At 41.2% G+C, this 288,358-nt stretch overlaps 2 protein-coding genes and 2 long non-coding RNA genes across 4 annotated transcripts; 2 read left to right on the forward strand and 2 right to left on the reverse strand.

The window, feature by feature from the left end:
- Positions 1–4,154: 4,154 nt before the first annotated feature.
- Positions 4,155–151,282, reverse strand: LOC117400038 (genetic suppressor element 1-like). Its single transcript, XM_059022604.1, has 15 exons — positions 151,155–151,282; positions 110,507–110,560; positions 92,095–92,298; positions 88,021–88,217; positions 45,063–45,202; positions 40,079–40,264; positions 32,408–32,587; positions 28,670–29,019; positions 23,903–24,167; positions 21,749–22,347; positions 15,822–15,934; positions 15,019–15,253; positions 7,716–7,901; positions 6,368–6,471; positions 4,155–5,842 (listed from the first exon to the last, which is right to left on the reverse strand). Exons 1-15 carry the CDS (start codon positions 151,231–151,233, stop codon positions 5,759–5,761), a joined length of 2,976 nt encoding a protein of 991 aa, XP_058878587.1. The 5' UTR covers positions 151,234–151,282; the 3' UTR covers positions 4,155–5,758.
- Positions 151,283–165,450: 14,168 nt separating this feature from the next.
- On the forward strand, positions 165,451–186,812 carry LOC131736911 (uncharacterized). The gene is made up of 3 exons (XR_009328498.1): positions 165,451–165,479; positions 184,377–184,508; positions 185,224–186,812. It is a non-coding gene; the product is annotated as an uncharacterized LOC131736911 (long non-coding RNA).
- A 67,365-nt stretch (positions 186,813–254,177) lies between these two features.
- LOC131736912 (uncharacterized) lies at positions 254,178–256,666 on the reverse strand. The gene is made up of 5 exons (XR_009328499.1): positions 256,177–256,666; positions 255,619–255,758; positions 255,345–255,461; positions 254,901–255,091; positions 254,178–254,390 (listed from the first exon to the last, which is right to left on the reverse strand). It is a non-coding gene; the product is annotated as an uncharacterized LOC131736912 (long non-coding RNA).
- LOC117399942 (uncharacterized) lies at positions 256,655–259,290 on the forward strand. Its single transcript, XM_033999403.3, has 5 exons — positions 256,655–256,898; positions 256,988–257,021; positions 257,309–257,479; positions 258,008–258,085; positions 258,452–259,290. The coding sequence occupies exons 1-5, from the start codon at positions 256,786–256,788 to the stop codon at positions 258,701–258,703; spliced, it is 648 nt and encodes a 215-aa protein (XP_033855294.1). The 5' UTR covers positions 256,655–256,785; the 3' UTR covers positions 258,704–259,290.
- Positions 259,291–288,358: the final 29,068 nt, after the last annotated feature.

Genomic DNA, 288,358 nt, shown 5'->3' on the forward strand with positions numbered 1-288,358 from the left:
GTACCGTACCATACCAACCCAGTGCTACAGAATCTCCTGGGCTACATTTGAGCCATCGGGGTTTGTCCAATAGGGTTACTGACACCCTGCAGAATGCCAGAGCAGCGTACAATCATTCCTAGTACGGGTACAAGTGGGGCGTCCTTCAGACGTGGTGCCTGCCTCAGGGGTTTGACCCCATGACCTGTCCCATGGCAGTTATACTGTGATTTTTGTAGGACCTGTTTGATGAGTGTAAATCCCCCTCTACATTTAAGGTCGAATCTGGCAGCTATTTCAGCTTGCCATATCAAAATTGACTTGGTCTCCCCAGGAGCTCACTTCCTGGTGGAGCTCAGTGGCTTCGGCCGCCTATGAAGGATATTGTTCCTCGCTGGAGGTTTAACGTGGTGTTTGATACACTCATGAAGCCTCCATTTGGGCCCTTGCATTCAGCTGAGCTGACATTTTTATCGCGCAAAGTGGCTTTCTTGCTTGCAATCACCCCCCGCTAAGTGGGTGAGTGAGATGCAGGCTTTCTCAATTGCAAAATTTTTGTAGAAGCCAGAACAAAGGTTACGCTCCGTACCAATCCTGCTTTTATGCCGAAGACTAGCTCGGCATTTCATGTTAACCAGCCTGTGGAATTGGAGGCTTTCCATCCACCTCCTTTCCAGTCTGCAGGCACTAGCATACTATGTTGACAGGATGAAAAGTTGGAGGCAGTCCAAAGTTTTTTGGCTGCTATGGGGAGAAGTCCCACGGTCAAGCCCTGTCTAAACAGAGGCTGTCCAAATGGATAGCAGAAACAGTCAGGACTGCCTATGAGCGAGCCATCTTCCACCAGGAGCATGGCAACTTTGTGGGCTTTGTTCCAGGGTGCATCTGTCAAAGACATTTGCAATGTAGTGGTGTGGGCTACTCCCCATACCTTTACTAGGTTCTACAGACCAGCATGTCGTGGATCCTCAAAACCCTGGTTTTGGAACTAGTGTTAAGGGCGGCTTTTGAGTCTCCCTCGATTTTTTAGCCCTAATTGTTACTGGGGTTCCGTATGGTAATGCACAAGGCAGCCGAGGCTTAGCCTTGTAGCATTCCAGTCATGCGGCAATCTTGCCCTTGCGACAGCTTGGGTATACTGATCCATACGCTAATGGTTACATTTCGTACTTGAAAGGGAATGTTAGGTTATTATTATAACCCTGGTCACCTGAAATAGAAATGTAACCATTAACCTTCAAGGTCGCTGCGTCCATGATTGTAGCAGGCTTGAAGGAAAAATGACAAGATCTGTGCATACAGTTCATTTATGTCCTCAGGGGCGGGACATGACTGCGTCACAGGCTCTGCGAGCAGCTTTGTTATATCTTATTCAGGTTTTGGGTCTTAAAGAGGTTAATACCCATATGGTAATGGTTAAATTTCTATTTCAGGGAACCAGGGTTATGATAATAACCTAACATTTTGTAACTTGTTCCCTGCAACCTCCATCTGATAAAAATTATTTTGTTTACTACTCACCTGAATTGAAATAACTCAGGTCCCATCGTTAATCCACTGGCCACTAGGGTTTGAAATAAAAGGAAATGCAGCTTTGTGCCAAATGTTCCATTTATTAATAAATTAAAACAGAATTCTACCATTTGTTCTCTCTCCACATCATACAAATACATATTTAAAAGGCATTTAAATTGGTATTAAATACAGTTGATGTTCATATTGTTTAATTTAATCAGCTAATCAATAAAGGCCTCAGTAAAAAGCTGAAAGAAATAGAAAAACACTTGGTGACAGTTTTCTCAAGCTACTACCAGGTACTGTAGCAGCACAAAATGTCCCAAATCACAAACAAACAAATAAATAAAAATGACAAATAGTAACAACTTTTTGGTTTGTTTTTTGTTAAGCGTTAGTGATCTGTTGCTGTAGTCCACTTAACTCTCAGCACATACAAAACAGTGTTGTAAAATCAATATGTTCATAAATCAAGTCATGATCACTATCCAACAGAGCAAATGCGTCTTATATTCACGTGATTTATCCGAAGTTCAGTCTATCAGGTTTTATTATACTTTGCAAAAGCAAGCAAACGTATAACATTATAACTGAGTGTGGCAGGGTGAGTTTGGTGTGTGATTCTGTGAGTGAACAGGTTTGCGTGTGGAATGTTTGGAATGTGCCTGGATCTAATGAGGTGCAAATTGCCCAATTGGCTCCAGGCACCTGTATAAAAGGAGGAGTGTGTGGGCAGTGAGTGGCAGGGGCGTAGCTAGGTTGGAATGGACCCTGGTGCAGAATTCTTAAATCGGCCCCCCTCCCCTCCCACATTAACCTAAAAGTTGGTTTCTTATTCCAAAGTAAGATGTTATTACTCTATAAATAAAGAAATGTATGTCATTTCAGTGGTTTCTTTAGCTTGGCGAAAACAACAATGACACTTTCAGCTTCTTTGCACATTCATTCTCAATTGATAACACGGCCAGACCACTCAGACTTTCTTGGGACAGTGCTTCTCAGATAGTTTAATGAGCTTCAGTTTTGAGAAGGAGTGCTCACAAGGTACCACTGTTACCGGTATGGTAAGAAACAGCATGCATGTAGTGCAGATATCGGGGAAAACTCGAAGAGAGAAAGTACTTTTCAACCATTTAAAGTGAAGCTATTTCCAGTATTGTTGATGTCTTAGCGAGTTCAGCTTTCATGATCAAAATGAAAGAAGTTGGCCAGGTAGAGAGGGTGACAAGCTGAAAATCTGTTAGTTTTGTGTTTGGACTCTTGTCGGTAGTAGATATTTTAAATCTGATTTTTGATTTGATATCCTCATAAAATTCCGCATTTGGCTTATATAAAAAAAATTAAATTAATTCCACATCAAAAAACATTATATCATTGGAAACAGCTACTTAATGCCTTATTGTGGATATATTGGGTTTTAATTTCTGATTTACGGTTGAGAAACTACAGGGGCTGTAACACAAAGTGGTCATATCCACACTCATATATGGTCATTTTAATACAGCACTATAGTTACTAGCGGTAGGGTACCCGGCGGGTGTGTGCTGGCTAGTGGAAAGGTGCCGGCTAGTCCATTAACTCGTTTGTCATTATTCATTAGGCCTACTGTTTTATTTTATTTTATGAGTATTTTGAACAGAAAAATTAAAAAATGTTCACATATTTTTTTCCCTTTTGAAGTGTGAGTGGGGCCTGGAGCAGCTACACCACCTGCACTTATGATAGCTACGCCCCTGGTGAGTGGGAGAGTGTTTGGAGAGTGGAGTAAGTGTTTGAGGTGAGAATTTTTTTTGTTTTTGTTTATCCAAAGTTGGTGTATTGTTTGGAAACCATTGTTCTGTGTTTGTACCTTTTGTTTGGCCCTCGTGCCTTTTTATTTTGTGTTTTGGTAAATAAAAGTATTTTCTTCCCTCTGCGGCTATCCTGTCAAAAGCGGGATAGCGCCCCCTGGAGACTTAGAGCAGAAGTGCAGTTTTTTTTTGTTTTGTTTTGGTTGTTTTGAAAAAAATAAATAAATGGGCAAGAAGAGCAGGCAGCAGCAGAAGCTGCAGCAGCAACAGCAGCAGCAGAAGCTGCAACAGCAACTGCTGGAGATCCCAGCAAGCTTGTTCCCATAGTGCTCCTGGTGCGGGAAGGAGGACCATCGCTGGTTGGCCTGTCCAGAGGGGCCACCGGCAGACTGGTGTGGTTGCTGCAAGGAGGAGGTACAACTAGGCGCGATGCCCCTATGTGCCAGCCCAGGAAGAGGAGCAGCTGCCACCCCAGGCATCAGCAGCAACACCTCTAGCTCTAGGGTCACCGGGTTCACCCTCGTCCCTAGAAATCTGGGACTGGCTGATGAACGCGGAGGGGAACCTCTTCAGCGACCTCCAACTGGCTATCAATGCACTGTGGTGTTGAGATGGGGAGCAATGGGAGGTCTGGGAGAGACAGCACCACCTGGCGTCCCTTCACGATAGTACAGCCATGGTGCTCCATTACCTGGCTGAAGTTATGGCAGAAATACCATCATTGCAGGTACCGGAGTGGGTTGAGCTGCCGTCCCGCGAGCCAGAGGGGTTGGAGCTGCTGTCTCCAGAGCCGGAAGGAGAGAAGCTGACGCTGCAGTCTCCAGAGCCGGAAGAAGAGGAGCCGCCGTCTCCGGATCCGGAAGGGGAGGAGTTACAGGCTCACCACCCTGATTTTTTTGGGGGGAGGAGGGCAGGACAGCCCTCCATTGCTGCCGGATGAATAGGCAGCCTTTCCACTGCTACTGGAGGAACCGGCAGCCTTTCCCCTGCTGTCGCAAGAACCAACAGCCTTTTCCCTGCTGTTGAAGGAGCCGACAGCCTTTTCCCTGCTGTCAGAGGAACCGGCAGCCTTTCCCCTGCTGTCGAAGGAGCCGACAGCCTTTTCACTGCTGCCTGAGGAACCGGCAGCCTTTCCAGCACTGCTGGAGGAACCAACAGCACCACCAGCTCCACCACTGCTGCCGGAGGAGCCGGCAGCACCACCGCGCATGGATGCTGCCTGCACGCCACTGCCCGGTGTTGCCACCTGCCTGCCGTGGCCCGTGGTTGCCTGCCTGCCGTGGCCCGTGGTCGCCTGCCTGCCACTACCCAGGGTTGCCGGTCCGCCACTGCCTGAGTTGCCCGTTGTGGGCCAGTGGAAGCCTCTGTCCTCTGCCCAGAACTTTAACAGAGACATGTGGGACTTTAAGGGGGGAGGTGGCCGACTGTGGCCAGCCATACTTTGTACGGGGAGGGTAGGTATGTGCCAGAGTGTAGTGAATGTGAATTCGTCTTGTTGTTTGAATTCACTTTGTATAAAATGTTCTGTTTCACATTTGTGGTATTTCCTACTGATGTAGCATACTGTACACAAAGATTAGATTGTTACAGGGAGTAAGGTTAAGGGATAAACTTGTACCAGCTGTCTGGGAGATAAGACATGTTTGAGAGCTATATTGAAGCCACATTGAAGGTGCTTTAAACATTTGTGATTTAAAAAGTCTCCAGGATCTGATGCCTGAAATGCAAAAACAATATGAAAGTGAATCTAAACAAGAAGAATTCATTAGTTAAGATAAATGTGGTACATTATTTAATACCCAGACTAAGTGCTTTTTAATTTCACTCAAAAATGTAATTCAACAAAACTTAGAGAACCTGATTTTACAAACATAAAACCCTCAAAGCTAATGTCACAACTCAGTGTAAATATCAGTGTATCTCAGGCAATTTACAAATTCTTAATAAATAAAATATCTAGGGAACTGCATCTCCCCCTGTTTTGCATGCCTGTAATAATATTCAGAACCAATGACAGTAAGGAATAGCATGCTGACTGTATCTGTTACAGATGTTAAATGTGATTTCTGTTCTTCAAAGAGAAACATTGGCAGCTCAGCTGCTTGAGATCCATATGATCTAATTCAAAACAGCTAAGTGGGAACCTGCATCTGGAAAATTTGACAAACAGATTACTGCAAATCATCCATTTTGGGTGAGTAGGGCAATGTTTAACTTGTTTATCACCCTTCTAGTTAAATCGCAATGAAGGTGAGGTCATGTTCTTGTATTTCCATAAATGGTATTAATACTTTTTATCTGCATAACTACATACAATGAAAAATACAGTGGATATTTTGGTATCTCTCTAAAACAATACAATATATACAACAGAACTTTGGTTTTGCTACTGCCTTTGTAATGCTCTTCAAATGCAGAGGTATAAAATGTACAACATTTTGCCTTTCCTCCCTTAAAATGTTTTTTTTCTTCTGTTACACTGACTTTTTCAGTAAGTCAAGAGCAGCCTGGTGGTGTTTTCGTTCAGTTTCCAATTTCTGTTTATTTGCCTCCAGCCCCTGCAGCATGAACACAAGCACATGATTAGTTTGATTGGATTTATTGGCCTGTTCCATCACAAAATTAAAAAATATATATTACATTAGCCTTAGAAAATCCACACCTGTCCTTTTCATATCTAATGTAACCATATTTTAAAAATGTATTGTCCTTTCTAATTTGGCCAGTAGTTTTATGAAGTTTATTTCATGCTTGCAAGGACTCTGCAAGTGGTTATCAATCAAAATTATCATGTGAAGCTAAACTTTTAATAATAAATCCTTATCTTGGTGTACAAAAATGCCTGTGATTGCAAGCAGGGTTGCTCATCTTGAATCGTTAAACAAATATTTTTACTTAGAATATAAATTACTATGAATGCTTATTCCTTTTTTATAATTATAACACAACGACTATTTCCTGGTTACTTTTGAGGCTAACTTCTAAGGCTTACTGCCTTTAACTCAGAAAAAAACTAACAAAAGGACAGGGATCTTGTGCTTTGTAGAGCTGTGCCAGTTTATTGTCTGATACTTCTTTGATACCTGCATATATGAGCTGAGGTTATGCACAATGCAATTCAATTCATCATTTTTTTCTTTTAGACATCTCAGTTGCTCTTGAAGAACACTTTCCTCCAAGTCTTTCTCTGTTGAAAAAAAAGGTAAGCTTGTATAAAGAATGGCGTAATTGTACTTAAGGCTGTATTTTTTTCACTATTAGCACGGATTTTACAATTTCTGTGAAATGTACCCATTGCCGTGTAATATGTAGTTCCCTGTGAACGTTCCCATTTCTGAAAGAATTGTGTAAAAATATTTAGAAAACGATTCCGTATCATCTGCCAATTTGTTAAAATCAATTGTGCAAGTACCAGCTTTTTCATTTTGACTTGCTTATTTAAATAATAAGCGCAATAAAAAATTCAATAATATTGCTCAACTGAGATATCTGACACTGTCCAGATACACTATAAGCAGCTCTGACAAGTAAAAAAAGTTATTTGTTTTATAAAGTTTTTTTTTTTTTTTTTTCTCTATTTATGTCTGTGATCCTTTATGAACTTTTTCGGGACTATTTTCCTACAACTTTTCTCAGGGGAAGGGTATCAGATGAATTATAAAAAGAGGTTTTAAAGTGTTTTTTTTTTCTTCTTTCTAATATCGATAGTGCCCTCTCAATGAAGGCTCTACCGTGTGGTAGTTTATCTTGACTTTCATTGGCACCCTCGCCTTTGGCTCGGAACGCATATCTCCAGTCATGGTCAATTACCACATGGTAGAGCCTTCATCAACGGGCGCTATTGCTTAAAATATATTTTTATCACTTACAAATAAATACTGCAAACATTCCCCCTATTGATGCACTACCTGTTACACTGCATTTAGGAACCTGGCAGTCAGTTTAGTTTGCTTACAGTAAATGATTGAACACACTGCATAGAGCTGCACGATTTCTTTAAAATGTCTTGAAAAAGACTTCCACTGCATCAAAGATCAGAAATATTTCTGCTAAAGATTGGGACATTTCACGCGCCTGTTATTTTTACATTTATTTATGTTTTTACTTTGATAATTCACTGATGGTGAAAAAGGAATGTCTTTAAAAGGTGGACATAAAATACAAAATATTATAGCATTTACTGTTTTTCAGGTACGCATTTTAAATATTTAGGAACATTTTGAGAAAATTATCAATTTTGAATGTGACAACAATATTTTTTTAAGTAGAAACCATTCAAGCTAAAACTTTAGTATGCTAACTTAAACAGAAGCCCTTGAATGCAAGTATCTCGCTCTCAAACATACAATTATCATTTGTTATTCATCCAAGTACCATGCATGTCTTAACTTTCCATCCAGCACGGAGGTGGGCTGCAATGGAAAAACTTACCTTCAGTGTACTCTTGGTAGGTTTCGAACACGGAGGCAATGCCCTTCCATTTTGTCTGCCACTCCATTTCATCCTCACTGGCAATGCCCTCACTTTGGTCCTCTCCGGACTGATCAGAACTCTTTGTCTGCCCTTTGTGCATCTTCGCTGACAAATGAGAACTGGTATTGTATTCTGCATAACTCGCTGTCAAAATACAAATTAAAAGAGAGAAATAACAGTCCTGCAGTCCTGATAAAATAACCAATTTGGCACCATTTTATCAGTACTTCAGTTTCAAGTACAAAATGTAACCATTACCAAATGGGTGTTTACCTCCTAAAGACCCCGAAACCTGAATAGATATATTCTAAGTTGCACGCACAGATACCAGCCCTGGCCTACAGATGAGACAATAAAACAGTCCATCTTTGAGGATGAGCTCAGACAGGTCAAACTGTATCTGAGTTGACAGAGGTTCAAAATGTTGACCATGCAACAGCTGTTGCAGTCAGTCAGGCCAGGCAACTGGTTCACCATGGTGGACTTCAAAGATGCATATTTCCACATCCCCATAAGACCTGGGCACAGGAGGTACCAGCAGTTATCTTTTTAAGTAACAGCATACGAGTTCTGCCATTTGGCCTCTCTCTAGCTCCCTCTGTCTTTTCGAAGTGCATGGAAGCTATTCTGGACCCATTGAGACTCGGAGGCATCAGAGTGCTCAGTTACCTGAACGACTGGAACAGGCAGGCCCACACAGAACTCGTCACCAGCCACCTATATCGGTTGGGCCTGTCGGTCAATCACGCAAACAGCCAGCTCACACCAGAGTGCGTAGAATAGCCGCCTGTTTAAAGCTTTTTCAGCTAAACAGAGAGCTTACAGTAGTGACATTCCAGAGACTTCTGGGCTTGATGGCAGCAGCTTCCCAGACCCTTCCTTTGGGTCTCCTGCACATGCGCCCTCTCCAAGCCTGGTTCAACAGCAGGGTTTTTCAGCCCGTGTTGAACCCGGGCCGCCTAGTAACAGTGTCTCACCACTATCTAAAGGCGCTCTCTTGGTGGACACAGCCTGCCCATCTACGCCTAGGCGTAGCACTGGGAAGCATCACCAGAAGGGAGGTCATCACCACGGTTGCGTCCAGCATCATTTAGCGATATCGCTAAATCATTTAGAGATATCTTTAACACTAGAACCGCCACGGCAGTCATTTTGATGGTTTGAGGTTTTCAAATTTAAATTACTCTGTGTGTCTGAAAGTTATGTGGTTGTCCGTTTTTGACTTTAATAAATACAAGTATTAAATACCCTGACAGTGTTTGAAAGGCAGGATCACAAAAATAAGGAAGTTCTGCCCACCTAGAACCGCCAGAGCAGTCATTTTGACTGCATTTTACAATAGATGTTTTTATTTTGAATATAACCTACAATAGTCCATTTTATTTTTATATACAAGCCTGTTGTTATCTCTACTGGATCTGGCAGCCATCAATTCCTTTGTTTTGTACAAGGAATGCACCAGGGAAAATATCAGTAGGAGAGATTTCATCTTGAAGCTAGCCACAATGCTTCGGCAGAAATATTTCGATCAGAAAACTGCAAAGCAGCAGGCTGCTGCACTGAGTGGCACACGCAAGAGAAAACATGTTACTTTCATTTAAATTTTTTTTTTTTCGTTTTTACAGTTTTGTATGTACATATACCTGTTTATATCTGTTTACACACTATAGTTTCTATTAAAATGTTTAGTTTTTCATAGTGCTTTATATGTGGTAAGTTAGAAATTAAACCCTTTTATGTTTAATAGTTAATTTAAATAGTGTTTTTGCTGTGCAGATGTTTGATATGACGTGCTTGAATAAAACTTTTGAGTTGTATCCTATAGTTTATCTTTCATTTTACTACTGATGTTGTTTAAAATGTAACCATCATAATGACTGCCGGCGGTATAACCGTGGCGGTTCTAGTGTTAAATAACTTCCTCTTCATTTAGAGGTGTCTCTAAATGATTTTAAGATATCGCTAAATAACTTCCTGTTCATTTAGACATATCAGTAAATGGACAGGAAACCCATTCAAAACACACAGCATTTTAACAGGAAGTTATTTCGATATATCTCTAAATGATTTAGAGATATCTTTAAATGAACAGGAAGTTATTTCGAGATATCTCTAAATGAACAGGAAGTTATTTCATGATATTGTAAAATGATTTAGCAATATCTCTAAATGAACGGGAAGTTATTTCGGCAGTTTGGCATACCATGCTAGCAAAACATTATTTAGAGATATCTGTAAATCAGTTTGAGATATCTTTATTTCATTTTTACATACCTCAAAATGAAACTGATTATCTTCGAAAGGGTTTATTTACATAAATCTCATATTCATTTAAAGATATCTGCAAATGATTTACAGATATCTCTAAATATTTTAAGAGATCATTAATATAGACCCAGAAGTGTTGCAGGTTCTGATATATCACTCAATGTTTTACCCTACCAACCATTTATATTTTTAATCAATTTTTTATATTTATTTATTTTTTGGACAAGAAACAAATTACAACAAACCATCAACGAATAACTAACAAATCTAACTATAACTTGCATTAAATCAAAACATGGTGGCACCATCCCATTAAAAAGTAAAGCTTTGGCAGGGTGTGACGGAAATATGAGTTCTCCCGACCTGTGAGGGCGCTAAGTAGCGAAAGGGAAAGGCTTTGGACGGGTTGGCCTGACAGTTCATTTCCTGGGTCGGAAAGTGAGTCAGCCTGGAAAAATTCAAAGCTCCGTTGCAGGAACGTATTGACCCGGAAGGTAAACGAGGTAGCAGCTGCAGGCAATAGAGTCAGCTGTAATTGTTTACCAAGGGGTCATGCATGATTGCATAAAAGGGGCCGGAGAATTGTAAATCTTTTCCTTCGCTTGGTTTTTATTGAGAGACTGGAAGGACCGTGAGAGACGCAGAGAAAGTGCACAGGAAAATATTTGTGAGTGTTTTGTTTGTTTGTTCGTGTCTGTTTAGTAACTGTCTTGTGTTTTTGTCATATAGCACTAGACGGCTAAACAAGAATCCGGAGCTGTCGCCAAGGGCCGCACAAAACCGGAACAACACTGCACTACAGTTACGATTAACATTGTTATCAGCACTTGTTCACAAGTATAGCACGTATTATACTTCACCACAAGCACTGAGAGCACTCACTTTGGACTTGTGATCGTGTGTGTGTCTAATTGTGTGTGTTAGTACTGTGCTTATTATTTATGGGACTGCAACCCTTTTGATTACTGTGCAATACACATTGTTGTGTATTGCCAGTTCATTATTATTTGCTGGCTGGTCATCAGACCATTGTATTAATAATCATTAAATTAACCATTTCACCCATTCTTGTTGTCTGTTTGTTCTTGGGATTACTGCATCCGCACCACACCTGCTATACACCTGCTACTAATTACCACTTTGCCACACAGGGCCATACTTTTTTTTTTTTTACATTTTCCAAACACTGCAGTACTGTATTTCAAAATTGTATTATACCATTTTAGAGAACTCTTTCTGGACTTTGAATTAAATACGTTATATAATTGAAACCATACTGAGAACCACATTGACTGAAAACTATGGGATCTTTTAAGAAAAAGTCTTTGCAAATGTTGTACTCGAGGAAAGACAGATAAGTAAATCTGTGCCACATTTTTTACGCTACAATTTAAAATCCCAACATTTTCATCTTGTTTTCTTTTATTATAAAAGCATTCACACCTTTCACTTGCCATTTAGTTGCACTGTGCTTTCCTACATATAAAGTATTACACTTTTTTACTTAGATGTTTTTCAAGGGTAAGCAACATATGTTCCATATACACTACCGGTCAAAAGTTTTAGAACACCCCCATTTTTCCAGTTTTTATTGAAATTTACTCAGTTTAATGTATCAATGTACTCTGAAATTAAAGCATAGAACAAATAAACAATTGGAGATAAAAAAGAAATCATGGAATCGTTTTAACAAAATTTAATCTAAATTTTTGACTCATTAAAGTAGCCACATTTTGCAGATATAACAGCTGAACACACTCATGGCATTCTTTCTACAATGGAAATCAAATATTGTTCGGAAAGTTCTTCCCAACACTGTTGCAGAAGTTCCCACAAATGTGTTGCACTTGTAGGTTGCTTTGCTTTCACCCTTCTGTCCAGTTCATCCCAAACCAGCTTGATGGGGTTTAAGTCTGGAGACTGTGCTGGCCATTCCATGATTTGAAGCCTACCGTCTTGTTCTTTTCTTCTAAGGTAGTTTTGATATAGCCTGGAGGTATGTTTTGGGTCATTATCTTGCTGTAGGATGAACCCATGACCAACTAGGCGTATACCAGAGGGTATTGCATGGCGCTGCAAAATGCTGTGGTAGCAGTTTTGGTTCAGGGTGCCACTCACTCTGTGCAAGTCGCCGACTCTGGATCCAGCAAAAGAGCCCCAGACCATCACGCTTCCTCCTCCATGTTTGACAGTTGGTGTCACACACCGAGAAACCATCCTTTCGCCTACTCGACGGCGTACAAAAACCCTGCGTGATGAACCGAAGATTTCAAATTTTGATTCATCGGTCCATAAGACCTTCTTCAGTAGTCCACTGGCGGTGCTTCATGGCCCAGGCAAGCCTCTTTTTCTTATTCTGCCATTTTAGCAATGGTTTTCTTACTGCCACTCGACCTGTCAAACCTGCAGCTCAAAGTCTTCCCTTCACAGTTGAAACTGAGACTTGCTTACTTCAACCAGTGTTAAGCTGTGCTTGAAGCTGTTGTCCTGTGAGCCGCCTATCACGCAAGTTGTTGACTCTCAGAAACTTGTCTTCTGATTCTGTTGTGGCTTTGGGTCTGCCAGACCTCTTCCTGTCAGAGTTTCCTCCAGTTTCCAAGTGCCTTTTGATGGTGTAGGAAACTGTACTCACTGACACCTTGGCTTTCTTTGCAATTTCTCTAAAGGAAAGACCTACACTTTTAAGGGTTATAATGGTCTGTCTGTCTTCCTTTGTTAATTGCCTTTTTCTCGCCATTATGAGAGCACTATACTACTTCCTGCAGTACAATACTGTCCAAATAATGCTTAAGAGAGTGTAGTAACACAGTCTGTTCCAACACTGCTTTTATACAGACAGAGGGTTTGTAAGTAATCAGCAAAAGTTGGGACACTGTAGGAATTGTTAGCATCAACTTTCAAGGCTTAATTTACTTCCATTGCTGCAGAACAGCTGTAAGTTGTTAACCCATTACTTGTTCCCTGAAAAAGGCCTTTTTGTATAACTCTGAAATGTACATTATTTTTCAGTTTTTGGTAACCTAAACTTTTTTTTTAACCTCTGGCAGTTTACCGCTTACCTTTGTACCATTTCAGGTTATTCACTGGACTTGAACTGCTTAAATTTCAATAAAAACTGGAAAAATGGGGGTGTTCTAAAACTTTTGACCGGTAGTGTATGTGGAACAAAATATTGTACAGTCAAGTTATCATGTTCTAGTATTTATACAAATATTCAACTTGAAAGTGATTGCTAGCATGTCAGACATCTGCAACTCTTGTAGCATTATGAATAGGTGTTATTTCAGAGGTCTAATGATATGCCCTGCCAAGCAAAAGTACTGAGGGCCTTCCAAATCCCATTTGTGTTGCTCTGTCATGTTTCAAAAGGCTTACAATATTCAAATAATCTTTAACCATTCCTAGTTTTACAACTGAATACTTTATGCAAGTGGAATACTATTTTATATGGAGCAACCTCCACACCTCACCCTCTCTTAACTGGAGTCCCCCAAGGGTCAGTCTTGGGTCCTCTCCTGTTCTCTCTCTACACCCGCTCCCTGGGCCCCCTCATCGCATCCTATGGTTTCTCATACCATTTCTATGCTGATGATGCTCAGATTTTCCTCTCCTTCCCCACCTCTGACTCCACCATCTCCTCCCGTATCTCTACCTGTCTGTCTGCTATTTCCTCCTGGATGCACTCGCATCACCTCAAACACAACCTCTCTAAATCTGACCTCCTTTTCTTTCCCTCCTCCTCCCCCTCCTCTGATCTCTCCATCTCTGTTCCTCTGGAATCTACCACACTCTGTCCGTCTTCCTCCGCTAAGAACCTCTGAGTCACCCTGGACCCCTGCCTCTCTTATTCCCAGCACATCTCCACTCTGGCACGCACTTGCCGATTCTTCCTGAGCAACATCCGAAGAATCCGACCCTTCCTCACCAACTATGCTACCCAGCTCCTGGTCCAGGCCCTGGTACTCTCCCGCCTAGACTACTGCAACTCCCTCCTGGCTGGCCTCCCTGCGTCCGCCACCCATCCGCTCCAGCTCATCCAGAACTCTGCTGCCCGCCTGGTGTTCTCTCTGCCTCGCTTCGCCCACGCTACTCCACTACTCCGCTCGCTCCACTGGCTCCCGATCACCGCTCGCATCCAGTTCAAGACTCTTGTACTAGCCTACAGATGCCTTGACCAGTCTGCACCCAGCTACCTCCAGACCCTCATCTCTCCCTACACCCCCACTCGACCTCTCCGCTCCGCCTGCACTAGAAGACTAGCTCTACCACCGCTACGCTCCCCTGCCTCCAAAGCCCGCTCCTTCTCCACCCTTGCTCCGCAGTGGTGGAATGACCTTCCTACAGATGTCAGGACTGCCCAGTCCCTGACCACATTCCGGCGCCTCCTTAAGACTACCTCTTCAAAGAGCACCTGTAGAACTCCTCTGTTTGTATCCTGGGACACTATCACCCTTCATGTAAATGTGCTTTATTTTGCTCTTATCAGCCCCTATTTTACTGCATTTAATCCTGTACTTCAGAATACTGTAATCTGCCAAGTTTTTAACCTGTAGTACTTTGTATTTAATCACATCCTGATGTAACTATCACTATTTAATCATATCCTGATGTAACTATCACTATTACCTGCTGTATTATTGAATTGTGGTTTGTCAAACTTGTACTTTACTTGAACAAAAGTTATTGTATTTCTTGCTCTTATTGTATTACTTGTATTGTAACGCTTGAAATGTTTTTGCTTACGATTGTAAGTCGCCCTGGATAAGGGCGTCTGCTAAGAAATAAATAATAATAATAATAATAATATGTTATAAAGTAGGCCACTTAGTGTCCATTTAAAAAAAAATAAGGCTTTGGTACAGAATTCAAATAATTGCATTTGTCTTCAACAGGGGGCCTCAAATCCTCTCCAAAGTGTTTGGCAGACCTTGCTTTTATGGCACTATACAAATTGGATTTAGCTTTTACTAAAATGAAATATAATGATGTTTACCTAGGGGCTTTAATTGAAGGTGTGCAAGAAACTGTTTCTTTTCATCTGTGTCCATGGCTCCATTTTTTTCCTGAAACTGACTGTTTGACTTGGCAGCAGAAAGCAGGGTTGGTCTACTCTTCTGTAAAGGGGGTACATCTGGACTGGAGTCACCTAACAACCGCCTCCTCTTCCTCTGCTGCTTCACTCCTTCCTTTCTAGTGGTAAGACCAAGCAGCTCAAGAAATACCACTTCCTATAATAATAATAATAAGCACCCATTTTTACATAAAAATGATTTAATTTCCATAGATTTCTGATGTCTTTTTAAAAACCAGAAGTTTAAACCTTCGGAATCATGCCTTACCTCCAAGTACATTTGGTACAACAGAGTGTAACCATTAACTAGTCCCCCTACAACACTTCCTCCAGTAAAGGTGAGTAATACATCGCTATGTAATACCTATATTGAGGTAACAGGGATGCATTTAATCTTCAGAAGTGGTGACTGAAAAAAATACATCTGGTAACTTCATATGAAGATATTTCAAACCTATACCAAGTTGCTCTTACAGTTACATTTTTATAAATCTTTGAGTGGTTTGATGTGGTTAATTTAGTCAAATATTGTCAAATACACTGTATATGACTCTCATCTTTGTAAATGAGATGTAACAATAGATTAGACAGTTGAAGCTTATAATTTGGCAGTTGTTTACTATATGTGTCAAAGTTTATTTTCTTCAGGAAGTGTGAAAAATAACAAAATAACTGAATGTTGCTGCTTTCCTTCCAGAGATATAGCACAGGAAACCTCCTCTTACCCCAGGTGAGTTGTCCAGTTTGACAGGTGGCTCCGCTGTAAGTCTGCTCACCAATGTACTCATCCTTCTCTTACAGGTTCCATAAGCAGAAAAGTCACAGTTAAAGGGCAGACCTAAATGAGGCGATATATTTACATGACTTTAAGAGTACTGTTTAAAAAAATAAATAAATAAACAAACAATTGTAGGAATTTATGTAGAGGATTTATATTGCTAGCTGTTGGTTCCTTTTCAAGTACAAAATGTAACCATTAACGAATGGGTGTTTACCTCCTAAAGACACGAATCCTGACTATTGTATACCAAAGCTGCTCTTTGAGCCTGTGACATAGGCATGACCCCGCCCCCGAGGGATCAAAAGGACTGCATTCACAGATCTCAGCCTCATTTTTCCTTTCAAGACTCACCTGATGAAGAGTCTTGTTCAGATAAGTACACATGTTGCTTATATCTGTATATATTTCTAATTTTATGTGTTTTTACAGATTTTTATGTGATATTAAGCAAATCACTGAAATAGTATCTTTATTTTCGCATATTTGTGTGCACACAAGCCTGTTACTGGTTGCGTCCCGCGTGAAGCCAGCGGCTCGAGTTGCTCCTTCCCTGGGACCCAGCACCATAAATCATAAGGGAATTTTTTTTCTCATTGTTTTATTTCTGTTTTACAGATATTACGTGCAGGCCTATCTGTAGCGTGGTGCTTGACACCCGTACAGTTAGACCAGCTGCTGGGCTCAGCAGCGCTGCACAGAGCCGAGATACTAGTTTTTTTTCAATCTGCGGACTCACCATGCAGCCACCCAAGAGCTACAGCGTCGGAGGACAATGCAGCTCTCGGGCAGCTTACAGGCAAGCCCGCAGGCGCCCGGCCAGACTACAGGGGTTGCTGGTGCGCGGTGAGCCGAGGACACTCTGGACGATCTAGCCCTCCCTCCCCACGGGTGGCGCAAAGGAATAGCCTGGACTCGAACTTGCGACGTCCAGACTATAGGGCGCATCCTGCACTCTACGCAAGTGCTTTTACTGGATGCGCCACTCGGGAGCCCAAGCTTTGGCTTTTTTGTTGGTTGTATTACAACCACAGTATCTCGATGCCGCTTTGGTGAACAGCTATTAGCATCACCATTGCGAAGGCTGTTAGTTTATTCTGACAAGCATACTCCCTCAGTCTTGTGTTGGTACTGACTGAGTGGTTTTGCAATTGGATTACCATACCTAAAGCCACCAAACTCAGTGCCATCCCGGTTCCATCCTGGTGCTAAAGTCACCGAACCAGCCTGGTGCCGTCCCGGTACCAACCCGGTTCTGAACGGGTACCAACTCGGCTGCAAATCGGTACCGAACCGGTGCTAAAGTCACCGAAATAGTACCAAACCGACCTGGTAACATTTCAATACCGTCCTGGTACCAACCAGGTTCTAACCTGTTGCGAAAGTCACTGAACGGGTACCGAACTAACCCGGTACTGACCCGGTGCTAAAGACACCAAACCGGTACCGAATCGACCTGGTGCCAACCAGGTTCCAAACCGGTTTTGAACTGGTACCGACCCGGTGTTAAGTACACTGAACCAGTACTGAACCGACCTGGTTCCAACCCATTACCGACCTGATGCCAAGGTCAACGAACCAGTCCCGCTTGGGTCTTGACCCGCCCGGTCAATATATACAAGCAGATGAGGCAACAACTGTACACTGTACATTGCATTGCTTGCTCCTTGCAACATACCCAGGTTTCATCCCTGTGAGACATGCAAGGCCAATCTATGGAGGACAAACAGACTCTTTCTGCCTGGGGCCAGAGCATGCCAAGGAGGCTTCTGCGAATTGTGTCTCTGTCTTCAATGTTCTGCGTCCCTCACTGCTGCACAGCACAATCCCCCATCCCAGCCAGTGGTGGCTGTGTCCTTACCCCATGGCTCTGCGCCAAGGGAGACCAGACAACGCACCTGGGAAAGTAGCCCAGATAGGAAACCATCCTCACGGTCTTCCTCATTATCCTCGAGCTCTACCTCTCCTTCCCCTCCCCCGCGGAGGAGGAAGAAAAATCGTCTTTCCAGGCGATCGGCAGACTCAGAGCAGAGTGAACTGTTCTCGCTGAATTGCTGCGGGAAAGCTTGGTGCCACCTGCCCCACCTCCAGCAGAACGCAGGACTAACGGTAATGACATTCCAGAAACCTCTTGGTCAGATGGCAGCAGGTGCCCAGACTTGTCCATTGGGTCTCCTGCATTGAACTGCGACTGCCTATCGACTATGTTTCACCTCTGTCTAAGGGCACTTTCTCAATGTTTAGAGCTGCAGGCAGTTTTACCTGGCCTTGCAAAAAAAATAAAAAATTGTAGCAGGTTCAACGGAGACATGTGATTGTCCGTGTGACAGAGACAGAATGATTCTTGGTGATGAATCTCCCTCCCGACCTGAGGACGCAGTGTAAAGGGAACAGAGTGCCCTGGACTGGATGGCCTGACAATTAATTCCCAGGGTTAGGTGGAAGTATGTCATCTAGAAAGGGGGCACAGCTGCGGTACATTAAGTCATCGTTCCAGTGGGAAAGCAATGTGGCAACCGCGGATTGGAGGAGAAACGGCTGCATTTGCTAACCAAGGGGGCGTGACTGAAGGTACAAATAGGGGACATGGCTAGGTGATCTGTTCCTTTGTTTATGGTTAAGAGAACGCTAAAGGACGAGCGAAATATTACCGTGTTTAGTGTTTGTTTTGTTTTGGCGAGTCTAATTGTACTGTTTGTTATTTATTAGACGGCTAACACAATCCGGAGCTGTCGCTTATGGCCAGCACTATTGTTCACGGATTAATTGTATATTCACCACGTACACATTAGCACTTACTGTGGACTTGTGATCGTGTGTGTGTTTTGTGTGTGTTTAAAAACTGTGTGTAAATTGCAGTGCACGTGTGTAAATTAGTGTTGGTATAATTTGTATGGGGAAATGGGTTTATTGTGTATCGTTTTGGAGTTGATTTGTATGATTGAATTATTGTTTACAGACGGGCGCTCGATTGAGACTTGCTGCCTGCTAGGCTTGGTTGAGGGGAAGGGCCGCAAGTGATTGGCTGTGCTGGACCTCAATCAGCAGGTGGGCGGGTCTAGACCAAGTGTCTGACAGTTTAAAACATCCGCGGGAGATGGCTTGGGGCAACTGCAACGCCATGCCAGAGGGGAGCGGAGTATACTCGGGAGGAGAGGGTCCGCTCTGCAGGAATGATAGCTACACAACCCTGAGACTGCAAGCGGTGCTTGTGCAGGCAATGCCCAGCCAAGGCCTTATGAAGCAGCAGGAGTTGTTGTATGAATACCGGCTCATCAGTAGGTTAGTTTAGGGGATAGTGATCCCATGTAATGTATAGCGAGGGTTACGTAGTGTAGCCGGTTCCTGGAGCGGGACGCCTCGTTTTATAAGGCTAGCGCTCGCCCTCTGGGGCACCTTTTATTTGTAGTTTTTGTACTGTGTTTTATTTTGTATTTTTGTACAGCTTGCTGTATGTGTCCTCTGTGCGTTACCATGGCTGGTAACGTCGCATGACACCTTTACTTTCGTTTCTGTTTATTATTAATAAATCCTGCACGCTTGTGCCGGCGTTTCAACTCCACCCCCAGTGTCTCACTGTATTGTTTAAACATCGGCTATCCACACACGTGACATAAGACCCTGTCACACTGTGTCTATTATTTCGGGACTGCAACCCGTTGTTTACTGAACTGTACAATACACATCATTGTGTATTGCCAGCCCTCCATTTCTTTACTGTTGTCATCAGACTTTGGTTTATAAATAAACCACCATTTCACCAGTACTTTGGTGTTTGTCATTATCTTGAGCACTGCATCACCTCTACACCTGCGCACTGCAAACCACTTTGCCACAGTCCATAACCACCAGGGTGGCCTAAGTTGCCCAGTCTCAATCGCATGCCTCACAAGCTTTTGCTGTGGGTGCATGAGAACCTCCTCTCGCTTCGGGCAGTTCATCTAGACCCCAATTTCATCCCCAGCAGCTCATCTGGGAGAGGTTCGGGAGAACACAGATAAACCTCTTTGCCTCCCAGGAATCAACCCACTGTCCCCTCTAGTTCTCCGTAATAGGAGGGACAGCCACTGGGAATAGATGACTTGGCACACCAGTGGCTGAGGCATCTGTTATAGACCTTCCCACTGCTCACGTTGCTCGCGCTATGTCTGAAGGAAATCAGGCAGGAACAGGCCAAGGTGCTCTTAGTAGCCCCATACATTATATTTAGGCTCAGCTCACCGCTACCACCCCTGCGCTGACTAGAGAGGGCGAAGACGAACACACGCTGTCCTCCAAAGCGTGTGCCGTCAGCCGACCGCTTTTTTTCACACTGCGAACTCACCATGCAGCCACCCAAGAGCTACAGTGTCGAAGGACAACGTAGCTCTCGGGCAGCTTACAAGCAAGCCCGCAGGCGCCCAGCCAGACTACAGGGGTCGCTGGTGCGCAGTGAGCCGAGGACACCCTGGCCAACCTAACCCTCTCTCCTCCTGGGCGGTGCTCGGCCAATTGAGTACCGCCCCCTGGAAGCTCCCGTCCTCGATCGGCAAAGGAATAGCCTGGACTCGAACTCGCGACATCCAGAATATAGGGCACATCCTGCACTCCACACGGAGCGCCTTTACAGGATGCACCACTCGGGCGCCCAGGATAATCTGGGTTTTACTGAGCTACTACTGAGCTATGAAGGACATTGTTCCTTGCTAGAGGCTAAACGTGGTGCTTAATGCAGTCATAAACCCTCCATTTAAACCCCTACATTCAGCTGGGCTGGAATTTCAATCTTTTAAAGTGGCTTTCTTGCTTGCTATCACCTCTGCAAAGCGGGTATGTGAGATTCAGGCATTCTCTATTCTGAAAACCTGCTTATTTTTTACAGAGGCCAGGAGAAAGGTCATGCTCCATACCAATCCTGCCTTCTTCCTGAAGACTATCTTGGCTTTCCATGTTAACCAGTCTGTGGAATTGCAGGCTTTCCATCCACCTCCTTCCAGACTGACAGGGAGCGACACCTCCATACTCTCTGCCCAGCACGGGCCCTGGCGTATTATGTTGACAGGACAAAAAGTTGGGAGGCAGTCTGAACAATTTTTGTTGGCTATGGGCAAAGTCCCGTGGCCAAGCCCTGTCTACGCAGTGGCTGTCCAAGTAGACAGCAGACACAGTCAAGACTGCCTATGAGTTGGCCAACTTGCCTCCCCCAGAAAAGCTCACTGCTCATTCCACCAGAAGCCTTGCAACTTTGTGGGCTTTATTCCAGGGTGCATTTGTCAAGGACATATGCAATGCGGCAGTGTGGGCTACTCCCCATACCTTTACTACTTTCTACAGACTAAATGTCATGGATCCTCAAAACCCTGGTTTTGGAACTAGAGTGTTAAGGGCGGTTTCTCAGTCGACCCTTACAACACAGACATAGAGGTGAAATTCTCCCTCAGTTTTTTTCACCCTAGCTACTTGTTACTGGGGTTCCGAATGGTAACGCACAGGGCAGCCTTCGGCTTAGCAATCTTCTGCAATCTTTGGTATACAGTATTCAGGATTTCAGTCTTTTGGAGGTAAACACCCATTCAGTACTGGTTACATTTCTATTTCAGGGAACCAGGGTTATGATGCCCATTTACAGTCCTTTTTTTTAGAAACTACTCTCAATTATTTTAGCAACTTAACTAAAAAACTGTAATTAGAAACTTGCTAAAACATGTTTTGAGATCAATCAGTTACTAGATACCGGATGAGCTTAAATGGGCCGAATCGCCTCCTCTCTCTAGTACATTTCCTTATGTTCTTATGAAGATAATTTTATAGGTAGGAAATCTATACCTAATTATTTATAATACTCCCGTGTTACCTAAAATACCCCTGTAATTTAATGCTCTGAAAACCTCTTACCTCTTTTCTTGGCCTGTTTTAATTTCCTTTCTAAGATATTTAGGTTGCTGACAACAGGCCTCTGTACCAGCAGAGCATCAGTGTTAGTTCTGTGACTGTCTGGGTCCATGCTGTTTGGCACAGCAGTGTTTTGTACCTGAGAGCTTGTAATTTTTCTGAGCTTCTTACTTCCTGCAGGTGAAGTGATGGATAAATCCAAACATTGTTCCTGGGAGTCTTGGAGGGTGCTATCTCTCTCAGTACTTTCCTGCTTAGAGTTGTTATAAGCCACTCTAAGATAATAAGGGACCTGAGTCAATAAATTTGGCATGGCATGTTCCAACGATATACTTTTGTCCCTACAAGGTCTTGGTAGCTCTGATGTGCATATCTTCTGTGAGCGTTCTGTTTTGTCTGTGGCCTTGTCATAATTTCTGCCACGTTTGTCCCAGGCCCTGTTGTTTTCATATTTGCTTTGTTGCCTGAAGTCCAGTGCCCCTGAGGAATCCTGTGGCTCCATTGACATCTCTCTAAAGAATTTTCTTGTGGCAGGTGAAAAATTATTTAACGGTTCTGTGCTGCTTAGATGTGCCCTGTCTTCTCTGTCTTTAGGAGGTCTGCTAAAAATATACAATATAAAGCACACTATTTAGAAACAAACAGACAAATAAATACAAAAATAATAATAAAAAAACTGCTTACAGACAGTATTTTCAATGTTCTTTGGCATTAAATCAAACTTACGGACATAAAATGACACACCCCTGTATTGCAGTAGCATGTGAAAGATTACGTAAGACATTAATAAAATACATATATACAATACTAATCCTCTGAAAAGCTTGATTAAATGTTGCCAAATATTGCTTTTCTTTAATATAGATTACTTTATATAACTTAAACAAGTGGTATACTTTTTGTAATTTCATAAGAAAATGGTAATGTTTCAGGGATGGGTTCCATAGGGCAGCAGTGTGGAGTAGTGATTAGGGCTCTGGATTCTTGACCAGAGGGTCGTGGGTTCAACCCCAGGTGGGGGACACTGCTGCTGTACCCTTGAGCAAGGTACTTTACCTAGATTGCTCCAGTAAAAACCCAACTGTATAAATGGGTAATTGTATGTAAAAATAATGTGTAAAAAATAATGTAATTGTATGTAAAAATAATGTGATATCTTGTAACAATTGTAAGTTGCCCTGGATAAGGGCGTCTGCGAAGAAATTAATAATTAATAATAAGAGGCCTGAGTATATGTGACAACATGCTATGACATACAGTATGTTTTGGAGAATGTGTCAGTTGGATTACTATTATTATTTATTTCTTAGCAGACGCCCTTATCCAGGGCGACTTACAATTGTTACAACATATCACATTATACAGATATCACATTATTTTTTACATACAATTACCCATTTATACAGTTGGGTTTTTACTGGAGCAATCTAGGTAAAGTACCTTGCTCAAGGGTACAACAGCAGTGTCCCCCACTGGGGATTGAACCCACAACCCTCCGGTCAAGAGTCCAGAACCCTAACCACTACTCCACACTGCTGCCCAGTTGGATCTACACTATTCGATAAAATAAATTGTATGGTAATTTTATTATCAAGCACATAAATGGTATGAGTGGCATTTTTGGGGACATACAGGGTTGAATTATTTTTTTCACCATACTGTTATTTCTTGCAGAAGAATGAGGTTGATTCAGTATGCACACATATTTCTTGATTAACCAACCTGTGTTTGAATTGTTATGTATGTGTTTGCTGTGACCTCATACAAAAGTATTAAATGAGGCAGATACATTTGCTATAAAGTATAGTGTACAATTTGGATACGTAGACCTCCCGTTTTAAATACCAGTGTATAACCCTAACTGAGGAAACTACAACATACCAGAAACAGCAACACAATGCATTTGGTACTGATGGTACTTCAAGAATGGATTACCAGTGTGTACAGTTTAATACTATTGTGATACCATTGGCATGCCATGTAAATGTTACCATCTTACCAGCTGCCTTCAATTCCCACTTCACATAGAACCATTGGCATTGTGATGCCACTGCATTGTTGTTGAAAATGGTCCAGTGAACTTAATGATTTAATAATGTTAATTGTTTTTAAAAAATTACTAATTTTATTGAATCTTTATCTTTAAGTTGACCTTACCTTGTGTCACCAGTTTTCTTGCCAATTAAGTTGTTAGCCTTTTTGTTTAAGGTCTTTTGAAGATGATTTTGAGTCTCTCTCATGGTGATGAGAGCTGCCTCTCTTTCTAACAGCAGCCTGTTTAGGTCTGTTTTATCAATGTGTAGAGAGGATGATGAGGGACTTAAACTCTGAAGTCTGTTTGATGAGAATGAAACAGGGCCAACAATATTCTTAGTTTCTGAATTTCTGTGTATTCTCCCAAATGAAATATAATTTGGCATCTCTGAAAATCAAAACCAAAAATAGCAAAGGTCAGGTTATCTTGTGGCATGAATAAAAATAGTAATGTTCACTCTTAACATGAAAAGTATTGATGTAAACTATTGAATCATTGTGCAAAATAATCACACACTGCCAGTAATGAGTCTGAGCTGAAGACTTATTGGACAAACTGCTGTGTAATGTCTGGTAATTCCTGGTGTGGTGGGTATTATTCTAATTATATGTAATAAAGGTATGGACAGTACATTTCATTAAACACACCCATGAGGGGAACTTATATGTGTAAACCTGCCATCTACTTCAACTGCTACAATCTCATAAACAAATTCAGCTGGCAACTTCAAATTTCAGTTTAGGAAACTCTAGTACTGTTCGTTTTGACCTATGACCTAATACAGTCGCCATATTGTGGACTTTTTGGTTTCCAGACAATACACAATTAACATATTGAGAATATTGTTTTATTATTGGTAACAGCTGTATTCTGTGATTTTTTTAGATCAATTGGATCATACAAGAAAAATAACTTGTTTGTGTAAGTGATTTTACAAAGCTGCTGCTACAGCAATGACTCATATATCAGACACCTTTTGAGGTAGTGGTTATACCTGCAGGATATATAAAACAGGTCATATGACTTTTTAAGTTTCCTGGCTAAAGAGACACATTGGCAGGGTTTCCATGGAAAAAAAAAATAAGTCTCACCTTTTTCTCACGCTATTTTAAATTCTCCTTCCAAATGCAAACAACCTAATTCATATTAAAATATGGGAGGGTGTATTTAAATGTTTTGTCTGTTCCAAATTGGCCTTGCGTGACTACTGATATCGTACAGCTTTCTTAAAACTCGGTTTCCACAAACTATTTAAGATGTGTTGAATAACCCCAAATGCAGCCTGCCTCATTTGGTCACCAACAAAAACACAGTAAAAAAAGCAAAGGAAACTAAACAAAAACCCAGACATAGCCTTACACAAATAAATAAATAAATAAATAAAAACACACTACTAACATCCCATAAGAAAGCACTGTGTACTATCCATGTATTATTTTCTAAACATTTTTTGACTGCATATATAACCTTTTATTAACACACACACACGTGTGTGTGTGTGTGTGTGTATATATATATATATATATATATATATATATATATATATATATATATATATTATATATATATATATATATATATATATAGTGCAAGATATTTCAGTTTTTTATTTTTCTTAAAAATATTTCCCAAAATAAAACCAATGTCGCCTTACAATAATTGATTTTGAGTTTCAGTGTTTTAAAATAAAATATCAAACAGAACGAAATTTCAATGTACCATTTGTAATTCAGTAATATGAGAGAATTGGTCAGGGGTCTGAATACTTTTGCAAGGCTGTATATATGTGTGTATATATATATATATATATATATATATATATATATATACACACAGTACTGTGCAAAAGTTTTAGGCAGGTGTGAAAAAATGCTGTAAAGTAAGAATGCTTTCAAAAATAGACATGTTAATAGTTTATATTTATCAATTAACAAAATGCAAAGTGAGTGAACAGAAGAAAAATCTACATCAAATCAATATTTGGTGTGACCACCCTTTGCCTTCAAAACAGCATCAATTCTTCTAGGTACACATGCACACAGTTTTTGAAGGAACTCGGCAGGTAGGTTGCTTCTCTCTCTTCATGTAATCCCAGACAGACTTGATGATGTTGAAATCAGGGCTCTGTGGGGGCCATACCATCACTTCCAGGACTCCTTGTTCTTCTTTACGCTGAAGATAGTTCTTAATGACTTTCGCTGTATGTTTGGGGTCGTTGTCATGCTGCAGAATAAATTTGGGGCCAATCAGATGCCTCTCTGATGGTATTGCATAATTGATAAGTATCTGCCTGTACTTCTCAGCATTGAGGAGACCATTAATTCTGTCCAAATCCCCAACTCCATTTGCATAAATGCAGCCCCAAACTTGCAAGGAACCTCCACCATGCTTCACTGTTGCCTGCAGACACTCATTTGTGTACCGCTCTCCAGCCCTTCGGCGAACAAACTGCCTTCTGCTACAGCCAAATATTTCAAATTTTGACTCATCAGTCCAGAGCACCTGCTGCCATTTTTCTGCACCCCAGTTCCTGTGTTTTCGTGCATAGTTGAGTCGCTTGGCCTTGTTTCCACGTCGGAGGTATGGCTTTTTGGCCGCAAGTCTTCCATGAAGGCCACTATTGACCAGACTTCTCCGGACAGTAGATGGGTGTACCAGGGACCCACTGTTTTCTGCCAATTCTGAGCTGATGGCACTGCTGGACATCTTCCGATTGCGAAGGGAAGTAAGCATGATGTGTCTTTCATCTGCTGCAGTAAGTTTCCTTGGCCAACCACTGTGTCTACGGTCCTCAACGTTGCCCGTTTCTTTGTGCTTCTTCAAAAGAGCTTGGACAGCACATCTGGAAACCCCTGTCTGCCTTGAAATTTCTGCCTGGGAGAGACCTTGCTGATGCAGTATAAATACCTTGTGTCTTGTTGCTTTGCTCAGTCTTGCCATGGTGTATGACTTTTGACAGTAAACTGTCTTCAGTAACCTCACCTTGTTAGCTGAGTTTGGCTGTTCCTCACCCAGTTTTATTCCTCCTACACAGCTGTTTCTGTTTCAGTTAATGATTGTGTTTCAACCTACATATTGAATTGATGATCATTAGCACCTGTTTGGTATAATTGTTTAATCATACAACTGACTATAGGCCTACAAAATCCCTGACTTTGTGCAAGTGTACCTAGAAGAATTGATGCTGTTTTGAAGGCAAAGGGTGGTCATACCACATATGGATTTGATTTAGATTTTTCTTCTGTTCACTCGCTTTGCATTTAGTTAATTGATAAATATAATCTATTAACATGTCTATTTTTGAAAGCATTCTTACTTTACAGCATTTTTTCACACCTGCCTAAAACTTGTGCACAGTACTGTATATATATATGTATATATATATATATATATATATATATATATATATATATATATACACACACACACACATATAATATATATACACACACATCATATATACAATTTTCCTACAGATCTGTAGTTTCTGCAATTCTGATCCTATGAACTGAGCTAAAATCCAGCACTTAAGGTTAATTACATAAATGTATCGTCAAAATGTTTAATCCAGTACATTTTCAAAATACTAGTAGTACATCTACAATAGGCTAACCTACTCACTCTCATTTCCCACCACATATTATAATAATAATAATAATAATAATAATAATAATAATAATAATAATAATAATAATAATAATACCTGAATCTGAATTCCGCAGGGACAGTGCAAAGCTCTTGCCAGTAAAACATGGTTATATATGCTGTTGTTGTTGTTATTGGGGATCCAGTATACCATATGACTTTAACAATTTTCACTAAATGCTAACCCACCCAGGCATTTTCGTAACTTTCTGGAACTTTGTTCTTTAAGTCTTGCAGCAAGCTGATAAGCCCCGTAGTTTTCTTCTTTTAACAAATTTGTGGAACCAACAGTTTTTTTTATGTTTTCATTTTTCTAAAACAAATCTTGCTCAATGCATTAGGTTTAAGAGATTTGACTTCAACTATAGGTGATCGCTCAACCCTGGTGCTGTCTGTAGCCTGCAGGAATAAACAGGAGACTACTGGCTCCAATTCCCAACTATGCTAATTAAATACATTTTGGGGTACAAACGTGACTTTTTTTGTCCTTGGTAGGTACCCATGATAGATGCTACTTAAGGCTAGTGTACAATGAACTGCATCTTATTGCTTAAAGGCTTAAAGCAATCAGCTACCCGAAGATCAAACATGAAGATAACAAAAGTGTAAAGGATGAAAAAAAGATCTTTCTGTGCTTTGAAGAGGGCTTCATTATTTATTTATTTATTGCAAAGATCTATGTTTTTTTATTGTGTAGTAGCTTCAGTATTTTTGTATAACCTTGCTTATAAAACAACTAAATTATAAAGCACTCGTTTTCTGAGTCAAATAGCAATAATTTGAAACCTTGAAAAAATATGTCCCATAAAAGTAAAATAAAATATAGTATGCTTATTTTTCCTATTTTTTTTTTCCTGGTCAAAGAAGCTTTCCAGGGCTACTTCCAGCAAATCTAATGGTAATAAAGAAATGCTTGGTACAGCCTTTAGTTATAGAAGAAAGTTGCGTGAGTTTGCGTTACAAATGGGATCTTCACAGCCGAAGTCTCGGGAACATATGGTATGGCTATCGGACTAGTTTCCGTGCAAAGAAAACGTACTTTTACGTCAATTTGCGTGGCTTTTTAGCATGAAAATTTACCCACCCTTTGATGCCGTACCGTATGTTTTGGTCGCGCACTTCCTATAATGTGAGGAATGTGCATGACATGTGCGTGCTACGTCACATTCTCACGACAATGGAGAGAGAATTGCATGGAAACCCCGCCACTGAGTTATCATCTTATTGCTTAATGTGCAACCTACCTGTAAGAGAAGATGAAAGGTCTTTCCATGATCCTTTTTCATGACCCATTTTGTGAAGAGGCTGAGTGCTATGTCCGAACAAGGGAAAATAAGGATGCCTTTCAAGCTTACTGCCATCTTGTCTGTTAAAATAGTGCTTTGGATGTAGTGGGGGGCTGTTCACATCCTGGTTCTTTTTCTGCTTTATTTCAGTCCTTCTGCTACAGTTGCTCTCCCAAGCTGCCTCTCGGAGTCTCCTACTCTTCTCTGTTGGTGGCGCTTGGTCCCTTACACTACCTGGGGTAACATGATGATCAACTCTTTCTCCATTACAGCACCTGGCTCTACTGCTTGGAACATCTTTGTTCTTCCTATTCAAACAAAAATCACATTTTAAGAGATTTAAGCAATATTTTGGCTTATCAAATCCCACCACCAAAGTGTTACAGAGCCAGTGAACCTGGATGGACTAGTTTGGCTAGAAAAGTGTGCCAGAGATACCTGGCCTTGTAGCATTCTCTGGGTCTGTGTGAATGGGATTGTGTGGTGTTGCATCTTACAGCTCACTCAGCAAAAGCTCTACAACTTTGAATGCAGGGTGAGTCATGCAAGTGGTGTGCAGGTCATATTGCCTTCATAAACCTACAGACTAAGTGATCTAAGTAATCATGTTACAAACTCGGAGGCATTCTAACTAGTCTTCTGACATAAGGTTTCCTTGATTAATTTATTCAGGAACTAAGCAAGAACAACACATAGCAGGTTAAGCCTTAACACCTTTGCTTCAAAGTAACACCTCTGGGCAAACTTTAATGATCCAGACTCAAAGGTCCTTGAAGGACGACTAGAATCATAGTAAAAGTTAAACCTTTGCGGTCCTATGTCGGATCTGGTCAGACATTGCAATTTTCCCTTTCCGGTCGCAAAAAACAGGTCTCTAGTTGTTTTTTCTCTGGAAAAAGCCAAGAAAACCATTCAATGGCCGAGTGAGATCGATAGAAGCCAAGAGAAGCCGAAAAAAAAGGGGGCGTATCTCCTGAATACTGATAGACCCGGCATCACATAGATAACACGTACATAAACAAACAAGTTAGCTGCTTCTGCATCCAGAGCTCAAAGAATATCACAGACATTTGCAGAGCTTTTTTTTAGATGTTATAGTAATAAAATAATGACTTGGATCGCATTATTGAGGGGTTTGGTGATAAAACGAGTGATCAAGAGATGATTTATCGGTATGCACTACTATCAAGACGTATGTGAAAAAAACAGCGAACGAGGGGTAGGGCGGGGCTGGAGATGCAGTACTGAGTGTCCTGTTGATATGCAGTGCCTTTTAAACCTGTTTAACTGTGAAAAAAAATACTTTTAAACAGCACGTCTAAAATAAACTGCGCGTGTGAAAATAAATTGGCTGAATAAATGGACCGCTAACGGTTAAAGATTTCAAACAAAGTAGGTAATAAGGAAAGGCCATTGAAATTAAGAAAACACTGAGACTAAATAAAGATACCCTGAATCAAACAAATCATAATATATAAGATAACATTAATAATAACTAAAATTAACAAACTTAAAGTCCTCATCAACCTGAATTGAACCCTGACATGTTCTTTACCAAACAAAAGTTACATTTTATAGGAAGATATAAATAAGACTAATATAAACGAGGAGTGATATGGCCAGTTTTATTTCCTTTAAAACATTATAAGCACTGGTTTTAAGATCAATTTAAATTCATACAGACGCAAAGGAAACAGTTCTTCAATACTGATAGGAACTAGACAATCAGAAACTTCTCCTAGCCCACTTTGTTCCATACCACATAAAAACAACAACTTTAGCCAATAAATTTCTGTTCAAAATGGTTTCCCAGTTGTTTAGTCGTACCACTGCTCCACTGAGAAACCCAGTCTTGTTGACTTAAAATAAGTCCTACTACTTTACCTAGGAGGATGCTAACTACACAATGGAAACTTCAGGCAAGTATTAAATAAGGTTATTAGGTTATCTAAAAGGAGAGGCGAGTCATGATATAGAGTTGAAATCTATGATGCTTGTGAGATAACACATATCTTACCATTCAAACGTTTAGAAAGCTGTTTTAGAAATAATTAAGGTACTACTTTTATTAATCTGATTGAATCCAGTACAATTAGATTTGTCCTTAGGAAACTATGACAGAGTTCCTATTGTAGGCCCAATTGTTGTAACTTTTGGTATCTCATTGTTAACTCATTTTGAGAGAATGTCTTGTATGTAATACTACAGGAGTTACTTTGTCACATACTGGTGGAACATATCTTAGATAAGAATGAGATAGTTCAGGATTGCCTTTTTAAGAACCAATATTAAGAACTTAATATTTCTTTCGTGTTTGTTTTGTTAATGGAAAACTTGTAATTGCATGTAACTTACAGCTATTTTTTAGCTAAGGATTTTGAGAGAATATATTTAATGCTATAGAAGCTGATTTGACTAATTACTAAATAATATTATTGTTTTGTTATGTTGTACGAATAAATCATTGTTGTTTAAATAAACGCAATAATATCAGTTGCAAGCTTATATATATATATATATATATATATATATATATATATATATATATATATATATCAACTTCAGGCTGGAACTTGAATGAAGTGTAATAGTCTACTATTTGTTGTAGTTATGGATACGATTATATCAAGGTGGTCACGGATTTCACAGAACCCATCAAGAAGTGAGCCGTACATGTCTTTTGAATTACTGGCAGAGCAAAGTTAAAGTGATTAGCAAATGTCAAATAAAGGTGAATACTTACACAGAACTACAAAAAAGTGGCGAAATTAAGTTCTAAGCAACTAGCAGAGCAATGTCCCAAACAATTTCACGAAAATAGGGGGAACAGCTTTACATGAGAAACAAACTTTTCAAATTAATTGAAGCCTTTTGTGCAGAAAATATACCTCTGCATACACTTGATAATGGAAAACCTAAAGGGAGGACGGTTTACAGTTTTACCCTGATTTAGAGCTGTTGCATTAGATGCCCTGTCCAGTGCAAAACAATACCTATCAGCAGTGTGGATGCAGAACGATCCTTCTAACCTTAACAATGTGCTCAAGGATGACAGACGCTGAAAGTGAACTTTTAAAGTACATCTTGTCATACCAAAACCACAGCTGTGTTTCAATAGACATTAACAAAAAGGATATGGTTATAAAAATATCAATTTACAACCAGTGCATTTATTTAAAAATGTAATTTCAGTGTTGAGATTATTAAAATTTAAAAGACACATTTTAAAATTAAAAGGTACATTTTACAATTAAAAGGTAAGCATATTCCTGTTATGGTTTGTTTGAAAGGGTACTGTTAAAAAAAGGAGGGTATTGTGGGAACAGAAAACCAGCATTGTTGCAGGAGGGAGTGTGATCTGGCCAATACTGCAATCCATTTTTTATGCTGGTGAACGCTCCTGAGAAAATGCCAAGAAATGTATTGCCTAGTTTATCTGTGGCCTATGATGATTGAATAAAAAGTTAAAAAGAGCCTGCAACATGATTAAAAATATAATGCTGCGATATGGACAACATCACACAGCAATGGTGTGCAATGGTAATGTTTCTTTTAAACTTTGCAGATTGTTCCGGAAAGATATATTTTATGTAAGCAGTTATTCTTTAAAAGGGGATAATCCCTTTTTGAAGAAACTGAAAGAGTGTAGTAGTGAAGAACATGGTGTAACAGCTAAACGGAAGTATGTCAACAAACCTCTCATCAGCATGGCCTGGCTGATGTCCTTGTTGCAAACCTGTGGGCATGACGCTTGCTGACTCTAAGAGGTCCTTGGAAAAGGGAAGTGTGGGAGTGTGAAGTGGAGAGATCGTAGTTGTTTCATGGAGGTGTAGAAAAGGTGTCCGAATGGATAGAAAATATGGGTCATCATACCTGCTGAAATAACAATTGACAAAGTATAAAATTAGGCTGCATTTGTCTGTTTCAAAATGTATCAATGTGCTTGCTATTCACACTTATCTGCGAGCAAAGGGACCAAATTTGTTTGGATGCCAGCTAAAGTTTGTTTTGTTGGTCCTTCTCCATTTTCTTTCAGGACCGAGTCTGTTTGCGTTCACAACAAAGTGCACTCGGTTCCTTTAGTTATGGTCTGTGAACCGGAAGTTTACAATATCCCGCAAGGCATCTTGGTATTTTGAGACTGTACAGCTCCATTTTTAATCACATGTTTTAGATTCATACATATTGAAAAAAATAGTCTAGAAATTTGTAGAAAATTAATTAAAAATAAAAACTGAAATAGCTTGGTTGGATAAGTGTCCACCCCCCTTGTAAAAGCAATCCTAAATTAGCTCAGGTGTAACCAATCACTTTCAAAATCACACACCAAGTTAAGTGGCCTCCACCTGTGTGAAATTGTAGTGATTCACATGACTTCAGGATAAATTCAGCAGTTCCTGTAGGTTCCCTCTGCTGGGTAGTGCATTTCAAAGCAAAGACTCAACCATGAGCACCAAGGTGCTTTCAAAAGAACTCCGGGACAAAGTTGTTGAAAGGCACAGATCAGGGGATGGGTATAACAAAATATCAAAGGCCTTGAATATCCCTTGGAGCACGGTCAAGACGATAAGAAGCGGAAGGTGTATGGCACCACCAAGACCCTGCCCAGATCAGGCCGTCCCTCCAAACTGGATGACTGAGCAAGAAGGAGACTGATCAGAGAGGCTACCAAGAGGCCAATGGCAACTTTGCAAGAGCTACAGGCTTTTATGGCCAAGACTGGTCAAAGTGTGAATTTGACAACAATATCCCAAGCACTCCATAAATCTGGCCTGTATGGTAGGGTGGCAAGAAGGAAGCCATTACTCAAGAAAGCCCACCTTGAATCCCATTTGAAGTATGCAAAAAAACACCCAGGAGATTCTGTAGCCATGTGGCAAAAAGTTTTGTGGTCTGACGAAACTAAATTGGAACTTTGTGGCCTAAATGCAAAGCGTTATGTTTGGCGCAAACTCAACACAGCGCATCACCCAAAGAACACCATCCTTACTGTGAAGCATGGTGGTGGCAGCATCATGTTATGGGGATGTTTCTCATAGGCAGGGACTGGGGCACGTGTCAGGATAGAAGGGAAAATGAATGGAGCAAAGTACAGAGAAGTCCTTGAGGAAAACCTGCTGCCCTCTGCAAGAATGCTGAAACTGGGACGGAAGTTCACCTTTCAGCATGACAACGACCCAAAGCACACAGCCAAAGCTACACTGGAGTGGCTAAGGGACAAAAAGGTAAATGTCCTTGAGTGGCCCAGTCAGAGCACCGACCTAAATCCAATCAAAAATTTGTGGCATGACTTGAAGATTGCTGTCCATCAACGCTCCCAAGGAACTGAGGGCAGCAGTGTGGAGTAGTGGTTAATGGCTCTGGACTCTTGACTGGAGGGTCGTGGGTTCAATCCCAGGTGGGGGACACTCTTGCTGTACCCTTGAGCAAGGTACTTTACCTAGATTGCTCCAGTAAAAACCCAACTTTATAAATGGGTAATTGAATGTAAAAAAATAATGTGATATCTGTATAATGTGAAATAATGTATAATATGTATAATGTGATATCTTAAGTCATCCTGGATAAGGGCATCTGCTAAGAAATAAATAATGATAATAATAATAATAATAACTTGACAGAGCTTGAACAGTTTTGTAAAGAACAATGGTCAAATATTTCCAAATCTAGGTGTGCAAAGTTGGTAGAGACCTATCCCAACAGACTCACAGCTGTAGTTGCTGCCAAAGGTGCTTCCACCAAGTATTAACTCAGGGGGGCGGAGACTTACCCAATTATGATCTTTCAGTTTTGTATTTTTAATATATAACTTTTTTCCCCTAAACAGTGTGGCGTATGGTGTGTAGATATGTGGAAAACAATCCTAATTTAAATGCATGAAACTCTGTGGCACTGACACAACAAAATGTGAAAAAAGTTCAAGGGGGTGTAGACTTTCTATAGGCACTGTATATATATATATACAGCAATCAGGGCCGGATTAACGCATTTAGCAAACCAGGCACCTGCCTAGGATCCAAAGTCGGGGGGGGCAAACGACAGACTGTTTTTTTTTTTTAAACAGATACAGAATTGCGTGCAAACTGGAAGAACTTCACTTACTGACATTTCAACCGAGGCAGTGTATCTCACTTGTGTTCACACAAAATCAAACTGGCTGACCCGGAACTTACTGTCTTGCTTACTTTCATGCGGCGACACATGTACATGGTCAGTAAGTTTGACTTTGCTTGAATACAGCAAATGGTGTCTCTTTCATGGGAAGCAAAGCATAAACACAAGAAACGGGAAGAAGAAGAATGCAAGCGGCAAAGGGGGGATTAGAAATATTTTTACAAATCTGTGCCGAACTGCCAAAAACATTATCCCCGACCCTGGAGAAAGAGCATTTTCTTTAACGAAGCGGGTAAAAAAATACCTCCAATCAACAGTAAAGCAAGGAAAGCTTGCTTTACTGTTAAAATATTGTTAAAATATAGCAAATCCACAAAACCAACGAAATACATATTGTGTATTTTACATTTTATTTCTAGTGTTCTGTGAAACACGGGCCATTGTTTAACCTTGAAAAAAATTAAATACAGTACCTGAAGCAAACGCGTTCATCATATCAACAACATCAACGTGTGTTGTAAAAATAAAGCAAAAATTGTTTTGAAAACTGTCCAAAATATTTACTTGGGTGCTAAGAATGGAAAATGTCAAGCAAAGAAATGCCTTTTTTGATTTGGAAATTGTCAAAATAAAGGGGCAGCTGGAAGGTAAGAATTTACCAGTCAGGACAATGGCATTTAAACACTACTATTAAACTGTATCTGTTGGTAGTGTGGTTTCTTCTAATGCAACTCTGAAATGGCGGACAACGCACTTTATTTAGTACCACTTGCCAATCTAGTATTGCAAACTTTTGTCGTGTAATCAGCGTTTAATCACGAACACCAGACTGATACGTTGTGACAGAGCGTTCAGTGCACACATGACTAATTTACATATTATATATGTATGTTTTAAATAAGCCCTGTTGTTTAAATGTCATATAAACAGTTGGGCAGTTACTGCAGTCTGTCTTTGGGATAAAAAAATACATATTTTAAAAAACTAAAAGCCTAGTCTTTAATTTTATTTCCTGTGTGTGCAAATCGATATTTATTTTTTTCCATGACCCGATTAAAGTTTATTGTAACTTAAGTACTATTGGTTAATTTTAAAATACAGAATGTATGGCCAATCAGAAACCGAAGTATTGCCATGCGGTCTAATTTGACAAGTTTGGTGTGAGAGTAAGAGTTTTTAGCTTTCAATCCAGTGAAAAAACATGGATTGTTGGCTCAATACTAGTACATTACTAGCAAAGGACGATCAAGACGAAATACCGTCAAAGATTAAAAACACAAAAAATGTCTTGCGACTAAAGCTCTCTCCAATTTCCCTGACATCATCAGTGATTTGTGAGGTAACAAGCAGGGACATCCATCACACTGATACTAGGTAAGTGTTTTATTATTATTATTTAATTAGCATCAGTACTGTATGTTTTAGTCACCAAAAATTTAAAAATGCCAATAATGTTTTCGTAATGAGGTCAGCTGTAGAGATGTGTGGATAGTGAACTTTTCTTAGCCTTATTTTCTGTAATTTTATTATCAGTAAAAAATGCATGATTGCCATTTGCTATCATGGAATAGTCCTATGTCATTTCTGAGTGACTGAGCTAGCACTGAGGCTTCGTTGATTTTAATTAATTAATAATTACAGTAAAATGATGTTGATGTTTCCAACAACTAGAAACCTGTTTGAGGGACTATTTTTATCCAAAAGTAAATATATATTTTTTCCGTTATAATACTGTAACTTTTATAATTGTATCCATCACACTCCAAGACTTGTGCGTTTTGTTGCATCATGTTATTCTACAGACCTTTTTTTCTGTTTTCATTTTATTATGACTCTGTCTCAGATGGGGGTACATGGTGGACTACATTTTTTGGAAAGGGGTATGCAGCTTAAAAAGATTGAAAAACCCCTGTTCTGATGTGATTTGGTACAATGAATATCCTCTACTCAGTGAAACACCAGCATCACTGTGACACATTTCCCAATATTTTCCCCAAAAGTTACAGTGAGTATTGTAGAGACAACTTGGTTGTAACTACAGCTTTACAGTTTTACTTTTTGTTCTTCAGAAACAAAAGGTCAGTAAACTCTGTTGGCATAATTAAAACACACAAAAATAAGAAATGGTGGTTGGTTCTGAATCAAACATATTGACCCCGACTGAAGAAAATGTCCCCCTAAAGTTTTGAGAGGGGGCCACATTGACCCCTCAGTCTGTAAGTCCTGGAGCAAACACTGCAATCATTCAATTGGAATCTTGGTACATCTGCACATGAACTACTTTGTGCACTTCCCGTGCTTCCATACAAATACCCCTTTTAATCTGCACGTGAAGTGATTGTGCCATTGTGACAGAGATCAAATTATTATTATTATTATTTATTTCTTAGCTGACGCCCTCCTCTGATCTCTCTATCTCTGTTCCTCTGGAATCTACCACACTCTCTCCGTCTTCCTCCGCTAAGAACCTCGGAGTCACCCTGGACCCCTGCCTCTCTTATTCCCAGCACATCTCCACTCTGGCACGCACTTGCCGATTCTTCCTGAGCAACATCCAAAGAATCCGACCCTTCCTCACCAACTACGCCACCCAGCTCCTGGTCCAGGCCTTGGTACTCTCCCGCCTAGACTACTGCAACTCCTTCCTGGCTGGCCTCCCTGCGTCTGCCACCCGTCCGCTCCAGCTCATCCAGAACTCCGCTGCCCGCCTGGTGTTCTCTCTGCCTCGCTTCTCCCATGCAACTCCACTACTCCGCTCACTCCACTGGCTCCCGATCACCGCTCGCATCCAGTTCAAGACTCTTGTACTAGCCTACAGATGCCTTGACCAGACTGCACCCAGCTACCTCCAGACCCTTCATCTCTCCCTACACCCCCACGCGACCTCTCCGCTCCGCCTGCACTAGAAGACTGGCTCTACCTCCTCTACGCTCCCCTGCCTCCAGAGCCCGCTCCTTTTCCACCCTCGCTCCGCAGTGGTGGAATGACCTTCCTACAGATGTTAGGACCGCCCAGTCCCTGACCACATTCCGGCGCCTCCTTAAGACTCACCTCTTCAGACAGCACCTGTAGAACTCCTCTGTTTTTCCCCTGGGACACTATCACCCTTCCTTAAATGCGCTTTATTTGCTCTTATCTGCCCCCTATTTTACTGCATTTAATCCTGTACTTCAGAGTACTGTAATCTGCCAAGTGTTTAATCTGTAGTATTTTGTATTTAATCATATCTTTATGTAACTATCACTGTCACTGTTATCTGCTGTATTACTTAATTGTATTTTTGTCACACTTGTACTTGCTTGAACCAAAGTCATTGTATTTATCTTACTCTTATTGTATTACTTGTACTGTAACACTTGAAATGTATTTGCTTAAGATTGTAAGTCGCCCTGGATAAGGGCGTCTGCTAAGAAATAAATAATAATAATAATAATAATAAGGGGTCATGGGTGACGTTATAAAAAGGGGACGCAGTGATGTGATCTGTTACTTTGTGAATGGTTGTGTTAAATGACCCCTATGTTAAGTAAGTGTTTTGTTTTTTTTGTTTGTCGTTAATAATACTGTTCGTAATTATTTGGACGACTAAAACGATCCAGAGCTGTTGCCAGCGGGTATTGGAGAGATTCGGTTTAGGTGACAATTCTATTAATTTGGTGTGTACGATGTATGCCAATCCATCTGCTATGGTCTCAACTGGTGGTTTACACTCTGAACCCTTTAATGTTCTCAGGAGAAGCCGACAAAATTCTATCCCTAAAATGTTTCAGAGTTGTCATATTATGACATAGTTATGTTAGAACTATCTACTTTTTGGATACATATGGCAAAAACTGCCACCTGGAGACTTGCAGTGGCTGAGATAGCCAAATTATTGACTGCTGCCTAATTGCCTTTGGGACGGTTAGGAAATGAGGGGATTGTCAATGTACATTGTCTACCTTTTACCTAGTTTCTGTTTCAAATTACTCTCATGGGGTCTGAGGAGGGATGAGGGGGGCCGTTGGAGGAGGGAAAATATGCTCAGCAATGTATGAAGATGTGCTGTTTTTTAGTTTGTATAAAAACACAATAGAAATTTGATCACAAAATGTCCATCCTATCTTTGATCCCTATTAATATTGAACCTTGCCAGCAAAACCCACTTGGCATCCATTAGATTTTTATTGTGTGAGGTTTTTAATAGTTTGAGAAATATAGTGAGAAAATTCTCTTATTGAAAACCCCAAGCATTTTTCAGTGGGTTGCTCCCCCAGGACCAGGTTTTTTTTTGGCTATAGTTGACTCTAAAAACCACTAAAAATCTGTTTTTTACAGTAGCGTCTTGGAATTGGTGTCCTATTTTCAGAACACCCTGGGGAACATTATAAAGTACTGTACTTCAGAAACCATACAAAAGTTTCCCTTTTTTATTCTATAACCCAAGGGACCATACAATACTTCCTAAAAGTTTTATTGAAAAATATTGATGTTTGGGCTAAGATATTGTTTCACCAGAGTGATTGCAATGACATAATACATTAGGGTCTTTATAAGCAATAATGGACACTATTCTCAATTTATTTTCTCAAAATAAATATTTATAAATAAAATAATAGTTCTTCATTCCATTAATATCAGTAATATGGAGGAAAAAAATACCTGATGAAGTTAGTTCAAGAAATATTACCTGTGTATATCCACTCACTTCTTGATATTTATGAATGTTGTAAAAACATATATATTAAAACACATGAAATAGAATAAATGTTCTAATATAATTATAAATCAAATACAGTGGATTTACAGTGTTTTCCCATTTTTTTCTTAGCTGTAAACAAGTTCCTGTGTGATATTTTGTTTTTGCGTGCTGTGTAAAATATCCCCCCCCCCTTTAAAAATTAGATGCCCATCTCAGTGACTTCACACGATAAAAAACTAAAAAAGAAGGCAATGAAATTCAATCCCATCCCTATCCAATAATATGCATCTGCAATCTGTACTGCAAAGTATGGTGGCCCAGTAAGTCAAAGAAACTAAGTACTGTACGTTGTTTATTGTGTTTACCCAATCACACCCCAAGAACGACACTTCACTAACTTCAGTATGATCGTGTTTACACGATCACGGTCTTTAAAGGGTTATTGTTGAGAAGACCAGCTCAATTGGCTATACATTTGCTCTACAGTAAAGCACCTTAAGATATTGTACAGTAACTCATATCCATGTTAACACTGTCAGAGTGGAGGGAGGTTGCTTTGTTGTGACACTAACCTGTACACAGAGGGCTGCAGTGGAAGGTGACGTAAGAAAGCAGGATAGTAGCAGGAGGTGGTATCAAGGCCAGGGTAAGTTGGCAAAGGTTGAATTGCATCTCTGCTGAGGTATGGATGAAATCCTGTTTGATAACCATCAGATCTCTTTCCTGAGTGTATTATCTGTTGCACTGGTCTCTGCAAACTAAGAAGAAAAGTAGAAACATGTGAAATCATGTATATGTGCAAACTATGCAGTCCTTTTATGATATATTGTGGTAATGTGCCCCGCCCCTGTGTGCATTTCTGTGTTATATGTTACGTGTGCTGTGTTAATGTTGGTGTATAGATATGGCTGCACAGGATATAAATGGGTGTGTGCAGCACGAGTTATTTAAAATGTATAATTGTATTTAGGCACGGGATTGCACATCACTTCACGTGCATTTAAAGTATATGTGAGCACGAGTTTGCACATAATTAATTCACGTGCTGGGATTCAAGTGAATAATTAATTAGTAATTGAATCCCAGCACAACAGTATATATAGATGCACATTTTACTTACTCGGGGTTGTGTGTTCAGTGAGTGGAGAACAGGAGAGAGAGCAGGAGAAATAAAAAGATAACAATTGCTATTGCGTGCTGGTAGGACCAGCACGATACTTGTTTGTTTATTTAAACTCACCGTGTTTGTGTGTCTGTCCATCCACCGTTTGTTAATGTTAGTCCATTTTGTTTGTCTATTTATTTTGGTGTAAAGTGCCGTGTCCTGTGTTTTGTTAAAACCTTTTTATTTATAATAAACCGGCGCAAGCAAGCGTCTTCATCATTTCATTTCATCTGTCCTGTGTGTTACTCATGTCCTGGATCTGACGGCACCACTCAGCCAGCCGTGTGACATATGGTGTCAGAAACGGGATGACAGCGGCCCCAAGCATCAGACCAGGGAAAGTGCATTTTTATTTTTGAAGTGTCTTTTTGGGGAAAAAAAAACCCCACAGGACTGTTTAAAAAAGAAAAAAAAAGAAAAAAAAAGGGAAAAAACAGCCTGAAGAAGCAGCAACAGCAGCGCAAAGGGGGAAAGGAGAAAGCAGGGCTGTGGTCACATCACCATGCACTTCTCCGTCCATGTGGCTCTTCGGGCACTGTCCCGAAAGATGGGATGGGGGGAAGACACTGAGGAGTGGTTCCGCCGGAAGGCTAGGAAGCCAGGACCTGACCGGCCATCAGTGCCATTGTGCCCCCTCTGCGAGGGTAAGCATTACTTTGCCGTCTGTCCCTTCCGCAGTTGTGAGGAGGAACTAGCACCTGAGTGGGAGGAGCCCATGCATCCAGCGCCCGGACGGGGGGACCGCGAGCGTCCAGCACCCAGACGGGGGGACCGCGGGAATCCAAAGCCCGAAAGGCAGCTGTTCCCACCTCCACCAGCAGAGCAAGAATGCCTGCTGTCCCCACTTCCACCAGTAGAGGGAAAATGCCTGCTGTCCCCACTTCCACCAGCAGAGGGAGAATGCCTGTTGTCTCCACTTCCACCAGCAGAGGGTGAATGCCTGCTGTCCCCACTTCCACCAGCAGAGGGTTAATGCCTGCTGTCCCCACTTCCACCAGCAGAGGGTGAATGCCTGCTGGTATCACTTCCCCCACCATCACGAGGAGAGGAGCCGGAGCTGCCTCTGCCTCCACCATTACCACCAGCAGAGGAAGAATGCCTGCTGGTTTCCCCATCACCACCAGCAGAGGAAGAATGCTTGCTGGTTTCCCCATCACAACCAGCAGAGGAAGAATGCCTGCTGTTTTCCCCTTCCGAGACAGAGGGAGAGCCGCACCAGTCCCCTGCAAGAGAGGCAGAGCCGCACCAGTCCCCTGCAAGAGAGGCAGAGCCGCACCAGTCCCCTGCAAGAGGGGGGGACTACACGCTGCTCCCACCTCCGTCGCCAGGAGACTACACGCTGCTCCCACCTCCACCTCCTTTGCCACCAGGAGGAGAGCAGCAAGAGTTGCCTCTGCCTCCACCACCTCCACCAGGCACAGAGCAGCAGGAGCTGCCTCTGTTTCCATCACCTCCACCAGCAGGAGCAGAGCAGCAAGAGCTGCCTCTGCCTCCTCCACCAGCAGAGGGTGAATACCTGCTGGTTCCGTCTCCACCGTTGTGGGAGGACTGATTACCCCTCCCACCTCCACCAGCAGAGGGTGAATACCTGCTGGTTCCGCCTTCATTGTCGTGGGAGGACTGCTTGCCCCTCCCATCTCCACCAGAAGAGGGTGAATACCTGCTGGTTCCGCATTCATTGTCGTGGGAGGACTGCTTGCCCCTCCCACCTCCACCAGCAGAGGGTGAATACCTGCTGGTTCCGCCTTCTCCAACATGGGAGGACTGCTTGCTGCTTCCACCTCCACCACAAGAGGAGCTGCAGCTGAGTTTCGCACCGCCCAAGAATGCCAGCCTCGCACCGCCCAGGATGCCAGCCTTGCTTCGCCCAAGGATGCCAGCCTTGCATCGCCCGGGGCTGCCTGTTGCTCCGCATTGCCTGGGGCTGCCTGTTGCTCCGCATCGCAGCAGGAAGTACTGTGGCCGGAACCCCACCAAGGGGAGCTGCCGGCCACGAAGAAGGGGGAGGAGGTCTGGAGACCACCACCCCAGCAGCAGTTTTGCTGCCGGAGATCGTGGGGGAGGTCAGGAGACCTGCGCCCACTGCAGCACTTTTGCTGCCGAAGTACTGTGGCCGGAGCCCCACCAAGGGGAGCTGCCGACTTTGAAGAAGGGGGGAGGTCAGGAGACCACCCCCCAAGCAGCCTTTCCGCTGCCAGGACTACCCCGGCTGGAGGAGCCAGACTGGGGACTATTAATGTCTCTGCTGACAGCATTTCCGCTGTCAGCTGGGAAGCTGCCGGCATTGCCACCAGCAGTAGAAGAGTGGCAGGAGTATGCCACCCCGCGACCTGTGGGCCCCTTGAAGCCTCCGGTTCTGGCCCAGGACTTTGTGCAGGACTTTTGGGCTTTTAAGGGGGGAGGTGGCCGTTGAGGCCATGTGTGCTGCGCACAAGGGGGGGTATATGTGGCAATGTGCTCCGCCCCTGTGTGCATTTCTGTGTTATATGTTTCGTGTGCTGTGTTAATGTTGGTGTATAGATATGGCTGCACGGGATATAAATGGGTGTGTGCAGCACGAGTTATTTAAAATGTATAATTGTATTTAGACACAGGGATTGCACTTCACTTCACGTGCATTTAAAGTATTTAATAATATGTGAGCACGGGGTTGCACAGAATTAGTTCACATGCTGGGATTCAAGTGAATAATTAATTAGTAATTGAATCCCAGCACAACAGTATATATAGATGCACGTTTTACTCGGGGTTGTGTGTTCGGTGAGTGGAGAACGGGAGAGAGAGCAGGAGAAATAAAAAGATAACAATTGCTATTGCGTGCTGGTAGGACCAGCACGACACTTGTTTGTTTATTTAAACTCACCGTGTTTGTGTGTCTGTCCGTCCACCGTTTGTTGATGTTAGTCCGTTTTGTTTGTCTATTTATTTTGGTGTAAAGTGCCGTGTCCTCTGTTTTGTTAAAACCTTTTTATTTATAATAAACCGGCGCAAGCAAGCGTCTTCATCATTTCATTTCATCTGTCCTGTGTGTTACTCATTTCCTGGATCTGACGGCACCACTCAGCCAGCCGTGTGACATATATGTAGTCACCAAAAGCATATTAAATAGTTTACACTGTTATGTTCTATAATGTCCAAGTTACTTATCTGTTGTTTATTAGAGTAATTGGTTAATATGCCTGGTTCTAGGTAAATATCGATTTTGTTTTCAGCTGCAATGATCACTTTGTTTAACTGGTTCAGTGAATTCTGCTCAGTAAGAATGGTGCTTACCATTAAACAAACACAGCACTATCTTAAGCCCCTTTCACACTGGCGTGCTCTACCCAGGTCGCATGGATCGGCTATGCGATTTCACACTGCTGAAAAAGCAGGGACTACCTGGGCGACAGAAGCAATTAAATGTGTGTATTCAGCTTGTTACAGACGCTTCCATCCAACTTCTCTGGATTGAATCGTTGGCCCAAATGATGATTAGACCAAATGTTTCTTCATCCCTGCTACAATCTGGCTCATGGTGTGTCTCAATCTGGCTAAACAGAATAAAAAGAAATGTTCCTTGCAGAATTGAAAATTTCACGCATGCATGGCTGTTTGTTACTTTGTCTGCTTACAAACGGCCATCATGCATCTTGTCTCTCTCGACCCGGGTCAAAGCATGTCCTGAGGAGGTGGGTTGCTGCTGACCCAGGTGCATGGTTTCACACGATGGGTGATTTTCAGTGCCAGTGTGAAAGGGGCTTTATTTTTCAAACTGGATCAGTCAAATTAATATATGTTTTTTACATTTAACTACTTATATATGGAAGTAGGATTCTCAGTCTTCCATTGCTTGACTGATAAATATTAGACAGTAATAGTTCAAATTGATCAAATCTGGGTCATTATGTAACAAATTTGGATGCCTGAGGGTCATCTCAGATTTTAATGAAACTATGATGCTTTTTTTGTAAAAATTTAAAATTGGAGCTTTATTGAAGTGGTGGTTCAGAAGTTCAGCAGGCTAACAGTTTTTGGTTTTGAGCAAACCCACGGATATTCAAATGATCATATTACAGGGGTAGTTAAGTTATACTGTAAAAAAGTGACAAAGTGTTACTATAAACTTGAAGGTGGCTCCATTAAAATATTATCTTTTATGAATGTTGTAAAGTTAATGCAGTCGCACAGCAGGAGCTCTATTATTATTATTATTTATTTCTTAGCAGACGCCCTTATCCAGGGCGACTTACAATCGTAAGCAAATACATTTCAAGTGTTACAGTACAAGTAATACATATACCGCTGACACACCTCCAGTTGCTGGTGTCTGACAGATTGTGTTATTTCTGTCAATACCATTGTTGATGCCACTGAAATGCATTAATTCACTGAAATTCAAGGGTACTCACCCAACTGAAGAGTATGGTAACTCCTGTGCAGTGTTCCTTGGTAAATAATGAGTAGGGACTGGATACATAGCAGCCTTTTCTTGTTTTAGCAAAAGGGTTGCTGAGTGAGGGTCATGGCTACTGGGCCTAACTGCAAATTGCTGTAGAAATATAAACATACATATGTATCAATTCTCACCTTTTATTATAGAGGCCAAAACATTAAGGAAAGTACACCCTATTGAGCTTATATGGGAAGAAAAGCTCATGCATAACCACTGCATTACCCACAGAGACACAAAGTTCATTACGGTTTGCTGATATTCCTTTTATATATAATAATTAGGGGTCTACCTAAATCGCGATTTTGCGGAAATCGTGAAATTGAGGGGTCACCGCGAAATTCACCTCTTAGGAGCCAATGCATACAAACAAGTACAGAGAGGGAAAAAAAGAAACCTAGTTTAAAAGAACTACTGCACAACGCAAGTGACGCAAACTATGTGTCTTCCTTCTGTAGATAGCCCTTTTTTATTCCTTCTCAGTCCTGTGTGCATTGCACTTAAGCAAATAAACAAACAAACAAAAAACGTCCACAAATAACATTTACAAAACAAATTCTCCAAAGCGATTAACGTTCTTGTTTACTATTCAAATGACAAAGTTTTAATCAGCCTATCAGTGCGTCTTTACTGCTTTTATGTGACCTGTACTGGGTAGTAGGGGGTGGGACAACGTTGGTGGTTGCTAAAATCTAGTTTTCAGCATTGGAGGTAAAATAGTAGAAATGGATGACAAAGAAAGCAAAGTATATTTTGGCTGATGATCATTTCAAGATATTTCCTAAAGAAACTGTACATGCAGACTGAGGTAATTGTTTTGCATATCAATGTGTCTTTGGAGAAAATACGATCGATCGCTATTTAGCTTAAGAATCACACATTAAACAAAAGGCTACTACAGAGGCTGCTGAACAGAAGATAAAATAAACAGCTTTCAGAAACCGAACTGGAAAGGCAGCGCAGACAAAAAGTATTCCTTTCTGCAAGTTAAATCAGTACTAAAACGATCCAGCACAGCCACCTCGCTTCAACCTGCTGCTTACATTTTCGCAGTTGGAAGTTTAGACCCGAATATACACGTTTACTTTGTTTTGACACGGTACTAATAAAATAAATTATTGGATGGGACAAATAACATGAAAACGAACGTGCTGCATACATTGCCTTTATTAAAGTATGCCAGATGCCCTTGTGTAACCGAGTTTTTGGGCTGTTTTTCCACATCTGTATAACTTGGCAAAGCTTTGCCTTAACTTCCAACCAATTCAGTGGATGCAGACATGCAGTCTCAATGTATGGTCAAGTCAACTGCTGGGGGATGCTGCATGCTCGCCTTTAACAAAGGCAAGTACCACTATTTTTAGGCTTTATAGTGTTCTGAAATACTGTCTACTTAGGTTTATTTAATGTTTAAATAGGTCCGCAAAATCCTAATTTTATTCCGCAACATACCCGTGAAAAATACATACATTTACCGCAATTTATGTAGACCCCTATAATAATGTCAGACTTTTTGGGGTTTATCAATGGGAAAATATCGTATTTCTTTTAACAAATTCCATTGAACATTGCCAGAACATTGTACAGTACAGATTAATCCCCTTGGTATTCATCTTTTGAGCAGTTTTGAGAGTTGAGAATAAAAGCAATTATGTTAGTCAGGAATTGTGTCATGGTTGTAAAATAGCTAACTCGAAATATCCAATTCGGTTTTCAGTCTCTGACTTGTATATACATACAGTACCTAACTGGAGCTAATTACACTAGACAATTAGGGCTTAAAAAGGAGGAATTGGAAGGCAGTTAAGTCATCAGCTGAGAAATACCTTTTTTTTTTTTTACATAAATACAATCACTAACTTAATAATGCGGGCCACAATTGTTTTTTCCCTGCCCTCAAAGCAGTACAAGATAGAGTAGTCAAAACAACAGCTAAATTTAAGAGTACTCTCAAACCACATTGTATTAATTGTGGTACAGTTCTTTTTTGCTAAAACCATTTGATAAATGTAATGATGAAACTCAAAAACAAATTACCACTTCAACAAATCGGAAACCTTCAATGAAAGGACATTTTTAAAGAGTGGGATTGATATACAGTGCCTTGCGAAAGTATTCGGCCCCCTTGAACTTTGCGACCTTTTGCCACATTTCAGGCTTCAAACATAAAGATATGAAACTGTAATTTTTTGTGAAGAATCAACAACAAGTGGGACACAATCATGAAGTGGAACGAAATTTATTGGATATTTCAAACTTTTTTAACAAATAAAAAACTGAAAAATTGGGCGTGCAAAATTATTCAGCCCCTTTACTTTCAGTGCAGCAAACTCTCTCCAGAAGTTCAGTGAGGATCTCTGAATGATCCAATGTTGACCTAAATGACTAATGATGATACATAGAATCCACCTGTGTGTAATCAAGTCTCCGTATAAATGCACCTGCACTGTGATAGTCTCAGAGGTCCGTTTAAAGCGCAGAGAGCATCATGAAGAACAAGGAACACACCAGGCAGGTCCGAGATACTGTTGTGGAGAAGTTTAAAGCCGGATTTGGATACAAAAAGATTTCCCAAGCTTTAAACATCCCAAGGAGCACTGTGCAAGCGATAATATTGAAATGGAAGGAGTATCAGACCACTGCAAATCTACCAAGACCTGGCCGTCCCTCTAAACTTTCAGCTCATACAAGGAGAAGACTGATCAGAGATGCAGCCAAGAGGCCCATGATCACTCTGGATGAACTGCAGAGATCTACAGCTGAGGTGGGAGACTCTGTCCATAGGACAACAATCAGTCGTATACTGCACAAATCTGGCCTTTATGGAAGAGTGGCAAGAAGAAAGCCATTTCTTAAAGATATCCATAAAAAGTGAGGTTTACAGTTTGCCACAAGCCACCTGGGAGACACACCAAACATGTGGAAGAAGGTGCTCTGGTCAGATGAAACCAAAATCGAACTTTTTGGCAACAATGCAAAACGTTATGTTTGGCGTAAAAGCAACACAGCTCATCACCCTGAACACACCATCCCCACTGTCAAACATGGTGGTGGCAGCATCATGGTTTGGGCCTGCTTTTCTTCAGCAGGGACAGGGAAGATGGTTAAAATTGATGGGAAGATGGATGGAGCCAAATACAGGACCATTCTGGAAGAAAACCTGATGGAGTCTGCAAAAGACCTGAGACTGGGACGGAGATTTGTCTTCCAACAAGACAATGATCCAAAACATAAAGCAAAATCTACAATGGAATGGTTCACAAATAAACATATCCAGGTGTTAGAATGGCCAAGTCAAAGTCCAGACCTGAATCCAATCGAGAATCTGTGGAAAGAACTGAAAACTGCTGTTCACAAATGCTCTCCATCCAACCTCACTGAGCTCGAGCTGTTTTGCAAGGAGGAATGGGCAAAAATTTCAGTCTCTCGATGTGCAAAACTGATAGAGACATACCCCAAGCGACTTACAGCTGTAATCGCAACAAAAGGTGGCGCTACAAAGTATTAACTTAAGGGGGCTGAATAATTTTGCACGCCCAATTTTTCAGTTTTTTATTTGTTAAAAAAGTTTGAAATATCCAATAAATTTCGTTCCACTTCATGATTGTGTCCCACTTGTTGTTGATTCTTCACAAAAATTACAGTTTCATATCTTTATGTTTGAAGCCTGAAATGTGGCAAAAGGTCGCAAAGTTCAAGGGGGCCGAATACTTTCGCAAGGCACTGTATGTTATAAATTGTATGTTAACTGTCTGTAACATTCAACACATATAAGTGCCATTGTGGCATAGTGTCCCGCCCCTTTGTATATATTTGTTTATTATTATTATTATTAGTGTTATAATTTATGTATATATGACTTAGAAAAGCCAAAGTATTATTTGTATTTTATTATTGTGTGCAAGGTGCTGTCCGCCATGTTATTGTTTATTTTAAAATACCTTGTGAGAATGCGTGACTGTCAGCTACTGATTATTTAACTAGCTGGCAGACTTAATAAACCTGTGCAGACTATGGCTGAGGTGTAATAAGATAATTATCAGCTAGTTAACCCCTCGGCCAGAATATAAAAGATCTGCAGTTTTGCTGAACGCGGAGTGTGTTCAGAGTGAAAACGGTAGTCGAAAGAGTGAGAGAGAGAAGGTAAATAAAATAAAAAGTAAACAACTGCTATTCACTACTTGTTTTTCATTTTAGTTATTATTTGTTTGTTCTTTTGGCCAACATGCCTTTTGTTTCGACAGTGTTTTTTTGTTTTGTATACATCTTTTCGTTTGTTTAATAAAAAAACGGAGTGCCGTAGTGTCTCAGTTTTGCGCCGCCATTCCTTGTTGTGGTTTCATTTCCCCTGCAGCCATTTCTGCCACAACCATTTAAAATGGAACAGTGTATTCATTAAGAGTGTAAGTGCAGGCATTGAGTGGATGGTAATAAACATTATAAATCTGCTTGGAAAAAGTCCTGCTCTCTGATTAGTTAGCTGCATTCTATCAGCTATACATTAATCCCACACAACCTTTCAACAGACACATCACCTTTGATTCAAATTCCTCCGCCACTTACCTGTCCTAATTCTATAACATTTAATATCTAAAAGTAACCACTGACTTAAAAAACAATCAGACCCAGAGTCAAATGCTTTCATTTGAAAAAATGTTGAAGAATGGCATGAAGATGAATTTCCTGAAATAAAGTACCAGTAATTCAAATGTCTTTATAAAGACCAGAACTGAAACTCGAACTTGACCAAAACAAAAAGAAAAACACAATAAAGGCTTCTAAATGGGCTGTGAGTACGCTACAAGAAAAAGGAACTTACAATTCATGTACTTTCTAAGGACGAGTTGAACAGTCTCCTCAGGGAATTGTATCCCTGAGAAATAATCCCTGAGAAATAAAGATGGAGTGTAATACAGCATATCAAGCTTTATAAATCTGCGAGCTGGTATTAATCACTTTTTGAATGACCCACCGTACAGCAGAAAAGTGAATTTAGTGAAACATGCAGAATTTAACAATGCTAACAACATATTCTTAGCACTAATTAAAAAACTAAGACAAAGTGGAAAAGACAAAACAACACCCTATCTCCCAGTAATACCAGCAGAACTGGAGTAGTTAAAAAAAATTAAAAAAAAGAAGTTCCCGCAAGGCACAAAATGAGCATTCTCACAGACGCAGCTGCTTTCACCTGGAACTCCCCTTCTGGCAGTACAGCAGTCAATACAGTTCATTCACAGCATGTTTTTTTTCAAACTGCACAATGTGGGACATATTCCCTGAATATGATAATACATGAACGTGATCTAACTGGACTAATTAATGAAACTGCTGTGTCTTAGAAAGAAAAAGGGCCCCTTGGTTCCTGGCAGACATACTGAACTATGTGACCTACTGATTAGAGGACCGGTGTCGTAGGAAATAACTTGACCGGGAAATAAGTTGATCGCGCAAGTGCAGTAAGGCAAAAGTAGACAAAAGTAAGGCGGGCCTACAGTTTGATTAAAGGAGAGGTTCACTGCATGGCTTTTTATTTTTATCTGGCTGTTTTATTTACTAGACTGTGTATGTTGGTGCGTGTCCGTGCCACTGTCTTTTCGTATGAACTTTAAAATGTGTGATCGACGACTGTTTCTATGGTAAACTGTTTTAAACCTCTGTCTTTTTATGTTTCTATAACATCGATGTCAATCTGATGTAGTTTATGTGTGATCGCAGAGATTTATTTATATATTAAATGACTTTACACGTCAAAATGTTGTCAATCTTTAATCAAAATTAAAATGTTTCAGTAATATAATAACATGCTGCACCCATAATATTATTACCACGGCGCACGCATAGCCTGATTCTCTCTCGGATGTGCAAGTGCGCAACGCAGGCTGCATATTGTCCAACGCCAGCGTAGGAGTATAGCGAAACACGGTACTTGGTGTACGTGTGCCCCAGTACGCAGTATACGCAAAGCGATATTCACAGCGCACTTAGTGCGCAGGTGCTAGTTACTCCTTTTTAGTACAGTTATGCACAGTGTGCAGGGTACGCAGTCTACGCTCCCACTGCGCAAGGCGTTTGGAACGTTCGAGGCAAGCAGTGCTGTGCACATTGCTCTTGTTGCGTAGGCACTGCGCTACTAGCGCATACCTCGTGGTGCCGCACGGTAAACAGTGCAGGCGTAGTCTGTTGCGCACTTGTCCCCATATAATAAAGGGACTATGCACAAGAACAGACCCATGCTGGGGTTCCATGCCTGTACGGCCTGTAACGCCAGCATCCCACAAGAGGATAACACCGTGTAACAATTTTTTTTTTTTTTGGTTCCTGGGTAGTAAGTGTTATTTCCTAATTGCTTATGCCTCAAAAGTATAGAAAATGGGTATTATTCCCCACAAATTTTGTTTTTGTGACCAGGACAGTGATATTTTGAAATTTACCTATTTTCCAGAACATTCCAGATAGATTCAGTGCTGAGTAAACTTGGAGTAACTTCTAGAACTTTCTAGAACTTTCCAGTAATATAAATAGCTGCTCCATAATGGTAACAAGTACCCGTCTCTTCCCCTGGCTCACTCGGTGCACCTCAAAGAGCTTTACAACAGCATCAAGACCTTGCTGGACGCCTTGAAGTATGATGAGTACGGCTGGGAGGTCATAGGAGACTTCAAAATGGTGGCATTCCTGATGGGTCTCCAAGGCGGTTTTACCAAGTTTCCCTGCTATCTTTGCCTTTGGGACAGCAGGGACACCAAGGCGCACTACCACAGGCGGGACTGGCCACAGCGGACCGAGTTCTCTGAGGGGAGGAACAACGTCAAGTGGGAGCCACTGGTGGACCCCCGGAAGGTGCTGATGCCACCACTGCACATCAAATTGGGCCTTATGAAACAATTTGTCAGAGCTCTAGATAAGGAGTCGGCAGCCTTCAAGTACCTTCAAGACTTCTTCCCTAAGCTGTCTGAGGCAAAGGCCAAAGCCGGTGTCTTCGTCGGACAACAGATAAAGAAGATCCTGGAGTGCAATGAATTCCCCAAGAAGCTCACTAGTAAGGGGAAGGGGCTTGGATCAGCTTTGTCGCAGTGGTTCTGGGATTCCTGGGCAATCACAAGGCCGAAAACTATGTGGAGCTGGTTGAGACTCTGGTGAAGAACTACGGCACAATGGGCTGTAGGATGTCCCTCAAAGTCCATATCCTTGATGCTCATCTTGATAAATTCAAGGAGAACATGGGAGCGTACTCGGAGGAGCAAGGCGAGCGCTTCCACCAGGATATACTGGACTTTGAACGCCGCTACCAAGGACAGTATAACGAGAACATGATGGGAGACTACATTTGGGGGCTGATTCGTGAAAGTGATTTACAGTATAATCGTAAATCTTGAAAAACTACTCACTTCTAAATCTTTTGTTGTCATTTTTGTATTACTTTAGTATAATAATTTGGATTCATATGTTGTTTTTTTTCTGACTTTATGTGAACGAAAAGACACAAATTCGCCCTTTTTCTCATTGGAAATAGGTAAATTTCAAAATATCACTGTCCTGGTCACAAAAGCAAAGTTTGTGGGGAATAATAGCCATTTTCTATACTTTTGAGGCATAAGCAATTAGGAAATAACACTTACTACCCAGGAACAAAAATTGTGTTACATAGTGTAATCATACCCTCTGTGTGCGGTGCTTGGGCGTCCCGCAAGCCACCATGGCCCTCGAGAGGGACGTGGTTTGTAACATCTGCAAAGCCTTTCAGCCTAGGCTGAAAGAGGCTTGTCTGGAGAAAGCCAGAAAAGAGAGCTCCGCGGCACGCGGCGGGGTCGTCAGCGGCCTTAGGTTCCCCTGACGCCCTGCCCCTGGACTCCGCGCCTAAAATTCTGATTGCGCAGCATAAGCGCAACCTGTCTCCAGCCGCGAAGCGGGTGAAGCGTTCGAAGCAGGCGAGGGACATTATGGACCTGAAGGCCCAGGTCCTGGAGCTACTATCAAAACAGGCCACAGCAGCCCCGACCCCTGTCCAGACCCCGCTGCAGCCTCAGGCACCATATCCCCCCTCCCCGCAGAGAGTGCAAGGGGGTGGGAAGGGTCGCCTCAGCTGGCAAAGGAGGACACGCTGTCTATAGCAGCCTCGGGTGATGCAGCTTCGTTCTCCTCCGACACGCAGGCGGGGGACACCCTTGCAGAGGAGGAACCCGGCTCTGAGTGTGTGTCAGAAGCCAATACCACCCCGTTGCCAAGCTCGCTCGGCTCTCATGGAACGCGCTGCAGCGTTCCTGCAGGTTCCCTGGACACCGGCGGCACAGCCTTGCCGGTCCGTGTTCTGGATGCAGGTGCTGGCTCCCCGCCCGCAGTGTTTCCCAGCCTTCCCATACTTTATGGAGGAAGTACGCTTCTCCTGGGATAGACCAGCTTCGGCTCCTAGCGTCTCCAAGCAGGCTACACCACTACTTGCCATGACCCCGTTACTTGCCCTATGCCAGTTATATTGCAGTTCCTGCAGGAACTGCTTGACGCTGGAAGTTCCACTTCCACCTTAAAAGTGTATTTGGCATGTCATGCCCCTGTAGATTCTAGGTCTCCGGGTGTGCATTTTTTGGCTACGCGCGTTCTTAAAGGCGCACGAAGATTACATCCTCCTAGGAGGACTGTTCTCCCCAAGTGGAGCCTTAACATTGTACTGGAGGCTCTTACAAAGGCCCCGTTTGAGCCCTTAGACTCCATAGAGCTGAAGTACCTGTCTATGAAGACAGCCTTCCTCTTGGCTATCACCTCTGCTAAGCGGATCAGTGAGCTGCAGGCGTTGTCCGTGCACAGCTCCTGCATGCGTATGTGAGAGGATGGAAAAAGAGTTTCGCTGCGCACCAACCCTGCTTTCCTCCCCAAGGTGATCACAGCTTTTCATATTAACCAATCTGTGGAACTGGAGTCTTTTCATCCGCCTCCATTTACTTCATCGGGGGATGAGAGGTTAAACTTCCTCTGCCCAGTGCGGGCATTGAGGTATTATGTACTTAAGACAAAAGCTTTGCGTAAATCGGACCAGCTTTTTGTTTGTTATGGTACACGGACTATAGGACAGCCCCTCTCTAAGCAGCGTCTGTCACACTGGATTGCGGACACGGTGTCGACCGCATATAATGTTGCTGGTTTACCCCCACCTGGAAGAGTAGCTGCACATTCAATTAGAGAGTTGGCTACATCTTGGGCCCTTTTTAAGGGCGCTTCAAAGAAGAAAAAGAAGCTATCTTCCATGAATGCCACGCTTCTGCACACGGAGCACACCAGGGAAGGGACAGGAACCTTCCAAAACCTTTCCTCCAAGTATAGTTTACATCATACATAAAAGATTAAATCAAATCAAAGCTTTGAACCACTTGCTACTGTAAATGAAAATTACAACACAGTTCCTGGTGGCAGGTTTCTTTAAAAAAAAAAAAAAAGGAAAAAAAGAACCTTGAAGAAAATGCTGCTATGGAGTACATGTTTGGATTAGTATTTGGGTCAAAGTTTGGATTTTGTCTAGACCACAGTTAAGTGGAGAGATTGTTACATTTCAGATTAATATCTGTTAAATGCAATCCTTGTAATAAGACCTTGATAGTGTAGGCTACAGACTGATACACCGTTTTGTCATAGTATGTAATTTCAAGCGCAATAAAAACAACATAACAAAGATGTAGAATACCTTTATGAATACATGTAGAACAATATTTTGCTTTATTTCATGCGTATATACCACTGGCAGACCATGGTGGATTTTGGATCATCACGGATAAAAGGGTGTGATAGGTGTCAGCACATGGACAGCATTAAGACAGTGGTCCCAGAGATGACACCAATCGTAACAACAGGAGTCTGGGAGATCCTTGGTGTTGATCTGGTAGACATCTGACAGAAACTAGTTCTGGCAATAGGTACATTTTAACAGCCACATGTCTGTTTTCCAAGTATGTAGAAGCTTTCCATTTGAAGGATAAAACTGCACAATCAGTGGCAGCTTGTTTGAGAACGCTTTTTTTTAGATATGGACCACCTGGAAAAATAATAACAGACCAAGGCAGAGAATTTGTGAATCAAGTAAACAGCATTTTGTTTAATGAATTTGGTGTTAAACACCTAATTACCTCTGCCTATCATCCTCAGACAAATGGGCAGGCTGAATGCACAAATCAGACCATTAACCCTCTGCAGTCAATTTATTAATTGCGCGTCAGGTCCAATTTATTTTCACACGCGCAGTTAATTTTAGACGCGCTGTTTAAAAGTATTTTTTTTTCCACAGTCAAACGGGTTTAAAAGGCCCTGCATATCAACAAAGCACTCACTAGGCATCTCCAGCCCCGCCCCACCCTTTCGTACGCTATAGCTTTCACATATGCTAAGAAATAAATAATAATAATAATAATAATAATAGTCGTACATACCGATCAATCATCTCCTGATCACTCGTTTTATCACCAAACGCCTCAATAATGCGATCCAAGTCATTATTTTATTACTATAACATCTCAAAAAAGCTCTGCAAATGTCAGTGATATTCTCTGAGCGCTGATGCAGTACCATCCAGCTTGTTTCCTTATGACCGCCCCTATCTGATGCCAGGGGCAAGTATCAGTATTCATGAGATACGCCCTTTTTTTCTTTTGGCTTGTCTCGGCTCCTGTTGCTCCCACTCGGCCATTGAATGGTTTTCTCGGCTTTTTCCATTGAAAAAACAACTAAAAGCCCGTTTTTTGTGTCTTTTTGTTGATGTCGGACAGGGTCCGACATTGGACCTGACAGGAATAATTGCAATGTCGGACCAGATCTGACATAGGACCGCAAAGGGTTAAGACAGCTCTGTCCAAGTTAATAAACGAAAAGCAAGACAACTGGGACGAGTTTCTGGAGCCTGTTCTTTATGGAATTAGAACTTCCATGCAAATGTCCACTAAGTACTCACCTTTCTTTTTAATGTTTGGCAGACATCAGAAATACTTTTCTGAAGTTGGTATTGCATCAGGAGAATCATTGGCACAAGGTGATCCTGATGCAAGTAGTGATATTGAAACACACAGGAGCCAGTTGACTGACATTTTAAAAAATGTCAAAATAAATATTTCTGCGTCCCAGCAGAAACAGAAACTCTCCTTTGAAAAAAAGAAAACAAAGGGTGCCAAGGGAGATGAGGTGCTGCTAAAGAATATGGTCAAATTGACGATTGGCTGGGTCCCTATATAATTGAGGCAATTTCAAACACTTGTGCAGTTTTGAAAAATTGAAATGGCAAAAATATCAAGAAAATAGTTTCTCTGATGCACTTGAAGCCCTATGTGCGCCTATCTCGCAATCCCTCCTGTGTTTCAGGTTGTTCGTCAACTCCCAGCCCACCTGCCAGTGATGGGGTTACAGACAGCACACAGAATTTATCCAGCCAGAGGATGGAGGATGACGGGGACTGTGTTGTAGTGGAAGATGAAGATACTGTACCATTGCAAGAACAGAGGTCTTACAAGGGTAAGTATATAGGGCAGCAGTGTGGAGTAGAGGTTGAAGCTCTAGACTCTTGACTGGAGGGTCGTGGGTTCAATCCCAGCGCTGCTGTTGTACTCTTGAGCAAGGTACTTTATCTAGATTGCTCCAGTAAAAACCCTACTGTATAAATGGGTAATTGTATGTAAAAAATAATGTGATATAATTATAACAATTGTAAGTTGCCCTGGATACGGGCATCTGCTAAGAAATTAATAATATAATATCTCTCGTTATATATAAATATTACTATTGATAATAGATATATTATACTGTAAATACATTAATGGGTTGCAAAACAGTGAGTCTCAATAAATAGTATGTAAATAAGTGTTTACTATTTCCCCCCCCCCCCCCCCTCCCCCCCCTGCTGATTCTTTGTGCAAATCACAAAGAATCAGCAGAGGAATAGATAAATTAAATTTACATGTTATATCTAATGGGTCATGGCTTTTAGATTTATATTGACCAGGCCCAGTACTTATTAAGTCAAGAATATCTTGCAATAGATGGGTTACAAAGTTGTGTCCTGTTTTACTCTCCCATGATAGGCACAGTCCAAAAACCCTTTGTTCAAATTTTGAATCTCTTTAATAGCCATTGGATCACAGTTTCAAATGCGCAGTCACAGTCTGAATCTGTGGTTCAAGCCTATGACAGCATGAGTGCGACTGTCACACCAGAACTTAAACATTCTATAAGTACCATGCTGCACAGTACTGACCCAGAGATCACATTAGAGCACATAGATGTGCAGTTGCAACAAGGCAGCAGTGACTGTGGCTTGTTTGCCATAGCTAATGCACTTTGTTCTTTGCCAAACAAATGATCCTGGAAATGTTGTTTGGAGTCAGCACCAAATGAGGGGACATTTAGTTAAATGCTTAAAGTCTGGGAGACTGACAATCTTCCCTTATAAAAAAAGGACAAATAACAGCCATGTAAAAAACAACAACTGTGTTTCAGAACAAACTGTAACATGGCAACTACCCTTGCAACAAAATGATACAGTTACTACACTGACTGCAAAATATTCCCTGTATATATATATTGCTGCGTGAATCCTCCAGAAATGTGTTTTAAGTATAACAGGATTGCGCATTATTTGAAACTCAGAGTCTGCATTATGGGGCCTAGGTCAATCTTTTCAAAGGGCAGTTAATCACAATGTTTATTCCCTTTGGGAAGCTCCTTCCTGAAAGATTCAGAGTCTGCATTATGGGACCTGGGTTGGCCTTGGAAGGGTCAGATTTATTAATATGTGTTTGCAATATAATCATAAACTAATTTTTTATTAATAATTTACTACAAAAAATCCCCTCCTTTTATGGGTTATGTGAGGGTTCTTTGTTCACGGTACAGTGTTGTTAGGGTTCTAATGTTACAACATTTTTGTTTATGTAAGGGTAAAATAAGAACAAAGATTTTATGTTAAACTCAATACTAACCCCCCACTCTGATGGCCAGTACCTTGATGTGGTGAGTGGGCTTTTCACTAAAGCTGGCCATTTAACCCAGTGTTTTCATTGTATTGTGTTCTAATTAATGCAATGTAAATTACAATGGAGTATGATTTTATTATTACACATAGCAGGCTGATAGGGTAAGTAAACACAAAATCACATTCTCCTAATGCCATCCATTCATTATCATAACTGCTTAATCCTTTAAGCCCTTGTTACACGAGTCAATTTACTAGCAACTTTTCTCGCCTAAAACCAAATCCTGTGAGGATTGCCCTGTGTAACAGCCCTGACAACGTATTGTCAACGTTCTGGCAACTGCGTGGCAACGCGATTGCTTGAGTGGACAGCAATCCTACTCCAAGCAACAGGTTCCAGGCAATATCCAATCAGAACACCGGTGTGTGTCACGTGATTCTGTCTGCTACAGTGAAAACAACACTTGAAATGGAAACGAAAGCCGCAATTACCTGGACTCAGGAGAAAGAAATAATTCTCATAGAGTTTTATGAAGGTTGATCAACACATCGTCATTTTGGTAGTGGACTATTTTGATAACAACCAATGCTGGGAGAGTTACTTTTAAGAAGTTCTTAAAACTACTTAAAATCTTTGTCCAACTATCGTTAACTACGCCCGAACTGCACCTTTATTCAGGTCTCCCCTTCTTAATATTTAAAATACCTTTGTATAAAAGACAGCAATAATAATAATAATAATAATAATAATAATAATAATAATAATAGGAGAATAAAAACGTAGCTACTGTAACTCTGCTAAACCGACGTCCATATTATGTTATTTTGTTACCTTTTTTAAAACCGTTACTCCGCAGCACTGTGATAATATAACCATAAAAGACAGTTTTTTTATTATGACATATATATATATATATATATATATATATATATATATATATATATGTCATAATAAAAAAAAAAATATATATATATATATATATATATATACAGTACTGTGCAAAAGTTTTAGGCAGGTGCGAAAAAATGCTGTAAAGTAAGAATGCTTTCAAAAATAGACATGTTAATAGATTATATTTATCAATTAACTAAATGCAAAGTGAGTGAACAGAAGAAAAATCTACATCAAATCCATATTTGGTGTGACCACCCTTTGCCTTCAAAACAGCATCAATTCTTCTAGGTACACTTGCACAAAGTCAGGGATTTTGTAGGCATATAGTCAGGTGTATGATTAAACAATTATACCAAACAGGTGCTAATGATCATCAATTCAATATGTAGGTTGAAACACAATCATTAACTAAAACAGAAACAGCTGTGTAGGAGGAATAAAACTGGGTGAGGAACAGCCAAACTCAGCTAACAAGGTGAGGTTGCTGAAGACAGTTTACTGTCAAAAGTCATACACCATGGCAAGACTGAGCACAGCAACAAGACACAAGGTAGTTCTACTGCATCAGCAAGGTCTCTCCCAGGCAGAAATTTCAAGGCAGACAGGGGTTTCCAGATGTGCTGTCCAAGCTCTTTTGAAGAAGCACAAAGAAACGGGCAACGAAGACGCAGTGGTCGGCCAAGGAAACTTACTGCAGCAGATGAAAGACACATCATGCTTACTTCCCTTCGCAATCGGAAGATGTCCAGCAGTACCATCAGCTCAGAATTGGCAGAAAACAGTGGGACCCTGGTACACCCATCTACTGTCCGGAGAAGTCTGGTCAGAAGTGGCCTTCATGGAAGACTTGCGGCCAAAAAGCCATACCTCCGACATGGAAACAAGGCCAAGCGACTCAACTATGCACAAAAACACAGGAACTGGGGTGCAGAAAAATGGAAGCAGGTGCTCTGGACTGACAAGTCAAAATCTGACTGTAGCAGAAGGCAGTTTGTTCGCCGAAGGGCTGGAGAGCGGTACACGAATGAGTGTCTGCAGGCAACAGTGAAGCACGGTGGAGGTTCCTTGCAAGTTTGGGGCTGCATTTCTGCAAATGGAGTTGAGGACTTGGTCAGAATTAATGGTCTCCTCAATGCTGAGAAGTACAGGCAGATACTTATTCATCATGCAATACCATCAGGGAGGCATCTGATTGGCCCCAAATTTATTCTGCAGCATGACAACGACCCCAAACATACAGCGAAAGTCATTAAGAACTATCTTCAGCGTAAAGAAGAACAAGTTAATTGTTTGTTAATTGATAAATATAAACTATTAACATGTCCATTTTTGAAGGCATTCTTACTTGAGAGCATTTTTTCACACCTGCCTAAAACTTTTGCACAGTACTGTAATATATATATATATATATATATATATATATATATATATATATATATATGCTGCTTTTTGTAATGAAGGTGGATTTAATTATTCTAATTGAACTGTATTTACAATATGAACAATATTTTAGAAGAGGAAAACGAGAGGCAAAACTCTCTGAACTCAGAGGGATTCTAGGTGTTAATGGCACGGGAACAGCATATAACAGTAGGTATTTTACAGCATTTAAAGAAATTAAGAATTATCGTTCATTTTTTATCTACGTGTAATACTGTACGTTAAATTGAGTTTTACATATTTGGCTTATTTGCTTTTATTCTGTAAACGTTACTACTTTATTATTATAATTATTAGTTGTTCAATTATTTAAAGATGACAGTAATACTAAATAGTTGTACTGATGCTTGGTATTTGTAAGTATATGACCTGAAAACCAGAACCATGTGACGTAGTTCTTAAATATGATTGGATATTGCTTGGATTAAAGGCAATTTGTATCGAATGCGAGTTAACTGAGAGTTGTATCGTGTAACAGGTCAAATCCCCCACGGTGACGTCACAGGCAACACGTTGCTACAATTTATGTTGTCAGCGCATTGACTCGTGTAATAAGAGCCGTAGAGGGTCACGGTCCATCACAGGGCACCACACACACACAAAGAGGGCAATTTAGAGTGATCAATCAACCTGAACAGTATGTCGTTGGACTGTGGGAGGCAACCGGAGTACCTAGAGAAAACCCACAATGCGAACATGGGGAGAACATGCAAACTCCACACAGACAGACCCCTGAGGCCGGAATCGAACCCAAGACCCTGGAGCTGTGAGGCAGCAGCACTAACCACCATGCCAACATGCTGCCTTATTCTCCTAATGCCCTTATATAGTTAGTATTTTATTAGTATTATTAATGAGATTTGCTTGAGATTTGCTCTGATTGCACAAAGACACAGTTTTAGTAATACTTAAAAAGATTACCAACATATTAAGCATTTAACACTTTCTTCCCCCAATAAAATCTTTACATTGCATTTACATTTAAATGCTGATGACTGTATGTATTTAAAAATCTGAATTTGCTCAATGCGAATGTGGTACATTTACTACCAAACTAAATACAAATGCAATGTGACAAATACTAAATGCATTTCCATTATTCTCCTATATGTCAACTGGATATGTTATTGAGTGATTTATTATCATTAATTTGGCACTAGCTCATATTAACTCAGGTAAGGTAGTATAAGATTTGTGCTGATCAGTCTGAAACCAGTCGAGAGGATACTTCAAGTTATATCTAAAATTCTATTAAGTAACCAATTTTTCAATTGGGTACAATTTATAATTTGCTACATTTAATAATTGAGAACTCAGTTGGTACAGACACAGTTGATCCCCAGGACCAGATTTGTGAAACACTGACATAAATTATGTGCACTGCAGTTTTTTTTTTCTTTTTAGGGTGATTGTTGCATTTAATAAACATTAAGTTCTCAAAAGTGCTTCCGTTTGCATGAAAAAGTTAATAAACTTTACCAGCAATACTGGAAAACTATTAACATTAATATTATTGAAAAGTATTTAAATGCATTTGAAATAATTTGAAGCTTTCAATACAAATAGAAATATATATTTAGAATAGTCAAGTGCAAATAGTTCAGAAGATTACATTTAAATACAAATGCATTTACATTTGACGCCACATCTGCTTTACATTGCACTGTACAGTTCATTTTAAAATACATTCATATTCGTGTATACCCGCCTAAAAAAAAGGCACAATTTGTAATAACTTGCTTCTTCTCCAGCATTACAGCATAATCAATCCGTAAGTATTTATTTGAAAAACATTTTAGGTTGATTATGTAGTAGCCCTATGCCGACAGAAATATAAGAGTTAATTCTACTCATTAAAAAAGAAAAAGAAAGATTTTACATTAGTATAGTGTCATATGTTTATTTCTTTTTTTCGCAATCGTGCTTCACATACACTGTTAGAAAAAAGGGTACAACTGGGGTACTTTTATATGCCCCAAAGAACAAACTAGTACCATATTCACTTTAAGGTACACTTAAGATCCTTGCTGGTACATTTTTGTACTTTTCAAGTAATAAAAAGGTACAACATTTAAAAATATAAGTCAAGAGTACAATTGTGTCCTACAAATAAGGTACAATGCCTTCTTGCTTACGTCACAGAAAGGAGAAAATGAATCTGCGTGTGTGTGTGCGCACATGATTTTTGTACACCGCGAGCAAGGACAGTTGAAGTCAAGAGGCTTTTTTTTTTTTGCCGGTTGAATTTCATGAAAATGTCAGTCTTACGTTTGTTGTCAACAGGTGACCTGATAGCAAAATTAGGTGAAAACGGCATACATTTTACTGAGGATGAAGTGGAAAAATTTAAAGGTAGGTGAAAAAATAAATACAATGAAAATTAATTAAAAAAAATAAAATAAATAAATCCTGGTGAAATAACATTAGGGGGAATATTTTAACTAACCAGCAGAGGAACAGGACAAGGGAATTTAATTTCTAAAAGGTGTGCCATTTGCCTGAAAGAGTATTTAACTAGTAATTTATTCCTTTTTGAGATTAAAGAGATGTTATTAATTAATATTAATTGTATCGACTCCAATATAACATGACCTTGTTTTTGACAATTATTTTAGAACAGCGTATTGTAAATATAGTGTAGCACCCATATGACTGAGTTGTTAAATGATGATGATATAATCATAAGACCAGCAGATAAAGGCTCAGGAATAGTGATAATGAACACAGATGACTATATGAAATCTGTAGAATGTGAATTAAATAATACAGATACATATGAAGAAGTTAAAAGCAATAAGATCAATAAATCGGTAAAAGAGGTTAAGGAAATTACAGAGAGATTATACAATAAAGGCATTATATCAAAAGAATTGAAAAAATACATGCAGCCACATAATGCAAGAACAGGCCTAGCAAGAGGAAATCCTAAAATGCACAAAGAAAATCAACCTATGCGAATGATAGTCAGTACAACTGATAATCCAACACACATTAATAGCTGAAATAGCAGAAGAACAACTTAGGTCGCACGTTGAGAAATTACCAAGCTATGTTAAGGATACAACACAATATTTAAAAAGACTTGAATCAATAAAACACAACCTTCCAGAGAATACAATTTTATTTTGCATGGATGTAAAATCCTTGTACCCAAGTGTCCCTCGTAAAGAAACTTTAGAAGCTTGTCAAAAAGCACTAGATAATAGACTAGATAAATCAATACCTACAGCAGAGGTTCTGAACATGATCAACATAGTTTTAGAAAACAGTTATTTTACATTTGTTGATAAGAATTACAAACAAAATGATGGTACAGCAATAGGATCTAAATTAGGAATGCATTTTGCCAGTACATACATGGGGAAATGGGAAGAACAATTACTTAGAAAATTGGAAAGAGAACCTTTATAATACATTCGGTTTGTAGATGATATTTTTGGGGTTTGGACACATGGAGAAGAACCTCTTTTCCAGTTTCATAAAATGGCAAATGAAATACACAGTAATATTAAGGTGGACCTTCGATGGACAAGGAAAGAAATAGAATTTTTAGATACCATAGTAAAACTTGAAGAAGGTTCAATTGAAACTAACCTCTTCTGTAAACCTACTGACATGCACCAGTATTTACACATGTCCTCTGCACATCCGATACACACTAAAAGGGCAATCCCAAAGGGTCTAGGAATAAGAATACGAAGAATATGCTCAAAAGAAAGTGACTATGTAAAACAAAGAAATGTATTAAAAACAAATCTTAAAAAAGAGGATACAAAGAATTATAGAGATGGAGTTAAGAAAAGTGGATAAACTAAAAAGAGATGATCTACTAGATTATAAAAGTAGAGATAAAAAGGTAAAAAGAGTCCCATTAGTAATGACTCACTCTAAACTTTTGCCCAATATATCCAAGATAGTTTGGAAACACTTGCGGATTCTACATAATTCAGAAAAATTAAAAAAAGTATTTCTTAAGAACCCAGTTGTAGCATTCAAAAGAGAAGCTAATTTAGGTGATATTTTAGTTCACAGTAAACATAAAAGAATAATTGACAAAATAGGTTCTACGAACATGTGCACCAGTAAATGTAAAGAGTGTAAATACATGGACAAAAGTAAAAATATAATTAAACATAAGAACACCACATATCCACTAAAAACTAATACCTACTGTAAAAATAGCAATGTCGTTTATGGAATAGCCTGTGAAAAATGTGATGAAATTAAATATGTTGGAGAGACTGGAACTACTTTATATAAAAGAATTCAAAACCATCTTTCATTAATTAGAAATAAAAAAAAATGAATGAACCAATAGTACAGCACTTCACCAGTCAAGGACATGACATAAATTATGTAAAGTTTGTAGTATTAGAACAGCTCAAATTAGACAATGCGACATATAGAAGAATAAAAGAAAGTAAATGGATAAATAGACTGAACACGATTATGCCAGCGGGACTCAACAGAAAAGAATGAACTAATTAACTTCAATAAATATATAACATTTAAATAAATAAACAAAATTCATTCAAAAGTTGTGTATGCTGATGCGCTGGGAAGGCCAACATTGCATGATATAATAAAAATATAAGTTTATATAAAGTAGTGTTAATTAGAATTAATACAGATTCAAAGATAGAAGTAAAAATCATGTCACAATGTATAGAACACCATTACATCATGTAAGAATAAATCATGGATTTGAATGTAAACAATAACAAGTAGTTGTCATGCCGTCAAAAACCTATAAATATCTCCAATGTTTTGATTCAAACACAGGCTCCCTTGAGAAAGATATGTACAACATATTGAAACGTTGGGCAGCTGGCTCTTTGAGCTAAAATATATTATTGTGTTTTATACATAATATCATCCTACAAAGGAAATGAATGGAGGAAGTGAGAGGTGGACTGGAGTATTACACCAATCCAGGAGGGCGAGACAGGCGGATAATAAACTTAAGAGACTGACGGCACAGAGAGCTAAGTATAGTTCTCATCAAAACTTTATAGATAATTGTATAGATAATGCAGTAGTTCCAACTGGCTTTAAAATAAAACTAAGCGTAAACATGAAGACTAGTGAAGCAGAAAGATTAAATGTAAATCAGATATTAAAAGAGACTTCGTTTAAGGTAAAGCAGGAAGCTAAATTGACATCGGCAAGATGAATTAGAGAAATAAGTAATGAAATAGAGATAGTTATAAATGACATAAATTGCATGTTCCCTCCATCAGAAATGAGACACTTACTTTGTAAAGTAGACAACCTTGAGAACAAAACACTAGAACATTTGAACAACAAAAAGTTAATGAAATTACACAAATTAATAAATCAATCGGGATTACAAAATAGAATAGGTCTAGAAAAAATTAAAATTTCAAATCATAACAAATCCGAGAATAAGGAAAACACTGCTGAAACACTTTCGAATAGAATACTTGAGCAATGCGAGTATAAGAGTTATGACGGCTACAACATAGTTAAAATAGAGAAGGACGGGAACTGTTTCTTTAGATGTTTAGGTGTGGTTTTATACGGTTCACAAAATGACCATCGAACAATTAGACATAATGTAATAGAACTAATGGAAAGCAATATAAAACAATATGAAATGTACATCGACTCAGTGGCCCATATTGAAAAAATGAAATTAAGTGACGGGATGTAACAGGGAGAGATCTGGACTGGCTGTCTGACGCAGGCACGATGCTGCAGGGAGGGGGCGGCAGTCCCGTGGGGTCGGCCTGTCAGTCATGGCGGTGACACAGAGAGGTGGGGAGGAGGGTGTGTGCGCTTTCCCCCTCTCTGAGTGGCTGGTAGGCGGGCTCTAATGGGATTGTGTGCCCTATAAAAATAATACTCTGCTGTTTCCTCAGGGCTGCCCTTTTAAAGAATAAAACGAAATACGTACTGGGAAGTACGGGAGCCGGGACCGAGAGAGAACCGGGACCAAAAAGAAAAAAACCAACGAAGTACCGAAAAAGACAAAGAACGGAGAACTTAGCGGTAGTGGGGAACCCGTGGGCAGACCCCTTGTGTAGTGTAAGGGTAGGCTGAGGAGACAGCCAGAGTAGGACGGAGACCCGGGCCGTGCGGCTAGCGGCGGCTGGGGTAACGCTGCCGAGGTGCAGCACCTTTTCTTTTGTAGTTTTGTTACTGCGTTTTATTTTCCTGTTTTCTCTCACCTTTGGTTTTGGAATTATTGTTTGAGCACTTGTAAGTGCGCCCACACTTGAACCGTACCGTATTGGTATGTCCATGGTTCTGTGTTACCATAGTTGGTACGCAGACCACGGTGAACAGCGCCCTCTGCGGGCTGAAAATAAAAAGTACACCCAGCACAATAAAACTGGGCACCTGTGCGGTGCTTCAAGTACACCTGCTGTTTCTTGTGTGTCAGTGAATCACCCACCACCCTCCCACACGTGGTGTCAGAGTGGGATTCACTGGCATTGCCCATAAAGGCAGTGCACAAAATAAATAAACCCCAGAAGTAAATCATGGATGCCACACAGTTCGCCACCATGATGGACCTCCTGCGCCAGACCCTCATGGCTGCGGTGCAGGGGGCGGCAAGACCCGCAGCTCCAGACTCCCGGTTGCAGAGGCCCACGAAAATGACCGCCGAGGATCGACCTGAGGCATATTTGGAGGTGTTTGAGGCCATGGCGACCTCGGCCGGGTGGGATCTGGCACAGTGAGCCAGCTACCTGTTGCCTCAGCTGACGGGAGAGGCTCAAGCAGCAGCGAGAACGCTGTCCCCAGAGCAGATGTTGGATTACCCAGTGCTGAAGACGGCTATCCTTAATCGCGTTGGGGCCACGCCGGCGGGTTACAGGAAAAAGTTCTGGGGAGAGCATTTCGCTGCAGGGGAGCATCCCCGAACCATCGCCCACCGTCTTAAGGATTACGCCATGGGTTGGCTGAACCCGGATGCCACCACCAAAGCCAGGTTGGTGGAAGTAATCGTGGTAGAGCGGTTCCTGGAGTGTTTGGCCCCGGGACCTCGGCTATGGGTACAGCGGCAGGCACCTGCCACTCTGGATCGGGCGGTCGAGCTAGCAGAACAATACCAGGCAGCGGAGCCAACGCACACGAGACTGCCTGGGAGGAGTGTGGCTACCGAATCACCCCCTCTACTGGGCCCTGAGAGGGCGAAGGGACTGGGGGGAAGGGGTAGTCAGGTATTTGGTCGAGGGGTGACCGCGGGAGCTCCCGGCCCGGGAACCGGAGCGGGGTGGGGTTCCCCGCGGGCTGCTGCGGTGTCGGACCGGGGTCTCGCGCGGCCACCTTATCGACGAGCCCCTTTGATGGCTCCGGTTTTTCCACCTCTTGCTGGAGCTCCGAGGCAAGAAACCAGTCCACCGAGGTCTTGGACGTACAGGTAGGTGGGCCACATCGCGCGGGACTGTCCCGTGATGGAGTGTGACCTCAGCCGACCAGGTAAGCATGTTCAATTACCTCAGTCACTCCAGCAGACGGGTTTTGTTATTCCTGTGACAGTGGATGGTACAAAAACCCAGGCGCTCCTGGATTCAGGGTGTGGTCAGTCCCTAATACAGGATAGCCTAATCTCACCGGGGCATAAACAAATATTGGGACGGGTGCATATTAAATGTATTCATGGGGATGTACGCTCATATCCTAAGGTTAGCACAACGGTGAAAATTGGACAGCAGATGACAGGTGCAGGTGGGGTTGTGTCCTCGATTGCCGGTACCGGTAGTTCTGGGATGGGACTGTGGGCAATTCAAAAGTTGGTTGGCTGCCCTGACGGCCCCGTCCTCCCTATTGGCTAAGAAAGAGGAAGTAATTGGAGAGATCTTTCCCTTTCGCGACCCGGAGTGGTTTTGTCATAAATTTAAACCCTGTAAAACTAAACGGGGGCTGCGAAGAATGAGGGCTGGCAGTGGAAGGGGCTTGAGAAGTTTCAGGTGGGGGCGATTGGTGAAGAGTCTGGGGGGGAGACCGCGGAGCCAGCGCAGGGGTCTGGTTCGGCTGCCTCCGCTCAGGACCGACCTGATCCCGAGCTGGAAGCCATGGGAGCTGATTTTTTAGCTCGTTCCCGTGACTTCCGACTCGAGCAAGGGCGTGACGACGTGCTGGGCAGGCTCTTTGACCAAGCAGCTGTGGTTAATGGTCGGGTGGTCGAGCCCAGATGCGCCGCCACGTACCCTCACTTTGAAATCGCTCGAGACCTCCTGTACCGTGTCGACAAATTGCCCCAGACCGGGGAAGTGCGTCACCAGTTGCTGATACCTCAACCCTTTAAGGAGGATTTACTGCGGCTGGCTCACGCTATTCCTTTGTCTGGTCATCTGGGCAGGGATAAGACTAAAGCAAGGCTTGTGTCACGGTTCTACTGGATGGGGCTGGATGGTGACGTCAGACGTTTTTGCGAACGTTGTGGGGAGTGTCAAAAGGCTAGTCCTAGAGCCGTTCCACGAGCCCCACTGGTGCCGTTGCCCCTAGTGGAAGCTCCGTTTGAGCGTATTGGAATGGATTTGGTTGGGCCGCTGGAGAGGAGTGCGGCGGGATACACACACCTATTGGTCATTCTTGATTACGCCACGCGTTATCCCGAGGCCATTCCCCTTCGCTCTACCTCAGCCAACTCTATTGCCAACGAGCTTGTGAAGGTCTTTTCCCGAGTGGGGATCCCCAAAGAAATACTGACCGACCAAGGCACCAACTTTATGTCCCGACTAATCCGCGGAACATGTAAACTTTTGGGGATTAAGACCATTAGGACCTCGGTGTTTCATCCTCAGACCGATGGTCTTGTGGAGCGCTTTAATAAAACCCTTAAGAACATGTTGCGCAGATTTATTAACCCTTTGCGGTCCATTTATTAATCGCGCGTCAGGCACGCCAGGTCTAATTAATTTTCACACGCGCAGTTAATTTTATACGCGCTGTTTAAAAGTATTTTTTTTCACAGTCAAACGGGTTTAAATGGCCCTGCATATCAACAAAGCACACACTAGGCATCTCCAGCCCCGCCCCACCCTTTTGTTTGCTATAGCGTTCAGCTATGTAAGAAATAAATAATAATAATAATAATAGTCGTACATACCGATCGATCATCTCCAGATCACTCGTTTTATCACCAAACTCCTCAATAATGCGATCCAAGTCATTATTTTATTACTATAACATCTGAAAAAAGCTCTGCAAATGTCCATGATAGTCTCAGTGCGCTGACGCACTTAGCCAGCTTGTTTACTATGAACACCCATTATCTGATACCTGATACCATGTATGACTATTCATGAAATACGCCTTTTTTTTTTTTTTTTTTTTCCGACTTGTCTCGGCTCCTGTCGCTACCACTCGGCAATTGAATGGTTTTCTCGGCTTTTTCCGGAGAAAAAACGACTAAACACCCGTTTATTGCGTTGCTATAATGATGTCGGACCCAGTCCGACAAAGGACCTGTGAGGAATAATTGCAATGTCGGACCCAGTCCGACAATGGACCGCAAAGGGTTAATAGTGATGTGCGTTACTGGGACCAGCTGATTCCTCCCCTTCTCTTTGCGATCAGAGAGGTACCCCAGGCTTCCACGGGTTTTTCGCCATTCAAGCTGCTGTATGGGCGAAGACCCCGGGGTGTGCTCGATCTGGTCAAAGAGATGTGGGAGGAGCAGCAGGATAATTCGACTAATACAGTCCGGTATGTGTTGGACCTGCGCAAACATCTTGAGTCTGTGGGAAAATGGGCGCATGACAATTTGCAGCAGGCTCAACACAGACAGGAGACGCAGTACAACCGAGGAGCCCGGTTACGCACATTTCAGCCGGGGGATAAAGTACTTCTATTATTACCCAGTTCTGAGTCGAAACTTCTGGCTAAGTGGCAAGGACCCTTTGAGGTTACACGCCGGATTGGGACGGTGGACTATGAGATCTGCCAGCCGGAGCGACGGAGAGAGAAACACATTTATCATATAAACCTCTTGAAGCCCTGGCTGCAACCGGAGGCATTGGTAGTGGCGCAGGCAGATGACGTCACCGACCTGGGACCTGATCTTTCTGTGGTGGCGAAAACAGGGTCGGTACAGATTGCAGAAAATCTGACACCAACACAGAAATGTCAGGCTCAGGCACTGGTGACGGAATTTCCTGATGTGTTTTCTCCCGTCCCAGGGCAGACTCGAGTAGCCCATCATCACATTGAAGTTGAGCCGGGGGCGCCAGTTCGCCAGAGTCCGTACCGCATACCTGAGCATAAAAGACAGGTAATAAAAATGGAGATTGATGAAATGCTGAGACTGGGGGTGATAGAGGAGTCCCAAAGTGATTGGAACAGTCCAACTGTTTTAGTGGATAAGCCAGACGGGTCCACTCGGTTTTGCATTGACTTCAGGCGAGTTAATGAGAAATCGAGGTTTGACGCTTATCCCATGCCTCGGGTAGATGAGTTGCTGGAGCGTCTAGGCACGGCTCATTTTATGACGACACTGGATTTAACGAAGGGGTACTGGCAGATACCCCTGACCCCGGAATCCCGAGAGAGGACAGCGTTTTCGACTCCCTTCGGGTTATACCAATTTAGGACCATGCCTTTTGGGTTGCACCAGCCACGTTCCAGCGGATGATGGATCGCATTTTGCGGCCCCATCAGCAGTACGCTGCTGCTTACATAGATGACGTGGTTATCCACAGTGAGGATTGGCCGAGTCATCTGTGTAAGGTAGCAGCGGTATTGCAATCCTTGCGGGAGGCTGGGCTCACGGCTAACCCAAAGAAATGTGCCATTGGGAAGAGTGAGTCGGAGTATTTGGGGTATCGAGTAGGGAGCGGCCAGATCAGACCGCTGATTGCTAAGGTGAAAGCCTTGGCTGACTGGCCGGTCCCTACGATCAAAACCCAGGTGCGCTCTTTCTTGGGACTAGCGGGCTATTATAGGAAGTTCATCCCGAGCTTCGCCACGCTCGCTGCTCCCTTGACAGACCTCACCCGGAAGGCTGCCCCAAATACGGTTCAGTGGACGGAGCCGTGCCAGAGGGCCTTTCTCGCTCTGAAGCGAAGGCTGTGTAGCAAGCCAGTGCTGTGCAGTCCTGATTTCAGCAAGAGGTTCACCCTGCAAACGGATGCGTCAGAGACAGGTCTCGGGGCAATGTTGTCTCAGGAGGTGCGGGGAAGCGAGCACCCGGTCCTGTATATCAGCAGGAAGCTCCTTCCCCGTGAAAAGAACTATAGTACCATCGAGAAGGAGTGTCTCGCAGTAAAATGGGCAGTCGAGTCACTCCGGTACTACCTCCTGGGGCGACACTTCACCCTGGTGACAGATCATGCCCCCTTAGCATGGCTTCACCGGATGAAAAATAATAATGCCAGGATCACGCGGTGGTACTTGGCCCTGCAGCCCTATGCCTTCCGGGTTGTCCACCGAGCAGGAAAATTCCATCTAAATGCTGATTTTTTCTCTCGGGAAGGCATGGGGGTGTAGGATTTCGAATGGACCGGTGGTGCCATTCTGAGGGGGAGGATGTGTAACAGGGAGAGATCTGGACTGGCTGTCTGATGCAGGCACGATGCTGCAGGGAGGGGGCGGCAGTCCCGTGGGGTCGGCCTGTCAGTCATGGCGGTGACACGGAGAGGTGGGGAGGAGGGTGTGTGCGCTTTCCCCCTCTCTGAGTGGCTGGTAGGCGGGCTCTAATGGGATTGTGTGCCCTATAAAAATAATACTCTGCTGTTTCCTCAGGGCTGCCCTTTTAAAGAATAAAACGAAATACGTACTGGGAAGTACGGGAGCCGGGACCGAGAGAGAACCGGGACCAAAAAGAAAAAAACCAACGAAGTACCGAAAAAGACAAAGAACAAAGAACTTAGCGGTAGTGGGGAACCCGTGGGCAGACCCCTTGTGTAGTGTAAGGGTAGGCTGAGGAGACAGCCAGAGTAGGACGGAGACCCGGGCCGTGCGGCTAGCGGCGGCTGGGGTAACGCTGCCGAGGTGCAGCACCTTTTCTTTTGTAGTTTTGTTACTGCGTTTTATTTTCCTGTTTTCTTTCACCTTTGGTTTTGGAATTATTGTTTGAGCACTTGTAAGTGCGCCCGCACTTGAACCGTACCGTATTGGTATGTCCGTGGTTCTGTGTTACCATAGTTGGTACGCAGACCACGGTGAAGAGCGCCCTCTGCGGGCTGAAAATAAAAAGTACACCCAGCACAATAAAACTGGGCACCTGTGCGGTGCTTCAAGTACACCTGCTGTTTCTTGTGTGTCAGTGAATGTTTTAAATACGAAGGCACAATAGAAACTATTAAAAATAATAAAGATCCCATTATTCTTTTGTACAACAATAACCATTTCTCAGTTATTGTATTTAAAGACAATGAAACCCAGAAGAAAATCTGAATATTGTGGCATAATTAAGAAAATAAATCTAAAACAGTAAAAATAAACCAGGTTAAAGTAAATAATAAAATGCAAAATAGAGAATTAAACATGACTAAGACAAAGAATTCAAAACAGAAAGATAGGAGACCCAAAAATAGAAATGGTACCAAATACACAAAAGATAAGACAGAAGACATAGTATTTGATTTATCAAGTAAAACTTTAACCACATCCCAAAAAGCAGTACTGAGTAAAGACTTAAGTTTATACCAACTAAAAGATACATTGATAAAGATAAAATGGCCACTGAATTAAAGGAGTGGGAGAGACGCATGAGATTAGCGGAATATTTTTTCTATGAAAATATCTCAGATTCAAAGGGTAATTATGAGCACGGGATTAAGGTTAATAGTACAAGCACATGGACTCCTCCGGATAGAAGAGATAAATGGTTAGATATGTATATTGAAGTAGTTAAACAAGAAATAATAGTAGGACTAAAGAAAAGATGTAAACTTAATTTAACCAATATTGAAGAACAAGCTATGACTGAGTTGTTAAATGATGATGATATAATGATAAGACCAGCAGATAAAGGCTCAGGAATAGTGATAATGAACACAGATGACTATATGAAATCTGTAGAATGTGAATTAAATAATACAGATACATATGAAGAAATTAAAAGCAATAAGATCAATAAATCGGTAAAAGAGGTTAAGGAAATTGCGGAGAGACTATACAATAAAGGAATTATATCAAAAGAATTAAAAAAAATACATGCAGCCACATAATGCAAGAACAGGCCTAGCAAGAGGAAATCCTAAAATGCACAAAGAAAATCACCCTATGCGAATGATAGTCAGTACAATTGATAATCCAACACACATAATAGCTGAAATAGCAGAAAAACAGCTTAGGTTGCACGTTGAGAAACAACCAAGCTATGTTAAGGATACAGCACAATCTTTAAAAAGACTTGAATCACTAAAACACAACCTTCCAGAGAATACAATTTTATTTTGCATGAATGTAAAATTCTTGTAACCAAGTGTCCCTCATAAAGAAACTTTAGAAGCTTGTCAAAAAGCACTAGATAATAGACTAGATAAATCAATACCAACAGCAGAGGTGCTGAACATGATCAATGTAGTTTTAGAAAACAGTTATTTTACATTTGTTAATAAGAATTACAAACAAAACGATGGTACAGCAATAGGATCTAAATTAGGAATGCATTTTGCCAGTACATACATGGGGAAATGGGAAGAACAATTACTTAGAAAATTGGAAAGAGAACCTTTATAATACATTCGGTTTGTAGATGATATTTTTGGGGTTTGGACACATGGAGAAGAACCTCTTTTCCAGTTTCATAAAATGGCAAATGAAATACACAGTAATATGGACCTTCGATGGACAAGAAAAGAAATAGAATTTTTAGATACCATAGTAAAACTTGAAGAAGGTTCAATTGAGACTAACCTCTTCTGTAAACCTACTGACATGCACCAGTATTTACACATGTCCTCTGCACATCCGATACACACTAAAAGGGCAATCCCAAAGGGTCTAGGAATAAGAATACGAAGAATATGCTCAAAAGAAAGTGACTATGTAAAATAAAGAAATGTATTCAAAACAAATCTTAAAAAAGAGGATATTATAGAGATGGAGTTAAGAAAAGTGGATAAACTAAAAAGAGATGATCTACTAGATTATAAAAGTAGAGATAAAAAGGTAAAAAGAGTCCCATTAGTAATGACTCACTCTAAACTTTTGCCCAATATATCCAAGATAGTTTGGAAACACTTGCGGATTCTACATAATTCAGAAAAATTAAAAAAAGTATTTCTTAAGAACCCAGTTGTAGCATTCAAAAGAGAAGCTAATTTAGGTGATATTTTAGTTCACAGTAAACATAAAAGAATAATTGACAAAATAGGTTCTACGAACATGTGCACCAGTAGATGCAAAGTGTGTAAATACATGGACAAAAGTAAAAATATAATTAAACATAAGAACACCACATATCCACTAAAAACTAATACCTATTGTAAAAATAGCAATGTTGTTTATGGAACAGCCTGTGAAAAATGTGATGAAATTAAATATGTTGGAGAGACTGGAACTACTTTTATATAAAAGAATTCAGAACCACCTTTTATTAATTAGAAATAAAAAAAAATGAATGAACCAATAGTACAGCACTTCACCAGTCAAGGACATGACATAAATGATGTAAAGTTTGTAGTATTAGAACAGCTCAAATTAGACAATGCGACATATAGAAGAATAAAAGAAAGTAAATGGATAAATAGACTGAACACGATTATGCCAGAGGACTCAACAGAAAAGAATGAACTAATTAACTTCAATAAATATATAACTTTTAAATAAATAAACAAAATTCATTCAAAGGTTGTGCATGCTGATGCGCTGGGGAGGCCAAATCAAGACTGATCCTCAGAGCCAGCATTGCATGATATAATAAAAATATAAGTTTATATAAAGTAATGTTAATTAGAATTAATACAGATTCAAAATGGTGTCACAATATATAGAACACCATTACATCATGTAGGAATAAATCATGGATTTGAATGTAAACAATAACAAGTAGTTGTCATGCCGTCAACAACCTATAAATATCTCCAATGTTTTGATTCAGACACAGGCTCCCTTGAGAAAGATATGTACAACATATCGAAACGTTGGGCAGCTGGCTCTTTTAGCTAATATATATATATATATATATATATATATATATATATATATATATATATATATATATATTGTCTAACACATTTATTCTCACAGACAAACTGTCTGGCATCAGTATCCAGAACGTAGTCGGTGACCACTGAAGTGAAAGTGCTGCCTGCCGACTCTTGTCTGTCTTTATATCTTTTATATAAATCTGACACGGGACTCAACGTTACAAACGAGGACCCGTAACAATAGCAAACAGGGTCCACTAAAAAAACATCTTTAAAATATATCATGGTATCTATTTTCTTTTTTATTAAATAATCCTACTACACTGAAAAGATAAGTTTTTAAAAAACAATGTAAAAGCTTTAAATGGGCGGCCCGTTTATCGTCTGACTGCGGCCCAGTGTATTAATTCCATTTCACTTATGAATATATCATAAATATTTTTTTAAACTTTGTTGACTTGCTTTTTCTAATTTTTCGCATAAAAGCAGCACACCATTTTAATTCGTAATGCAGGGGGTAACTGTTTCTCATCAGCTTGTCTCCAACTAATTTCATGAGTCTTGCTCTCCTTTCTCAAACCCGCTGCATTGAAAGAATCCATTCCCAACACAGGAGGCTTGTTGCTAGGGAGCTGACATCACTGCCTTGTGCCTTTTGTTACATTGCTGGCTGCTACAACTGAACAGATTTCCTAATGTCCAAATATTCAAATCCTTTTGGCAACATACTGTATCTCTGGCAAGAAACACCACATCGGGGTAAAAAGGAGAGTCCATGTGTCATCAGTTGGTGTTTCCAAACTTTTGAACAGTACCGTATATATACATAATTTTTTTTTTGTATTTAACAGAGAATGATGTAGATGGCGAAACTGTTACTATTGGACTCACTGAAGGAATGGTTGGCCAGTTATTCAAAGGTTCATTCAAAAAACAAGCTAAATTTATGCAACTTGTCAGTTCTTGGCAGAGAGATGGTCTTCAGTCAAGCCCACTTGCTACAGCCAGGCAAGTATTTGTGGTGACTATACAACTAAACATATTCTGTAGCTAAGTGTGTATGTATGCAAATCAACATTACATTTACTCTTATCATTAATAATACCTTTTTGAAGTAGAAAAAAATACTACAATACAGATGGTTAAATATTTCTAATTAAAAAAAAGTTAAGAGGATAAATTAAAATCATGCTGGACTCAGGGGTAAGGGGGCACCATTAGTTTCCCCTTGCATGCATAATATTGACATGGTTGTTACAAAATTTTAATTGATCAATCTTGTTCCCTTTTTTATTACTGGATTTGCAGTAAATAACAAAAGTATTGTTAGTTATATGGCAAATTTATGTCTAATAAAAAAGAAAACTAACTTGAATGGGAACAGTAGTATGCAAGTGCTTCAGATATATAAGCATTCATGCCTGCTTTCATTCATCATTACTGAAAAAATTCAATAATTTCAACCCAGTCTTAAATGTTCTGTATTAAAATGTTTTCTGAGTTAATTGTGGAAGACACATAATTCAAATATCCTCTTTTGGTTTATAGAGAAAAAAAGTGTCCAATTTAGCACCTGGTCAATAGAACAGTTATGTTAATCAAGGCATACATGACAGAACTAATTTGTGATTCTTTCCTTTATTTTCCTTCATTAGTAGAACTGCTGAAGCTAACTTTCCTGCTGTATTTCCTGCTGTATTTACATTACCAGTATTTCCAAAAGATATACAGGCTAAACTGGACAGCAAGGAGACATTTGTATTTTAAATAATAATAAACAAAACAGCACGTGGGCCAAACAAAAGCAAATACAAAAACAAACAAACACAAAACAGGAGCCAGCAACATGCCCATGTTGCTCCCTACACATCTCTCAAACAAAGGAACAATCTATTTATACCATGTGGTTGGGTCGATTTCTTGATTGATTGACTGACTGATTGATTGATTGGCAATCAATCCAACCACATGCTCACCTGGCCTAACAGGTGCAGTCACTCAACACACACAGACACCCACAGGCACATTCAGGAACTACACTCCAAACTATTTACACATTATACAGTGGCAGAGACACAGTTCTGCCACAGAATGTAATGATGCGAAAACATATAAATTACTATGAATAAAGTTATTGTAATGTGAGAGTTAAACCACAGTGGAAGATGTCTAATTATTTTGATTATTTAAAGACATTCTTTAACCTACTTTGTTACCTTATAGCTGATGTCTTTGTAATATTTTGCAACTGAAGTTTTTACATTTCACCTGATTTTGAGAACACATACTGTAAATATACCTGTTAAGCAAAACTCATACTGTTTACAAAGGTGCATGCTTTAATTTACTGACCACTGCTGTGTTTCTAGTGATTGCAATCAAACTTATTGACGCTACATAATTTTTCTTCACAGAATCTGTGTGGATTGTCGGACAGTTTTGTCCACTGGGCTGAACAGCAGGCCAGAAGAGGGCTCGGGCTGGACCTGCAGCTCCAAGGCGCCTCCATCTGCTGGTTCGGATGGAGGGGCCTGAAATGGCACGTTTTTAAATTTTTTAATTTCATTGATTAATAATGGTTCACCTCCTGATATCCTGGTCATCCATGCTGGGGGCAATGATTTAGGGAAACTTAAAAATGTGGAGTTAATTCGAGTTCCCTTTCAAGTCGAAAATAACCATCAAGGTATGGGACATTGCCGTCAGGCAGTAGGGATTGGCTGAGCTTTATGTCAAAGCTGCCGATAGGCCTCCGCACAAACTGCCGTGTAAGCCCGCCCCCCTGGGAGCTTACTATACGCAGCGCGCGGAGAGTCACTTCCTCTTTTGCCTTCAGCATCAGTAGCGGTAGGACTTAGAGCTATTTAACTGATTGTACTCACTAAAGCTTAGGCTTGAGAAGCTGGTTTATCCCCTTCTCCGAGTTTATTTCAGTTATACTCTCCGGAGTTATTATTGTTTATTATTATTGTTATTGTATTATTATTTAGGATTATATATTGTTTAACATTATATATTCCTTTTCGCTTTGCTTCGGCATCGCGTTCTTCGTGGTCTCCCCGTCTTTCCTCTGTTCTTAATTATTATTGTGTGGGTTTTTTGTATATATATATTTTGTATATATATTTATATTTTATTGAATATATATATTTTGTTATATATATTGTATATTGTGTGTTCGGACGCGTGTTGCGTTGGCCTTGGCCCACACTTTGTGTGTGTGCGGGTAGTCTGCTCTGCAGTGTTCCCCCCCCGCGGAAGACAACCACCAACGTGCAAAATCCCCAGCACCTTTCAGGTAGGTATTGCACAGCATCAGACACTGTACCAGCACTTAGCGTCTCCGCTTGGCGGGTCAGCTTAGGCGTCTGTGCTAGCGTTCCACGCTCGGTACTCGCGCTTCGGCGCTCGCGCTCCGGCGCTTTTGGTGTCAGCGCTTGGGCGCTTTGTGCAGCGCTTCTGCGCTTGGTGCTTAGTGCTTCTGCACTTGGGGCTCAGTGCTCGACGCTCGACGCTTCGGCACTCGACGCTCGGTGCACGTTCCATCAGCGCTTGGTGCTTCCGTGCTTCGGTGCTCGACGCTTAGGCGCTCGACGCTCGGTGCTCGACACCTCGACGCGCGCACCCTCGACGCTCGACGCACGCACCTCGGTGCTCGACGCTTCGGCACTCGATGCACGATAGGGCATACTGCCAGCTATGTGCGGGGTTTCAGACACGCACCCTTCGCCAGAGAGCGAGGAAGGCAGTTGGAGGTCGTTCCCCATCCTCGGGCTCGTCCCACACCGTCTCGGCCCCACCGTCATCGATCGTGTCGCTGCCAGCGACGTCTCAGCTCCCTCTGAGCCCATCTTCCCAGCTTACAGCTGGTCAGAGATCTCCAGCCAGGCGTGCTCGGGAACGTTCCCGCAGTCCCTCCTCTCGCGGGGCTCGCCCCCGTTGGGAGTCTCGATCCAGGTCTCGATCGCCTCGCCGGAGAAGGCACTCTCGCTCCCCTCGGAGGGGTAGGCGTTACCAGGACACATCTGGGGTGGCTGAGCTCACCTCCAAGATGTCACAATTTATGGAGCTCATGATGGGACAACAATCCCTCCTTATGACCCTAGCAAATGTGGCGCCTCGGGCCCCAGAGCTAGTAACCGGACCCAGCACTAGTCAGCTGACGGTTCCTCCACCAGTGCCCCAGGAAGTAGAGTGGGACGCCGATGCTGTCTCAAGGGACGCATCTGATGCAGACCCGCTCTTTGAGGACACAGAGCCTGAGGTGGCATCCCAGCACTCTGGGCAGGACGACCCTGAAGTGCTGGATACTAATGACCCTATCTGGTCAGTGGTGGAGAGGGCAGCCCGTCACTTAGGCGTGGACTGACCTGCGTCAGAGCCAACACGACGCTCTTTATTTGAGTTGCCATCGGCTCCGCCCCTTCAGTCCAGGATGCTCCCGGCGTTCCCGGATTTTATTAAGGAGGTGCAGTCCACCTGGGGAGCCCCGGCCTCCGCCCCGGCGACTTCTCGCAAGGCTTCGGCTTTTACCATGCACGGGGCGAGCGAAGCTGGATTAGCGTCCTTTCCGCCAGTGGGCGCCGCGTTCGCCGCGCTAGTAAAGGCGCCGACATTATCGGGGCTGGCTAAGGACCCTTCCTGCCCTAACAGGCAGTGTAGGATTACGGAGGCCCACCTAAAAAAGGGTTATGCCGCGGCTACAGAGGCAGTTAGACTGTCTAACGTGGCCAGCCTCCTGACAGTCTACCAGGCGGCGCTGATTCGCGACCTGCCTGAGTCCCCATCCGTCGGACTTAGAACCGAGCTGGGTGCAGTTGCACAGCTTTTGGTTAAGCTGGCTCAGCTGAATGCGCGAGCACAGGGCAGGAGCATTGCTTCCCTTGTAGTGGCAAGGAGGCAGCTCTGGCTCTCACAGGCCAGGGTACAGGAGCCTGATAAGGCCCCGTTGCTAGATGCTCCTATATCCCCGGGGCACACGTTTGGCCCAGCGGTGGAGGAGATGCTGCAACGCTCCGTCAAGGCGCGTGAGGCGTCGCAGCAGTTGGCTAAGATGTGGCCAAGCAAGCCTTTCCAGCCAAGGCGGCCGCAGGAGCGCCAATGGCGCAGGGCGCCGCCGCAGCAGCAAGCGCACCCACAGGGCAGTAAAACCGCCCCTTTGGGGGTTTCAGCACGCAGCCAACCCGCGTTTGCAAGACCGCAGCGCGGAGGGTGGCGCCCCAGAGGAGGTAGCAGACCACGCCCTCGTGGCTCTGGTCAGGCCCCTCGTGAGCGAGCGCAGCCTAAGCAGCCCTGAGAAACCCAGGCAGCCATTAACCCATCCCTACACTGTTCCACAGCTTCTGTTCTGGCAACAATGCACCAACGACATCTGGGTGCGCAAGACTATACTCACCGGGTACACCCTTCAATTCCGGTTAAACCCCCCCCCTTCAGGGGAGTGGTGGTAACTGTAGTGAAGGACTCGGTTCAGTCCTCAGCTCTAAATGCAGAAATACAGGCATTGCTCAAGAAGCGTGCCATTCAACTAGTAGACCCTGCTCTGACCGACCAGGGGTTCTACTCCAAGTACTTCCTAGTGCCAAAAAAGGACGACGGCCTCCGCCCTATTTTAGATCTGCGACTACTGAACAAATACCTACGGGTGTTGTCGTTCAAGATGCTTACGCACAGGCACATTGTCCAGTCTGTCCGGCAGGGCGACTGGTTTACCACCGTAGACCTCACAGATGCATACTTTCACGTTCCCATCTGTCCGGGTCACAGGAAGTACCTACGTTTCGCATTTCAGAGCAGGGTCTACGAGTTTTGTGTCCTGCCATTCGGCCTGTCTCTAGCTCCTCGAACCTTTTCGAAGTGTATGGACGCCATTTTAGCCCCCTTGCGAGCTCAAGGCATCCGACTGCTGAACTATCTGGACGACTGGCTCGTCTGCGCGCAGTCGAAGGAGCAGTTGGCACAGCACACAGTGATGGTTACAGACCATCTTCAGCGGCTAGGTCTGAAGGTCAATTCAGAAAAGAGCCGCCTCGTGCCGAGCCAACAGACCGAATTCTTGGGTCTGCATCTGGACTCTGTGTCCATGGAAGCGACCCTGTCGACACAAAGAGTTGCCTCACTGGAGCGGTGTCTCTCCCTATTCAGGCTGAGAGAAACAGTCAGCATGGAGCTGTGTCAGCGCATGCTGGGGTTGATGGCTGCCGCCTCGCAAGCCCTTCCTTTGGGCTTACTACACCAGAGACCTCTGCAGGCCTGGTTCAATGCCTTCGCGTTGCATCCGCGGAGAGACAAACACCGCAGGTTGAGGGTATCCCGAACCTGCTGGGAAGCACTGCGCTGGTGGAAAGTTCCGTCGAACATCCGCCAGGGCGTATGCTTGGGTCCCATCTTCCGAAGGGAGGTTATTACGACCGACGCTTCCAACCAAGGTTGGGGAGCAGTCTGGAACGGGTCGGGGACTCGCGGAGTGTGGTCAGGACCCTGGAGGTCGGCCCACATCAATGCTCTGGAACTCAGAGCGGTGGACCTTGCCCTGCGGCACTTCTTGCCAGTGCTTCTAGGCAAGCACGTGTTAGTGCGGTCAGACAACACCACGGTAGTGGCGTATATCAACCGCCAGGGCGGCTTGCGGTCCCCCGGTCTTCACCGGTTGGTAACACGGCTGTTGCTTTGGGCTCAACCGCGTTTAGCCTCTCTGCGGGCGGTTCACCTACCGGGCAGAGTCAATTACGCAGCGGATCTCCTGTCCAGAGGAGGTCCTCTTGCAGGCGAATGGCGTCTTCACTCTCGGGTGGTAGAGCGCATTTGGGACTGGTTCGGCACAGCGCAAGTCGATCTCTTCGCTTCGCGAGAGACCACGCACTGTGAAGGACCTCGACAGCCCCCTAGGAGTCGATGCACTGGCTCACGAATGGCCACCAGGGCTCCTGTATGCATTTCCACCGATTTCGATGCTCCCCGCCTTCTTGGAGAAGGTCAGGGTAGAGCAAGCGACAGTGATCCTGATCGCTCCTCGGTGGCCTCGGAGGATATGGTTCCCGAGTCTAGTGCAGTTGTTGCACGGTCGCCCGAGGGAGCTCCCTCTGCGAGCGGACCTGTTGTCCCAAGCCCAAGGAGGGCTATGGCACCCGAACCCCAAGCTCATGCAGCTATGGGCTTGGCCCCTGAGCGGGAGCGCCTGTCAGCCTTAGGGCTTTCGACGGCGGTTATATCCACCATTCAGAGTGCGAGAGCGCCCTCTACTCGGTCACAATATGCGTATAAGTGGCAATTGTTTCAGAGTTGGTGTCTGGCTGAGGGCCATGACCCGGTCTCCTGCCCTATGGCAGTGATATTACAGTTTCTGCAGAAGCTGTTAGATGAGGGTAAGTCTCCCTCTACACTTAAAGTGTATTTGGCCACTATTTCGGCTTGCCATGTACGCATTGACGGGTTATCACCTGGTTGCCATTTCCTGGCATCTCAGTTCCTAAAGGGCGCAAGACGCTTGCGGCCTCCAAGGTCGACCAGTTTACCGTCTTGGAGCCTTGATGTGGTGCTAGAAGCCCTTACCAAGGCACCGTTCGAGCCTCTCCACAGTGTGGATATGAAGTTTGTGTCTATTAAGACTGCGTTTTTGCTGTCAGTGGTATCAGCAAAACGTGTGGGCGAGTTACATGCACTCTCGGTGCATCCATCATGTACTCGTTTCGCAGGAGACGGTTCTAAGGTCCCCATGCGTCCAAATCCGGCCTTTTTACCCAAGGTCATATCCCCGTTTCACATGAACCAACCAGTCGAGTTGATGGCGTTCCATCCTCCTCCTTTTTCTTCCCCAGAGGAAGAGCGGTTACACATGCTCTGCCCTGTGCGGGCATTGAGGTGTTATATTGATCGCACAAAGACTGTGAGGCAAACAGAACAGCTGTTCATATGCCATGGTTCTAAAACTTTGGGTCAGCCGTTGTCTAAGCAACGCCTTTCTCATTGGATAGTGGATACTATTCAGTTAGCATATGATACTATGGGCCTTCCGCCACCAGGGCAGTTGAAGGCACATTCCACTAGGGGTATGGCAACATCCTGGGCCATCTTTAGAGGGGTGCCGATGTCTGACATTTGCGCTGCAGCCAGTTGGGTTACACCGCATACATTTACGAGGTTCTACCGGTTAAATGTACTGGAATCCTCTGCTCCGTCATTTGGAGCATCTGTGTTACACTCTATGACGCCTCAGGTTGCGGACGTGTAGAGTGGTTGACAATATGGTGTGACTATTCCACCTTGGGACAGGTGTCATTGCGAGCATAGACGCTGAGGCGCAGCTCCGCATATGTGTAGATGTACTGCCTACGCAGTTGCGTTATGACGTAAGGCTGTCCTACTGCCGAGAATCCTCCCTCGCGACGGCTTGGGTACACTTTTCCCATACCTTGATGGTTATTTTCGACTTGAAAGGGAACGATAGGTTGCGGATGCAACCCCGGTTCCCTGAAAGAGAAAATAACCATCAAGCCGCGAGGTCGCTCTGGAGGCCTTCACGGCCTGAAGGGCAAAAGAGGAAGTGACTCTCTGCGCGCTGCGTATAGTAAGCTCCCAGGGGGGCGGGCTTACACGGCAGCTTGCGCGGAGGCCTATCGGCAGCTTTGACATAAAGCTCAGCCAATCCCTACTGCCTGACGGCAATGTCCCATACCTTGATGGTTATTTTCTCTTTCAGGGAACCGGGGTTGCATCCGCAACCTATCGTTATGAAGAAAGATATAACTAAATTGCATGAGATGTTTCCCAAAACAAAAATTGTTTTCTCACCCAGCGACGTCTTTGGAAAAATATTAAGGCATCACCAAAAATAAAGCACGTAACTGGGTGAACAATGTCATTTCAGATTTTGTAAGGGGTTTGGGGGGGGTTCAATTCGAAATTAAATATGATCAGGTTGGGCTTTTTAGGAGGGATGGTGTCCATTTAAGCGACACAGGTAATGGTATATTCCTAAGAAACCTCCAGCATGGAATCAAAGACCATATGTAAATTATTCCCCATCCCATTCCCACCACTTATTGTTTTTGAATTGTTTAAAGTTGTTGTTTTTTTATTTTTTTAAAAAAGTCTCTTATTCTTTCCATCCATCCATTATCATAACCGCTTATTCCTTAACCTAACCCAGCAGACACAGGGCAATGCAAGGCAGGACTACACCCCGGACAGGACGCCAGTCCATCACAGGGCACCACACACACTCACAGAGGGCAAACCTGAACAGCTTGTCTTTGGAATGTGGGAGGAAACTAGAGTAACAGAGAAAACCCACGCGAACACAGGGAGAACATGCAAACTCCACACAGACAGACCCTGGGCCAGAATCAAACCTAGGACCCTGGCTTAGAAATTTAATGTGATCAATTTACTCTCAGGTTCAGGTGTGTTTCTTTAGTCATAGGTGTCTATCAAATAAATCGAATAGCATAATGACATATACTGTACAGCTTGATTTTAAAAAGTGGCCTATAAAAAATAATCACAAAGTGATTTTATACTGTATTATCTCTCTTTATTATATATGTATATTGGTTGGTATTGAACCACAGATTAAAATCATGCTGGTACACTGTATGATCTCTCTTCCTTGCTATTTAAAGTCTCTTGGCTGGTATTGAACAATTGTAATTCAAGACAAGAGACATGTATAATGAGGAAGAGAGATACCATATATATGTGTATATCTACATGATTTTAAATCATGATAATTCACTTTAATTCAATATACTCTATCTCTTTCTCGTTATATATGTCTTATTGGTTGTTGCACTGCAGGGATTTACCATTTTAAAATGATGCTGATATACAGTAGCCTACATATACTGTATGATCTCTCTCACAACACAAAATCTTGGTTGGTATTGAACTACAGGTATTTACCACGGTTTAGCAAAGACGTTAACTCTTTAGTTTTTAATTAATTAATGTATTGTTTCTTCCAAAACTTGTAATTGAAATATATACACTATGATAACCAGTCTCCTGTTCGTTTTCTGTCCTAATTATACAAAGTACTGCAAGTAAAAATAAATGAAAGAACAAATATAAAATAATAATACTGTATAAGCAACGTTTTTCTCGTGTGATTGATGTGCACTGTGGCCTAGTTAGTAATCGCAGCATGGAGCTTAATTTTTTCCATGATTGAAACTCATGCTTTAACTTTTGGACAATCGCTCGCATACCTTCTGTCTATACTGTAGTGCTTCCCAAAACAAAAACACCTCCAGAAATGCAAAATAACATTAATACGTAACACATTTTGCTAGTTAACGTTTGTTACACAAACAGAAATACACAATCAGAAATGTACAATCATACAATTCATTTTAAATGATTTATTTACTGCTAATATATATTACAGCGATATTCACATTCCCTTAACTAGCGTAATACTGTCAAATATATCCGATCTACATAGGCTTAGTTTACATTAGAAACAATGGAACCTCCCCTTTAAATTCTAGAGCTTGATCAACTTATTTCCCGAACAACTTATTTGCTGGGACACCGGTACTAATGTTAGAGTTTGGTTGGGGGTTGAGGCTGTGGGCACATGATCTTTGCTATGTGCACAGCATGCATATCCTTCAATCCCCTGCAATGGTTAAAAGCCTAAAACAGTGTTAGTAGTGAAACGAGTCATGACTGTAAAATATATAACAATACATACCTACCAGGAGATCATTACATTGCACAAGGCAATTAATGTCTATGGTATTAAATTAGTACAGAGCTGGGGATGATCTTGAGACCGTGCTAGCCAGTCCGCAACTCAGTATGCATCTCCGTACTAAATCCATAAGTTTGTTACAATTAACCCATAGTGTCTAAATTTGAAGAGTAAATTACTCAATGAACCTATTTGGAGTGCTGTTTGTAATATTATGTAAATTGATCAAGGATACACACAACATGGTATTTTAAAATATTCTTCTCCTATTCCATTATAAATGTATATATTTTCTTGCAAGGAACAGCATTTTATTTATTTATTTTTAAAATAAAAATAGTCATGGTATAGTCATAATACATTAGAAGTAAGTTGCTAGTTAAGGCCCTGTCCACACTATACCTTTAAACCGTATTAGTTGCATTTAAACCGGCTTAAAAGTGCTGAATACGGTTTGCGTCCACACTACGCAGCATTTAATACTGTACTCGAGAACCGGACTCAAGACCACCTCAGGAGGTAGTCTCGAGTCCGGTTCTAATTAGATCGCATCAGGTAGTGCGGTTTATCAGAAGTGTGGACGCTGTAATACCAAACTACATTTTTTTGTGTATCCTCCAATATCCCAAAATGCTTTGTGGTATGTTTGGCGAAATACTCAGAGCAGGCGCCTGAAGGACTTGCTATCAGTGTACACTCTGCAGTAGATATTCATTTTTATGCTTCAAAAAATCTGTCAGGGCATCTTCTGTTAAACTAATGGGGAAAATAACAAAAACACAACGTTAAATTAGGCGACTGAAAAAATGAAATTCGTGTTAAAAGTAGGATCGGGGATGAACAAATCATGTAATTTGTCAGCTCTGTTTGAAATAAAATCATTAGGCTCAGGCAAGATATGAAGGTAAAAACAAAGATTGTTTTGTAATTAACAGCTTTTTCTGAGTTTAATCAGCTCAATTTGTTTAAAGGGACTTCACCTGATTAAAAATAAAACCTGAAAACTTCAAGCCCTACTTGTGTGTTTTCGGATTTACTTTTTCCGCAATACTTGTTATATTTAATTTATGCAATATGGACCTCTGTTAATATGGACCTCTGAAATGAAGAGCTGAGCTGACACATCTCTTATTTCTTACATTTCTTTGCTGTTTTGATGCACATTTGTGGTGGGTATGCAGAAAATGTGATTTGAATCTGACCACTGTCTAGGGTTACTCATATAGTACAGTAGAGATCAGCAGAGATCTAAATACATTGGCTATCAAAAAATAAATTGCATGCATGCACTCTCTAAATACCTCTCCCTGAGCTAAGCGTTCTTGACTATGTCACAAAATAACAATGTCAGTTTGAAAACTTGCCAATCATCAACACCCAAAAAGAGAAAAAGTAATATATATATATATATATATATATATATATATATATATATATATATATATATATATATATATAAGTAGTCTGCTTGCTTATTGGAACTTGATTTTGATTGCTAGATAGGTTTGTTACATTTCTGTCGCTAGACTCCATCTCAGTGTATGTGTATTACCATGGTGTCTCTATTTATCTCTTTTACATCTAAATATCAAGTGTCCTTTATTAATTATGCTCTGACATAAGGTACATCTTCAGTCTGGTGTAGTTATATGAACTGAAATGCTTGCATGGTGTGTGTGGTCACCAGTTGACACACAGCCCTCTTAAATCACACTTAGAGTTGCAGTATGTGCAGTATCTAGTGCATAGTTCTGATAAAAAGAGAGTTGTAAATTAATCCCCACATGTTGAATTTAGTCAAAAGATAGCACTGTTTTTGTCCTTGAGGGTATGGAGTAAAAAGGGCATACAGGTAGGTAAATAGTTGTTTTATACCTGACTGCCTTCATTCCTCCATAGGTCACCTCCAGCCTCATTGGGTGCTATGGTTACCACAGGGGTCCGCTTTACAGATCTTTGGGTTCCAGCTGAGGCCCCCCTGGGACTGCAGCTTGGGGTTCTGGGATTCACTGCTGCTGAGGGTGCAGGTGAAATATCATCACTGTAGGAAGAGTCTGAACATCCTAGATAAACTAAAGATAAACATTTCAGATTAGGCATATTTTTCTTAATAAAACACCATAAACTTGCTTTCTCTCCTTTTTTCTGTTTTGTTCACAACCACTTAGGAAGAGTCACTCCACCATTATAGAAAGGTTTTTGGTTATAGTTGGGGCTAGGATAATAAGCAAATGAAAATTAGGCCAACAGCAAATTGATTCTTCATAGGAGTTCAGAGCCTAGAGTGATTTATGAAATGCCACTGAACCCAGAGGTGGAATTGTTTTATTATAGTTCAGCAGTCATTTTCTTATATATAATATACAGTATCATACTTTAATTGGTTCTAGGAGTCCATCTGATATATCAAAATATTGTATGTCAGAGAGAGTAGTTATTACATTGTAGTTTCTTTATTAAAGTCAGAGCATTGTAAATTAATGTCAGGTATATCAGATATGATAGGTTCTACTGTGCAATACATGGATTTTACGACATTAAAAGGACAGAACTAGGGCTTGATTTACAAAGTCTACTGTACCCTTATGTTGTGAATTAGAAGCACACAGCTTGTTTGAACCCCCTTCTGCTTTTGACTCAAAAAAAAAATAATAACTAGGTGTAAAAAAAAAAAGACTGCGTGTTTTAACCCAAGACAGAAAAGGAGTAAAAAATAAAAATAAATAATTACTGTGTGTGTTATCCCAGGACACAAAAGGACTAAAAAAAAACAACAAACATAGGAATACTGTACGTGTGTTATCCCAGGACAGAAAAGCTGTAAATAAATAAATAAATAAATAAATAAATAAATAAATATTACTGTGCGTGTTATGCCAGGACTAAAAAGGTGTAAAAAAAAAAAAAAACAACTAAAAAATACTGTATGTGTGTGTTATCCCAGGGCAGAAAAGATCAAGAAAAATACTATGTGTGTGTGTGTATCGTGGATTTTACGTGACATTAAAAGGACTTAACTAGGGCTTGATTTACAAAGTCTATTTGTACCCTTACGTCGTGAATTAGAAGCACAGAGCTTGTTTTAACCCCATAATGCTTCCTTGTGACTCAAAAGAAAAATAATAAAATAATAACTAGGTGTAAAAAAAATGTTTTTAAAAAAATTACTGTGCATTTGTGTTATCCCAGGACACAAAAGGAGTAAAATAAATAAATAATCCTGTACGTGTGTGTTATCCCAGAACAGAAAATGTGTAAAAAAACAAAATAAAATAATAATAACAATAATAATAAAAAATACTGTGCGTGTTATCCCAGGGTAGAAAAGGTGTAATAAAATAAATAAATAAATAAATAAATAAATAAATAAATAAAATTGTGCGTGTATGTTAACCCATGACAGAAAATAAAAAAATAAAAATAATAATAAAATAATAACTAGGTGTAAAAAAAAAAAAAAATTAAAATGACTGTACGTGTGTGGAGTAAACAATAAATAAATAAAAACAGAAAAGGAGTAAAAAAATATTTAAAATATTGTACCTGTGTGTTAACCCAGGACAGAAAAGGAGTAAACAAAAAATAAATAAATACTGTACGTGTGTGTTATCCCAGAACAGAAAAGGTGTAAAAAAAATAAATAATAATAATAATAAAAAAATAAATATGCCCACACAAAAACAAACTGGCTTTGGCGGTTGGCACAGTATGGTACAATAATTATATTAATCGCTTACTTTCTGTTTTTTTTAGTGAACATGGAAACTGAGCAGTTTGTTTTATGTGAAGTGACAACATGTGAACAAGCTAAATAATAAATGACACATAAAAGAGGTTCATCGGTTAATAGAGTGTATTGTATCTTTGATGATCAGATGTGATGAGTTCTACTATATAATACATGGATTTTACGTGACATTAAAATGACTGAACTAGGGCTTGATTTACAAAGTCTATTGTACACTTATGTTGTGAATTAGAAGCACAGAGCTTGTTTTAACCCCATTCTGCTTCCTTATGACTCAATTTAAAAAAATAAAATAAAAAAATAACGGTGTAAAAAAAAAAAAAAGTACTGTGTGTGTGTGTTATCCCAGGACACAAAATGTGTAAAAACAAACAAACAAACAAAAAAAAAAACTACTAGGCGTCTGTGTTATTCCACGACAGAAAAGGTATAACAATAAATAAATAAATGAATAAATAAATAATAATAATAAAAAAATACTGTGCGTGTGTGTTATCCCAGGACCGAAAAGGAATAAAAAAAATTAAAAAAATTAAAAACTACTAGGCATTTGTGTTTTCCCAGGACAGAAAAGGTATAAATAAATAAATGAATAAATAAATAAATAAATAATTGCTGTGCGTGTGTTATGCAAGGACAGAAAAGGATAAAAAAAAAAAAAAAAAAAAAAAACACACTGTACGTGTGTTATCTCAGGACATTAAAGGTGTAAAAAAAAAAAATCCCAAACTACTAGGCGTCTGTGTTATCCCAGGACAGAAAAGGTATTAAAAAAAAAAAAAAAACAACATTTACAGTGTGTGTTAGCCCAGGACAAAAAAGGTGGTTAAAATTTTTTTTTTTTTAAATGCCCACACGAAAAAAAAACTGGCTTTGGCGGTTAGCACAGTATGGTACAGTAATTATATTAATATGTTACTTTCTGTTTTCTTTCAGTAAACATGGAAACTAGGCAGTTTGTTTTATGTGAAGTGACCAAGCTAAATAATAAATGACACATACCAGAGGTTTATCAGTTAATAGAATATATTGTATCTTTCATGATCAGATATGATAGGTTTACTGTATTATACATGGATTTTACATGACATTAAAAGGATTGAACTAGGGCTTGATTTATAAAGTCTATTGTACCCTTATGTTGTGAATTAGAAGCACAGAGCTTGTTGTTTTATCCCATTCTGCTTCTTTGTGTCTCAATTATTATTTTTTTTTAAAATAATAAATATATGTTCCCAGTCAGGTAACCTAGGTAGACAGAAACAACAAAGCTGCAGAAGCTACTGTTACTAATAAGAGCTTCCTATTGATTGCATAGAAGTTAAACTATATCAGTTAGTAAGTCATTTTTTAAAATATTTTTAAGTACTGAATTTCTCAGGTATGGTAGCATTGTGCAAGAGTTTTTGTCGTTGTAAAAAATATGTTTGGCAGCAGTTATAGCGTTATACTCCTGCCTACACCAACAGTCTATATTAACAGCTGTGTAAGGGTGGACAGTGGTTTCAGATTTAAACTGTTTATTTCTCTATTAATTCAGCTGAGCATTCCATATGTAAAATTGTGCGTCACAATACACAGATGAAGTGTTTTGGGGCTTAATTAGACTAAATTTAAACTAATTTAGTACATTTAAATTAACTTTGATGCATAGAAAAGAAGTGAAGCCCATCTCAGCTAAACATCTATGTGTATTAAGAAGATTCTAACAATCTTTATAAATAAATCACCTCCTCACCAGAAATAATGTGCACCCCAACACACACTCACCAGAATATGCAACACCTGTTATAAACGTTACCAATGCCAAGCGCCACAGAAGTAAACCTAGTTTAAATCTGAAAGGTACAGCCTTGCACTGTAGGCAGGAGCATAAACCTTTCACTGCTGACAAATGTATTTCTTAAAACCACAAAACCTCTTGCTCAATCCTGCCACACAAAAAAAGAAATAATAATTTAAATATGTTACAAATTAAGTTGAAATTGCACTTATAGTGTTGTGATGAATTATGTCTCTTTATTTTTGGTTAAATATCCCAGTTTATGGGACATCAAATCTAAAATGTACAGTCAGAAAGTAAGCATAGTGTAGTTTTTTACCCTGCTAAATTAAATAAACCATGATTTATTAAAGCGTAGTGGCAAATAAGGCCAGTTATTTCAACAGGACTGTAAAGGTACAAGACCAGTATACTCTACCTCGTGGTTCTTCAGCTTGTTTGGCCAGCTTTCTCAAGGCGGCTGCGAAGCTGGCTGAATGGGTTCCTGCGGCTGCAGTTGGTGTCATGTGGACAGATAGGCTTCTTTTGGATACTGAGGATTGGCTTGGTGGAGAAGGGGTCAGGGGGTTCACAGTTGTAGTACTCCTCAGAGCTGGAGAAATCATTGGCTCATGGTTCCCACCTACAATGAAAACAACAGATTCATTCAAATCTTTCATTCAATGTGGACTCAGATTTGAACTGTTACCAAAAGCACAACCTTCTGTACACACCCTTACAGGAAAAAGTAATATCATAAGAAAAAAACTTCTGGGTGCCATTATAATACCAGAACACTACATTCTTGCTGTCGTGAAACTTCAGTTATTTACCTGCCATTCTAGCAACTTATAGTACTTATGGGAGAAGATGACTTGCATTACTTCAGTTGTACAGTGGCTGCCATTATGTTACCATTTCCCCTTTTACTACAGTAACACACTGTATCATTTCCATTGTAGTGCCACTGATTCACCAAACACTTGTTTGTTTTAAAAAAACCCTTTGTATTGTATAGGAGGCTATTTCCTTAAAGTAACTGTTTCCATAAATATGAAATACTCAATGATGTTAAATGCAGAAAAGGTGGTCTGGTATAGTCGTGAGATGTCTGGAGGTTTAAAATACACTCCAGCTGTACGGACATACTTTTATGCATGTGTATAGCTGCTTTACAAAGAACAGTTTCTTCATCAGTGCTGTACTTCAATATAAAAGAGACATTATCTCTTGAAACATCCAAGAAGTTTAAAAAAGTGTTACTGTTATCAGGAAATGGTCAAACTTGTGTTGTTTTAGTACAATTTTCAGAATCATAATAAAAATCATACTAATCAGATTGAAGTATGTTTTTTCACAGCATTTTGCAGTAGTTCTAGCAAGTCCCACTTGCTAGAACAGCTTACTCTCAGGTTCACAGATTGCCAGAAAGTTCCTTGTATTTGTACTACAAAAATGATCCCTTTTGTAAAGTGTGATGAACTCCTAAATACAGGGCAGAGGTGAGGCTCTCATGCCCCGTTTCCACTAGCCACGTTTAGATGCACCTCAGACTCATCTCGGAGCCTCATCTCAGACCATAGCACTTTCTTTTTTTTTCTATACAAGTCTGCGCTGATCAGGTTTCCATAGGGTACTTAAGACCCAAGAGTCTCAACACTAAATGTAATCAACCCAGCACATTTTTGTTTTGTTTTGTTTTGTTGCAAAAAAAAAAAGTTCTACTATACAACAATTAAACAGAACAAGAGATACAGAACAAAAAGGAAAATAATGTATATACAGGCTAACTTCACTATAATGAACCCCCTGGGACGTGGAGAAATGTTTGTTATATCAGGGTGTTCACTATAATAGGGTTTGGCATTTTTCTGTATCAGAATAATGACAAAACGGCAAATTTGAATTGAACATCAATATATAGTACTTTTTTTTTAATGAAGATTCCTTCACATTGATCAACATTTAAACAGTATTGTGACAAGGAACTCATGTCACATGTATGGGTAACTGCATTGCAAGGCAGGAGTTGGAGTTGAAACGCCGGTGTTGTAACCAGCTCTGCCACCCAGTATGATAGTGCCTCTCGGGTGCATTATGATATGGAACTAACCTGTCTGATTGTGCGTCCCGTATAACGCATTATAATAGGGAGGCACTATATGATACGCTATACCATCTGATGCTGCCTCCTGTAGGATAGTACTACCACAGGTATGATAGTAATAGGGAGGCACTATAATACAGGGAGGCACTATATGATAGGCAATACTATGTGAAGGCCCAAGTGTGTGTGTGTCTGAGGCTGTGTGTGTGCGTAACTCTCGACACGGAGTGGAGAGAGGTCTCTTGGAGAAAATTAGAGGTAGTCCGTTTTTATGTATTTATTTTTTTAAAGAAAAAAAACCTTTCAACTGAATGTACATTTAAAAAGAAGGCAAAAGCAGCACAGAACTAAAGATCAGTCCATTCATTTTCCCGAAAAACACTGTACAATACTGGGTGCGTTAAGTAAGTGAGCCGCTCAGGGGGGCTCAGTAAAATAATCAATATAACGGCTTGCTCGGTTCTGCCCCTGCTGAGCCGCTCAGAGCGCTGCTGAGCATTTTTCATCAGGGATCAGAGTGAGCGGACAGAGATGGCCTCCTGCAGGAAACAAGGGGAGGTGACAGACGGAATTGACCAATTGACTTTGTATGTCACAGACGAATTGGTTCAACTTAATGAAGGTATGGTTAAATACATAAGATGGTAAAAATTACTGTCTTTTTTCTAAATTTAGTGCTGTTTTATAGTTATTTATATAGTGATGTGTTATAGTTATTAATGTATTATTGTTTTTAGTAGTATTAATATTATTATTATTTATTTTAAGATCAGTCCTATGCAATGTCGGTATTAAACACAGCCAGAAATGAGACTCAGTCCAAACAGAGCACCGAGCTCAGTGAGGTACCGGGATCGGGGCACAGTAACTTCATACAGGGCAAGATACTTTATATTTATCTCTATATACTGTATGGAGATTTGGATGATTTAAAATACTACAATGTTAAAATGTATATGTGGAGATTTGGATGATTTAATATGTATTGTAACGACCCTGGCGATGGCGGCATCCTGGACATTGTGTTTGTCTTGTTTGTTATGTCTCACTTTATGTTCTGTGTATTGTACGGGTACGGGGGCACGTCTTTAGTGTGTGTATGTGTGCGCGTGCATTAGTGAGGGTGTGTGCGTGTGCGTATAGAGTGTGTGTGCGTCTAGCCCCCGGAGGCTATAAGTAGGAGGTGGGGATAGCCATGAGCGGGAGAGCGCGTGTGGACTTGAATGGAGAGGAACTGTGAGGGACAGAGGGAAAGGTGAAAAGAGCACCTAACTGAAACAGTGAGATAACCCAGAGTGAGTCTGAAGAAGGAGTGTATGACAAGAAAGTGAGTGAAAGTGTAGTGAGGGAGAGAATTAGTTTTTATATTTATTTTGGCATGAACCCCGGTCCAAACAGGGATTCGCTGTTCATTGGTTTAATTTCAGTTAACGATTAAAAAGCCTATTTCGAATCTGGTCTCCAGGAGTCTGTTTCACCTCCATAGCACAGAACACTACAGTATCACCTTGGCATATTGAGATTTATCGGTCGTTACATTGTAATTTGTCTGTTGGAGTAAAATACTAGTACAATATTCCTTTTAAAATGAAACATTCTTAACATTTTTAATTATTAAATGTCTCCCCTGTTGTTCTGCTCTGCGCAGGTCTTCAAAGTTATGCGCATGTGCAGTTAGCAAAAATACACTATCATACGGGGCAGTATTGGTTACGACACTGGCACAGGCACGCTGGATTTATTAAACACAAAACAGAAAGTAAACAAACGGGTTACGTGACGCTGCCAATGATGGTAACGCACAGAGGACACATAAAAGACAGGCAGGCAGCAAGTCTCAATTGAGCGCCCGTCTGTAAACAGTCATTTGATCAAAAATGATTTCCATTACACGAGAGTAGATGTTAAAACTTCATGCTGATTTGAACTCGGCTCTCGCCAAGATAAGCACCAACTAAGACGTAGCTTTACAGTAAACTAATGTGATCCATATGTGTCTCCCTCCATTTACGTTTCCTTCCATATGATGATGTAGATATCCTTCTGTCTGGTGTTAATGGCTGAAGTGTAATGCTGGCTCCAGGGATCAGCTTATTTTGCCTCCCTGGCGCATCAGCACACACAACGGCTGCGATGCTGGCTCCGGGGATCAACCAAAGTGCGGCCTCCCCAGCGCATCAGCATGACAACCGTCTGGATTGAGCTAAGTAGGGTACATCTCTGGGGTTCTCAAGTGGGCACCTTCCATCCTCAGTGTTTCGTCGACTAGCCCACGACACCTCAAGAGGGCTCGACGGTGATCCTGGCGTCCCAGCATCACCCCCCTCCGTCCCCCACTCAACTCAGCCCAGCTTACTTACCTGTCCCCAGCCAGAATCTTTCCGTCTCAACCACAGCCAGTTGCTGCTCCTCTCTGCTGCTTCAGATAAGTTCTTCACTGTGCGACGCAACTCTTGGCCACTGAATCCGACGTCTCTGAGAAACCGGGTTGTAGAGTGTGCCACAAATCCTCGACAACCCACTTCCACTGGGTAAACCCGAACTCTCCATCCTCGCTGTTCCATTTCAGTGGCTAGTTGAGCATACCGCAGTTTCTTCCTCTCATACGCCTCATCTACAGCATCCTCCCATGGCACTGTTAACTCTACCAGGTGAACAAGGCGTGCTGATCCAGACCACAAGACAATATCTGGTCGAAGGTTAGTGGTGGCAATCTCAGGTGGAAAAATAAGCCGTTGACCAACATCTGCCAGCATATTCCAGTCTCTAGCAGCTTCCAGTTGTCCTGGGCGAGGATTGGTTTTAACACCTTTTCTTGGTGGTTGCTCTCCTGGGCGGAGGAATGTTGTCTTTTGTGTGTAATGTTTTGATGGAACAGGTGGCAACTTATTGGTCATGTTACGCTTGTCTTCCAATGCTAAGGCCAAACATCGCAGCACCTGGTCATGGCGCCAAGTAAACCGTCCTTGGCTAAGAGCCACCTTACATCCTGTCAAAATGTGCCTTAATGTTGCAGGTGATGAACACAAAGGACATGAGGGATCCTCTCCTACCCAGAGGTTTAGGTTCTGTGGTGATGGGAGAACATCATATGTTGACCTGATGAGGAAACTGATCCTGCTCTGTTCCATTGACCATAGGTCTTGCCAGCCAATCTTGCGTTGTTCCACACTCTCCCATCTCATCCATTCTCCTTGTTTGGCCTGGGAAATGGCCTTTATACACCTCATCCTCTCCTCCTGCTTTTGCACCTCGTTGACTACCAGCTTCCTCCTTTGAGCTGGGGCCGCCTTGTGCCATATCGGAGGAGTTGAACTGAAACCAAGACCCCCTCTTCCATGCTGAACTTGCCCCATGATATCACCAATTCGAAGGGCAGCCTTTGCATCTTCCACAGCTTTCTTTGCCGCCCACTTTCTTCCAGTTTTCAACACAGGTGCTGCCTCCCTTACGCATTTATCGCGTGACTCTACTAATGTCATTTCCAGTCTGACCTTGGCGCACTTAAACTCCTCGGTTAGAGCAGAGACTGGTAGCTGCAGTATTCCTTTACCATAAAGTCCCACTCTGCTGAGGCAGCGTGGAACTCCCAACCATTTCCTGATGTATGAACTGATTAAAGCTTCCAGCTTCTCTACTGTTGTCAAAGAAACCTCGTACACAGTCAGTGGCCACAGCAACCTCGGCAGTAGACCAAACTGAAAGCACCAGAGTTTTAGTTTACCTGGTAGAGCGCAGCTGTCTATGCTCTTCAACCCTTCCACTGCTTGTTGTCTAACTTCTCCCACACGAACTGTGTCCTTTAGATCCCCGTCGTACCATCTCCCAAGACTCTTCACTGGCTTCTCAAACATAACAACTCCACAAAGCCCACAAAACAAACCCGTTTCCACATATAAATTACACTAATTCCCCCGTGGTATGATTAAAAGAAAACAGTAAAGAAATGAAAAAGGAAAGAATACACACTTACATGCTGAATACAGTAATTACATGGCCTTTCTCTTGAAAAAACTATCCAGCATAGATTGCTCCTCACGCCCGTTGTGTGAGGATGACTGACAGGCAACGATTGCATTCGTCATGCATGATTCGTACTACAAAAGGTAATCTTTGAATTAGCGTTATCTTTGAATTAGTGAACCATGGTCTTTGTTTTCACTGAGAAAATAACACGCTTGACACTGGAGGAAGTTCAGTGAATTTGTAAAAAGAATTCCAAAATAAAAAGTTGAAATAACTGTTTTTATAAGTTTTTAATGGGGGAAGTGAGGAGCTCACAGAAAGTGTGGCCTCTCAGTAGTAGTCCTATTTAAAGCCTCAGTGTCAGTCAGTACTGAGATTGTTGTATCCGGGTTGATCCTGCGTGTGATCGTTCTAATAGGGCTAATTTGCATTGGGATCGTTAAAAACGGGTATTCGTTATAAGAAGGGTTTGTTATAGTGAAGTTAGCGTGTATATATATATATATATATATATATATATATATATATATATATATATGTTAGGTTTAAATTATAACAAAGATCGGGTGTAAATCATTTTGGGATTTAAAGAACAATCCATAGTATTCTTAAAGTTGTCTAGGTCTTGTTTGAAAAGCCTGAAAGAAGGGTTATTGTTTGTAAATTTTGATTTATAAATATGAAACTTTCCCAATAAAATAATGCAGTTAACAAAACTGGATAGCTTACTGACATTTTCTTCATAACCAAAGATAATATTCTTTATGTCAAATGAAACAAAATGAGAGGTTTTCCTTAAAATAAACAATGAAACATCAGTCCAGAAAGACTTAGTGTAATCACAGATTCTTGACCACAGAATGCACAAGCACTGGAAAGCTAGGGATTAAATTTAGAGATACATTTACTACATGGAGAATACCTATTTTAAAATGAATTTATTTTACCTTATTATTAATTGCAAATCTATAAGGTATTAGCCAGGAAAATGACCAGTTTAGAGGTCCCAAAATCTGTTCCCAATAAAGTTTAGATTTTGAAATGTGATACTGGGGCAAGCAACGATTACGAGTAAATGTATTACTACAATTACCTAGAAGATCCTTACCATCAATAACTAAAGAAGGTAAGGCATTATGGCTTATAGAATTATGAAGTAAATGGTGTTGTAATAAAGTACATAAGGTTGAAGGTATGGCGTCAAAAACAATTGCATAATCTTTGGTTGTAAAGGGATAATTATATTTATTTAAAAACTGAATACAACTTAACAGTGATCCATCTTTATTGAATAAATCTATTAGAAATATAATGTCCTTTATTAGCCCAATTTTCAAAATATAAGGAATGACGTTTGTAAATAATGAACTGGCTATTCCATATACAGTATTTGTGGGGTCAAAAGTTATGTTTGGAAAATTATCTTCCATGAAACCAGTGCCTGTGCATGAAAATCAGATAATGTCAAGGGAAGTTTTCTAATATCAAAATCACATTTTAACAGAAATTTTAAACCACCACATTTTTTAAACATTAAGGTGGGAATCATAAACCAGATGGAACCCTTGTCACACAACATTTTTTTAATCAAGTTAATTGATGGAAGAGAAAGATATTGCATTTAGACCCCCTTTCGTTCAATTTCATACAAAGCAAATTTCTATTTATATATTCAGTTTTATTACGCCAATAAACTTAAACAGCAGACTGTCTACAGATTTACAAAGCTGGGGAGTCACAGGGAGAAAGAGAGCTGGGTATACAATTCTAGAAATGCCTTCTGGTTTTGAAAGGAGTATCCTACCGTAAATAGACAGATCTCTTCTCAACCAGTTATCAAAAGCACATTTTTTTCTTCTTTATTCATCTTGAAAATTATGAGAATTGCTACACTATTTATCTTTACTAACTAGAATCCCAAGGTATTTAACTTTATCTTTAATTTCAGTACCACAAATTACTTTTAATGGGGTATCACGAATAGCTAAAAGCCCACATTTCTTAACATTTAATTTTAAACCTAAAGCTGAAAATACAGAAATGTTCTTTATAAGCAGAGAAATTTGACTTGGATTGTGTACAAATAAAGAGGTATAATCAGCTAATTGACACATAACCAGATCCAAGTCCCTAATTTTAATACCTTGAAGCGTGGAATGTTTTATATGAATAGCTAAAAGTTCAGCAGCTAAGATAAATAGGAAGGGAGATATAGGACATATAAACCCAGGACATGATTTCGCAACAATATCGTGCTGTAGCATGGCAACATCTCCTTATCCTTCTGAGAGGAAAGAGGGCTGTGACAGGGAGAACCCTGTCCTCATTGCCAGGCAACCAAGTAAACAGGCAAGCTTGCACAGGGCTGAGCTGATAGGGAGGTCCTGATTGGCTAGGGGGTGTGCCCGTTAGCCTGCAAGCAGCTCAGAAAGTGTCTGCGCTACAGCGCAAGGCCAGTGTTGCCAGATTGGGGGAAAATCCCCCATTTGTGGGGGAAAATCAAAGCCATGGGGGGAAAACTGTGGGGGAAAGGTTTCATGGGGGAATATGTGGAGGAAAATATTTTTTAAATGAGGGGGATTCAGATGAAAATGGGGACATTTTATATTCTCTGTAATTAGCTTCTTAGAGATCTTTCAATGATATTTATCTTACTTTCTAACAGTGAGTGACTGATGCAGTAGTGTACCAATTGCAGCACAGCCTATAGTTTTAGCCAATCCCGCATATTGATGTGTCATAATAACACCCCCCACCCTCCCACTTGAAATGACCAATCATAGGTACTCTCTCAACTCCTGCCTGATCAGTTGTTAATGCATACAATCAAACATACTAAAATACATATAAAAGTAGATGTCAACATAAAAAAATAAATTCCAACCAAGCCTACATAGGTGACCCCCCCCCCCCCCCCCATACAAAACAAAAAGAAAAGATTGCAAAATGCACATTAAAAGACCTGTATATTAGTAAGCGGTGTCAAAATATCCCCCCCGAATGAGGATAAATGACTAGTGGGGGGTTAACTTTATTTATTTATTTTTTAATCTGTGTCGTCCTTTTTTTTTTTTTTTCCCCACACGCCAGATAATCGTAAGTCAGCATTTTATATGTGAAGTGTTCTAAATAAATGTACATTGTGGACAAAATGCTACATTTTAAATGAAGTTCACAAAATAGATATATTTATTTCCATTTGGCTGCTGCTTGCTGGTGGGAGAGCCGTCTCCCTGTACGCTAGTTGTTTCCATAAGAGCGAATTATGCTTCCATTCATTTTTCTTGATCTCGTTAACATGCATTTTGATTAACGAGTTCCCCTTATCTAGTCATTGACAGGAAGTGATGTACGTGACCTGCGACAGTTAAGCTTATTAACGAGAAATGTGTTCATTAACAACCTCATCAACTCAATTTCAAAGCATTAACGGATTGATTTTATTAACAAATTTAGTTTGAAAATTACTTGCTACTAAAGCTGTCGTTACTATACTGAGCTCAAAACAGTAACACTGGTGATTTAAAAAAAAAAAATCCCATCCATAATGTCTACCTATCTGTCTATCCTGCTACAGTGCATGTTGAACATAACTGCCTTAAATTTAGTGTTGCCTAAAAAACAGTTCAGACAATCTACTGTGGCATACTGTAGCCCCAACACACTCCTAGTTTTCACACTGTCAGTATCCCTTTAAAAGGCTCCAGGTCGGGAGGTCAGGGCCAGGCAAGCCTCCTGCACATTCCCTCAAAGTATGCAAGCTCAGAAAATCAGGAAATGAGGTATGTTTCCAAAGTGACTACTTTGTCATTTGTTGAAGAAAATATTGCGTTATAACTTAAAAGGTTTGTTTTGTTATGCAAGACCTGTATAACAACATTTGAATTACCATTACACAAATTAAGGCAGTAAAGGGGAATGGTCTGCATTGGCTTTTCATTGTCTTTGATGGGAAGGTACTGCAGTTGCCGCAGGGGAGCTCTTGTGCACCAGTGGAATCAGCTAACCCATGCTGCTGAACTACAGTGCCTTGCATAAGTATTCACCCCTCTTGGACTTTTCCACATTTTGTAGTGTTACAACCTGGAATTAAAATGGATTTAGTTGGGATTTTTACCATTTGATTTACACAACATACTTAACACTTTGAAGGTGCACATTTTTTTTTATTATGACACAAAATTAATTAAACAAAAAAAAGACATTTGTTGGTTGCATAAGTATTCACTTGGTAGAAGCACCTTTGGCAGCAATTACAGCTGTGAGTCATTTTGGGTAAGTCTCTACCAGCTTTGCACATCTGGATCCTGCAATTTTTGCCCATTCTTCTTGGCAAAATTGCTCAAACTCTGTCAAGTTGGATGGGGACCGTTGGTGAACAGCAATTTTCAAGTCTTGCCACAGATTCTCAATCAGAATGAGGTCTGGGCTTTGACTGGGCCATTCTAAGACATTCAGGTTCTTGTTTTTAAACCACTCCAGTGTAGCTTTGGCTGTGTGTTTAGGGTCATTGTCCTGCTGGAAGGTGAACCTCCGCCCCAGTCCCAGGTCTCTTGCAGACTGAAACAGGTTTTCCTCTAGAATTTCCCTGTATTTGGCTTCCATCCATCTTGCCCTCAATCCTGACCAGTTTCCTAGTCCCTGCCGATGAAAAGCATCCCCATAACATGATGCTGCCACCACCATGCTTCACCGTGGGGATGGTGTTCTCAGGGTGATGAGCAGTGCTGGGTTTGCGCCACACATAGTGTTTTGCGCTAAGGCCAAAAAGTTAAATTTTGGTCTCATCAGACCAGAGAACCCTTTTCCACATGTTTGCTGTGTCTCCCACATGCCTTTTGGCAAAATCCAAACGGGATTTGATATGGGTTTTTTTCAGCAACGGCTTTCTTCTCGCCACTCTTCCATAAAGCCCAGCTTTGTGGAGCGTCCGGGTTATAGTTGTCCCATGGACGGTTTCTCCCATCTCAGCTATGGATCTCTCCAGCTCCTTCAGAGTTACCATTTGCCTCTTGGTTGCTTCTCTGACTAATGGTCACTGAGTTTTGGTGGACGGCCTTCTCTAGGCAGAGTCGCAGTTGTGCCATGTTCTTTCCATTTTTTAATAATGGATTTAACGGTGCTCCGGGGGATGTTCAAAGTTTGGAATATTTTTTTATAACCCAACCCTGATTGGTGCTTCTCCAGAACTTTATCCCGGACTTGTTTTGATAGCTCCTTGGTCTTCATGATGCTGTTTGTTTAGATATGCTCTCTAATAAACTCTGGGGCCTTCCAGAAACAGGTGTATTTAATCTGAGATCACGTGACACTTTAACTGCACACAGGTGGACTCCATTCAACTAATTATGTGACTTCTGAAGGCAATTGGTTGCACCAGAGCTTATTTAGGGGTGTCACAGCAAAGGGGTTGAATACTTATGCAATCAAGACTTTTCAGTTTTTTATTTGTAAATAATTTTGAAAAATATGTAGATTTATTTCCCCACTTCAACATTATGGACTATTTTGTGTAGATCAGTGACAAAAAAATCCTAATTAAATCCATTTTAATTCCAGGTTGTAACACTACAAAATGTGGAAAAGTCCAAGGGGGGTGAATACTTATGCAAGGCACTGTAGATGCACGTATTCATGAGGTGTATCTTTTCATTGTCTTTGATAACCCATGCTACTGAACCAGGTGTGCACGTATTCATAAGATGTATCTTTTGGTGACCTCCCAGCTGCTCCAATCCTGCTTCCCACAAGCTGATATTCTGATTCATTCTAATATGATTTTCCATTTCTAATGTGAATGTCATGGTTCAACATTGGTAGCCTTCAACCAAGCCGCATCGCATTTAATTGTGCGCGGCTTGTAATGTTGCTGATAACCCCTTTTTTAATTAAAACTGAAATCCTCATCATAGATATACACATCTAGTTAATTATCTTAATACACTTGAAACTGGATAAATCTTATTATCAAATCTCAATAAATGCAATCCAGACCTGTTCAGCTCTTGTGTTTATTACCATATTAATTCAATTTACTTTGTGCTACATTGAACCCTCACCTTCCCTTCTGCCTGGTGGAACTTCGAAAAGAAACATCCTTTCATTATGACTGATGTTTACTGGATGTTCTTGATTCATCACTTAAAATCTCCTGTCTTTGATGCTTCAGCAAAACTCCCAGACACGTATATGCTCTGCAATCTTTCTTTGCTAGTCATGCAGATTTGCAGTTTCTCTGTTGAACGATAGGTTGCGGATGCAACCCTGGTTCCCTGAAAGAGAAAATAACCGGAGCCCGCCGTCCTTTTTGGGCATCAGGAAGTATTTGGAATAGAACCCCTAGTCGATCAGAGCAGGGTCTACTTGTTGAATGGCACGCTTCCTGAGCAATGCCTGTATTTCCACATTCAGAGCTGAGGACTGAACCGAGTCCTTCACTGCAGTTACCACCACTCCCCGGAAGGGGGGAGGTTTTAACTGGAACTGAAGGGTGTACCCGGTGAATATAGTTTTGCATACCCAGATGTCGTTGGTGCATTGTTGCCAGAATTGGAGCTGTGGGACAGTGTAGGGGTGGGTTAACAGCTGTCTGGAGTTTTCAGGGCTGTTTCGGCTGCGCTCGTTCGCGAGGGGCCTGGCCAGAGCCACGAGGGCGTGGCCTGCCACCTCCTCTAGGGCGCCACCCTCCGCGCTGCGGGCTTACAAATGCGGGTTGGCCGCGCACTGATGGACCTGAAGGGGAGGTCTTACTACCCCGTGGTTGCGCCTGCTGCTGTGGCGGTGTTCTGCGCCACTGGTGCTCCTGCGGCCACCTTGGCTGGAAAAGTTTGTTTGGCCACATCTTTGCCAACTGCTGCGACGCCTCACGCGCCTTGACGGAGCGTTGCAGCATCTCCGCAACTGCTGGGCCAAACGTGTGCCCCGGTGAAATTGGAGCATCCAGCAATGGGACCTTATCAGGCTCCTGTACCCTCGCCTGCGAGAGCCAGAGCTGCCTTCTTGCCACCACAAGAGAAGCGATGCTCCTGCCCTGCTCTCGCGCATTCAATTGAGCCAGCTTCACCAACAGCTGAGCAATTGTGCCCAGCTCGGTCCTAAGGGCAACGGAGGGGCACTCAGGCAGATCCCGGATGAGTGCCGCCTGGTAGACCGTCAGGAGGCTGGCCACGTTACACAGCCTGACTGCCTCTGTAGCCGCGGCGTACCCCTTTTTCAGGTGGGTCTCCGTGATCTTGCATTTCCTGTTAGGGCACGAAGGGTCCTTAGTCAGCCCCGATAATGTTGGCGCCTTCACCAACGCGGCGAACGCAGCGCCCACCGGTGGGAAGGACGCTAACCCAGCTTCGCCCGCCCCTTACATTGTGAAGGCCGAAGCCTTGCGAGAAGTTGCAGGGGCGGAGGCCGGGGCCCCCCAGGTGGACTGCACCTCCTTAATAAAATCCGGGAATGCCGGTAGCATCCTGGACTGAAGGGACTGGGCTGACGGCGACTCAAATAGGGAGCATCGTGTTGGCTCTAACATGGGCCAGTCCACGCCCAAGTGACGGGTTGCCCTCTCCACCACTGACCACATAGGGTCATTAGTGTCCAGCACTTCAGGGTCGTCCTGCCCAGAGTGCTGGGATGCCACCTCGGCCTCTGTGCTCTCCTCCTCCAATAAGGGCTCTACGTCGGATGCGTCCCTTGAGACCGCATCGACATCCCACACTTCCTGGGGTTGGCTGTGAGCCACTGGTGGAGGAGCCACCGGCTGATTAGCGATGGGCCCGGCCGATTGTTCTGGAACCCGAGGCGCCACGTTCGCTAAGGTCATGAGGAGGGATTGCTGTCCCATCATGACCTCCATAAACTGACATTTTGGAGGTGAGCTCAGCCACTCCAAATCTGTCCTGATGTCGCCTGCCCCGTCGAGGGGAGCGAGAGTGCCTTCTACGGCGAGGTGATCGAGATCTCGACCTGGACTCCCGACGGGGATGTGCCCCGCGAGAGGAGGGGCTGCGGGAACGTTCCCGAGCATGCCTGGCTGGGGACCTCTGACCAGCTGTAAGCTGGGAGGATGGGCTCCTGGAGAGCTGCAACGCCATCGACGGCGTCATAACAGACGACGGCGGGGCCGAGATAGTATGGGACGACCCCGAGGATGGGGAATGACCCCCAACCGCCCTCTTTGCTCTCTGGCGAAGGGTGCGTGTCTGGAACCCCGCACATAGATGGCAGTATGCCTTATCCGCCAAGGCAGATGCGGCGTGCTCTGGCCCCAAACACGCTACGCAGTCATCATGCAGATCGCTGGCAGGCAACTTGGCCTGGCAGGTCACGCATCGGTGAAAGCTCGACATAGTGCACGATCACTGATGTGCATGCGTCGAACGCCGAAGTGTCAAACACCGACGGTACGTGCGTCGAGTGCCGAAGCGCCGCGCACCGAAGTGCGTGCATCAAGCGCCGAGCGTCGAGCACCTGAAGTGCGTGCGTTGAGCGCCGACGCGTCAAGCACCGAACGTCGAGCGCCGAAGTGCGTGCGCCGAGCGTTGAGCACCGAATTGCGTGCGTTGAGCACCGAAGTGCGTGCGTCGAGCGCCGACGCGTCAAGCACCGAGCGTCGAGCGCCGAGCACCAAAGTGCGTGCGTCAAGCACCGACACGTCGAGCACCGAGTCCCCAAGCGCAGACACGCTAGCACCAAGCGCTGAAGCGCTGCACAAAGCGCCGAAGCGGAGCACGCCGGAGCATGAGTACCGAGCGTAGAACGCTAGCACAGACGCCTAAGCGTCAGCTGACCCGCAGAGCGGAGACGCTAAGTGCTGGTACAGTGTCCTGGATGCTGTGCACTACTTACCTGCTGGTACTGGGGAATTGCGCTTTGTGGTCGTCTTCCTCTGTGCAGTGAATGGGAATTTATTTATTTATTTATTTATTTATTTTTCGGGACGCTGCAGCAGCACTATATGATAGTGATATGTGACTGGGGCACAATGATATGTGGGCACAGTACAGCTACCACGCGGTTGGTGGAACACACCGCAGAGGTAGTATGTGGGAGACTGCAGTGCAGGCTCCACACACGTGGTCTAGCCAAGGCAAGACCGGGGCTGCAGATACGCTCGAGGCCGAGGCCAACGCAACGCGCGTCCTTCACAAAATATATATATACACAATATATACAATTTTATTTACAAAAAAACCAAAAACACAACACTAATAATTATAAAATAATTATTAACACAGGAAAGACGGAGACCACGAGACAACGCGATGCCGAAGCAAAGCATGAAGGAAATATATATATGTAAAACAATTTATATAATCCTTAAACAAATAATAATCACTCCGAAGAGTGTAACTGAAATAAACTTAGAGAAGGGGCAATAACCAGCTTCTCAAGCCTAAGCTTAGCGAGTACAATCAGTTACCAGCTCTATTACCTACCGCTACCAATGCTGAAGACAAAAGAGGAAGAGAGTCTCTGCGTGCTGCGTATAGTAAGCTCCCAGGGGGCGGGCTTACACGGCAGCTCGCGCAGAGGCCTATCGGCAGCTTTGCTATAAAGCTCAGCCAATCCCTACTGCCTGACGGCAATATCCCATACCTTGATGGTTATTTTCGACTTGAAAGGGAACTACTGTTTTGCTAAGTATTTTACATATAGAATCATGTTTTTATCCTTCCTGTCCATGGCAACAAAAATGTCTTCTAAATTCACTGTGAAATGCTAGCCTAGCACTCAGCAGATCAGTTGTTGTAAATTCTGTAATTATACAGTGGTTGCCAACCAATCAGCATTCTTTAACTAACTAAGGAATTTAAAAAAATGGTGATAAAAGTAACTCACTAAAACATATATTCTACCATCTCGCTGGAAACACACTAACATTCTTTCTTTAAACCCAGAAAACAGAACAAACTAAGTGTTAATCGCAATTCCCATTGTAACAGCTGGGCTCAGTTGGTATCATCCAATAATTGTTTTAGTAGAAATTTTAAACATCCCTTCTCTAACTTCCATCTTCTTTGGTAGTCACTGTAAAGGCTTCTTTCTAAATTCACAAATGACCCTGGGGCTTTTTAGCTGATAAACATTCTTCGTTAATATTTTAAATTAACCCTGTCCTGTCTCGTCTCATGAGCACTTTGATTCTGTTGCCCAAAGTGTACACAAAAAATAAATACAATAAGAAGTACAACTAAAACAAATGACAAACTATAGACAATTGATAAATACCTGTTTTTACATGTAATTGGTATTTACACTGAAGCTGAGATATTATCTGAATATTATTGCTGGCTGAGATTAATGTTCTGACTTGTGCTTTGTTGATACTAATATTTTCTGTCTTTTGTACCATATTATTTTGTTAAGCTTTTGATAAATTTCATAAAAGAAGTTGAGTGTTGCATGTTTTATTGTCGATTGTTATCAATATGATCTTGAACTCGTCTGGGAGATATTTATAATTAAGAGTGCTCATCAATGAAAACCATTACCCTTATGTTGCAGGACGAGACCCCTGCCGGTATAAGCACTGGGTGGTGTAATTTTGTAGTCCATGGGACGGGTGTTACGGCCGAAGGCCTTTAAAAAAAATAAATAAATAAATAAATAATTCCCAGAAGCTGCTAGGGCTAAATGGAGAAACACCTGGGTGCATGTGAGTGAATTCTAAATGTAATTATTGGTTGACAGTTTGTAATTATTATGTGCACGTGTATATAAGGTTGTTATTTTGTCTGTGTTGGGTGGGTGTTCAAGGAGGAGGAACAGGATCGAGTGAGAGAGAGGGGAAATATTGGAAACGAAAATGAAAGAAAGAAGAATAACACATGCTACCCGTGCTGGTAGCACTGTACTTGTTTTGGTGGAGGTAAATCTTTTGTGTAAATCACAAAATAACATACTTTTTCTTCCAGTGGCAGCATTCGGGTACGGGGGTGTATTGTTGTTATAGGCATTATTATCTGTGAAGTGTACATCAGCAGAATAAATCCTTACAACCCCTTGTAACATCAATAAAGACATAAATACCCACATCTCATTCGCTGTAGTAAGCATCCATCTTTTTTTACTGCTCATCTATGGATGGTCTGCAGCACATTTCTTCTGCCAGCGAAAAACAAAACTGCAGACTATAGTACCATATAGTCTGCTTATTTATTTAGTGTACCACATCGAAAAGACACGTTAAACTTTGCAGATGGACACATAACACCCTGCACGCTATTCTCATGGGAGTGACAAATTTGGTCTCGCTTGCGCTCCACGTTGAAATCATGGAGTAAGCAGCTGGGTGGTTAATAAACTATAATAATAAAGTAACTGACAAACTAACGTTAATAAAACTAAAGCAAAACAACACGTCCCTCAGATACTGTAGTTTTCAGGAAAATCTTTCTTAAAGCAGTCCACTAGTAACAATGTACTGTAGGTCAGTCAACAAATAAAGGTGTTTTGAAAAAACAGCTTATTGCTGGCATTACAATATACAGATGTCAAACGAGGGGCATAACTACAAAAATATAAAATTTTCATAAAATTACAAATTAAATACAATGTTCAGGACATTTATCTATCCCATCTGTAGTTTCATCTGCAACAGTGCAGACTGGTTTATGCTGTACTTGCTGTGAAACTGCTTGCATGTGTTTCTCGTATATCCTGTACAGTTGCCTTAGTTAGAGCAGGGCTCTTCAATTAGTTTTTTTAAATTTAAGGGGGCCAGATTGGAAAAAAGCCAGAGTATTTTTCATTTATTCATATTTTTCATTCATTCGTCGCCAATTTTTTCACCCCCGTTTTCTCCCCAATTTAGTATGCCCAATTATTATCTGTATCCTTGGCTCACCGCTTGCAACCCCCCCCCCCCCCCGACTCGGGAAACGGCGGCTGGAACACGCGTCCTCCGAAACATGCTCCTGCCAAGCTGTCATTTTTCGCACTGCGGATCCACAGCAATGCCACCAGACCTATAGTACCAGAGGACAACACAGATCTGGCAGCTCCACTGCAGAACCACGGGCGCCCTATCGGCCACAGGGGAACAAGACTTACACATTTTACCATATGAATAGTACTTTAATAAAAGAACAGTGTGAGAATTCAACGGAGTATCATTACAAACATTTCCTTTCCCTGATTTCATCATTCGCAGTTACAAAGCGAACTACAAATCGAGATGTTTTCACAACCAGTTTTTACTCTATACCACGAATCCCCGAGTTCTCGTACTATCTCTTCCTTCACAGTTTCACACATTATTTTGATTATTTCATTTTGTATATCGTGCGAGGTGCACTTAGCATTGCCTGGTATAGTTTGGTAAACTTTTGCCAGCTCTGGATCTTTTCTTAAAGTGTATTCGAATAAACCCAGGAAGACTCCACTAGATCTATCCGCAGTGTCAACAGATTCGTCACTGCCCCTGAACTGCAGTTCGTGTACTGCAAGGAATTCAATCATGTCAATAATTGCAGCCATATAGTACCGATATTCCTCTCAAGCTGACTGGTATTCACAAGGGTGGATACAGCCTTTCCCAGAGCACCTCGTACTTTTCTTTCATTCCAAACAGCCATACAGTGTAGATGTCCTGTAATGGACTGAATTCCATTCCCAGCTCAAAGACATTATAAACATTGTATATAGTGAACACATCGCAATACAGACTTCCTTATATGTATACAGTTTTAAAAGAAAAAACCTGTATACATATAATTATGTATACAGTTTTTTTTGAAATTCTGAAAAAACAATAAAATGTGCTCTAAAAGATGAGCGTACTTACCAGACAGGGGCGTCGGGGTCTGGGGTCCGTCAGGAGGTGGAGTTGATCGGATTCCTGGAAAAAATAAATACATAAATAAATAGAAAATCAAAGTGAAATACAGGTAGTAGTTGAATGGCTAGTCGTACAGGGACAGCGATCTCAATGAATGGAGGCCTAGATGCGTTGATCTCGCAGCGTCTCTGTTGTTAGCAAATAAACAATTTACTTTTAACTTTAATCTGGAGAATAAGGATTGGGTTCGTTTTTAGGGCAGTAAATGGGGTAATGCGGTGATATAATGTTATTAATGGAGATTGGGAACAGATATAGAAAGTGAAACTTAACACATGCTGGGAGACTGATTCTGTGTGTGTGTTTGGGAGGTGTATCTCAGTAAGGGGCCGCGCTTACCGTGTTATAGATGAGAGAGAAGCATTAAATTGGAAAGTTTTATTAGTCCAAGGAAGTACCTTTCTTATAGGAAAATGTTTGGTATAACATTTTATGTTTTTAGAAAAAGAAATAAAGAAAATAAAAACTGAAATGCTGCATTTTAAGAAATATTTTGCTGGTATTAGTTGTTTATCTTTGTTAATTTGGTATGTTCCAGGGGGGTGGGACTAAAAGGTATAAATAGCCTGGGTCAGCCTTGCCAGGGGAGTCTGTGAGACTGTTGTGACCATGTACAGAGCTAGTGGGATCTGTTTACCAGGTTATAGCTGCTTTTGAATAGCCACTACATTGTTATTTTTTGTTTTGTATTGTTTGTTTTGATTGTATCTGTGATACCACTGTTATTCACAGTTAACCACATGTTCTGAGGTTCTTGCACTGCACTGCTTGTGAATAATAAAATATAGCCAGCTTGGCACAAAGAAAGAAAGAAATACTTTTTGTCTTCATTTGAAGTTTTTATCTACACCCGCACACCGGTCCCTAACATGTCCCTTACTTAATGCATGTTTATTTAAACCTTTATTGGATTCAATTGCGTGCTTCCAATCACAATATCCACTAACAGTAAAGGCAAGGTCAGCATTTCCTGTTAAAGATCCATATTTTCTGCATGGAAAACAAAAAACTGAATCTGACTTAATGGAGTTCTCTAACCATTCCCTATTGTTATACCAAGACAGATTATGATCTTTTTTTGTCTCCAAAACTGCGCGATGGAAACTTCTTAAGGTCTGGTTGAGCTGGGTTTTCCATACCTAAATCATCTGGGGCTGTTGCTGCTACCAGGGCCTGTAAGTTGTTTGAGCTGGCTGAAGGATTTTCATCAGGGCTGTTAACTTCCTCACTGCTTGTCTCCAATACAGATTTATGGCCAGCATCAGACTTGTTTTTATTTATCCACTTTCTAATATCCATAACTCTAGATGGTAGAGGTTAAATTTACACTCACAAAATATTGACTTTGTTTTCTGTGAAACGTTCACTTCGCGCCACATAAGACCCGCCCCCTGCCCTACTTTTTCAGTGTGTATGTTGTACGGCGTACGTAAATTCATAGGGATCCGGAAGGGGGTAACTCAGGGGCGGACACTGTGGGCTTTGTTGTAGATAACTTACTATAAATACAAACCTGACTAAAAAACACTAAATGTTCTACAGATTATATAGTATATTAATTGTTTATCAAGGCGAAGAGTCAAACTGGGTGGGCACCAGCTTGACTTTGGGCGAGCATTGCCCCCGGTGCCCCCCCTCCCCCCCCTTGGCGCCGGCCCTGCTTAACTCATACGCTTATTCTAATTGCAAAATGTAACAAGCTTGTGTTTTGAATTCGGCAACATATCAACATACTAGTACCATAGAACTTTTAGCCCTTTCCAAATATATTGATGCTATTTTAAAGTTTCATCTTTAATGCCCTTAACCCTTTCAGACCTGAATTTAGTTGCACACATGAGAAATATTTTGTATATTTTTTTTCTACTCTTATAGCTACCACAAACAAGGCTCAAATGAAATATTGTCTTTTTCATTTATTTTTTATTACTTTTTTTGTTGTCCATTATGATGGACAAATGGAAAGAACAGTTGTAAAGTATCATAACACAAATAAAAGTCATATTGAGAAATTCTCCCACTAGCATTTTAAAAACATGAATAAAACATTTAATTAAAATAATTTATCTCCTGTAAACAGTTTGCTGGCTTAATGTATGTTTAATATAATTATTCTGCAATGTAAGAAAACAATAAAAATTGTTAAATATATCTGTTCATTTTTTGTTAAAAATTGATTACAGGTACAGTATTGTAATAATTCATTGTGAAGAAAAAAATAAATAAATAATATAAATAAATAATAATAACTTCCAAATGCCCTCAGGGTGAGGTTTTATTTGTGGTGAGCAGCCTTGAAACAATTCCTGCACAAAACAAAGGTGTACTTTGCATTTATCACAGTATTCATGCGTTTTGCCTTTGCAAGATGGTTTCTTGCACCGTGTAGCCTCCTTTTTGCTGTCGTAGTTTGTTTTCATGTGATCCACTAAATCCTCTTGAATCTCTGGAACTGGTCTTCTCTCAGCTTGTACTCGCTTCAACACTGGCTCTTGTTCGAGACTTGGTGTGGATGTAGTGCCCGGGGGTCCCCTTTTCTTCAAAGATTTTGGCTTACCCTGTTGGATGAGGCACATTCATTATGAAGTGTAGGAGGTCCATTACTTATTTGGATGGAATGCTAAACTATCTGCATCTCTTCTGTACTCAAGCCAGCTGTTGACCACAGTGAGGTTGAAGCCATGAGTGACCATGTGCAGTGTCCATTTACAGGACCTGATGTTTGTCCTGTATAGGCTGATTAGCTGGTCAAGCTTGCCCACCCCACCCATGGCTTTGTTGTACTTCTTCACAACCTCTAGACACTGGATTTTCACGTATTTCTTTTTTTTCCCCCATCTCTCAACCTCATCTATCTCACCAACACCAACAAAGTTGGAAGCCAGCAGCACAGACTGGTTGTCAAACCACTTCACTAGTACAATTTTTCCATCGCGGTTCATCACCTGATCAAAGTTTCCCTGTTCCTTCTTGGACATCCCCTTACCCGACTTCAGTGGTGGAAAACGATTGACTCTTGCTGTTCCTGCAGCATGTATTTGCTTGTCTTTCAGCATTTCTAACAGATTGTATGTTGTGAAGAAGAGCTTGCTGGCTGATGTGGAAAACCACTGCAGCTCCTAGGCCTAATCTCTTTTTGTTCTGTGGAGAGATATCTGTCTTGCTGCACTGATAAATCAAGACATAATACGTTATGCCACTTCTGCTGCAGAGGAGAAAGATTTTCATACCCCATGGTTTGGGCTTCCCCTTTACAGAGAGTGTTCCTTGGAAGGGCACCATCTGCTCTCATCTATGCAGAGATCTACCTCCAGAGTAAGAAACAGACAACAGACAACGCTTTCGAATAGACTCATAAAGGGGGCAGGCTTTGAAGAAGACATCTGTGTTTTCTTCTGGCCTCTCCAAGTTGTTGACAAAATGCAAGTTTGAGCGAAGTTGAAAAAATCTCTCACAGGAAAGGGTCTCCGTGAAAATACCTAAATTCACATTAGATTCCCAGTACATCCGCACACAAGGGAACTTAATTACCCCCATTACCAAATGCAGGCCGACCAAGGCTTGGATTTCATACATGGATGTGCACTTGTTGTCTGCTTCTGTACAGCATATAAGTTAGTCATATCTGCCATCAGCTTGAACACCTAATCAGGCACATACTTTTTGAAGTATTCAAAGGGGGGAAGAGGACCACTGCCTTCACAAGACGGATTGCCCCATGCAGTTGTAACAGGGCTAAATGGATAGTGATGCCAGTTGATTTCTTCTTTTTTGGTTATACTGGCCAGTATTTCATCGTCTGGTCCACATGGTGCATCGGGTTCTCCCTCTGGGCCATGTGGTGCATCAGTTTCTCTCTCTTCATTGTCTTTTTCTGGACTGCCTGCTTCAATCTCAATCTCTTCTTACACCTACAGGATATCATCTTCGTCCTCCCCTGAAATTAACAAAGGCTACTGTATTACCATTACTTACATTTCAGTGTTGCTGTTTTTTTCTTGTTCTTAGAAACCTAATTGAACAATCGCTCTAATGCATCATATCATGCATTTTATTACATGGCGAATAAAAATACTGCCGTAGTATTGCAGTACAAATGTAATAATATAACTAATACCCCTTTATGTTTGGTTTTATGTAGGCTTATTGTTCTTTTATTTTATTTATTATTTATGAGCTGTATTTTTATTTTAATAACTGCATTTACATACTGAAAACAGAAAATACTATTATACAATGGCATCAACAATTCTAAAGCTGTTAGTGTTATTATTTCTAATAATTACTGATCAATTTAGTTTAACTGCTAAAATAACTGCCCAAAATAAAACAAAACAACATGCCTACATAATAGGCAAACATAATGGGTATTAGTTATATTATTACTCCTGTGTCCAAAATATTGCATTTGTACTGCAATATTACTGCAGTATTTTTTGTAACACATACAATTGATATCATAGAACCCAGTGGCGTGCCATCATTGTATGCACCGCATACATTGCATGTCCTGTAATTCACAAAAAAAGAAAGAAAAAAAAACTAAACAGTAATATCATAATTACAATACTAAGGGGCTCCCGAGTGGCGCATCCAGTAAAGGCGCTCCTCGCAGGATGTGCCCTATAGCCTGGAGATCGCAGGTTCGAATCCAGGCTATGTCACAGCTGACCGTGACCGAGAGTTCCTAGGGGGCGGCGCACAATTGGCTGAGCGCTGCTCGGGTAGGGAGGGCTTAGGTCGACAGGGGAATCCACGGCTCACCACGCATCAGCGACCCCTGTGGCCGATAGGGCGCCTGTGGCTCTGCAGCGGAGCCGCCAGATCTGTTTTGTCCTCCGGCACTATAGGTCTGGTGGCATTGCTGTGGATCTGCAGTGCGAAAAATGACGGCTTGGAAGGAGCACGTTTCGGAGGACGCGTGTTCCAGCCTCCGTTTCCCGAGTCGGCGGGGGGGTTGCTAGCGGTGAGCCGGGGATACAGATAATAATTGGGCATGCTAAATTGGGGTGAAAACCGGGGTAAAAATAATTGGCGACGACTACATTTTTCATCAAAAAAAATAAATAAATAAATAAATAAAAAAAAAAATAATAATAATTACAATACTATAGTTATGTTTCACATCATAATTATTATTATTAAATATGTTTAGGTCTGGATGTAAGAAGTCATATCACCCCGTGTCCTTTTTTTCCCCACTGCATGCAATGTCCGAATTCCATCCCATTTCTTCCCTAAAAGCTGCACATTGGAATAGGTAGACAGCCCAACGAGATTTTGATAAATTCAAGCCTTGGATAATAATTCGATAATTACACAAGTTCACAGGAAATATAGTACTTCCACACAACACTCACCACGTGTATGAACTGCTTTGACTTCTTCATCGCCTTCCTCATTACTGTCCGAATATTCAATTTCAGACAAATTTCCATCTGCCATAAATTCCAAGACTTCCAGAGCTGTAAACCCTGAGTAAAAAAATGTTTTTTTAAAACTTGTTACATTGCTCCGATTATTACATTTTTAACTAATAATAAAGAAAATCCAACTAATTATCAAATTTCAATTGTACTGCTTCAGACCCAATGTACACTGTGAGTTTTTTATTAACTTTATAAAAAGTATGATATCTAACAACAATCACAATTAAATATTGATTTAAATCACATTAAATGGCAAAACAAATAAAATAGAATACATCTAAAACAATCAAAAACATTTACTTACGCGAGCTACTTCGACGATGCAATGCCATGCTTCAGTTTAATGCGATGTAGTTTTCTCAGTTGCCAGCAGATGGTGCAATATTGACTTTAACTTAGTTAATAACAATCCACTGAAATGTACAATGGGTTGCAATTGATAGAAAATATATATTTCAGAATACAATCAAAAACATGTGACATCCATTAAATGGACACCTGGTCTGCAGTGTTACAAGGATGAATATGTCAATGGTTGTTTTGTGAGGGTCAGACCTGTCACATCAGTCTTTTTAGTTAAACACAGTAAGAATAAACAGCCAGCAGTGTCTGCATACTTGCACTCTTCATTTCCAAATGGACCACGGGATAAGACATGGGGGCTCATATATTAAAGGGTGTTACAAAATTTCTTCCTGCTCAGATAGTGTAGTAATGATGCTAGCTATTACTACAGCAAATTTGTTATAAAAATATGCACATTAAGTGCAATAATCCTTAAAGGGTGCTCAAAATATACATTATATCCTGGTTTGGAATGTGAATTTGCAGCCTTGTACACACTAATCCAGACCATGGGTAGGCCAGATATTTTGAGATATTGTGCAAATATAGATACCCCTGCAGTACAAGGTCAATATTAATTGATAACTTCAAGTTATGTCTAGGGAGACTATTTGGCTCCATGTTCACCAGGAACGTTTGGAACAGTTACATTTTTTTTTGTTTGTTTTTATACCTCCATCACAATGCATATTGGTACCTTTTACCTGTATCAGGTACCTTTTACTTATTTTCTTTGAGAGAAGCAGGACTGGACTTACCACACCATACACTTACCAGCATGCATTGGGGTGTAAGTTAAAAAGTATGAACTGTCCCAAACAATGAACATGAAGCAATACGGTAACCTTGTATCAGTCTCAAGTAAGAAACATCAAAATATTTACAGTTAGAAGCAGAAATGTTGTAAAAGATAAATATTATCACTATGTAAAGAACATTATATTAAAGCAACAGCAAAACATGAAAAATGCATCCTTATACTATGCAGTAGATTGATACTTTTCCAAATTATCTGTAAAGAAAGAGTATGTGTACATCCCATGCATACCTTTCCTCCCCACCAAGGTTTTCCTTTGAAAAATGACTGTACCATTATACCCTAAATCATATCGGCCCTTACAGTATGTTCCACAAAACAAGTGATCCATTACAAATGAGCAAACTATCTGTCTTGTCTCACAGTAATGAGCTCTCACACCATAGTTGTCCTAATTTTTTAACACACACAGAGATAAACCTTGTCAAATTTTAGTTTAACTGCCATTGCCATAGAAACTGTGACTATATGCCCTGTGCTGAAGCACTCTGTTTTGAAACGCTGCTGAGCAGACATCAAATTTAGTCTATGTGACTGTCTGAAACCAGATCTTAATTTCATCTACGACTCTGTCACCGGACAATGCGTATGCCCTCACACACCTACTAATAAACAATTTATAACATCAGGAAAAAAAACCTAGAGCGTGAGCATGATTCCCGTTTTAGGCTTATACATAATATATCTTTGTGTGAAAGAATTTGATACAGGCACGAAATTTAAGAATTCACAACCTCCAACATTATAAATAAAACAAAGTCCACACTGATCTGTTTTTATTTTTTTATGTTTTAAGACGTTTTTTGAATAGCCTTCCATTACTAATTGCCCATTTTCAGTAAGTAACAAAGGGACATATTTTTAAAGCCAAAGCTAGAACAAAACTAGAAACCAACAACTAAGTAACATAATTCAAGGCCTCTTCTTTTACGCACTTTTTAGCTGTTTATTTGTCATTTTCTAAGATTAACCTTTCAAAATATGACCAGCAGTATCCACTTAGACTGTTAGAACGGTGTTTTTTTTCTACGTAGCTTAATATTTTCTAGAACAATTTGAGTCATTTCACAAAACATTCCAGTAAACAGGCAATTTGAATATTGAAATGTGTATAAATTACAATAAAAATTTCAATGTGATGAATAGTTACTTCTTTATTTGAACCCACTTGTATTCTGCAACTATATAGACACGACATTGCTGCAGATCTCCATGTACTGAATTATTACTCATAGAAAACTGGTGCATTTGCATGTTGATGATATTTTATGAGTTACTGTATACATCAAAACTTAAACAAGGAGAGAGCAAATGTAAAGACCCCCAAATAGTTAAAATCTGTTTTATGGTTTCTATCCTGTTATTCACCTGTCAGTGTCTGTTCGGGAAAGACCTGTGATTTGAATGCTTCTCAGATGGGGTAAATTGCAGTTAATTTCACACGTTCCCCTCTGAGTTGCACAGGGTCACATCTAATCTGATTCTTGAAAGGCAAAGCAACAGGGGACTCCTGTGACTGTACAGCTTCCACTACGCTCCTAATAAAGCACCAGCTGTAATGAACACTAAGTACAATAAAAAATGCATAAGCCGAAAATGCAGAATATAAAGGTGCAAATCGAAAAAGAAAACTAAAAACCGATCCCTTGTTGGGTCTGAAAAGGCAATGTTCTCACATCCATTTGATTTAATGCTACTGAAGAAATATTTTAGGTATATATTGTACAGCTGCTATATATGGTTAGGTTTGGTCTAGGTAGAATATGTAATGAACCCATAGCTTGCATTTAAATATTAAAAATCATAGAATGTGAACTATAAGAAACTTTAGCCAAAATGTATATTTTTGTCAAGAAAAGCAAAATTGCTCCTGTGATCCTATTAAAATGTGATATTAAATAGACACAAAACTGAAATTAATGATATAAAGTATTTCAGGAAGAAAATTTGAAGTTCATGATGTAAAGTACTTGATATATGCACTTTATTAACAGGCCTTTTTTAAATACTGTACCATTAAGCATAATCATTATTATTTAATTAGCATCATTATTTATAAATACAAACCATAATAAAACAGTGTACATGTATTACATTACTTAATACTTAAATCACCAGATGACTGTACCAGTACCTAACTTTCAAGAGAATGTGCCACACCCTTCAGAACTACAAAATCTTGTTTTATATATCCAATAAAGACTTTCCATATAATTAGTGGACTATATATATATATATATATATATATATATATATATATATATATATATATATATATTGTGACAAAGCACAACTTACTCGGGTTCGTGCCCCTTTAAAAATACGACCCAGAACAATGAAATTGAGTTTTAAGCGCTAGTGCGCTATTTTTAATAAACAAAATGAAACAAACACAAAACAACACCTAGCTCCTCTTGGAGCACTAACTCAACTTCCAGGAACACCCTTCCTAACACGGGACAGCTAAGCTGTTTTCCCGTCCTTACAAAAACACACTGGTGTCACACCGCACTTACTTCTTCTCTGGCTACTCGGAGACAGAGCACCTCTCCTGCCTCCTTCTACTCAGCAGCCTAGAGCAGACTGACTGCTCTCCTTATAAACCCTGCACCTGGCTCTAATTTACAATCATAGCCAGGTGCAGGTGATAATTAACAATAAAACAATTAACAGAAAACATTCCGCACATGTTTTTACTGCAGAGAGGTTTTAACCCCCTCCCTGCTGTCTCACACATCCCCCCCCATGTCTTTTCAAGACACCGGCCATACCACGGCCACCTCCCTCCACCCTTAAAAGACCACCCAGCCTCAAGTCCAGCAATGTCCATTGCCGCCCTCTTCCACGGGCGGGCTTGAGGATGGGTCGGTCCTTCCGGCGCTGCCAGGAAGGGACCGCAAACCGGCGACACGGGACCCCACCGGGCTAACAGGGCCGACTGAAGCGTAGGCCGGGGCACTGGAGGATGCCGCAGTGGACACAGGTCTTCCCCTGGGAACTGGCGCAGTGATGTCCGATCACCCAGGGGGAGCGAAGCAGCTAACAGGGGGAGCAACAGCGACGTCTGGCAGCAGCCCAGCGACGTCTGGGTGCTCGGGGAGAGCGGAGCAGGTAACCAGGGGCAGAGCTGTGGCCAGTGCTGCAGACTCCTGGGCTCCAGGTCCAGCACAGGGAGGTCCAGGAAGACCGGCAGGGTGTCCAGGAGCAAGGGGTGAGGGACTGGACGCAGCGGCGCCGAACTGGACTGTAGGGGTGGTGGTCGGGGCTGTGGTGGAGGTATGCTTTTCACCTCCTCCCCTCTGGGCTCCGGAAGCGGCGGCTCCTCCCCTCTGGGCTCCGCAAGCGGCGGCTCCTCCCCTCTGGGCTCCGCAAGCGGCGGCTCCTCCCCTCTGGGCTCCGCAAGCGGCGGCTCCTCCCCTCTGGGCTCCGCAAGCGGCGGCTCCTCCCCTCTGGGCTCCGCAAGCGGCGGCTCCTCCCCTCTGGGCTCCGCAAGCGGCGGCTCCTCCCCTCTGGGCTCCGCAAGCGGCGGCTCCTCCCCTCTGGGCTCCGCAAGCGGCGGCTCCTCCCCTCTGGGCTCCGCAAGCGGCGGCTCCTCCCCTCTGGGCTCCGCAAGCGGCGGCTCCTCCCCTCTGGGCTCCGCAAGCGGCGGCTCCTCCCCTCTGGGCTCCGGAAGCGGCAGCTCCTCCCCTCTGGGCTCCGGAAGCGGCGGCTCCTCCCCTCTGGGCTCCGGAAGCGGCGGCTCCTCCCCTCTGGGCTCTGGAGCTGGAGTCAGCGGGGTACCTCTTGCTTGCTCCCACTTTTGGAGTAGCAGGTCTAGCTCTGTCAGCTCCGGATCCGGTAGCCCCCACTCCTGTCTCCACTTCTTTGTCTGCTCTTTCTGAGCAGCGGTGTTACGATTGATCATTGCGATCAATTCTTTAAAATCCATTTTCTGGGTCGTAGGGGTGCCCACACTCTCTGCCCGCATTCTCCACCATATGTGACAAAGCACAACTTACTCGGGTTCGTGCCCCTTTAAAAATACGACCCAGAACAATGAAATTGAGTTTTAAGCGCTAGTGCGCTATTTTTAATAAACAAAATGAAACAAACACAAAACAACACCTAGCTCCTCTTGGAGCACTAACTCAACTTCCAGGAACACCCTTCCTAACACGGGACAGCTAAGCTGTTTTCCCGTCCTTACAAAAACACACTGGTGTCACACCGCACTTACTTCTTCTCTGGCTACTCGGAGACAGAGCACCTCTCCTGCCTCCTTCTACTCAGCAGCCTAGAGCAGACTGACTGCTCTCCTTATAAACCCTGCACCTGGCTCTAATTTACAATCATAGCCAGGTGCAGGTGATAATTAACAATAAAACAATTAACAGAAAACATTCCGCACATGTTTTTACTGCAGAGAGGTTTTAACCCCCTCCCTGCTGTCTCACAATATATATATATATATATATATATATATTACTGTTTTCTGATAAGTTGACTAATTACAAAAATGTATTTTAAAAAATAAAACAAAATCGGAGAAACAAAATGTAATTGTTACCTTGCAAGAGGTATGCTGTAGGTTTTAATCCAGACATGGTTTCTCTAACACATTGTTGTTCAGGTAAAAAATTCAAAAACCCTGGATGGTCCTTCTCCAGTAACTTAGCTGAATACACGCTTAAAAAATACAAATAAAATTCAGACATTCACTGTCAAGTTAACTGAAGCTCAGCAAAGGATTCTTCACTGTAAATCTGGTCACAGAATCCTTATTGATTCATCTTTCAGGTGTCCGTCCCCCCCCCCCCCCCCCCCTGGTTTTGAAAGAGAGTCTGTCACAGACTTTGCTGCTGTACCAGCATCAAAAAGTATATACCATGCAGAAGGCTACAAATGAAGATGGTCACCACAGTTGCATTAAAATGCAAAACAGCAATACAACAAAAATGTGGCCATGCCCCTTATCTGGTTAGTAACCATGGAAGACATTATAGTTCCTTGCTGTTCATCTAGTAGAGTGCAGCAACATCTCCCAAACATAAACCCCGGCAGCACCTTTTGGCTGCAGATTACAGAGGTCTGTTTATAGATATCCTGATCAAATTTCATATTATGTTCCCGTCCACACAATCTTTCCTCAAGCGTTGCCTGGCAAAGTGACAATACATTTAGGTCGGGACAATGAATGTGCAGCAGCTGAGGACAGCTTTCTTTTGTCTGTTCAGTAATCAGAGTTTTTCTGCAGGAAAGCCTGCTGTTGCTTACAGTCTCAGTGTCTCTCTCTCTCTCTCTCTCTCTCTCTCTCTCTCTCTCTCTCTCTCTCTCTCTCTCTCTCACTCCCTGTGTAACTCCCTCTTACATCCTGTGAAGTAACTCAAGAACATCCCCAGAAAGCAGAGTCACCTTTCTTTGAACTGCACAAAAGAACCTGACCTCCCCCTCAGGGTCTCCTACCCCACAAGGTCAGTAGCTAACAGCCTCCACTGGAGGCCAGCCAAGCCCTCCTCATGAAAGAAACAAGTGCTCCTCGACGAGCAGGTAATGAGGTGATTCTACTCAAGTCCCTAGAAGACATGCACTTTAGTACAATCATGTAACTGTTAGATTTATAGTAAGGGCAAAGAAACAGCAGAATCCTGTGAAACCAGGAAGTAAACACTGGGCAGATGTCCAGGTCCCACGCTAACACATCAATTAACTTTTCCTCACATCACATGGTTGATTTGCTGTTAAGAGAAGTTACATTTATTGTAGTTTCTTCAAAACCACATTTAAATAAGTAATGGGAACCTATTTTTTTAAATAAAAAATAGGTTCTATTACATTGGAAAAGGAGATAGGCTGGCCTTTACATCGAATATCGTATTGCACTGCCTTCTTTAATCTCACCTGGAAGTTTGCTTTTTAAAATGTAGAATTCAAACTATGCTGTTGGTGGAACAAACAGTTTCCAGTATTGTTTGGAGTTACCTTCAGATGATTGTAAATGTTGGGGCCCTACGGTGACAATGGAATGATTCTGTAACAGTTGCAAATGGTACAACAGAGGTAACATTTTAATATATTTTATATTGTATACTGAGTATCAAAAGAAACGGATCACTATTATAACACATTTATTTTCGAAAAAAAAGGTATATAAATGATGGACATTGACAAAATGTTTTTGGTTTCTTTTTAAATCACTCAATCATTCATCCTTGACCATGACATGCTTGAGTGACTATGACTGAAGCATATGCACTTAATCACTTAATTAGTGAGGCAGTTGATTGGACACTGGATATGGAGTGATTTCAGCTGTTGAATTACAAGCTTGAATAAAAGCAATAAAGAAAATCATGTTGGCATGTTGGAGGCTAGACTTGGGAAGCGTAGTGTGGCTCACCGTCTTGGGTGCTCACAGCCAGCAATTTCAAACCTGGTGAGACAGTATAACCAGACACACTCTCAATGACAAGCCACGAACTTGGTGACCAAGGGTCACAACACCTGCCCAAGATCGACAGATCATTTTGCAGCATCTTCGTGATGTCAATTGTTAATCAGACCAATAAAAAGTCACTGCACCTGGTCTAAAACAGAGTTTGTCATTTTCAATCACATCTAGTGAATTTTATCCAAATATAAGTGATATGTTTCTTTTGATGCTCAATATATTAAAATGGTATTAACGAAATGTAATCAAGTATTTTTTTGCAGTACATACTGTCCTATCAGGATCACTGTACAATATTGTTTCTAATAGTGCCAACAGAATGCATTAAAAAGTGCCAATTAGTGCACATTTTAAAGAAAAATTTAGAAACAAAGCTCATTTTAAATGGGCGTTAATAGCCCTACCAGATTCAGATGATGCTTAATTCATACTTTTCTTACAAATTACCTGAGCTAGAATTCCCTAACTACCACAGATTTACATGAGAGCAAGCTTCAAACCTACCCTTTGCCTCTCTTTTTGAGACTGCCTGCAATGCTACTAAATGCCCATTGTTCTTTTTAAATATTTATTTGGATTCCAGAGTAGACCCAATACAGTGGTCAAACCATGAATGATGAGTGCCATACTAAAAACGAAAAACACAACATCACAGTATGATACAAACATGCCAAATGCATGCCAATTGTGTTGTGGTTTTATTATGTTGGTTTCTAGCTGTTTACAAAAGGCTAACTAAGTCATTTTCCCTGTGACCTAGCCCTTATAAAGGTTTACCATAGTAAAAGCATAACAAAGTGTAATAAAGCAAAGTGAAAGCATGGTAAAGCATAAGTAAGCATTGTAAAGCACAGAGAGGTATGGCAATAAACATGGCAAACCAGTATACACTATGGGAAAAGCATTGTAAGCTGCAAAAATACTATGGTAAACTTCTATAAAGGAAGCTAGATTTGAACACAGGCATCTTTACTGGTTTGGGGCATCTTGACCTTAGGTAGCCATTAAACTGAATCTCTTAAGAGTCAAACCCAATCTATATTTGTAAAGCACCTTCTAAATTACCTGTGCTGTATGTCAAATCTTCACTTGAAATTAATTTATAAATATTATATGGTATGATATTCTATTAGCAGAAAGCACCCATGAGACTTGACTTGATTAAATATTCTTCATTACAAAATCCAGTTGCCAAGAGACTGGATGGATTGTTAGATTGCCCAGAAAGAGTGTGTTGACTCTTTCTTCTTAAGGCACAGGGTTGATTGCCTTTTCCATCTATTGTTAATATTACAAACAACAAAACTACTACACATTCACACTATAATTTTCCAACACCGTATATATCTCCTGTGGCTCCGCTCATCTAAACACCAAACAATACTGTACTGATCCACCGTGTAATCACCTATTCACTGCCACAGCACAGCACTCCAACACCACATACATTAACCTCAACTCAAATTCAACTAACACCACTAAGCTCATCACTCTTTACATGCCCCTGTGACCGGAGCCTAATTAATAATCACTTCTTTAATTTACGGCCCCAGCCACATTCCCATGTGTGTGTTCTGGCAGGGAAGAATTTAATCCCCTCCCTGCCAACCCAATATTCCACTGTGGCAAAGTGGTTGATAGTGTGCAGGTGATCAATGAACAGACAGATAATTATAATCCAGGTGCAAAGTTTGTTTAATGATATTTTTGTGTCCAGTGCCTGACGGCAAAACAAACAGTAAACAATAAATGATGTTAGGTGTACAGCAGCGTGTGTTACTTAATTTGTAATCCCTGGGTTTGTCCTGAAATAATAGTCCCGTTTTTATTATACACCCACACAAAACACAAAACACATACACAAGTACGTTAGTGCGTGAGTTAGTGCTAGTGGTGCAAATACAATTATTGGTGATACAAGTGCAGTGCTGTTCCGGGTTTGTGCTGGCCTCTTTAACTCACATTCTTTCTCCCTGAATACACCAACCATGTTCAGCCAAAGCTGTGGGTTTTTAAATTGTGGCAGAGGGATTAACTGGCTATTAATTACCTAGTTTATCTCTCTGCCACATTCGGCACAGGGTTTCTCTATGCTTGTCAATAATCACTTGCTGTTAACCACGCATTCTCACAATTGTATCTGGATGAGGCATTTTAACCCCATCCAGGCTGTCAAACAATAACAATAAAACGGCATGTTTTTACACACAAACAATACATATGCACACAGGGACTGGGTGTACCACGTCACACACTGTAATGTTAGGGTTTGGATGTGGTGAAGAAATAACATATCAATAATTCGGCTGGATGCAGACATGTTCTAATGTTACAATTGTGTTACTACAGCTCACAGATTGTACACATTGCTTTCCAACTGTTCAACTCAACTCGCTTCCTGGTTTGTCAATGAAGCTTATTGAATACAAATTCTAGATCCTAGAACGAACAGGAGACGACCCGGTAGTAGTCGTCCACATCGGTACAAACAACATTGGAAGAGACCCCTGCAAAACAAGAGATCCCTGCAAAACAAATTCAGAGAGCTAGGAAGGAAATTAAAAGACAAGACCAAAACTACTGTATTTTCTGGGATACTGCCGGCACTTTGCAAAGGACCATACGGACAGCTGGAAATACAAAATCGAAATGCATGGCTGAAATCGTAGTGCACACAGGAAGGCTTCATCTTTCTTGAACATTGGAGCACATTCTACAACAAGGACTATCTATATAGGCGGGACGGACTGCACTTAAACAAAAAGGGAACCAATCTACTCGGAGAAAGGATCCTTTAGGAGGTCCAGAAGCATTTAAACTAGAAAGGCAGGGGGGAAAAAACAAAAAAAACAGAAGGGAGACCACATCAAAACAAAGGCAACAACTCAGGTAAGACAGCTATTAAATATATTTATCTTAATGCTAGAGGCTTCAGAAACAAAATGTTAGAACTTGAAGCTACTGCACTAACAAGTAACTACGATGTGATAGGTGTTACAGAAACTTGGTTGTCTGAGAGTGATGGAGACAAATGTAATATTAGTGGGTACACACTGTATAGGAAAGACAGGCAGGACATAAGAGGCGGAGGGGTAGCGCTATACATAAGAAATAGTCTTGAAGCCCAGGTGTTAAATCTGGACAAAGAAAACAACGGCGAATCAATATGGGTCAGATTCAGACGCTGAGCAAAATAATCTGTTATACAATGACATTAGAAATGCATGTAGAAAAGGAGAAGCCATACTAATGGGGGATTTCAACTTCCCCCATATAAAATGGGAAAACCTGGTGGGGAGCACAACGGACGAAATTGAAATGGTGGAAATGACAAATGACTTGATTTAGTCTTTTCAAATAACGAAGACAGAATAACTAAAACAGAGATCAGAGAGCCATTGGCAAACATTTGAAGTGATTTTTAAAACCCAAAAAGTAATGACTAAAGCTAAGGTTTACAATTTTAGAAAGCAAACTCTGAAAGTATGAAACAGAGACTAACAGAAGTAGATTGGAGTAAAATAGAGAAAACATCCACAGAAAGGATAGCTGTTTTTTAAAAATGTAGTACTAGATGTGCAAAAAATTTACATCCCAAAAGTAGACAAATCTGAATCTAAAACAAAATGGTTTAATAGATCAATTAAAAAAAAATATTCAGCGAAAAAAGGCACTTTACAGAGCGTTTGAAAGGGGCCAAAAACAAAGTACACAGAAAGAGTACTTGGCACTGCAAACACAATTCAAAAAGGAAGTTAGAAAGGCCAAGAGAGAGACAGAAATCAATATTGCTAAGGGGGCTAAGACCAATTCCAAAATGTTTTTCCAATATTATAACAGCAAGAGAACATTCAAAGAGGAGGTTACATGTCTAAGAGACACAAATGGCAAAATCATAGACGAAGAAAAAAAAAATAGCAAATATATTAAATGATTACTTTTCACAGGTTTTTACAAAAGAGGACATAGACAACATGCCCCACATGTTGACCTGTTCCTATCCAGATTTAAATAACTTTAGCATAACAGAGGCAGAAGTGTTAGGGACTAGGAGCTCTTAAAATAAAAACAAATCCCCTGGGCCGGATGAGATCCTCCCAATAGTACTCAAAGAAATGAAAGAAGTTATTTACAAACCGCTAACCAAGATCATGCAACAGTCTCTTGACACGGGTTGTACCGACAGACTGGAAAATTGCAAACATAATCGATCCGCAAAAAGAGAGACAAAACCGAACCAGGTAACTACAGACCAATAAGCCTGACTTCTATTATATGTAAACTTATGGAAACTATAATAAGATCCAAAATGGAAAATTACCTATATGGTAACAATATCCTGGAGACAGTCAGCATGGTTTTAGGAAAGGGAGATCATGTCTAACTAACCTGCTTGATTTTTTTGAGGATGCAACATCGACAATGGATAATTGCAAAGCATACGATATGGTTTATTTGGATTTCCAGAAAGCTTTTGACAAAGTCCCGCATAAAAGATTATTTCTCAAACTGAACGCAGTAGGGATTCAAGGAAATGCATGCACATGGATTAGGGAGTGGTTAACATGTAGAAAACAGAAAGTACTGATTAGAGGAGAAACCTCAAAATGGAGTGAGGTAACCAGTGGTGTACCACAGGGATCAGTATTAGGTCCTCTGCTATTCCTAATCTACATTAATGATTTAGATTCTGATATAGTAAGCAAACTTGTTAAATTTGCAGATGACACAAAAATAGGAGGAGTGGCAAACACTGTTGCAGCAGCAAAGGTCATTCAAAATGATCTAAACAGCATTCAAAACTGGGCAGACACATGGCAAATTACATTTAATAGAGAAAAGTGTAAAGTACTGCACGCAGGCAATAAAAATGTACATTATAAATATCATATGGGAGATACTGAAATTGAAGAAGGGATCTATGAAAAAGACCTAGGAGTTTATGTTGACTCAGAAATGTCTAAATCTTGACAATGTGGGGAAGCTATAAAAATGGCCAGCAAGATGCTTGGATATATTGTGGGAAGTGTTGAATTTAAATCAAGGGAAGTAATGTTAAAACTTTACAATGCATTACAAAGACCTCACCTAGAATATTGTGTACAGTTCTGGTCACCTCATTACAAAAACGATATTGCTGCTCTAGAAAGAGTGCAAAGAAGAGCGACCAGAATTATCCTGGACATTTGCAGAGCTTTTTTGAGATGTTATAGTAATAAAATAATGACTTGGATTGCATTATTGAGGAGTTTGGTGATTAAACGAGTGATCAGGAGATGATTGATCGGTATGTACGACTATTATTTATTTCTTAGCATATGTGAAAGCGATAGCGAACGAAAGGGTGGGGCGGGGCTGGAGATGCCTAGTGAGTGCTTTGTTGATATGCAGGGCCATTTAAACCCGTTTGACTGTGAAAAAAAAATACTTTTAAACAGCGCGTCTAAAATTAACTGCGCGTGTGAAAATAAATTGGACCTGACGCGCCTGATGCACACTTAATAAATGGACTGCAAAGGGTTAACAAAGCGACTTTAATCAGGGACCAACAATACAGTACAGACATTCAACATGAACTCAGGACAGGGCGCTTGCTGTGTGAGCACAACAAGCTACTCGCATTGGTGCTAAAGGGGGAACTGCATTGCTACTAAACAGTCCCTCCAGGAAATGCTATCTCACAAACTCTCGTGCTGATTCCATTTAAGTACGTTCAAAAGTTCCTACTGGTTTCTATTAAAAAAAAAAAAAACACACACACACACATTTAGCAACTCTTATTGGTTTACTTTTTTTTTTTTTTTTTTATAAATTTAGTCGTTGCCAACTATTTTTTATTACTTTCCCCCAATTTGGAATGGGCAATTATTATTTTGAAGCTCAGCTCACCGCTACCACCCCTGTGCTGACTCGGGAGGGCGAAGACGAACACACGCTGTCCTCCGAAGAGTGTGCCGTCAGCCGACCGCTTTTTTTCACACTGCGGACTCACCATGCAGCCACCCAAGAGCTACAGCGTCGGAGGACAACGCAGCTCTCGGGCAGCTTACAGGCAAGCCCGCAGGCACCCGCCCAGACTACAGGGGTTGCTGGTGCGCGGTGAGCCGAGTACACCCTTGACGACCTAACAATGATGTTTGGGGATTTTTTTTTATGTCTGTCATTTGTGTTTAAGGTTTTATTTCAACATTGTATCAATGTGCGACATAATTGGGCAATAAAAGTGATATGACAGAGACAGTTCAAACAATGACGTTTGGCGTCCCAGCATCACCCCCCTCCGTCCCCCACTCAACTCAGCCCAGCTTACTTACCCGTACATCAGTGTTTCTTTCTATTGTGCTTGAGATCCCCAACCAGAATCTTTCCATCTTAACCACAGCCAGTTGCTGCTCCTCTCTGCTGCTTCAGATAAGTTATTCACTGTGTGACGCAACTCTTGGCCACTGAATCCGACGTCTCTGAGAAACCAGGTTGTGAGTGTGCCACAAATCCTCGACAACCCACCTCCACTGGGTAAACCGGACTCTCCATCCTCACTGTTCCGCTTCAGCGGCTAGTTGAGCATACCGCAGTTTCTTCCTCTCATACGCTTCATCTACAGCATCCTCCCATGGCACTGTTAACTCTACCAGGTGAACAAGGCATGCTAATCCAGACCACAAGACAATATCTGGTTGAAGGTTAGTGGTGGCAATCTCAGGTGGAAAAATAAGCCGTTGACCAACATCTGCCAGCATTTTCCAGTCTCTAGCAGCTTCCAGTTGTCCTGGGTGAGGCTTGGTTTTAACACATTTTCTTGGCGGTTGCTTTCCTATGCGGAGGAATGTTGTCTTTTGTTACGCTTGTCTTCCAATACGAAGACCAAACATCTTCGTGATGAGGAAACTGATCCTGCTCTGTTCCATTGTCCATAGGTCTTGCTAGCCGATCTTGCATTGTTCCACACTCTCCCATCTCATCCATTCTCCCTGCTTGGCCTGGGAAATGGCCTTTATACACCTCATCCTCTCCTCCTGCTTTTGCACCTCGTTGACTACCAGCTTCCTCCTTTGAGCTGGGGCTGCCTTGTGCCATGTAGGAGGAGCTGAACTAAGTCCAAGACCCCCTCTTCCATGCTGAACTTGCCCCATGATATCACCAATTCGAAGGGCAGCCTTTGCATCTTCCACAGCTTTCTTTGCCGCCCACTTTCTTCCAGTTTTCAACACAGGTGCTGCCTCCCTTATGCATTTGTCGCGTGACTCTACTAATGTCATTTCCAGTCTGACCTTGGCGCACTTAAACTCCTCGGTTAGAGCGGAGACTGGTAACTGCAGTATTCCTATACCATAAAGTCCCACTCTGCTGAGGCAGCGTGGAACTCCCAACCATTTCTTGATGTATAAACTGATTAAAGCTTCCAGCTTCTCTACTGTTGTCAAAGAAACCTCGTACACAGTCAGTGGCCACAGCAGCCTCGGCAGTAGACCAAACTGAAAGCACCAGAGTTTTAGTTTGCCTGGTAAAGCGCTGCTGTATATGCTCTTCAACCCTTCCACTGCTTGTTGTCTAACTTCTCCCACACAAACTGTCGTACCATCTCCCACGACTTTTCACTGGCTTCTCAGACACTGTTGATATTGCCTCACCATGAATGTAGAACATTTTATCTACTACTTTATCTTTAATTATAGAGATGTTCATTGATTTAGTGAACTGTCCTTTAGTACTACTGCTAATCAGGGTCTGTACACTGTCACGAATGAATCTAAAACCTGTCTTCCCTTGTACAAGGTGCGATCACCTTTTTTGAGTGAAAGGTGTATGCGGCAGAGATAGATGGCTCTTTGATAGAAACAATTTTATTTATTTGAAGTCTTCCCACTGATGATGGGAATGGGAATGTAAAGATGGAAGCTCTGCTAACAAGATTGAAGTTTTTGCAGGTATCAGGCTTTTAAAGACACACCTGGGGTGGCTTTGACAGACTCACTGGGAGCATAAACTGACCCAAGACTGTGACAGCTACTGGAGCTTGTCTTTGTCTGAGCTACTAGTGCCAAGGTTTATAACCTTGAGGAGAAAAGCAGAAACGAGAATCTCATTTAATTAACTGAAATGTTCACAGTCAAGTTTCTTAATTAGCTTGATCTGAAAGCAGTCTGAAAGCTAAACACAGGTATTCTAGAATAATTCAAACAGAATATAAGTGTAAATGTTTTATTTTAACAGAAGAACTGTAAGAGTTTGAAACTAAGAGAATATAGTGCAGAAATGAACTTGCAGTAAAAACTTCAGTCAAAGCAAACAGAAGACTCTTCTATTAATGATGGATGACCTCGACAGAGAAGCAGGTGGTTTGGAATTTGCCTGAACAGGATTTTTGTAAAAAAAAAAAAAAAAAAACAGAGGGAGGTCAAGTTTAGTTTAAAGCATTGATAGCTAAAATGGGACTTATATATTTTGACTATGTTCTTGATAGACTGGATATAAGTGAGAATACTTGGATATATAGTTGCCTGCTTTGAAGTTTGCTATGAGCCTTCTACCAGCCCCTATCCAATATGTTTTAGTTAATTGTTAAACCACAACTATACATGTAATGAAGCCAACCAAATAAGGAGGACATCTTTTGATGTTAAAAAGGGACATATATATATATATATATATATATATATATATATATGATTAATGTTTAAGACTTAATTGAGACTTCTGACGTAAGAAGCGAGGCAAAAACCGAGGTGAAATCCTAGTCAAGTATCACCAACTTGCAAACTACAAGTTGTGTGATCCATGCTCTGAAGATCTCTGATCGAGCTGATTGCTGTTGGTGTCGTATTTAGAAGTCTTTGCCTTTGAAGACAATTCCTGTCCTTACAGTATATTCTACACTTCCATATATATTTTTGGGAGATAAGAACTATTTGGAATATACATCTCTCTTATATTGATGCATTGCTATAAGGTATATGACTTATGTTTTAGTATATGAGATTGACATATTGGATGTTTTAGGACAGGGATGGTGAACCTTTTTTAGCTGGAGTGCCCAAAGTTGGATTTTTTTTGTCACTAAGTGCCAAGGGTGCCAATGATTAATTAGGGGTGTGAAAGGTTATACAGCGGCTAAACGGTAACTTTTTAAAACAATATTTACTTTCCTTTTTTTGTAATTAAGTTTTTATTAAGCAAACATACCAAAAAAACAGCAATCCACAATACAAAATAATCAAGAACATTACATGAACTAGGACAGAACCCCTCCATCCGCCCTCATCCCCTCGCAACCTCCCCAAACCCTGAACCCCCCCCCCCCCCTCTGTTGTCTGGAGAGCAGGTGTGGGGGAACAATATTTACATTCCTATGACTAATGGGACTTCTGCTGCTGAATATCCGCTGACATTTTTTCAACCCGTGGTTCATAGTCAGTCATTTTTAGAGCAACACATGCAGCACTCATGTCATCTGTCAGCCTGTTGCGCATGTCTGATTTGATCAATTTCATGCCAGAAAAAAGCTGCTCACAAAAATATGATGAGCCAAAAAAAGTTAGAAGTGAATTTCCAGTTTTCATTGCTTTGAAAGAATTTGGCAAAGAATTCCAGACTTTCAATATCTCATTTTCTGCACTTCCTGCTTTTTCCCCATCTACTCTGTCACACTCAATCTGCTGTAATGGTACAAGCAGATCAGTGAATTTTCTTTTCCACACTGCACTTTCTTGAAATTCCAACAATTCAATTTCCAAACTTTCAAGTGCCAGCCATTCCAACTGGGAAATATTCAGCTGGTCAAACGTGGCTGTGTCAGGCCTGCTCATGAAAGGCAGTGTTGCCTCCATGTTGCGGAACTGAATAAACCTGGCTGCAAATGCTTCCCTTGAAGCCCCCACGATTTTGGAAAACTGGTGGTAAACTTCCTGCAGATTACTGGGACTGTCTGCAAAGTGTGCAGATTTCTGCAAATGTGTTTTCAGGTTTGGGAAGTATTTGATCTGTCCACAGTCAATGTCTCTTTCAAACACCTCTAACTTTCTTTCAAAAGCCCTGATATCCCCAAACATGCTTTCTGCTGTTTTGCCAAAACCCTGCAATTTTTGGTTCACGTCATTAAAATCAACCCCATCCCACTCCTGTTCCCCTTTATACTTCACTGGACACTTAATGCTGGTCTCCCCTCACCTCCCATAATTTCCTCTTGTCCCTGAGAACTCGCAATCTGTTCTAAGCAATTCCCTTACATTCCCCATTCCCTGTCCCTAAGTACACTGCACATTCTAATCTACACTCACATGCTGTTCTTGCTGGAGACCGGGGAGCCAGGGAGCGTGGCTGTGGTATAAGGCAGTGGAAGACTACTTCGCTGCAGACCAGTGGGAGGCAAAGTGAGGCAGCAAGACTGATCAAATTCAGAGAAAAAATGAATAATTATGAATATTCATGTTCTTTCCGTCCCTAAATCCACTTTTGCTCATAGATTATATTATATTTTTTTGGAAATTTACAGACATAAAAAGCAATAGTATAGTACACCTCACTGGGACCCATCAAGTAAGATCAATCAATCTTAATTTTATATAGAGCCTTTCATAGTGGAACATCAACTCAAAGCACTTCACAGCATGTAAAAGAATAACAGTCATACAATAAATACATAGTTTGAACATTATATTGCTAAAATACAGTAAAATATATAAATCACATTTCATGACGCACTAAGTTTAAGAATTATAATGCTAAACATCAGTAAAAGCAACAGTCACAGTGCATCATACAATAAATATAAGACGTTTGCTCAATTGGCGCGCTGCACCAGTAACCCTGGCCATAATGTTTTGTTTTTTTTGTTTGCAATTGCACACAGGGACAACCATTACTGGTGTAGCGTCATTTTTTTTCAACTGTATATTTACTTACATAAAACATATCTACTGTTTTTACATTTTGTAAAATAACGATTTAAAAGACGAGTAGCAGATAACATACTTATTAGAAAAATATTTCCGTGGTGTCAAACTACCTTGAAAAAAAGGAGTATCCACAAATGTACTCTACATATCAGAGGCATAATTTATTTTGAGATGTTTGTTTTTTGAGAATTTACAACCTGCTTTTCCCCACTTTATGAAGAGGGGTAACATACCACAGTATGACCCGTCAGAATTTAAACCTGCATTTCCCCATAGTTTGAAGATTAAAATAGTATTTAAAAAAACAAAAAAAAAACAGTGCATCAAACAAAGAATACATAGTTTGAGATACGAGTATGTGACAGTGAAATATATTTCCGGTATTTATGACAAGAGAAGGGTTTGACAGTCAAAACAGAGTGGGACATTTGCTTTAAAGTTCAATGCACAAATACACGTGTTGCCGCCAGTGACACCTGCAAAAGACCTTGCACTGCACATTAACACGTGTGCGAAAAGTTGTACATCTTTTTTAGGAAAGACGTAAGCCGAAAGTGCTTGGTTATGTAATTTCGACCTATTTTAGGCTCGCAGATCCCCGACCCCAAGTATAAGGTATGAAAGATTGTGGCCATTTCTCCATTTAGTACAGGAGATGACGGTCAGTAAAATGCTACAAGCATCAGGCTAACGATCCCTTCCTCCCCGCGTGTCCCGCTGACGCATCCATAGCTGACCACAATTACATTTGATCCTCCATGGGACAGACTTACTGTTTTTGATCAGCTTTCCCAGGGTACTTGAATAAAGCAGCTCAGCAGCATAAACAGCCAACCATGAACGTGTAGATAATAACGGCTACAGTTAGCAATGCTCAATTACTTGGGGCGGGGCAGTCCTTGCAAATCAAACTGAGTGGCTTTCCAAAGTGCCACTCAGAGGGCGTGCAAAAAAAAAAAAGCAGGTAACTGCTCACTCGGCGTGCCAACAAATACGACTCAGCGTGCCACTCGGGGCACGCGTGCCATAGGTTCGCCATCGCTGTTTTAGGACTTAGCGGTGGGCATTTTTAGTTTATGCATGCGTAGCCTTAGGACAAAACATGTTGTAACCATAAATGTATTGAAGTATTAATGCTATTATACCTGTTCAGGCACTGGGCCGCCCAGGTTGCCTGTCAGCTAGGATTCGACCTAGTCTGTAACTACTCAATCCATTTTAAGCATTTAATAAACTGAAGGGGTACTAATACTACTCTGATTCGTTAAAACTTCAAATCTTGATTATTAAAAGTCATCTGGATATGTTGCAAGCCTAGTGCACGAACAATCCACTTACAGGAGTCTGAAGCATATTTATGTCCTTGTGACAGAGATCGAATGGTGCTTGGTGTTAGATCTCCCTCTCGACCTGTGAGGGCGCTGTGTAACTGGAACACCTTAAGTAAATGGCACGACAATTTATTCTGTAGGGTAGGTGGAAGTTGGTCATTTAGGAAAGGGGCGCAGCTACGGTATCCAAACTCAATGACCCAGGCGGTAAACGGTGTGGCATCTGAGGATTGGAGTTAACCTAGGGGTCATGAGCGAGGATATAGGGGTCATAGCGGACGTGATCTGTTCCTTGGTAAATGGTTAGTGTTGAAAACCTACAAGGAGTCTGTGTGCTGTATCGTGAACTGTGAGTTTTGTCTTGTGTTTTGTGTTGCACTCAAAGCAATCTCTGCCACAGGGACTGAAACCCTGTATTGTTTAGCTGTGCAATTATTTAACGGTGCCAAATCGTGCGACACAAAAATAAATAACTGTTTAGACCGTGAACTCTTGTTTGTTGTTTGAGCACTGCATCACCTCTGACCGCCACTTTGCCACAGGTGCACACTCATTTTATTGTGTCATACTATGCTATGCTACCCAGCTCCTGGTCCAGGCCCTGGTACTCTCCCGCCTAGACTACTGCAACTCCCTCCTGGCTGGCCTCCCTGCGTCCGCCACCCGTCCGCTTCAGCTCATCTAGAACTCTGCTGCCCGACCTGGTGTTCTCTCTGCCTCGTTTCGCCCACGCTACTCCACTACTCTGCTCGCTCCACTGGCTACCGATCACCGCTCGCATCCAGTTCAAGACTCTTGTACTAGTCTACAGATGCCTTGACCAGACTGCACCCAGCTACCTCCAGACCCTCATCTCTACCTACACCCCCACTCGACCTCTCCGCTCCGCCTGCACTAGAAGACTGGCTCTACCTCCGCTACGCTCCCCTGCCTCCAGAGCCCGCTCCTTCTCCACCCTTGCTCCGAAGAGGTGGAATGACCTTCCTACAGATGTCAGGACTGCCCAGTCCCTGACCACATTCCGGCGCCTCCTTAAGACTCACCTCTTCAAACAGCACGTGTAGAACTCCTCTGTTTGTATCCTGGGACACTATCACCCTTCATTTAAATGTGCTTTATTTTGCTCTTATCTGCCCCCTATTTTACTGCATTTAATCCTGTACTTCAGAATACTGTAATCTGCCAAGTGTTTAACCTGTAGTATTTTGTATTTAATCATAACCTGATGAAACTATCACTATTAATCATATCCTGATGTAACTATCACTATTATCTGCTGTATTATTGAATTGTGGTTTGTCACACTTGAACAAAAGTTATTGTATTTCTTGCTCTTATTGTATTACTTGTATTGTAACACTTGAAATGTATTTGCTTACGATTGTAAGTCGCCCTGGATAAGGTCGTCTGCTAAGAAATAAATAATAATAATACTATGGTAATCACAATGAATATGTGATTTGTATGGTAATGCATGATAATGTATTTAAATGAGGCACCCCAATCTGAGTAATGAGATAAGCATCATTCACACCGTATTTACTAAAGGGCGATAATTGTATTGTGCGCAGTGAAGAGAGCGATAATTAGTTTGTTTGGACACCAGGCTTTAACCACTGATAGGTGCGCTATTTAAACCTATTTTTCTGGCCTGAAAACTAGTGCTGTGCAGTTCGATTCTTTTTACTAATTTGATTCTTTTGATTCATTCAGTTTAGTGTTCGTTTGATTCACTGATTCACTAATGTGAAATACATACATCTTGCTGACTTACTTGGTTATGAAAAAGTGTTTGAACGGAAAAATCTGGCAGCAAGGGCCATGTAAATTAAGACTGTTCACTTGGTGGGCCGTACCGTAAAAAAAAAATATATATACATATATATATATATAGATGTAATAAATTAGTTAATTAATATAGAGTGATTGCCTCAGGGAAACTTTAGATTGTTAATCACCGACACCCCCTGTGCAGATTTGCCAAGCCTGAGGATGCAGCCTGCAATCTGAATGAGAATCCACACCAGCAAAGACAACAAGGAGGACGAGAGGAAGAGAAACGTGAGGAGAGACTCCAAAACCGAAGTAAGCAGATTGTTTGGGGTCCCGGGGGTAGGAGAGTGACCCGCTAGATAGCTGGAATGCCAGATCGGCTACAGGTGCAGTAAACCCAATGGGAAATATTATTGTGTTTGTTAAAGAAATATATATATATATATATATATATATATATATATATATATGTAACAGTTAAGAAAGGACGCAAGTAGTATAGTGACTAGTAATATGTGATTAGACCAGCAAGTGATCTAAAGACTGCATGTGGGCGGTATTTTCTACAGTGACTTAAGTTATATTGTTTTGCCATTGCCTGCTGAACGAAGGAGAAAACGGTCAGCAGCCACTGCTAATAACAGTATCCATGTGCCTTGTGTTTGGATTTCAGCTCCTCCGCTGTGGAGAAGAGGGAGAGGTGATACGGCCCTGGAAGAACCTGACTACTGCAGAGAAGCAGGACAGGGTTTTGTTTTCACTTTAAACGTTTTGATGGGAACATTGAAAAGGAACGGCGCAACGGGGGAGGAGCCGACCTGGCCTAGGAGATGAGGCTGGCAACAAGGGGGAAAGAACTAGGAGTGAGACTGGCAAGTAACTAGCTGGCGACGGGGGAGATTAATCGGGAAGGAAGAGAAGTGCAAGTGCTGTGTTTAGCCTGTTGGCTATAAATATTGCAAAGACTGATTTTTAGTTAATGCCATTGCCGATATGGGACTGAAATTTCAGTGTAGAGATTACTGCTCCCATGGGCTGTAGAGATAAGGTGGGGCACGCCAGTAGGATTGTGGGAATACATAAGGGCTATGGTAATTCATTGCAATATTAATAACACAGTATGGGCACTGTTTAAAGACAGGCTTTAGTATATCTTCCTTGCTTGGGAGGTTTAATATTGGTTGCTGAAAAATTCTCATTGCTTGCGCATTGTTTTATTGTTTTACCTGTGTTAATAAAATATATTTTTGTGTAACTTCATTTATGGTGTGCGTGTGGTTGTGTATTATGTGTTGGGTTTCGTTACATTGGGATCCTTTGAACAGTGGTATCGTGGGGGACACTGCTGCTGTACCCTTGAGCAAGGTACTTTACCTAGATTGCTCCAGTAAAAACCCAACTGTATAAATGGGTAATTGTATGTAAAAAATAATGTGTAAAAAATAATGTAATTGTATGTAAAAATAATGTGATATCTTGTAACAATTGTAAGTCGCTCTGGATAAGGGTGTCTGCTAAGAATAAATAATAATAATAATAATCGTGTTGGCATGTCCTGGGGGCCACTGTTCATAAAAACTTACCTGGACATTACATATACATCGTAATGTACGTGAAATGTCTATATAAATTGCATGTAGGCCAATATACTCAAATATACTACTTTACGCAAAACACATTAACTAGAAGCAGCTTTCCTAGAACACTGACAGTATTTTACTTTCAATGGAAATCTGAAACAGTAAAAAAAAAAAAAAAGATGTCAGAGTATATAGCCTAATGCTAAGTCTCAATATTTAACTTTATATTCCAAAATATAACGTTTTTAACAGCATTGAAAAAAAAAGATACTGACAAGCTGTGAAAGTGTGAAATAGTCAACAGTACCCCTATGAAATATACCTTTTCATGACTTCTGTCTGGACACTTGGCACTTCTTTTCTCGCACACTTGATAACAATGCTCATTACATGTTCTAATTCTGCAACTTTTCCAACTTTTGCAACTTTTGTTATTTATTTTTTTAGCACTTTACGGGAAGCTGTTTTTTTGTACACAGCTCAAATGACGAACTTCTGCACCTCTCGTGAATTGAATTTCAGTTTAAGGTATGCTGTTTTTTGTCCTTGAGTGAATTGAATTTCAGTTTAAGGTATGCTGTTTTTTGTCCTTGAGTGAATTGAATTTCAGTTTAAGGTATGCTGTTTTTTGTCCTTGAGTGAATTGAATTTCAGTTTAAGGTATGCTGTTTTTTGTCCTTGAGTGAATTGAATTTCAGTTTAAGGTATGCTGTTTTTTGTCCTTGAGTGAATTGAATTTCAGTTTAAGGTATGCTGTTTTTTGTCCTTGAGTGAATTGAATTTCAGTTTAAGGTATGCTGTTTTTTGTCCTTGAGTGAATTGAATTTCAGTTTAAGGTATGCTGTTTTTTGTCCTTGAGTGAATTGAATTTCAGTTTAAGGTATGCTGTTTTTTGTCCTTGAGTGAATTGAATTTCAGTTTAAGGTATGCTGTTTTTTGTCCTTGAGTGAATTGAATTTCAGTTTAAGGTATGCTGTTTTTTGTCCTTGAGTGAATTGAATTTCAGTTTAAGGTATGCTGTTTTTTGTCCTTGAGTGAATTGAATTTCAGTTTAAGGTATGCTGTTTTTTGTCCTTGAGTGAATTGAATTTCAGTTTAAGGTATGCTGTTTTTTGTCCTTGAGTGAATTGAATTTCAGTTTAAGGTATGCTGTTTTTTGTCCTTGAGTGAATTGAATTTCAGTTTAAGGTATGCTGTTTTTTGTCCTTGAGTGAATTGAATTTCAATTTAAGGTGTGCTGTGTTTTTGTTAATAGATTACTTTTTTGTTAATAGATGAGTTTGCATTATATTATTTACTTTTTGTTACTTTCACCTCTCATAAATAATAGGCTGTACATTGTTGTTCCTTTTAAAATAAAATAAAATAAAAAAACTAAAAAAAAAATAAAATAGTACAGTGTACTTATGTTTCTGAAAGAAAAATATATTGTAGCTAGATATTTCTACAGTAACTACTGAAATAGAGCATTGAGCTTTGAAATACATTTATTTGGAGTAAAAACTTAAAATTGTACAGAACTTTCCACTAGAGGGAGCCATTGCCATACAGTTAAAAGCACTGTATGTAGCTAGACCCAGTTCTGTCAAAATATATGGTAACATCTGACCTTGTTTTACAGCAGATATAACTGCAACAATAATAATAAAAATATTTGTACAGGGAAGAATTGTACTACTGTAGAAAGATGGGAAATTGTACATGGAGGACTGCAACAATATGGCTTTTGGTTAAATTGTGGTATTACTGTATGACTGTTTTGTGACACAGCCCTCCACCTGTTCAGAGCTTGAGTAGCTGAGACAAAGCAGTAACTGAAATGATTTCAGTCAATCATCCAGGTAAGCTTTCTTTTTATTTTATGAACACCTTTATCTGGTATTTTAACTGAAAAAGATTTTTGAACGTGTCCTTGTACACTGTTTATAACAATATTAATAATAATTTGCTTCCTGGGCAATAAAGATATAACAAGACTCAAGTCAGAGGAATGTAAAGAAACTGAACTGAAATGTCCAGTGGTTAAAGAAAAAGGCTTGTAACCAGGAGGTCCACAGTTCAAATCCCACCTCAGCCACCGACTCATTGTGTGACCCTGAGGAAGTCACTTAACCTCCTTGTGCTCCGTCTTTCGGGTGAGATGTAATTGTAAGTGACTCTGCAGCTGATGCTTAGTTCACACACCCTAGTCTCTGTAAGTTGCCTTGGATAAAGGCGTCTGCTAAATAAACAAATAATAATAATATTTGAAACCAAAAAACAGAAGTAAACAATAGTTTATAACCACTCAGCCTCTTTACTGTAGGTGATACAGAATTAGCAAGAGGCTTTCAAACATTAGTAGTCAAAATGAGGGGGTTAGTTGCTGCTCTGAATGAATGACTGATTACACAGAAAGTATTATTTTATGTCTACTTTTAATTTCTCATATCAGTTTTTTATTTTTATGTCATAACGTAGTAAGGTTTGAGTTGCTTGATAACAGCCCCCAGTCCTTAACTTGAACCACTAGGTTGGGCCTGAATATTGGCCTCAATTCATCTATTTCTGGACCTTCACAAATGTGTTCCTCAACAATTCATTTAAAAACCCCACTCCTATCTCCACATCAAAAATACAAGCAACCACTTTCTGTTATACACTTGTGGCTCTGTAATTGTCTTGTGTGGGAGCTAGCAAGTGCAGGCCTACCTGGTCTCTAGCATGGGGATTCACAGTTCTGTTTTCAGTTACACTCATCTTAATATCAAATATCTTTTTCTTTTTTTGTAACGCTGTGGCTGAATACTCTACCTCCAAAATATGTTCAGGTAAAACAGTTACTGAAGTATATGGAAAAAGTTGTGTACTCATGACACAGACTCCTCGGGATCTATTCATAAATGGTTAACGTCTATCGAAATGAGCAAACAGGAGTACATGATCGGATTTTGTCCATAGCCGCCTATTTAACGGCAGTTGCTATTCATAAGAGATAATTGAGATGCGTCGTTAAGCCCAACGATTTTCAAATATGAAGGCTTGTTTTAAACAAATTGAGATAAAGCTTAACAATTACCTCATTAGCAAAGTTTTCATCGGTCCTGAGCGTCAACCTGCTATAAGAGTGAACAACAACAAAATGCTGTCGACAACTTGGAGTTATTGAACACTGAGTGTGGTGGAGTCTAAACTGACAATAGCATCAAAATGACATTATCAAAAAAGTTATCTGACCGTATTTAACAAATCCCGCCCCCACCCCCATAAATAAATAAAAAAGACACAAATTTACACTGCCTAAATAATTGATTTACAAGTGTTTTTCATTGAATTACATATGTCCTGCAAAGCAAAGGAACATTACCAATTGTTAAGGTAATTTAAATAACCTGAACATGATCGCATCCTCCAGTTTATAAATCACGTATCAAACAGGCATGCTGTTAATAACACAATGGGAGCTGCATCCTCCAGTTTATAAATCACGTATCATACAGGCATGCTGTTAATAACATGATGGGAGCTGCATCCTCCAGTATATAAATCACGTATCATACAGGCACGCTGTTAATAACACGATGGGAGCTGCATCCTCCAGTATATAAATCACGTATCATACAGGCACGCTGTTAATAACACAATGGGAGCTGCATCCTCCAGTATATAAATCACGTATCATACAGGCACGCTGTTAATAACACAATGGGAGCTGCATCCTCCAGTATATAAATCACGTATCATACAGGCACGCTGTTAATAACATGATGGGAGCTGCATCCTCCAGTATATAAATCACGTATCATACAGGCACGCTGTTAATAACACAATGGGAGCTGCATCCTCCAGTATATAAATCACGTATCATACAGGCACGCTGTTAATAACACAATGGGAGCTGCATCCTCCAGTATATAAATCACGTATCATACAGGCACGCTGTTAATAACACGATGGGTGCTGCTGTCATAGATTCCATTTGTTTATGTTCCCAACAGCTAACGAGGGAACTGAGCGAATGTTTATAGAGCTGATTATGTCATCAAAAGGAGACAGATTTCGGTTGTGATCGAATATATACCCATTCATAAAATGCTTAGCGACAGTCGCCGGTCTGCACAAATCATTTTATGAATATCAATATGGACGATTTCAGTTAGTTTTAAATGAAATTCGATTACCTAGGATAGTCGGCAAGTACTTTTATGAATATACCCTCTCATGACTCAATGAAAAAAAAACGTAGGGAATGAATTGCATGTATCCACTCTTAACAAGCTGACAGTATTATCAGCTTTTCAGACAGGTAAGTGTCCCACTTTACAAGAGTAAACAACTGACTTTGTTGTTCCTGTTTATCTGATTTTATGAGTTAACCTCAACATTGCTTAGAGTCGCTAACATTATGCATATGGTGGCTGTTGCTTTTTATTCTCTCACAGGTATTATGGTTATATTATAGTTGTTATATATCTTGTAATCCTACTGTATCTTTATAGGCTACTGGAGAACTCAAATTTGAATTGTTGGAAATAGTTTCACCATCAGAATCCACTGATCTGTTTTTTGCTGGTATTTCAGAGGACTTTCTGATATTTGTTGAACCCCTTCTGTGATCAAGCTGGTTTGCCCATACAGTAAGCATGCCTAATGCATTTTAAAGATGCTGGGGAGAATTGTGTAATTTATATAAGCTTGAAAAAATGGAATAGATTTTGAAATGGTTCCATTCTAAAGGGGAACTTGAATTTGTAGGAAGGAGCCTGTGAAGACATTAAAACAGCTTGCAACACTAACTGATAAAAGGAAGGATGTAAACGGGCCCTTAAAATATCCTATGTTGGACAAGACAGCCCTTTTCAGGAACAGAATTTAACAAGCAGCATCTTTGACTGAACCTGGAGTCATTGCCTGACAAGAAAAAGCCTTATGCTGTTGGGTCGAGGTAAATTAAAAAATGGCCCAATAACAATGCAGTGCACTAGATGGCAAGGGCTGCGTAATAGCAATGTACAGCAATAGACATATTTATATATTTTGACACACCAATGGTATCCTAATGGTCGGAACCACTACAAACTGATTCCATTGGAGTACCATGGCACTACTGAGGCAGTTTGCTAGTGTTGAATGAAGACAAATGTACATTATTTGTTATAATTACAAATCCATTGTGAGATCATTGCTGGTAACGTTGTGGTCCTCTTTTCAGACTACCAGGGTATTTAGGGTAATACATTAGTATTATAATATTATCCCAGTGGTACAGTATCCCAAAGGTTTTTGCTAGCTGTAGCCTATACTGTACAGTGGAAGTTATAGTTGAATAGAAAATAAGTAATTTACTTTGATTTACAAAACAGTTCTATAAGACTTGAAACCCCTTACTCTGAATCTGTTTTTTTTTTTATCTGCCATTCCATATATGTTACTATTATTGATATTAAGTTTCTTCTAAGTGAGTAGAGGGGAGGGTTGGGGGTAGTGATGGGGGTGGGGAATATTGAACAAGATACTGGTGTTAGAAAATATAGGAAGTTGATCAAATCTTTTAGCAAGTCATCATCAATGGCAAAAACCGAAAAAATTAAAGTTAAATACTAATATTAAAGGTGTAGTAGCGTATCATTCAGTTGTTTTAAGGTTTCCTACAATAATAGCCCATATTAATAAAATATAAACTTGTGGAAACAAAATGCAATTATTTGCTAGAAAAAGGCATTTTTAACCTCATAGTGCTCCAGGTATGTAGAGTAATATAATGGTAAGCAAGTAATGTACGAAAACAAACTAAATGAACTGGTCATACAGTAAAGGTCTGATTTCTGTTAAAGTAGAATGCACAGAATGTTAAAGTGAATGTAGTTAATAAAATAATTCCATGCATATTCCACGCCATACACATCTATTCACTACTCGGATCTACAATGTGTAGTTTTGTAAGAAACATATGTTTTAGTGACAATGTATTTTCATTTTAAAAACATGATTTCTTTCAGTCATGCATTTTCTTGGTCATTTCACCTGAAGAGTGAAATTATCCCCAACCCTTCAGGGCCCTGTTTCCTGTCCTTAACCAATGTGCTTTCTTTGACCTAGCATAGTACCAGATATCATGCTTTAAAATGAAATGACAATGTTTGCAGTACCATGGAGAATTCTTGTTTTATTCATATTAGGCCACAAGCAATGCATAACTTGGTAATATACTCCAATTAATAAGGCTAATATTTTAGTTTGTAGAATAAGTTTTATTAATTATACAACATGACCAATTCATAACTACTGAAGTGTGTCATCATTGTAAAAGGCTGATCCAGGTCTGACTGACATGCTAATAATCCGCAGTGGCTTGGCTTTGTGTTATCAACAGATTTGACAATTGTATGGTAAACGAAAAAAAGTCAAGTTGACAAACGTTTGGTGTAACATCTCAGTGTTACTTTTAATTTTCACACAATTTACAAAGAATCACATTACTATGTATGGGTGGTCAGCAGATGAAGCTAATTCCAGTAAATTTCTCCAAAAGAAAAGAGTCACAGAGAACAGAGAACTAAAATTAATTAAGACTGAGCAAAGATCTGCTTCAGTTCCCTTTGCAAAAAACTCATTTTGCAAATAAGGAAAATTACCCGTTTCCTCATCCACTGTTGCTTAGTGGTTGATGCAAATAAGGTGGGTGACTATTCTTTTATGAAGTTTGCAGAGCTGGGCATTTTGTTTAACAATAAAACAGGTTTGTGTGTGTTGGTGCTTTAAACAGTACATAACAATTATTTAAATTATAGTTTTGAAAATGACCCAGTATAATGCAATATACATGAAGAAATAATAAGTTAAAAATTCCTAAAAAAAAAAAAAAGTATTGTGAAAGTATAACATGCAGTGTTTACAGTAACATGTACATGGCAGTTTGTTGTGCTGTAGCTAGTCCAACTGGTGACTAGAAAAAAGAAAGCCAGCAGAGGAGAGCATCGTCATTTAGTCATTGGGGTGGGTTCTGTAGCAAAGCCAAGCCCATACTTTTGTGATAGTCATTACATTCAGGTTGTCAGGAGTGGATGCAAGTGGATTCTTTTGGGGGTTGTGCTAGGGGTTCAACAGCCCTTATTGTTGTGCTGTTGTCAAACTTTTCATTTATCATGCACTTTTTTTCCATAAGTACTAAAATATAGTTTCTATAGCTTTAAAGTTTTGAATGAGCCTTAACCAACACAGCTTGTACTTGTAAGATGAGTACTTTTCAGTTGTTGAACTTTCGTTTTGCTGTTGCTCTTTTAATTTCTCATGCACTTTTTGAAAATCCTCAAGGTACAGTACTAAAATACTCTATATACAGTAATATCTCTCCTCCAAGTTAGTCAGAATACCACACCCATGGATCTCTCATGTTTTGTGTGCCAGACAGAGATAATCATTTACTAATTAGAATGTTGTTTACCACATACTGTACCATCCTGCTTTATTTAAGCTGTGGAGCTAAATATTTCCTTTGAAAGGGACACTCTTACTAAAGGTGGCTCTTAATACACGTTGACCAACATGAAGGAGGCTTTTTAATAGTTTTGTCCTTCACATATTAGATATGAAAAATGATTAAATTATTAAGAGACTAAGGGCCTCATTTACTAAAGGATACTAAAATTAGAGTTAGCATGCACATAGAGAGCCTAATGTGCGCGATAAATCTAAATTTACTGCCACATTCATTTATGTGCACACTATTTGGCTCATTTACATGCCATAGCATGCACACTAAATTTACTGCAAGCAACAATTGAATGCACACAATAATGTCTGAGACTACACGTGATCACTTTCATATAAAAAGCCTCAGCAGTCCAGGCATATCTTTTGGTCAGTATTGTGAAGGTGGAGGTGGCTTACATTGACCAAAAATGAGCTTTTAACAGACACCGCACTCAGCAGCAAGGGACAGGCAGAGGCAACATCCTTATCTGATGTAAAAAAAAAAAAAAAAAGAAAAAAACAGTAGAAGCTCACTTTCATGTCCTGTAAACCTGTCCTCTGTGTGTGAAATGTAATTCCCTGTAAGCTTTGTAAATTGCAGGTTATTTAATAGGTTGCAGTTAAACCCGAATGACATAGTTTACAATAAATAGTTAATACTCTAAAGCAAGGGTGTCCGTTAATATATCAAATTGCATTGATGTAGTGTATCATTTTGGAATTCTTCTTTAAAACAACCCACCTCTTTTAATATAACACTTATAGTACTCAACACGTGCAATCTGCATTGTATGAGTGACATTCCCAATCACAGCCCACAGAGGTAGTAAAATAGCCAATCAAATGGCACACAGGATCCGTTTCCTCAAGCTCACTTAACAGCACATCAAATATAAATTTTGATTAAGATAGCGAAGCAAAGGTTTGTTTAAACTATTTTACTTTGTATAAATTTTAAAATCAGTAGCCAAACAGTAGTTGGAGATGTCATGGAAGCGAAATGTGAAGGAGGAACACAGAAGATTCCAAAATCGTTAGCCAGATGATTTTTTCACTTTTATAATGTTGACGGCATGGCAATATGTCTGATTTGCAATGCAATGGTTGCAGTTATGAAAGATTATAACATTCAACGTCACTATGACACGCTGCGACAAAGCAACGTCTTTTGAGTTTATTAGAAATGAAAGAAGCTATTGAGTCTTAACGAAGGTTTTTCTGATGTCAGCAAAGCGATTGCATGTGCTGCCAAACCTTTTTCAAGTGGTGAATTTGTTAAAAGTTGCATGCTTAAAACAGCTCATGTAGTATGCCCTGAAAATGTAAAAAATGTTTCTAATGTCGGTATGTCTCGTAACACGGTTGTTGAGCGTATTACCGAAATGGCAGATAATATTAACTTTTATGTTATTGAAGAGTGTTTTAAGTTTAAGGATGAACAACACAACCACAAGAAAGGACTTTTTAACTTCAAGAAACAATCCCTTCCCTGGGGTGCCCATTTACGTCCTCACTCACTGGTAAATTTATTTTATAACTCTCCCCCCAGGGTAGGGATTGTTTCATTTATATATGATAAACTTGTATCTTACAATGTTAAGACCCTTCCATTTATTTATTTATTTATTTATTTATTTATTTATTTATTTTGCCTATAAAGTTACGGAACAGCGTATAGCGCCTAGAAATATATGTTTGGGATGTTCATAGCCTATGTGAAATGTATCTGAAACAAAAACATATTGGAAATGTGAAAAAACGGCAAGTTATCAAAAGTGCCCAGCCATTTAAAGTGGAGATATCAAAAACACAAGCCAAGTTTCAAGAAACCATTGGGGCAACCTTGTCCAGCACAAAGCAAATGGGCACAACTGTAAAACCGATGGGGGCCAAGATTGCCCCAATTGTTTCTACTAACTTGGCTTGTGTTTTTGATGCAAGTTCGATCCGCTTTTATTGTGCCTCAAAAACACAAGCCAAGTTAGTAGAAACAGTTTCGGTTTTACAGTTGTGCCTATTTGCTTTGTACTGGGCAATGTCCAATGTGTTTTTGTTTCAGATATCACATCTTTTTTCACTTAATGGATAACAACACACACACACACACATTACGGGTATAGCAAAAACGTTCAACCTATATTTAGGCAATGTATTGCCGTTTGGATAGGGTAAATGTAAATAGTAGCCTAGTCTGTTGAAAGGGTTAAGATGTGAATCTGTAGCGTAGCGGTTATGTAGTTGGAGTAAAAGTATGACTAGTCAGGGCTCAAATCCTGCCTTTTATATTCAGTGCTCCCTCGCTATAACGCGGGTCTCAGGGGACACACAATATGAGCATTATAACCAAAGAGCGTTATAAATGGGGGAGGGGGTGGGGGGCGCTGCGGGACACAACACACATCTGACTAAAATACAAAATAAAATAACTCCCTCTCTATAATGCACATATAGTGAAGCAGAAATGTAACTTTCTGTGAATTAACCATGCATCAAGCATAAATCAACGCTATCTTTATTTATTTTTTTTTAAAAAGGAACATTCCCACTCGTGGGTCATTTAATTAGCAATTTTTAAACTATAAATAGCCTGGCTAAATGGGGGTTGGGAGTTAAGTTCGAAGCGACAGACAAGCAAACTAAGTGTGAGAAGGAGAGTGGGTCGGGCTAGGGCTAGAGGGAATGGGATCGCCCGAGGTTCGGCTGCCGGAGCGAGGCTGAAGCGTTGTCTCCTGGAGAAAGCTGCAGCTCCTCTCTCAGCAAAAAAAGTAAATACAGTGCCTATAGAAAGTCTACACCCCCTTTCAAAATGTTCACCTTTTGTTGCCTATAGCCTGGAATTAAAATGCATTAAAATATATATTTTTTTTTTCATTTATCTACACATCCTACCACACAACTTCCAAGTGAAAAAAATATTTGTAGAAAATTAATTAAAAATAAAAAACTGAAATAGCTTGGTTGGATAAGTGTCCACCCCTTCTTGTAATAGCAATCTTAAATTAGCTCAGGTGTAATCAATCACCTTCAAAATCATGCACCAAGTTAAGTGGCCTCCACCTGTGTTAAATTGTAGTGATTCACATGATTTCAGGATAAATTCAACAGTTCCTGTAGCTCTGCTGGGTAGTGCATTTCAAAGCAAAGACTCAACCATGAGCACCAAGGTGCTTTCAAAAGAACTCCGGGATAAAGTTGTTGAAAGGCACAGATGGGTATAAAAAAACATCAAAGGCCTTGAATATCCCTTGGAGCATGGTTAAGACGATTATTAAGAAGTGGAAGGTGTATGGCACCACCAAGACTCTGCCTAGATCAGGCCGTCCCTCCAAACTGGATGACCGAGCAAGAAGGAGACTGATCAGAGAGGCTACCAAGAGGCCAATGGCAACTTTGCCAGAGCTATAGGCTTTTATGTAAACCGTGCAAATGGCCCCTCCACCTACTGTTTCCTACCACAGTGTCCCTTATGTCTGTAGTTGTCATATCGTTGTTCAACTTTTCAGAACAGGTAAAGAAACAGTGTTATTCCACCTCAAGTGGGCCACATTCTGAGGTGTTTCCTCCACATGCAATGTAGAAATAGGTCCCAGAGAAAGAGGAATTGTGTCTGAGACTCATTTTGATGACCTATGATTTTAATAGTTATGCATGAAAAATAAATCTTGTGGTATATCGCTTTAAGTGTCAATCAAAACAGTTGCTTGGAAGTGGAAAATCTTAACATTTACAAATATATCTTAATATACTGCTGGATATTGGGTATGGTGACCACTGGTAAATGTTGACAAGCATAAAAAGCATGATCATACCCTTAAATATATGCACCAATATCTACTGCATAATTCACAGCTCTTTGGGCTCTTTTATTCTGTGGTTCCAGAATAAAACTGAAGTTTCAGTCCATGAGAGGTAAAATGGTTTGCAATAATCCCCCCCCCCCCCCACCCATTGCTTAAATCCTTTGACTGCTTCCTGAGTCTTAAACCACAGGCCCGGAAAGTGGAGCTGTGAAGGGCATCTTGCTCGCACATGATATCTACAAATGAGAGCGAATCATAAAAGCAGAAATTACAGCATTTCCTTACAGTGCCGTACTCTAGTGAAATCTAATAATAGTGTGTTACAAAGAAAATGTTATGTTTAGTATTCTGGACACCACCAACCTCGCCTACTGTGAAAATGTTATCTTCACACTGAATAATACTATACTTTAGTTCATCAGTCCACGGTGTACTTAAAACATACCTACCTACAATTTCTTATCAACATTTTCAGAATATTGCACTCCACTGCACAACAACGTATGCAACTGAATTGCAATTGTGTTACTAAACATCTGCTGTTTAGCAGCAAAGACCTTTCAAAGACCAGTTTGCCCCCCAAAAATATATTTGTTAATGTAATGTTACTATATCACCCACGATTCCAGTAACCAAACTGGAGAGCTAGACTAATCAATATCTATCTAACTATCTATATTTTTTGTTAAGTGTGGATGAACCCATACCTTTCAGAGAATAAATTAGCTACTCTAAACAAACTTACCACTTGCTGTTCTCTGAAGATGTCGCCTCTGATCTTTCAACTTCATTTCAAGGTAGATAGCAGTATAACTGGATGCCATTGTTGAAAATGAAACGTTGATCTACGACTGCTTTGTGTGGTTACTCTCACAATCACACATCTCTGTAGAATGATTTTTAGTTTTAGTGAACTAAGATAAGGAAATGGGTTTCCTGTATCTGATTGGCTTGTCAAAGCATACCATGCATCTCTATAGAAAAAAAAAACCTACAACATACAGTAAGTTCCCTTTCTTGCTCTCTGGCAATAAAAATGTCAATCACAATAACAAAATTAAGGTTACTCACTAAAGACTGAACAGTGTTAAAGGTTGTGAGTGCATTTTATAGCACCATGAGCATTTGATCACAATTTTCTTTTTTATTATTATTATGCATAGAATCTGAGAACATTATTTAATCTAAAGTAGTACCACAGATCATGCTTTAAAATCAAAATACAGTATAACTTGTTTCTTTAAAAACTGCACATTTGAGACCTATGTATCTAATGGAAATGCAGAAACATTTATGGAATTATTTTGTAAGCTTTAATTATTTTAAAACATTTGTATAAATGACCCAATATGTTGAGACTTAATTATAAAATAAGCTCCAATGACACTTAAATAATGCCTTGTATGTCATTGTATGTCTAATCGTTGTCCGTGTCACGAATAAGCAAGAAATGTACAATTCTAAGTAAACTGAGGGTAAAGGTGTCACATTTATCTTCTAGATTATAACAGTTGCTAATATCATGTGAGGTTTTGTTTTTTCTCCCAACATATTTTCAAATAGTATACTCCAGTCTTTAATTTATTCCTATTTTTTAAAGGTGAAAATTCCATTTAAATGATATAAAACTGAGAAGCAAACAACTTTAATGTGTATAAAAGACCATGAATAGTAGTAATGTTCATCAACAGAGGTTTTCATTTCAGTATCCAGAAAGCCTTGTTTCCGGGGAATGATGTTCCAAAGAAAGACTCATACAGCTAGGACCCCTCCATCATAATTTGGCTCTGTTTTCACACTTGTATTAGTCATACTACATGTGCAGATATAAAGGTTTCTTTTTTAGGTCAAACTTGCCAGGAAGACAAAGATAAGAGGCTTTATCTCTAAAACAGGCATTTTTCATTAAAACTGTAAGTAGTTATCATTCGGTGCTATGGATGAAATGGGCCCTTAATTTCCAGACCCTCATCTCTCCCTACACCCCCACTCGACCTCTCCGCTCCGCCTGCACTAGAAGACTGGCTCTACCTCCGCTACGCTCCCCTGCCTCCAGAGCCCGCTCCTTCTCCACCCTTGCTCCGCAGTGGTGGAACGACCTTCCTACAGATGTCAGGACTGCCCAGTCCCTGACCACATTCCGGCGCCTCCTTAAGACTCACCTCTTCAAACAGCACCTGTAGAACACCTCTGTTGTATCCTGGGACACTATCACCCTTCATTTAAATATGCTTTATTTTGCTCTTATCTGCCCCCTATTTTACTGCATTTAATCCTGTACCTCAGAATATTGTAATCTGCCAAGTGTTTAATCTGTAGTATTTTGTACTTAATCATATCCTGATGTAACTATCACTATTTAATCATATCCTGATGTAACTTTCACTATTATCTGCTGTATTATTGAATTGTGGTTTGTCACACTTGAATTATTGTATTTCTTGTTCTTATTGTATGACTTATATTGTAACACTTGAATGTATTTGTATTTGCTTGCGATTGTAAATCGCCCTGGATAAGGGCGTCTGCTAAGAAATAAATAATAATAATAATAATAATAATTTGCAAAATTGTGGACTATTTCATGACATGTTGGAATATATTAATGGATAACTCCATTTGAATCAAAGAGTCATGCTTATGTATGCAAGATGTTATTGCAATGTTTTAAGTAATGTTCTCAAAACAGATTTCCTTATAACATGTCAGAGAAAAATGGATAAAGTATTTCATTTTCACATACTGTTCTTTCTAGAACATTACAATTATCCCTGATATTCTTGGTGGGGGCCTTGCTGCTGCTAGATAAAGTATATTCTTTGTTTGTTTGTTTTTGTTTGTTTTAAGTGGTCTGGGACTGTTACAATGGCAGCTCCCAGATCATTTTCTAGCGTAGGAACGGGGGGAGCCAACGCAATGAGACTGGCTTCTGCCCTGAATCATAGAAACGTAGTATGTATTAGATACACAGGGGATGTCGATTACATCCCGTCTCGTGAATTCACTGGCAAAAGACTGCTAAAAGAGTCTTTGTGTCTGTCACCCAGAGTAGTGTTCGCCCTCATCCACTTGTCAGGAAGCAGAGGTAAAAATGGTGTCAGTATTTTTTTCTAAATGGAAGTGTTGACGTTAATGACATGGTCTTCTGGCTAAGCAGACACGGCGATGTTTTGAATGAACCGTACCCAGTGCTGGATACTGAGGGGTTTTGGACAGCAGGCTGGAAATTCTGGGTGAGGTTGTGAAAGTAAGAGGGCGATGAGTATGTGCTGCACCACATTATGATCGGAACAGACAGAGGGCATTGTTTTTATCCAGGGCACCCGAAAGAGTGCAGAAAGCGTGGCTCCCTTGACCACCTTTCCAGTGACTGCGAAATGCTGAAGTGCAGAAGATGTGGGGAGAGTGGTCATTTCTTGAGGGACTGTGACACCATTGTGACCTGTAACCTGTTTGGCAGAGCTGGGCGTGCCTTCTCTGAGTTCGCCGAGGCTGCCAAAAATAAAGAACCTGATATTGAAGGAGAGGAAGAAACATTAAGTGCAGCAGAAATAATTGGGGAGCATCAGATTATGAGAACGCTCAGAGCCAGCTACGGGGTGACAGGACCCAGAGTGACCAGTGCAAACCAACCCGCAAAAGAACAGAGAAAACTGAAGGAGAGAAGAAGAACCAAAAATACAGAAGAGGGAGCGATCGTCAAGGGACCAGTAGTTGCGGACAAGGCAGGGGAACTAGTGGTTGCAGACAAGGCCGGGGAAACAATAGTGACGGAGCCTCCGGTGGAGAAAAAAGCACCAGTTGAGAAGCAAAGGGCAGTATTTTCAAAAACCAGTGTTATTGTATCGAACTCGTAGTATAGTAACGAGAGCTTTAGTAGCAAGTGATTTTTTGTTAACACTAGAACCACCATATTTTCAAACTACTTAGAACCACCAAGTGGGTCACTTTGACCAATACATTTTTAAACTGCTTCGTTATGAAAATGAAAGACATACTATCAGAAACAACTGAAAAGTTTTATTCATGAACATCATATCTAACATTTGCATCACAGAAACACTGTATTTAAATGGAAAATTAAACAGAAAAGGCTTTATTTTCAAAATGAGCGCATATACAGCACGACTACAAACAGTGAAAGAAATATAATAAAATACACATTTCAAAAGAAACAGGTATGTACATATACCCGTGTACAGGTGTAAAAGGGTATATGTACACACAAAACTATAAAACCGAAATCACTGTTTCTAATACTACATAAAAAGAAAATATAACACTACTGCCGGTATGACGGCTGCAATGTACTCTATGGAGGAGCGTACAAGTCTGCCAGCTGACTGTGCCTGCATTCAGGAGCTGTGTTGTAAACACAGACGCAGTTCCATTGAACACTATTGTGTAAACTGGTACATACAAACCTGTAAAACCAAAATGTAAGTCATCTGCTAAGAAATAAATAATAATAATAATAAGCAACTAGGCTTTCACTGAGTTGGCATCTTGGCAAATCCACAATCATAGCAATCTCTGTCTTGTAATCAGTCTACAAACAAAGAAAATAAATAAAAAAAAAACATGTGTGCTAGGAGGAGGCATGTCTTGTTTGCTGCATTTACAAAAAAAATAGAATATGTTACTGTGACAGGCTGACCAGGGTAAGGAGACTCAGAGTCAGGATGTGCAGGGAAAATAAAATACTTTTAATTAAACAAAATACACAAAACAAAAGGCATGATGGCCAACCAAAAAGACAAACACAAAAACAGGCTTTAAACACAAACTATACAAAAAGAACCACTCTCTCTCTCACTCACTCACTCACTCACTCACTCACTCACACTCACTCACTCACACTCTCTCTCACTCTCACTCACTCTCACTCACACACACGTCCGTCCGTCCATCCGTCTTCTCACTCTCACAAACACTCACCAACTAACATACCCAACCACTCCCTTTTATACAGGTGCCTGGGCTAATTGGCAGCAGTGTGGAGTAGTGGTTAGGGCTCTGGACTCTTGACCGGAGGGTTGTGGGTTCAATCCCCAGTGGGGGACACTGCTGTTGTACCCTTGAGCAAGGTACTTTACCTAGATTGCTCCAGTAAAAACCCAACTGTAAAAATGGGTAATTGTATGTAAAATAGTGATATCTGTATAATGTGAAATAATGTATAATGTGATATCTTGTAACAATTGTAAGTCGCCCTGGATAAGGGCGTCTGCTAAGAAATAAATAATAATAATAATAATAATTGGGCAATTCGCACCTCATTAGCCCAGGCACATTCCACACATTCCTCACACAAACTCACTCACTGAACCACACCCCAAACTCACTCATATCCACTCTAAACAATACAAAAAACACAAAACCACCACAAAATAGGCTGCACCCCATCACACACTTCCCCTCCTTGTGCGCAGCACAACATGGCCTAAATGGCCACCTCCCCCCTTAAAGTCCCAAAATCATCTCTTCTGGTGCTGGGGAGAGGGCAGAGGCGTCCCCTGGCCCACAAGCAGTCTGGTGGTCCCAAGCAAAGACAGTCCGGCAGCCCCGGGCTATAACAGCGGACCCTCGGGAGGCGACGGTGACAGCGGACCCTCGGGAGGCGACGGCGGCAGCGGACCCTCGGGAGGGGAGCCCCTGGCCATGAAGACGGCAGCAGGAGCTCCACTTCTCCCTCGTACTTTGTAACTGGTAGCTCCCCAGGCGATGCGGAGCACCAGGCAACCCCAGGTGAAGCAGGACCCTCGGCGACCCCAGGCAAAGCAAAAGACACGGCAACTCCAGGCGATGCGGAGCAGCAGGCAACCCCAGGTGATCCAGAAGTGGTATCCCAAAGCGGAGCGGTCGTGGCATCCTTGGGTGGTGCGAGGCAGGCATCCTTGGGCTGTGTGAGGCAGGCATCCTTGGGCGGTGCAAGGCAGGCATTCTTGGGCGTAGCCAACAGTGCAGGAACCTCAGGCCAGGGTGGCAGCGGCCAGAGTTCCTCTTCCCTGTTGGCAGCAGGAGGTAGAGCCCGCTCCAGCTCCTCTGGTGACAGAAGCGGGAACAGCAGCTCGTCTCCCTCTGGTGGCGGAGGCAAGAACAGCAGCTCGTCTCCCTTTGGTGGCGGAGGCGGGAACAGCAGCTCGTCTCCCTCTGGTGGCGGAGGCGGGAACAACAGCTCGTCTCCCTCTGGTGGCGGAGGCGGGAACAGCAGCTCGTCTCCCTCTGGTGGCGGAGGCGAGAACAGCAGCTCGTCTCCCTTTGGTGGCGGAGGCGGGAACAGAAGCTCGTCTCCCTCTGGTGGCGGAGGTGGGAACAGCAGCTCGTCTCCCTCTGGTGGCGGAGGCGGGAACAGAAGCTCGTCTCCCTCTGGTGGCGGAAGTGGGAACAGCAGCTCGTCTCCCTCTGGTGGTGGAGGCGGGAACAGCAGCTCGTCTCCCTCTGGTGGCGGAGGCGGGAACAGCAGCTCGTCTCCCTCTGGTGGCGGAGGCGGGAACAGAAGCTGGTCTCCCTCTGGTGGCGGAGGCGGGAACAGCAGCTTGTCTCCCTCTGGTGGTGGAGGCGGGAACAGCAGCTCATCTCCCTCTGGTGGCGGAGGGCGTGAAGTTGAGGCTCCAAGGACGCACTGGCTCCTCCTCGTCTCCCTTTGGTGACGGAGGCGGGAACAGCAGCTTGTCTCCCTCTGGTGGCGGAGGCGGGAACAGCAGCTCGTCTCCCTCTGGTGGCGGAGGCGGGAACAGCAGCTTGTCTCCCTCTGGTGGCGGAGGCGGGAACAGCAGTCCATCTCCCTCTGGTGGCGCTGCCGGCTCCTCTGACAGCGGGGGTAGGACTGGTGGTGGGCGTCTCTGCTGGGATCCCTTCAGCAGCAAAAACAGCGGCTGCTGTGCAGCCTCAGCTTCATGCCCTCATCCCCCCCCCAAAAAAATAGGGGGTTGGGCCTTCAGCTTCTCCCCCCCCAGACCAAGGACGCACTAGCTCCTCCCCTCTGGACACAGGACGCACTGGTTCCTCCCCTCTGGACACAGGACGCACTGGCTCCTCCCCTCTGGACACAGGACGCACTGGCTCCTCCCTTGCGGACACAGAACGCATTGGCTCCTCCCCTCCGGACACAGGACGCACTGGCTCCTCCCCTCTGGACACAGGACACACTGGCTCCTCCCCTCCGGACACAGGATGCACGGGCTCCTCCCTTGTGGACACAGGCGCACTGGCTCCTCCCTTGCGGACACAGGACGCATTGGCTCCTCCCCTCCAAACACTGGACGCACTGGCTCATCCCCTTCCGGCTCTTGCAGTGGCGGCTCTTCCTCCTCATACTGGGTGGGGCAGATGGCCACCGTGTGCCCATATGCCCCACAGCCGGGGCACAACTCTGCCGCGAGCCTTTTTAAAAACAACTCCTAGTTGTCACCTGCCTCCTCCTGGGTCAGCTCCATTTTCCATTTTTTTTTTTTAAACAAAACAAACAAAAAATCCTGCACTCCTGCTCCGAGTCTCCAGAGGCGCTCTATCCCACTCTGACACCACCTGTGACAGGCTGACCGGGGTAAGGAGACTCAGAGTCAGGATGTGCAGGGAAAATAAAAGACTTTTAATAAAACAAAATACACAAAACAAAAGGCACAATGGCCAACCAAAAAGACAAACACAAAAAAGGCTTTAAACACGAACTATACAAAAAGAACCATTCACTCTCTAACACAGGTCTTCTCACTCACAAACACTCACCAACTAACATACCCAACCACTCCCTTTTATACAGGTGTCTGGGCTAATTGGGCAATTCGCACCTCATTAGCCCAGGCACATTCCACACATTCCTCACACAAACTCACTCACTGAACCTCACCCCAAACTCACTCATATCCACTTTAAACAATACAAAAAACACAAAACCACCACAAAATAGGCTGCACCCCATCACATTTACGTTATATTAAAAAAGACATGGGCTCCCGAGTGGCGCATCCAGTAAAAGCACTCGCTAGAGTGCAGGATGTGCTCTATAGCCTGGACGTCGCGAGTTCGAGTCCAGGCTATTCCACAGCCGACCGTGGACGGGAGCTTCCAGGGGGCGGCGCTCAATTGGCCGAGCGTCGCCCGGGGGGAGGGAGGGTTAGGTCGGCCAGGGTGTCCTCGGCTCACCGCGCACCAGCGACCCCTGTAGTCTGGCCGGACGCCTGCGGGCTTGCCTGTAAGCTTCCCAGAGCTGTGTTGTCCTCTGACGCTGTAGCTCTGAGGCGGCTGCACGGTGAGTCTTCGGAGGACAGCGTGTGTTCATCTTCGCCCCTCCTGAGTCAGCGCAGGGGTGGTAGCGGTGAGCTGAGCCTAAAAAAATAATTGGGCATTTCAAATTGGGGAGAAAATAATAAAATAAAAAACTGATTGGCAACGACTAATTTATTAAAAAAAAAAAAAGACATGTATTGTAATGCATGGGTCAAATAAGAAAGAGGAATTGTGAGTTTTGTTTGTTTTGTCGCTGTTAGTAATTGTCTTTTATGTTTTTGTAAATTGCTAGACAGCTAACACGTATCCGGAGCTGTCGCCTTGGGCCAGCGCTACCCAGAACAACACTACGCCACAGTCACTGTTTAAATTGTTATCACCCACCACAAGCACTACTGCACGCACCCGGACTAGTGACCGTGTATTGTATTATTGTGGGGCGGATAACATGTGTTTATTATTTGGACTGCAATCCATTTATTATTGTTTCTTTCGTGCTTTACACATTGGTGTGTATTGCTGGAGGTTTATTGTTTGGTCGCCATACTGGGAGTTATAAATAAAAGACCCTCTTTTTTAAAATGGATTACAGTTTCCTGGTGTGTGATTATTTCTGCACTGCATCACCTCTGCACCTTTTTCCAATCAGCAGCCACTTTGCCACACGTGGTCGGGAGGGGCCTTGTATGATTGATGTGGTTTTAGGTAATGTGAAAACCCACGCATTAGTGGACACGAGATGTGAGCAAACCTTGATTAGAACAGCTCTCTTGGGCGGTATGTCGTGGCAGCGACAAGGTCAGGTGGCCATCTCCTGTATCCATGGAGACACGGCGGCATACCCCACCCTAAAAGTATATTTATCAGTAGGACCGATAAAACGTCACCTGGTAGTAGGGGTGGCGGAAAGGTTGCCACACCCAGTTATTCTGGGCCGAGACAGGCCAAAATTCAAAGAATTAATGCAAATAATGGCAGTCTCTCCCACACACGTAAATGTGGCAAAAGAAAAGGAAACAAATTGGTGATGTGTTTCAAGCTGAAATGCTTTCTCCTATTTTCCATCCTAGAAAGACGAATAAAGAGAGACGGACTTCAAAATGGGAGGGAGCATCACTGAGACCAGGCTGGGGTCTGGTGGGAGAGTGCTTGAATGGTAACAAACGCCAGTCAAAGGGAGTCTGAACGCAGTGTGACAGAGAGGGCAAGCCCTGGTAGAAATCTTGAACAGGATCCTGTGGAAGATCCTGAAGGATCCTTTAGGATCCTACAGTAGGATATTGTGCAAAATCTTGTCAGGATCCTACAACTAAAAAATGCTCTTGATACTGTGGCTCCAGTAAAAATTAAAACAGTTTCTGTAAAACGTAGGACACCGTGGATGAATAATGATATACATCAAATAAAAAAAAATCCGAGCTGATTCAAATTCCGCACCGTTCTGAGACACGGGGGAGGGGCGGAGCCCGCAGCACAACGCAGGAACAAACAAAAGGCAGCCAGTGTTCACTGTGAGTGGAAGCGACAGCGTGGGAGAAGTACAGTCGTGGACAAGTACATCACAGTTAGAAGCAGTTCAAAAGCAGGTTGACAGCTGCAGAAGCTAAACTGAACTTCCAAAAAAAAAAAAAAAAAAAAAAAAACATGGTCAACAACATCTGTGAAAACTGCATGATGTGGGAAATCCGAGAAAACCCAAAAGAGCTCAACCAAGTGTGTGTAAAGTGCCGCACAATCCAGGACTTGCTTCAACAAGTAAGTTAGAAATGGAGCTGGTGGAAATGAGACAGCAACAGGAGCTTGAGGAGCTGACACACCCACAGTTCATGGAAGTCTGTGCCCCTAGCAGACTGAAAGCCACCAGGGAGATGGAAGAGAGTCGAAACATCTGGGTTCAGATAGGCAGAAGCAGGGAAAAGAAACTTCGTCAAACACAACCACCAGAAATCCAAACATCCAACAAATTTGAGCCACTTCAACATTTAGATGACCAAAACCAACATCAAGAGAATGAAAGGAACAACATTCAGGACCCTATAAACAGTGCTGGCCAGGCAGCAAAAAGAAGGGAGGTCATGATGGTGGGGACTCCATATTGAGAAACACAGCAAGTTCAGTTCGCAGTTTGGACCAGTTTACTACAACAGTGTGCTGCCTTCCAGGAGCCTCTGTCAAGCACATCACTGAGAATGTGGACAGGCTCCTAGAATCAAAAGGAGATGACCCAGTAGTAGTCGTCCACATCAGTACAAACAACATTGGGAGAGACAGGCCAAGATCCCTGCAAAAAAAATTCAGAGAGCTAGGAAGGAAATTAAAAGAGAAGACCAGAACTGTGCTATTTTCTGGGATACTGCCGGCACCTTGCAAAGGACCATATGGACAGCTGGAAATACAAAATCAAAATGCATGGCTGAAATTGTGGTGCACACAGGAAGGCTTCACCTTTCTTGAACATTGGAGCACATTCTACAACAAGGACTATCTATATAGGTGGGACGGACTGCACTTAAACAGAAAGGGAACCAATCTACTTGGAGAAAGGATCCTTCAGGAGGTCCAGAAGCATTTAAACTAGAAGGGAAGGGGGGAGAAAACAAAAAAAACAGAAGGGAGACAACTCAGGTAAGACAACTATTAAATGTATTTATCTTAATGCTAGAAGTCTCAGACACAAAATATTAGAACTTGAAGCTACTGCACTAACAAGTAACTACGATGTGATAGGTGTTACAGAAACTTGGTTGTCTGAGAGTGGTGGAAACGAATATAATATTAGTAGGTACACAATATATAGGAAAGACAGGCAGGACAGAAGAGGCAGAGGGGTAGCGCTATACATAAGAAATAGTCTTGAAGCCCATGTGTTAAATCTGGACAAAGAAAACAACGCTGAATCAACATGGGTCAGAATAATGGACAAAAATTCAAAGGGCATAATAACAGGAGCATGCAATAGACCGCCAAATTCAGACGCTGAGCAAAATAATCTGTTATACAATGACATTAGAAATGCGTGTAGAAAAGGAGAAGCCATACTAATGGGGGATTTCAACTTCCCCCGTATAAAATGGGAAAACCCAGTGGGGAGCACGACGGACGAAATTGAAATGGTGGAAATGACAAATGACTGCTTCCTAACGCAATTTGTCAAGGCACCGACTAGAGGGGAGGCATGCCTTGATTTAGTCTTTTCAAATAACGAAGACAGAATGACTAAAACAGAGGTCAGAGAGCCATTGGCTTCAGATCCTGCTTTTAATGTTAGTATCAAAGGAGATCTCCAACCATGAACATTTACAGCCCTGGTCATTAAGTTATGGTGGTAGTATCGGCGTTCAAAGTTGGGATAAAAATCTCAAAACATATTTCTTGAACATTGGAGCACATTCTACAATATATTTGTACTTACAAATCTATTGTTGAAGGCTCATACTGAAGAAATATTCAGAAAAAAGAGAGGTATAAGCAAGATTCAAGAGCTCCTGGAGTGACAACAGGGGACCTAAGACTATCAAGGAGATAACATCTCTCAATGACTCATGGGAGAGGGGTTTGGGTTGGGAGTTGGGAGGTGTTTAATCAGTGCTTGAATGCTGTAACCTATATAAATATCAGTCACTCAATCTACCATGAACAAAGAATATACACACAAATAAGTGAACAGAATATTAAACAATGTATGTGGAAGGCCATAAAGTTAATTAAATAAAAACCCTGATCAAATTTTATGGAACAGCCCCTGGAATGATAAAAAATAAATCATATTTTGATTTAATTTGGTTATGTTAAGGTGTAATGGCATTTGGATACAGAATTCCTGTTGTAACACCCTGGTACACCACTATCACAGCATTCTTGAAACCACTATGAAGATTCCAAAGCTATTCATTTGATATTTCTAAGTAAAGGTCAAGATCACAAGTGATTTTAATTTGAATTGTAGGATATTTACCCACAACACACCCAGTTTTAGCCTTTATTATTTGTTGTTATTTGTTTATTTAGCAGACGCCTTTATCCAAGGCGACTTACAGGGACTAGGGTGTGTGAACTATGCATCAGCTGCAGAGTCACTTACAACTACGTCTCACCCGAAAGACGGAGCACAAGGAGGTTAAGTGACTTGCTCAGGGTCACACAATGAGTCAGTGGCTGAGGTGGGATTTGAACTGGGGACCTCACAAGCCCTTTTCTTTAACCACTGGACCACACAGCCTCCTTTAAATCAGATATGTGTATTCTTTCCAAAATCCCATGTATGTTAAGTTTTCTATTAAAAAGAGGGCACATGCCTTTATTTAAAAATTGCCAAGCTTTTTTCTTGGAGTTGTTGTGAGTGAGCATCCTGCTCCCTTCAATATGAGCCAATTTTTCTGAAATATGTTTTGAGATTTTTATCCCAACTTTGATACTAACATTAAAAGCAGGATCTGAAGTCATACCTTTTTTAGAATTGTCACAACAGTAGTATGAAATCTGTCAATTTTAAGACCTGAAAATGTAGATTTTGGATGGCTCCCAGATCTCAGAAACTAAAAACATCTGAAATCTTATATTATAACTTTTCTTAACTGTAATGTGATATTCTGTAATGTGATTTTCTGCACTGTGATATTTTGTAAGGTGATATTTTGTAATAACTGTTAGGCGCCCTAGAAAAGGGTGTCTGCTAAGAAATAAATAATAATAATAATAATATGCAACAATTTTAGTTAATTGTTTGAAAAAAGTGGTGGAGGTTTTAATATCAAAAGGGCAGTATTGCGGGGGATCTTGGGCGAAGAATATGTTCCAATTTGATTTTAATGAGAATTATTTGTGATTTTAGCAGAGTACAGAAATGTCCCATGTACATTGTAAGCTTGGACCAAGAAAAAGCCTTTGACAGGGTGAATTGTGAATATCTTTTTACAGTTTTATGGTTTACCGCAGGTTTTTATTAATTGGATATGAAGATTATTGATTAATTGCTTCGTGGGTAACCATTTTTATGTCCAACCAGAGGTGAGGCAGGGGTGTCCTTTTAGTCGTCTTGGATAGACCCACTTTTAAGAACAATTCAAAACTCCCGAAGTATTAAAGGTACAACTGTTGGCCCAGGGATTGCTGATAAAATTACGGAATACGCTGATGATATTGTTTTATATATAGAAGAAACAATATCAGCAAAAAATGTTCTTGGTGTTTTTAATAATTTTCAGGCGGTGTCCAATTGTAAAATTTAATTGGGGGAAAATCAGCAGCATTTTAGACTGGAGGGACGAATCCTGATTTTAAATTACCAATGGATTTGGAAGTAGAGAGAGAGGATCAAAATTTTAGGTGTGTATTTTAATAAAGATGGGTCAGGAAGAGAGATTTGAAATTGCAAAAGAACGAGTAAAACAATGGAAAGCAACAAGTACCCTTTTTAGATAAAGTTGTGTTAATTAAAACACCTTTATTACATGTGCTTTTATATTGGGCTGTGGTATTTTCTGTACCGCGTGACATTATGATCAAATTTAAAAGAAACATTGTGTGCTTACCGAGGAAATTGTGGAATGGGGCTTTTAAATTTGAATAAGCTGTGTTTTCTTTACCCTTTTTATAATAAAAACCTGTTTTAACAAAGATTTTCGTGATGGAGGTGAAATGATGAATGGTTGGTGTGGCAGGGTAGAACAGAGCCCTACACATAATTAGTGGGGGCCGGGCAAAGTCCTGCATGTAAATAAATGTGTTGTGTTTGCTTCACACGTGTCAATGTATTGTTATGATTTCAACTGTATTGTGGTGTATTGTATTATTATTTAAAAGGAAACGTATTGTTTGGGAATGGGTGATGTTATTATTGTATGATTTTGAATGTATTTTGTGTTTAAGAAAACAAGTCTTTTGTTTGTTATTGTTTAGCAGCAAGGATAGAGTTAAAGCCCCATCCCACTAAACCTGTGTAGAATGTGGCTGGAGCCTTTTACTGAATTATTGTTTAAGGGGGATGTAATTAATGTGCATGTGTATATAAGCTTGTGTTTTTCTGTGTTTGTGGTGTGGGTGTTTGAGAGGAGGAACGTGTGTGAGAGATGGGAGAAAAAGTGAGTTGAAATGAAAGTAAAAGTATAGGATCAGTGACTACCCAGCCTGATCTAGAGTTTGTGTTTGTGTTATGTGTCCGTGACACAAATACAATGTTTATTTTATTGTACATTACATGTGTTGCTATTTACAAGAATGCTGGCTGGCTATGAATTACTATCTATTACTATAATTAATGTACTCACGTACACATGCGGCCTTAACTAAAGTCCCGATTTAAAGACGTTTCACTGTAGCCCTCGGGATGAAATTGATAGATAGGTAGCTATTTTTTTTTTAATTAGCAGTGGGAGAAAACTGCTTCAGCAAGTACAGTGGAATCTGCAAGAACTGACGGACACTGTACCTAATAGTTTACCAATGAGAGCATAACAAATACAAAAGAAAAACGAGGGAAACAGATATATTCAAGAAAGCTGGTAGACTTTGTATAAATTGATTATATATTTTTAAATGCTGCAGTAACAATTTTGTTTGTGAAGCATCCACAGTATAATTTGTCAGAACAGGTGATTTATTTGCACTATGTGGGACCTTATTTCCCCCCATTGGTGCTTGAGCCCCGGAGCACTCACGGAATCAGTCAGGGTCGTAATCTGGTATAAATCTCCACATTTTTGTAAAACGACTTTACACTTATTTCAAAAGATGCAATGTGTTTCAGTAAATTCAAACGATAAACTTCGCATCCCGTGCAGAGGGAGAACACCAACGTAAAACGTCATTCAGTGGGGTTGGCATTGCAGGCGAGATGAAGGTAGGTTTCTGTTCCAAGTTTTCTAAGAATTTTTTGTGAATGCTTATTCACCGCTGCTACACCCCGTTTAGAAAATTGACTTTCCTGTATTTTTTAACGCAAGACTGAATTTGTTTTAAGTACTACATTTGTTTTAAGTACTCGCCCAGAGGACTACTGAGACACAGACATCAACTAGTCCTCACCAGATTTAATTCACCTTGGGCGAGCGAGCGGGTGAGGATGAGTTTCTAACCCTGCTACTGTTGTCAGTGATTACATTAAAAAAAAAAAAAAAATCAAAAAGCATCTATGAGGGACCCTTCAGGAAATAATTAATTGGTTAATTTACGAACAGTATGGTTAATTTTTAAACAGTATGGTTAATTTATTTTCAAGATGGTTAATTTATAAACAGTATGGTTGGGACATTAAATGGCACTGTGAAGAACACCCTTGGGGTCCTTACTGTCATACCCTATACAGAGATTTTGGAGGGTCTGCTACGGCGCTACGTTGAAGGGGTATAATACTACGATTTTTAACACCGTGTGTGTTCCTTTTTGTTTTTTTAAACAAATTATTTGTTCTTTTAATACTGTATTTTGATGACAGTTTATTGTGGCATTTTAACTGACATACTAAAAGCGCTGAGCTGGGTTGCTTAGTAACCGGTTTAGGGGTCCTTCAAAAACTGCTGCGCAAATGTTGTTTTGCTATCATTAGATGCGTTTTCGTATCCCAGTCCCAGAGTTTGCTGCGCCGGCTGTTTGTGACTCCTGTCTGTCCGATGTCACACGCAGCTTCCAGAGAAACGCCTTCTGCAGACGTTGCAGCGTAGCACACATTTTTAAACATCCTATGTTTACATTAAACAAAAAATGTCACTCTCCTCCATCAAAAAGATAAAGGCTGGCTTGTCAGAAATATCTACAGGAATTTACCACATAATGGTCATTCATTAAAATAAGTCGAGGGTCTGAATCTCACTCTGAATAGTGCCGGTGTCATATACAATAGTTCTACCCCAACTTCTGGTTCCGTCGCAGGGTTTGATATCACAAACAGCGGAAAGCTCCGACTGGAGCATAAACTAAAATCCAAGTTTTTTTTTTGTTTTGTTTTTGCTTTTCCAGAGGGTGAAGTGAAACTTAATCAATCGTCGAAACGCTGCAGTTCATTAGTGTTTCGCTCGAGCTGAAAGTTGTGTGTTTTTTTTGTGTAAAAGTTGTGCTGTAAATGTGTATATACTGTAGCGATCTCGGTTAACGCAGGCAGGCAATCCACACACAGGTGGTGGACGGGCGCAAACCAGGGACCTCTCGCACTAAAGTATAGCGCCGATATACAAAGGGAGCCGGCTCTTTTGTACAGTGGTGTCGGCACTATGCTGTTCTGCGAGAGGTCCCGGGTTTGCGGCCGCCCTCCACCTGTGTGTGGATTGCCTCACACTGTGTGGTGCGTCTGCCTGTGTTAACCGTGAGTGCTACTAATATATATATATATATATATATATATATATATATATATATATATATATATATATATATATATATATATATATATAGTTTTTCAGGAATACTACTTCCTGCACCGAATAGCTAAATGTCACTGATCTAGCCTGTAACCATGGTTACCATGGTGACCACACGCTCTGTCATCTGTGAATAGGACCTGAGGTACTGTGAGTTCTTTTGCTTAAATACAAAGAAAAAATTATGTAGCCTAAACAAACTATAAAATGAACTTGACCTTACTTTCACCCCCTGATTCTGAATAAGATGTATGGAATATTGAGCTATTTATTTTTAGTGGAATTTTAGTTAATGTAAATACTATTCCAAATTTAAACTATTTTCAAATATAATTTAAAATATTTGTAAAAGATTTGCATACAATGCATTTCAGATATGTTAAACTATGTATAGATAATGTGTTACGTTTACTCAAGATAAAGAACATATTCCTCCTCAGTCATCCAGGCAGCAAGAACCGTTGGAACTGTACTAGATATATTTAAATGGTTGGGAAAGGTATGTAACAAAACAGGTGATTAACAGAAACCGTTAAAAGTTTAACCCTTCACCAGCTGAATAAAGTTGTACACTGAAGGCAGAAAGGGGTGCAGAGGCACACGTGACAAAAGCGTAGAACTTCCATATAAAAATACAAACCAACACAAATACTAAAAATGTTTTTTTTATTTTTTTTTATTTATGTATTTATTTGACAGTGACAACTTACAATTTTGAACATTTATGCCATGTATTGCACCCAGATTTAGCTATGAGCTAATTTTGATTGGCAGTCCCTGGACAAGCACAAAAACGGAAAAAGAAAACCATACAAATAAAGTAATATTTACAGAAGGGAATATGATCGAGCATCAGATAAATAACCCAAGACAGCAGCAACCTCACATCTGCAAAAACATCACTCCAAAAGACAATCTCATCACACACCGTCCAGGATCAGAAAAATCCACACCTCCACAATTCTATAATGACTGTATACTATACAAAAAATAGATACTTAGGTAAAATAGAAAATCTCCCAGTTATATTTAAAAATATTAAAATAAAAACATATTAATTTAAATTAAACTAACATTCACATGCGCACATTGCTACTGTGATGACCATCTTGATTGTGTAAGAAGGAAAAATAAATCAGAAAATGAAAAATGAGGATACAGAGAGAAATGGTGTTCCAATAAATGTCCATCTCCTCCTTTATGACATCCGAGCCAGAACAACACGTTCATGTTTCCTAAGTATAACTACAAAAAACAATGTTCACACTCATGAGAACACACAATTTACATGTGTTATATTATTATTTATTTCTTAGCAGATGCCCTTATCCAGGGCAACTTACAATTATTACAAGATATCACATTATTTTTACATACAGTTACCCATTTATACAGTTGGGTTTTTACTGGAGCAATCTAGGTAAAGTACCTTGCTCAAGGGTACAGCAGCAGTGTCCCCTACCAGGGATTGAACCCATAACCCGCCGGTCAAGAGTCCAGAGCCCTAACCACTACTCCACACTGCTGCCCTTATAAATAAATATTACTTGCACTGACTCAAAGTGAAGCCTATTAAATGCTACATCTACACATAAGATGCACTTTTTTATGCATGCTGAAATGAAAAAAAAGCATTATCAACATCACACAAATATAATCGTTAAACATCAACAGCGGAAAGCTGTTTACTCTCAGTACTCCAGGCATGAACCGTATCCGATTTTGCTTTTCTTGTGTCAGATTGGGACATGCATAGCATCAAAATAAAGGGGATGAATTGCTATTTAATACGTTAGTAGTACATAATACGTTATTGAGATATTTTGATTTAACACGCAAAGTTTTGTTTTCACCTTTCCGTTGATAAAGGAAGGGGATGCACTATATCATTGTGGCAGGCTGGCTTGCAGTGGTGATGTGTGATGACGTCACGGACCAGGAAGTACAGAAACCAAACAATGGATGGGCGGGTGAAGCGAGTGTGTTTAATAAATCAAAACAAAAATAAAAGATTTAAACAAAACAACAAAACAAAGGGCACGAGGGCCAAACGAATCAGATAGACAAACAAGTAAGTGTCGTGCTGGCTAATCCAGCACGTTTTAGCAATTGTTTCTAAATATCGTTGTTTCTCCTCGCTCTCTCCGCTCCCCGTACTCTCCCCTGTACACTCCACCCCTGCAGAACGGACAGCTGCAGCTTCTTATACTCTGGCCGAGAGGTTAACTAGTTGTTGATTATCTTATTACCCCTCGGCTTTTATTAAATAATAAAAAGCAATAACAAAAGACGCGGCGCTTTTATCTGCGCCGCAAACAAAAATACAAATAATAATACATAGGGGCGGGACACTCCGCCACAATCATACTCTGTTGTTCAATAACACGTTTGGTCATGTGACTGTACAGGTCCCGTACGTTTGGTCACGTGACTGTACAGGTCCCGGACTATCTCATGAAGTGTGCTTTCTCATGCTGTACCGGCTTTTCAATGTGCTGACAAGGGCGCTGCCATCGTTCCCTGTGGGAGGCGGTTAGTAAGTTTTTCACGAGAGAAAGAAAGAAAGAAAAAAAAGTCCTGCCTATGCTGTTTAGTGGTCGCTTCCAGTCTGTTTAGGTATGAAGGTTTTTTCTGTTCACAGATGCGGTAGCAGGTAACTCGACGACATCGGTACCACAACAAACACTGTAACAGGCGATCAGCTGTACTCTCTGCATTCAGCGCCTGGTTGAGATGACGTCACTGACTCCTGCCCAAACGAGGACATGCTTGAAGACACCATGTGCGATTTCCTAAGCATCATTGATGCAAAGATAGGAAAGTCTTGGAGGTTTCTGTTTCTATAAGGCAGTCTGGAGGCCCTTTGAGGCTACATGGATCACATCTTCCCAGAAATACATAAGGCTACATGCATCACATCTTCACAGAAATGCATAAAGTCTACCTGTAACATCTACTGCTGCAGAGGATAAGCAAACCTCTAAAGGATGCCGTTCTATGAGTAAACACAGGCAAGCAGTGGTACTCTCTGCCTGCAGGGACCGGTCTGGATGACGTCACTGACTAATGCCTGGAGGATGCCCCAGGAAGAGAGTTTGGTTATGTACCGAGGCTGACGCTGTGAGTAGATCACCCTCTCCCAAAACTTCAAATACAGAGTCTTGGGACGATTCCTATAGCATCAATGATGCAGAGGATATAAAAGGTTTACCTTATATAATGAGGTCTGGAGGCCAAGGGGGCTATATGGAGAACCCAGACTTGAACAGGTACAATACCCAAATAGGTGAGTATGGTTCCTGTACCACTAAAATCTAATGGGCCAGACAAAGCTGCATACATGTATGCTGAGGCTGGGATGAGAAGGGTTCACCCTCTGTCAGCCAAATGATGATAATGAAATACTGGTAAATCCATTGCATACAGATATACTAATGCTGGTTAGGAGGGTTTTCATTCCCTCAAAACATGTATTTGCCCTGTAACAGCCATAAGTCACCTTGTTAAGGCGTTAATATTAAATGGTGGTAAATTAGTGCATACAGATTTTCTGAGGCTGTGTAGGAGGGATTTCATTAGCCAATCAGGTATTTGCCTTGCAACGGCCATAAGTTGCCTTGTTAAGGCAAATGGAATAATGGAAACAAATAAATATATATTTACACACAGCAGACCCAGACACAGAACTGCACTTGCACTTGCATGCACTTTTATTTATATGAACAAAACACATGGAGTGCTAAACTATACATTTGTTCAAGTTTCTAATTATAATTGGCCGGGTAAGCCGTTTACCGATTTTTAAAAAAAAAACTATTTTTCACAGCACACGAGAGGTTTCACACAGTACCTTTTTGTTACCGACAGCCTCTTTCCTGTTACTGACTGCAGACTGCCCTCAACAAACATTTCTGCCCCTTGATATACCTGCCTGCTAATCACAGGCAGGTGACATTCATTAATAATAATAATAATAGTAACCTTTATTTTTATATAGTGTCTTTCATAGTGGACCACCATCACAAAGCGCTTTACAAGATACAAGACTAGGGTGTGTAAACTGTGCATCAGCTGCAGAATCACTTACAACAACATCTCACCCGAAAGATGGAGCACAAGGAGGTTAAGTGACTTGCTCAGGGTCACACAGTGAGTCAGTGGCTGAGCTGGGATTTGAACTGGGGACCTCCTGGTTACAAGCCCGTTTCTTTAACCACTGAACCACACAGCCTCCTATAAATATTATAGTCTAGGCAGCATTCTCAAAAAATGTGATGCAAGAGGCAAATCATGTAACAAGCCGCCAACAGGTGTTTTTACGGTAATTTGACCCTGCTGATTATGAAAATCTCTGTTGCCAAGCCGGATTCTTGGCCTGTAGCTCAGCATTCAAGATGGCCGCCAAATATATAAACTTTGATTTCTCTGGTTCTAGATCAGCTAGAGTTGAAATTTCAAAACTTTTTATGAGGTTATTGAGGTCTAGACATTCAATGGAATATGTTTTGTAAGTGTAGGAATGTCCAAAATTTAAATTTACAAAATGGTAACAAAATATTGGGAAGGGAAAAATGTATGAAAATTGTAATAAATTAACATTTCTTTTTCTAAACAAGAAATTTCAAAACTTTTTATGGGGTTATTGTCGTCAAACTAAATAATGGTGCATGTTTTGAAACTGCAGCAATGTCCAAAAAATCAATTGTGCAACATCTCTCAAATACTGAAAATACTGAGGTATTGCTTTCCTTGCTTACTACAGGCACTACCCAGCACTACATTTGTTAGTTTGTGGAGTCTCAAGAGACTGTGAACTTTGCATTCTAGTGGAGCTACATGGAGATGATTTCTACACTGCTCATGTTCATGCGGGCAATTCGTGATGGCCAGTGGGATCTTTATCTCTACGCTCTTTCAGAGATGGTACCTCACATTACCAGGTACGACCACACAAATTACTTGAAGCCACTTAAAATTTTCAATGCCAAAATTAACCAGCTCCCAGCGAAAGTCAAAGCAGCTTTCCATAGAGGTCAAGAGGTCGCTGCAGAAGTTTAACCACGTGGATGCAGACCATGCCTAAGAGTGGATTGTTGGCACAGGCAGGGACTCTGGTGGCATTGTTGGTATCACAAATGAAAGCTCAGCCTTGCAGCGATGGCCCCTTTCCTACCACTGGAGGACTGACATCACACAGAAAATGCTTGTAATGTTTGGTCTTTATCCTCCCCCTGTGGGTCACACTGAACTGTCTGCCGGTCGCCGCAAGCAAGATCAAGAGGATGAGGAAGCTGTTCTTGGTATACTGACAATGTTCAAAGTGTTCTCACGGGATGCCAGCCCTGGGACGCTTCAAAATGCCACCAAAGACCTTGCTACTGAGAATTCAAACATAATTTCTTAATGCCAGAAGACTTGGACAGGAACAGGTCATGAGGAGGTTGTGGAGGAGCACCTTGTGTGAAATGAAGATGGAAAGCCTGCAGTGATTTATCGCCAGAAGTTGAAGAAAAATAATGCTCCGACTTTCAGTGACCTGTATAATGTGAAGATGTCAAAGACAGAGAAGGTAATCAAGGCTGATAGAAGTGTATTACAGAGGCTCATCACAGCTTGGGAGGCCAGTTGATCTTCCGTTCATCTTGAAGCATGAACTTCTCCTGGTGCCTCTAGCATTGGCTGAAATTAATGGTGAACTCAGAGGTGGAGATAAAGCGGCACTGATGAATCTGCTGACAACAGATGTTGAATGCCCTGACCAGATTGAGCACCAAAAAACGTCATCTCAACTGATTATCGATGGCCAGGCAATGGCAGTGGTTCTGGGAAAACCTGCAAATGCAACTACATTTGGCGACCTCGCTGACATTTTGTGGAACAAGTAAAACAAGCAGGCTCAACATACAACAGAGTTGATGTTATAGTCGACCGTTATCAGGAAAAATTAATCAAGGCCAGAACTCGCAAGAAGCGCCGACTTATACGGCGTGTCATTGAGAACAGAGACGTGCCACTGCCAAAGAACTGGACAAACTTTTTGGCATTGCCAGAGAACAAGGCAGAGCATGCTCACTTCCTATCTGCACAGCTTATTTCATGCAATTATCCCAACCTTGAAGTTTTTGCTGCTGGAGGTTTTGAAGACAAGAGAGACGTGATATCTACCAATCCATCAACAGATATGACACCACTGCAAGCATCACATGAAGAGGTGGACACTCGAATGGTACTCCATGCAGTCAACAGCAGCTTCGATACATCCGCACACTGAGAACTGATTATGCACAGAAAAACAGCATACATGCTGGACTTAACAAAAGCATCACGGATATATTCGGCAGAGAGGGTACCCCAGGAGCATATATCCGATAGAGGTGCTATAGGGGTATTCAACTACTAGTTTACAAGAGTAGTCTTTTTTTCTCACAACAGAGGAACACTAGCTTCCACTATAATTGCTCCAGTTTCAGCAGGGAGCAGCTATGGCACACAATCCAATCCATTTCTTTGACAACAGTGGAGCAGCGATCTGCTATACAAAACAACAGGCAATTTTTTTTCACAATCCTTTGTGGTCGAGGCTAGCTGCTGGAGGACTGAAGAAGGAAAACCTTCAGGTTTCAGGTCCACACAGTTGAATGGAAAGAAAGATCCAAAATAGGTGCATGACTTAGACCTCAGCCACCGGTTGCATAGGGGTTCTACCAACCATTGTTCACAATGCTGCAATCTCATCAGGATACCTGACCAGGAGGGCCACTCTGTAGGTCACCCTCGGGTGGTTAGAGTGTTTGATGAGGCTACCACCTAAGACCCCCAAGGGAGCCTGTGGCAAAGTGGTTAGTAAGGGGAACAGGTGTAGCGGTGATGCGGTGCAGGAGTGACAGGCAGACAACGATAATCCAGTGGAAAAAAAGCTTTATTTTATTTTAATTCCTGGTCTAGTGACCATAAATAATAAGCCCCGGCAATACACAACGATGTGTAGAGCGCGGGGATGAAAACACAGGTTTACAGTCCTGGAAAAAGAAAACAAAAACACGTTCACCCGTCTCGGGTGCGTGCAGTCGTGCTGGTGGTGAGTGAATACACTTTTTTATTCCGTGACAGTTCGTGCAGTGGTGATCCGGCTTGTGCTGGCCCAAGGCGACAGCTCCGGATGTGCTTTAGCTGTCTGGTGGTTTCAAAAACACAGACAGTTATTGTACAGTGATAAACAAACACAAACACACACACACGCAACTCTCTATAGAGTAATACAGTTTTATTACTAACGTCCTTCTCGGTCCTTGGCTTAACCCAAACGAAGGAAAAGAACAGCGTTACCCTGGCCCCTATATGTAATCCCGCATGATATCTAGGTAAACGGTTGCAGCTGCCTTATTACTTGCAGCTGCCCCTCTTTTACCTGTCAAATCAATACGGTCTTACAACAGAGTCTCGCTTCCTTCCAGGCTGACCCACTTCCCGGTCCCGGAAACGAACTGTCAGGCCAGCCCTTCCAGATACTTCTCCTCCCGTTCTTTAGCGCCCTCACTGGTCGGGAGGAAGATTTATCACCAGAACTCATTGTATTTCTGTCACAGAGCCTTAACCTGTATTCAACAAATCAGGTTACTACAGTCTGACCCTGACTATAAGGAAGAACTATGTCTACTGCATTTCTAATAGAGGTGATCTCAGTAAGGGGATCTGTGACAGAGCGAATGAATCTGAGTCAACAATCTCCCTCCTGACATGTGAGGGCATGGTATAACAAGAATAGTGTGCCCTGGACTGGATGGTTTGACAGTTCATTTCAGGGTCAGTTGGAAGTCGGCCATACAGGAAGGGGGCGGAGCCAAAATACCAGAAGTCGTCGCCCTAATGCGGTAGGCGAGGTGTCAGTCATGGATTGGAGGATACGTGATTGCACTCACTACCGAAGAGGGCGGGACTGAAGGTATATCAGGAGATGAGGCCAAGCAATCTGTTCCTTTGTTATGGTTATGTAAAAGACCTGTAAAGGACATACTGTGATTTAAACCGGAGTGTTTTTCGTGTTTTTGTCTGTCTATTAATTGTATTTGTCATTGTTAGACGGCTAAACTATCCGGGAGCTGTCGCTAATCAGCCACTATCAACCCCGGACTATGCTGCACTACTGTTTCACTGTTGCTGCATAATTCACCACTTACACAAGGAGCACTCACTGTTGGGATTTGTGACTGTGTCTGTGTGTGTTATTATTATTTCAGGACTGAAGCCCATGATTTTACTGATTTTACACATCACTGTGTATAGTCAGTATTTTTATTTAAAAGCAAATAATAAAGCTTTGTTTTTCACCATTGAACTGTTGTTGGATTGTTGTTACTGAGCACTGCATCACCTCTACACCTGCACACTGCAAACCACTTTGTCACAGGATCACAAAACCAAAAAAAAAAAAAGGTTTCCAAACAGACACATTTAAACTGGATCTCATTCTGCATCAAGTTCGGTTGCAACCTTAGAATGAAACAATTTTCAGGATCCATCAAAATCAGGGGGTAAGGTTAATATAGGAACAATAATAAAATCTGCCCAATATAGGACATTGACACACTGCTACCGGGGCATTGGTTTTACAGTTGTGCCTATTTGCTTGGTGCTGGCCAAAGTTGCCCCAATTGTTTCTTCAAACTTGGCTTGTGTTTTTGATATCTCCACTTTAAATGGCTTGCTCCTTTTTATAACTTGCTTGTTTTTGTTTCAGATATCACTTCTTTTTTCACAAAACAGATATGTGTGTGTGTGTGTGTATATATATATATATATATATATATATATATATATATATATATATACATATAATTTTAAAAAGGAGTGAGAAGAGAGGGTGGCAAAATTTCATTTGCCTTGGGCGGCAAAAATCCTTGCGCCAGCCCTGGTAACCACCAAATTGGCCAGTTAACACCCATCTTTAAACCCCATGGTAAACCTAGCCCCCCAAAAAATGGGTATATAGTGTGCCAGCTTGATTCCCCACAGTCCAGTGTATATGAAATTGTCATTCTTTTGTGGTCTTGATTGAAAGCGAGCAGGAGTCTTTCACTAACTCATTTTATTTGATTTTGCATTGTTGTCTTGTTTTTGTTTCACAATATAATTGACTTAGTTTATTATCCCACATGAGATTTTTGGCATCAGGTACGAAGGACTAAAGGGTACAGTAGGAGTCTAACTTGATTATTAGTCTCCTCTTCAACATCCGTGTGAGCTTCCCTGCACAACATTGTGTTGTGATGAGCTAGTTGAGTTCATTGATGCTGTTAATGAGATAAGAAAATAAGAAAATATTTAGGGAAAAGAGAAATGCCATAGTATTGACTCTCAATGAGCAGTCTTAAAAATCTGTATGTTTGAATTAATGGCCCTTTTGTGTTTAAATATTTAAATGGAAAGCAGGTAGGAATAGACTCGCTCTCTGCAACGCTGGAGAAAAAAACAAAGCCAGAAAGTTATTTTTATTTTTACATCGAATGTTCAGGACAGAGTTCAAGTACAGTTAAAAGTGCAAAGTGCAAATAAGTACAGATGTTTCAGTCACAACATATGACACTAGTCAAGGACACAAGAATCGTATTTACCTATTATGACATTTTGAGTATTGTATTTCTGATGTGGTCTTAACCTTGTGTTAATGTTTTTTTTTACAGCTATATAAAATTAATTATGTAATATTGCTGATTGTAATTGTTAGCCATATAACAAGCCTTCCTCTCCCAGTCATACTTACAAATAAATATACATCCTTTTTTCAGATTTACTACTGCAAAGGCATAGTTAAGTGTAACTGTAGTTAAAACATGATATGCAAATATAAGAAAAGCATGGTTTAGTACACTAGAGGAAAATATACAATATAGTATGGTATATACGTGAAAACATTACAGTTGTAAAGCATTTAAACCCTGTGTATTAAAGAACCCTTCATTATACTTTGAGGACATATTTTACAAGCCATGCTAAAAAGAGAAAAAAATCTTAAATGCGGAACAGTTCAATGTAAAAATGCCAATTTTATTCTCTGTCTGTTTCTTCTTGTAAAATCTTGTAACCCTTCCAAACCCTTTTCCCTTCTCGCCAACCAGCTGTTGTTCTTTTACAGGCTGCACGGCACTGACCTTCATCTTCTGGTCTCTTTCACGGAGTCTTTCCACCCCTTTGGGATTCTCGAGAGTTTGCTGTCCCACCTCTTGGTCTCTTCCCTCCCCCTCCCGTTCCACAGTTTCCCCCCGCAGAGCAGCGCTGTGATTCTCTAACACCGGGATGTTATCTGAAGAAGTCTCAAGGCTTCAAAGAACCAGGGTCTCCTCATTGAGCACAGTGGTTCTTATTCCGCTCTTGTTCTCCTCTGCAGAAATCAACGCTGCCGCTGGGAGGCTGCGGCTGGCAAGCTGTGGCTGGATTGGATGGGGCTCTCTTCTGATGGCTGGGGGTGCACCCTCCTGTGCTTCCTACGCATGCAGAGGCTGCTGTCTGCACACCGAACGTGCTGAGGCACTTTCCGCATGTTTTATTGCCTCTCCCAGCTCTTTGTCAGGGCGCTGTGATGTCATGCCAGCTAACCTTGCATGAGAAATCTCCTCTTCCATGTCTGGGGCTCAGGTCGGGCTCACCTTTCGGATTATCTTCTCTGTTTTTTCTTGGAACAATTTTTCAACCATCCAAACCCCTTTCCTCTTGGTGGCTGGCTGTTTTTCTGTTAAAGTCTCCACGGCACTCACTTTCTCCTTCTCTGCCAAACCCATTGCTGCTGCTGGCAGGCTGTGTCTAGTCTTAATGTGGGTCTGTTTTGATGGTCGGGGGTGCTGCACCGTCCTGCATTTCCTTTGCATGAAGAGGCTGCCGTAGCACTGAGGCGCCCTGCGTGCCACATTTAACTGAGGCAGATATGTCAATCCCCCGTCCAGATCTTTGTCAGGGCGCTGTGATGTCACACCAGCTAACCCTATGGGAGACATCACCTCTTTTCCCAGGCTGGGGCTCAGGGATTTCTGGTCAGACTCGCCTTTCCATTGGTCCTGATCTTTGTCAGGGTGCTGTGATGTCACACCAGCTAACCCCGTGGGAGAAATCTCTTCTTTTCCCAGGCTGGAGCTCAGTGATTTCTGGTGAGGCTCGCCTTTCCATTGGTCCTGATCTTTGTCAGGATGCTGTGATGTCACATCAGCTAACCCTGTGGGAGAAACCTCTTCTTTTCCCAGGCTGGAGCTCAGTGATTTCTGGCGAGACTCGCCTTTCCATTGGTCCTTCTGAAGCTCCCTGGTGGCTTTTTGGATGATGTCATCAACAAATTTGACAGCCACAGCCCACAGTTGTGGTGAAACTTAATCAGCTCCGTTCATCATTTTTTAACTATTAAAAAATGGGAAAGAATAGCAAAACATTGACTTCAAAAGGAACGTGATTCTTACTTTGTTAAACAAGTCATGGCAGTGACATACTATCATCAAATCTACATGGAAGTTTAATAGAACTGCCTACAGCTCTGGCCAGAAATTGTAGCATCACCTACAATTTAAAAAGAAACCTACATGAACAGAATTTAGATCTTTTATTTAACATTCCAAACAGAAATAGAATTCGGAAATTATTTATTATTTATTTATTCATTCTTTAACCAGGGAAAAAACACTAGGACTGAGACCTCTTTTCCAAGAGTGTCCAGGCAAGAGGACCAGAAACAGACAGCAGTGATTTCACATCCCTAAAAATAAAGACAAATTCATCATACATTCAATCTGGGATCAGAAGCATTTACATTTCGATCATTCTTGGAACCTCCTTATTAAAACACATTTAATCTTAGTCATTATTCTTCAATAATAATAATAATAGTGTTTAGGGAAAGCTTGGAAAGGGAACACAAGGGTCCAATCCCGGATCCGGGCTCAGATTCTGATCTTGATCCTAGTTGTGTTGTACTAAACGGATCAGTGCTCAATCTGAGCTCAAACCTGATCTTGCTTTTGAGCAGGATAAGAACTTGATCCCACTTTTGAAAAACTGAGGAACTAAACGTAATTTGTTTTATTCAAAACCGTCAGACACGTATAGGTCGGGATTTTAAAGATATGCAAAACCCTCTTGAGGTTTTCGGCGAGGAAGAAGTAAGAATACGGCCCAACTGTCGGATCAACCATGTTTGTTAATTTAGACCAAGATCAGAATCGGATCAGAGCTTGATCGAACGTTTTTAAAATGGACCATGCATCATCAAAATGCATAACTGAAACCTTTTTAAAATTGCTAAAATAATATTTAAATAAGCACTATACTGAATTTGGATAATTTTGCCGTATGGCTACAGAAAAAAATAGACCTGACTGCGTAATGAGGTTTCATAAATAATATTTCTACGTTTTCTGTGTTGACAAAGTCATACTGGCATTCTCATGTTATCGATTTACAATTAAATCATTGATTTAATTAGATTTAACGTTGTCGTTTTTTTTAATGCATATCATTTTCTTTCTCCCCCAATTCCTTTTTTCTCAATAACTTAAGCCTACCTTTTCACAGCCTCAATCTCCCCATGTGTGGTGGAGTGTTTATTATTTATTTTATATTATGATTTATGTTTATACTACGGTGAAGTGCCGCGTATTTGTTATTGTTTTGCATTTTAAAAACCTTGTGAGGATGCGTGACTGATCAGCTAGTGATTTATTTAACTGGCTGACAGTCGCGCATCCTTACTAAATTCGTGCAGACTATGAATATAAAAACCTGGAGCTCTCTACCCTTGGGGTGGAGTGTACAGAGGAGAGTACGGGACAGCGAGCAAGGGGAGGTGATTTAAACAACTGCTAAGCTTGCTGGTTTTACCCCAGCACGATACTTATTTGTCTATTTCTATTTGTTTGGCCAACGTGCCCTTTTGTTTGTGGTGTTTTGTTTTGTTCAAATCTTTTATTTTATTATTTAATAAAATAGCTGAGCTCTATAGCGCTCAGTTTCACTACCGCCATTCATTGCCTTTGTTTAGTTCCTGGTCTGTGACGTCACCACCCACACGTCACTCAACAACAGCTCGGCCACACCCTGTCAGCGACATTTTCCAGTTGCAGCTGTCTGTCGGCACTTGATTACATTTGCTCAAAATGTGTTGATAATTTGCCCTGAACCAACGCTACAGCTAGATGTTTGTTTGTACGGTGGTTATACCGCTGTAAAATATCTGTGTGTCCGTCAGAAAACACACATGGACGTGATTAAGGTAACATTTTATTAAAACATTTTTAGAAGTTAAAAAACAAAACAAAACCAGATACTGGTATTAATATACTCGATCTGTTTTTATAGAATCGCTGAAGTTTTAAATTATACATGTACAGTAGTTGCTTCTGATTTATGTTGTTTAAATTAAATGCACTTTTTTCTGACATTCAGAATCTTCAATCTCTGCGCCTTATTCGCTTCTCAGTGGTCAGTTTCCCTAGTTATGGCTGCGCAGCTCCAGGATCCTGGGGCCATATTACAGAAAGATCCTAACTGCCAAATCTTATCTTATCTGAGAAATAGGAAATTCTAAGTGTCAGTTTAGGAAAATCCGTATTACAGAAAAAGGATTCCTAACTCATTTTCCTATCTTAAGTTAGGATAGAATGGAGCACTTAGGAAAGTATCGCCACCTGTGACTTAGGAATCGCTTCTGTGTTACCAAGATAGGAAGAATCCTATCTTAGCCATGAAAGATAAGATAGGAAAGCAAGTTAGGAAATTGTTCTGTAATATGGCCCCAGATCCGCTTAGTACAATGCCTTTTCATGATCCGGCTCCAGTGAGCCCGGATCCGATCCTATTTTTTGATCTCGTTAGTTCAACTGGCCCATCGACGCACCAATAAGGAATCATTTAGGATTAATGGTGACACTTTTTTTTTTAAACAATATCCAAAATAGCTTGTGGCAGAGCAGGGCTTCTAACCTGCCATTCAAATGATAAGAATTCAGTGCAGCTGATCTGAAGCTGCTTTTCTTTCTTTATTTTTACTCTAACTGCTTAATAATAATAATAATAATAATAATAATAATAATAATAATAATAATAATAATAATAATAAACGACAACATCTTTATCTTCAAGATTCAATTAAAGCCTGAAATAATATACTTGTTTAAAATCTTAGACTGAAACTTTGTGTCTATTATTAAATTATATTTTAAAACCAGTAATAGCAGAAACAGATGTCTTACCTCTTTGCAACTCTTACTTCAACTCCTATCGACACTGGTGTTGCCAGGTATGCCAGTGTTCAGTGATGATGTCAAGCTTTGTGATGCCTATTCATCTAACCAATTGCAGCCTGTAGTGTTCTGATGATGTCACTGCATTATGATGTCATTTCAACCAACCAGCTGCATCCATTTTTTTTTTGTGTTTTATTATCACGTTTTTAAAGTGGCTGCCGTTGCCTGGCTTGAAATGACATCACAATACGGTGACATCATCATCAGAACTGCAGATATGGAAACATTCCAAATATCGCAAATATCATTTTGAATAATAAATAATTTTGCAGTTAATACAACTAAGACTGAAAATCAGTGTTTATTTGAACAGGGGCTTACATTGTTTGTGTGGACAGTCCTTTACTATTTAAGCCACATATTTTCCAAGAAAAAAGCCGGTTTGCTTTATGATGTACCCTACGTAGCTCAATCCAGACGGTTGTCATGCTGATGCGCTGGGGAGGCCGCACTTTGGTTGATCCCCGGAGCCAGCATCGCAGCCGTTGTGTGTGCTGATGCGCCAGGGAGGCAAAATAAGCTGATCCCTGGAGCCAGCATTACACTTCAGCCATTAACACCAGACAGAAGGATATCTACATCATCATATGGAAGGAAACGTAAATGGATGGAGACGCATATGGATCACATTAGTTTACTGTAAAGCTACGTCTTAGTTGGTGCTTATCTTGGCGAGAGCCGAGTTCAAATCAGCATGAAGTTTTAACATCTACTCTCGTGTAATGGAAATCATGTATTTTTAAAACTTTTTCCATAAAGTGCTGTGGTTTACAATGCAGCAAGATAAATGATTTTTTAAAAAAATATAAAAATGAAATGCGAAATTTACACAAAACATAAAACAGAATATTTACGTAATGTTGTCGATTACAGTTGAAACTGTTAAACATTTACACCCTTAAATATAATGGCAAAATCTTTACTTTCAAGATTAAATTAAAGATTTAAAAAAATATAGCCTTCATTTTTTTATATCTTAGAAGGAAACTTTAAATGTCTTATTAAATTATAATATATTTTAAAACCAGTAACAGCAGAAACAGATAAACATGTCTTACCTCTTCGCAACTCTTACTTCAATTCCTATCAACACTGGTGATGTCATTTCAACCAACCAGCTGCAGCCATTTTGTTTTTTTATCACGTTGCAGTTTTTTAAAATGGCTGCCGTTGGTTTGAAATGACATCACAATGCTGTGACATCATCATCAGATCAGCAGATATCAACTTCCAAAATATCACAAATAGAGAAAATAAATTTTACACTGTGTTCAAATTGCACATGAAACACATTCACTGTCAAATTTGCTGATATTTCTGGGTAAAACGTAGGCCTGTGTGTTTAGGCCCCCCTCCGAAGCCCCCTGTTTGTCCCTGGGGTGGATCAATGGGAGATGTTTGCAGTGTGTGGGTGAGAGGTGTGAGAGCGAGTCTGTTCTTTGTTTAAAGAAGGGTGCGGTGTACACTGCCTGGCAAAGAAACTGACCGAACAGCAGCCCTGGGCCACAATGCTTCTAGGATGTTTAAATGAGATTGAGACAGTAGATCCCTCTGTGAAAGGGTGCTCGTGTAACGTGGCATGGTTGTGTTAAGTTGCGAAGTAGTTTTTTGTTGTATTGTGGAGAACTGGATTGGGAGCACTGCTTTCCTTTGTGGAGAGCTGGATTGGGAGAGCTGGAATGGGAGCTCTGCTTTCCTTTGTGGAGAGCTGGATTGGGAGAGCTGGATTGGGAGCACTGCTTTCCTTTGTGGAGAGCTGGATTGGGAGCTCTGCTTTCCTTTGTGGAGAGCTGGATTGGGAGCACTGCTTTCCTTTGTGGAGAGCTGGATTGGGAGCGCTGGATTGGGAGCTCTGCTTTCCTTTGTGGAGAGCTGGATTGGGAGCTCTGTTTTCCTTTGTGGAGAGCTGGATTGGGAGCTCTGCTTTCCTTTGTGGAGAGCTGGATTGGGAGCTCTGCTTTCCTTTGTGGAGAGCTGGATTGGGAGCTCTGCTTTCCTTTGTGGAGAGCTGGATTGGGAGCTCTGCTTTCCTTTGTGGAGAGCTGGATTGGGAGCTCTGCTTTCCTTTGTGGAGAGCTGGATTGGGAGCTCTGCTTTCCTTTGCGGAGAGCTGGATTGGGAGCATTGCTTTCCTTTGTGGAGAGCTGGATTGGGAGCTCTGCTTTCCTTTGTGGAGAGCTGGATTGGGAGCTCTGCTTTCCTTTGTGGAGAGCTGGATTGGGAGAGCTGGATTGGGAGCTCTGCTTTCCTTTGTGGAGAGCTGGATTGGGAGCTCTGCTTTCCTTTGTGGAGAGCTGGATTGGGAGCTCTGCTTTCCTTTGTGGAGACATTTGTGGAGAGCTGGATTTTTTTTTAATTATGTCTCAATCCCAAAATTCTAGGTGATGCAAAACTTTTAGCCACAGCTTTATAAACCCACCACTCTCACTGAAATGTGTGAGTTTTGATCTCTGATCTGAGTGAGAATTGCAGGGCATCTCTGAATGGGAATGAAACAGGAATCACCTGTCTGCATGTACTGTGTTAAACAATATGCAAATAAGGGTTTATCAGAAAGTCTACCTTTCTATAGCGCCGGTATACAGAACTGAGACAGCCCAGTGTATTTATTAATCCACAGAGTGGAACGGTCTGCTTTAGCACTCTTCTCTATGTTTTAGTTCATTGATCTTTATTGTCACTTGAGTTTATTTTAGTGTGCTGTTCCCTCCGAAAACATTTCACATATGCAAAAGCGGCGAAGTCATTAAAAAGGGACCAGCTGTATAAAGAGATCTACAGAAGGGATCGAGTTATATACAAAAAAAAGGGTTTGATCTGTGAAGCTGTCATGTACAAGTGACATAGTTAAACAAAACACACTGGGGGCAAACATTTTTAATGTAGTAGCAACATGAATTTAAACATTAAGGAAGTGTTGAGATCTAGCATGGAATAACTTTTTCAGTTATTCAGTGCTGCAGAGTGTATTGTTTGATTAGCCACAGCATATAGCTCAAGTGTGTCTGATTATTAAACTCCCAGTAAAACCAGCAGTGGATCACACTGCTTTGCAACGGGAGTCCCACTGTTCCATGCTAGCATTTCCTCTCTTCTTCCCTGCAGGATTAGTGACAGCATGTACCACTCGCTCATCTACGCTACCATTGTGGAAATGCAAGCCATGATGACATTTGAGCATGATGACATCATTAACGCAGGCAGCACCATGAAGGGGGCCCAGGCGGTGTGTCAGAGGTGGGGCAGAGAGGGGTTCAGAGATCCCTGAGAAGAGAAAGCTGTTTTCAGTACGGGACTTCAGTCATATCGACCTACAGCTCTGGACAAAAGTTCAGCATCACCCTCTATATAGAAAACTCATTTTTGCTTCATGAAGTCAAATGAAACCTGCTGAATAATGTTCCACTATGTAGTTTTCCATATACTTCACGAAAAACTGACAAAAATGTACTACTATTAAGGCTACTGGTAGACTTTAGCGATATCATTTTGTAGTTTCTTTTGATGACATGTTGTTATATAAAAGATCTAGATTATGTTCATATATTATTATTTTTTTAATTATGTCTCAATCCTAAAATTCTAGTTGATGCTAAACTTTTGGCCACAGCTGTACCTGTACCATTAGGCGTATTGTCCAAACTGCTCCTTCAGTTTAGATGCAGTTGAAATGACCTACCTGTGTACAGGTTTTGAATGAGATAAACTTCTCACGAAACCCCCGGTGACAGGGATACAGTGGAGACGGCCGTACGTACGTACATGTACTGTGTGTCACACTTTACACTGTTCCATACATCTAGAAAACCCCAAACCGCTCAGCTGAGTGTGATTAAACTTGTTATTAACATCATTGATCAGCTTGATCAGATTGTGGGGATATTTGGCGGTGTCTGTCTATCTGTCTGTACATCTGTGTTTTTTGTTCATGTATGTGTTGTTTTAATTCCAGGTTTCGGAAGAAGTTGACGGTGGTTGGCAAGATGTCCAAACCCACTGGAGAGGGTTTCACAGAAGTTTCTTAAAAGTGAAATAAAAAAGGTTATCAGCACCACTCTATAAAAGATGACCAGAATAAAATCTTTCAGGAGATGCTGTGGTTCATAAATACACAGTAGAAGCTGTCATATCTGATCCTGTAAGATACCATGGCCTGTATTACACATCCTGTATCATTCACACATGCAGCTACCTACTGAACCATACTGATGGAAACTGATCAATGCATATTTTATTATGGGTCTGAAATACGAACAGAGCTCCAGACTCAGGTGAGACTGCCTTATGCTGCAATGAAATCAGTTCACATTTACCAGGGGTCTGATTGTTCAGACTCCTAGCTCCCAGTCTTTTCAATAATATATCTGAACAAGGGCAGTTCTGAAATCCAGCAAATTCAAGTGTGATTATTGGAGATAGTGTGGGTTGCTTGTAGTTACCATGGTGTGTGTGCGTGTGTGTGTGTTTAAATGCAAAGTTATAATATTGGACACATTTCATAGCATTCAAAGTTTGAAGACTTTTTTATTTATTTTTTAATAGATTTCAAACTTCCATATGCATATCGGTAGTAAAGAAGCATTTCCAATACCTTATTGCTAGTTACTGATTTTGACTTTGGTTCAAAAGTATAAAGCATAGCAATGGTAAAAAAGAATGTACATTTCCCAGAATGTTCAACATTGTATTTATTTGTACTTGGCTACAAAGTTCCATATGCATATCAACTGTAAAGTGAATGACATGAACATGTCAATGCTAGATATGATGTTTTTTTTTGTCTTCTAATCTTCTGATTTTCTCAACTTGGTCCAATGTACTCCAATCGTAAAGCATTAGATCTGTTCATAAAAGGCGATGTACATGTCCTTTGCATTTCTTGGCCACGGTTTGAATTCAATAAGTGTGTCATTTGCATGCACTCACTTTGTAGTGCCAGGCACTGAGAGGACACACAAGTAATGTCCTGAAGCGACATCTCCTCCTTTTGTGTATAATTTGTAATTGCAGTTGTCCACATTAATTTTACTCTTGTGCACACCAGTAAACATCACATCTTGTCGCTTTGTAATATTCCCATTTGGTTCGGTTTGCCAAAGCATAAGCTGGACTGCAAGCATTCTTTCTGCTGACTGAAGGACTTTGCATTTTATTAGTGTGAATTGTTGGCAGTGGTCACACCTGCCACCATCAATGGGTGCCCACTTGTGCTCCATATTAATTAGTTGTTCCAAACACATGGAATGTGTACCATCAAGTACATGCAACGAGTAAACATGCCCCACCTCTTGATTTGATATGCGGTACTCACATTGTGTACATAGTATGTCTTGCCGTATGGTTACTGAAAGCCCATCAGATATTTGTGGGCAAGTTTGACACAATTTGGTGAGAAACTCAACAACATCTTGCTGCTGAACTCTATTGAAGGGTTCTAAGAATTGACAAATGTCCACAGTACTGAGAGATGTAGTGGATGGCAAGTGATCATAGTTGGTAACAAAAGTCCTGAGGGCTTGTTGTTCACTCTGCTTTAATGACTCTTTCAGAAGTTGGCAGTGAAGAAGACATTGTAACATGGTGTTTGCATAGCAGGAGGTGAGATGAGTGTTGCTCAAGCCTCTGATTGAATATGTGACTGCAAGTGTTCCCTCAGAACATGGTAGCTTCTGCTGTTCCTAAATGTTGGTGATGGCTTTAAGTATGAAATATAAGCAGTCTTTCACCATGGATCCCTTGTGAGTGTTGGTCTGCTTCAAGCTTATCAACTCAGGGCAGTGAAGACTTCTCAGCCTGCTGTACTCTGCAACTGCAGTTTGAAGTGCCTTATTGCAGGTGGGGTCAAAAAGTTGATAAGGTATACGCCACTTAAGGATGTAACTCTGGAAAGAGCCACAAAACTTTGGTCACAGGAGAAAATGGAGTTACCAGTGCCCATCATCAATGTTTTGAGTGTCATGCCCTGAGATTTGTGAATGTTAATTGCATGAGCACCGATGACTGGGAACTGCTCTCGAACAATGTAGGCCCTGTCCATGACTTCACACATTGACCTCAAGCGTTCAAATGTATGCATCTGTCCATTGTTAAAATTGATGGTTATAGTTTTCACCATCCTGTGGTTTTCCAGGTAATAGGAAACAGCTTGAAGTTTCCCTATTGCCCCATTGATGAGACCAGTGTCAATGTCGATATTCCTCCGAAGCATCAGCTCATAGCTTGTATGCTAGTTTCCAGTCCAGCTGTACGACTGCAGTCAGCCCTGCAAGCTTTCATTTTTTTCAGCACATTTTCCTTGAGGGAAGGAATGCAGTCCGCTGTGTCCATTGCCAATGGATGAATGTCCTCCCTGGGCATACTATCAAACATAGCAGTCTGTATCTGGTTACAGGCGTCTACTGTAGGCATGAGACAGGTTGAACTTCCATCTTTGTCGTCTTTCATGTGTTGGATAATTTATTTTTTGGCACAAAGCCAGTCCTTCTTCTGGTGCATATTAATTGTGAGTTCATCATACATGAACAATTTCCACAGGTCCACAGATCCCATAGAGCCAGTCAATTTGTGCAATTACTCTTGAGTTACTGGCACAACAGTGTTTTTTCTCATGCACAGGTGGAAGCGGCAGCAAATCCCCCAAAACTAAGATGTTGATTTTTCCAAACCAGCCATCGTCTTTGTTGGCAGTCTGGAAACTCTCACATAGGCAAAGATGGATATACAACATTGGAAATCATAGGTACCTCATCAATAATGAGGAGCATCACATCTCTCATGTCTTTACGAAGACATTGGAGTACCTCATCAGAGAGGTGATGAAACATTGGTGTTTTTCCATGCTCCACTGGGAGCATTAGTAGTCTGTGAATAGTCATCCCATTGATATTGTAAGCTGCAACTCCAGTCGGTGCTGTAGCCACTTTTTCCAGTTTTTGTTTCACCCATGTAGTGACAGTTTGAATGAGAAAACTCTTACCTGTGCCTCCAGTGACACTCACAAACATGTGGAGGATGGGGCTGTTTGTTTCAGTTTGCACTTGCAAAGTGTTGGCAATGTAGTGAAACACCTTCTGCTGGTCTTTATTTAGGCGCTTGACCATGCCTTCTGCATCCTCTCGCACAGGTTGTGCAGCCACATCCCTGAATTCAGCAACTACAGTGCCTTGCGAAAGTATTCGGCCCCCTTGAACTTTGCGACCTTTTGCCACATTTCAGGCTTCAAACATAAAGATATGAAACTGTAATTTTTTGTGAAGAATCAACAACAAGTGGGACACAATCATGAAGTGGAACGAAATTTATTGGATATTTCAAACTTTTTTAACAAATAAAAAACTGAAAAATTGGGCGTGCAAAATTATTCAGCCCCCTTAAGTTAATACTTTGTAGCGCCACCTTTTGCTGCGATTACAGCTGTAAGTCGCTTGGGGTATGTCTCTATCAGTTTTGCACATCGAGAGACTGACATTTTTGCCCATTCCTCCTTGCAAAACAGCTCGAGCTCAGTGAGGTTGGATGGAGAGCATTTGTGAACAGCAGTTTTCAGTTCTTTCCACAGAATCTCGATTGGATTCAGGTCTGGACTTTGACTTGGCCATTCTAACACCTGGATATGTTTATTTGTGAACCATTCCATTGTAGATTTTGCTTTATGTTTTGGATCATTGTCTTGTTGGAAGACAAATCTCCGTCCCAGTCTCAGGTCTTTTGCAGACTCCATCAGGTTTTCTTCCAGAATGGTCCTGTATTTGGCTCCATCCATCTTCCCATCAATTTTAACCATCTTCCCTGTCCCTGCTGAAGAAAAGCAGGCCCAAACCATGATGCTGCCACCACCATGTTTGACAGTGGGGATGGTGTGTTCAGGGTGATGAGCTGTGTTGCTTTTACGCCAAACATAACGTTTTGCATTGTTGCCAAAAAGTTCGATTTTGGTTTCATCTGACCAGAGCACCTTCTTCCACATGTTTGGTGTGTCTCCCAGGTGGCTTGTGGCAAACTGTAAACGACACTTTTTATGGATATCTTTAAGAAATGGCTTTCTTCTTGCCACTCTTCCATAAAGGCCAGATTTGTGCAGTATACGACTGATTGTTGTCCTATGGACAGAGTCTCCCACCTCAGCTGTAGATCTCTGCAGTTCATCCAGAGTGATCATGGGCCTCTTGGCTGCATCTCTGATCAGTCTTCTCCTTGTATGAGCTGAAAGTTTAGAGGGACGGCCAGGTCTTGGTAGATTTGCAGTGGTCTGATACTCCTTCCATTTCAATATTATCGCTTGCACAGTGCTCCTTGGGATGTTTAAAGCTTGGGAAATCTTTTTGTATCCAAATCCGGCTTTAAACTTCTCCACAACAGTATCTCGGACCTGCCTGGTGTGTTCCTTGTTCTTCATGATGCTCTCTGCGCTTTAAATGGACCTCTGAGACTATCACAGTGCAGGTGCATTTATACGGAGACTTGATTACACACAGGTGGATTCTATTTATCATCATTAGTCATTTAGGTCAACATTGGATCATTCAGAGATCCTCACTGAACTTCTGGAGAGAGTTTGCTGCACTGAAAGTAAAGGGGCTGAATAATTTTGCACGCCCAACTTTTCAGTTTTTTATTTGTTAAAAAAGTTTGAAATATCCAATAAATTTCGTTCCACTTCATGATTGTGTCCCACTTGTTGTTGATTCTTCACAAAAAATTACAGTTTCATATCTTTATGTTTGAAGCCTGAAATGTGGCAAAAGGTCACAAAGTTCAAGGGGGCCGAATACTTTCGCAAGGCACTGTACCTCTGCAGCCTGCCAAGGAACAAAGTGAACAGGATTGTCGAATCCTTCTGTTTCAAGCACATTTTGCTCTTCAGCCTCCATTTCCAGGGACGGTGCACCTTCAGCTTGTGGAATGCCCCCATTAATCTGTAGTAGGATGGCCTGATGCTGCAGGTGAAAAATGTATTGCTGATTCAGAGATGTAATTGTACGTGACTGAAGGCGAGCCTTTACAAAATCAGTTGGATACATTCAGGGTGTCCTTTCTGCATGTATTCCATGGATTCCATGAGTGTACAAGTCTGGGAAACACATTAAGTCCAATTTTTCTCCCAGTCTCCCAGCACGAGAGTAGATGTTAAAACTTCATGCTGATTTGAACTCGGCTCTCGGCTCATTTAGCAGACGCCTTTATCCAAGGCGACTTACAGAGACTAGGGTGTGTGAACTATGCATCAGCGGCAGAGTCACTTACAATTACATCTCACCCGAAAGACGGAGCACAAGGAGGTAAGTGACATGGTTGTGTTCTAGCTGTTGTTGTCGTTTTGGCTATGGATTCTTACGGTAACATTCCCGCTGTTGTCGTTGCTTTAGGTCTTTGTTCTCATGGTAACCTTTCTGCTGCTGTTCTTTTCACTTACAGCGATACCAGTCTGCTTGCTGTTGTTTTTGAAACAATGGGGCATGATGGGTGTGCTGTTGTAATTTCATTTTTTTATGACTCTTGTTCTTGATAGAGTCGTGCTTTCTGCTGTGTTTTATGCTCTGGTTCACAGTAATGCCAATCTGGCTGTTTGTGAAACAGTAGGATTGCAGTGCTGTTGTGTCTGTTGTTTTGGCTGTGGGTCCCAACGGCATCATTTTTCCTGTTGTAGAGGTTTGGCCTGTGGCGCATGGCGATGCTGAACCTGCTGCTGCGTGTGATTGACTGGAGCACGATAGTACTGCTCAATGTGCTTTAGTTTATCCTGCTGTGTGTGGTTGACTGGAGCATGAAAGTACTGCTGTAGCAGTTGTTGTCGGTTTTGCTCCGGTTCCCGATGTGTTATTGTACTTTCTGTGATTGGGCTGCTTTATTTTTGGTGTACAATTATCCTTTTCCTCTTTGTACTGCATGTACAATATTTCAGACTGGTAATAAGCACCATGGGAAAATGAAATGAAAATGTCAGTTCATATTATAAATATATCCATATTGTCATTTGAGTAGGTATTTCCTGTGATCTATTTTTAGATTCACTTAGCTTACTATAGCACTGACTCTGACAAACAGTGGCTTCTGAAATAGACGGTTTATTGAAGGCAGTACTCTGCAAAAAGAGACAGCTTGCAGTCATTCCCAATCATGCAGCAACCCTTCCCTTTCATGCATTAACTGGGCACAAAATACAACTATTTAGAGATAGCATATCGAAATAAAATACATTTCTCAGAAAATAAAATACATTATTGCATGTTTTATCACACCATTTATATTAAACCATTTTCTATATTTCTAACAGTTTCATAAAACATTTAACACTACAACTCCATTAATATAAACACAAATAAATAGGACAACAACGTACCTGTAAAATAAACCATTCAAATGCCTTTAGTCAGCTTTGTGTATTTTTCCCTATCTCCTATACAGAAAATATAAAGTAATGAATATACTAGCCGAGCAAATTTCATTCAAGTCAGGCCAAAGCCCAGCAAAACACATTGCAGTGTACACATTAGCAACCACGTGTCAACATTGAATAATCAGAAATGCACAAAATATATATTTTAAACTGTATGCACTCATATGGAAGTATTACATTAAAGTAAGTAGTTATTATAGACAAATATACCTTAAGTTGCAATACTGATTTAGCACTTTAACATTAGTAAAATAAAATTATATTTACAGGAAAAAAACGTGAAGCTTACCCCTTCCCTTTCATGCAGTAACTGGGAAGAAGTGACCCGGAATCAAAATGATTACATGCGCAGAGGTAGTTGTTACTCCTGATATAGACCACTAGGTGTCAGCAAAGACAACCCTTAGTAATTATTTTTTTAACAAAATAGGATTTTGGTGGAATTAAATTAGAGTCAATGTTAACTCTGTTACACTTGCATGGGAAAAAAGTCCAACAGCAATAAAAGTGGGCAGTGCCAGTACCAAGTACCCAAAGAGATTGCACCAGCACGTGTTTGCACTTTCTTATGCCTGTATAGAAACCCATTTTTTGTGTTACTTATTGTTTTGGTTGTATAGTTTCATATCTAAATCATTTAAAATCAAATTGTATTTATATCACGTCTGCTACCACCATTCCAAAGATGAGATCAAGGTATGACACAAGCCCGGTTTTTGAGTGAACCGCATAAGTCTCGCGTTTTGATTGGTCCTTGTCAGTTGGAGGAATATGACATTAACACGAGTGGGCATGAAGAGGCTGTGTGGTCCAGTGGTTAAAGAAAAGAGCTTGTAACCAGGAGGTCCCCGGTTCAAATCCCACCTCAACCACTGACTCATTGTGTGACCCTGAGCAAGTCACTTAACCTCCTTGTGCTCCGTCTTTCAGGTGAGACGTAATTGTAAGTGACTTGGCAGCTGATGCATAGTTCACACGCCCTAGTCTCTGTAAGTCGCCTTGGATAAAGGCGTCTGCTAAATAAACTAATAATAATAATAATAATAATAATAATAATAATAATAATTAATGAGAGAGAGAGAGAGAGAGAGAGAGAGAGAGAGGGAGGAACAAAACTAGAGAAGAAAGAAGGAAAATAAAGAAAGGAAAGAAGGTAAGAAAATAAAAAGAAAGCCAGAAAGATAGATAACTACAAAGTAGTCTGTCAGCTATAGAATACTACTGAATAGCTACTGAGATGAGCCCCCCTGCCCCAGATAACACTGACAGCATTGACAGCACAGCCCCTGCAGACACCGACAGCGAGCCCCCATGCCCCGCCCCGCCCCCAGAACTCTACAGCTCAGGGAGAGCCTGGCCCTGCTGGAGGTGGAGCTGGTGCTGACCAGGCTCTCAGACAGCGACCCCCCCCCCCCCCCCCCCCACCTGCACAGCAAATCAGAGACCAGCTCACCCAGGTGAATAATGAGTACAAAGCCTCGCTCAGAGAGCTGACAGCAGAGGTGAAGGAGCTCCAACAGGACAGAGAGACCCTAAAGAGGGAGCCGACGGGAGTGAGAGAGAGGTGACACGCCGCCCCCAGCAGTAGCAGCTCCGCAGGAAGCACCGTTGACCAGACAGCAGCAAAGCCCTGCAGAGAAACAGCGCCACACAAACCCACCACCCCGGCCAGGCACGCAGACACACCCCAGCCACGCACACCGACACACACCGCAGACCTCACAGAGAACAAGAACACACAGTCTGACACTGGACCAGAGGCAGCCCCGAACCCCTCAAGCAGACAACAACACCACGCTGAAGTAGCCCTTCTGATTGACTCCAATGGGAAATTCATTAGTGAGCAGTGCCTCTTCTCCGGACGGTATCAAAGATATGGTGCCCGACGAGAAGGTCCTGCAGGAGCTGTCCGTGTTGAGTCTCGGCTCCCCCAGCCATATAATAATACATACGGGAACCAATGAACTGTGGGCCCAGCAAAATGGCAGAAAAATTATAATTTCAGCCTTGTTACAAAGAGGGGATTTCCACCCAAAATTAATAGGGAAAATTAATGGAGAGATATCCCGTGGGTTTGCTGTGCTTCGAAATTATTATTATTATTATTTGTTTATTTAGCAGATGCCTTTATCCAAGGCGACTTACAGAGACTAGGGTGTGTGAACTATGCATCAGCTGCAGAGTCACTTACAACTACGTCTCACCCGAAAGACGGAGCACAAGAAGGTTAAGTGACTTGCTCAGGGTCACACAATGAGTCTGTGGCTGAGGTGGGATTTGAACCGGGGACCTCCTGGTTACAAGCCCTTTTCTTTAACCACTGGACCACACAGCCTCCTATAAGGCACTGTATGTTCACCTCGCCCACCAGCCCACCCTCGGGCCCCAGCACCTCTATGATGTACACCTCCACAGGCATGTACTGATCTTCACAAAGAACTTAAAGGACATCGCCCTGGGCCAGGACCCTACCAGCACCCCACAGAGCAGCAGAAGAGCTCCCAGCTACGCAGCTCAGCGCAGCCCAGAGACAGCGACGTGGACCCCCAGGAACCTGAGACCACCACAGGGACCAGGAGAGCCAGGACCGCCCCGGCACACCACGCCTCACAGCCAGCCCAGCCCAACAGACCCAGGACCGGCCCGGCACACCACCCCGCACAGCCAGCCCAGCAGCAGGACCACCAGCAGGCCCAGCACAGCTACGCCGCGGCTCTCAGCCAGCCAGCAGGGACTGCCAGCACAGATCTGGGGGAGATACGCCACCACTTCAGCCTAATCTGCACTTGGCTCATGAGCTAAGTAACTGACATCAAAATGTAAAAAAAAAACCAAAAACACATGTATGGTAACTGCAATAGTTAAGAAGTGTGTGTGTAATATATATATATATATATATATATATATATATATATATATATATATATATATATATATATATATATAGTAAGTATTCACACCCCTTGGACGTTTTCACAGATTGTTTTGTTACAACCTGAAATCTTGATGCATTAAATGGGATTTTTTTTCCTTTAATTTACACAACTTACTCATCACTTAGAAGAGGCAAGATAATTTTTATTGTGAAACAACAATTAATGAAAAATAAAAAAACTGAAATGTCTTGTGGCGGAGTGTCCCGCCCCTATATATTTATTTATTATTATTTGTATTTTTGTTTGTGGCGCAGTTAAAAGCACCGTGTATTTGTTATTGTTTTTACAGTCACGCATCCTTACTAAACGCGTGCAGACTGTGGCCGAGGGGTAATAAGATAATTAACAACTAGTTAACCCCTCGGCCAGAGAATAAGAACCTGCAGCTGTCCGTGCTGCGAGTTGAGTGTACAGAGGAGAGTACGGGGAGTGGAGAGAGCGAGGAGAAAAAAAACTAGATTTACAAACGACTGCTAAACGCGTATTTGTTTATTCGTTTGGCCCTCGTGCCCTTTTGATTTGTGTTGTTTGTTTAAATCTTTTGTTTTGTTTATTTAGTTAATAAAATCAGCTGAACACCGTTGCGTTCAGTTTCACCCGCCCATCCACTGTTTTGGTTCAGTTACTTCCTGGTCCGTGACGTCACCACACCTCACCACTGCAAGCCATCCTGCCACACTTGGTTAGATACGTATTCACCCCCCTGAGTCAATACTTGGTAGAACCACCTTTGGCAGCAGTTACAGCTGTGAGTCTTTTAGCGTAAGTCTACCAGGTTTGCACACCTGGATCATGCAATATTCGCCCATTCTTCTTGGCAAAATTGTTCAAGCTCTTTCAAGTTGGATGGGGATCGTTGGTGGACAGCAATCTTCAAGTCTTGCTACAGATTCTCAATCGGATTCAAGTCCGGGCTTTGACTAGGCCACTCTAGGACATTCACTTTCTTATTTTTAAGCCACTCCAGTGTCGCTTTGGCTGTGTGCTTGGGGTCATTTTCCTGCTGAAAGGTGAAACTCCGTCCCAATCTTAGGTCTTTTGCAGACTGAAGCAGGTTTTCCTCAAGCATTTGCCTGCATTTAGTTCCATCCATTTTGCCCTCTACTCTGACAAGCTTCCCAGTCCCTGCTGATGAAAAGCATCCCCATAGCATTATGCTGCCATCACCATGCTTCACAGTAGGGATGGTGTTGCCTGGGTGATGTGCTGTGTTGGGTTTGCGCCAGACATAACGCTTTGCATTTAGGCCAAATAGTTCCATTTTTGTTTCATCTGACCACAGGATCTTTTGCCACATCTTTTCAGAGTCTCCCACATGCCTTTTTGCAAATTCCAAGCAGGATTTTACATGGGCTTTTTTCATTGGCCTCTTGCTGGCTTCTCTGACCAATGCCCTTCTTACCCGACTGCTCAGTTTGGGAGGACGGCCTGCTCTAAGCAGATTCTGGGTGGTGCTGTATACCTTCCACTTCTTAATGATCGACTTGACTTGCTCCAAGGGATATTCAATGCATTTGAAATCTTTTTATACCCCTCCCCTGATCTGAACTTTATCCCGGAGTTGTTTTGAAAGCTCCTTGGTCTTCATGGTAGTGTCTTTGCTTTGACTACCCAACTATGGGACCTTACAGAGACAGGTGTATTTAATCTGAAATCATGTGAACCACTGTTATTGCACACAGGTGGACTCCACTGAACTTATTGTGTGAATTCTGAAGGCAATTGATTGCACCTGAGCTTATTTAGGAGTGTCATAGCAAAGGGGGTGAATACTTATCTAATGAAGACTTTTCAGGTTTTTATTTTTAATTGATTTGTTTTTTCATATTTTCATTATACAGAACAGTATTCTACTTTATTCTTTTTACCAGTCCGCAATGTGTTTAGCTGCAATTAGGTTAGTCTCTACTCTCTGCCTGAGTGAATGACTGACAGTCTATTGTTTTTCAATCAGCCTTTTGAAAGGCTGGCGCTTGCTTGCCACCTGCGCTGCTTTGGTGAGTCAATTAGCATCGGGACTAATGAAAATAAATACCAGAAACCATGGAGTTTTACAACGCAAGAAAATATGAAATTGATGCTTGGATCAGATGGCACAGAAGTATTCCGTGAAAGCTGGCTCCCGACGGTGGCCTGTTCAGGTGTTTTACAATGTGTTGGACCTATCAGCCATCATCTCCTGGGTACTTTACAAAGAATGCACAGAGAAGAATTTACCAAGGAGAGAATATATTTTACAGTTAGCACAGGAACTTCGCAAGAAGCATTTGGAACAGAGGGATACTGCCAAGCTTGTATCCACAGCTGAAGCTGGCAACCCCCCTGAGAGCCGCAAGAGACGCCAATGCCAGGTTGGCATAGTGCAATAAAAATAAAACTTCGAACAGCTGTGCTCTGTGCAGAAAGGCGGCGTGGAGAAGTGCATTATCTGTGTTGATTGTGAACAGCCTTAGACTCAAAGTAAAGTAATACCATTTTGTCAAAAGAAAAAAAAGAAAAATAAATTAGACTTTTTTTTATAACTTCTTGTGCAGTGTGCTTCTGTAAAACGTTTTCTTCTAAGTTTATTGCTTTTGCGCATCTGATAAGCCGATTGCTGTTGAAAAGTTAAAAATGTATTGCAATCTTTCAGTTTTATAAATATGTATGTTGTAAACCAATCTGTTCAGATGTTTATTTACTTACATTTTCTTGTTTTGATTTGTAAAATAAATGTTCATATATGTGTGTGTGTATATATGTAATGTACTCAATTATAATAATAATAATAAAAAAAAAAATTAGATCCCACTATTTCTCTGTTCGTTATACTATTTACAGTGTTTTGAATACAGCCGTCAAACTGCTGCAGGGCTTCTAGGTATGAGTATATCTCTGGTCCTTTTAGTGTTATATGCTCTCTCAGCTTCCGCTGTCCACTTTACCATATTTGGCCTTGAAGCTCTTGTCAATTCTGTTAGAGGAACTGCCCTAGTGGCAAAATCTTTAATAAACCTCCTATAGTAGCCTATTAGCCCTATAAAAGGCTCTAACCTGCTTTTTGTTAACAGGGGGTTCACAAGACATAATAGCATCCACCTTATTTAGTTGTGGTTTTATTAACCCTCATCCCAAGGAAAACCCCAAATATTTGGTTTCTTGACAGGCAAATGCGCATTTTTTTTATGTTAGCTGTTAATCCTGCTTTCCTTAATGAAGTCAGGACAGTCTCAAGCCTTTCAACATGCGAATCCCAATCTCCATTGAATACTACCACATCAAGGTATGCTGCCATAAATTCTCTATGGGGTCGTAGTACCTAATTCATTAGTCTTTGGAAAGTGTTTGGTGCACCATGTAGTCCAAACGGCAACACCGTAAATTGATATAGACCCCCTATTGTTGCAAATGCTGTTTTTTCTTTAGATGGAGCTGATAAAAGGGATCCTGCCAGTGACCTTTAGTTAAATTGAGTGTTATAAATTTTGCCTTGCCCAGCCTCTCAAGTAACTCATCAACTCTTGGCATTGGGTACGCATCAAATTTCGATATTTAATTTACCTTCCTGAAATCAATACAGAATCTTACTGTACCATCTGATTTTGGTACAATGACCACAGGGCTGCACCAGTCACTAACCGACTAGATCCGGTACAGCTTTGTATGTACGCGGATCCCTGGAGGAGTTAAAATCCTGTGTTCTATCAAGTTAGTCCTACCTGGTAACGCAGAAAATACATCCCTGTTTTTGTTAATCAAAGCTTTAATTTCTGCTTTTTGTTCAACTGTCAAATTTTCCCCCATTTTTAGAGTGTCCTTCTCTACCCCTGGTGTTACTTCCGGACCCAGATCTATCTCTTCCTGGTAACCGTTTTTGGATTTTTCTATGGGTCCAACTATGTCCATTGCTATCCGCTCAAACTGAACCTCTATCACCGGCAATGGAATTGGTGGAGCCTGTTTGGGTTTCTGCCCCGACACAAATTGACAATTCGGACAGGCAATACAGAACTGTTCTACCTCTTTATAAACTCCAGGCCAATAGAACCTCCTCAGCGCTTTCTCCCTAGTTTTATGCACCCCCAAGTGGCCCCCAAGCAAATGACTATGGGCCAAATGAAGAATTATTTCCTTAATGGGCCCCGGTACCACTAACTGTTCTAGCCATTCTCCATCATCAGTCTTAATAACCTTCATTCTTAACAATGAAGTGAGGCCCCCTTTGCCTGTCCTGATTTTCCCAATAACCCTCCTCAGTATCTACCACCTGGAGGTTATTATCACTGACTTGCTCTTTCTTAAAATTTAGGGGAGATAGTTGTAACTCCTCCCACTCTACCTCCGGGTTACTCTGTCTCTGGAAACATTTTTTTACTGGGACCTGTTTTACTCAATGTGTCTTGGGAAATGGGGGCCATTTTATAAGTCCACTTCCCCCCTGGAAGCCTTTGTGGTTTAACCTGGAACCTTTTTTTTTGACTACATGTTTTCCTGGTTTTCCCAGGTTCCCCTAGTATTTCTGGTTCAAACGGAAATAATTCTGACAATGGCAGTTTCTGTACACTACAGGGCCCAGGCTGCTCCTCAGAGATCAAAACCTTCCTGGCCTTTAATAGGTTATCAACATCATGGTAATCCCGCCCTACAATTACAGGGTACAGTAGCCTCGGTAAGACCCCCGTTTTGAGGGTGAATTCTCTGGAACCAACTTTCATTGTGGCAGCTGGGTAGGTTTTTATATCCCCATGAATTCATATTATTCTGACCTCAGAGCTGTTCATGACTTTACCTTTCCCCCCACAAGTCTGCATAAATTAAACTTTGTCCACAGCCAGAATCTAATAAAGCTATGGTATCTTTACCCTCTATATTTACAGGTATTACATATTCTTCTTTCTTGGAAGAGGCAGTAAATAAATTGCTAACTGTACTGACCAGGTGGCATTCCATAAACTCTGTTTCATTCTTATTAAGGCAGTTTCGGGCTATATGTCCACAACCATGACAATCAAAACATTGTACTTCCTTAGAACAAAACTTAATTCTAGCCAAACCCTCCTCAAAGGCTTAAATCCCCTCCCCCAAGGTCCTTTCACGGCCTCCGACCACTCTTCAGCATTCCCCTTCCCCCTTTCTGTCTTACCAGTATTTCCAGGGATCCAGAGTTTCCGTGTTGACTTGGGCAGTTGGGGCCGCACAAGGTCCCAGGCAGTTAATTGCTGTTCAACAAGGCCGATCAGCTTGTCAGCTGTTTGGGGGCCCCCTTGGGCCACCTACTTCCTCAAGTGGGATGGCAAGCCTCTCAAAAAATGGTCCAACACCAGCAGTTCTACAATGAGGGCTGGGCCATGGTCCTCGGTTCTCAGCCACCTCTGAGCTAAGTGAATGAGGTCAAATAACTGCGACCTGGGCAGTTTGAAATCTTTGTGCCCTCAAAGCATGGTTGACTCCAGCTCTTGCGCGGATTTCCGCCTTCAAAAACGAGTACTCAGCCGCAGCAACAGGGTCAAGGTCGAAGTAAGCTTTTTGGGCCTCCCTGCTCAAAAATGGGGCCACAATGCCTGCCCACTGCTCCTTCGGCCAGGATTCTCTCTCCACTGTCCTCTCAAATGTAAGCAAGTAAGCTTTGTCGTCATCAATCGGGGTCATCTTTTGTAGGAAGTAGCTGGCGCGGATTGGGGGTTGACCAGTGTTCCCCGGTTCTCTCACTGTCGCCGTTGTACTTAACTCACTAAGCAGAGCTCTCCACTCTTGACAATCTTTCGCCTCTTGTTCGGCCATGAGTCTGCTGTTCTCCTGCAGATCAGTGGTGGCTTGCTGCTGTACTGCAGTAGCATTTAAGATGGCCTGAAGGATTTCTTCCATTTTCGTTATTTTTTCGCTATGTCTCACAGATGCCCTTCATTACCCAATCAATTAAGCCACTAACCCATTTTGTAAGGCCTTTAGCAATGTGGCTGCTGGTTACTACTGTAAAATGACGATCCACCACTTAGAAAATGCGTAATTCAATTTCACGGGGCGAGAGCCGGGGCTGGAGTGAAAGGTTGTTACTTAGAGAGGTAGTTTGAGGAGTGGCCTCAGGGGATAGGATAGGAAAGGAAAGAGGTTCCCGACCGGCGGGCACCTTCTTGCCCAGAGGAGTGAGAACGGCTTCGAAGGCATGCTATTCAGCAGCCTTGGAAACCAGAAAACACATAAGATAGATTGGCTCGGTGGAGCTCATGACAGGCTCTGAAGAGCAGCAGTCGTGTAGGAGGAATAGGCTCTTGCGCTGAAGAATCTGGAAAAGCAATGATAGAATAGGGAGCTGTAAATAGAGCCCAGTCTCAATTTGAAGACGATGAAGAGCAGGAGCTGCTAAAGGATAGAGTGTGTGGCCGGGGGGTCCCCTCTGACTCACGCGGTGAGAACCCCCCCTCGGCAGAGGCGCAGATGGCAGCGGCCATAGAGGTCCGGGAAGTGAGTCTCACTTACCCACAAAGGTTGGACAAACAATGATTCACGTGCCAATGTATAACATTTAACCACTTCAACACCATGACGTAAGCAAGTACGTCAGATGAAAACCCACTTACAGTACCATACCATACGTCCGTACGTCAAGTTTTCCATTCTATTCTATGCACGGTTTCTCAGTCTAGCGTTTCAGGTTTCATTCCCTAAGGCAGTGCTAGCACTGTGGAATGTGCAATGAAAGTCAGGGGAGGGTCAGGTGACATTTGTATCCAATTGCGTGTCATGTAGCGATTCCAATCAACCTGTTTGCATTTAGAAGACTATATATTGCGGGAAGCCATTCAACTTTTACAAGTATATATATATATATATATATATATATATATATATATATATATATATATATACACACACACTAAAATGGGGGTGTTCTAAAACTTTTGACCGGTAGTGTATATATACACATACAGTATATATATATATATATATATATATATATATATATATATATATATATATATATATATATATATACACACACACTACAAAAGTATATACAAAAGTTTTAGAACACCTCCATTATTCCAGTTTTTATTGAAATTTAAGCAGTTCAAGTCCAGTGAATAACCTGAAATGGTACAAAGGTAAGCGGTAAACTGCCAGAGGTTAAAAAAAAAGTTTAGGTTACCAAAAACCGAAAAATAATGTACATTTCAGTTATACAAAAAGGCCTTTTTCAGGGAAGTAATGGGTTAACAACTTACAGCTGTTCTGCAGCAATGGAAGTAAATTAAGCCTTGAAAGTTGATGCTAACAATTCCTACAGGTGTCCCAACTTTTGTTGATTACTTACAAACCCTCTGTCTGTATAAAGGCAGTGTTGGAACAGACTGTGTTACTACACCCTCTTAAGCATTATTTGGACAGTATTGTACTGCAGGAAGTTGTATATTGCTCTGTGGCAAAGTGCCCCCCCCTGTGTATGTTATATGTTACGTGTTGTGTGTAAATGTTGGTGTATAGGCATTGGTACACGGTGTGTAAATTGTATATTTGTATTTAGGCACGGGGATGGCACATCACATCACGTGCAAGTAAAAAGTAATATGTGAGCACGGGGAATTGCACTTTAATTAATTCACGTGCAGTTGTACCGAGATTCCAATTGAATGATTGACTAGCAATCGAATCTCGGTACAACTGCATAAAAGCTGCATGTTTTCACTCACTGGTGGTTGGTGTTCGGTGAGTGGAGAACGGGTTAGGAGACGGAGGGTATTGTAAAAGGAATAATAGTAAAAGAAGCTCACCGTGTTTGTCTGTGTAGTCCGTGTTGTTTGTCTCTTTATTTTGGCTCAAGTGCCGTGTCCTGTTTTGTGTTCTGTTTGTTAAACCTTTTTATTTTGTTAATAAACACTGAGTGCAGCCATTGCACTCAGCTCATCATCACCACCGTCTCTGTCTGTGTGTTTCTCTCTCTGGTCTGAGTTCCTCCCTGCAGCCATCTTTGTCACACGTGGTGTCAGAAGTGGGATAACAGCGCCTCCAGGGCTCAGGCCAGAGCGGGAACCGCAGTTTTTTTTTTTGGGGAAAAAAAAGCCAAAGGAGAAGAAATGGGGAGAAGAGGCTGGACAAGAGCACAGGAGGGCAAAGGGAGAAAGGTGGAAGCAGGGCTGTGGTGTTTCGACTGTGGCCAAACTAGCCACACCACCATACCCTGCTCCGTCCACAGGACCCTACAGGCAATGGCCCAAAGACTGGGATGGGGGGAGTGGTGCCCTGGCTGTGGGGCATATGGGCACACGTTGGCCCTATGCCCCATGGAGGATGAAGAAGAGGAGCCCTTGCTGCCACGTCCTATGCCTGAGCGGGAGGAGCCCGAACGTCCACAGCCCGAGTGGGAGGAGCCCGAACGTCCACAGCCCGAGTGGGAGGAGCCCGAACGTCCACAGCCCGAGTGGGAGGAGCCCGAACGTCCACAGCCCGAGTGGGAGGAGCCCGAACGTCCACAGCCCGAGTGGGAGGAGCCCGAACGTCCACAGCCCGAGTGGGAGGAGCCCGAACGTCCACGGCCCGAGAGGGAGGAGTCGGTGCGTCCACGGCCCGAGAGGGAGGAGTCGGTGCGTCCACGGCCCGAGAGGGAGGAGTCGGTGCGTCCACGGCCCGAGAGGGAGGAGTCGGTGCGTCCACGGCCCGAGAGGGAGGAGTCGGTGCGTCCACGGCCCGAGAGGGAGGAGTCGGTGCGTCCACGGCCCGGAGGGGAGGATCCAGTGTGTCCTGTGTCCGGAGGGGAGGAGCTGAAGGCCCAAACCCCTATTTTTTTTTGGGAGGGACGAGGGTGTGAAGCTCAGGCTCCACAGCAGCCGCTGTTTTTGCTGCTGAAGGGAGCCCAGCGGAGACGCCCGCCACCAGCTCTACCCCCGCTGTCGGAGGAGCCGGCAGCGCCACCAGCCCTACCCCCGCTGTCGGAGGAGCCGGCAGCGCCACCACCACCACCCGAGGGAGAGGAGCAGGAGCTGCCTCTGCCTCCACCACCTGAGGGAGAGGAGCAGGAGCTGCCTCTGCCTCCACCACCACCCGAGGGAGAGGAGCAGGAGCTGCCTCTGCCTCCACCACCACCCGAGGGAGAGGAGCAGGAGCTGCCTCTGCCTCCACCACCCGAGGGAGAGGAGCAGGAGCTGCCTCTGCCTCCACCACCACCCGAGGGAGAGGAGCAGGAGCTGCCTCTGCCTCCACCACCACCCGAGGGAGAGGAGCAGGAGCTGCCTCTGCCTCCACCACCACCCGAGGGAGAGGAGCAGGAGCTGCCTCTGCCTCCACCACCCGAGGGAGAGGAGCAGGAGCTGCCTCTGCCTCCACCACCCGAGGGAGAGGAGCAGGAGCTGCCTCTGCCTCCACCACCCGAGGGAGAGGAGCAGGAGCTGCCTCTGCCTCCACCACCCGAGGGAGAGGAGCAGGAGCTGCCTCTGCCTCCACCACCACCCGAGGGAGAGGAGCAGGAGCTGCCTCTGCCTCCACCTCCCGAGGGTCCGCTGCTGCTGCCGTCGCCTGAGGTCATCGAGGGTCCTGCTTCGCCTGGGGTCGCCGGGGCCTCTGCTTTGCCTCGGGTCGCTACACTGTGGCCGGAGCTCCATGAAGGGGAGCTGCCGGCCATAAAGAAAGAGGGGGAGGTCAGGAGACCAGCTCCCCCAGCTGCACTTTCGCGGCAGCAGATAGTGTGGCTGAAGCCCCGGAAGAGGGAGCTGCCAGCCACGAAGAATTGGGGGGTGCCAGACATTCCACCATGGCCACCCCCAGAAACAACTTGCTTCCCCCTCTTCTGGGACTTTGGGACTGAGGGGGGAGGTGGCCATTGAGGCCATGTGTGCGTTGCACAAGGGGGGGTATATGTGGCAAAGTGCCCCCCCCTGTGTATGTTATATGTTACGTGTTGTGTGTAAATGTTGGTGTATAGGCATTGGTACACGGGATATAAGCGGTCTGTGTTTCACGTGTGTGTAAATTGTATATTTGTATTTAGGCACGGGGATGGCACATCACATCACGTGCAAGTAAAAAGTAATATGTGAGCACGGGGAATTGCACTTTAATTAATTCACGTGCAGTTGTACCGAGATTCCAATTGAATGATTGACTAGCAATCGAATCTCGGTACAACTGCATAAAAGCTGCATGTTTTCACTCACTGGTGGTTGGTGTTCGGTGAGTGGAGAACGGGTTAGGAGACGGAGGGTATTGTAAAAGGAATAATAGTAAAAGAAGCTCACCGTGTTTGTCTGTGTAGTCCGTGTTGTTTGTCTCTTTATTTTGGCTCAAGTGCCGTGTCCTGTTTTGTGTTCTGTTTGTTAAACCTTTTTATTTTGTTAATAAACGCTGAGTGCAGCCATTGCACTCAGCTCATCATCACCACCGTCTCTGTCTGTGTGTTTCTCTCTCTGGTCTGAGTTCCTCCCTGCAGCCATCTTTGTCACATGCTCTCATAATGGCGAGAAAAAGGCAATTAACAAAGGAAGACAGACAGACCATTATAACCCTTAAAAGTGTAGGTCTTTCCTTTAGAGAAATTGCAAAGAAAGCCAAGGTGTCAGTGAGTACAGTTTCCTACACCATCAAAAGGCACTTGGAAACCGGAGGAAACTCTGACAGGAAGAGGTCTGGCAGACCCAAAGCCACAACAGAATCAGAAGACAAGTTTCTGAGAGTCAACAGCTTGCGTGATAGGCGGCACAGGAGACAAGAGCTTCAAGCACAGCTTAACACTGGTCGAAGTAAGCAAGTCTCAGTTTCAACTGTGAAGAGAAGACTTCGAGCTGCAGGTTTGACAGGTCGAGTGGCAGTAAGAAAGCCATTGCTAAGATGGCAAAATAAGAAAAAGAGGCTGGCCTGGGCCATGAAGCACCGCCAGTGGACTACTGAAGACTGGAAGAAGGTCTTATGGACCGATGAATCAAAATTTGAAATCTTCGGTTCATCACGCAGGGTTTTTGTACGCCGTCGAGTAGGCGAAAGGATGGTTCCTCGGTGTGTGACACCAACTGTCAAACATGGAGGAGGAAGCGTGATGGTCTGGGGCTCTTTTGCTGGATCCAGAGTCAGCGACTTGCACAGAGTGAGTGGCACCCTGAACCAAAACTGCTACCACAGCATTTTGCAGCGCCATGCAATATCCTCTGGTATACGCCTAGTTGGTCAGGGGTTCATCCTACAGCAAGATATTGACCCAAAACATACCTCCAGGCTATGTCAGAACTACCTTAGAAGAAAAGAACAAGATGGTAGGCTTCAAATCGTGGAATGGCCAGCACAGTCTCCAGACTTAAACCCCATCGAGCTGGTTTGGGATGAACTGGACAGAAGGGTGAAAGCAAAGCAACCTACAAGTGCAACACATTTGTGGGAACTTCTGCAACAGTGTTGGGAAGAACTTTCCGAACAATATTTGATTTCCATTGTAGAAAGAATGCCACGAGTGTGTTTGGCTGTTATATCTGCAAAAGGTGGCTACTTTGATGAGTCAAAAATTTAGATTAAATGTTGTTAAACAAAACGATTCCATGATTTCTTTTTTATCTCCAATTGTTTATTTGTTCTATGCTTTAATTTCAGAGTACATTGAGACATTAAACTGCGTAAATTTCAATAAAAACTGGAAAATTGAGGTGTTTTAAAACTTTTGACCGGTAGTGTATATATATATATATATATATATATATATATATATATATATATATATATAGTGTTTATATTATTCTTTTTTGTTTTATTATTAGTTTTACTTGTTTGGTTGTAGTTTATATAGTTTTTAGCGAAAGCTAAACATGGCAACTTATGTGGAGAGCGACAATGGGAGTGATGAAGATTTCAAAGTTGATTTGGAGGATTTTGATACCAGCAAGAGTGATGCTGACTTATCACTCAGCGATGATGATGAAGAGGATGTAGAGCCAAGAACAGCAGGGGACTGGGTGTTTATTACTGATCCCTACGATGATGTCAGTCCTCCATCATTTGATTTTCCACCTGTTTACACAGATGTGCACCCCGCCGTGGAACTTGAGAGTTTGCGTTCTCCATTGGAGTGCTTTTTGGCTTTTGTTCCAGAAAAACTAATCAGTTACCTTTGTGACTGTACAAACAGAAGAGCATGCAGCTACTTTACAGGTAAGCCAGCTGCAAACGGGAAGGTGTTTGGTTTGAAATGGCAGTGCTGTGATGAAATACTATCAAAACACAATACTGAGTACAAGGCAATGAAGCAGGCGTCTGTGGCAGTCAGATCCATCACAATGCCTGCGCAATGTAGCCCTGTACATTATTATTATTATTTATTTCTTAGCAGATGCCCTTATCCAGGGCAACTTACAATCGTAAGCAATCTGTACATGCATTTGTGACTATCCCTCCAACATAAGGGAAGCAGAGACTGCAGAAAAAGGTGCAGGGTCTGCTACGAAAATGGAAACAAAAGAAAGGACACAAGAAAAATGAGCAGTGGTTGTGAAGGCAACCCCGGGTTCTGTTGTATTGCACATTTCCATAAATGGCACAGAGCAAGTCAATAATGGCACACGTTTTGATATTGTTTGATTTTTATTTGATAATTACTGTTTACTGATTATTATTATTGTTATTAGCTTTATTAGCAGCATTTTTTTTCATTTTTAAACAAAAAATAAAAACTTGTTTTTATCTTTTATATATTGAAAATGGGTATGTATTATTATTATTATTTGTTTATTTAACAGACGCCTTTATCCAAGGAGATTTACAGAGACTAGGGCATGTGAACTATGCATCAGCTGCAGAGTCACTTACAATTACGTCCCACCTGAAAGACAGAGCACAAGGAGGTTAAGTGATTTGCTCAGGGTCACACAATGAAACAGTGGCTGAGGTGGGATTTGAACCGGGAATCTTCTAGTTACAAGCCCTTTTCTTTAACCACTGGACCACACAGCCTCCTTGTAGTATGTAGTACACAGGAGCATAAAGGGTTAATGAAAAACACAGTTTAGATCATTTGTGTGTTATTATCATATGTTAACATTTTATAGCAATTACAGGTTTGAAAACATTATTATTATTATTTTCAAAATCTGGTACCTGGGGAGGGGTTTCATTTATCTGGAGTTGAAGTGGTTAAGAAAGGAGGAAAAAAGACAAACAAGATGGATTATTTATTTATTTATTTTTGGACAAAAGAATGGGTAGAGTGAAATTATGTGTTTACCTGCCGCATCATGGAGAGGAAAAACAAACAGACACCCTATTAGGGGGGAAAACCTCTGGTGGACCCGGCGGATCAGGTAGCCCCCACTCCAGGCATGCTAACAATGTTTTGGTGAGCTGCAGCTTTATCGGAAACAGATGCGTGAATGTATGATTCTACTGCTGAGGAGGACCAGCGCCCTAGGCTCTTAATTAATTCTCAAACTGAACGCAGTAGGGATTCAAGGAAATGCATGCACATGGATTAGGGAGTGGTTAACAGGTAGAAAACAGAAAGTACTGATTAGAGGAGATTTTGTGCAGATCTGTGCAGAATTGCGAAAATCTGCACTATAAGAACACGACTGGTGACATGTCACATGACCAAATTTGGCCTGACACCGCCACAAAGCATTGCTTGAAGCCACAGTGAATAGCTCCATCTTGTACCACATGATCAGCGTCCCTGGAACTGATCATTTGAATCCTTTTTTTTTGAGGGGGGGGGGGGGGGGGTCTCTTTTGTATATATGGTCATAATTCCTTTATTTTTATGAGCTGCCCATGATAAAATACATTTTATAAACAATAAACAATGTTTGTTTCTAAAAAGACTTTAGGGAATACAGTAAAAAAAACAGGCAAAAAATAGCTTGGACCCTAAAGAGTTAATTGTTTATGTTTTTTTATAGAATGTCTGTATATAAAGCCGTTTATTTTTTAATTAGTACCGTTTCATATATACACATTTTTAAAAAATCTATTTATATTTATATACCATATTCCAAAACAGTGTAAAGCAAAAAAAATGTCAGTAAAATACATCTATACAATCACAATAAAATACATTTCCTTTACAGTGTAGTATAGGAACATTGAGATAGAAAGGCTTTATATATATTCCTCTATCTACATTTTTTTCCAAATTTGTTTATTTATTTTTGATCGTTTTTTTTTGTAGATGCAAATATTAGAATTAAAATAACGGTCAATGAGTGTAATATGTAATATCACATATGATGATTAAGTTTAGCAGCTTTGGTTTGTTTCAATAGAATGTTACAGTATGTGTAATGCAATGTGCTCATGTGTGATAAGATGCTGTATAATATGACATTGCAATATCAGATTAGAATGCAGCAAAGTAAACATTTATTATTATTTGTACTTACTGTATGAGTGGGCCAGTTGTTTCGGAGGGCCATTTCTCATTGAATTTGTGTGGAATTCAGAAATTTAGGAAGCCCTCACCATAAGTACCACAGTTATGTCTGGTAAAATTCCAGTCTCAAAGTTTAAACACAGCTTGAGAAGTGATCTGATAACAATGTGAAATTAGCACACGATTCCCATAACACACACGCACACACACACACACACAAACACTTTGTGAGGTTTCCAGTCTGGTGGAATAAAGTATTCAGTTTTCAGAAAGGACTAATCTGTTCAAATATGTAATTATTATTGGCTTGTGTAAGACTTGGCGCGAGGTCCCCACAATGTTTTTTTGTTTTTTGTTTTATGTTTTTACGGATGACTAGTTATTATTATTATTATTAGTATTATTAGTTAATTTCAAAATATAAATACATTGTTTAATATTAATGATATAGACGTCTAAATAAGTGCGTTCTCCAGTATATGTCCATGTTGACAAGTTGAAGTTAATTGTCATTAAACTCGGATGTCCTGTATATAACATATGCTTTTTCAAAAGTCCTTGGGGTCTGTAAAAAAAATACGGCAGAAAAAGGACAAGGACATTTTTACCTTACTTTGGCGACTTATTTCTCTTACTGTATGGCAGGTATTGACTATTGAGTTTTTTTACATTTCACCTAAGAATGTTGAAAACTACATATTAAAAGTGGAATGGTGCTTTTGGCTGATTTAGTTTTGCCTCTCATACCCAGAAAACATGTAAAGTATCCATGCTGTATAGATAGTCACTGGCTGTTCTTGCTGACTTTTTCCAACTTGGTGCGAGGAACGACCGTTCCTCTTGATAAGAAAGTAGGGGCCCACAAGTATATTGCAAATTGGTGGATTGTGAGATTTAGGGGCCCAGTGATGGGTTCATCCGGCCCTGAGCCGGATTAACACATCCGGTCTAAGTAACATTGAGTACTTTTTCTGTGCAGCAAATAAAATACAAATGAGGAAGATCTGATTTCTAGTGAAGTGACTTGCAGTGCTACAAAATCTCTGGGCAAAATAAACTACATGGAAAGCATGCAAATAATATTTGAATACTTTCCATTTTTTGTACCAATAATTTGGGTTAAAACCAGCTTGAATATAAGCGTGTATTTCTACCTTTTACTGACTGTTAGCTAAAAACATTCTTAAATTTATTTTTCTTTTTGGCAGCTGTATGTTTCACAGTGATAATTATTTTGTTTACGTTTAAAGAGTAAGAGGCCACCAGGGGGGAAAAGTCTTTATTTATTTTTGTTTTCAACTCACAGTGACCGCACTACAGCAATCATGTTTCATAATAAGCATTCTATAGTATAGTACGACTGTTAGCCATATATATTAAAATAAAACCTAACATTTGATTAACAGATTGATCAACTATTTATTCAATAAAAAATCACTTAAGAAACTACCAATAACATATCAATTAATATCTAAAACCACTAGTAGAAAACATAATAAAAGTAGTGATGCTGGCTAAAGAACTAAGCATGCATTTGGTGCAGTGCAATGGGTGAAATAGGAGTAAACAGGAGTGTTATCTATCTCCCTGGTGAGAGGTGAAGATGTGATTGACAGAGTAGATCGGGTCACAAATGGGGCAGGTACAGGATGACATGTGGTGATGACGTCAGTCCCGGAACAGAAACACACAGAGTGGGAAGTGAATGGTGAATGGCGCCTTTGCGCCGGTTTATTATAAATTAACAAAAATAAAAGGTTTAAACAGACAAAAACACTTTGTAAAATAAAACGGCGCGGTGGCCAAAACATACAGACAAACACAGTGGATGTATACTAAACAAACAAGTACCATGCTGAACTGTTTCAGCACAAATAGCAATTGTTTTCTTTTTTATTATAATTACTTTCTCCTCCTTCTCTCTCTCTCCCGTTCTCTCCACTCTCGAAGACCCAACCCCGAGTGAGTGTGCATTTATATATATTGTGCCGGGATTCAATTACAAAATACGCACAGGGGCAGGGCACCCTGCCACAAGGTCACATGGATTCAAAAAGTAAATCCCTGTCAAAATGCCAGAAGCATCAGAAATAAATTGTTATAACTAAAAGCACACACGGCATACTGAAAAGTATGACGCTGTTGGAATCACAGAAACTTGGCTTAGTCTTGAAGATGGAGAAGAATTCTACATACTGCTTGTGACAGGGCAGGGTCCTGCTTGTAAACAGTGTGTTATGGTGGTTGGTAGTGCTGGGGTTAATTTCCTATCCCTGCCAAAAACATGTGAGAATGTGGTTGGAGCCTTTATGGAACAATTGATGATTAATTAGGCTCCAGCCACATGGGATATAAAGGGGAAGAAATGTTTTGTTTGGTGGTGGTTTTTGAGAGGAAGTTGGTGAGTTAGTTTTGTGTATTGTTATTGGGTCTCTGTAGCTTGTGTGTTTGGTAGTAGTGAAGGTGAATGCCCAGCCTAAATTTGTATATTTTGTTTAAACCTTTTGTTTTGGCCCTTGTGCCTTTTGATTTCTGTTTTTGATTATTGTTTTTGTTTATTAAAAGTGTGCAACAGTGCTTAAACTGCAGCCTTCCTTGTCTCTGTCCCTGCCGGTAACACCTGGGCCCACAACATTAACCTGTCATAGAGCTGTTAGTTTAAAGCACTAAAGTTTGTTCTATTGCGGTATGTTACCCCCAGGTCAGAATAAAAATTATAGCAAATTATTATACGAAGCAAGAAATCCATGAAGGGGCAAGAATACTCTAAACAAGGGCGATTTCAATTTTCCAAATATAAACTGTGAAAATCCAGTGGGGTGTGGTAACATAGAAACTGAACTGATTTATGCAATAAATGACTGCTTCCTGGCCCATTGTGTCAAAAATAAGACAAAGGACAGAGCAATTTTAGATCTGGTGTTTACAAACAATCAGGACATGCTATGTAATATGGAAGTCCCACATAGAAGACTTAAGTAAATTAAAATCAGCAGAAATACCGGGGAAGACATGTAATTGGATACAGAACTGGTTAAAAACAATAATTAAGTAATTGTGAGGGGTGTAAAATCAGATTGGGGAGATGTACTTAGTGGGGTACTATAAGGGTCTGTACTTGGACCCTTACTGTTCATTATATAAATGACTCAGACCAAGATACACATTGCAAGATTGTAAAATTTGTAGATGATATCTGTGGCAGGGCAAAAGCCCTAAATGTAAATAGTGTGTGTGGGACTGTAAGGTTGGCAGGGATGGGGTTAATTCTGTCCCTGCCAACAATCACAGCTGTGGCCATTCTCCAGTTAGGTAGCTGTGCTAATTGGGGAGTGGCCACCTGTATAAAGGAAGAGCAAAATTCTTTGTTTAGGGGAAAAGGAGTTAGGTGAGTGTATATACTGTGTTTAGACTGCGTTTTTGAGAACTATATTGTGAAGGTGAATGTCCAGTGTGTATTGTTTGTTATTATTATTATTATTATTTATTTCTTAGCAGACGCCCTTATCCAGGGCGACTTACAATTGTTACAAGATATCACATTATACATTATTTCACATTATACAGATATCACATTATTTTTACATACAATTACCCATTTATACAGTTGGGTTTTTACTGGAGCAATCTAGGTAAAGTACCTTGCTCAAGGGTACAACAGCAGTGTCCCCCACTGGGGATTGAACCCACAACCCTCCGGTCAAGAGTCCAGAGCCCTAACCACTACTCCACACTGCTGACCCGTAAGCCTTTTGTTTTGGCCCTTGTGCCTTTTTCTTTGTTTTGTGTTGTGACAGAGATCGAATGATTCTTGGTGTTAGATCTCCCTCTCGACCTGTGAGGGCACTGTGTAAAAGGAACAGAGTACCCTTAACTAAATGGCACGACAATTTATTCCGTTGGGTAGGTGGAAGTCGGTCATTTAGGAAAGGGGCGAAGCTACGATACCCAAACTCAATGACCCAGATGATAAACGGCGTGGCATCTGAGGATTGGAGGAGCAGATGCACTCGTTAACCTAGGGGGCATGAGCGAGGATATAAATAGAGGTCATAGTGTAAGTGATCTGTTCCTTTGTAAATGGTTAGAACAAATTTAGAAGGAGTACCCTGTGCTAAAAACATGAGTGTTGTGTTTTAGTTGTCTGAGTAAAAACAGTTTTTTTGTTATTTGAAACTGTTACTAAAGATCCGGAGCTGTCACTATTCAGCCAGCATCAAACCCGGACACTAACACTTTCCTCTTTGTTCACAGAAAACTGTCTTGCACCACGAGCACTAATAATCACTCACTGGTAACTGTGTTTGTATTTTGTGTTTCATGTGGGTGTAATAGAACTTGGATTTTTGTTATTTGGTTTCGGGTCAAACCCGAGGATTACAAACGAAGTGATAAACGCCGTTGTATCACTTCCATCATTCATTATTTACAGGTGTTTGCCATAAGGCTCTCGACATTGTATAATAAATCAACAAACACCCTTGCACCTGAAAAATCATTGTCTGTGTGTTCTTGTATCCACTCTGCACTGCACGCACCTGTAATCAAGCACCACTTTGCCACAAGTGTTTAATAAATGTGCATGTGAGTGCTTGAACTGCAGCTTCCATGTCTCATTCCTGCCAACTAACATCTGGGCCCACAGCACTACCCTGTCACAGTTGGTCAGAAGTGGGATAGCGTCCCCTGAGACTCAGAGCAGTCCTAGTTTGAAAAAAAATGGAAGACTGGCACAACCAGCAGCGGCGGTTGGAGGAAGAAGGGGCTCTGTGGTGCGGAGCTGATGGGGAGTTTGGGCACCTCCGAGACGTATGCCCTTATGAGGACCCGCAGTTTATGGTGGCGTACCACAGAGATGAGGTTGAGTCTGCCGAGGAATGGCTCTGCCGGAAGATCCAACCCCAGTCCGACAGCACGACATGGCCCCATCTACCTTCCAAGCCCAATGGGATGGCAGATTAGACTGTCATGTTATAACGTACTTCTTTTATGCTCTGAGCACACTCTTAAACTCAGGGGAGACATTTAACTCTATTAGCTCCGCACTGACATCTAAAACTTCAACTTCATCTTGCTCTGCCATTTAAAATGACAGCCTTGCAAGTCATGTATCAAATGAAAGGGGAAGCTTGGCACTTTCTAATGATGTATCACAGTCTTTCGTCTGTCAATCTGTTGTAGTGTAATCAAGTGCGAAAGTTGAACTCACAGAGAGGGGATAGAGAGAGAGACAGAAACAGAGCGAATGCAACAACAAAAATACAAAATATATGATTTCCATTACACGAGAGTAGATGTTAAAACTTCATGCTGATTTGAACTCGGCTTTCGCCAAGATAAGCAACAACTAAGATGCAGCTTTACAGTAAACTAATGTGATCCATCTGTGTCTCCATCCATTTGTGTGTCCTTTAATCTGATGATGTAGATATCCTTCTATCTGGTGTTGATGGCTGAAATGTAATGCTGGCTCCAGGGATCAGCTTATTTTGCCTTCCTGGCGCATCAGCACACACAACGGCTGCGATGCTGGCTCCGGGGATCAACCACAGTGCAGTCTCCCCAGCGCGTCAGCATGACAACAGTCTGGATTGTGCTAAGTAGGGTACATCTCTGGGGTCTTCAAGTGGGCACCTTCCATCCTCAGTGTTTCGTCTAGCCCACGACACCTCAAGAGGGCTCAATGGTGATTCTGGCATCCCAGCATCACCCCCCTCTGTTCCCCACACAAACCCAGTCCAGCTTACTTACCCGTACATCAACGTTTCTTTCTATTGTGCTTGAGATCCCCAACCAGAATCTTTCCATCTCAACCATAGCCAGTTGCTGCTCCTCTCTGCTACTTCAGATAAGTCCTTCACTGTGCAACGCAGCTTTTGGCCACTGAATCTGACGTCTCTGAGGAACCGGGCTGTAGAGTGTGCCACAAATCCTCGACAACCCACCTCCACTGGGTAAACCCGGACTCTCCATCCTCGCTGTTCCACTTCAGCGGCTAGCTGAGCGTACCGCAGCTTCTTCCTCTCATACGCCTCATCTACAGGATTCTGAAAGAAAAACATACTACAAATGCAAATGGCATTTTCCGAAGGGACAAGGGACCAAAGCAGTCAAAAAGAAATTGACTGCTTTGGTGGTTTGAGAGATGGAGTGAAACCAAAAGTGATGGAGGCTCCGGTATAGAGAGCTGCGATTCTGCTGAGGAGAACGCATATGGGGAAGGATTGGATACTTTGCAGGACATGCAAGTATAATATTCCTTCTAATTATACTTATTTATATAATATAGTTTATAAAGTATAGTATATTAGGGTTTTTTTCCTCATAAAATAATTACATGTGTGTGTTAGCTTGAACATTGCTGCAGGCTGTAATCTGATCTTGGTGCAGATTTGGGCACCTGCACATTTACTGATACGATCAGAACCATTTGTTTACATACCAGGCTACATGAATTTGAGTAAGTGTGTGTCTATGTAAATACCTGTAATAGCTATCAAGGTGTCTTCTAAATAAATAATAATATCTAAATAATAATAATAATAATAATAATAATAATAATAATAATAATAATAATAATAATAATAATACAGGTATTTATTATGTTATTATTATTTGTTTATATATTTATTCATTTATTTTATTTATAGTGAAGAGGTTGAAGAAATTCCAAGCACTTCAGCAACAACTAAAACAATATAGATTTATTTTATTAGTTTTTTGTTCAATTTGCTAAATTTTTACCAGATGTTCCTCAGATATTGAAGTTTTATTGTAAATAGTTATATTTGAGCTGGCATTTCAAACCATAACCCCATTTTTTTTCTAAAAAGCATTTATTCATTTCTGTGTTTTCTCTAACCTATTATAAAAAATGGTGAGTCTAGGATTGTTACTGGTGTATTTTCCTGAATCCCCAGTTTTTCCCCTTTCATTTGATATAAGGCACTTGCATGTGACCCCTATAGTTATGAGGATTTATGTAAAAAATTAAAAACAATGAAAAACAGGTGGAAATGGCTTGGAGTTTATAGGGCTAAGGAGGACACAGAGATGATCTGGACTCCTGTAAGTGGATTGTTCATGCACTGACTTACAATATATCCTGACAACTTTTAAGTATCAAGAGGAATCACACAGACCCATTTAGGTTTGAAGTTTTAACGAATCAGAGCAATATTAATACTCCTTCGGTTTATTAAATGCTTAAAAATGTATTGAGTGGTTAAAGACCATGTTGATTCCCAGCTAATAGGCAATCTGGGTGATTCAGTGCCTTTTAACAGTGTTAACACTTCAATACAATTATGGTTATCACATGTTTCAGCCTTAGGCCAGACATGCTAAACAAGTAAAATGCTAGACATGTAAAATGCTAAAGCGCCAACCGCTAAATCCTAAAGCATCCAATATTTCACTCTCTAAAACTAAAATGTAATTCCTATCGCTATAGCCAAGCTTCAATATAAATGAGATATAAATTCAAGATTATGCTTACCTCCCAATATATAGACGTTTTGTGCAGAATATAAAGCCTCCCTGAGTGGAAAACATGTGTGGAATGCACATTTGTTTAGTTTAATTGTTTTGGTTTATTGTTTCATTGATTTGTTAATTGTTTTATTAATTATCCCCTGCACCTGGTAGCTATTGTTAAATTAAAACCAGGTGCAGGGTATTTGAGAGGCAGCTAGTCTGCTCAAGGCTGCTGAGGAGAAGGAGGCAGGAAGGTGTGCTCTGCTTCCTGGCAGTCATGAGTTAAAAAGTAAGTGCTGTATGAAACCAGTGTGTTTTGTAAGGACGGGGAAACAGCGTAGCTGTCCTGTGTTAGCCAGGGTGTTCCTGTGTGTTAGTTAGTGCTCGTACAGAGCTAGGTGTTTATTTTGTGTGTTTTGTTTGATTTTTGTGTTTATTAAAAATAGCGCACCAGCGCTTAAAATCCATTTCTGTCGTGTTGGGTCTATTTTTAAAGGGGCAACGAACCCGAGTGGGTGGAGATCTTTTACATTTGGTGTCAGAAAGTGTGGGCGCCCCTACGACCCAGAAAATGGATTTGAAAGAATTAATTGCAATGCTCCATCGCAACACCGCTGCTCAGAAAGAGCAGACAAAGAAGTGGAGACAGGAGTGGGGGCTACCGGATCCGGAGCCGACAGAGCTAGACCTGCTACTCCAAAAGTGGGAGCAAGCAAGAGGTGCCCTGCTGACTCCAGCTTCAGAGCCCAGAGGGGAGGAGCCGCCGCTTCCAGAGCCCAGAGGGGAGGAGCCGCCGCTTTTTAACTTTTTAACAGCAATCGGTTTATTATCAGATGCGCAAAAGCAACTGAACAAAGTAGATAAATAAACTTTTACAGTAGCGCACAGCACAAGAAGTTATAAAAAAAAAGACTAATTTATTTTTCTTTTTTTCGACAAAATATTATTCATTTACCTTGAGTCTAAGGGTACACACTTGGGAGTCTCCCTCTGTTCCAAATGTTTCTTGCGAAGTTCCTGTGCTAACTGTAAAATATATTCTCTCCTTGGTAAATTCTTCTCCGTGTATTCTTTGTAAAGTACCCAGGAGTTGATGGCTGCTAGGTCCAATACATTGTAAAATACCTGAACAGACCACCGTCAGGAGCCAGCTATCACAGAATACCTCTGTGCTGTCTGATCCAAAATATAACTCCATATTTTTTTGCATTGTAAAACGCCACGGTCTTGGGAATTATTTTCACTAGTCCCGATACTAATTGTCTGACCAAAACAGCACAGCTGTCAAGCAGGCGACAGCCTTTGAAAAGGCTGATTGAAAAACAATAGTCAGTCATTCACTCAGGCAGAGAGTAGAGACTAATCTAATTTAATTACAGCACATTGCGGACTGGTAAATAAAAAAAGTAGAATACCATTCTGTATAATCAAAATACAGTTGTTTTCTGCGTGGCCGTCAATGTGACGGTGGGGCTTTTAGGTATAATGTAATATATCTCCCTTATTTCTGCACTCCCGTGCTTCATGCTTTGTGAGAATATTTAATACATGCGGACAGAAAGGTACACGAACGCACAACCCCATATGTGTTACACGACTGTAGAAAATTACATTTTAAAACCAAAAACCGCTAAAATGACTGTGGTGGGGCTTCTAGTGTTAAGTGAATAATATATTAAAAAAATCTCGGCAACTCCTTTAAAATTAATTGGATATGATCTCATATCCTCTACTTTTCTAATCTCTAAAATATATGAGGTGATCTTCGAACTGACAACATATTTTCCGGTACCACAAAGTTCTTATTACTTATTAAGATATAAGTATATATAGAGAGATGGTTTTTTTTATATAAAACACCAGCTCTGTTTAATTATTCCAGCCTTGGTCTAAAGTATATTTCCTTCTGTCAGAGTGCTAGTGGTGCAGGTGAATAATCAAGGTCCACACAGTAAAGTTCCTCCTTAAAATGATCTGTGTTTATTAACCCTTTGCGGTCCATTTATTCAGGCGCGACAGGTCCAATTTATTTTCATATGCGCTGTTTAAAAGTAATTTTATTCAAAGTAAAACAGGTTTAAAAGGCACTGCATATCAACAGGACACTCAGTACTGCATCTCCAGCCCCGCCCCACCCCTTATTCACTGTATTTATCACATACCTCTTCCTAGGCATGCATACTGATGAATCATCTCCTGATCACTCGTTTTATCACCAAACTCCTCAATAATGCGATCCAAGTCATTATTTTATTACTATAACATCTCAAAAAGCTCTGCAAATGTCTGTGATATTCTTTGAGTGCTGGATGCAGAAGCAGCTATCTTGTTTGTTTGTGGCCGTGTTATCTCTGTGGTGCCGGGGCTTTGTGTATTGCTCAGATACGCCCTTTTTGTCGGCTTATATCGGCTCCTATCGGTCTCACTCGGCCATTGAAAGGTTTTCTCTGCTTTTTCCAGAGAAAAACAACCAGCCAAGATAACTCCGCGACGGGAGCCGAAGGCGAGGGCGCTAACGAAAGTCAAGGTTTCTATTAAATCGGAATGCTTATAAAAGTGTCTGTGTTTAGTTTAAAAAGATGTTCCCCAAAAGTTTTTCTGATAAGGAATTTTAACTGAGAAACACATTTCCAAGTTAATTAAATAAGATCCTAATTTCTGCATTTCCTCCCAAGGTTATAGGCCTTGGCACCGGTAGGTCTCAGATAAGAAGAGCCCATGTCTTAAGTCTGGCCAGTTTCCAAGAACTAAAATGCACTCCTAACAAAGGCCACAGATTAACTTTTTTCTAACATTAGGTCAATGCCTGCCTTGCCTTTTCTGCAATAATTTTTCTGCTGGCTTTATATCCTTTAAAACACAGTACAGTTATTACAATATTTTAACATTGTTGCAGTTTCACAAATGTTCAATTTGTACCCCAAAGATCGTCCAGCTTACAGCAGGAGTGACAGTCTTGGGTCAGGTTCTGCTTTTTAAGTGAGTCTGTCAAAGCCACTACGAGATCCTTTATCCATTTCTGCACATCACAGGTGTGGGTGACAGTTTTTTAAAGCCTGATACCTGCAAAAATCTTAAACCTTGTTAGCCAGGCTCCCATTGTTACATTCTCATTCCCATCATCAGTGGGGAAACTTCAAAGAAATTAAGATGGTTCTATCAAAAAGCCATGCATCTCTGCCGCATACACCTTTCACTCAAAAAGGTGCTCGCACCTTGTACAAGGGAGGAAGGGTTTTATTGTCATACGTGACAAGATGTTCTCCTCAGCTGCCTGCAGGACCAAGGTTGGTGCCTTGTGTGCGGGGAGTTCGGGCACAAGCTGGTATGCTGCACCCCCCAAGAAGAGGAGGAGCTGCCTGCCCATAGGCTGGAGAAGACGGAAATGCCTGCCCGTGGAAGGGTGGTGGGCAATTCACTGACACAGAGGAGACAAAACTTTATTTGTAACGCCACTCAGACACACTGATTTATTTTTACCCGCAGACAGCGCTGTTATCCGTGGCCTGAATACTGACAACAGTAATCAGGACCACAGGGTTACCAATACCGGTATACAGTCCAGTGCACATACAAGCGGTATGTGCACATACAAGTCGGTACAACCCCTGTGTCAAGAGACTGTTGCATGATCTTGGTTAGCGGTTTGTAAATAACTTCTTTCATTTCTATGAGTACTATTGTGAGGATCTTATCCGGCCCAGGGGATTTGTTTATTTTAAGAGCTCCTAGTCCCTTTAACACTTCTGCCTCTGTTATGCTAAAGTTATTTAAAACTGGATAGGAACAGGTCGACATGTGGAGCATGTTGTCCGTATCCTCCTTTGTAAAAACTTGTGAAAAGTAATCATTTAATATATTTGCTATTTTCTTTTCTTTGTCTATGATTTGTCATTTTGGTCGTAGGTACCGGCCAGTCAGCCAAGGCTTTCACCTTAGCAATCAGCAGTCTGGTCTGGCTGCTCCCTACTCGATATGCCAAATACTCAGAGTCACTTTTCCCAATGGCACATTTCTTTGGGTTAGCAGTGAGCCCAGCCTCCAGCAAGGATTGCAGTACTGCCGCTACCTTACACAGATGACTCGGCCAATCCTCACTGTGGATAGCCACGTCATTTATGTAAGCAGCGGCGTACTGCTGATGGGGCCGCAAAATGCGATCCATCATCCGCTGGAAAGTGGCTGGTGCTCCGTGCAACCCAAAGGGCATGGTCCTAAATTGGTACAACCCGAAGGGAGTCGAAAACACTGCCCTCTCTCTGGATTCCGGGGTCAAGGTTATCTGCCAGTACCCCTTCGTTAAATCCAGTGTCGTCATAAAATGAGCCGTGTCTAGCAACAGCAACTCATATACCTGGGGCATGGGATAAGCGTCAAACTTTGATTTTTCATTAACTCGCCTGAAGTCAATGCAAAATTGATTTGACCCATCCGGCTTATCCGCTAAAACAATCGGACTGTTCCAGTCACTTTGGGACTCCTCTATTAACCCAGTCTGAGCATCTTGTCAATCTCCGCCTTTGCGCTCAGGTATGCTGTACAACCTCTGGCGAACTGGCGCCCCTGGCTCAATCTCAATGTGATAGTGGGCTACTCGAGTCTGCCCCGGGATGGGAGAAAACACATCAGGAAACTCCGCCACAAGCGCCCGAGCCTGACATTTCTGTGTTGGTGTCAGATTATCTGCAATCTGTACCGACCCCTTATTCACCAACACATAAAGATCAGGTCCCAGGTCTGTGACGTCATCTGCTTGCTCCACTAACAAATCCTCCTGTTGCAACCAGGGCTTCAAGAGGTTTACATGATAAATGTGCTTTTCTCTCTGTCGCTCCGACTGGCAGATCTCCCAATCCACCGTCCCAACCCAGCGTGTAACCTCATAAGGTCCTTGCCACTTTGCCAGAAGTTTAGAATCAGAGCTGGGTAACAATAGAAGCACTTTATCCCCCGGCTGAAACGCGCATTATATTGGGTCTCCTGTCAGTGCTGAGCCTGCTGCAAATTGCCATTCGCCCATTTTCCCACAGACTCAAGACGTTTGCGCAGGTTCAACACATAATGGACAGTATCGGTCGAATTATCCTGCTATCCTCCGACATCTCTCTGACCAGATCGAGCACACCCCAGGGGTCTCCACCCATACAGCAGCTCGAATCGTGCAAACCACGTAGAAGCCTGTGGTACCTTTCTGATAGCAAAGAGAAGAGGAGGAATCAGCTGGTCCCAGTAGTGCACGCCACTGGCAATAAATCTGCGCAACATGTTTTTGAGGGTCTTATTAAAACGCTCCACAAGACCATCGGTCTGAGGGTGAAAAACCGAGGTCCTAATGGTCTTAACCCTTTGCAGTCCATTTATTCAGTGCGTGTCAGGCACGTCAGGTCCAATTTATTTTCACACACGCAGTTTATTTTAGACGCGCTGTTTAAAAGTATTTTTTTCACAGTAAAACAGGTTTAAAAGGCCCTGCATATCAACAGGACACTCAGTACTGCATCTTTGGACGGAGTGTGGCGGTGGGAGCTCCCGGCCCAAGAACTGGGGCGGATTGGAGTCACCCATGGACTGCTGCAGTGTTGGACCGGGGTCTCGAGCAGCCACCCTAACGTCGAGCCCCTTTGATGGCTCCTGTGTCTCAACCTCCTGCTGAAGTTTCATGGCAAGAAACCAGTTCACTGATGTGTGGAACAAACTGGGGGTTGAGCCACATCGACCAGGATTTCCCTGCTATGGGATGTGACCTCATCCGACTAGGTAAGACTGTTCCATTCCATCAGTCACTCCAGCAGACGGGTTTTGTGATTCCTGTGTCAGTGGATGATACACAAACCAAGGCTCTCTTCGATTCAGGGTGTAGTCAGTCCTTAATACAAGAGAGCTTAACCTTTAGCGGTCCATTTATTCAGCGCGTCAGGCGCGTCAGATCCAATTTATTTTCACATGCGCAGTTTATTTTAGACGTGCTGTTTAAAAGTATTTTTTTCACAGTTAAACAGGTTTAAAAGGCACTGCATATCAATAGATCATTGCTTGATCACTCGTTTTATCACCAATAATGCGATCCAAGTCGTTATTTTATTACTATAACATCTAAAAAAAGCTCTGCAAATGTCTGTGATGTTCTTCGAGCGCTGGATGCGGAAGCAGCTGTCTTGTTTGTTTATGTCCGTATTATCTATGTGGTGTCTGGTCTATCAGTATTCATGAGATACACCCTTTTTTTCGGCTTCTCTCGGCTCCTATCGGTCTCACTCGGCCATTGAATGGTTTTCTTGGCTTTTTCCGGAGAAAAAACAACTAGAAACCCGTTTTTTGCGTCTTTTTGATGATGTCGGACAGGGTCCGACATTGGACCGGAAACGGAAAATTGCGATGTCGGACCAGGTCCGACATAGGACCACAAAGGGTTAATCTTACCGGGGCATAAGCAAATAACGGGACAGGTGCATATTAAATGTATTCATGGGGATGTGCGCACTTATCCCAAAATGTAAGTGAATTTGAAAATTGGCCAGCAGGTGATGTGAATGCAATTGGGTTTGTGTCCTAGATTGCCAGTGCCTGTAGTTCTGGGATGTGACTGCGAGCAGTTTAAAGATTGGTTGGCTGCTTTGACGGCCCCGTCCTCCCTATTTCGCAGGAAGTATTTCAGGACAATCTCTGTTTCTAGTTAAAGAGTAAACATGGGCAGCAGTGTGCAGTAGTGGTTAGGGCTCTGGACTCTTGACCAGAGGGTCGTGGGTTCAATCCCAGGTGGGGGACACTGCTGCTGTACCCTTGAGCAAGGTACTTTACCTAGATTGCTCCAGTAAAAACCCAACTGTATAAATGGGTAATTGTATGTAAAAATAATGTAATATCTTGTAACAATTGTAAGTTGCCCTGGATAAGGGTGTCTGCTAAGAAATAAATAATAATAATAATAATAATAATAATAATAATAATAATAATAATAATAATAATAGCTTTAAATCTCATGAGTAAGAACAATCCTCCTTTCATCACAATTTTCCCTTTCCAGTCCAGTGTCGGACCCTGTCTAATATCATCAAAATGACATAAAAAACAGGCCTCTAGAAAACCATTCAATGGCCTAGTGAGACCGATAGGAGCCAAGAGAAGCCGAAAAAGGGGCGTATCTCATGAATACTGATAGACCCGACACCACATAGATAACACGGACATAAACAAACAAGCTGCTTCCGCATCCAGTGTTCAGAGAATATCACAGACATTTGCAGAGCTTTTTGAGATGTTATAGTAACAAAATAACGACTTGGATCGCATTATTTAGGAGTTTGGTGATAAAACGAGTGATCAAGCGATGATTTATCGGTATGTACTATTATTAAGAGGCATTTGAAAAATATAGCGAACAAGGGGTGGGGCGGGGCTGGAGATGCAGTACTGAGTGTCCCATTGATATGCAGTGCCTTTTAAACCTGTTTTACTGTGAAAAAAAAATACTTTTAAACAGCGCATCTAAAATAAACTGAGTGTGTGAAAATAAACTGGACCTGACGCGCCTGACGCGCTGAATAAATGGACCGCTAAAGGTTAAGCTCTCTTGTATTAAGGACTGACTACACCCTGAATCTAAGAGAGCCTGGGTTTGTGTATCATCCACTGACACAGGAATCACAAAACCTGTCTGCTGGAGTGACTGATGGAATGGAACAGTCTTACCTAGTCGGATGAGGTCACATCCCATAGCAGGGAAATCCTGGTCGATGTGGCTCAACCCCCAGTTTGTTCCACACATCAGTGAACTGGTTTCTTGCCATGAAACTTCAGCAGGAGGTTGAGACACAGGAGCCATCAAAGGGGCTCGACGTTAGGGTGGCTGCTCGAGACCCCGGTCCAACACTGCAGCAGTCCATGGGTGACTCCAATCCGCCCCAGTTCTTGGGCCGGGAGCTCCCACCGCCACACTCCGTCCAAAGATGCAGTACTGAGTGTCCTGTTGATATGCAGGGCCTTTTAAACCTGTTTTACTGTGAAAAAAATACTTTTAAACAGCGCGTCTAAAATAAACTGCGCGTGTGAAAATAAATTGGACCTGACGTGCCTGACACGCACTGAATAAATGGACTGCAAAGGGTTAAGACCATTAGGACCTCGGTTTTTCACCCTCAGACCGATGGTCTTGTGGAGCGTTTTAATAAGACCCTCAAAAACATGTTGCGCAGATTTATTGCCAGTGGCGTGCACTACTGGGACCAGCTGATTCCTCCTCTTCTCTTTGCTATCAGAAAGGTACCACAGGCTTCTACGTGGTTTGCACGATTCGAGCTGCTGTATGGGTGGAGACCCCTGGGGTGTGCTCGATCTGGTCAGAGAGATGTCGGAGGATAGCAGGATAATTCGACCGATACTGTCCATTATGTGTTGAACCTGCGCAAACGTCTTGAGTCTGTGGGAAAATGGGCGAATGGCAATTTGCAGCAGGCTCAGCACTGACAGGAGACCCAATATAATGCGCGTTTCAGCCGGGGGATAAAGTGCTTCTATTGTTACCCAGCTCTGATTCTAAACTTCTGGCAAAGTGGCAAGGACCTTATGAGGTTACACGCTGGGTTGGGACGGTGGATTGGGAGATCTGCCAGTCGGAGCGACAGAGAGAAAAGCACATTTATCATGTAAACCTCTTGAAGCCCTGGTTGCAACAGGAGGATTTGTTAGTGGAGCAAGCAGATGACGTCACAGACCTGGGACCTGATCTTTATGTGTTGGTGAATAAGGGGTCGGTACAGATTGCAGATAATCTGACACCAACACAGAAATGTCAGGCTCGGGCGCTTGTGGCGGAGTTTCCTGATGTGTTTTCTCCCATCCCGGGGCAGACTCGAGTAGCCCACTATCACATTGAGATTGAGCCAGGGGCGCCAGTTCGCCAGAGGTTGTACAGCATACCTGAGCGCAAAGGCGGAGATTGACAAGATGCTCAGACTGGGTTAATAGAGGAGTCCCAAAGTGACTGGAACAGTCCGATTGTTTTAGCGGATAAGCCGGATGGGTCAAATCAATTTTGCATTGACTTCAGGCGAGTTAATGAAAAATCAAAGTTTGACGCTTATCCCATGCCCCAGGTATATGAGTTGCTGTTGCTAGACACGGCTCATTTTATGACGACACTGGATTTAACGAAGGGGTACTGGCAGATAACCTTGACCCCGGAATCCAGAGAGAGGGCAGTGTTTTCGACTCCCTTCGGGTTGTACCAATTTAGGACCATGCCCTTTGGGTTGCACGGAGCACCAGCCACTTTCCAGCGGATGATGGATCGCATTTTGCGGCCCCATCAGCAGTACGCCGCTGCTTACATAAATGACGTGGCTATCCACAGTGAGGATTGGCCGAGTCATCTGTGTAAGGTAGCGGCAGTACTGCAATCCTTGCTGGAGGCTGGGCTCACTGCTAACCCAAAGAAATGTGCCATTGGGAAAAGTGACTCTGAGTATTTGGCATATCGAGTAGGGAGCAGCCAGACCAGACTGCTGATTGCTAAGGTGAAAGCCTTGGCTGACTGGCCGGTACCTACGACCAAAATGACAAATCATAGACAAAGAAAAGAAAATAGCAAATATATTAAATGATTACTTTTCACAAGTTTTTACAAAGGAGGATACGGACAACATGCTCCACATGTCGACCTGTTCCTATCCAGTTTTAAATAACTTTAGCATAACAGAGGCAGAAGTGTTAAAGGGACTAGGAGCTCTTAAAATAAACAAATCCCCTGGGCCGGATAAGATCCTCACAATAGTACTCATAGAAATGAAAGAAGTTATTTACAAACCGCTAACCAAGATCATGCAACAGTCTCTTGACACAGGGGTTGTACCGACTTGTATGTGCACATACCGCTTGTATGTGCACTGGACTGTATACCGGTATTGGTAACCCTGTGGTCCTGATTACTGTTGTCAGTATTCAGGCCACGGATAACAGCGCTGTCTGCGGGTAAAAATAAATCAGTGTGTCTGAGTGGCGTTACAAATAAAGTTTTGTCTCCTCTGTGTCAGTGAATTGCCCACCACCCTTCCACGGGCAGGCATTTCCGTCTTCTCCAGCCTATGGGCAGGCAGCTCCTCCTCTTCTTGGGGGGTGCAGCATACCAGCTTGTGCCCGAACTCCCCGCACACAAGGCACCAACCTTGGTCCTGCAGGCAGCTGAGGAGAACATCTTGTCACGTATGACAATAAAACCCTTCCTCCCTTGTACAAGGTGCGAGCACCTTTTTGAGTGAAAGGTGTATGCGGCAGAGATGCATGGCTTTTTGATAGAACCATCTTAATTTCTTTGAAGTTTCCCCACTGATGATGGGAATGAGAATGTAACAATGGGAGCCTGGCTAACAAGGTTTAAGATTTTTGCAGGTATCAGGCTTTAAAAAACTGTCACCCACACCTGTGATGTGCAGAAATGGATAAAGGATCTCGTAGTGGCTTTGACAGACTCACTTAAAAAGCAGAACCTGACCCAAGACTGTCACTCCTGCTGTAAGCTGGACGATCTTTGGGGTACAAATTGAACATTTGTGAAACTGCAACAATGTTAAAATATTGTAATAACTGTACTGTGTTTTAAAGGATATAAAGCCAGCAGAAAAATTATTGCAGAAAAGGCAAGGCAGGCATTGACCTAATGTTAGAAAAAAGTTAATCTGTGGCCTTTGTTAGGAGCGCATTTTAGTTCTTGGAAACTGGCCAGACTTAAGACATGGGCTCTTCTTATCTGAGACCTACCGGTGCCAAGGCCTATAACCTTGGGAGGAAATGCAGAAATTAGGATCTTATTTAATTAACTTGGAAATGTGTTTCTCAGTTAAAATTCCTTATCAGAAAAACTTTTGGGGAACATCTTTTTAAACTAAACACAGACACTTTTATAAGCATTCCGATTTAATAGAAACCTTGACTTTCGTTAGCGCCCTCGCCTTCGGCTCCCGTCGCGGAGTTATCTTGGCTGGTTGTTTTTCTCTGGAAAAAGCAGAGAAAACCTTTCAATGGCCGAGTGAGACCGATAGGAGCCGATATAAGCCGACAAAAAGGGCGTATCTGAGCAATACACAAAGCCCCGGCACCACAGAGATAACACGGCCACAAACAAACAAGATAGCTGCTTCTGCATCCAGCACTCAAAGAATATCACAGACATTTGCAGAGCTTTTTGAGATGTTATAGTAATAAAATAATGACTTGGATCGCATTATTGAGGAGTTTGGTGATAAAACGAGTGATCAGGAGATGATTCATCAGTATGCATGCCTAGGAAGAGGTATGTGATAAATACAGTGAATAAGGGGTGGGGCGGGGCTGGAGATGCAGTACTGAGTGTCCTGTTGATATGCAGTGCCTTTTAAACCTGTTTTACTTTGAATAAAATTACTTTTAAACAGCGCATATGAAAATAAATTGGACCTGTCGCGCCTGAATAAATGGACCGCAAAGGGTTAATAAACACAGATCATTTTAAGGAGGAACTTTACTGTGTGGACCTTGATTATTCACCTGCACCACTAGCACTCTGACAGAAGGAAATATACTTTAGACCAAGGCTGGAATAATTAAACAGAGCTGGTGTTTTATATAAAAAAAACCATCTCTCTATATATACTTATATCTTAATAAGTAATAAGAACTTTGTGGTACCGGAAAATATGTTGTCAGTTCGAAGATCACCTCATATATTTTAGAGATTAGAAAAGTAGAGGATATGAGATCATATCCAATTAATTTTAAAGGAGTTGCCGAGATTTTTTTAATATATTATTCACTTAACACTAGAAGCCCCACCACAGTCATTTTAGCGGTTTTTGGTTTTAAAATGTAATTTTCTACAGTCGTGTAACACATATGGGGTTGTGCGTTCGTGTACCTTTCTGTCCGCATGTATTAAATATTCTCACAAAGCATGAAGCACGGGAGTGCAGAAATAAGGGAGATATATTACATTATACCTAAAAGCCCCACCGTCACATTGACGGCCACGCAGAAAACAACTGTATTTTGATTATACAGAATGGTATTCTACTTTTTTTATTTACCAGTCCGCAATGTGCTGTAATTAAATTAGATTAGTCTCTACTCTCTGCCTGAGTGAATGACTGACTATTGTTTTTCAATCAGCCTTTTCAAAGGCTGTCGCCTGCTTGACAGCTGTGCTGTTTTGGTCAGACAATTAGTATCGGGACTAGTGAAAATAATTCCCAAGACCGTGGCGTTTTACAATGCAAAAAAATATGGAGTTATATTTTGGATCAGACAGCACAGAGGTATTCTGTGATAGCTGGCTCCTGACGGTGGTCTGTTCAGGTATTTTACAATGTATTGGACCTAGCAGCCATCAACTCCTGGGTACTTTACAAAGAATACACGGAGAAGAATTTACCAAGGAGAGAATATATTTTACAGTTAGCACAGGAACTTCGCAAGAAACATTTGGAACAGAGGGAGACTCCCAAGTGTGTACCCTTAGACTCAAGGTAAATGAATAATATTTTGTCGAAAAAAAGAAAAATAAATTAGTCTTTTTTTTTATAACTTCTTGTGCTGTGCGCTACTGTAAAAGTTTATTTATCTACTTTGTTCAGTTGCTTTTGCGCATCTGATAATAAACCGATTGCTGTTAAAAAGTTAAAAAGCGGCGGCTCCTCCCCTCTGGGCTCTGGAAGCGGCGGCTCCTCCCCTCTGGGCTCTGAAGCTGGAGTCAGCAGGGCACCTCTTGCTTGCTCCCACTTTTGGAGTAGCAGGTCTAGCTCTGTCGGCTCCGGATCCGGTAGCCCCCACTCCTGTCTCCACTTCTTTGTCTGCTCTTTCTGAGCAGCGGTGTTGCGATGGAGCATTGCAATTAATTCTTTCAAATCCATTTTCTGGGTCGTAGGGGCGCCCACACTTTCTGACACCAAATGTAAAAGATCTCCACCCACTCGGGTTCGTTGCCCCTTTAAAAATAGACCCAACACGACAGAAATGGATTTTAAGCGCTGGTGCGCTATTTTTAATAAACACAAAAATCAAACAAAACACACAAAATAAACACCTAGCTCTGTACGAGCACTAACTAACACACAGGAACACCCTGGCTAACACGGGACAGCTACGCTGTTTCCCCGTCCTTACAAAACACACTGGTTTCATACAGCACTTACTTTTTAACTCATGACTGCCAGGAAGCAGAGCACACCTTCCTGCCTCCTTCTCCTCAGCAGCCTTGAGCAGACTAGCTGCCTCTCAAATACCCTGCACCTGGTTTTAATTTAACAATAGCTACCAGGTGCAGGGGATAATTAATAAAACAATTAACAAATCAATGAAACAATAAACCAAAACAATTAAACTAAACAAATGTGCATTCCACACATGTTTTCCACTCAGGGAGGCTTTATATTCTGCACAAAACGTCTATATATTGGGAGGTAAGCATAATCTTGAATTTATATCTCATTTATATTGAAGCTTGGCTATAGCGATAGGAATTACATTTTAGTTTTAGAGAGTGAAATATTGGATGCTTTAGGATTTAGCGGTTGGCGCTTTAGCATTTTACATGTCTAGCATTTTACTTGTTTAGCATGTCTGGCCTAAGGCTGAAACATGTGATAACCATAATTGTATTGAAGTGTTAACACTGTTAAAAGGCACTGAATCACCCAGATTGCCTATTAGCTGGGAATCAACATGGTCTTTAACCACTCAATACATTTTTAAGCATTTAATAAACCGAAGGAGTATTAATATTGCTCTGATTCGTTAAAACTTCAAACCTAAATGGGTCTGTGTGATTCCTCTTGATACTTAAAAGTTGTCAGGATATATTGTAAGTCAGTGCATGAACAATCCACTTACAGGAGTCCAGATCATCTCTGTGTCCTCCTTAGCCCTATAAACTCCAAGCCATTTCCACCTGTTTTTCATTGGTTTCTTGAGACACAGGAGCCATCAAAGGGGCTCGACGTTAGGGTGGCTGCTTGAGACCCAGGTCCAACACTGCAGCAGTCCATGGGTGATTCCAGTCCGCCCCAGTTCTCGGGCCGGGAGCTCCCACCGCCACACTCCGTCCAAAGACCTGGCTACCCCTCCCCCCAAGTCCCTTCGCCCTCCCTGGGGCCAGTAGAGGGGGTGATGCTGGAGTAGCTCTGTTTCCAGGCAGCTTAGCGGGCATTGGTTCTGCTGCCTGGTACTGCTCTGCCAATTGGATTGCCCGATCCAGGGTGGCGGGTGCCCGTCGTTGCACCCATAGCCATAGGCTTGAATACCTCCAGGTATGCGTCTGGCCGATCCTCTGCCGTCATTTTTGTTGGCCGCTGAAGCATTGGGTCGGGTGCAGCAGCTCTTACACTCCCCTGCCCTATCTCAGTCAGGGTTTGGCGCAGGAGGTCCATCATAGCGGCGAATTGCTGTGGGTCCATTTTGCCTCCCTCGGCTATTGCACTGCTTTGGTTGCGCAGTGCCAGTGAATCCCACTGCTGACACCATGTGTGGAAGGGTGGTGGGCAAGTCACTGACACAGAGGAAACAAAACTTTATTTGTAATGCCGCTCAGGCTCACTGATTTATTTTTACCCGCAGAGGGCGCTGTTGTCTGTGACCTGAATACATATCCGCACGACCCGGGTCTCCATCCTACGCTCACCTGTTCTCTCAACCTGTTGATACAGTTCAGGATTCTGCCAAGTTTTTCCCCGCTACTAAAAATTCCTTTTCTTTTTTTCTTTTTAATTAATTTATTGTTGTGCTCGTTCTTCTCTGGCCGTGCTCAGTCCGGCAGCAGAGCTGCCACCAGCTGGCTCATTTAGTCTTAGAGGGGCAGGCTGAGGGAACAACAGAGAGTTATCTCTGTTATTTGTGACCTGCAACCCCCCAAGGCCCACTTCTCAGCCACTCAAAGAGAGGGAAAGCCAACGCACCCTCTTCCCCACCTCTCCGCGTCACTGCCATGACTGACAGGCGGATCTACAAGGCTGCTGCCCCCTTCCTGCAGTACCACGCATGCGCCAGACAGTCAGCACAGATCTCCCCTGTTACACTGCCCCAAAACAAAAGAAGGGCTGGTGCCATCTCCAGCGCTTGAGAGGGAGGTCCTGCCTGCTTGAGTGCCAGAGAGAGAGGAGCCCCTGTCGTCTCCAGAGCCAAAGGGAGAGGAGCTACTATTATCCTGAGAGCTGAAAGGAGAGGAGCATCTGCTGTCGCCAGTGCAAAAGGGATAGTTTAACAGGCACCGCCTTACAGAATCCTTTTTCAAAATGTCTACTCTAGTGCACTGGGGTTTGAGATATGTCCTCTAAATCACTGCAGGAAGCAATTTAAAGAAAAAAAACAAACATGTGCTCTGACATTTCTGTATGCAGTTGAGCTCCAACGTCACAGCACGTATCTCTTTCAATTAAAGCTACAGTAGCATAATGCTCAGTTCAGAACAGAATACCAAATAATAGTTGTTGCTGTATTTAGAATAAAATAACACATCAGTAGCAACCTATATATTCTACTTCTGTTTAATTCTAATAAATAATAACATTCATAAAATAATCTTAGTGCAAATTTGTAACCTGGCCAAAACAACAGAAAATACATTACAACATTACAATAGTTTAACATTACTACCAATTACAACTAGCCATTAAGTACTGACCTCAGATGAATCTAAGTCAAGTTACTTTGTTTATTCAATAACCTCGTAAGATCTGCCTGTCAGTCATGGCGATGACACAGAGAGGTGGGGAAGAGGGTATGTTGGTTTTCACTCTCTCTGAGTAGTTCGTTGTCAGTCTAGAGGGGCAGGTCTGAGGGAACAACAGAGCGTTATTTTATAGGTCCAGCAATCCTCCAAGGCCTGCCTCTCAGCCACTCAGAGAGAGGGAAAGCCATGACTGACAGGCGGATCTTACGAGGCTGCTGCCCTCTTCCTGCAGCACCATGCATACGTCAGACAGTCAGTACAGATCTCCCCTGTTACAATGAGCCAATGTGTCTTCCTAGAAGTAAGAGCCACCCCATCTAGTGCAAAGCAGTTTATTGACAGCAAAACAAAATCGAATTGATCCAAAGTGGCGGGTCACTAGATTGTGCTAGCTCTTCTATAAAGACACTTTCTAGGGCAGGCAACGAGTCGAGAGATTAAATTGAAATAAGAACCACTCAGTATCATAAAAAGACAAGGACAGAAAAAACCGAGACAATAAAATGTAAAGCTACTTATTAAGACATTAATAAAGACTTTTACTAGCTGTTATATAGTATTTCTACAAAGTATGAAACCAAACATTTCTCAGTGGTTTACACAAGTCAAACACTGAAACTACTGAGTTCTGTGAACAAAAAGAAAAAAAGCAGGTAATTGATACATCTTCAAGGTTTCTCTTTGTGGTTTCCTCTGTTTTTGAATAAACCGCTGGAAGCCACATATCTGTTTCTGTGAGGAGTCTATTTTTTTGCAGACTTAAATAGTTAGTGCTTATGGTCTGATCGCTTTTTCATTTCAGACCTTGCATTTAGAGAATGCATCTCAGTTCTCACCACCTTCATCCTGACAATATATTTATTTCTAGGACTCTTTCGGCTGGTTTCACAGAACCCGATTAGCACTAAGTTTGCACTACCTAATGTTACCTAGGTAAAGTGGTCCAAGATTAATGCTAATCCAGGTCTGTGAAACCAGCCGTCAAAGTAATATACTTAATCTTATCTTCAGTTAAATTCCTGGCATAAAGATCAATAATAATTAATTCAATTTAGCCCATGTATTACAGGTTATATTTTAGTATATTTTAGATTTAAAATTTATGAGAGAATTGGTTAGCCACATTTCTTGCACTATTGTCTTAGGTAAGTACTGTATCACGCAACTGCAAGGTGTTGATTATTTGGGGTGGTTTTATGTATTAACTCAAAGCCATGAATAGAGTGGGATATTTTCTTAAATTATTACAATTTTACAATTGCATTTGTGTATAATAAACAGCAAATGAGAGATCACAATCTACAGCTGCATTCAGATGGAACACTTATTTGTAATGTGCTGACATTGGTTATGTTTCGAGGGCTCTTACCAGCAGACTTGACTTACTGTTGAAAAACCTATGCATTTAAATTGATTAAACGTCCACAAGCTTGCAGCTTTAATTTTCAGATTGTATAATTGTTAGTGCCATGATGCCATGAACAAAGGAGTGTATTTGCCCTGTGAAGGAAAACTTTTATTTTCTTACCAATTTTACTGTAATGATTTGTTTAATTCTAGATAGAGGTTCCCACAAATCCAAACATTTCCTCATAATGATCCGTATCAAATTATGTTCATAGGTGACGTTTTTAAATATGTGTGAAAAATATTTTTCTGACATTAAAGTTTCGTGGCAACTAGGCTTGTTTCACATTTATCCCGCATAAATTATATATGTTAAAAAAATGTTTTTTTCCCATTATAGCACAAACATGAAAATCTATTGGAGGATTGTAACATGCCTGTGAGATTTAAAATTAGATTTTAAGAAAAGGAGGATTGTTCTTACTCATGAGATTTAAAGCTATTATTATTATTATTTATTTCTTAGCAGATGCCCTTATCCAGGGCGACTTACAATTGTTACAAGATATTACATTATTTTTACATACAGGTACCCATTTATACAGTTGGGTTTTTCCTGGAGCAATCTAGGTAAAGTACCTTGCTCAAGGGTACAGCAGCAGTATCCCCACCTGGGATTGAACCAACAACCCTCCGGTCAAGAGTCCAGAGCCCTAACCACTACTCCACACTGCTGCCCTATTGTAAGTAGCAATATAGATGTTCTTACTAATGTAGTTTCCCAGGGTTCATACCGGATCCCCCTCCCCAGCACTCCACCTAGATTATTGAAGAGCCCTAGAAAAACGGGCTGATTGTGTCAGTAAGGAGGAGTTCAGGAATAGGAGCAGATGTATGGACAACAGACCGATCAACAGACAGACCAAGTTCAGGAGACGAGACGAGAAGAAGAAAGAAAGAAATAGAAAAGATTGGAGCGAAGCTGGGGCAGAGAGCAGAGTGAGGTGATGTCAACTGAACCGGGAGAGGTAGCACAGCTGATATCATGGAGCAGACCAGACCTGAACAATGGGAAGTATTGAACTGTTTATTGTATCAATGGTGTTGTAGAAAATATTAAGTACTAAATAAAAGCACTTGACAACTGGGAGAGCTGGTGACTGCGGTTACCAGCTTATAACTACATTGATGGTACATTAAGACCATGCGTTTGCACAATGTCTTTTTGTATACTTTCAGCTCCTCCTTGTGTCCACTGCCGAGAAGCCAGGGGAGTAAACCAGCCTTACGGAGAATCACAACAAGGATCAAGAGCAGTGCGCTGCACCTCAATGTTGGGCTATACATCCTAAAAGTACCTGCTGAAAAGGCACTTTAACTCGGGCTTTAGCCAATAGAGGAGCAGCAAGTACATAAAGTAAAACGACAAACTGTACTGTACCGTATGCATCTGCAGTGAGGGCTGTGTTTTGCTTACCATTCCTTACAGAAGGGCGGCACCCCGAGGGGGAACTTGTTCACCCAGGACGGGCTGCAACGCAAGGAAAAGGAGCCATAGAAGAGTGCAGTATTAGCAATGAAACCAGCCAGCCAAGTGCGAGACTGTAAAAAGAAGGGTATATAAAACAAATTTCAATACATTTTTGGGGAGGTGGGGACATCCTGGTAAAGGTTATTTTGTGGGGTTTGTTTATTGCTTTTCATCTATATAAAAGCATATATTATTAGAACATATATTGAACATTGTAGAGGGATAATTACGGTTTTATACTATTTATTAGAGGGAGGGATTTTTAGTGTGGTAATACACTGTGCTTAACTGGGTGGGCTGTAGGGGGTGCTATGGTACAGAAGGTGGTTTTGGTTATACTGTATATTGTATAGTCATTTGGTTGGACCCAGGCTTATGTGAATTAATAAAGAATTGTAAAATTGACTTTTGGTGTGTGTTCTATACTGATTTTATTTATTTAATATTTATTTCTTAGCAGATGCCCTTATCCAGGGCGACTTACAGCCGTTACAAGATATCACATTATTTTTACATACAATTACATTATTTATTTATTTATTTATTTATTTATTTATTTTACACATTATTTTTACATACAATTACCCATTTATACAGTTGGGTTTTTATTGGAGCAATCTAGGTAAAGTATCTTGCTCAACGGTACAGCAGCAGTGTCCACCACCTGGGATTGAACCCGGTCAAGACTCCAGAGCCCTAACCACTACTCCACACTGCTCCACTTTGCCAATCAAGTTACATTGAGATTTATTGGGCAGTGGCCAAATAGTCATTGTAACACAGAGGCCACTGTCCATATTGATAAGGATCTGTTATGCTATATTAAAGTTTGATAGTATTTACCCCCAGAAGGATACGCCCATGCTCATAAGGATTTTGTTGTGGAAGACAGCAAAGGAAAGAAGGTACAATTGAAGTATTGTCGAGTTACTAGACATATAGTGACAGAAAAGTAACCGAAAACAATAATTTCATACAATATATAAAAAGTGAAAGCACTGAAAAAAAACAATTTACATATAACTCAAAAATAGCTAAAAATAAGCACCGAAAAATTAAATGAATAAAAACCGAAAAACAATGCCCCTAACCTAACCTTTCACTCCCTTCCAGCTCCTTTTAAGTAGCCATAACGTGACAGTGTATGCTGCTGACATCTTAAGTAGGGGACACAGCTACTTTGCATACCTCTGAGAATTGGTTAGATAAAATCTCTCGGTAACAATCCGTGACAATAACTGGCTGGTAAAATAACCAGGCAGTAGTTTTCTAAATCGTGTGTTAAATACCACCCAGTATTTGTTTTTAATGACTGGAAATTACCACCATCTTTTATGCATATGAGCCATGATATCCAAAAATGAGAGCTAACCAGGGCTTAAATTCAGCCGGAGCTGTCTGGAGCTGAGCTCCAGTAAATATTCCCGCACCTTGACTTTAGCCAGTTCTGTAGTGAAAACAATACAAAATACAACTTTATATAATTATGAGCATTTATTTTCACGATAACTGTAGCAATTTCTTTTCATGGCAATTATTACAAGTGACAATATTTACGTACAGTATATGGAGAGCAGCATAACAGGAGCGCCACTTCTGTATCTGTATGTGTATGTCTGTCCTTCCTTTCCCTGGTTGTTGCTAGTGCTGTGTGTGTGCGTATGTCATGTGCAACTGTAAATCAGTTAACTGCTGTGTAAACTTGACACAGTGTATTTGCTTTGTTTCTGTGATTGAAATAAGTCACTAGTATCAGCAAACCTGAAACAAGATATCGGTTTGGTTGTCTGAAAATGTACAAGCTTATCTAGTTTGAAACATTATAACAAATTGAAGTACCTGACAGAATGGCCTAAGAAATGATTTAGAACACTTTATAATCAACATATTTTATATTAATTTGTGAATCTAAAGCAGAGAATGTAATGCCTGTCTTTTTATAGCAATGCAATTTACTTGTGTTGGGAATCAGGGACCTCTCTGTGGAAGTTCAGAGTTGCACTTGTAAATATCGTTGATTCACATTTGTCTTTCTAGAGTTTTACTTATTTGATGTTTTACTTAACTGTACTTTAATGTAATTTCCTAGTTAGCTACGGAAACAGAAAAGCTAAATGTGTAAGAAATGCTTATAAAAACTGCCATACAAATTGGTTTGGTTTAAAATAAAACATATGTAATTGCTTTAAAATATCCTATTTTTGTTTTAGCAGTGTGCTTGGTGGGGAGGTATTTGTGGCAGCTGGGCTCCGGGAAATATTCCTTGAGAATTTAAGCCCTGGAGCAAACCATAAAAGCAGAAATTAAAGGATATACTTGCAGTGCCTCAAGTGAAATCTAACAATAGTGTAAGTTACAAAGTAGCTTTTACTAAGATCTCCTCCCTTCACTCTGAAAAGGGGGACACAACAAGCATGTCCACTGTCACCCTTATTAATTACACTGTCTTTGGAGCCCTTGGCACAGGCAAAATACAGTTATCTCTCCAATTGAGATGAAAGTCTCAAAACATGTCATCTCTCTCTATGCAGCTGATGTTCTTTTATATATCTCGACCATATCAGAATCTATCCTCTATGTCTTCATACTGTTGGATACATTTGGAAGGATGTCAGGTTACAAAGTCAACTGGACTAAATCGATTTTGATGCCCTTGAATACTGCTGCTCTGGGCACTGTGTTACTCCCTATTGTTCTGATAGAGAGAAATTTTACTTATTAGTCATACAGATGGATTCCTCTCTACACCAGATTTGTGGAGGCAACTTTATTACTCTTATGCAAAAGGTCAAGGCTGATCTCTTAAGATTATCCTCTTTGCAATTCTCTTTGCAAGGTAGGATAGCAACGATTAAAATGAATGTATTACCACGCATCATTTTTTGTTCTTTATGTTGCCCTTAGCACTCCATCCCAAATATTTAGATGAAGGCCATTCTATGATTTCTAAATTTATAAGGGGAGGCAGACGCCCATGAATACGGCTTACAACTCTTTAAAAATTGAATTACTTGGCTATGAAAATGTGTTTGAATTATCAGGTGCACTGTCTCTTCCAGATTTTACATTCTACTACTGGGTGTTCCAACTTAAAGCATTGAGAACTTGGCTGGATAATGATTCTCAAGTTCCTTGCCGGCATGTCGATGAGGCTTTGGTGCTGCTTCATAGGCTATAAGACCTCCCCTTCACTGGCATTATTTGTAAAATATACTGACTTCAAATTATAGCTATATAATTGAGGAATAGCTTTGAAAAATGTTTGGGTGGTCCTTAATTGTTTTATAACAATTGGGAACAACTGCCACATCTTAACATGAGCCTTTTGTTTATCCAGCCTGGTTTATAAAGCTTTGGATGCAATCCTTGACGATGGAAGCCTTCATATGTTTCAGGGCCTTAGAGACTTATTCCTTCCCGTATTTTCTTATTTTATGTATTTGAGGCTAGGATCAGCTATGATGGCCTATGGTGTGCCATGGGATACAGCTCTGAATCCTCAATCCTACCAGTTCTTCCCAGAGGATGGTATCTACTATTTATGGCCATTTGCTAAGGAAATCATAATCCCCTAGCTGTCATAAAAATCTGGGAGTGAGACTTGGGGAGTCTATCTAATGCTCCTAATTGAGAGACTCTATGGCTAAATGCATTTATGGCTTCTAAAAACCCTGCCCATAAACCAACACTTTTAAAATGTATTCATAGAGCTTATGCAACCCCATACAGATGCTTTCAAATGAAAATTACCTGCATGTAACATCTGTAAACTTGACACACATCACACCACTATGCATATGTTCTGGGACTGTCCCGGAATTGCCACTTTTTGGAGCTATGTAGCTGCAGTGTTAATCAACATTTCTTTAATCAGACATACCCACTGAACCATGCTTGCTTCTTCTGAATGATGATTCTTCTCTCTCTCTTTCTTTATCTCAGCAAAAAATTCTACTTGCAGGTCTACAGCTGCAAAAAAAAACCCTGTATTGCACTCATGGACAACTCCTCACACTACACCACAACAGGTTTGGTATGTTTAGGAACATTGTGCAATTAGAACACTCCACAGCTCGTATAAACCAATCCCGCGCTGCAACACTTCAGGCTTGGAGTCTCTCTCCAGCCTCTTGTGCCATGACAGGTTTATTTAGTTTCTTCTTTTACTTATGTTTTGGTTGTGTGTAAGCTCTGCTTTTTCTATATATAGTTTTGTATATATATATTTGTATTCTTTCTTAAATACATTTTTTTAAATTATCATAAATAAATCAATAAATAAATAAATAAACAAACATTACTAAATTTGGAGTTAGCGCGCACGTAAAGTAGCGAGCAAAACGTGTATGATAAATCTAAATTTACTGCCCCATTTACTAACAGAGAACGCATTTTTCTTACACTGGATTCTGCATCAACAGGCATTATGTGGAAAAGTTGCAGAATTAGAACACGTAATGAGCATTGTTATCAAGTGTGTGAGAAAAGAAGTGCCAAGTGTCCGAAGTCATGAAAAGGTACATTTCATAGGGGTACTGTTGACTATTTCACACTTTCACAGCTTGTCAGTAAATTTTTTTTTCAGTGCTGTTAAAAACGTTATATTTTGGAATATAAGTTAAATATTGAGACTTAGCATTGTACTTTTTTTTATAGTTTGAGATTTCCATTGAAATAAAATACTCTTCTACTCTTAGTAGGCTGTGTGGTCCAGTGGTTAAAGAAAAGGGCTTGTAACCAGGAGGTCCACGGTTCAAATCTCACCTCAGCCACTGACTCATTGTGTGACCCTGCACAAGTCACTTAACCTCCTTATTCCGTCTTTCGGGTGAGACGTAATTGTAAGTGACTCTGCAGCTGATCCATAGTTCACACACCCTAGTCTCTGTAAGTCGCCTTGGATAAAGGCGTCTGCTAAATAAACAAATAATAATTTCCCATTAAATTACATTTGTGATATTGAGTTTTTTGTCAGTGTTCTAGGAAAGCTGCTTCTAGTTATATCTGCCTATTTCTGTACTATAAAATACATAAGTCATATGTTGATTAAATGATTGAAACCGTGCCTGCATACTTATTGATGACTAGGAATGACATACATAATACATAATATTGATGACACGTACAGTGTGATATATATATATATAATATTAAAATAATATAACAAATAATATAACAAAAATATATACAGTACTGTGCAAAAGTTTTAGGCAGGTGTGAAAAAATGCTGTAAAGTAAGAATGCTTTCAAAAATAGACATGTTAATAGATTATATTTATCAATTAACTAAATGCAAAGTGAGTGAACAGAAGAAAAATCTAAATCAAATCCATATTTGGTGTGACCACCCTTTGCCTTCAAAACAGCATCAATTCTTCTAGGTACACTTGCACAAAGTCAGGGATTTTGTAGGCATATAGTCAGGTGTATGATTAAACAATTATACCAAACAGGTGCTAATGATCATCAATTCAATATGTAGGTTGAAACACAATCATTAACTGAAACAGAAACAGCTGTGTAGGAGGAATAAAACTGGGTGAGGAACACCCAAACTCAGCTAACAAGGTGAGGTTGCTGAAGACAGTTTACTGTCAAAAGTCATACACCATGGCATGACTGAGCACAGCAACAAAACACAACGTATTTATAGCAAGGTCTCTCCCAGGCAGAAATTTCAAGGCAGACAGGGGTTTCCAGATGTGCTGTCCAAGCTCTTTTGAAGAAGCACAAAGAAACGGGCAACGTTGAGGACCGTAGACGCAGTGGTCGGCCAAGGAAACTTACTGCAGCAGATGAAAGACACATCATGCTTACTTCCCTTCACAATCGGAAGATGTCCAGCAGTGCCATCAGCTCAGAATTGGCAAAAAACAGTGGGACCCTGGTACACCCATCTACTGTCCGGAGAAGTCTGGTCAGAAGTGACCTTCATGGAAGACTTGCGGCCAAAAAGCCATACCTCCGACGTGGAAACAAGGCCAAGCGACTCAACTATGCACGAAAACACAGGAACTGGGGTGCAGAAAAATGGTAGCAGGTGCTCTAGACTGATGAGTCAAAATTTGAAATATTTGGCTGTAGCAGAAGGCAGTTTGTTCGCCGAAGGGCTGGAGAGCTGTACACAAATGAGTGTCTGCAGGCAACAGTGAAGCATGGTGGAGGTTCCTTGCAAGTTTGGGGCTGCATTTCTGCAAATGGAGTTTGCAGAAATGCAGCCTTGGTCAGAATTAATGGTTTCCTCAATGCTGAGAAGTACAGGCAGATACTTATCCATCATGCAATACCATCAGGGAGGCATCTGATTGGCCCCAAATTTATTCTGCAGCATGACAACGACCCCAAATATACAGCGAAAGTCATTAAGAACTATCTTCAGCGTAAAGAAGAACAAGGAGTCCTGGAAGTGATGGTATGGCCCCCATAGAGCCCTGATCTCAACACATCGAGTCTGTCTGGGATTACATGAAGAGAGAGAAGCAACTGAGGCTGCCTAAATCCACAGAAGAACTGTGGTTAGTTCTCCAAGATGTTTGGGCCAACCTACCTGCCGAGTTCCTTCAAAAACTGTGTGCAAGTGTACCTAGAAGAATTGATGCTGTTTTGAAGGCAAAGGGTGGTCACACCAAATATTGATTTGATGTAGATTTTTCTTCTGTTCACTCACTTTGCATTTTGTTAATTGATAAATATAAACTATTAACATGTCTATTTTTGAAAGCATTCTTACTTTACAGCATTTTTTCACACCTGCCTAAAACTTTTGCACAGTACTGTATATATTTTTACGGAGAGGCCCACCAAGTAATCAGTCTTAACTTAACTGGCCCTTGCTGCCAGATTTTTCCTTTCAAACACATTTCCATAGTCAAGTAAATTCAGTAAGATGTATTTATTTCACGTTAGTGAATCAGTGAATCAAAAGAACAAATCTGTTGAATCAATTCACTAAACTGAATGACTGGACGGACTGGACCATGAACAAACTAGTAAAAACCCTCCTTAAAAATGGCAGTGCGATTCCAGCAGGGAGTGATCGAGAATCTCTCTTCCTTCTCTATTGCAGTTTCATTTCAGCAGAACCAGTTTTTCCACCTAAAAAAGCCCCTCAGCAGCACCCAGTCATTCAGCCTCTCCAACCAGACAATAGGCAGTCTGTGCCAGAGCAAGTCATCCCCACAGCCAGCACTTGTAACCAGCAGCCAGCCGTGCCAGCCAGTGAAATTCAGCAACAGCACTCTCTGATATTTAATGAAATAAAATCATTCATGCAGCCTTTCACCGACACATTATCTTCAGTCAGTACCAAACTGAGTTTCTTCTGGTTCTGCTCTAACCTCGGTCATTTCATCAGACCCTCCAATTTACAACCTTGCTACTGCATCTGCATACGGCTCCTCCTCTCCAACTTCAGCTCGCTGTCACTCAACATCTCCGCAAATCAGGTGCAACATAGTCAAAGGTAAGGATGTCAATCTCGTTTCATTATTGATGGCAACATCAGAGTTTCTGGATCACAGAGTTGTGGATTGTGGAGATCATTTACTTTAAAATCCAGATACCCCAGATTACTGAACAGTTAACATTGGGGGAATTCGTCCTCGCCTTCTCTATATTCAGAGATGTGCTGTGTTCTGTATATCCCAACCGAAGAGCTGAACTAGACTCCTATGAATATTACATAGTGGAACTGTCTGTCAGATATGGAGGGACCATGTTTTTTGATTATCACAGATCTTTTTCAGCAAAAGCAGCAGATATTCTGACATCCGATAACCACATAATTAACTGGGCACAACCTGATTCAGATTTATTTAACAGGATTTTTGGCGGTCTCAGAGCCACGCATGTGGGGTCTGCGCTTCCACAGCTCACTCAACATCCCTCTGCCCAAAGGCAGTAATAGAGTTAACCTCCAAATCAGCACCTGGCACCTCCATACCTGTCTACTCAAACAGCTTCCTTCACTAATCCTATGCATGCTTCAACTCCTCCAGATTTATCCTCAAGGCAAGATAAATACAGACGCAGAATTAGTCAAATTTCGTCCTCTTTTCAAAGCAAGAACCTTCATTCTGGCATTCAAGAACCAGAGGTAGTTCATTCTCTCATTGAAAAAGAAGTTAAGACAGGTTTTATAGTCGGTCCCTTTTTAGCTGCCCCATTTCCAGTCTGCAGAATTAATCCCATCGGCATTGGCACTCGGGAAAATGTCAGGAAAAAAGCGTTTCATTATCGATTTATCAGCACCGTGGGGGTCAAGCACCAGCAGCATCAATTCGCTTATTCCTCACGATCAATTTTCTCTTCATTATATTATCATTTCAGATGCAATTCATGCTATTAAATTAGCAGGCTGAGGTTCCTGGTTAGCTAAAGCAGATATCAGATGCATTTAAAGTAATGCCAATCCATCCTTCTCTTTGTCATCTATTTGGTATATGCTGGGAAAGAAAGTTCTATTTCACTACTCAGTTAACTTGCAGCCTGAAAATATTCAATACACATTCAGAAGCATTATGCTGGATACTTCTCAACGCTTACCATGTTCCATTTCTGCTTCATCTTCTTGACATTTTTTTATTGACCTCTCCTCCTTCAGATCCGCCAGCAGAAGTGATTTCTAATCTTAAAAGTTTATTTTCAGAAGTCAGTGTTCCACTTTCAGAAGAAAAAACAATCGCCCCCCTGCGTTCTCTGGAATTTCTTGGAATCATTATAGACACAGAAAAGTCTGAAGCCAGTGTACCCGAGTCTAAACTCAAACATATTCGTTTTCTTATTCAGAACTTTCAGATGAGTAAAACAATTAGGAAACTTGCACTGCTTTCCTTGCTGGGTCATTTCAACTTTGCAATTCACATTATACCCCAAGGGAGGACGTTTATATCTCGACTACTTGCACTTGCATCGACAGCAAAAAACCTGGACTCTTACATTAATATTTCCTCAGAAGCTAGGAAAGGCATTAAAATGCAGCCTGCTCTTATTCAGAAATGGAATGGCCTGTCTATGTTTTATGACATCAGAGTTTCTGGATCACAGTTGTGGATTGTGGAGATTTATCAGTTACTTTAAAATCCAGATACCCCAGATTACTGAAAAGTTAACGGAGGGACCATGTTTTTTGATTATCACAGAGCTTTTTCAGCAAAAGCAGCAGATATTCTGACATCCGATAACCACATAATTAACTGGGCACAACCTGATTCGGATTTATTTAACAGGATTTTTGGCGGTCTCAGAGCCAACGCATATGGGGTCTCTGCTTCCACAGCTCACTCAACATCCCTCTGCCCAAAGGCAGTAATAGAGTTAACCTCCAAATCAGCACCTGGCACCTCCATACCTGTCTACTCAAACAGCTTCCTTCACTAATCCTATGCATGCTTCAGCTCCTCCAGATTTATCCTCAAGGCAAGATAAATACGGGTGCAGAATTAGATTCTCCAGAGGGAGACAAATCTGTAATAAATTTAATGCTGGTTTCTGCTCATACAAGCAATGTAACTTCATTCATATGTGCACTACTTGTGGAGATGCAAGTGACTCTCTCCAATGCTCACAGTCTCCACTCCCATAAACATTCCGGCTTTATCCAAAAAACTCCAGAATCACCCTGACATCATTTTCACCAGCTACTTAATCGATGGACTAAAAATGTTTTTCAACCAGACTCGGCCCTCCTCTTTTCAAAGCAAGAACCTTCATTCTGACATTCAAGAACCAGAGGTATAGTGGTTAGGGCTCTGGACTCTTGACCAGAGGGTTGTGGGTTCAATCCCAGGTGGGGGACACTGCTGCTGTACTCTTGAGCAAGGTATTTTACCTAGAGTGCTCCAGTAAAAACCCAACTGTATAAATGGGTAATTGTATGTCAAAATAATGTGATATCTTGTAACAATTGTAAGTCACCCTGAATAAGGGCGTCTGCTAAGAAATAAATAATAAAAAAATGACAATTTCATTTCAGCACCTCACGACCTGGCTTTGTTTACAGACACTTCATCTCTGGGATTCGGAGGTCTCTTAAACAATCAGTGGTTTTCCAGTACATGGTCTCAGGAAATTGAAAATCTATCTCCACATCTAAAATCCACAGCTCTTCTTGAAATATACCCAATAGTTGTAGCTGACCAGCTATGGGGTCATCTCTGGTCTATGAAATCATTATTATTCTACTGCGATAATATAGCTACAGTGCACATTATAAATAAAGGACGTTCCAGTTCCCCTCTTATCGTGCAATTACTGCGGCAGCTAGTATGGATTTCAGTTTCCAACAATTTCCTAATAAAAGCTTGCCACCTACTGGGTTTTAATAACAATGCAGCTGATGCTCTTTCTCGTTTACACAGTCTGGTCCCTATAGCTCTGCCATTTTCAGCAGCAACTCCACAGTTCAATCAGCAGATTTTCAACTGAATCCAACTATCAATAAGCTACTTAATTCAGCTCAAGATTACATAGCTTCAGCACTTGTCCCTTCTACCAGATCCTCATATTCTACAGGTTGGGCTTGTTATGTAACTTTCTGCTCCCAAACCAAGATTAACCCTACTCCATTTAACCAGGACTGGATCATGGCTTTCATAGTTCATGCAAATGACTCTCTGCATCTGGCACCACCTACAATCAAATCTTATTTGTCAGGAATTCAACACCAATTTCGCTTGATACTATACTATCAATCCCAGCTGTTGGTCTCCTCCTGCGAGGAATTTCCAAGTGCTCACCGGCTCCATCTCCTGCTCGCCTGCCTGTCTCTATAAACATTCTTGGCAACTTGATTTCAATTCTCTGCCAAGGCTGCTTCTCTCCATTCAATGATTTAACTATGGAAACCATATGCCTGTCAGCATTTTTGGGATTTTTCAGATGCTCCGAATATATAGTTCCTTCTGTTTCTAGCTTTCCTACTCTAGGTATCCGCTGCAGTGACCTGAACCTCATTCCAGATTCCCATTTCATCCTATTCCTTTGCATTTCAAAAACGGATCAGCTGCAGCAAGGACAATGTATTCAGCTTTAAAAAATCAACTATCCTCTGTGCCCCTACACTTCCATGCTGAAGCAATTCTACACTCCTCATTCATTCAGAATGGGGCAGCCACATCAGCAGCAATAGCAAATATCAACTAGCATCTAATCAAAAATATGGGGTGCTGGACCTCATCAGCAGTGGAAGCTTATATTTGTTCTTCATCATCCAAAATATCCTCAGCCCATCAGTCCATTGCTAGTATGTCCGGAGTGGGGACGACCTTTCCGCCAGGGCCACCAAAGATTTCCTCCTAAAAATAATATTTTCTTTTTCTTTCCACCGTGAGGAGGGTCTTCACATAGTCAGTAGGGTACAGCTTACTAACCCCTTTGTCATGTTAAGTGTTTTCTTTCCTTCTTGTATGAAATGTTTTCTCTCTTTTTATTCTTTTCTATATGGATTGGCAGTTCCCCTTTTTCATCTCATAGGTGTCTTCAGCGGGGAGCCAGGGGTCCATTATTTGAGGGGTTAGTGATTCCACTTTTTCTTTTCAGTTCATGAGCCTCTTCATATGTTGGGTCACCTCAAAGACGGAGGCCCCCCTTCTGTTTGTCGGATCTCCTCAGCGACGGAACCCCCCTACTGCATATGGTGGGCCATTGAAGAGCCGGAACCTCTCATGTGTTAATATTACTAATCAATGTTTTTCTTTCTGGTTCGTAAGTTGGGTCATCTAAGAGACGATGACCCCTCTTCGTATGTCGGGTTACATCAGAGACGGTAACCCCCCTCCTGTGTGTCAGGTCTCCTCAATGATGGAACCCCTCTTCTATATGTTGGGCCTTGAAGAGGCAGAGCCCCTCCCTCTACATGTTTTATATGTTACTAACTCCATGTCTTTAAACACTACATCAGGTGGCCTTGCCCCACCCCGTGAACTGAAAAAACAAAAGCGTATCTTTATCATAAAATGTGACAAATAATGATATTAAACACCGTAATACAATGTAGAATAGTATTTCCTACCGTTTTAGTTTTGTTGTGGTAAAAATAAAGGGATAACGGCAATTGAAACATATTCAAATTAGTGTAAGATTATTTTTGTTATTGTTTAGGACCAATACATTCAACACCAGTAAGTATTTCAAATGTATATTTACAAAATTCATAATTAATGTAAAATATTAAAAGTTAATGAAGTAATAATAATAAATGAAAAATACTTACTGTTATAATTCTAATAAGTCAATTGTTTAAACATGTGGTGGCGGAAGCTTCATCGATGCTATTTTAGGGTGGATTGCGCACGTTGAGATTCAGCCAGGATTGGACTGAGTCGTGGATTGAATCCTGGATTTACATATTTTTTCCGTTGCGCACATTAAGATTTATGTTCGATCCTGGATTACATTCCAATCCTGGTGTGAGGGTGGATTGAGTCTGGATTGTTGTGAAGTTATGGCTGCCGGTTATTTTGAACTTGTTATACAAATTCGGTATGTAAGATTGGTTAGATATCATATTGTTTGCGATCATAGCAATCCATTTGTTGAATTTAATGATGAAAGTTTTCTACAGAGATTCCATATGAGAAAAGAAAACATAATCGGGCTGGTGGAGATAAAGACTCTTCTGCCTCTCGTTCAAGTGCTAATAACAATGAGGTTTTATGCCACAAGGTAATTTAAAAAAGTAATCAGTGACTTGTTTCGTGTTGATGCGTCAACTGTGTGCAGAGTAATTCACAGGATCACTGAAGCTATTGCAAGTTTACAAGAGCAAAACATAACTTTTCTAACGGAACAAAATATCCATCGTATACAGCAATTGTTTTTTGGTAGAGCAGGTTTCCCTTCTGTGGTTGGTGCTATAGACTGCACCCATGTGCCAATAATATCACCAGGGGGGCGATAGTGCTGAAACTTTTTGGAATCAAAAAGTTTTTTTTTTTTTCAATCAATGTACAAATCATCAGTGATTCAAAGCTAAATATTACCAACGTAGTTGCTTGATGGTCTGGATGTACACATGATTTGAAAACAGTTTTGTCTGCGCCAAGTTTGAAAACAGTGAGATTGAAGGTATATTGTTAGGCGACAGTGGCTACCCCAGAGGGGATTTTTTAATGACCCCAATTTTAAACCCTGGAACTGGTCCTGAAAGACATTCAGCAAGGCTCATGCACAGACTAGAAATTTGATTGAACGGACATTCGGAGTTCTTAAAAGGTTTCCATGTTTAAGATTTCTTTGTGTTAATTTGGAAAGGTCACTTTTGATCATAATGGCACGTGCAGTTTTGCATAATTTCTGAATCTCTTTATGAAACCATTCCACTGTCTCCAATACATGACAGACATCAAGGTGGACAGGCGATGAGACAGAGAAGTTGGTGACACAGTTTTTCATTAAATATAACGGTAAAATAACTGATTACCATTTCACCAGTATATAGTAGATTATTTTGAGGGTAAAAACAGATGACATATAGAAGATACAATAGCATTTTGGGTTCGTTGGGACAGAAATTAGATGGAGGCAGGGTTGAATTGAAAGGCTAAAGCTGTTTATTTCTTTACAACAATAATGATTGCGAAAATTAAAGCATAAAATAAGGGAAGGGAACTGGGAGTCGAAACAAAAATCAAATGAGTATCCCCCAACACCACTCCCGATCGTTACAACACTGCAGGCCTGGCCCTCCCAAATGTCTCTTTGGCCCCCCCAGATCCACTTTCATAAATGGTTTCCTAAAAAATCGTATTAAGATGTTTTTAAAACTCTAAGCAAGTAAAGTTAGATGGGACAAATGCATGTATTATCTTCAATTTCATTTTCTAATTTCATCCGTGCATTTTTACATTTTCTATTTGACTCATAGGCTTGAATATAGGATACAGTACTTGCAAAGTCACATTATTAAAAAAAATATATGTCCGCCCATGTGAGTTTAAGCTCACATCCGGTTTAAGAAGCCATTAAAACGAAGAGAGAGTGTGGCTATGTTTCCATTGCAATGGATTTATTCGCTAAAAGTTTACGGATTAAAAAAATATGTGACAAGCTCAATGGAAATGGGTATAATTCGCAAAAACGTGTAGATTTATTCGAACTTTTAAAAACCCTAGACCTTAGGGTTTTATGAAAGTCGATATTTTCAGAAAATGCAAATTAAGGTGCCTTAATGCGCATAAATTTAAATGGAAACAATTTTATTCGCATAAATTAAGCGAATCCCCCAAAGTGCATTGCAGCTCCTAAGGAAGTTCCTTACTGGGAGGAAAAATGGCGACTAACAGTAACAGGTGCAACTGGGCGACTGCATATTCTGCACAGTTAGCCAGTTTATACAGAGCGATAGCGATTCTCTTTTCTGTTGGTATAGGTGATCTTGGGCTGAACTGTTCTGGAGCAATATACGGGTTAAGTTTAGTGCACAGTTCGAACACGTGCGCAATGGCTTTAATTCTCCAGTTTGAACAGAATAATGTAACCTATTTTAATATCTCTACGTCACACGTCGTGAACACCAGTCTTTCCTGTACAAATACATTCCTTGCTTTTATGGCATGAATTTTATTAATATAAAAATGACTCTGATAAACTCATACATTTTAATCAATATTTTATTGTAAATATATAAATAAAATTCAGTAATAAATGTAATTAATTACAAAGAAAATTCAGTACATTTACCATGTATAGCATTCTGCCTTTCCCCCTTTTTCTTTTGCAATCAAACATTAACTAACATAAAACAAAGTTTGAAACCCCCTTCGTAATGTTCTCTCTTGATTTTACACAAACTGAAACAATTGCTCTATATACGACTATATATAAAAATCAGTCAGATGCTTAACTTTGTGTTTATTCTCCGTTTATTAATAGAGAAAAAACAAGAGGGGGGAAAAGAAAGAAAAACATAATATGAAAAGTGTGTGCTTATTAAACGTTTAACATTTCTCATAAATTACAAGAAAAGGTGGAGAATTCTCCTGTAATTTATGAGAAAATAGTAGGCTACCCTTATAGTAGGCTATAACCAAAATATCAGTTAATTAAGATTCTTATGGCGTAAAACAAATCAAGCTGTAGGTAACCTAACGTACTGAATTTTACAATACAAAAAGTATAGTATTCAAGTACACCGGTCAAATATTATGGTTAGATTTTCACCTGAGAATACTGTAGCAATCTTGGTTCCCGCAGGCAATCCACATACAGCGGAGGGCGGGGGCGAATCCGGGACCTCTCGCACTAAAGCGTAGCGCCGATACCGCTGTACAAAAAAACGGCTCTCTTGCAAGTAGCGTATTATCGGGCCTATGTCTTTGTGTGTGATTACGTCACCTACCAGCCCTACTGCTGCCTTCCCCCGTGCACGCTACAATACTTTAAGAATAATTATTTTTTTGGGGAAGTGATGGACAGTAGACTGCTGTTTAGTAAACTGGGGTTATTCGCTAGATGTGATACGTCATCGTATAAGTAAAATCGCATACATTTGTAAAGGAAAATCATGGCAAAGAGTGGAAACGGTCTGTCACACTCTTTCTAGCGTATTTCAGTTTTCGAGGTGAATAATTTTAGCTCCGCCCACAACGTCATAACATCGGCCAGTTTCTCCGCTAGAAATTGATTTGAATGGAAACCCAATTTTAGGTTGATTACGTGCATTACTTTTGCCGAATTTCAAATGCGCATAAGATGTTATTCGCTTTGATATCTTAACGGAAACATAGACTGTGTGTGAGAGAGAGGGAAGTACTATAGACAGTTAAGAAAAGTTAACGGAGAGATTATAAAAAGGTTAGTAATTTAGGTTAGTGATTTTAGTTTAAAGTATCAAAGTTTGACTGCAAAGGAAATAGTTTTTTTTTGCCATTCATTCATTTTATTTAGTTATTATTTGCGTATTTACTTCTGGGCCTCCTTACCGTAGTTCTGCTGCATCACAATGGATCGGTTTCTTATTCAACAAAATAAAGAACCTGTGCCTCACACTACTACTAGTAGCACTGATAAAAAAAGTCCAAAGGAGGAAAGTTGCCATTGCTTCTTGTTCTTCTGGTGCAACAGTTTTGGTCAGCGAGAGAGAAGCTTTAACGCAAGTTGGTTTAAAACGCATCCCTGGATCGAGTATTCCGGAACAAAACATACCTGCTTTTGTTTTCCTTGTCGCATTTTCGGGGTCGTAAATGACAAGGATACCGTGTTTACAGTATGCGGGTTTAACAATTGGAAATCTGTGCTTGAACTTGAAAAGGGTTTTCTCAAATATGCCACAAGTCATGCTCATTTACAAGGTGTTGCCGCTTGGAGTGAGTTTAAACACAGACAGGCAACGGGAGAAACATCTGATTCTCTGTTAGGCCCCAAACAAGTGGAGAAAAACAGGTACTACATTAAAAGCATTGGAGAGATGGTACATTTTCTTGTAGTCAATGAACTCCCCCTTCGTGGGGATAGTGATAAAATAAATGATTACAAGTGGGCTTTTCATAAAGCTATTTGAATACACTCTTCAGAAAGATCCCAAATTAGCAGATATAGTGAAGACAATACCACAAAATGCAAAGTATACATCAAAAGACATACAAAATGAAGTGATAGAGACATTAAGTAAATGGTTCTTAATCAAATTCTGATTCTAGTGGGTACTGTATCAAAAGTAACAGAACACAAGATAAGTACAATGTAGAAAATCTGTCCATCATGGTACGATTATTTACCAATTCAATACCTGAATTCAAAACAGTATAAAAGCCTGCAGTTTTCTGCACTCAGTGTGGGTGATCAGAGAGGAGCGTACGAGCGAGAGAAGAAACGGAAAGTAAAGCCAAAACCAGATAGGATCAGTGAAGGCGATTTTCCAGCCTGACCGGGGGTTTTGGTGTGTGTTTTAGTGTTCATGATTTTATTTATTAAAACTTTATTTTGCTCTGTGTACAGTGTTTTTTCTGTTTAAAGACTTTATTTTGGTTTCAATAGAAATAGCGCCGCAGTGCGCTTTGCACCTGAGTACCTGCCTGTGAGTTTCAGTTCCTGCTTCTGGCCTGACGTCACCACCCCCAGCCGTCCTGTCACATGTGGTGTCCAGCATGGGATTACCGCGCAGCAGCGACCCCTGTAGTCTGGCCGTTCGCCTGTGGGCTTGCCTGTAAGCTGCCCGAGAGCTGCGCTGTCCTCCGACGCTGTAGCTCTTGGGTGGCTGCATGGTGAGTCCACAGTGTGAAAAGAAGCGGTCGGCTGACGGCACACGCTTCGGAGGACAGCGTGTTTTTGTCTTTGCCCACCGCGCAGGCATGGTAGCAGTGAGCTGAGCCTACCCATACGGAAGAAAAATATATGTTTAATATATTATTTAAAATATATTGAATGACAAAATAATATATTCAAATGTTAAGTGGATAATATATGTAAAAAAATATAAAATACATTTTTAATATATAGAAATTGGCCGAATTTCATATATGTAACAATACAATAACAATATATGAAAAATATGTAGTTTAATTATAGTTTTCATACTTTTATAATATATTAATCACATATGAACCATACATTTAAAATGTATTTATTATATAGTATGAATACATGGTATCATGTCAAAAATATATGTTTAATACATGTTATTATATATATACACACATTAATAACATATATAGAAATAAATATTTCAATAAATGTATGATATCATAATTAAAATGTTGTGTTGGTAATGTATTTACTCATATATGGAAAAATGTGAATTTACATATGTAAACGTGTGATGCAGGAAAAGAGTAATACAAATTGATCACTTCACATGCAATAACAGTTTGCAAAGTTTTGTGGACTGCTACAGTAGTACGATAAATAAAATGCACCCATTTTATAAATTTATAAAACTTTATTGAACAGTTATCAGTTTGAGCCCTCATCTGAGCGACTGCAAAATCTTGTTTGCAATCTTGTTATAAACAGAGTTGGAGTTTCACTGAATTACTTAAAAAAAAAAAACATTACTTTCATCCCCTAATATTTCTCGGATATACACATGTACATTATCACTATAGATACAATAACACTACTGTAAATTAACACTATTTCTTACGGCAAGCCGAATCATCATTTAGAGATACCTTCAAATATTTGAATGTATCTCTAACTGGCAGTTTGGCCCTGTAGCTCGCCAAACAGACATATTGAAATATTTGAAGATATCTTAAAATAATTGAAAACCGTAGGAAACCATGGTAAAAGTAAGGTAAATCAATGGTAAAAGTGCAAAAACATTACAATAAAGTCAACAGGGAAAACTTTAATAAGGGATGTTTCATTTGTTTTCGAAATTAAACATCTAAATAAAATACAGGGGCAACCTAAAACAGAACTAGAACTACCGCACAGTTTATGACTTCTAAGCCCAGTACCAGTATCAGTTAGTATCATTAAAGCCTTGTGTATTTTTGTGTGCGTTTCTTTATTCCATACCTAAGTTCAGCTATTTTCCCATTAATTACAGAACCAAGCTGTGATTTGGTGGCAAGTGGAAATTTCATCAGAGTTGCAGCTGAAAAGGAAAAGAAAGTTTTTAAAAAATACATACTTGAGATATAACATTCAAAAGCACTATATGAATCACCATTTTTTGCAAGTTAAAAAAAAAAACAATTGTACACTCTTACTACTGACCAGCTCAGTTTGTTTCGATGTTTGAATGCTAAGAAACCCATTTTTATTTAGAACTAAATGCAATTCTTTAGTGTTTACCTATCCATATTCAATTGTCAACCAGTACAGTAGTGAGTGCAGGACAAAGCCTGTTCATAGCACCATACATTTATTTACAGACGGTCGTGGATTCAATCTCAGGTGGGGGACCCTTCTGTTGTACCTTTGAACAAGGTGCTATACCTAGATTGCTACAGTAATTATAGTATATACATATATATATATTATATATATATATATATAATATATATATATATATTATATATATATATATATATATATATATATATATATATATATATATATGGGTAATTGCATGTAAAAATAATGTGATATAATTGTAACAATTGTAAGTTGCCCTGGATAAGGATGTCTGCTAAGAAATACATACATAATAACAAACATATTGAATTCAAAACTATTTTTAAGTGAAAATAGGCTCTATGGAAGAAAAATTATGGACATCTACAAAAAGAAGGTTTAAAAGCATTTAATTAATAACTCTTAAAAACACTCACTGTATATGGCATTCACTTTGTTGGGATCCAAGGCCTCTCTTCTTTCCCCATGTTTCTGTCGTTTGCCACTTCCACCACGTAAATTACTTTTTACTAAAGTTTCAATGTCAAACACAGAGAGCATAGCATTTCTCACAAATGAAGTGTAGGAAGTAGCCTTATTTGTTATTGTCCAAGCCAGCTGGTCTATATACACTCCACTTCCTGGATGAATTTCCACCTGTTTAAAGAAGAAATAAGTTTTATTTTTATAACAAATTAACCAAGAAAAAAACATAAATATGTGGCATTTTCTCAAAACCAGGATTCGGGTAATCCTCTAGCTTGTTCTTGATTCTAGGAAATTGTGTCCTTGCAAATATCATGACTTTATAAGCCTTGATTTAAAATTAATGCTATCTATGGCTCCTTTAAAAGTCTGTGCTTGTCAATAAGGTAAAATACACCACTGAGAATTGACCTTGAAGAGTCTGGTTTTGGGTGAGCATGTATGACCTCTACAGCATCAAGAACCCAGTTACAATAAAGCCGCTTTCACACTGTCACTGACACGGTGTCAAGCGGGTCGGCCGAGAGGTTTCAGACTGCAGTTTATCGACCCGGGTCAGGAGCGGCAACAACGCAATGTGCAGACTAAAAAAAAAAACGTCATTTCGCCTCGCTCGCAAGCTATAAAAAGGATAATGATTCACTGACATATACCACTGCCTGTAATACAACACACTGTTACCTTGTCAAGTTGTCTTCCATTTCCTTGTGATTGAGGAATTGAGGATATGGACACAGTTGATCCTGCAGACGACGCAGCATACCGTGGACTTCCACAAAGACAATTTGCCTCACTGTCAATAGAGTGGTCAGTAGGACCAGAGTTGTCCCTCTTTCCTAGCTCCTCAATTTTGTCCAATATCACAGGGATAGCTGCAATTATACAATATTCGGCTTTATGAAAACCTTTGCAATTCTCTGTTCTACTTCGTCTTTTCTTTTTCAAAATTTGGAAATCGGCAAGCTTTTTTTATACCCCCCCCCCCCCCCCAATTAGAAATCACCAATTGTATGGACTAATCAAGTAAAGGCAGGTTCACAACGCAGTTGATGTTGATACCAAAACCAAAAACTTTTTTTTTTACTGATGTCTAAAATAACTTTGCGGAACTCAATAATACTGTACCATCAACAGCGTCCACTTGTAGCCTTCTGTGACAGATACTGCTTCCTACCTAGGGCCTAATTGCAAATTAAAACCCAGTATTAATGGCAGATTCCCTCAGGCGTAGAAGACTGTAACCTTGTGACAAACAAAAAAAGATACCATCAGCACCAGATTTGTAACTTATGATTAGTGGGTCAAAGTTTTGATTTGGTCCTTGCATCACACCTTAAAATAAATGTAGTATGTTGTTCAGTCTTAAAATTTAACAGAAATGTTAAATAGCAATGTTTACCTGGCACACTTGAGTGTCTTTGGTGTCACTGCTGGAGTCATCAGCATATCTGCTATTTTGAAATTTCTTTCTTTTCAAAGCTGGAGTCTCTTCTGCTCTTGTCATTGCATCATGCATTTGAACAAGTTCCAACTGTCTTTCTTAAAAATGAAACAGAAAGGATCATAATTAATCAATACTCAACAAGTTGTTTTCTTGTATTTCAAAAGTATTACATGTTAAAGTAACTAGGAAGATATTGGTTGTTTAAAATTTAAAAAATAATAATAACTTTACTACATTTATAATTTATGTAGTGTGCTTATTTTTTTCTAATTACTTCCAAATGAGTAATTTATACAGAGAATCTAACAGCAGTCACCTAAAATTCGGGATGCAGTACTACTACTAGGCCATAGCTATTGTTGCTGGCCTTTCTTCACTTCATGTGATACAGTAATTAACTTTTTTTTTCAACCTACGATTAAAATATGTATTTCCATTTTTTACTACTTACAAAGATCGTAATTGCTAATGCATCTCTATATCTCAAAGTTGTGGTAAATATGGTATACTAACCTCCCACTTTCTCCACTTCACAATCGAAAGCTTGCCATCCTTCACGTGGTCGTTTACTCCCTCTTCTCCACTCTGCGACATAATGGCGCTCATCTTCGTCGCCTTCTTCTTCAAAATCCTCTATATTAAATCCTTTAATCCACTCAGTAGGAATTACACTCAATTTACCGTCATCATCGCCATTTACCCACTTTACTAGTGCGAACATGCTTGCTCCGTCTCTCTGTGCACCTTCCCAACTGAAAGTCAGCACGAAACGTGTGATGATTTCACTTCCTGTCGGCCAAAAAATACGACGTCCAGATAAATACAAATAAATCGAATAAAAAAGAAATATGAAAACTCCGATCCCTTTTATGTTTCTAATTAATAATTTGGCTAGATAAATATATATTATTTTGTTTCCTTTAGTGTTTTGAAAGCGAATTTGTCAGACAACGGAACTGAAAGTAGGAGGAGCTGTGTGCGATGTCAAACACAGCAGCCAACGCACATGAGCTTCTGTAGTGTTAACATAATGTCTTTCTCATTGTTGGCTGCTTGTGATTTAAGTAATCCATGCAATGTACTTTTACACAGTTTTTTAGGCTGGCACGTGGGCTGTAAATTATGAGTGATTATAATAAAAACGATATCACCACAGCACAGCGTGGCTACAAACGCTACCTGGCTGACCAAATGGCTGTTCCAGGAAGAACACTTAGACGATGGAAAAGGATAAGGCAAGTAGCTTCACTAGTGTTTAATTTATTAAAGCTGTTCAGTCATAATACGATAGTATATATTCTAAACCTTTATTTTTATTTTATAGGAACAAGGAACAATCAAGTCAAGCAGAAACAACGGTGAGTAAAGTATTTCAACCTAGGCTGTACATAATATAGGCACAGTTAAAACCTGTTAAAATGATAGTAAAACAAGTGAAATAACGAGATCTACTATTTGTTTTGTAGAATAAATAGAAAGCACTACAAATGATTTAGGATTAATTCTGAAGGAAGTAGTTCATTTTCAAACGGCCGTGTTTGGTAGTTGATTGCACATTACTGTGTGGCTTATTCTGTGTATAATATTTTTTGTACTTTGTTAAATGCAATTGATTTACTGTTTATATGTGGGTGTGCGTCTGTAGGGTTCTTTAACACATGACGAGATTCGTACTGTAAGCAACATTGAAGATGATGACAGTCTAGAAACTGATGAAGACGTTGATGTACCAGAATCCAGTAATCTATCAGAAGAACGGGAACCTGAAATAACCCCAAATGAACAGGAGAATGCAGATCTTGAGTCAATTACCACGGTAAAGTGCTAGTAATTTTTGTTATTATGTGCTAATGTAGTATAATGTGTAATGCTATATAAAGTAATATATCTAATAGAAACTTTTTTTAAAATTTAAATTTTACCTTTTTGCTGTTTCTGTTAAAATAAATGTGACCATTTAAAGCTATAAACGTCTGTATACAGGCACAAATGCAGGAATATGTTAATCTAATAGTTGCTCATGAATTGTAATAATTTATCTGTTCAATAATATCATGTTTATTTTAGAGCTTTTACAAAACACTAAATAGAAACAATATAATTGCAGTACATGTATATTTGTAATACTATAAATGTAGATTTAATTATAGCCTTACCAAACGTTTAATTGTTAAAATACATAAATATGTTAATGAAAAAATAGGAATCAATCATGATAGCTTTGAAAATGAGTGTGATGGTGCTATGATATGAGACGAGTATGATGGCATAGTGTAATTTTCCCATTGCTTGGGGAGAGCCACAAACTGTATAGGATGTAAATGTGCATATTTTTCAATTACAGGAACAGGACATTGAGAATCCTGGCAGTGAACCTTTTCATTCTCTTGATGAATCTACACAAGAAAAGTACCTGCAAGAGGTTTGTGTATATTATTGTGTCTTACCCTATAGTACCCACTGCATAGTGTATTTTAAATCAGCATTCTTTTTAGTGGTAATGAAGGACACTTTCCTCTTTCTTCAAAAGAAAAGGATCATAGAAAGTTGGCTAAGGGTAAATTTGTTTTGGGTGTAATGTAGATTTAAAGATGTGGACTTGTATAAAAACACTGTACTGTAATCTCATTATAATAATGTAGCCTTACAGAACTGCACACAAATCCAAGATTGTAATGTGACTTTTTGTATTTCAGTACTGTGGATATAATTATGGGATGAATATGTGCATGATATAAAATACATTTCCTGAAATATATAATAAATAATAACACTTTCCCTGTTTCAGGATGACAAAGTGTATTCGTCTCAACAACAGAATGGCCTGCTGCTCATGGCATTGAAAATGAAGCACAAGCTTACCAAGGAAGCAGTCTCTGACATGCTGGACATTATTAATCTATTGGCTGGTAAAGGCACTGTACCACAATCTTGGTACCACTTAGAAAAACCGTTTGAAGGTTTAAAATATTTTGTAGAAATACATTATGTTTGCAATTTCTGTGAATCTTACTTAGGTAAAGAAACGCACTTACTGTGAGAAAGAATGGATAGAGCAAAGGAGTCTGAAAGAAGGAAACTTTTTCTTTCATTTGCCTTTACATGCACAGATCAAAGCATTTTTAGAGGACCCTGAATTGTCACAAAAGGTAGTAAGAAATAGACATGGCTTCCAGTCACAGACATTCTGTGACATAACATTGTTTATGCCAGCTGGTACACAGATAGTGACCAGGCATCCTGCATTCCTTTTGCTATGAAAATGTTCTTTCAGATCTTACACTGTATAGATAGGAACTCCCGTTCTCTCACCACGGCTAACTTGGTTCGAGGAACTACAGTTCCTTTCGATTTATGAAAAACGCCACAGGTACAATTGTAATAATGTTGTATATAAAAGGCAGTTGTTAAAATTCTTGTTAAATTTTAGCCTCTGCTTATACATGTTTCAAACTACCATGTGTTTTTTCTGTGCAATGTATTTGACCTACAAATGTACAATAAACAGTAAGAAAGTCTAATGTTTTTCATGTTGTTTTTTTAAAGCTATTATTTGCTTTTTTATTTTAATTTTTAAGTGATATGCAGTTAAAATTCTAGCTCTGGCCCACATGCAGTATAGTATGTAGTTTTTAACTGGCTACTAAGGTTTTTGAATTATTACTTTGTAATGTATAATGAAAATCCCATATTGCTTGGAAGATGCCATCACTACATAAGTTATTTTGAAGATGTGATTTACATCAGACTTTAATCGCAAAAGAACTTGACCAAACTCTTTGTTTCAGGGTGAGGTACAGTATTCCACTGAGAATTTTTAGAATTGATGTATTACACAGTACAACATGCATGTTGTTTCTCATACCCAGCATAACCAGTCAGCACAAAAGCATGCATACAAATCAATGTATTTGACCATATATTTTGTAAAAGGTATTTTGTCATATATGATGAATGCGTATGACAAATATATGGACATTAAAGCAATATATTTAAAATATACGAACCAGTACTTCAATATACATTTCCATGTATTATTAATATATGGTTCTTCCGTATGGGTAAAAAATAATTGGCCATTCCAAATTGGGAGAAAATAATAAAAATAATTGGCAACAACTAAATTAAAAAAAAAGACCCGAACAGGTACTACAGGTGCCTTATTTTGTTTTGTTTTTGAGAAATATTTTTGAACAATGGGAAGAAAGCAGCACCAGAAGCAGCACCAGAAGCAGCACCAGCAACCACAGGGGGACATCGGCCGGGTCTGTATTATAGACGAGTGGTGCCCTGATTGTGGTGAGTTTGGCACTGAGTGGCTATGTGCCCTACCCAATACCTGGGAGAGGAGGTGGCTGCCCGAGCAGGCCAGGACCAGGCACCTGGGGAAGACCCCAGAAGCAGGTGGTACCAGGAATGGGAGAGCGAAGACACGGACCTGGAGTAGGAGGAACACGAGCGTCCAGCGCCCAGAAGGTAGGAGCCAGAACGCCCTACGCCCAGAGGGGAGTAGCCCGAGCGTCCACAGCCCAAGAGGGGGGAGCCAGTGTGTCCACAGCCCAAGAGGGGGGAGCCGGTGTGTCCACAGCCCAAGAGGGGGGAGCCGGTGTGTCCACAGCCCAAGGGGAAGCTCACAAGTGCCTAAGTCTCCAACAGAGGAAGCGTGCCTGCTGTTCCCGCCTCCACCAGCAGAGGAAGAGTGCCTGCTGTTCCCGTCTCCACCAGCAGAGGAAGAGTGCCTGCTGTTCTCGTCTCCACCACTATGGGAGGATTACCTGCCACTCCCGCCTCCACCACCAGGGGAAAAAGTGGAGCTCTCGCTGGCACCTGCTTGGCCATGGGCTCCCCTCCTGCTGTCGCCTCCCGAGGGTCCGCTGCTGCCATTGCCTCCCGAGGGTCCGCTGCTGCCATCGACTCCCGAGGGTCCGCTCCTGCCCTGCCCTGCATCGCCTGGGGATGCCAGTTTGCCATCGCTAGGGGATGCCAGTTTGCCATCGCCTGGGGATGCCACGCCCGCTCCGCTCAGGGATGCCACGCCTGCTCCGCTTAGGGGCATCGGCTCTGCATCACCTGGGGTTGCCTGCTGCTCTGCATCACCTGGGGTTGCCTGCTGCTCTGCATCACCTGGGGTTGCCACCTGCTCTGCATCGCCTGGGTTTGCTGCCTGCTCTGCATCGCTGCATGCTTGCACATCACCGCCTGGGGATGCCTGCACGTCACCACCCGGGGATGCCTGCACATCACCGCCCGTGGATGCCTGCATGACACCGCCCGGGGATTTGTTGCTACCAGCAGCACTTTCGCTGCAGGAGACAGTGTGGCTGGAGCCCCAGGAGAGGGAGCTGCCAGCTATGAAGAAGGGGGGGAGGTCAGGAGACCACCTCCCCCAGCAGCACTTTTGCTGCCGGAAATAATGTGGCTGGAGCCCCAGTAGAGGGAGCTGCTGGCTACGAAGGGGGAGGGAGGTGAGGAGACCACCTCCACCACAGCCCTGACTACCACCCCTGTGCCACAGCCCGGGTTCCCTCGTCCTGGACTCCCAGACACCAAGGCTGGTCGCTGGGCCTGACTTGAGGGAGGGAGGATGGCTTTCAAGGGGAATGTGTAGCGTGTGTAGGCTACACATTCCAAAAGAAAATGAATAGCACACAAAGACCTCAGCCTGGTACTACCATGGTGATGAGGATGCTCGGAAGAGAAAACTGAAATTAACCAATATGGAATTGGAGATTTTGGTACAAGCAGTACTTCATGTGTTACAAGTACAAAATACATCAGCAGGACAAAGGAATAACATATGGAACGTGTGGTGGCTTCTTAATAAACAAATCTACCACTTCAGAGTTTGTAGTCTAGGTTGCTTATACATTACAACGCATCATCCAGTTACTGTGCTTCACATTATTAGTTCAACTTCTTATTTCGTATATAGAATAATTCCAAACTTCAGAACAATAAGTTTTATTTACTTACATCCATGGCAGTCAAACAAGTGGAAAATCCTTCCATTGTACAGCAATATGTTCAACAACAATAACTCCATACAGCTTCATACGAACAGTCTTCAGTTTAACTACGACTTATATCTTCTTAAATTCTTATGCAGTTACAACTCTCCTATTTATTATGTATGTCTGTATTTCTGACTCTATGTATGATTTTAAAGCATATCTGTATGGTCTATAATATAGCTACATTATTCGGATGTGCCTACAACCAGCTGTACTGTATTTGCTCTAGCTACAAACTAACTGAGTCCCTCTGTCCTTTTTTTTTTTTTTTACTGTTTTCTTTCAAATTCAAATTTAACAATACTGCCTGAACCAGTATTGTTAAATACCAGAATACCATATTACAAAAAATACATTCTGTAGACATTACTAAAATAACGGTGGAGGATGAGCCCTTGGCCTTCTTGGCCTTCCTCCTCCTCACTCCAAGTTCCAAGTTTCTTCAGTATTTTCTCCCATTGCTATTCGATCATTTACTTTGTCTGATCTCTAGTGTCTTTATATTTGTTTATGTGCAGTACTAGTTACTAGTTCTTAGTTCTCAGCAATCTTCTAGCTCATATTCGACTCCACTACATGTTGTTTTCTTATTGGTTCTTTAGATCTTTTTTTTATTATTACCTGAGGTCTGCTACTAATTTTGTCAGATTTATCTTTAGATTTTTACTCTATTCTCGCTGTGTATTCTGGTTGATCAATAAAACTTTCTCTGTCCAAAACACTTAAAACAATGCACAATCTATACGCAATCAAAAAATATTGTGTATGTGTATGGAATTTTGATTGTGTATGGGCATGCATATACACAATGAAAAATAGTGTATGCATATACTCACCACATCTATACAAACTAGTCAGATAATGTCTATTCTGCTGAAATGTTGGTCGCAGAATGGGAGAGTCAGCCCAATCTAGTGCCAGAAAAACAAAACAAAATTCATCTGAAATGGCAGATCGCTAGATTGTGCTGACTCTAACTTCTATAAAGACACTTTCTAGGGCAGGCAACTGGAAGAGCAGCTCCTGAACTCGGATAAATTGGTTCAGTTCTTAACATTATTCCCAAGGTAACATCATGGTTAAGTATGTGCAAAAGGAGGTACATAGTTATAGTAAGAGGCATTGTGATTAGCTCTAAACTAGACAATTGCAATAAACAAACCATGTGGATAAAATAATAAATACAAATTTATAAGTAAGAATTATCATCTGAGGTGACTCAACCTGAGGAGAATGTCCCACAATCACATGTTGTTCATATATTTAGTCATTTATCTATTTTGATGATCTAATTAGTGGCAAAAAAACAAAAAAAAAACACTTGTGATTTATTTACTATTTAGTATCTTGTATTTTCTAAAACACAGACCTTGAGCCAAATACTTTTGTTTGCCTCCTGCAAATCCCCAAATACTATACATCTATCTCTTTACAGGACCCAGAGCTAAGCAAGTATGGACAGTTATACAACCTTCATTTACAAATGACCTTGAGGAGACTAATATGTTTTTAGTGCAGCCAAAGCAAAGAGAACCACATCTTTAAACAACTGAAGGTATAATCATTTTGAAGCTCTGGTGACTCATTAACTACTAGACCTACTCTAATAAGCAAACAGATATGCAACATCATCAGTTTTACAGTACTTGTCATAATCCTCATCAAATTGAAAAACAGATGTTTGAAACAGCAAGATAATACACGAAATTGCCTTTCTAAATTAATAGATGTGAGAAACTCAAGAGTCCTGACCTCCTTCACATGATGAATTATTAAATAAAAATGTAGAATATACCTTTAATACAATCAACATTTCCCTTAGGCACTCTATGACCCTAATGTGCTGACTTTAAACTACAGCCTAAGATTGTCAGTGACTGCATAATTTATCAACTATCCCAATTAGGCTCTCTTTTTAAAAGGCGGCTTTACTTCACAATTTTACCAATAACTAATTTCCGATTGAACAAAAACGGTCTTGGCAATTATCAAAGGGATTTTGCACAGGTGGCTTTGACTGTTTTTAAAATAGTTCCTTTGGAAAATGTGCAGACACCTGCTGTACATTTAATTAGACTAGTTGTTGGTGATTCTGTAGTTAGCACAGTATGCTGTGTTCATGCTGGGTCTGTTTAGAGGGTTTGGTGTGGGATATGAACTGTACCGAGTCCACCTAAAGAGGTGGACTCCGTACGGATGGGAAACACACCGAGTGTGGTTCGTTTGCTAAACCGCAATGTGAGCAACTGCTGGACTCGGTCCCTTTGCACATAGGAAACAAACTATACAAGGTAACATGAATCAGAAGCAAACATTTTGTGTATAGTTTAGTTCATATTCTGAGGAAACAAGTAGAGCAAAATACAGTACACAACTGTATTAGTGTGCTCATTAAGTTAATAGCAGTGTTGTTTATTTGGTTGTGTAAACCCCATTCAAAAATAAAATAAACAATCTTATGGATTATCTGTTTAATCATTCTGTGTATATAACACGTTTAAATCGTAATAGCTGATCTTTTTTTAAATCTGGCTTTTTGTAAATTTAACGTTTAATGTTTTGACTAAAGAAAATAATGATCCGCAATAAATACTGTACACCAGATGTTTAATGTTTTAACTATTATTGTATTATTCTATACTGTTATTATATACTCACCCCGTTAAAATGCACTGTCGCTGGGAGAACAGGATGAGTCATACAGCTTGGACGGCGCCAGTTCGCTTCCGGGCTGTGCAAAGAGGCCGAACTTTGTTGGGGACTCTGCAGGGGGCGTCACATTGGCTCTGATGCCCCTGAGGTGGGAGATGGGAAACTGGTAGGGATTTCTTCTCTTCATTGCGCAACAGGGAACCCTACTGGCCAGACATCGAGCACATTCAGAGTGGATAAAAAGCATGGCTGATCTCTGTTCTCTTGGATCAGTAGCCCGCCCACCTCTGCTCTGGATTGCTCAGCGTAAAAGCAATTCTGGCTTTAGGCTTGTGAGATCGGAGGATACTCACATGCCCTCAGAACATCTGTGCTCTGTGGAGACTCACTGCGGTGAGGAAAAAAAAACATAATTAGACTTTCCGAATTAGGGGAAAAATAAATATAAATAATAATTGGTCACTATAAAAGTTAACAACAAATAATTAACAATAAATAAATAATAATTTAAAAAAATGTACAGCCAAATTGTTTGCGCAAAGAATATTGTATTTTTTTCTACCCATTTAGAATGCCCAACTATATTAGTTCACTGCAACCCTAACAACAGCTCAAGAGAACTGAAGGTCACTTGGGGCCAATTGCAACAAACTAAAAGGAGCGTTCTAACTGGGGATGATCCCATGGTTAGTACAGAGGATGGTACTAAACTAGTACTCAAGTTAATACGAATTGCAACAAACTATGCAGCTCAAGTAGCGATTTTAGGCTCAATTGCAATTGCATGGGGCCCAGAGGCAGCAAGGGGGGCCCTGTTGTCGTGGCTCAGTTACTATAAAAAGAAATGTTAGGTTATTAGCATAACCCTGGTTCTCTGAAATAGAAATGTAACCATTACCTAATGTGTTACCTCCTAAAAACCTCGAAACCTGAACAAAATATATCAAAGCTGCCCCCGAGGGTATATAAGGACTGCATGCACAGATCTCGTCATCATTTTTCCTTCAAGCCTGTTGCAATCATGGATGCAGTGACCTTGAAGGTTAATGGTTATATTTCTATTTAGGGAACCAGGGTTATGATAAAACCTAAAGTTCCCTATCAAGTACGAAATGTAACCATTACCTAATGGGTGAGTATACCCAAGCCGTCGCACGGCAATATTGCAGAATGAGTGGAATGCTACAAGGCTAAGCCAAAGGCTACCTTGCACATTACCATTAGGAACCCCAGTAACAAGTAGCTAGGGCTAAAAAAATTGAGGGAGAAACTCACCTCTATGTCTATGTTGTAAGGGTCGACCCTGAAGCCGCCCTTAATACTCAAGTTCCAAAGCCAGGGTTTTGTTGATCCGTGACATTCAGGCTGTAGAACCTCATAAAAGTATTGGGAATAGCCCACACCACTGCATTGCAAATGTCTGTGACAGATGCACCCTGGAATAAAGCCGACGAAGTTGCCATGCCCCTAGTGGAATGGGCACTGAGCTTTTCTGAAGGAGGCAAGGCTCGCTCATAGGCAGTCCTGACTGTGTCCGTTATCCATTTGGACAGCCTCTGTTTAGACAGGGCTTGACCATAGGACTTCGCCCCATAACAGACAAAAACTGTTCGAACTGTCTCCAACTTTTTGTCCTGTCAACATAATACGCTACTGCCCGCACAGGGAGAGCATATAGAGCTGCTGCTCTCTGTCAGACTGGAAAGGAAGCAGGTGGAAATCCTCGAATTCCACATACTGGTTGACATGAAATGCCATTTTCGTCAAAAAAGCAGGACTGGTACGAAGCGTAACCTTTGTCCTGGCTTCTGCAAAAATTAAGCAAGCTTTCGCAATTGAGAAAGCCTGCATCTCATTCACTCGCTTTGCAGAGGTGATTGCAAACAATAAAGCCGCTTTGAGCGGTAAAAATGTCAGCTCAGCTGAATGCAAGGGATCGAATGGAGGCTTCATGAGTGCATCAAGCACCACGATAACCCTCCAGCGAGGAACAATATCCTTCACAGACCGCTGAAGTCACTGAGCTCCTTTTAAAAATGGACCTGCCAGGAAGTGACATGGCAAGCTGAAATAGCTGGGGGCGGTCCTGTAAAAATGCCAATGGACAGGTTGTGGAGTCAAACTCTGAGGCAGGCACCACATCTGAAAGACTCCCCACTTGTACCCATACTGGGAATGCGTGGACGCTGCTCTGGCATTTTGCAGGGTGTCAATGACACTATTGGACAGACCCAGATGGCTTAAATGCAGCTGTTCGGGGCCAAACCCGAACAGCTGCAGATAGGAGGCTGTCTGCGAAGATGAGCTGGTTCTTTGCACAATTCACCGACAGGCCCAACCGATGAAGGTGGCCGGTGATGAGCTCTGTGTGGGCCAGTTGTCTAGATAATCGAGCACTGATGCCTTTGAGTCTCAATGGGGCAAATCACCTCCTGAGACACTACTACAGCGTCTCTTGGGTCCGTGACTAACGTTGTAGTCACTCTCCGAAAGGGAGGGTGACCATGCCTGAATTGCAGAGAATAGCCAGTCTGAACAGTAGTAAGCACCCTGATGTCCGTGGTGCACTGATGCCAATACTCCAGGTGGCTCTTTGAAAAGGAGCCCTGGGCTTGTGGCAACAAGCTCCTAGGGCTGCTGTTGGGCTTGTGGCATAGCCTGAGGTTTTTGCCTCTGTGTCTGGTGACAGAACTTGTTAAAGCTCCCGTGGCGCACAGCCGTGGGCCAGTTATGAAAACCACCTCTGGCCATAGTTGCAGCCGGCTGTGCCAGTCTATGAGGCTGCTGGGGGCTTGGGTGACAGTTTGCCACTGGTTTGCGCACTGGACCTGGTCGCTTGGGAAGCAGACACACCAGCTCCTTTGTGGACTGCCGTGCGTGGTGAGAGCGCTGTAGTATCTCATCCACTGCAGGACCAAAGGTATGCCCTGGTGTAATGGGGGCATTTAACAGTGGTGCTTTATCCACACCAGGCACGCGTGCCTGGGAAAGCCAAAGCTGCCTTCTTGCAGCTATCAAAGCAGCCAGGTTCCTGCCCACAGCCTGCCCGTTCATCTCCGTAAGCGATTTCAACAAACAGGTAGACTACCAGTATGTTGCTGTAATTATCCAGCCTTGCGACAAATGCACCGACTGAGTAAATGTGCTTCAGAATCACCTCTGAGACCCGAAACTGTTTGTTAGGGCAGCTAGCGTCCTAACAAACAGGTGTGCTAGTTTAGGCGCCTGTACCAGAGTGGCAATAGAAGCCTCTACTGGTCAAACCGGAACGGTGCCTTAGCACCGGGTCGATACAGTACAGTAACATCTGTACCATACAGTACCAAGTTTTTAACCGGAACGGTACCGGGACATTTCTGGTCAGTTCAGTACTGGTACTACACAAATAGCGAGTAATACAGTGCCGAGAATAAGTTTGTGAACCCCTTAGGATTTTCACATATTTCACATATTTCAACCTAAAATGTTATTGATCTTAATCTAAGTCCTAATAATAGATAAAGATAACCTGACAAAGTATGTGAACCTTTAGATTCAGTCACTGGTGGCACCCCCTTGAGCAGCAATGACTTCAACTAAGCATTTCCTGTAGCTGTTGGTCAGTCTCTCACATCGGTTTTGAGGAATTTTGGCCCATTCCTCCTTACAGAACTGCTTCAACTCGGTGACATTTGAGGGCTTCCTTGCATGGACAGCTCGCTTCAGGTCCTGCCACAACATTTCGATGGGGTTTACGTCTGGACTTTGACTAGGCCATTCTAAAACGTGGAATTTCTTCTTCTGGCCTGACATTCTCATCTAGAATCTTCTGATACAATGCAGAATTCATGGTTGTGTCAATGATTGCAAGCCATCCAGGTCCTGAGGCAGCAAAGCAACCCCAAACCATCACACTCCCACCACCATGCTTGACGGTTGGGATGAGGTTCTTCAGTTCGAACGCAGTGTTTGGTTTTCACCAAACATAATGTTTCTCATTGAGACTCTGTCCAGAGAACATTGTTCCAGAAGTCTTGTGGATCATCTATGTGCTCTTTGGCGAACTTCAGACGGGCAGCAATGTTCTTTTTAGAGAGCAGTGGTTTCCTCCTAGCTATTCTTCCATGAACACCATTCTTGTTCAGTCTTTTTCTGATAGTTGAGTCATGAACACTCACATTAGCCAAGGCGAGAGTGGCCTGCAGATCCTTGGACATTACTCTGGGGTTCTTTGTAACTTCCTTGATGATTTTCCGGTTTGTTCTTAAAGAGATTTTGGTAGGACGACCGCTCCTGGGTAGAGTGACTGTGGTCTTGAACTTTCTCCATTTGTAGACTATCTGTCTGACAGTGGATTGGTGGAGCCCCAAATCCTTAGAAATGGTTTTGTAACCCTTTCTAGACTGATGAGTATCAATAACTGTTTTTCTAAGGTCCTCAGAGATTTCTTTTGATCGTGGCATGACGTGTTTCCACATACCTGTATGGTGAAGACCAAATTCACAAAGTTTCTGATCTTTATATAGGGTGGGGCCTCCCAAACTCACCCCTGAAGAGCTACCTAATTATTTAAACACCTGATTCTAATTATCCCCTTAATTGAGCTGATAAAACCAGGGGTTCACTTATTTTTTCACATACCCTGAATCTTAATTACTCATTGTTTGTCTAATTCATACATCATTTTGTTTCAAAAGACATGGAATTGGTTAATATAAACCCTATTGGATATTTAAGAAAAGACTGGTTTTGATTCCAGGCGGCTATCATGGTAAAACTATGGAATTTCCATAATTATCATTGGGGTTCACAAACTTTTTCTCTGCACTGCATATGCAGATAAAAGCAACTAGGCTCTCCCATCAGGTTCAGTCCTCTGAAAGGAAAAATGATGCAGTCTTCTTATGCCCTTGGGAGCAGGAATAACTGCGTCACAGGCACTACGTGCAGCTTTGATATATTTATTCAGGTTTCGGGGGCTTTAGGAGATGAACACCCGTTAGGTAATGGTTACACTTCGTACTTGTTAGGGAACTTACATTCACCTCAAGTCTGCTCCAGAAGGAATGACTAGTTATTACCCATTTTACAGTTCTTTTTTCTCTAGGCCACAAGCCAATAACAGAAAACACACAATGTGCTGGGGTTTAAAGCCATGCGCTTGTTTATATCAGTATGTACCGTGTAATCATGTCACCCACGATTTAAGATAGAAATGGTAAGACATTGAAAATAAAGTAATTTTGACATGTAGCTCGGTGTAACGTTCATATTTTTATTTGCATGTTCAAAATATTGTTTGTCATTTGGTGTCACTTGAATTATTATTATGTATTATGATTGTTTATTTTGTTTATTCACTATTGAATTATTGTTTAATCACAGCATAAAGTGTGTGTGTGAATATTCAATTTGTTTTGTGTTCCTACCCCTGCATCCGTGCCTTGAGTGAATGACCCTGCTGAGCGTGTAATCGATTTCAGCTGTCCTCAGAATGGGAGCAAGTTGGCATCGGAAGTGTTGATTAAATCAATTTCCGTTGCGGCTTATTTAAAACAACAAACCAGGTTGGAAACAGAAAAAAACGAAGGGCAGAAAATAATGCACTCCTATGGTTTGGGTCTGTTGTTGTGGTGTGCTTTGTGTGAGATATCGAGCTACCTTCGGTCTTTTGTCTTTTTAATTTTGGTTTTGTTTTTGTGTTGCAGGAATAACAGACCCAACAACAGTTCACGGTGAAAAGAAGCTTTATTGTTGCTTAAATAATAAGGCTGGCTGTACACAGCAATGTGTAAAGCCCAGTCAAAACCCACAGGGTTCAATCGAAATAATACTTAATACTAACATGCACTTTAAACACATACATGATCACAATTCCCAAGTGAGTGCTCCTAGTGCAAGTGGTGAAGTATACAATAATGGTGAAACAGGGTTTGGTGCTGGCTTTTTAACAGCAGCTCCCGGGTTTGCAGTCTACAAATTACAAACAACACAGTTATTGAGACATACAAAACACTCACAGTTATATCATAGTTCTCCTTTACAGGTCCTTTTGTAACCATAACAAAGGAACAGATTGCTTCCCCTGACATACCCGCAGTCACGCCCCCTTCGGTAGCGATTGCAATCGCTTTTCCTCCAATCCGCGATTGCCACATCGCCTACAGCATTAAGGTGATGACTTCTGGTATTGTGACTCCGTCCCCTTTCTGGATGGCCGACTTCCAACTTTCCCTGGAATGAATTGCCAACCCATCCAGTCCGGGGCACACTGTTCCTGTTATACAGCACCCTCACAGATCGGGAAGGAGATTTATGACTTGGATTCACTCGAAACTGGAAGTGAATTAATTGTACAATCAACTTGAAAACTAGAATAATAATGAAACAAAACTAAACATACTAGTTTTGAAAGTGTAATATGTTTTATTTGTAGTTTAAAAAATATATATTTTACCAGTCCTAAGTCTGTGATTTTTAAATGAATGTTGTATGTAAATGGAAAGATGATTGTGGTCCCAGCCTGGTTGCGCCCATTTAATTGATTCAGGAGGGATACGACATGCCTTTTAAACCCGGAATAATTCTAGTCGCTCTTCTTTGCACTCTTTCTAGAGCAGCAATATCCTTTTTGAAGTGGGGTGATCAGAACTGAACACAGTATTCTAGATGGGGTCTTACTAATGCATTGTAAAGTTTTAACATTACTTCCCTTGATTTGAATTCAACACTTTTCACTATATATCCAAGCATTTTGTTGGCCTTTTTTATAGCTTCCCCACATTGTCTAGATGAAGACATTTTCTAAGTCAACATAAACTACTAGATTATTATTATTATTTATTTCTTAGCAGACGCCCTTATCCAGGGCGACTTACAATCACAAGCAAATACAAATACATTCAAGTGTTACAATATAAGTCATACAATAAGAGCAAGAAATACAATAATTCTCAAGTGTGACAAACCACAATTCAATAATACAGCAGATAATAGTGAAAGTTACATCAGGATATGATTAAATAGTGATAGTTACATCAGGATATGATTAAGTACAAAATACTACAGATTAAACACTTGGCAGATTACAATATTCTGAGGTACAGGATTAAATGCAGTAAAATAGGGGGCAGATAAGAGCAAAATAAAGCATATTTAAATGAAGGGTGATAGTGTCCCAGGATACAAACAGAGGAGTTCTACACGTGCTGTTTGAAGAGGTGAGTCTTAAGGAGGCGCCGGAATGTGGTCAGGGACTGGGCAGTCCTGACATCTGTAGGAAGGTCGTTCCACCACTGCGGAGCAAGGGTGGAGAAGGAGCGGGCTCGGGAGGCAGGGGAGCGTAGCGGAGGTAGAGCCAGTCTTCTAGTGCAGGCGGAGCGGAGAGGTCGAGTGGGGGTGTAGGGAGAGATGAGGGTCTGGAGGTAGCTGGGTGCAGTCTGATCAAGGCATCTGTAGGCTAGTACAAGAGTCTTGAACTGGATGCGAGCGGTGATCGGGAGCCAGTGGAGCGAGCGGAGTAGTGGAGTAGCGTGGGTGAAGCGAGGTAGAGAGAACACCAAGCGAGCAGCAGAGTTCTGGATGAGCTGGAGTGGACGGGTGGCGGACGCAGGGAGGCCAGCCAGGAGGGAGTTGCAGTAGTCTAGGCGGGAGAGTACCAGGGCCTGGACCAGGAGCTGGGTAGCATAGTTGGTGAGGAAGGGTCGGATTCTTCGGATGTTGCTCAGGAATAATCTGCAAGTGCGTGCCAGAGTGGAGATGTGTTGGGAATAAGAGAGGCAGGGGTCCAGGGTGACTCCAAGGTTCTTAGCTGAGGAAGAGGGAGAGAGTGTGGTAGATTCCAGAGGAACAGAGATAGAGAGATCAGAGGAGGGGGAGGAGGAGGGAAAGAAAAGGAGGTCAGATTTAGAGAGGTTGAGTTTGAGGTGATGCGAGTGCATCCAGGAGGAAATAGCAGACAGACAGGTAGAGATACGGGAGGAGATGGTGGAGTCAGAGGTGGGGAAGGAGAGGAAAATCTGAGCATCATCAGCATAGAAATGGTATGAGAAACCATAGGATGCGATGAGGGGGCCCAGGGAGCGGGTGTAGAGAGAGAACAGGAGAGGACCCAAGACTGACCCTTGGGGGACTCCAGTTAAGAGTGGGTGAGGTGTGGAAGTTGCTCCACGCCAGGTTACCTGGTAAGTGCGGTTGGAGAGGTAGGAGGAGAACCAGGCCAGAGCAGTGCCAGAGATCCCCAGGTCAGCAAGAGATGATAGTAGAATAGAGTGATCAACAGTGTCAAAGGCAGCAGAGAGGTCGAGGAGAATTAGGACAGAGGAGAGAGAGGCAGCTCGGGCACACTTAAGTGAGTTGGTGACAGACAGGAGGGCGGTTTCAGTGGAGTGAGCAGAGCGGAAGCCAGATTGGAGAGGGTCAAGCAGAGAGTGGTTGGACAGGAAAGCAGAGAGCTGGCGGTGTACAGTCCGCTCGAGGGTTTTGGAGAGGAAGGGTAGGAGGGAGACAGGACGGTAGCTCTGGAGGGAGGTGGGGTCGAGGGTAGGTTTTTTGAGGAGGGGAGTGATAGAGGCTTTTTTGAAGGCAGAGGGGAAGATGCCAGAAAGTAGAGAGGTATTGAGGAGGGAGGAGATGAAGGGTAGAGCAGGAGCAGCAGCTTGAAAGAGGTGAGTGGGGAGGGGGTCCGGCACACGTGGTGGGTTTGTGACCCTGGAGCAGGGAGGAGAGGTCAGAGTCTGAGAGGGGCAAGAAGGTGGAGAGGGAGGGCGAGTTAGTAGGGGATGTAGTGGGTGTAGGGGTTGGAGCAGGAGGGGGTGCGGGAGAGGGAGAGGTGTTAAAGAGTTTGCGGATATCTGAGATTTTAGAAGAAAAGAAGGAGGCAAAGTCGTCAGGGGAGATAGAGGAGGGAGGAGGAGGGGGGGAGGGTTTAGGAGGGAGGAGAAGGTAGAGAATAGTTTACGTGGGTTGTTAGTGGAGATCTTTTTCATAGATTGCTTCTTCAATTTCATTATCTCCCATATGGTATTTATAATGCACATTTTTATTGCCTGTGTGCAGTACCTTAGACTTTTCTCTTAAATATCATTTACCATGTGCCTGCCCAGTTCTGAATGCTGTCTAGATAATTTTGAATAGCCTTTGCTGCTGCAACGGTGTTGGCCACTCCTCCTATTTTTGTGTCGTCTGCAAATTTAACAAGTTTGCTTACTATACCAGAATCTAAGTCATTCATGTAGATTAGGAAGAGCAGAGGACCTAATACTGATCCCTGTGGACCTTGAATGTTATCATTCAAACTATGTTTAATCACTGTTCCAAATCAATCTGGCGGAAAAAAACGTAAATACAGTATTCATGGATTTTACCTTTTTTCTTCTTGATGAAATAAAATCTTTTTTCTAATACACACCCTCTGAAATGTTGTCTGTCAATGTAAACTAAGTCTGCTTCCTCGCTGTCCTATATGTTCAATCTATCTATTTCAAAATCAGAATAGTGTTTGCTGTCGGTGGCAATACAGTAAGCACAATAGCAACTAGTCTAGTTTGAATGACGAGTTGAAGAAATCAAACAACTGCATACAGTTTCATTACATTCAGCAACGTTATTTCAGCATATCACATTAACAACACAGGACGGTGCTCACTATAAGTTATAACAGCCAGGAAGGAATACAGTTACTGAACAAATGGCACAATCAGCACTAACACATGAAGACTACTAGATAGTTTTAATTACTAGAACTTTTTTTTTAGGACCTAATGGTAACTTAAATACTGAAACTTACACGAACCTGCACTCAAATCATAATTAAAAAATAAAAAGTTAGCTGTACATTTATTCTTTTACATGTTTGACAAACAGTTCACAAACCATGTTCACGTTTGTGTATGAGGTACCGGAACTGAAGAACAGCTCCATGTAAGCAGAAGATTCATTTTTAGCAGTGGCAACTCATGGCTTGAAAAACTGGTTGAGCAAGGACTGCCACCCCCCCAAAAAAAACAAAACAAACTAACGAAGCGAAACCGTGCTCAAACTCAATGCCTGATTTTAATCATTTTTATGTAAACATTAAGCTAGCTTTCTAACATTACCAGATCTTTCATCACAAACAGTTCTATGCCAGATTGTCACAATCAAGAGAGCTGCAAACAACACTTTACAGGCAAGGGTCTCTTTCATCGACAGCTGCACCTGCACTATCCTGAGCACTTGATATGGAAGTATCGTCACACTCTCGTGCTGTTAATAACATAACTACAGAAGAGTCAGGTTCGGTTTCTGTTGTTGTCTCTGGTGTTGGTGGTTTAGCTTTTTTGCTGTAGGAAAACTCCAAAAATAGCTGTCTTTTTGCCATTTTAACAGGGCTACATCAAATTCACTCAATTTTTAAAACATATTTTCGTTGATTGAAAAAGTGAAAGTCTCACACGAGAACAAATATAAAGGTGAAGGGTCTTAGACACTCTTTGGTTATGTTATTATGGTTTGAAAGTTTGAAATAAACTGCGCACTTACATATTCTCTACCCACTTACGAAAAACATAAATATATATTTTTATTCGTAAATAATAAACCCTGGCAGCAGTGGCGTAGCCAGGATTTTTTTTGGGAAGGGATGGAAATGGTAACTTTTTTAAGGTGAGAAATCACAGTGGTGCAATTGGCAACCTTATTTCTTATTCGTGCATTGATGTTTTATTTTCAAAAAGTAAAGAACGATCTTTTTTTTTTAACAGAAGATCCAATAACCAAATACACTGTTGTGCAAAATAGTTAAAAAAAAAAGATTCAGTTTAGAACACAAAATGTATATTGCCAGCATATAAACCATGGGGTTCAGACCCGAAATAATAATACAAAGAACACCACACAACACAGACACGATCACATCTGCTCTTAGTGCAGGTGCGGTGCAAGGCAATTATGGTGACAGTCGTGAAGTGTAGTCCAGGCTTGATGCTGGCCTGTAGCGACAGCTCCTGGTTCGTGTTAACAGTGACAAACACAGATAGTTAGTTTCACAAACAAACAAAACACTTAACACTCACACACTCAGTCTGTTTCCTTTCTCGTCATTCTCATATCCACATCAAAAGGACTAGATGACATCATCACATCCGCAATTATACCCTTAGTCAAGCCCCCTACGATAGCTAGTTCAGTCACGTCTCCTCCAATCCATGACTGACACATCGCATACTTCTTTAGGGCGATGATGTCTGGCATTGTGACTCCACCGCCTTCCTGGCTGGCTGGCTTCTGACTGACCCTGGAATGAACTGCCAGACCAACCAGTACGAGGCACTCTGTTCCTGTTTTAAACAGCGCCCTCACATATCGGGAGGGAGATTAGTGACTAGGATTAATTCGCTCTCTGTCACACATGCTTATAAGTAACATAACTCACACATTTACAGTATTACAGTATTTACAAATTTGTCTTTAGTTAGAACTGCAGTGAATTAATCAATTACAGTATACATAGTGTTCTGTGTTTTCAGTTTTTATGTTAAAAGAAATTCAGTGACTTTTTTGGAGTTTATGTACATATATTTAAATAGGGATAAAATCAGTAAAAATATCAGTATACACACTTTACATGTGGAATATGATGCGTAGCAGTTCTAGTTTCTGATTAATAATGTCCCTGGCATGTTTGATGAAGCAGAATCTGTGCAAGTCGAGGCCACATTTTCCCAAGTTAGCTGGTAATTTGTGAACGTTTGGGCAATTGCTGTGCTGACGGAAATAGTATCTACAGAATGTATGAACATGACATCTGTTGCTGATATTAGTTAATATCTCTTTGGGGATCCCTACTCTCGATATAATCTGCACTAGTTCTTTGGCTATCGCAGATGCACTAGTAGACCTCAATGGAACTGCTTGCATGTATTGCGTTGCATAATCTACCACCACTAATATGCGTATACCCAGAGTCAGAAGGTAGCAAAGGGCCTACAATGTCCATCTCAATGCATTCAAAGGGAGTGAAAATGATTGGCAGTGGGACCAAAGCACACACTGCGTACCGACTCCCTTTGTTTGGCGTTTGCTACCAGACGAGCTTTCTCCCACCAGTCCCCAGCCTCATCTCATTGATGTTCCCTCCCATTTTTCAATCCGTCTCTCTCTCTTTGTTTTTCTAGGACAAAAAGTGGTGGAAAACAAATCCGTTATAAAGGGGAAAATCTCACCAATCGGTTCTCCTTCTTTTTCTGCCATGTGTGTGACCCTGGCTGCCATTAATTTCACTTATTCCTTATAGTTTGGCCAGTCCCAGCCCAGAATTACTGGCTGTGGTAGCCTTTCCACCATCCCTACTCCCAGGTGGCATTTTATCAGTCCCACTGATAAGTATACTTTTAGTACTGGGTATGTGACCATGTTTCCATGGATACAGGAGATAGCCACCTGACCTTGTGGCTGCCATGACACACAGCCCAAAAGAGCTGTTCGAATTAAGGTCTGCCCACACCCTGTCTCCACTAATGCGTGGGTTTTCACTTTCCCTATAACCATATCAGCCCCTCCCGAGCATTTCCCCATTGCTTACCCGCTTCTGATGCCAAATAACACGTCTCCACGTCACACTCCATTGCCAATGGGCATAGCTGGGCGATGTGTCCTGACTTTTGGCACCTAAAACAGACAGGAGGGCAGAGGGAGCTAAGGCTACGTATCTGTCCCACTGCTGATAAGGCAGCGTGGCAGGGGTATTGTATCTTCCCTTGCTGGGGGCCAACCTTTGCCTCCATGGTACAGAAAATAATGTATCAACACTGGTACAAATCAGAATTAATAAAAATGCTTAAAAATGGTAAGGGAAAGGTAGAACATAAGTTACATGCCATTTAAAGCTATTTTCTTATATTAAATTAAAGCTTCATATAGTACATACCATTTAGTATGAACTATATATAATTTGTCCATAAGGTCTATTTTGATATTCACAATGGCAAACTTAAATACAGCAATAGCAACATAAAAACACAGACAATTCTTGCCTTTAATTCCATTACAATTATATTTATATAAAATTCAAATAAGAGTACACAACTGCATTGCCAGGTTTACCCACACCACACTTATAATTGTCATGATATACTGTGGAACATGTTGACCTTAAGATTAAGCTCTGTACAGAACTGTGCTGAAATAGCTTTTGTTGCCAAATAGGATTAATCATTGCTGTATGACAAAGAAATGTTTTTATTTCACTGATAAAGCTTAACATTTCCCATTAATGGTGATACTAGAGTCATGGCTGACATGTATTGGAATTTTTCAGAGATGGTGATCTCTAATTAGTAACTTGAGGTCAAAGTGAAATCTGCTAATAATGTCTGGCCCCATCATAGTTTAAATATTCATAACTTTCCTGCTGCAAAGCTACAGAGACACCAGTGAAAGGTACCGTACTGATCTCCAGCACCATGACTAAATAACTTCATTCAAGAGCCGTAAACAAGGCAAAAATGAAATTGGCAAAAGAAAGTATCATTTTGTTCTTCCTAGATAACTTTTTTCACCTTCACGTCTGCTGCCATATCTCACCCCTCTCTGCAAGCAAGACTGTATGTTGAGTCTAAGTCCATTATTATAAGAGCTTACTTCATTGACTGCAAGGTGTACTGTACATAACAAGTACAAGCAAATGTAATATTTACACAATTATAATACAACAATCATGGGGAATGGGGAACAAATAATCTAGCAGACAAAAAGTAAAAGCAAATAAGTCACACATCATACAGCACAGCCACAAAGATACAACCCAAACATGTGCCTCCCCAAGCTGCTTACTCTTATCTGAAAAAAGATTTTGACTTTTTCTAGCTATCTGGGAGTTGGTTAATGAGCTAGCAGCACTTCATGTTATGCATTTTGAAAGACATCATATGAGACTGAATTTCTTGATGGGTTTGTAAGATTGAGATTCTTCTTTATCTAATCCACAAAGACGGTGACAAGACATAATCATTTTTTGTATTGCATTGCAGTAGGGTAAATCTGAGGCAGTGTTATTGCGAAAATAATTTTATTTTGCTTAACTGTATTTTCTCTTTTTATCAGATGTTTGTAATCTATCTGCAGTGTGGAAGTATTGATTAAAGTAATGCAATTCATTATGCAAAACATGATGAATAAATTAGCAATGTACTTTTCAAGTGGGCTGCGCTAATAGATGTGCAACAATGTTTTTTTTTCATACGTAACTTTTGTTGATTATTGAAAAGTGCATTATGTATTGTTTAACATACAGTATTGCTATTCAAGAATAAGGTAATATTTTTACTTTAAAGATGCACCCTCCATTTAGAGAGGGAGCAGAGAGTCCTGATGATGAAAGCAAAATTACTTATTTGTGTCCAGCACTGAATTAACATCACATTGAAGGCACCTGTCTGCTGGTTCGAAAGCTTCAGCAGCATCTGGAATTATTGTCAAAGAATACACTGAGGAACATCCCCTTTCTTATGGGCTCATTGAATCTGTTCATACAGTACATCCAAGCAGACGGAAAGACTGTCAAGGTCATTGTAGAGGGACAGTGAGTTGTATTAAGCAACACAAGCATTAGTCAGGGAGAAAGAACTGAAATAGGACGATAAATATTTAACTAGAATAAACAAATCAGAATATGTACCTAGATATTTCTCCTTAATTATCTTACAGTGTTGTTTTGTAATAAACCGAGAATATATTTTATATATTATATATAATTTCTTCAAGACAACACTTAATATAATGGTCCTTTCAGGCCATTGGGTTCACATACAGGTTAACAGAGAAGAGTTCCTGATGCAGCCTATCCTGACAATTGTGTTGTGTGCAATTTAATTTTTTAACAATGTTGTGGACCAAATTCAATACTTATTACTAGCCACCATTTTGTTAATTATTAGGTTGACAAAAATATCAATAAAAACAATTAAATACACTTATAACGTGTGCCCGTTTTACAGGAAAATGTAAGACAAAGTGACAATATTAGGTAAGATTAACCGCAATGACTATCCTCTGCTGGGTATTAAATCCCTGCCAATGGGATGTAGTGGGGGCCTGTATGGTTGCAGAAATGCAGAAAGTGCAAAAGAAATGTCTGTGTATGCAAAATATTAAGAGCTATTTCCAATGTTGGCAAAAATTGTGTTTTTAGAAGCATGTGTACAGTATTCACAAAACACCCTACTACTAGGAGATGTTTAATCTTTAGACCATTTTGCATCAGTCCAAATCTACTGGTAACCCCCTGTGGCAGAGTGTCCCGCCCCTATTATTATTATTTGTATTATTGTTTGCGGCGCGGGTAAAAGCGCCGCGTCTTTTATTACTTGTATTTAAAACCCTGTGAGATGCATGACTGATCAGCTACTGATTATTTACCTAGCTGACAGTCATGCATCCTTACCAAACGCGTGCAGACTCTGGCCGAGGGGTAATAAGATAATTAACAACTAGTTAACCCCTCGGCCAGAGTATAAGAACCGTCAGCTGCCCGTGCTGCGGGGTGTTGAGTGTAGAGAGGAGAGTACGGGGGAGCGGAGAGAAAGAACGACATTTAAAAACAATTGCTAAAACGTGCTGGATTATCCAGCACGACACTTACTTGTTTGTTTGTTTATTCATTTGGCCCTCGTGCACTTTGGTTTCTGTTTTGTTGTTTTTTGTTTAAATCTTTTGTTTTGTTTGTTTGTTAATAAATCCACGTTGAATGCAGTTGCATTCAGCTTCACCCGCCCATCCACTGTTTTGGTTTCAGTTACTTCCTGGTCCGTGACTTCACCACACCTCACCACTGCGAGCCAGCCTGCCACACCCCAACAAATTCAGTATGAAAAAATTTAATGGTGGTGCATCTCTCCAATGGCATTGTAGTAACGTCCTATCACCAGGAAATGAGGTTCCTGTTAGCAGCTGCTACCTGCAGAAAACATCTGTTAAATTAACTCATAATCCAAAAGGTTTCATCAATTAATGGGGAAGAATCTTGTTTTTGAAAAGGCTATTTCATGATATAGCCCTCCAGTTATGAGAAAGCATGCCAGAGCATGAGTAGCTTTGAGAATGAATATCCTTGTGTGGAGTCTACGGTATGTAGCTTGCCACAATGCCAGCATTAGGCACGTGCTACACAAGTAACTGCATGAGGGGGCATTTGTTTCAAGGTAAAAGCACTTTAGTTCAAACTCTTTTACTGTCTGGCTGGTCCTGTAGCTCACTCTGTACTCGACACTCCCCAGAGCAGGATCAGACAAGCTGCAAGCTTGTATTTCTTAAGCTTGTTCCAGTTATTTGCAAGTCAATAGGTTGTTTCATAAAATTGTTTCTTTGAAAAACCATTCTTTGACTAATTCCCTGCCCTCCCCGACCTGCGGGGAGAGGGTTGCTCTTTGGCATTGTACTTTTAGACTTATCTAAGTTTAGTAAAGCCACTGTGAGCTGAACTGGAGCACCAGGTTCTGAAACTTTACAGATGATCAGTTTACTTGAGACATGGAGGATGATGCTGTATATTGACAGTGCTTCTTAATATTTCCTGTTGAAAAGGATATACAGAATGACATCCTTTTAAAGCAGGAGCATACTTGTGAAAGGCATTCACTCAATGTAGTCTCTATGTTCACACAGGAAGCAGCATCACATTTTTGTCTGACAAATTTATATAAAAAAAAGTTGTGCAATAATTAATCTTCATGAAAGTTAGATTATCAAGCAGACAAGCTGTTAATATACTATACTTGTCAGGGGGTAAGAATATAATTCCTGATCTCCAATTCCTTTTATAATTTGGTATAATGAGAATTGATATCCCTCAGTGTACTTCGAGGTATAATTACACAACGGCCTATTACAGTACCAACATAAATCTGCTAACCTATTAACAGTGAATTAGATAATTATAACCCAATGAAACGATCCCACATTGTCAACATCCTGTTATAAATACATGTGTGGTATACTGTTTTTTCACAGTATTTACATTGATAGCTAATTCAGTTGACGAAACATGATGGATACCATTTATGTTTGTTTTCACTGATAACACTATGTAACACAATTTTTGTTCCTGGGTAGTAAGTGTTATTTCCTAATTGCTTATGCCTCAAAAGTATAGAAAATGGCTATTATTCCCCACAAACTTTGCTTTTGATATTTTGAAATTTACCTATTTCCAATGAGAAAACGGGCGAATTTGTGTCTTTTCGTTCACATAAAGTCAGAAAAAAACAACATATGAATCCAAATTAACATGTATTTATAATAAAGTAATACAAAAATGACTATAAAAGATTTAGAAGTGAGTAGTTTTTCGAGATTTACGATTATACTGTAAATCACTTTCACGAATCAGCCCCCAAATGTAGTCTCCCATCATGTTCTCGTTATACTGTCCTTGGTAGCGGCGTTCAAAGTCCAGTATATCCTGGTGGAAGCGCTCGCCTTGCTCCGAGTACGCTCCCATGTTCTCCTTGAATTTATCAAGATGAGCATCAAGGATATGGACTTTGAGGGACATTCTACAGCCCATTGTGCCGTAGTTCTTCACCAGAGTCTCAACCAGCTCCACATAGTTTTCGGCCTTGTGATTGCACAGGAAGCCCTGAACCACTGCGACAAAGCTGTTCCAAGCAGCTTTCTCCTTACTAGTGAGCTTCTTGGGGAATTCATTGCACTCCAGGATCTTCATTATCTGTGGTCCGACGAAGACACCGGCTTTGACCTTTGCCTCAGACAGCTTAGGGAAGATGTCTTGAAGGTACTTATCTAGAGCTCTGACAAATTGTTTCATAAGGCCCAATTTGATGTGCAGTGGTGGCATCAGCACCTTCCGGGGGTCCACCAGTGGCTCCCACTTGATGTTGTTCCTCCCCACAGAGAACTCGGTCCGCTGTGGCCAGTCCCGCCTGTGGTAGTGCGCCTTGGTGTCCCTGCTGTCCCAAAGGCAAAGATAGCAGGGAAACTTGGTAAAACCGCCTTGGAGACCCATCAGGAATGCCACCATTTTGAAGTCTCCTATGACCTCCCAGCCATACTCATCATACTTCAAGGCGTCCAGCAAGTTCTTGATGCTGTTGTAATCCTCTTTGAGGTGCACCGAGTGAGCTAGGGGAAGAGACGGGTACTTGTTACCATACCAATGAAGAGGTGCCACTCATTCTGGTTACAGGCGATTCCGATTGCCTCGAACAGACTGGTCACATTGTGGCAGAAGCAGAGCCCATCTTGACGGGTGAAGAAGTTGGAAAAAGGTTGGTGACGCTTCCTCTGATCTGCGACTTGCACACTTTCATCCAACAAGTTCCACTGCTTGAGCCTAGACGTCAAAAGCTCGGCATTGGACTTGGTGAGACCAAGGTCTCTAATCAAGTCGTTGAGGTCTTTTTGGTTGGGGTAGTATGGGTTTCACTCCTCAGCTCCACCTCTGAAATTGTCATCTGGATCTACAACGTCTTCCTCGCTCTCTGACTTGATGCTCTCTTCTAAAGACGGCTGCTCTCTCTCCGGAGGAGTGGGTACGGGGAGCTCATGGCAGTGTGGCACCGGGGCAATGGATGAAGGAAGGTCCGGATATGTTATAGCAGGTGCATTCTTGCCAGTCCGACGTTTGGAAGGGTCCACCATGCAGAAGTAGCAGTTGCTTGAGTGGTCAGTGGGTTCCCGCCAAATTCTTGGGATAGCGAACTTCATGGCTCTCTTTTCCCCTCTATACCATCCTACAAAAATACATTTATTTCACCCATGACTAATGTGTAAGAGATTCTCACAACATTTTTCATATATGATATATTTTTTTAATAACATTGAAAATTGTAAAGCATTTTAAAATTAAAAACTTTTACAATTCTAAAAATTTTAACAAATTTTATAACATAAAATTCCAAACAACAATTGTCCATCTTACCTTGCAGAGTTTTCTTGCAGTGCTCGCAGGTGAAATGAGGTGCCCAGGGTTTGTCTTGATCCCTGACAGGCATGCTGAAATATGCCTTGTAGGCCTCACACATCTTAGCAGATGCTTCCACGGAGTACTTTTTCACTCTTGTCTTGATAAATTGCCCGCAGACATAGCAAAATGTGTCTGCCGGATGCTTGCAGCCTCTTGATGTCATCTCAGAAAAATGCAGATATGTATCCACTAAGGCAGCTAAAACTAAACTGAACTGGTGGGCTTAAGGCCCCTGTATTTATACTACTATTTATATTACTGGAAAGTTCTAGAAGTTACTCCAAGTTTACTCAGCACTGAATCTATCTGGAATGTTCTGGAAAATAGGTAAATTTCAAAATATCACTGTCCTGGTCACAAAAGCAAAGTTTGTGGGGAATAATAGCCATTTTCTATACTTTTGAGGCATAAGCAATTAGGAAATAACACTTACTACCCAGGAACAAAAAAAAAAAAAGTTGTTACACAGTGTAATCTGTTGTTATTTTTAAAAAAATTATAACCATATAGTAAGAGCTCATTGAGTGTTCATTTGTTGCGGGGGAGAGGGGGGGGGCTTTCATTTCCCCCTTTTTTTTACTGGTTAAAAAAGTGCCTTATTGCTGAAAATAAATAAATACAGGACTTCAATATCACGTTTGATTTTAATACATATATTAAATACAGTTGTAGCTAGCAAAATAATAAATATTACCTGTTTGTGCAATTCCATTTGCTATATTAGTCTCAAATATATAGTTTTGAAAGATACACGTCATAATAAACATGTAGTTCCCTTTCAGTTCGAAGACAACCAAGAACATACTTATGGGATATGCCTACCTATTGGTAGGTATTTACTGAGCTCTTTATATCAGAGCTGCCAATAGGCCCCTTCCTGCGGTGACGTCCCCGGTCCCGCCATTTCTCTTTTTGTCTCTCAAGATGGTAAGGTAAGACATCTGTGTTTACAACTGAGCGTATTTTGAAAGAGCTTTTCCGAGTTGACTGCAGTTCCCCCGCATTCGTGCTGAAAGCTGGCTTGCCGCTTTCATGGAATCAGCAGCTCCATTCTAGGTCTTCTTGTGCTTTCTGTGCCTTTTGTCACAGCCTGTCTCGCTTGCATTGTAAGCTTTACTGTTTACTGTTTGTCGTACGTGAGCGACTGTCTGTGCAATATTATTTAAAAGTGTGTGTTGTCTTTTCAGCCAAAACACTCTTGGGGAGAACACAGTTCCTCCTCCAGGGCTAGGCTCTGCTGTATCCCTGCCATTGAGTGATTCGCCCACTGCTGTGTGCGCAGTTGGGCGAAATATATATTACATTATTATACTGTTGTTGTTGCGTGTCAGACATGTAATTCCTCCACCAGGGCTGCGTTCCGACCTGCCCTGCTGTTGAGTAGACCTCGCTGGCTACCTCGGCCCGCCGACCCTGGTATGTCAGGCCTGTTGTTTTTCTCTGTTGTGTTTCTTCACCCACCGCGGATTCACCCTGGTACTTTGGTGCCTCGGTGCTCATTGCACACGGTGCACACAGTGCCCGGTGCTCACAGTGCTCAGTGCACTCTGTGCGCACGGTGGTTTGGTCGCACAGTGCCTTAGTGCATGCGGTGTCTGTTCTATTTACCCTCACAGCTTTGCTCTTGTGTGAGTGTATGTGTGGTTTTCTTTTACTGGCTGCAGTTGGAAAAAAAAAAAAAAAAGCGTGATTCCTCAGTTACCCACATTGCCGTGGTGACTTATTTTACCCTCACAACTTGTTGTTGTGTGTGGGTGTATGTATTTTTTCTTTACTGCATTGCAGTTAAAACTGTTGAGTTGAATCAGTTGGCTTGTTTCAGCCCGCCACTCGGCGCGCTTGGTAATAACAATAATAATACAAATTTACAGCTCACCGCCTGGTGTGGTGAATGTGTTTCTGAATTGCTGTGTGTAAGCCTATATTTTTTCCTATTACTGCCTCTGCAGTTAAAATAAAAAAAACTTTTTCTTCCTAACTGACACACCTTGTGCCGTAGTGCAGCATCGTGCTCTTCCCTATACTGCTCTCCTGATTGCCTACCGCAGCCACTCGAGCCTGTGTATCCACCGTGGTGTATGCTATGCGCCTCTTGGTGCTTTGGCGCTCTCAGTGCTTAGACGCTCCATTCCTCAGTGCTTAGTGCCCCAGTATGTCAATAACCCATGTCAATGGGCAGCAGTGTGGAGTAGTGGTTTGGGCTCTGGACTCTTGACCAGAGGGTTGTGGGGACACTGCTGCTGTACCCTTGAGCAAGGTACTTTACCTACATTGTTCCAGTAAAAACCCAACTGTAAAATGGGTGATTGTATGTAAAAAAAAAAAAAATGTGATATCTTGTAACAATTGTAAGTCGCCCTGGGGCGTCTGCTAAGAAATAAATAATAATAATAACACCTGCACTCGGTGCTCCAATTCTTCAGTGCACCAGTACTCTATTCTACCTCACTCAGTGTCCTCAGTGCCTGAGTGCTTCAATACACAGGTCTACACCTTCTGGTTTAAACAACGCCCTTGGGACCATACAGACATCAAAGTCCCCTGCTAGCACGGCTGAGTCGTACGCGACGTTGGGAGCCCCTGGCCTGGCAGCAGGCTCAAGCCCTTGCTCTGGCCCCTGCACGGGGGTCATCTTGGATGTTACAGAACCAGGTGCCAGCATTTCTGAGGCGGTCCATGATGCGATTTCGATCGCGGTCACCTTCAGAAGTAGCCCTACCTCTCCTGACCATTCCTTGGACCAGCGGTAGAGGAATTGCTGCAGTGCTCTCACCGAGAATGCAAGGCGTATCGGCAGGTAGCCTCAATTCTCCCCTCCTGTACTCTGTACGGGAGCGAATGAGACGCTGGCCTCTGTCGTACTCGCCAGTCTGTTCGGCCGGACGAATTGTTTATGACACGTATTCACAGAGATATTTCATGGTAGTTACCGACCATTCTTCATTATTATGGATTTTTAATACTAGCAATCTGAACTCTCGATTAATTTCTGGGTGCTGCGGCTACAGGAATTCAACTTTACTGTGGAATATCAAAAATGAAAATTAAAATACGCTGTTGGGAATGCAAACTGGCAGTTTGTTTTAATCAAGAAAGTTTTAATTGTTATATTATTTTAATATTATATATATATATATATATATATATAGGAGGCTGTGTGGTCCAGTGGTTAAAGAAAAGGGCTTGTAACTGGGAGGTCCCCGGTTCAAATATATATATATATATATATATATATATATATATATATATATATATATATATATATATATATATATATATATATATAATAGATGGGCTTGAGTGAGTTGCAGGAAAATAATTCCATCTTGGGTTAAATCTAAAATACGTTTGACCATTCTAAGATTAGCAATTGGTACTTTGATATTAATTCTGAGTCTGTATATGCATCAAGAGGCTCTGACTAGTAGCTTTGGCTAGTAGTATGAGCACCCTTGTATGTTCTGATAGGAGCTGTGATGAAAATTGCTACTTGCGGCTGCTGTCTAGCAATCGCAGGTTTCTGGTGAAAATCGATGATGTCGCAGCCCTGCGCAAGTTTTAGAAATTAGAAACCCAAGGGCAAATATTCAAAGATCTTGCGAATGTTCTCATTTTTCTTGCAACTCTGCTTGCGTTGCAAATGTTTTGCATAAAATCTAAAAGAGTTGCGGAGAAACTGCAATTATCGCAGCGCTGCGGAAATGAATAAATTAACATGAATTAACACAGGAAATCAACAGCAACTCTCTCTTGAGGTATATAACCATCGCAACTTTCTGCAAAATGAAGACGCATTATTTGGGCTTGATGAGTCATAGCCCCAGCACCTCTTCAGCTATGAAAGTTAAAAATGTCATTAAATGTTTTGCTCTATGTTAAATCGGAGACTCTCACAGAAGACACGAACACACCAGGCTGCAGGTAACTGAACTGTTTATTGTTATTCCAACGCAGCTTTATCTATCCACTCATGCACACACGCACGTGCACGCACCCGCTGACACGCATACACACACACACACACAACTTTAACCCCTTGGTTATCACATTCCTCCCCCCCATAGAACGAACATAACTCTCAAACAGTCCTGCAATCGAGAAACTTAACTGAGAGTGGGGGTGGACTGGCCCATCTCTAGCGGTAAAGGGAAGCAGGATTATTCTGCCTGTAGCTTCTCCCCCACTGCTAACTATACACATACACAAGGGCGCTCTCCAAACCCTTGCCGAACGGCGCAAGGGTGTTGCAGCTGGCTCTGGCATCACTAGTGCAGGGTTCAATGGTGCAGCCATCACAGGAGTGTCAGACCCTGCTGTTCCTGGACTAGGTTGAACACTCGATGTGACAGGGCTGTAGGCATGCTGTCAGGTATCAGAAACCACACTGGATACCTGCCTGGACAAGAGATGGTCCACGTGACGCTTCACTGTGTTACCGGCCACATCAACCTTGTAAGAAAGAGGTACTGTTGACTCGATAACAGAACCAGGTAACCATTTTGCCTTCCCAGTGAAGTCCTTAACTCAAACAGCTGAACCTGAGGCTAGCACCTGAGCCGGCCGCTGGACTTTCTGACTCTGCTTCATCTGCTCTAGATCACACAGGACTCTACCATGTATGTCTGGTTTAAGTAGATCCCATCTGGTTCTCACTTGCCTGCCAAACATCATTTCAGCTGGGGATAGTCCAGTTGTCACGTGGGGTGTTGTGCGATAAGAAGCCAAAAATCTGGACAAGCGTGTCTTCAGAGTGCCTTCCTTAGTTTTTTTAAACGAAGACTTCACGGTTTGTACTGCTCTCTCCACCAAACCATTCGTGGCTGGGTGGTAAGGTGCCAAGGTGATGTGGCGCACCTCATTAGCTGACAGGTATCCTTCAAACTCTGTACTTGTGAAGATGGCAGCATTGTCCGAGACAGCAGTGTGTGGCAAACCATGAACGCTGAACAGCTGTCGCAAGTGCTCTATTGTAGAAGCTGAAGTGGCTGACTTTACTGGTAACACATCCAGCCACTTGGAACGGGCGTCTACCACAACCAGGAAAAGTATCCCCCATAAATGGGCCTGCATAGTCAATGCATAGTCAATGGGC

This window comes from Acipenser ruthenus, chromosome 4 (genome assembly GCF_902713425.1).
Source record: "Acipenser ruthenus chromosome 4, fAciRut3.2 maternal haplotype, whole genome shotgun sequence".
In the NCBI taxonomy this organism is placed as follows: domain Eukaryota; kingdom Metazoa; phylum Chordata; class Actinopteri; order Acipenseriformes; family Acipenseridae; genus Acipenser; species Acipenser ruthenus.

Excerpts from the sequence above, each read along its gene's own strand:
- LOC117399942 (XM_033999403.3), top strand. The coding sequence starts at position 256,786 with ATGAGTGATTATAATAAAAACGATATCACCACAGCACAGCGTGGCTAC. Across the intron at positions 257,022-257,308 it reads CAAGTCAAGCAGAAACAACG|GGTTCTTTAACACATGACGA; the intron begins GTGAGTAAAGTA and ends GTGCGTCTGTAG. Across the intron at positions 258,086-258,451 it reads AAGAAAAGTACCTGCAAGAG|GATGACAAAGTGTATTCGTC; the intron begins GTTTGTGTATAT and ends TCCCTGTTTCAG.
- LOC117400038 (XM_059022604.1), bottom strand. The coding sequence starts at position 151,233 with ATGGCATCCAGTTATACTGCTATCTACCTTGAAATGAAGTTGAAAGAT. Across the intron at positions 40,265-45,062 it reads TTACCATACTCTTCAGTTGG|TTTGCAGAGACCAGTGCAAC; the intron begins GTGAGTACCCTT and ends TTTTCTTCTTAG. Across the intron at positions 15,254-15,821 it reads AACTGGACAACTCACCTGGG|GAAGTGGTATTTCTTGAGCT; the intron begins GTAAGAGGAGGT and ends TTATTATTATAG.